Source organism: Camelus dromedarius, chromosome 10 (assembly GCF_036321535.1).
Source record: "Camelus dromedarius isolate mCamDro1 chromosome 10, mCamDro1.pat, whole genome shotgun sequence".
Classification (NCBI taxonomy): Eukaryota; Metazoa; Chordata; class Mammalia; order Artiodactyla; family Camelidae; genus Camelus; species Camelus dromedarius.
Genome location: NC_087445.1, coordinates 18,422,793 through 18,711,150, shown reverse-complemented (window position 1 = coordinate 18,711,150; position 288,358 = coordinate 18,422,793). Strand labels below are relative to the sequence as shown.

At 38.2% G+C, this 288,358-nt stretch overlaps 4 protein-coding genes and 1 long non-coding RNA gene across 10 annotated transcripts; 2 read left to right on the top strand and 3 right to left on the bottom strand.

Moving 5' to 3' along the window:
- Positions 1-103,552: 103,552 nt before the first annotated feature.
- On the bottom strand, positions 103,553-214,823 carry LOC116152598 (uncharacterized). The gene is made up of 3 exons (XR_004136130.2): positions 214,796-214,823; positions 163,316-163,391; positions 103,553-103,699 (listed from the first exon to the last, which is right to left on the bottom strand). It is a non-coding gene; the product is annotated as an uncharacterized LOC116152598 (long non-coding RNA).
- On the top strand, positions 129,037-162,795 carry MTAP (methylthioadenosine phosphorylase). Its single transcript, XM_031449621.2, has 8 exons — positions 129,037-129,174; positions 137,868-137,954; positions 139,122-139,180; positions 142,120-142,287; positions 153,546-153,648; positions 155,578-155,817; positions 159,124-159,246; positions 161,571-162,795. The coding sequence occupies exons 1-8, from the start codon at positions 129,142-129,144 to the stop codon at positions 161,607-161,609; spliced, it is 852 nt and encodes a 283-aa protein (XP_031305481.1). The 5' UTR covers positions 129,037-129,141; the 3' UTR covers positions 161,610-162,795.
- A 5,094-nt stretch (positions 214,824-219,917) lies between the features above and the next one.
- LOC105092872 (cyclin-dependent kinase inhibitor 2A) lies at positions 219,918-248,547 on the bottom strand. Of its 4 annotated transcripts, none has more exons than XM_031449618.2 (3): positions 248,415-248,547; positions 222,376-222,682; positions 219,918-220,042 (listed from the first exon to the last, which is right to left on the bottom strand). In XM_031449618.2, the coding sequence occupies exons 2-3, from the start codon at positions 222,677-222,679 to the stop codon at positions 220,017-220,019; spliced, it is 330 nt and encodes a 109-aa protein (XP_031305478.1). In that variant the 5' UTR covers positions 222,680-222,682; positions 248,415-248,547; the 3' UTR covers positions 219,918-220,016. The 4 variants fall into 4 exon arrangements, with proteins under 4 accessions (XP_031305478.1, XP_031305477.1, XP_064346233.1 ...); XM_031449617.2 differs by having other exon boundaries at positions 248,319-248,454; XM_064490163.1 differs by lacking the exon at positions 248,415-248,547 and adding an exon at positions 244,266-244,563.
- A 298-nt stretch (positions 248,548-248,845) lies between these two features.
- Positions 248,846-259,304, top strand: LOC116152594 (translation initiation factor IF-2). 3 transcript variants are annotated; one of them, XR_010382628.1, is made up of 4 exons: positions 248,846-249,277; positions 250,383-250,498; positions 256,165-256,217; positions 258,446-258,578. XR_010382628.1 is itself a non-coding variant. In XM_064490162.1 (3 exons), the coding sequence occupies exon 1, from the start codon at positions 249,191-249,193 to the stop codon at positions 249,917-249,919; it is 729 nt and encodes a 242-aa protein (XP_064346232.1). In that variant the 5' UTR covers positions 248,846-249,190; the 3' UTR covers positions 249,920-250,498; positions 256,165-256,217; positions 259,190-259,304. The 3 variants fall into 3 exon arrangements, 2 of the variants coding, with proteins under 2 accessions (XP_064346232.1, XP_064346231.1); XM_064490162.1 differs by lacking the exon at positions 258,446-258,578 and adding an exon at positions 259,190-259,304 and having other exon boundaries at positions 248,846-250,498; XM_064490161.1 differs by having other exon boundaries at positions 248,846-250,498.
- Positions 259,305-259,675: 371 nt separating this feature from the next.
- CDKN2B (cyclin dependent kinase inhibitor 2B) lies at positions 259,676-262,399 on the bottom strand. Its single transcript, XM_010984632.3, has 2 exons — positions 262,198-262,399; positions 259,676-259,936 (listed from the first exon to the last, which is right to left on the bottom strand). The coding sequence occupies exons 1-2, from the start codon at positions 262,330-262,332 to the stop codon at positions 259,676-259,678; spliced, it is 396 nt and encodes a 131-aa protein (XP_010982934.1). The 5' UTR covers positions 262,333-262,399.
- Positions 262,400-288,358: the final 25,959 nt, after the last annotated feature.

The following is a 288,358-nucleotide window of genomic DNA, read 5'->3' as shown; positions in this document are numbered from 1 at the left end:
AGATTAGCCAAGGACCTCCAGCCAGGAAGTGTGAATTCAATTCCTACCTCTTCTAGTTGTGTATCCTTGAATAAATCATATAACCTCTCTGTGTTTTGGATCCCTTGTCCGGAAGTAAAGCTGGGTTTCAACCAGATTTCTTAAGCAAAGGGATAATTTACTGACAACCAGAGAGTCTAGGGAATGCTGTCTCTGTAATTTAGGTATTGATAATACATTGTCTGGTTATTAACAGATTTTCTGTCTTTAACTATCCAAACTGGGTGTGAACCCTTCATGCTCCCAACCTGAGATCTCAGTGAGGGAACTGAGCAATTCTGTTCTAAAATGAGAACTCTGAGTCCTAAACACCTCTGTGTGTGTGTGTGTGTGTGTGTGTGTGTGTGTGTGTGTGTGTGTGTGTGTGTGTGTGTGTGTGTGTGTGTGTGTGTGTGTAGGGCTGAGGGAAGGTAGTAGAAGTGAGAGATGTCTTGACTGGTTCTCAACAATAGCTGTCATATATCACAGATTTACTATGTTCCAGGCACAATGCTAAGTGCTTTAAACACATTTTGCCATTTAATCAACGCAATAATTTTGTAAGAAAAGTCCTGGGGAATATTGGGCCACTTGTCCATGCATCTGTTATAAAGATGTTAGTAGAGAGAACAAAGCTTTATGACTATGTAACAAAGGTATTTTCCCCTTACGTAGTGACTGGAAGATTCTGATTATAATCAAATAATTTAAAGAGTCAGCAGACACTGAACCTACATGCAGTTAACTGATGTGGGAAAAGGGGCAGAGTTCAACCCCAAGTTGACAATCTCTTCATTTTAAAATGATGAGAAGGTTTTTTGGATTCTAGCCTGGAGAAAGGAGTAAGATGATTCATTTACTAATTTGCTGAATGGCAGATATTTCAGCTGTGCATTGGTCACTGATTCTGGAGGAAATATATTCTTCCACATTATTATTTTTTAATCTAAGAATTGTATCAAGAATTTAAGAATCCCAAATATTTCTTTATTATACTAATAATAAGCCCTGCTTTTCATCTCACCAGAAGCATCCAGGTCCATGTAAACCCTTCAATCTCTCTGAGCTTCATTTTCTCATCTATAAATAGGAATAATACTTGATCTGCAGAGATACTGTGAGCATTAGAAGTAATGTGTGCAAGGCACCTACTATACTGCCAGTCACTCGGTAAGTACTCAGTTAAATGTGTCCGTCCAGTCACTTCTGCTTTACTTTCTATACAAGCAGATTAATGATGAATTTCCACAAGTAGGCGTATGTTCTTTCACTATAACATTTTTCAAAGTATTTGGTTCCTTTAGAATAGTAAGTGAGGAAATTTATAAAAGTCTGATGGAAAAAGCTCAGGACACTATCTTCGGGCTAAGATGTTGCGATTTATAAGGCTTTTGTGATAAGATCCCTATATAACACTTTTTTCAGCCCTCTCCCCAGTTCCCTATCTGCAACCTTATTGGCAGCTAAATTTAGATACTTGTGTTTCTCCTACACATGATGTTCCCTCACAACACTGAAGACTTTTTTTCTTTTTTTCTCTCTGGCTAATTCGCATGCAGGTACTATATCATCCATAAAGTCTCCCATTCTCCATTCGCGCCCCACTTCCCTGGCTGAATTTGGTACTTCTCCCCTGTGTTTCCACAGCACTCCACGCTTACTTTTAACATGCTGTGTAACACACTGAATTGTTACAGATGGTTTTCTTAACTGTTTCTCCCACTAGGCAAGAAATCCTTAATTCTGGGGTTTATGTTTCTAATCTAACTACTGCCAGAGTCTGATACAGGCCCTGGTGCATGGTTGGTGCTCCACTAATATTGGTTACTTGCTGAATGAGCACGAGGTAGGGTAACAAATGTCACAGGTCTCCTCTTCAGGCACTAATGCTATCAACGCGGTACCCAGAGAGAGTACCTTAAGAATGTGAGGATAAAAAACAACATACCCTTTGCCAGTCAAGGCTTTTGGTTCTAATGCTGACACTATGATACACATTTTGGAACAAATAAAAGTCCCTCATAATGGTAAATCTTTAATTATCTCTAATAACTGATAATGAATGATAGTTATTAAGGAATTTATCTAAAATATTCCCCAAATCATATATTCAACATGTCTCTGCTCTTTAAGCTAGGAAAAAGTCAAAAATTTATTCAGCTACATAATAATATTTAATTTGGAGGGTTCAAATCATCTTCATTCAAGTTTTAAGGAATTACCTCCTAGATTTAATATAAAGATTTTATTACTGAGTTAGTTCATAGCTAACCTACTTCTTTTTTTTCTGATTTGTTAAACTTAAATTATAGCTCCTTTGTTAAAATCATTCTAACCTAAGGAATTGTAACTTTTTATTTTGTTTATTTTTTCCTTTGAAATCTGGAGGGGAATTTTCAATATTTTGATTGTAATTATCTGTAATGGAACAAAAATAAAGTCTTCACGAGGCAATAGGCCAAGAAAGGCATTCTGAGAACTTGAATTTTGATAAAATGCAAGCTGAAAAAATTCAGAGTTGTAAACATGGTGTGGATGTATAGCTAGGAAATTCACTTTTTGATCTCAGGCTTGTAAATAACTCAGAATGATTTTCTCTTGGTTAAAGGCCAGTTTGCTAAATTCTCTGACTATTTTTGAGAAAGTATGTTTTTTAAAGACCATGTAAAAAATCTAATATTTTTCTTTCCTCTTTACTGAGGTCTTTCCTCTCTTATTAAGCCTGTCCTGTTTCACCAACAAGAGATCTTCATAGGAGAGATTTTCTGAAAGAAGGAGACATTTTCTTCATGTACATTATTATGATGATACCATTGGATATCACTGCAAAAGTAAAAAAAAAATCTGATTTTAATCTACTTTCTGCCATCACTGTGATGTGGCTCCTTTTTCATGTATCTATTTACTTTGTTTACTGGTTCCCCCTTTCTGGCTACAGCAAGTTCTAGTTGAGATCATTTAGATGTACATGGTGTTGGAATCACCAAGGATAAGCTGCAATACTTTCTGCATGACTTGTCCTCCTTTCCATGCCAACTCTAGACACAGAAGCGTCTCATGGTGGAAAGCACACTGGACTGAGAGTCAAAACCACATGTTTCTGGCACTTCCTAGTTGTTCTTACCTTGGGTAAGTCTGTAAGGCTTCTAGTGATTGTAGCACCATTATAAGGTAGAGGTCCGTTTTGTCTGAGGGATTTTAAAGGATTTTAGTGGTCATGGTAGTTGACTCCCTAGTAACATTCTACCTCCAGATGATCAATCTGAGACAGTAGTTTTTAAATTTGGCTGTACATTAGAGTCATCTGGAATTTTTTTAAACTCTGGGTGCCCTGGCTACCCTCCAGACCAATTAAATCACACTCTGGGGGTTGGATCCAGATAGTCAATATTTTTTTTTTAACATTTTCCCACTGATTCCAGTGTGCAGTCAAGGCCGACAACCATTGATCTTGGGGATGCCATGAACTTTGCTAGTAACCAGTTTGTGAATGAGCATGTGATCCAGTACTACGCAAAAAAAAAAAAAAAAAAAAAAAAAAAAAGTGAAGCAAAGGTTGCAGGAAAGCTTTAGGAAAAGATTTCTTTCCCTGAAAAGAAACATATGAGATAAAGAGACTTGCTTGAAGTCTGTAGTTCAAAACACCTACCAAAGGCAGGCAGAGCTCCCAATCAGACAAAAGTGGGACCAAAAACATGGAGCATGCCCAGCCTCTAAGCTTCCAGTTACTCAAGATTATAAATTTCCTTATTGTATACATAAAATTCACAATTTTTTGTTATTAACAATTGAAACATTCTAAGTGATTTGCTCCAAATGGGAAAGAGTGATTTTACTCCAGGCTGCATAACTCTAGGTCTGTGGTTCTCAAGCCTAGCTACATGTTAGGATGGGTATCACTTTAAAAAAATGCAAAGTGTTGAACCTCACCCCAAGCCTACTGAATCAGAACCTTTGGAGCGAAGCCTAAGATTCTATATTTTAACAAAGCTCACTCACCCGAAGATTTAAACACGGGAATGTTTGAGAATAACTACTTTTATAAGAAAAAGAGGAAATAAAAGAAAATAGTTACTACATCATGCAAATTAGGATGGAAAGAATTTTAAACATTATCTAGCATGACTTTATCACTGCACAGAAGGAAACACTGAAGTCCAGAGAATTGAAATTATTTGCTCAAAGAAAAATATTAGTTCCTTAATACAAGTACAAAAGTTACGTCTATATTTGCACTTTGGTCTTTCTGCAACTGAATGTTTCTTTTGTTCTGAATCACTGGATTGGGATGTGGGCTTATAGATTGTGGACACTCTTCTTTAAACAAACCAGCTTGGAAACTACTTGAACTACATACTAAAAGGTATATTAATATATTGTTCAGCTAACATGTAACTTATACCAGAGACTTGTTTCATGCATTCTTGTACTCAGAAATATTATGAGTTAATTCCACTGGAATTTCCTTGCCCTTTGCTCCGCTGAGGTTGAATGTGGTTGGAAAACAGAGGTCTAAGAGGAAAACTGCCAATAGTTGAAACAATATCTTCTATCAGGTTTGTTTGATCTTTTTGTGTTTATCACTCTTTGGACTTGTCCTTGGATACTTTCTGCATTAGGATTCTTTGGCTTTCTATTGAGACCATTTTAGATAATTGACGCCATATGAAAATTAGGTTAGTGGTTCTATTTTACATACCAACTTCTGTAGAATGTCTTTTACATTGTATCACCAGTGAGGAAAATTTGCCTCTACCCAGCACAATACTAACATTGATACAATATAATAATTATTATATTGTAATAATGAATAGAGTATCCCACTTTGAAGGAAGCCAGAAATAGAATGTCTTCATCAACTAGGTTCACATTTATAGGTAAATTTTAAATGGCTACTAATAGTGTAAGAGGCAAAGTTCAGCATGTTACTTCTGAGGAGCAGTAATATATACCTTCTCCACAGTCAATATAAAATTTGATGTTATCAGGCTTGAAATTGTGGATCTTTAGACAGCCCTGCTATTTACGGATTCCTTACCAGCTCAGAATCTAAAGGATGAGTATGTAGGGGTTCTATGCTCTTCACACTCAGGTTACCTTGGAGTACGATGCATAGCGGTTTGTGGTTTGGGGCTGTGGACATCTGGGATTCATGTGCCTATACATCTAGTAAGTATAATAAAATAATGTTTGTAAATATATAAATTTTAAAATATTACTACTATCAGTTTCTGTCCTCCTGTTTCTATGATTTTGTCTCCCCCACCCCCCCACCCCAGACCTAATCTCAAGGAGATTTGAGATACTCAAACTAAACACGTTGGCCATAAAATGAGAAAACAGATGAAAGCCAGGAAAGGAAACCCATTCTGATCGAGCCCTTTAGGCATCTTGGAAACTTTATGTAAGAAGAAGTGATAGAAGAAAATCTACGGAAAATACTCATATGAGTAAAAATTCAAGGTAATTGTTAAAACGCTATATTGGTATAGCAATATTTTTGCATTAAAAACAGTATCACCTCTATGATAGCAAGAATTAAGTCTAAATTAGTGTTTCCCAAGTATACTCTACAGAACACCAATGATGCAGGATATAAAATAAAGTTACATGAAAAAATTTAAGTGAGTAAATAGTTTGGGGAAATTGAGTTAAACAGGACCTCTCAAAGCCTTTAATACCCTACTATAGCATGAACATTCAAAAGTGAGGCTCTAATCTGCCACCTTTTCCAAACGTATTTGATCATGTGATTTTTTTTTTTTTTTCCAAATGAAGCATTTTGCAGGAGTAAAGTTGATCTGCATTCATCTGTGGTATCTCAAGGACCACAGTAAAGACAAATCAGCTTACCTATCTGAGGTGAAATGGAGTGGATTTCTGAAAGTAGGAGAGCAGAGCCAGAGGCTAACAGCTGGGACTGCAGAGAAGGAGCATTAGAATGGCCCATCTCACAGCCCTGACACGTGTACACCAGTACCGAGGAGCTGCTGCTCTACCACTGCTCAAGATTTACGGATGCCACTCAGTTATAGAAAACATTATCTACAAATTCTTTTTAGATTTTGACTTATTTTTAATTAAAATGCCTACTTCTATTTAATAACACAACATCCTCCTCCCCACAAACGCATGCTACTTAACACCTTCTCAATGATAGTCATACTTCCAATCAGTATCCAACAACTGAGCTCATTTTGTTACTGTTGTTGATGTCATGAATTTGTGAGCCAACTTTCCTATGAAGAGCTGGCTGTAAACCACATTAACTAGCAGCTGCATAAGAGGATCAAAATGAGGCACCTTTTTCTGACTGGGGCTTTCTTTTCCAGCATTAAAATGATAACCACCATTTATTGAGCTTTGCACTGTAAAGCACCCCTGCATTACCTCTTCTCTTGAAAACAACCTGCGAAAGTAGCCATTATCAACTTTATTTTACAAGTGAAGAAACTGAATCTTGGAGAGTTTAAATAACTTGCCAAGATAGCACAGCTGTCTCCCAACAAGCCTGTACTTCAATAGAAGTTGAAGAAATCATATTGATGGCCTCAAGAGGTCAATAAAAAGGAAAAGTTACTCCTGATAATGTGTTAATTTGTTGGTACCTAAGAAGTCAAAAGTTGCGGCTACTTCTCTTTTTAGGTTTAGTAAAAATCCTTCTTAATCCTCTGTTCTTTTCAATGGCCAATTAAACCAAACTATCAAAATGATAAAAATCCAGTGTGTGTGTGTGTGTGTGTGTGTGTGTGTGTGTGTGTGTGTGTGTTAGGAAGGATAAATGACAAAATATCTAAATGATTTTGTAATCAGAACCTTGCACTTAAAAGCTGGTAAGCCAACCATGGTTAAAAAAAAAAAAACCCAAATATAAAATTAATGCAATAATGGTGTTTATGTTTTTATTACCCCATAATTATGTCATTCCTGTGATTGTTTTTCTTTTTATGCTGCCCTATAAAATGTTGCTGCCTCAACCTGTTTTAAACATATACATCTGTAGGATTAGGACCAGTGATGTTCTGCCAGTTTCCGTGAAAAAGAAGCCAGATGTATTGTACCCACCTTCTTTGATAAGGCCTTCATTAATTTGACTCCTGGCACTCTTGGCTGTATTATTTTCAGTGGAATTGCTGTGGTCTTTAAATAACAGTATACTCTCTGTCATGAGAAATATGTCATAAAATTGATTATTGTACTGAATTATTATACTTTGCTGTTATAACTTACATTAGTTATCCTCTTACTGTAAACAGTCATTTATTACAAAGTTAAGATTTCTTATTTTTTTAAACAATTTTTTATTGAGTTACAGTCATTTTACAATGTTGTGTCAAGATTGCTTATTTTTAGGCTTGCTTGTTTAAGTAAAATCTTCCATATGGCCTTTTTCATTGCTATAAAAATTTTCATTCCAAAGGCACCTTTTAATTGTCTTTGTTCATTTTGCACTATTTCAAATGCTGCCAAAATTCACATTAAAGTATAGAGACATAATTAAGTCTATGTTTGCCAAGATGGATCAATTAGTGGGTGGTTACTTTTTTTCTTCCCTAGAGAAGGACTGATTATAGAATTTCTGTAAATACCAAGTTTTCAACATGATTACATTTCTAGAAATCCATTTTCTAGCAAGTTTTCAGGAATCAATCTCTTACATTAAGTGAGGAATTTATGCCTATATCATTAAAAAGTGTCCTACCTAAAAATTTTGTATCTAGAAATAAGAAATTGCTGCTAAAAACTGTATTAACATGAACCACTAGCTTCTATTATCAATTAAAACATTTTAGAGTCAGACTGGGAGCTCGAAATTTGTAGATACTGACAGGCATATGTAGAATAGATAAGATTATACTGTATAGCACAGGGAAATACATACAAGATCTTGTGGTAGCTCACAGAGAAAAAAATGCGACAATGAATATATGTATGTTCATATATAACTGAAAAATCGTGCTCTACACTGGAATTTGACAGAACATTGTAAAATGACTATAACTCAATAAAAAAATGTTTAAAAAAATTTTAGAGTAAATAAGTATTTAACAGTAAATCTATTTTTTTCTGGCATGATCCCCAAATAATAATGACTCATTATTTTAAATTAAATTATCTGTTAAAACACTTTTAGCCTTTGCCTCAGAATTGTTTTAATTATTTTAAAAATATAAACTATTAAAATTGTTAATAGATATATCCTGTTAAAGTTAGCCTCTGGGTTTATCTGTTCTGCTTGGAAATGTTCCAGACCATTCTGGCTTTGACTTTGTAATCCAGTATTTGCCAGTCCAAGCAGCATTGTGTAAAGCATCCCGTGGCTTTTCCTTGACCTACGGTTCAGCAGCTTTCCTACTCTCCTCTCAGTCGTCCCCCACCTGCAGCAGTGAGGGCAGCTCCATGACATCTCCCTCGATTTTATTACAAAATGTGGAGATGAACACTACTCTAGATCTATACTGCTTATTTATAGTCTCTCTCAATGCATAGTCAATAGACAATTTGCAGCTGAATGCATGTCTGATGCTTGTTTGAAATGTGGATCCCTGGATCCCACCCAAGACCTGCTGAACTCAGGGAAACTCTCTGGAGTCTGCAATTTTAACATGCTCCCCAGGTGTTTCTCATGCATACTGAAGTTTAAGAACTGCCATTCCAGATGATGAGACTTCACTGCACATGCTGCAAAAAAAGAAGTGTGCTGAAGACTCCTCTGAAGATGGCAAACTGAAGAGATCCCTGAATCTCTTCCAGGGAAATTTCCCTAAAATACTTATGAAACTATTAAAAAACAAAAATATCCTGGGCAAGAGCAATAAATGCCAAGAAATAAGCACATATCAGGCTATGACATTTTTATAAGTGTTTAACTTCAAAATAACACTTTTTACCTCTAAAATGGGATTCTGATCCCCACCTCACAAAGGGGTGGTGAGGATTAAACAGTAAGGCACATAAAGAAGCTAGCATAGCACCCAGTATATAAGCAGCACTTAAAAACTGTCCACACTTCCTCACCCTTTCCACTAAGATTTTTGCCAGCTTCTTTCCACTCCAAGCTAGTTGTGCAAACCGAATCTTTGCTGACACTACACCATGAAGGTCTGAGCCCCCTCCTTTCGAGTCAGTAGGGTTTTGTATTATTCTGGGGTTCTAAACAAAAATTTTTAGGGCATTAGAAGTCTAAGTTCTATACTGACTGTTGGTGTTAAAACAGACCTGCTCTGCCTTCCATCTATTTTTTGTATTCATCCAGCCTTCCCAGGAACTATGATTCAGGCATTCTTCAGACACCAATTATTACTGAGGCCTAGAAGCTCCTGCTGAAGCCTCCTGACCCTTACATGTCCAGTGCCCACTAGCCTAAGACTCACATTCACGGCTCCACCAAGGTGCCATCCTGCTGACTCCTGTCTATAAAGGGATTCTCCTGTGGGTCCCAGTTCCCAGTCACTTTCCTGCCGGCCGCAGGTACTCTCCTTCTCATCCCAGAATGTGTCATAGCTTGGAACGTCCACCAACGCTTTCTACAAGCCTCCGTACAAAATGGTAGACAGCAAATATACACCCTCCCCTGCCCTTCAGCTCCTCCCCAAGCTCGCTCCTCTACTTACACGCTGCCTTGCCTCCAGCTTTGAATAAGATTCCTTTCATGTTTATTTACATCACAGGCTAATCAAATGAAAATTAACACACAAAAAACTAATGCCAGCACAGAATGTGACAAAAGTTTAAACTCTGTGAAATCTACATCTAAGCAAGGAAGAAAATACCTATTACCACTTACTGTCAAAAGAGCTAAAATCAGGTTACTTTCAGATTTCTTTTGTATAAACACCAACTCTGAAAGGGTTGTCACAGAGTGACAACTATATCTCTCTGAAGGAGAAAAACAAAAGTAAGACCCAGGAGTTTTATACCAAGCCAAACTTTAAATACACTGTAAAGGGAATAGGATACTATCTAATTCCTAACATTTCAGAAATATATCGTTCGAGTGTTTTTTTTAACTAAAAGGTTATGCTTAAAAGAAATTCTGAGTATTGAATAATATTTTCCCACTGATTTCTAATATATTTTCAGAGATATGTTCCCACAGGGAGCAGGAAGGGAGAAAAAACAGCCACCTGAAAAAAAGTCTCTGCTTTTAGTTAGTCTTGATGTCTTTTACTTCGCACGTGGATGTTACAGAAAAAGGTGATAGGTATGTCATCTAGTGATATTATGACAAAATATTCAACTGATAACAGAGTTAAATGCTGTGTCTTAGAGGATTCTCATTGACGCCATACAAGTTGAATATATAAAGCCAATCAATACACAGAAATGGCAATTTCCTCATTAGAATTCATAATCTGAAAGAGTCAGCAAAGAAATTTTCAGCTAAGAATTCCATTTTGCAAATTAAGAAACTAAACTGAGAGGTTATTAGTCCTAAGCCACAAAAGTAGTGAATGGAAGAGAGGTTCAAACCCTGCCTTTATGATGAGAGAGTTGGTGTCTTTGACTTCTCTGTTGTCACCTCCACACTGAATGGGGAACACAAAGCCCTATGTCATGTGCACAACCTTCCCACGGAACTCTGTTGCCACCCAACACAATCTTAATTGATGTGTGTTCTGATGACCTGGCGGATTCAGGGGTCTATTGTCATTTGAGCTGCTGAAGAATTTAAGAAGGTGGAGACTTACAGTCCTTTACACATCGTGTTGAAAGTATATGCTTATAAATTATAGACCTTCCCTGTTAGACTGCAACCATTTTTAAGGCATCATCTTCCTTACCTCTTTGTTAATGGAGTCTATCACTGTGTATGACAAATAAGGGCTGTTCAGTATTAAATTTTTAATGTACCTTAAGATGAGAGGCAAACCTGCCCGTAGTATTTGTGAAGCTCCAGACAAAAATGCAAATGGAAACTTCCAGTTCATGGTCTGCCTCTTTTTTTTTTTTTTCTCATTCCCTGTTCAGTCATACACCAAGTGTCAAGGGCTCTTGACACTCGTATGTGAACACTACAACTCGTAAGTCCAATGTCTGTCCACACCCCATGCAAACAGACCTCACTTGGCTATTTCTCAGACCTGGGATGTGTCCAGTTACATCATGTGCCCTTCAAGAAGATGAGGGAGCATGCTCATGCAGCCCTAGAATAGGGCCTGGGTCCATTTGGGACAAAGAACTCTGGAGACTTGTGTACCAGACCAGGTCTAGAAAAGGGATGCCTAGGGTCTGGTTGAGCCCAGCTCCCTTGAGCTCTCTAACTCTTAGGACTGTGGAAAGGGAAATATCCAAGGACGGCCAAAAGTACAGGATCTAAAAGTGGTACTGGATCTTGCTATGACCTACTTTATAGAATGAGAGAATGAAAACTCTGATACTTTATGTGCCTTATTCAGGCTCAAAAAACTAGTGAGAAGATCTGAACCAATGCCTTCTAATGTCAATCCAAGACATTTTCCACTATGCCATTTGTACCATTGTGTTTCTATAGGGATCAATAACAAATTATTCGGAGTATTTAAAAGCAACAATTCTCTCTTAGCTTTTCTCTGTGGGTAAAGCTGGGTTCTCCCTCTGGACATCATCAAAAGGTTCACATCAACTTTATAACCTCTGGGCCTCCGACCTCTAAAGCAGAAAATGGGGCTGATTGAGCGATAGTGAATTTGTAAGGGCTACTGTCTCCTGTGGAGCAGGCTGTCAAAAATGATGCTTGTTGTGTTGAAAGAAAATTGAAGTTTTGTAAGAGCTGTAACCAGAGATGACTTCTTATCATAATATGTCACTCATCCAAGTTGGTTTCCAGTCTGGACAGGACTGTGGGAAATGAGCATTTTCTCTCTTAGCAATTGCAAAGACCGAACTGAACATCAAGGAGTTACTACTAGCGTCGCTGGGTTCTAATTAACTTCTCACTTAAAAATTAACTTCATTTAGTTAGGTTCTATTGTAAACATAGAGAATATGTTAGAATGTTAGGAAAAACTAATACTAAAACTAAGACTAGCTTTTCATGTTTCATTTTAATTCTCTTTGTGATGGAAACCCTCTCTTAAACTGAAGAGGAAGATGGAATTCCTTATGGGCACCGCATCTTCAGAGGTCTAGCCAAAAAATAATTGATAAGATTTCACAAAAAAATAGCAGTCTATTACTTTGCCTTTTGATTAATAAAAAATACGAAAATGGTGAAGATGAAGTCCATCTAGTGTCTTTTTAAAAACTGTGGTAAAAAGCATAAAAATGTCCATCTTAACTATTTTAAGTGTACATATAGCTCAGTAGTGATAAATATATTCACACTGCTGTACAACAGATCTCTAGAACTTTTTATCTTGCAAAATAGAAATGCTGCACCAATTGAACAACTCTCCATTTCCCCTTTCCCCAGCCCCTGGTGTTTCTGTAAGTTTAATCACCTTAGATATCTCCGATTAGTGAAATCATACAGTACTTGTCTTCTTGTGGGTGGCTTATTTCACTTAGTATAATATCCTCAAGTTTTATCCATGTTGCAGCAAGTGATAGAATTTCCTTCTTTTCTTTTTTTAAACTGAAATACAGTTGATAGAATTTCTCTTTTAAGGCTAAATAATATTTCATTAGATGTACATACCACATTTCCTTTATCCATTCATCTGTCTATGCACATTTGGGTTGCTTCCACCATTTGCTATTGTAAATAATGTTGCAATCAACGTGTTCCAAATTTCTCTTCATGTGTCTCTCAAATGTCTTTTATAATGTGAAAGAGTACATAAACACAGAGAAATGCATACTGAAAAGTATTCATAAACAAAGGCTTATTTATAATAAATTTATATTTAACTTGAAACTCTTTAAACCAGAAGCTTAATAATTTCCGTTTTATGCTGATTAAGAAGTCAGTTATTTTAGGCAAGTGTGTTTATTTATATCTATCTTGATTTTGTTTATAAACTATTTGACAGTGATTTTTCAATCACAGGTGGTTTGCCCTGGTTACCTGAAACACAATTTATCAGAAATCAAGTAAGTATTTCTTATATCATAAGGAACAAACCCTCCTATATCTTTCTAGGCTTTATTCCTAAAGGATAAGATATAGTTGCAGTATGAGATGTGTATACTTAAGTATTTATCTTCTCCTAAATCCAAACTAGTGTTACTTATTAGTCTTTTATTATTATTAAATATTATTATAATAATTATTATTAATATACCAGAAGTCAGTATTATACCAACTACTTTACATAAATTTTCTCCTTTAATCTGCATAAAACTGGGAGATTAAAAAATCTATTTTTACAAATTAAGAAATGAAGCTCGAAATTTTTAAATAAACTTGTCAAAGGCTACTTAGCTAAAAGCAGTTGAATTCGGACTCAAAGCTAGGCTTTCTTTCTCTTCCTTAGTTGTTTGACTTTTATTTTTAAAATCCATCTAATGGAGATCAAGTTTTGCTTTTACTTTACTCACCAACCTATTTGAGGTCCTAGTTTCAAGGCAAGGATAGTATTTCCATTATTAACCCTATAAGAGAGATGATATTTCTCATGTAGTTTTATATCCCCATATGTGTATTCATGATGCTTTGGGAAGACAACAATTTTCTTTGACATCTGCCTTGACTATCCAAAACAGAATGAAGATGCTTAAAGAATAAAGACAAAGAATTGGACCTATATTTGAGAAATATGGGTCTAGACTTGAGAGCCTAAATATGTTATATGCTGCTCAACACCATGGGGTAAGTAAGCAACAATTCTTCAGGTGTATGTGTGGGCTGGTGGAGAACCTGGGCAGGTTCCTAGGTTTCCTTCTAAACATTCCTGGCTGTGCCATAAATCCCAGGAAGGTGAATTACAATTTCTTGGTCATTTCTCACTGTTTTCAGCTCATCCTGGAGGCTGGTTGAAGTTCTCATAGAGACTGCTGATCACTGGGGCTTCCCTGCCCTACAGTCCCTCTGCCCTTCTGGAAGCACATCTCCCACCAGCTAAAGTAAGTCATTTTTTCCTTAGGGAACCAAACCTAAACACTAGACCTTCTCTTCCAGCCTGTAATTAAATCTGGTGGGCAGGTCAGCAGTGCCACAGGGTCAGGAAAGAGAAGAAAAAGGAAAGGGAAGTAGTGGCATTTGTTTCTTGGCTGGCATGGGTGCTCCTCTGAGAGGGAGGCTCTGGCCACCACACAGTGGTGTCCCTGTGCCCAGAGATTCGTGCTTGCTCGGGATCGCCAGCTGGCTCCAAAACGGTTCTTCCCAGTCAAGGGCTATTGTGCTCATTCAGCAGTGGAGGCTGAAGAACTTTCCTGGTGGTCTGCTGCTGTCCAGTTCACCACCTCAGATTATAACACAGCAGAACTTCTTGTACTTCAATGTGCATCACAGTCACTTAAGGGGCTTGTTAAATCAAGACGCCTGAACCCCAGTCCAAGGATGCAGATGCTGCATATTTACAGCAACAAAAGGCTATAGGCGGTCAAGGGAGGAGAAATGAGTTGAGATCAAGTTGAAAACAAGAAGGTGTCTTAGTGAAGATGCATAGGAACTCTGTGGTGCCTTAGACACATAAAATCTCCTCCATAAATAGCTTTCAAGATGTAGTTGAGAGCATCATTTATTTCAACTGACTCAACTGAGTAACTAAGGGGAAACTGTCTCTTTTTAAATTACCTAGCATGAAATGCATGAATCTTAAGTGTACAGTTTGATGAATGTTGACAAATGCACACAACCATGTGCATTTGTCAAAAACTATACCCTTATAAGATACAGAAGATTCCCACCACCACAGAAAATTTCCCTCATGCCCCTTCCTAGTAAATCTCCTCCTCCTCCTTTTCTCTGGGATACCACTATTCTGATCTAGTTAACACAAATTAGTTTCCTTGCTCCAGAAATTCATATAAATAGGAAAATACAGTATATACTCTTTTGTGTCTTGTGTCTTTTGCTTTGCTCAGCATGTTTTTGAGATTCTTTAGGCTATTCCATGTTCAACAGGTGTTCCTTTTTGTTGTTGAGTAGTGTTGCAGTGTATGAATATCCTACAGTTTGTTTATCAGTTCTCCTATTGATTCAAACTTTTGGTTTATTCTAGTTTTGAGCTTTTTGAGGAAAACTGATATAAACATTCTTTTCCAAGTCTTTCTGTAGATCAGAGGGTAGGTATATTTAATGTTTTCCAAAGTGTTTGTATCATTTTACACACATAGAGAGCTCCTAATCCTCTCCAACATTTCCTGTTGTCAGGTTTTAAAATTTCAGCCATTCTCTTGGGTACATAGTGGTATTCCATTGTGATTTTAATTTACGTTTCCCTGATCACTTATGATGTTGAGCACTTTTTCTTATATTTCATGGCCATTCATATACATTTCTTCTCGCTCAAGATTTTTGCCCACTTTGAGTATTTTGGACTGTTTGGCTTTTTATTCTTGAGTTCTTTATATATTATGATTATAAGTCTTCTGTTAGATATATGTAATGTAAATATTTCTGCAACTGTGTGCTTCTTCATTTCCTTAATGGCGTCTTTTGATAAGAAGTTTATAATTTTTATAAATTCTATTTCATTTTTTTCTAGTTAGTATTTTCTGTGCCCTTTGTAAGAAATCTTTGAGTCACAAATATATTCTCCTGTATTTTCTTTTTCTATAAGCTTTATAATTTTAGCTTATTTGATATCTTATAAATGAATTTTGGTGTTTGGTGCAAGTTTGCAACTTTTAAATGATTTCCTTTTTGTCTTAGCTGCCAGGGGTATCAGAGTCTAATTTTAAAGTTAATTATGGCTATTACGTTAACTTTTATGGTTATCACATTTGCATTCTCCTTTTCCTTACTGCTTATTTCATTTTTGTTTTTTCTTCTTATTGTATATTACTTTTATTTAAGAATGGGAGTATTTATAAATTCAATAACTAAAAATAAGTACGATTTCCTTATTTATCCTAATAGGTAACTAGGCTTAAAGTGAGCTACTTCAAATTTTCTTCTGTTGTAGAATATGAAGAGCAGGTGGGACCTCAGGCATAGGCATCAGAGGTGATGTTTGGATAATATCCACCTAGCTGAATAAGAAATACTGAATTTAATGAGATTCAGATTAATGTCTCCTTCAATCAGCGTGGGGTCCAAATGCAGTTCCTGCTACATGACAAAGAATCTCCCTAATTCTGTCTCACCTTTTTTTGGTTTTGGTCCAAATGCCTAGGATTCTACCTCACTATGCCATCAGTTGGGCTTCTGTCTGTTCTTTTTGGTCAGGAAGATACAGAAAGTTAAAAGAATGTGTTTTGTCTCACCAAGTCTTATCTCAATGTTAATACACCTGTGTTTGTGGTACAGTATGAGGAAGAATGAGGCTATGAGTCAGATGCCCTGACAGTACATTTCCTCTTAGCAAATGAGATGTGTGTGCTGGCTCATTTGTCTTTCCACGAGCCCTGTCTTACTATCAAATATCAAACTCCATCACACAGAGCCTTGAATTTATATTTTCATTTATTTACAACTATGTGTAGTATATCAGTAAGATTTCTCATAGGCTTCTACATAATAAGGCAAGCTTTTTACTGTGCCAAGTGCCAATCCTAATATCTTTATTTCTCAGCTAGCTTATATGTCTTCCAAAGAAAGTTTAGTAGACTGCAATTGAGTAGAAGTGATGTTGTTAGAAAGATAATCTCAAATCTTTTATAATTTACAAGAAATTAAAAATAAGGTCTTTGTAAACATTGGCCCTTCATTAGTAATACATTTCTTGTCATATACCTCACAGTCTACTGTGGCATATCGAATGTTTGGACTCTCCTTCGGGTCACTGACTTTGATTACTTGTTGGAAACCTCCTTTTTATTATGTCTGGACTTCCTGGTATGCAGTTTATCCTCTGCCTTCCTGTTTCTCTGAAAATTATTACTCACATGCATTGAACTTAAAAAAGAATCTTAGAGTAGGTTCACTGATTATGAAGAAATAAGTTTGGCACTAGTACTTGGAGAATAAAGAAGCATCAAGAGAAAGAGTGACCTTGAATAGGATCCAGTGTCTACCATCCAGAACTACTGATCTGCTGTCTTTCTAGAAGCAATTTACTCTAACCTGAGATAGAGAGAAAGCTCATATGGTCAAAAGAGGCAGGAGACAGGGATTTCAATTTCAGAAGCTGGAGCTTTTTGGGGGATTCATCAGCAGTTCTAATAGAAACAGCACAAAATAGAAGTCTGTTGGGCTCAAAGTCTAGAGTTGGTTTCTGTCAATAATTTACTTTCTACCTTGAAAAGGGAAGAGGACTAAGAAGTACTAAGTATGTACTGTTTATCAGGCATAATTTTAATTAAATTCTTCAGGGCATGCCTAGCAGTTAAGTATTATCCCCATTCCACAAAGGAGAATACTAAGGCTCAGAAAGTTTAAGTGACTCATCTAAGTGTACATGGTTACTAGGACAGGGTTCAAGTCTGGTTCTATCTGACTCTCAAACGCATATCCTTGTATAAAACCGTACTGGCTCCTTGAGCTTCGTCTCCTCATCTGTAAAGAGAAGTAGCGCCAGCGTTCTGATGCCTCTTTGGGCTCTAGCACTCTCATTTTACATGCATAGGGACACGATGGCTGCGAGAGATAGGAGTAATAGAAATACACAGTGTGCTTTATCCTGTGACACAATTCTCCTTCTAACTGAATGTTATCTTCCAAAATTATAAGAGGAATGAATGTCCAAATCCAAAGTTATAAGAAGATACCACTTCAGATTTAGAACCAAACAGCAGTGTAAAAGCTGCATATTCATTCACTTCACAGTTTGCCAAAAAGATAAATAAAAATATAAAATCACACAATGTAACAGCAAGCATGTTAGTTATTAAAATTACTAGATAAAACCTCAGTCTTCTTGAGGTTTCAAATCTGACACATTTTTTAAAAATCGGACAAATAATGAAGATTTTTGGAAATGATTTTCTTATTTCAGCTCTGCTGCTTTTACAAAGTGCTTTGTAGTTTGATTGAAAGCATTAAACTTGTCCAAATATTTCCCACATGATCACTGGCTGGGAAAACAGAACAAAAGCCAGAAAGAATGAACCAGATAGAACACTCATTTCCAATGAGAGATAACCATGAACAGCAACATTCCAGGCAATTGGGTAGTTTTCTTTTCACGCTGAAATGTGTTTCTAAACACAATGTTGAACATAAAGTTAACTGAACTTGGGAGGCAACCATCCTTTTGGAAAATCATTATGTGGACATTTACTAAATATCATAATGATACTTATTGTCACTTACACCTCTAATATACAAGAAACAGTTGTGACAATTATACTACGCTCCACAAATGTGATCAAGGAAAAGGGAAATGTAGGCTTTATATTTGTAAATAACAAAGAAAGCTTTTGTCAGCCTCTCAGTTTGGTTTTCAAAGGAGCTGGGTTTTCTCCTTCATTACTAGTTGAGCCTTGGCTTTGTAAGTTGGATCGTTTGTGCCTGAACCAAAATAAGTCTAACAGTGAGTTGCTGTTACTGTTTTATAAAAGGTGGTGTTTTTCTTTTTTTCCCTTTTCCCATTATTTGTGACTCCATATCTATTAGGAGTTTGGAGCAATCAAGAGACCTGACAGAAAACTCTCAGAGCTGGACGCTCTCGGCTGCGAGCTTCACATCTAAATGTTCTCATACATTTCACTGCACCCCCAGGACGTATCTAAGGGTCACTCTTCAGTTCCTCCTACATTGTGGTGCTAAGTGATGTTTGAGAGCATTATTTTATTGTATTTGAAACAGAACAAAACAAATACCACATATTTGGGTCTTTTACTCAAAATGTTGGCAATCCAACATGAAACTTCAAAATGTAAAGAGGAAATACTGTTTTCTTCTTTTCCTTGAACTGCGTAGGCTCAAGATTGTAAACTGTCATTAATGACAGTTGAACAGATTTTTAAGCAGATACTTGGTTTACATCTAAAAAACATCCAAATGATTCAGCTAATTCCTATTCATATTCAAGGACAGTATCCCTTGCACAGGGTAAGAGCTTAATTTGTTAAATTTTCTTTTCCCACAGCCTGCCAAACCCTTGGCTGAAGATTAGACTTGCCTAAACCCGTAGAAAGTGAGAAGATTGCACAGGGCTGTGCAGGGTAGCTGAGTGCTTCTGTTCTGGTTGGATATGGAGAGAGAAGGACAGGTCACGCACACCTTTGCTTCCTTGCTTCCCCATTAACCTGGGACAAGAGCTTTCACCTCAGACTAAAACTTCAGAGCATAACTCTGGGTAGACTTACGTCCTGAGACCTAGTGTGAAGTAGAAAATGCAGCTCTCCCTGACATTTTTGGGGAACACAGTTTTATTCAACATTGTGAAAAATTTAGCAGAGTACTAGGTAACACCTGAGAGGCTATTAAATAAATATTTTCTACGCTTCCAGTTTCTCTATACGCCTCGGAAGTTAATTTATCTTCCATAGAAAAAGTAAGGTAAAATTAGCTGTAGAGGATGCAAATTGGAGTCTCCAAGTCCTTAAATATTGTAAAGATATGCATAAGGGAGTAATAATTATGACTTATTATCTCCATCGTTCGTGGCTGCTTGCTTAGTCAGTTGTGATTAAACCTTAATCAACTTGGAACATGGTTATTGTAAATATAGCTAAATATACTAAACACTGAATGAAGCATGAATCGCTGAGTGGTTTTTATCAAAAAGACAAGGTGTAACTCATCTTTTCCTTTCTCTTAAGCAAATGACCTGAATACCACGCTACACCTACCCTAAGATTAAATTAAAAATATGTCACTTGTCCATCTTCTCTATCAAGTCATCTTATTATAGTCTTTGAATGAATCCTGGGATTTTTTTCAAGCTGGGTCAGAGCATATCATGGGGTATTTTATATTTGCAATGCCAATAAAGATGTTGAATTCAGTTTTTAAAAGAATCATCAGGGTAAGCACTGTAAATGAAACAACTGGGAGTCTGGCAATTTTCTTAATCAACATAATTTGAAGACTTATTTCAATTTGGAAACAGCAATTAAAGCTTAAGAATGATGTCTTCTCCTAATTGCTTGGAAGATTTACAGGTTTCTGACTTTCCAAGCAATATGGTGTTTATAATAAATCTCTCACAAGTCTAGCAGAGTAGCAAATTTTCTTAAATGGAAGTATTTTCCTAATATTTTTCTTCTAATGATAATAGTTTCCATGGCTTCTTTGCAACATTCTGGAGTGGAATCTGAGTGACATAAGGCAAAATTGTAATTACTGAGGGAAGAGGACATTACAAAAGAGTGCATTGGCATTAATATTGAATTTATTTCCAGATTCTCAGTTCTGTAGAAGGACTCTGTGTGTAAATGTGTTCATGGAGTGTTAAACCTCATTATTTTTTGTTTTGTTTCTCCCAAAATGAAGATAAGTGCTATTGGGTTGAGGTCAGTCACTTCTGAATATAATCAAGAGTTAATAGAACAGAATAAAATCTATACTTCATAATGCTCTGAAGTTAAAGCCAAAAGCTGCCTTCACCATTTAATCATGTTGAAATGTTTTTACAAATGCTTGATCGGAAAATTATTAATTTGATCAAGATCATCTTTAGTGATTTTATATTATTATAATTATTTAGAATTCAATTATTTTAAATGTATGGGGAAATTTTACCTTTCTTCTTTTGCAAGAAAAGCATAAAAATTAGAAAAGAAAATTAAAGGAAACTTCATATATATTCTCTAATTACAAGTTTTTGGTGACACAAAGTATGAAGTTGCTGGAATAGAGAACAGATAATTTGTGTTTCCCTGAGATATAAGAACTAGATGTATACATTACTAGAGTAAGGAATTATGATCTGAATTAATCCTCTTTAAAGACAGCTTTAGTGCAAACTTCAGTACTAACTCAAACTTAAAAATTTTAAAAACTGAACAATATCATGGTTGCACAACACTTTAAAAAGTGCACATTTGTTTTACATATACATGTACATTTTAAAGGCATGCTGCTGTTTTTCCTATTCAAATGTTTTCTGATCTTGTTATCTGTCTTGATTTTTTCAACTTTTATAAGAATGCAAAAAAGAACCATTTTATTTTATCTCATAAAGACAAAACTTATGTTCCATGGTGGTATGGAGGTTTGGAGAAGAGCTCTTTCTTTATAACCAGTGCAACTTCCCCTATGATGTTTTGGACTTTGCTGTAGCTGTTAGTCTCACGGGCCATAAAGGCCACAGAGCATCCAGGCTCCCCTGGGTCCTGGATATCTGAAAGTCCGCCCTAGGAATCCTGACATCATCCAGGTGATAGTGCGTTCCTTTGGATGGTAACCGTTTTCATTCCTGGGAAACCAGTCAAGGCAGAAAATTCTCCATAGAGTACTCTGCAGCTGAAAAATTGATTCCAGCCCTGAAAGTAATGATCTCCAAACTTCCTGTCTGTGTACTCCTTCAAGGAATTTGAAAATCAATATAACTCTTTGTAAAACTTTAAGGTGACATCTAAAATTTGTCCACAATGTAAATAATTACAAGTTACATAATTTTCAACTTATTTTAACTATTAACTTCTTAAAATAAAATTGTTACATAATTTAAAACTGCATCCTAGGTAATATAAATACCAAAGTGATTTAGTCCCCATTATCACCCATCTGAAGGAACAGCAGTTCTAAAACAAGCTCTTATTTAACAGTTGGACATTTTAAATTTTCCTTTTATTTTTTAAACATGTTTTTCCATTTCCCTTCCTCATCAAGTTTTATTCTAATTTTTATTTATATAATTTTATCCTTTTTTAAATAAGAAAGGAATACATTTATTTCTTTATTATGCTTAGTGTACTTGTCCCTGAAAGTGACATTGCTAGTGAATCCTTAACAGAGAAGCAAGGCAGAAAGTTTTTCCCCAGCAGTGATGACAGCAAGGAAGGTGGTAAAGACCCAGGTGTAAGGAGGCCAGTGCAGGGGCCAGCTAGCTTCTCCAGCTGGCCAGGCCTTAGGCTGCCCACCATTACCCTTTCTAACAAGTCCATTCTCTGGTGATGGTCATTATCACTCCCACTCATCTTTCTGTCAGTCTTCACGGAAAAACCAATATAATTTTATTCTTCAAAGTCTCTATTAGACACTATCATACTACTTCACAGCAAAAATATAAGCTAAATGTACTTTTAAAATTTCCTAAGTTCTAAATGTTAAAAAAATTTCTCCTGAGTAATACTACAGTTATTATTAGTAAATAGTTGAGCAAAAGATTATATTATTGAATTATGTTTAATACAATTATATTAAAATATTGATTAATATATATTCAATTAAAAGTAATAAAAAGTCATATTTTAAAAATACCTCTTTTTGCATGTGTATCTCTCAATGAGATGGAACAGCCATGATTTTTCTCCATGGACCTATATATGAATATTACTACTAGAATGAGTTAGGGGTTTAGTATTAATTATATTTCATCTATAATTTTAATTGAGGTTAGTGCTAAAACCCTAATTTGTAGATGGGGATGGAAGGGGTTTTATTATAGTTACGACACTTAATCCTTGGACTTTTAAACAGTTTTTATGTCAAAATTTATATATTTTAAAGACCTATCAGCTGAAAACTTGTTTAACCCTCCTTCATTTTTGTGGAAAGCAAAGAATTAGAGACTGCCTGTGATGTGTTACCCAGACATGAAATCCTTTCACCCTTCCACTCCTACACTAGCGCAGTACAGTATTGTCAGGTACCCATGTGTCTGGTAACACTGCTGAAGTGCTTTCACTCCAGGGCAATACAATGGGTGAAAAATGTGACTTTCTTTGTAAGGCTGCAAAAGGGCAATAATAAATACAGATGCCTTAACCACAGACCATTTCTTAGGGAAGAATTTACCGGAAAAGTGTGACTCCGAAAACATCCTCAGCACTATCCGTGTCCTTGGAAGTTCTCTGCACCGCATATGAGTCCTCTTGTTTGAGGACCACTATTTGGAGCATCTGTGGTCCCTTAGTGGTGTAAGAGTTTTTAAAGAACAAATTATTAGGAAGATGAGCTGTCTTCATGGCTCTGCTACTGTGACTTTTCTATAATATTTTAGTTAGTGATTCGTACAGTCCCGCCTTCAAGTAACTAACATAATAAGTCAGTGCAGTATAGTAGGAAAGATCTGGATTTAGGAGTTCAAAGCATGGTTTCATCCACTACCTCTGCTCCTAACGCTGCCTCTAAAGAACACTATACTTTAATTCTCTGGACCTCAGCTTTCTCATTGGAAGGCTGGACTAGAATAGTGTTTCCCAAAGCTAAATGGCATGATTTTTAGGTGGTACGTGTATAAACTTTTTTATTTGTCATACATTTCTTTGATTGTTTATCAGGAAAATGTAATCAGCATACTAAATATATGATTCTTGAATATAGTTTTTAAAAATGCATCTTAAAGGGGGACTATTTAAGTTTTTTTAAAAAAATGTAATCTATTTAAAAAAGGTAAATAAATAGATATATAAAATCCATGAGTGTGGTATGGGAATTAATTAAGTTTGAGTAACACAGAGTAGTTACAATTGCTATGGCTCCACCAAATTCCAACATTGTATTATTTTATGAAAAATAACTGGAAGAAAACAAAAAGGAATAGAGGAAGCATAGGAGAAGAGAGGGAGGGAGAGAGGAAGAACGTTAAGAGGGATATATATTTCTCAATAGGCTTGTAAAGTGCCACAGTCATGGATGGCAAATATCAACCCACATCAGAAACTCCAAAAGGCAAGTTCAGGCAAATTATTCAGGTAAGCATTCACAGATAGATGTTTTAAAGGCAGAATACTAATTATGCAAGTCAGGCTTTCTAAACCTGCTGAGCATGAGCTAAAATCTTCGCCATGCCTACACAGCCAAGTGATGTGGAAATTTGATGTAATTACCTGGGCAAGGTAGGCAAATAAAAAACTTGGGGGACTGAGTGACATACCTACATGGTCTGTCTTTACTGATCAAATTATCTAGGTAATCTATTCACTTCCTTGTCACATTGCCTATGTTGCCACAGTTAATTTCAATGCTGGAATTTTAATTTAGACAGTTTACTTAGAATAAAAGCCCTCCAAATAAGTGTGGGGTTTTCCAGATTAGCAAAGAAATTCAACTTTTAAAAAGTTAATCATTACTCAGAGATAAAGAATAGATTGAATTACTCTGTATTAATGTGTTTCATTTTCTGAGCCTTGCAGATCTTGGGTGTAATGTGTAAATACATCCAGCTAGTGATATTACAATATTTTTACTTTATTTTTATGTTATTATGATCAATTTCCTTAAATTTTTTTAGTAAGATATTAAGAATAACCTTTGTTCTTCTTCCTTCTCATGTCCTAATCTTTTTTTAAGAATCAATAATATGAAAATTATTCAGCCAAATAAAAATTTTTAATGTGTGCACACACACAGATACACATACACTCACAAAGAACATAAAGGTACACGTAAATAAACGTACCAAATGAAGTTTCTGTTAGAAATGCCATCAATACATCTTAGAGATTGACCAATCCAATCAGTTATGTCTTCAGCTGATTCCTTGCTTGCCTTCTTGTCCTATATTCTAACAAGGAAAGAGAGGTCACCCTATCTGGTGTAGCCTTCAGTGTTTCTTGGATCTCAGGTGACTTTTCTCTAAATAACCATAGTAACTTTGTATTTGTGGCTTTACAAAGCACTTTTCATTTTCCCTATTTAATACAGAAACCCTTCATGATAGACACCTAAAGAAAAACTGGCCAGTTTTTCTGAGCATTTCCTTTTGCTAGAAAATTTCAGGATATTGTTAAGACAACAGTAATAATAGTAGCTGTCATTTACTGAAAACATCACTACTAGTGAGTTTTACATGCAAAAATATTTATTTTTTCTCATAACATAGCAAAGATGTATTATTTTATTTGATAGCTCAGTAAGTGATACTCTAAGAGTAACATGCCCATAGGGTTACAGATAGTAGTGATGGAGTTGAGATTGGAACCTAAATCAATTTTTTTCTGAAGCCATAAGGACTTTTTTCTACTCAACACCATCCCCTTATTACTAATAATTACTGCTTAATGCTTGTTGAATGAAACCTAATTCTCAGATATGCTCTTTCCAGATGGGCTTTGATGGCAGATGTCAGTTCAATTCCCTTAGGTAGCTAGGATCAAGTAGAAAAGGTTGGAAGATTTCCAACTGACTATGAGTAATAATGAGGCAACCTGGGTAAATATAAACCCATTCACACCAACTCCTTTCCAAATCCCCCAAAGCGTTTTCATTTAGCAGGGCAGGCCAGCGAAGGCTAACTGGCTGCCTGAAAGGAAGGGTGAGGCAAGAGGAGCTTTGCTCTAACATGGGCAGGTCATTCTACCCCGAGGATAGTCCTGGAAGGATATAGTTTTAAAAAGTGTCAGTCCTGGGACCATCCCAACACTGGCTGAGCCATGCCAAAGTATATCTCTGTTCTCTTAAGTACCCCAGAATGAAGGAAAGCTGGCAATGTGAACATTCAATGGCAGAATATCTGAGGGTAATTCTCCTTACACTTGTGAAGTTTGCATACTCATTCTTAGTGGAAGTAACCATGTGCTGTAGGCATTCTGAGTGCCAGTCGTCTGTTATATTTATGTGCAAATTACCAAAGACTGTGCTAAAATATAACAGCAGCAAGCCCACATCAGACATGGGGAAAAAAGAAATGGGCTTATTTCTTATTTCTTTTTATTGCCAAAACAGAGTCAGATAATGCTTATAAATCACACTGAGAAACACTTCTTACCTATTACTTTGTCTAATCTGTAACATCCCTTTTGTAGCAGAGTATGATATGTTTTATTCTTCCTTTTTTCCAATTTAGGAAACAGGTTTAGGGAATAATTAAAATTTATTGAATACTAATGTGTCCCAGTCTCTGTGTTTAAGGAACAGCTCGCATTATCTTATTTAACCTTGCCACAAGCTTAAGAGGAAAATTTCATTGTTATCCTATTTATTACACGAGGAAATTGAAGGTAGAGAAGTGAATCACCAAGTCACGTGGCTGGTAAGTGGTCCGCTGAGATTCTAGCAGAGGCCCCTCTGACTCCAGAACTCCTTTAACGCCATGCTGCATTGATCTGATAAGAATTTAAGGGATTTGCCCAGAGTTACTAATCTCAATCCCATCTCCATTAATTCCAAAGCCCTTTATATTTCCATAACCACAGTCTCCTCGATACTGAATCTGGTCATGGATTTTATTAAAGGAAGTGAGGGTTCTTCCTCTCTCAGAATCTCTGAAGTGAGGTTGTTTACTCTAAGATGCTTCCATCCAGATAAGAGGCATCTCCACCAGGAATAAATATTTTTTGAGCACCCACCATCTGCCCCACTCTGTGATAAACACCGCCGAGCTCACCAAAATGAACCTGATGGCTTCTGGAAATTCCGGCAGCAACATGTTTCTCTAAAACCAGTGAAAGGAGGTACTCATACCTTTTCAGGTTACATGTTTACTGTAAACAGAAGTATGGAAATAAAATGGTTGCATTTCCTTTTGTACTGTGTGAGGAGCAGAGGCGAAAACCCAGCTTCTTGTCTTTGAATCATATACAGGCAAACTGGTGGTCACCTTCAGGTCCCAACCTGCAGAGCAACCCACCTCAGGAAGCCTCGTCATTCAGGGAGGTGAGGTGCCAGGTTCCACAAACCTGGACTTGCTGAGGGAAGGCCTCTTCAGCCAAGAACTGCACAGCCAGCAAGGGATAGTAGGAGGTGGAAGCAAGCTCAGGGCTGGCAAGTGGGCAGAGTGAGTCATCCTTTTGATGTCGAGTGGTTACTTCAAAGACAGCGAAGGTGAGCAAGCGTTTCCTTCCCCTGACTACTCTGACTACTGTGCAGCAGCCCTTTTATGTAGGCAACTGAGTCACAGGACAGGAAGGCTTCGGAATCAAGGGAGAGGAAATTGCTAGTATATAGTGTAATACAAGTTTTATTGAGATGAATTTGGTTTCGGCCTGATAAAATTTAAGCCTGCCTATTACAAACTAGTTACCTCATTTCTAAAACCTTTCCCTGCTGCCCCCTATTTTTAGTAGGCATGCCGACTGAGAGGTGTTCATATTCAGCAGAGTTAACCATTTAAAGGGATCAATTCATTTTAGTAAAAAGATTTGTGTGCGCATTAGTGTGATTGAAAATGCCATAAAGAAAAGATTATTAAACCCATTGGTGGTTCTGGAAATGCCTGGTTCTTTCCTAAGAACCGAAGATTCAAATCCTAGGTCGTATTAGATCCATCTGGCTCAGTCTGAATGGATCTAGTTTGACCACAGAAAGCACTGCTGTTCTCACTCGTTCCAACTCTGGGCCTGACTGTTGGTATTACAGCATGTTTCCTGCTTCTTTTCTGTGCTCTTCCTGGAAGCAAAGCCTAGAAGCCTGAGGATTACATTTCCTAGACCTCTTGTGAGTAGCATTCTAGTTTAGGATCTTCCAATAAAAGGCATTTGCATGAGATTTGGAAGGTAGAAGAGAAGGCACCATCATCGCTTTGGTGGTAGGTAGAAGACACAATCTTTGGCAGACAGGCCTGGGGTTTTGCCAGTGACCTCTGAGGGCCCTCCTGCAAATAACTTACTCTGCCAACGTAGGCAGCCGAAGGTTCCTTGTAACTCCTGCACTTCTATATTTCCTGAACTTTAATAGTGATTTCTCTGATTTTTTTCTTGCTTCCCAATGTTTTGTAATTACAGTGTTTTGTAATTTCCTAAATTAAATTCCTTCCTTGATTGAAATAGCTAGAGATTTCTGTTTTCTTGACCAAACTCTGCCTGGTACATACTTCAAAAGGTCAAAGGATGCATCCAAACAATTTGCTTTCCACAATTTATTAAAGATCTATTTCCATCTAGCTGTTCATCCTTTTCAAGTTTTCTATATTTTCATTGTGTACTTCCTGTGGCAATGAACTACAAAATGTACTACCCAATCATGAAGTGCATTTCATTTATTTTCTCCCTTAAAAATATTTCAAGCTCTGAGGCATCTCTGGTATAATATTAATTAAATATATATTCATCTGCCTTATGCCCTTTATCTCATTATGGCTATTGATCATATTTAGACTGAAGTGTTCTGGTTGTTTACCCTGTTCTTAGATCAAAAAAATCACTTTTTAATCTGAATTTCATTTTTTAAATTTAGTTGGCCTTCTCTGAATCTTTTCTGAAAAAAAAAGTAGGAGAGAAAGGTAGAAATGAGCTGAGTTGTTAACACTAGCATCCAAAGTTTTAAATTATATAGGCCAAGTGAAGAGGCAAGATAAGACTGAGAGAAAATATCTGTGAATTAACCTCCTTCTTTCACAAAGATCAGTCTTAATCTCTGTTCCCTCCTGTCTCTTTTGTATTTACTTTCTTCTCATTTCTCAACCAGCAAAGGAACTGTGCTTAATTTTAGATACTACTTACTTGAAGCTCAAAACTGTGGGTAAGGGATCTATTCTGAGTAGCTTAAACTCTAAACTTTGTGATTGCTGGATAAGCATCTAATAAAAATGGAGTGAATAAAATATCATGGAATAATGAATCTGACATTGTTGGATATGCTTTACTTTTGCATGTGAAGGATACTTTAAGTGACAGAAATGCTCTTTGAGATTGTGGATGATTTTTGACTATTTGACTTTCTTAGAAAGTAAGTTTAGATGTTCACTGACCAAACTTTATCGTGTCTCCTTCCTTTGGGTCGTACCATGAAATTTTCAGTATAAATCAGTAGCCACAGATTGGAAGACCAGACCACAGACCAAAGATGGCCTACAGATTCAGCCATCCATTCATTAACTCATTCAAAAAACATTTATCAAGTCTCCACTATGTGCCAGATTCTATTCTAGGCACTGGGCATACAGCCATGAGCAAAATAAATCAAAATCCCTGTCATCAAGAAGCTTATATTCCACTGCAGAAAGAGATGGGGAAAAAAGTCAAATAAATAAAATGCATACATGTTCAATGCTGATAAGTGATTTCTAGCAAAATCAATCAGGAAAGAGACATAGGGAGTGTGGGGAGAGGGTGGGATTTCAAATAGGGTGACTGAGAAGGGGATATAGAGACAAGACTTGAAGGAAGCGAAGGGTGAGCTGGGTGGCTGTTTAGGGAAAAGATCTTTCAGGTGACAAAAATGCTGGTGCAAAGGACATGAGACAGAAGAGTGCATTCCACGTTCAAGGAACAGCTAGACAGAGCTAGTGAATGAGGGTGAGAGAGCAGAGAGTTGTAGGAAGGGGACCACAGAGGTAATGAGGGCCCGCTAATAGCCATGGTGAAGACGTGGTAGAGAGATGTTCTCCGTTAGTCAGCCCATTGGTTTTAAAAAATTAATTAGCTTCTAACACTTTGAAAGTATGATATTTTATATAAACATTTTGATTTCTAATATCCCAAGAAAAAATTTAAGATTTGGCAGTACTAGATGTATATTACCACGTTGTGATCAAAACACTGAGCAGTAGCTGCCCCCTTGATATGGTTCCAGGGCTCTCCAGTGATCCTTACTCTCGTATTTTCTGGCACTTGGCCTGCTCCACTGGGACCTGAAGGGGTTTTGTTGGTATTCCTATAAACGAAGGGTTGGTTTGGTAGTTAATTTACTAAAGCACATGGAATGCCCTTCGAGCTGCCTTGGTCTCTTCCTAGCCAAAGTCTGGATGGAATGACTCTGGGCCTTGGAGGCTCCAGTCCTGGCTGAGCACTGATGATGCTCTATAAATGGCCACAAACCACATGTATAAATGTGCAACAAGAATGACTCTCTCAGCACGACAACAACTAACATCCAGGTGTCTGCCAACTGTACACTCAGGAAGACATGTGGCTGTGGGTCAGCGTATAAGAAACCATTGTTCTGGTTTCATTTGGGCATTAAGAACTACCTTTGAATTTTATATTTTATTTTTTTAAGCATACATGACCTACAACACTATGCTAGTTCCAGGCACACAACATAGGGATTTGATATTTCTATATATTACAAAATGATCACCAAGATAAGTCTAGTTACCATCTGTCACCAAAGTTGTTACATCATTATTAACTACATTCCCCATCCTGTGCATTTCATCCCTGTGACTCATTTATTTTGTACTTGAAAGTCTGTATGAAAGTCTGTACTCTTAATTTCCTTCAACTTTTTCACCCATGCTCCCACCTACCTTCCCTCTGGCAACCACCTATTTGTTCCTTGTATCTATGAGTCTGTTTCTGTTTTGTTATGTTTATTTGTTTTGATTTTTAGATTTCATATACAAGTGAAATTATGTGGTATTTTTCTTTCTCTCTGACTTAGTTCAATTAGCATAATACCCTCTAGGTCCATTCATTTTGTCATAATATTTCATTCTGTTTATGGCTGTGTAATATCCCACTGTATAAATCTTTATCCTTTCATCTGTTGTTGGACACTTAGGTTGCTTTCATATCTTGCCTCTTGTAAATAATGCTGCTATAAACACTGGGGTGCATATATCTTTTCCAACTAGTGTTTTCATTTTCTTTGGGTAAATACCTAGAAGTGGAATTGCTGAATCATAAGGTTGTTCTATTTTTAATTTTTTTTAGGCTCCTCCATACTGTTTTCCATGGAGGCCGCACCAGTTTAAAGTCCCATCAGTAGTGTGCAAGGGTTCCCTCTTCTCCACATCCTTGCCAGCACCTGTTATTTGTTGTCTTTTTGATAATTGCCATTCTGGTAGCTGTGAGGTGATACCTCATTGTGGTTTTGATTGGCATTTCTCTGATGATTTGCGGTGTTGAGCATATTTTCCTGTGTCTGCTGGCCATTTGCATGTCTTCTTTGGAAAAATGTCTCTTCAAGTCTTCTGTCCATTTTATTGTTTGTTTTTGTATCCAGAGTTCTACTTTTTGACAGATAACATCGAGAAATAGAATTTAGCTGTGTTTCCACGTGTATCTGTGAGGTGGAGGCGAGCAAGGAGAGAAGGGAGAGCAAAAGAGTATTGCCCATTGTCAAATCAGAATGAAGAATACTGGCTCTTTAAACTGGGGGTATGCTTGCCCTCTGCTAATTACCCATACCCAGGAATTGATGTGGACTGCTTGGGAAATCTACAAGGCTTAAAAATGACCAGCTGGCCTCTATGTGGATGGTTTTCTCGTCATTACAAAATATATTTACTCATGGACTGATGACTCAGAAGCTATTATATTTTTATCTTCCTAATTCTGCTAGCCAAAAGTTAGGGTTGAGTCAGCCAAATGCTTCCAAAATGAGTTACAGACAGTACACTTACTCATGAGAAATACCATTGTACACAGCAGACTTGTTCTGGGGCAGTACCAACTTGTGCCTGGGACAAGTATATAGTGTTTTTTTTTTTTAATTAAAAGAACATGAGTAGGAATGATTTTTATAGCTAACCTGTATCTTAATAAGGCTGCATTAAAGAATCTGTCATTTAAATGACAGTTTAGAAAGTTCAAGCTAAATACCTCACAGTAAATCTAACCCCAAAACATTTTAAGGTGAAAAAGAGTCTTGACTGCTTATTACTTTCTTTAAAATAATTCAGGAAGATCACTGAATCAATCCTAAAGGTTTGGCTCTGATACTTCTCCCCTTGAGTGAGGAAAATGCTTACAAAAGCAAGAACTTCATTTAAAGTAGGTCTTACGGGGGTCTGTGGCTTGCTTTGGAATTGTGGTTTCTCTAGTTTAGCAACGACTCTGATAGCAGGCAAACAGAAATAGCATCCACAGTGTGAAATACTAAAATGACAGAATCTCAGTAGGTCATGGATAGTAATAAGGTAACTGCAGCTGTCACGACAGTGAAAGTAAGGTAGAGAACTAAATATTTAGCAAATTTAGACACTGTAAATTATTCATCTGAAAAGTGCAGGACACATTTGTTATAATTCAGCGTCCACCATGTTGATGTCCTGGGTTGGATTTCAAGGGAAAGAGAGAAACAAAGACTTTTGTACTGTAAGTTTATTGGAGATATCCTTGTGGGTAACACTTGTAAGAAAGTGAAGGAAGCAGGATTGGGCAGAGGAAGAAGTTCATCTTCGATTCAGTAACAACAAACACCACAGCTGGTCCTGTGGGTAGCTCTGTGGTTGGCATGACCCTTCAGAGTTGTCCTAAGATGACAGATGCAGTCCCTTGGGCCAAAGGTATTTCTGAAGAAGGGACTCATCTGTGAGTATTCATAAACCAGCGTGGCAGCTGGAGCAATGAACACCTGGATGATGGAAAGGGAATGTGGGTGTTGCGCTTCAGCACTTGCTGTGGTTAAAGTAGTTTCTTCCTCAAAGACAGGAGAAGCCATGGCACTGGGAAGGGTGAATGACACACGGACTTCACTGACTTAATACTACACAAAGTGTGTCACAGGAAGGGGTATGGTACAGTGTGTCGTTTAGATGCAGAAAACCTAGGATCAAATTGCACTGGGCCATTTATGAGCTGAGGGCAGGGGCAGCTATATAATTTGAAGTACCTGGTACAAAATGTAAGTGTGGAGTCTCTGTTCAAAAGGAAGGAAAAAGTGCTATTAAAAGTACTAAAATATAAAACTCTACCCCCCTCTTTGGCAGTCTCTCTCTCAACTTGTTGTGGCGTCTTTGATTGCTATTCAATGCTGTTCTAAGTAAAGAAAAATTTAAATTTAAATCATGAGCATGAATTTTCCCATTCATTTTTATATTGAGCAATTCCAACTTAAAGTGCAAATAGAATAACGTTTAACTTGTACATCACTATGTATTTGATTATTACCAGAACAGTGAAAATGTTGCATGAAACTAACTTAGCTGTTTTATTTCACTTCTTGATATACTCACATTCTACAAACTCTCTGTACAACTTACTGATAAGTAAGGAAGGACTTAAAAGAAAAACAACTTTGGGTTTCCTGATCTTTTCCTTTCCTCCTATCTCAAAATTTTCAGCATAAGTTGTTGGCTAGTAACATGACTGTGGAAGGATATGATAGGGTCCCTTGGTTGATTGTGTTTCTTAGAACACCATTGTCTTTTTCCTTGCATTCAAAAGAAAATTCTGCTTTGAAAAGAAAGCTGACTCAGTCAGAGATATAACATGCTTACCTTGTACTTGCTTTGGGTCTTACTGAACTTTTACACATCCCTCACCAGAATTCTGGGCTCATGGAGTAGCAAGAAACCACGCACACACACATACTGTGTGTATTGCATCTGCTCACACATATACTCCACTGTTTTATCAGACTTCACTTACACAAAAAAAATTCGAAGATAAAATTTTGTAAAGAATTTCAAGACAGTGGCAGCGGAGTATTAAACCAAGTGTGTGATGGGCATTATGCCACTGCAAACGTTGCCTGTCCACGAAGCTGACCCAGGCTGTGGGACTTTGTAAATCATTTAATCTCTCTGAGCCTCAGTTTCCTCATCTATAAAATAGAGTAATTATGCCTGGTAAGTTAACTTAAATGATTGTCAGAGAACTAAAAGTATGTAAAATTGTTTTGTAGGGAGGGAAGAGAACTAACGTTTTTGAGCTCCTATTATGAGCTCTACTCCAGCCATTCTAAAACACTGGCCTCAAGATAACACCAGGCACTCTCTAGCCTGTAAGCCTTGGTACATTTCTTAGTCTTAGAAAATAGTTCCTGTATCTGAGCCCCCTCACTTATTTATCCTTAAGTTACAGTTTTGATGCCACTTGATGCAACAAATGTTTATTAAGCACTTAATATGTGCCAGGTGTTGAGCCAGAATGAGGTTTAAGTTAGAGATCCTGATTTGCATTGCCAAAGCTAGTTGATTATCCCCTTCCTGTAAACTTATCTCTATTATAGCATGTATCACATGATATTCTATTGCCTATTTGCATGTCTGCCATCTCCCCTAGACTGTCTCCTTGATTTATTCAACATCTTTCCAGTGTATGACACTGGTACATAGTAGTGACTCAATAAATACTGTTGATAGACTAAGCAAACACTAGCCATTATTGGAATGCAAGGTGAAGAAGCTGAATCAGCAGTTGAAACAATGGTCTGAACAAGAATAGAAGAATGGGCTGAAGAAATAAATGTGGTACTCCTTAGTATCAACAGTGAAATAAACAGCAATAATAAAACTTTTAACACAGAAAAGCTAACATTTATTGCACTTTTTTTTAACCCAAGCACTATGCTGTGGTCTTTTTGTATTTTATCTAATTGGATATTCTCAACTCTCCTGTGAGATGGGAGCTATCAGTAACAAACATCACTTTTAAAACAAGAAGGCCAAGAGTCAGAATAAATAAGTAACTTAGCAGAGTTTTCCAGCCCTTTGGACTTGACTTCAGCTCTTTCAGCTCCAAAGTTGTTCCATTAAGGCCTTGGAGACACTGATGACAGCAAAGCAGTAATGAAAATGAAGGCAGAAGCTCACCAGACACACTGGCAGTTAGGATGAGAAGACAGAACATTAGCTTTTAAGGTATTTCAGAGAAAGGCAGTTTATCCAGAGGACAAGGTCCAGAAGAGCTGGTGTGTGAAGGTACATGTAGGGAAAGGTCATTGGCAGTGAGCAACTTGAGTCTCTCTCAGTGAAATGATGTGTTTAAATTATATCCAAGTCAAAATGCTATGCCCAAATTCTCTCTTTTTCCAGAAAGAAATCTTTCCTGATTGTCCCATCTGAAAAATTTTCCTTCTTATTTTGAACTCACATAATTCTATCTGTGCCTAAATTATTAAACAGTATCCTAGATATTTGTATATGTCTTATTTCCCCACATTACACATTCTCTAGACAATCTACTTCATCCCTAAACCTTTCTAAAACACCAAGGATAGAATCTTGCATCTATAAGATACTCAATTTGAAAGACAGTGAATACATTAATTAATATAGTAAATTTAACATTTTTCTAAACATTTTCTAAATCTAAACATCTTTAAACTTTCAGATAAGAAGTGGCTTTAAGGTTTCGATTCTGTCAAAATGCAGTATTTTAAGTGCTGTTTACGTTCCTTGAAAATTTTGGACCCTGTTGAAAAGGATATGAAATCATACAGATTTCTAAATAATATATTGCATTTCTCAACTCAATTTCAACACCAATGACATGTTAGAGAGATCTAGCTGTAAGGTGGTAGCATTGCAAATTTTTCTCATATGAACCAATGATACAAAATCATACTTTTTCCATTGAGATGTACCTATCAGTAATTATGGCTGTATGATTAATTTATATTGATTTACAGTCCTAAGAATTGGAAGAGTCTACTGAAATTGAATAACTATTAAAGTGAAGAAACCAAATATAATGTAAGTTCCAATTTTAATTGGTATTTGATTTATTGAGGGGAAATGAAGATGAGGTTTTGGTAGATTTCAGTTTATTCCACATTAAAAAGAAAAGTGAAACTAAGCTTTCAACTTTCATAAAAATTAATTTTCTTCCAGGGTGATAAACTCTTTGGTTTGTGTTGTTACCAATGAAATTATATTTGACTATTGAATCATTGTTGTCTTGTAATCCTGAACACGTTTCTACTGAATTCAGGAAAGGCCATTTGAGTTCAGTAGAACACCTGCAAATGCAGCTGAATTTTAAATACTGGCTGTAGCTGAGCATATTTTATCGTTTTTTTTAAAACATTTTTTATTGATTTATAATCATTTTACAATGTTGTATCAAATTCTGGTGTAAAGCACAGTTTTTCGGTTATACATGAACATGTATACATTCATTGTCACCTTTTTTTCTCCATGAGCTACCATGAGATCTTGTATATTTTTGTTTGTTTGTTTTTTGTCGTTTTTTTGTTTTGTTTTTTGTTTTTGTAGCTGAGCATATTTTAAATGATGTGCTTTATTACTCAATTAAAAGCCTCTGAGTCATCAACTACTTAGAAATTAGAATACATTGTTGAATCAGAACCTAGGTTACAATGCAAAATCAAATTTTTTTTAGTGAGTAGAAATGTGAGAGTTCCAACATGATACACAGAATGAAATTAGCAATGATTTTGTTGGCTAATTTGGCGATTCAAATCTTCCTTTCCAAGCATGGCAGTTGTATTAGTCTGCTCGGGCTGCGATAATGAATTCCAAAGACTGGGTGGTCTAAACAACAGAAACTTACTGTCTCACAGTTCTGGGAGCTGAGAAGCCCAAGATCAAGGGGCCAGACAACTCAGTTGCTGGTGAGAGCTCTTTTCCTGGCTTACAGAGGCCACGTTCTCTATGTGTCCTCACATGGTAGAGAAAGTTAGTTCTGGTGTCTTTTCCTCTTCTTATTGGGCAATAGACCTCTCAGATTAGGACCCCATTCTTATGATATCATTTAACCTTTATCACCTCATCACAGGCCTTCTCTCCAAATGCAGTGATATAGGGGCTTAGGGCTTCAACATATAAATTTGTGGGGGATACAAACATTCAGTCTATAACAGCAGTTATGTTGATTTATTAAATTATAAGTTTTTTCTACTAATTTCTCTAGCTACTGGTCTATTTAAGTTGCTCTTTTTTTTAAACATTTTTTATTGATTTTAATCATTTTACAATGTTGTGTCAAATTCCAGTGTAGAGCACAATTTTTCAGTTATACACTATTTAAGTTGTTCTGAAACACATATTTTACCAGTGATTCTCAACCATGGCTGCACATTAGAATCATCTTCAGGAGAGCTTTTAAGAAAATACCAAATCCTTGGGTTCTACTTCCACAAATTCTGATTTAATTGATTTGAAGTAAAGCCTGAACATCAATATTTTTGCTTTTGCTGCTATTGTTCTTGATGATGATGATAAGCTGCCCATTTAGAGGGGAAAAAAGTGACTTTATACACTTTATTCAATCATCTATATCTAAAAATGTATCTCAGCTACCCACCAGGTTTTTAAAATTGAAGTAAAACTTACACACAATGAAATATACAGATCAGTATAATTCATTGAGTTCACATGTATATCCATGTAACTACCACTACAAACAAGATATAAAATATTTTAACACCACCAAAAGCTCTGATTTCCCCTTCCAGTGAACCCTCTTTCCCCCTAAACAATCATAGTTCTGATTTCTTTTCACCATAGGTTAGTTTTGCCTATTCTTGAACGTCATATAAATGGCATCACACAGTATACACTCTCTTGTGCCTGCTTCTTTCATTTCAGTAATTTAGATTCATCTGTATCATTGCATTCTTGGTTGTTCTTCTTTACTTAACTTACTTGTACAAACATATCGGAATTTGTGTATTCATTCTCCAATCAATGGGAATTTCTGTTGCTTCCAGTTTAGGGTTATTATGAATAAGTTGCTATGAACTTTCTTGTGCTCTTGCTGCTCTTGGTATATATCAAGGAGTGCAACTGCTAGATCATAGAGTGTGTGAAGGTTTATTCATATAAGGTCCTGCCAAACACTTTTCAAAATGATTGTATCCTTCTGCACTCTCACCAGCAATGCAAAAGGGACCCAGTTGCTCCAAATTATTTTGTTGACTGCCATGGTTGCTCTTTAATTTTCACCACTTCAGTTGGTAAAAAATGGTATCACTGTGGTTTTATTTTGAATTTATCTTTTCATCACTTATTTGCTATTCCTGTACCCTTTCTTGTGCATTATCCAACTTTTTGCCCACTCTTTTAAAATTGAATTTTTAATCTTTTCGTTATTTATTTGTAGCTGGCTTTTAAATATGCTGAATAAAAGTTCTTTGTATTCTTGACATTTTCTTCCAGTCTTGACTTTTCTTTACATTTTCTTAACATACTAGCTTTTAGAAAAACTTTTCAGATGCAGTCAGGATTGAGAACTACTGTCTCCTGCCATATCTGTAGTTTGTGTTCCTCTCCCTCTCTTCAGTGTCTCTAGATAAGAGTTACCATTTTTTGACAAAGTCATTTCCTACTTGTTTGTTCATTCACCGAGTTTATCATCATGTTGAATTGGGGGCATTAATTTTATTCAACTGTTTTGTATCTATTTTGCTTACCAATTAAAATTTAAACTTGAGTAAAATATGGTATATTCTGGATGGTATACAAGATTGTAGTTCAGCGGAATGTTAAATTAATCCAAACGTGGTGACTTCTTATTTTAATAATTGCTTTTGATACAAAATTCTGCAAAACCCAGAGTCAACTTTTCCTTTCAGCTAATCTCACATTTAATCACTACACAATAGATGACAACAACAAATACAAACTGGATTCCACTATAAGTTGTCTTCTAGGTGTATTATTGCAGAGCACAAATAAACTTATTCAAACATACTTCATTTTCCATTTTTCACAATCTTTTCCTAATTTTATGATGATTGGAACTTTCAGAGTACATAACACTTTAATTAGCTTCTTTATGTTTTGCATGTTAGCATGAGAGCATGTTAAATTCAATGAGGTTGTCAATTTCAAATGATGGAGCCATATTAAATTTAACGAAGCTAAGAGTCACATCCATACTCATGAGAGAATGACTGTAGAGACATCATGACTTTCAGTGAAATATTCAGGTCGTCCTCAATCTTTCCTTCTTTCAAACACTTCAGACCACCTGCCATCAAGCTATGTCAGTTCTCCTTTAAGTATCTTGAATTTTGTCCCCAGGGCTATAGTGCCTCTGTCATTTATTTCATTATTCACAATCATTTCTCACCTCATTTTTGCAAAAGCTGTCTTAACTTGTCACCTCACACTAGGCTGATCCTCTTATATTCACTTTCTGAACCACTACCAGAGTGGTTTCTCAAATAAAACCTGATCAAGCCACACTCTTGTAATGGTTCCACAGGATCACTCACATCTCTGAGGCTCAAAACTCCTTAGAATGGCAACCAAAGCCCTGTTATAAATTAGCTCTCTAAATTTATTGGAACTTATCTACTGCACTTGGTGCCAAATATCTTTCACTTCAAGTATACAAAATTCTCATTTTTTCCTTCTGTGTTTTTACACATGCTGGTACTGCTCTCCAACACCCACTTTCTTCATTACACCTAGTGAGCTTACTCTGTTCCAGATGCGGCATAAATATTGCCTTTTTTTTTTTTTTTTAAATCCTCAGTTTCTTGCTTTCCAGTGTAAAAATACTACACTTTCCAGTGTATAAAAAATTTCTCTGTGAGACATTGAAGACACAAATTGATAGGATTAGAAGATAATGGTCAAAAGAGTTGGAGTCAGAGCTGAATTTGAGACTTAATTTCTTGGACATAATAACTGTCATTTGGAGAAAGTTACTTAAGTTCATTGTCTGTTTCCTTATTTATAAAATAAAATTATATACACCATAAAAGGTGGTTGTGAGGATTCAATTAAATCATGTATATAGAAGAGCTTAGTACACAGTGCCTGGAACATAGCAAACCCTCAAAGGACAATGGTGATTGTTGTTTTATTATTTATTGTCATTATTATTATTTATTATTTGTTATTTTATTATCTATTATTATTTATAATGGATTATGTTTTCATGTGGAAAAGGTTAGGTGTTGAAGAGAAAGAAGCATACCTTTTCTAAATAGATAGGAGAGAAATGGGAGAGAATGTGTATCAATACCCTTCAGTGTATATTACATATAAAATCCCTACTGCATTTTCCTTACCAATACCTAGATATGTAGAGTAAGAAATCAATGTGTATAAGAACTCTAAAAAAACTAGAAATATCTATTACTATAAAAATGCATTAAAATGCATCCATCTAAAATTCCATAAATACAGTTGACCTTTGAACAACATAGACTTGAAATGCATGGGTCCACTTATAAGTGAATTTTTTTTCAATAGTAAATACTACAGTACTACATGATTTGTAGTTGGTTGAATCCATGGATGCAGGGCCACAGACAGAGAGGAGCCATGGATACAGAGGAACCATGTATGTGGAGTGCTGACTGGAAGTTTTGTTTAGAAGATGAGCCCCATTGGCTAGTTTTAAAAACTTATGGGGCTTATGACCAGAACCAGAGGGTTGCAGGAAACCGTGACTCCACTCTGGACAGAAAATCAATAAGGAAACAGTTGCCTCAAATGACACAATAGGCCAGATGAACTTAATAGATCTCCATAGAACATTCCATCCAAAAATAGCAGAATACACATTCTTTTCAAGTGCACATGGAACATTCTCCAGGACAGATTGTATGCTAGGCCACAAAGTAAGTCTCAATACATTTAAGAAGACTGAAATAATATCAAGCACCTTTTCTGACCACAACCATATGAAGTTAGAACGCAATCATAGGAAGAAAACTAGGGAAAAAAAAAATGTGGAGAATGAACAAAATGCTACCAAAAATGAAGAAATCAAAGAGGAAATAAAAAATACCTTGAGATGAATAAAAACAGAAACACAACTTTCCAAAACCTACGGGACACAGCAAAAGAGTTCTAAGAGGGACGTTTATGGTGACACAGGCCTACATCAAGAAACAAGAAAAATCTCAAATAAACAGCATAACTTTCCACCTAAAAGAGTTAGAAAAATAAGAACAAACAAACCCAAAGTTAGTGGGAGGAAGAAAATAATAAAGATCAGATCAAAAATAAGTGAAATACAGAACAAAAAAGCAATAGAAAAAAAATCATAAAAACTGGGTTTTTGAAAACATTAAACCACATTGATAAATCATTAGCCATACTTATCAAGTGAAAAAGAGAGAGAGCCCAAACAAATAAAATTAGAAATGAAAGTGAGGTTACAACTGATATCACAAAATACAAACAGCCATTAGAGACTACCATAAATAGTTACATACCAACATACTGAACAACTTGGAAGAAATATATAAATTTCTAGAAACATATGACCTTCTAAGACTGAATCAGGAAGAAACAGAATCCCTAAATAGACCAATTACTAATAATGAAATTGAATCAGTAATCAAAAAGCTTCCAATTAACAAAAGTCCAGGACCAGATGGCTTCACAGGAAAATTCTATGACACATTTAAAGAGGAGTTAACACCAGTCCTTCTCAAACTATATACAAAAACTGAAGAGAAAGGGATAATTCTGTACTCCTTCTATGAGGCCACCACTATCTTGATATCAAAACCAAAGACACTACAAAAGAGGAAAAATGGAGGCTAATATCCCTGATAAACATAGATGCAAAATTCCTTAACAAGATATTAGCAAACCCAAGTCAATAATACATTTAAAACATCATACATCATGGCCAAGTGGGAATTATTCCAGGGACACAAGAATGGTTCAGTATCTTCAAATCAATCAACATAATATATCACATTATCAAAACAAAGGATACAAATCACAGGATTATCTCAATAGATGCAGAAAAAATATCTGATAAAATTGAACATGCATTCATAATAAAAACTCTCAATGAAGTGGGTATAGAAGGAACATAATAAAGTCCATTTATGAGAAACTCACAGCTAACGTCATACTCAATGGTGAAAAGTTGACAGCTTTCCCCTTAAGATCAGGAACAAGACAAGGACGCCCACTTTCATCACTTCTATTTAATATAGTATTAGAAGTTCCTAGTCACAGAAATCATACAAGAAAAAGAAATGAGAGATGTAAATTGAAAGGGAAGAAGCAAAACTGTCATTGTATGTAGATGACATGATACTATATATAGAAAACCCTGAAGACACTACCAGAAAAATTAGAACCAATAATTTTAATTATTTGTAATTCTTACTAATAAATTAATTCAGTAAGGTTGCAGGATACAAAATTAATAGAAATCTATTGTACATCCATACACTAATAATGAACTATCAGAAAGAGAAATCAAGAAAACAACCCCATTTACAATCAAATCAAAAAGAGTAAAATACCTAGGAACAAATTTAAGCAAGGAAGTAAAAGACCTGTACTCTGAAAACTGTAGGACACTGAAGAAGGAAACTGTAGATGATACAAATAAATGGAAGGATATTCTGTATTCATGGACTGGAAGAATCAGTATTGCTAAAATGTCATACTACCCAAAGCAACCTACAGATTCAGTCTAATGTCTATCAAAATACCAATAGCATTTTTCACAGAAAAAACAATCCTAAAATTTGTACTGAAACACAAATAACCCCAAACAGCTAAGGCAATCTTGAGAAAAAAGAGAAAAGCTGGAGATATTGTGCTCCCTGACTTCAAACTATACTACAAAGCTATAATCATCAAAACAGTATGGAACTGGTACAAAACAGACACTTAGATCAATGGAACAGAATAGAGAGGCCAGAAACAAACCCACAGACATATGGACAATTAATCTACAGCAAAGGAGGCAAGACTATACAATGGGGAAAAGACAGTCTCTTCAATAAGTAATGCTGGGAAAACTGGAGAGCTACATGTAAAAGAATGAAATTAGAACATTATTTAATACCATATACAAAAACAAACTCAAAATGGATTAAAGACTTAAATGTAAGACCAAAACCCATAAAACTCCTAGAAGAAAATACAGGCAAAACACTCTTTGTCATAAGTCATAGCAATATACTTTGGATCTGTCTTCTCAGGCAAAGGAAACAAAAGCGAAAAAATAAACAAACAGGACCTAATTAACCTTAAAAGCTTTTGCATCAGAAAGGAAACCATCACTAAAACAAAAAGACAACGTACTTAATGGGAGAAAATATTTGCAAATCAAATGTCTGATGAGGGGTTAATATCCAAAATATATAAACAGCTTATACAATTCAATATAAACAACTCAATTTAAAAAATAGGCAAAAGATCTGGATAGACATTTTTCCAAAGAAGATATATACATGTCCAAAGGCCACATGAAAAGATGCTCAACATCACTAATAATCAGGAAAGTGCAAATCAAAACCACAAGGAGATATTACCTCACCCTTGTCAAACCATATGTTGGGGGAGGATGTGGAGAAGAAACCCTAATACACTGTTGGTGGGGATGTAAATTCATACAGCCCCTATGGAAATAGTATGGAGGTTACTCAAAAAAAACAAAAATAGAACTACAAAATGATTTAGCAATTCCACTATATCCAAAGAAAACGAAAACACTAGTTTGAAGAGATACATGCACCCTAATGCTCATACCAGCATTATTTACAATAGCCAAGATACGGAAGCAACCTAAGTGCCCATGGATGGATAAAAGGATAAAGAAGATGTGATTTTATATATATATATACACACACATACACACACACAATGGAATATCACTCATCCCCTCAAAAAGAATAAAATCTTGCCATTTGCAACAACATGGATGGAGCTGGAGGGTATTATGCTTAGTGAAATAACTCAAGACAGAGAAAAAAATACTGTATGTTTTTATTAACATGTGAAATCTAAAAATTTAAATGAACTAACAAATACAACAAAACAGAAGCAGACTCAAAAGTACAGAGAACAACCTAGTGGTACGAGAGGTGAGAAGGGAAGACGGAGGGGCAAAATAGGTGAAGGGGATTAAGAGGTATAAACTACCAGTTATAACATACATAAGTCACAAGGATGTAATGTACAGCACAGGGAATATAGTCAATACTTCATAATAACTTTGAACGTGTGTAATCTATAAAAATAATGAATCACTATGTACCATCTTGACACCCAAAACTAACATAATGTTGTAAGTCAACTATACTTCAACAAATTTTTAAAAACTTTTACTAAAATTGTTGCTTCTATCTTAAGTTCATACTTATAAAGTATTGTGATCACCTAATATGGTTATCACACACGATGACAATTCAACTGGATTTTTCAAATCAATTAAAATAGCTTTTATGTATTAGTTATACAAAAAAATAGTAACTTAATGGTTAGCCTGTAGTTTTCAATTCCAACCTGGTCTAAGTAATAACAGCAATAATAATAATGAATTTTCCTAATAAACATAGATGCCAAGTTTTAAAAATTTCCCTGTGAAAAATGGTCAAATTTATTGTATTTCTCTGACAAGTTCCATGAATGTGCTGATATATTACATGAAATAGAAATTATTCTAGTGACTTTTTTACAAAGTAATGTACTAATATGCTACATAAACAATATACAAACAATAGCTCTTATATATAGCTATAACAGATAAATTAGTCCTTGCTTTACAAAGGAACTTGCTACAGGATTTCCAGTATGTTCTGCTAGGTACAATTTTTAACTTCTCTGAAGTTATAAAATTCTTTGAAATCTAGTTAAAAGCTCCAGAATTCTCTTTCCAGAGAAAAAAACACATTTACACACAGACCACATTTTGAACGCATGGATTATGAAGTTTTTCATAAATCCTAAGTTATAAAGCCCAAAGCACTCCCCTAGTGTATTTAGAAAGTAGCTTAACTGTAAGAAATTCAGTTCCCAAATCACTTTTCAGGGACATGAACAACATACAACAATCTGGGAAGCTAGGTCTAATACAAAAAAAAAAAAAAAAAAAACCATAATTATTGGAAGAGAAGAGACACCTTGGTGCCTAATAAAGGCCTTTTAATGGGTTTCATAGATGACAGAGACTGGAGGGAAGCCTGTGTATCCCACTGTTTTCATCAGGACGGCCTGCTGTTGGGGTTTGCCTTGGAAAATCATCCTCAACTCTCTCCTCCTTCCACCCTTCTTTTTCCTGGGATAAGCATTTTGACTATACAACAGCCAGGTGAGAAGTATCTTTGGTCCTACCCTTTTCCTATTCACATTGTCAATATTTTAGCAGATGTGATTTGATTTGCTTGGATGTTTCTCTCCAGGATATTTTTGCTTTTTTGATTCTATAATATAGTGATAACCTTGTAACATGTATCAAATATTGATTTTTATGCATTCATTTAACAAGTATTTATTGAGATCCTACTATATGCTTGGCACAGTGCTGTAATGGGGGATCCAATGAGTAAAATCACAGTCCCTACTGTCATAGGCCTGATAACCTAGTCTGAGATATAAACTATAATCAAAGAGAATAGCATAAATCACTACAAGAGTCCTAGTGCTATACAGGAAATGTACAGGAGCTACAAAAGGATACAATTGCAATATTGGACAAGTCAGGAGGTTAGAAAAGGAATTGAATGTGCTGAAATGTAAAGAAAGAATGAGAGTCAACCAGGTGAAATGAGTAAGAGTAGAAAAGCATTCCTCTGCAAAGGCCTGTACGCTCTTCTGTGTCTGGACTTGCTCTTGCCTTATTCAATTTGGTCTGTTGTCGGATGTTTGTAGCTTCCTCAAACAGCCTGTGCAAAGGTCCTGTGGCTAGAGGGCAAACTAATTGGAGGTGCAGGTGCAGTTCATATTGCTCTTGCAACTATATACTTTTCACTCAGAAGACTCAGGGCCTCAAAATGCCCTAAAGACTGAGTTTTCTTCTTCTTTATATAGATATAGAGATGGTTTGGCTAGGAGGATCTTTGGATCTGAGCATGAGATGAGATAGCTACTACCAGCTGTGTACTTCTGGGCAAATCACATAAACATTCCCTTCTCAGGTCTTGATGTTTTCTTTAGGATAATACATATAAGAACATTTTAGCAAATGTTCAGATAGCTATAAAGAAGACAGGAAGTGTGGGGGATACAGGTAGTGGTGATAATTTCAGTGCTGGTGGTAATATTCTTTTCGAAAACCCTAACCTGTTCAATTTTTCTTAAAGTGATTAAATGGCTGCCACAGAGCTTCTGTTATGGGGCAAGGGTGAGGAGTGGGGAGGAACTTTAAGGCAAGGTATATGAGTCTGTACAGAAAGCATTCATATTTTGGCTTCCAAAGAGAAGAAAGCCATTGCCCTTATATGTGTCTAGGGAGGGATTGTGGTCTTTAAGGTAAAGGAGCTAGAGCTAGGAATTTGCAGAGCATTTTGGAGAGAAGAAAACCTATTGGGAAAACCATGTAGGAAACAATCAAGATGTTGTACTTTGAGCAAATTTAATTCTTAGGCCAGGGTTTGAGCAAGACAGATATTTGAGCATAGACCAAATGGAGTAAGGCAAGAACAATTTAGGGCACAGAATAGAATCCTTACTGGACTAGCACAGCAGCTCTCCCCCTACACAGATCTGTAAGGACTATCCTTAGTTTTGGGGAGTGGGGACCCAGTACCCAGCTTATGTTCTTAATGTGCAGAACATACACATAGAGTACACTTTACTTGGGTCTCATCTCAAAAGAGGGGTTCAGACTTTCCCAGCAAGTCCCTATTTTGGCCTTTATAAACTAGTAAGTAAAATAGATTCTTACAAAGAGATAACTCCACTTGGTAAATCCTTTCTATTGTCCAAGACTGGGCTGTCAAGACTGAATGCAATCAGTTAACTCTGTCGATCAACCGAATTCTGTCTTGATTTTTGTTTGGTAACCTATGTGTTACCTTATGTTACATCTTGTTAAATCTTCATGTTCTCAACCAAACTTCCAGAGTTAGTTATGTATTTAAAGTCAAAGTGAATCGGAACTATTTTGACTGAGCCAGCTACTCCCGATATTTATTGTTGCATTGCTTTCTAACCCACCCAGCATTGTCTGTCTCACTCACTAATGGAGTTAATGTGAAACCACCTAATGGTCTATGCTAAGCTGTTTCACCTTCCAGCTGAACAATGCTCCCCTTTAAGAAGCATCAGAGAACCAAAATTGCTAGATGAGACCTGACTCAACTTGTTCCTCTATTGTAGCATAAGATTAAAGCATTTTTTCACCTACTTGCCCTCCCCCCGCTTCTTAATCCTCTATCCGGCTGATTCATTATAGCTGTTAAATAACTAGACATTTAGGTAAAGGCAAACTGAACCTATAAATCAATGTGTGTGATATAATAACCAACTCTTTCCGGCATAGCTTGCTCGTACTGTCTTGGTTTGCTTTTTTTATGCTGACTTCAGCTGCAGTGTCTGTATGAAGGGGTTTAGCACAGTTGTAAATACTAATCTCCAGGCTGCTAATGTTATTATGGAAATGGATATAAGTAAGTGAAACTCACAGTACATTCCTAAACATGGGATGGGAGATTCTAAAGACATATGCTTCCTCCAAGCTGTTACAACCCTCTCGAGTGTAAATATTTGTTAGGATTATCTTGCTTATGAACAATAGAAGCCAACATCAGCTAGTTAGAGCAGGGTAGGTAAATTATTAGGGTACAGGATGTCTCACCAACTCAGATGCAGGCATTCAGTGGAGCCTGAGAAGGGGACTGACACCAGAACCTGGAAAGCCTTAAAGGTTTTCTTTACATTTCATCTTGTTTAGCCCATCTGTTCATTCTTTTTGCTCTGCATTCACTGGCTTCCTCTGTGTGGTAGATCCTGGCTGGTTGTTGGCAAATCCATTTTCTCTTTCTTCTGCAGACACATCTAGACTACATTTTCCATCAGGTATAGCCTCATACTCAATTCTGGCCTCCACTTCAAAGTCTGGCCCATAAGAAGCCTCTATACAATTCTCTGTTCTCTCTCTCTCCCCATCTGCTGGCAGGATGAAGAAGACTGAGACCTTGGGGGAAGCTGGGAGTCACAGGATAAAAGGAGCTCAGGCCCTGAATAACTGCATGCCCCTTTCTCCTGCTGTAAACCCCTTCCCCTCACCAGCCATGGACTCGATGTGACTGAGAAATAAAGCTCCATCCTGTTAAATTCTATTCCATTCTGTTAAGCCATTGAGATTTGGGAATTTATCTTTTATAGAAGCTAGTATCACTCCAAGTGTCCTTTCCTGAGTGGAAAATTCCCAGCCTGAAGCTTCAGAGCATATATTTTACAAATAAGGAAAAAATCTTTCCATTAGTCTTAATTCTACATTTTCAGGAATCAGATTGATAGAACCAATGGGCCAATGTCTACTCTGGATGCAATCAACTTTAATGAAGAAAGTGGGGCTGTCATGTGCAAAATGGCCACTAGAGGGTTCACCATGTGAACAGAATAAAACCAAGACTGCTATCTAAGTTCCTCTTCCAGCTCTACTGCTAATTTGTTGGACAGGCTTAATCAATGCACTTAACCATTTTGGGTATCAGTCCCCACATATCAAAATAAAGAGATTTTAAATTGTCATCTCCAAAGTCTTTTGCAACTTTAACATTATATAACCCATAAAGCTTCCTATTATGCTTAGAAAACAACTCAAACAATGAAATGAGTTTCTTTGAATTTTTTTGTAGCTTAGCATAGAGATGCCCCAAGTATAACGGGACCTTTTGGCTATTTCCAGAGAGAACAGAGAATTGCATAGGATTTTTCCACTAATGGCTTTATCTGCTGAACTTTCTTAAGGTTTTCATAGTTCTTGAGAAGATTTGGTGTATTAATTAAAAGCACAGATGCCAAAGTCAGATTGTCTGGGTTCAGATCCCAGTTCTACCATTTACTAACTGTGGAATGTTTACCTTACAGGGTTATTGTAAGAATGTTTTTAAATTCACATTTATATGGCTCTAGCACCTAATAAGTGCTCAGTAGATATTTGCTGAGAAGATAAACTTACTTCCTTCTTTTGCACTTATTTAAGCATCTGTCTACACCACCAGACTTAAAGCACTCAAAAGACACCCAATATTATTGACCTTCCTGTCATTCAGACCCTAGCCCAGGGTCTAGCATGTAATATCTGTTAAATAAATATTTTAAGTAAGTAAATGAATAAATGATATTACATGGAATATTTAGTTAGCCTTACAAAAATATAAATGGTATGTATTTTTCTCATATTAAGGTCCTTCATTAATTACTACTTATTAAGGATATCTCCTCTTATGCTGGAGGTACATTCCTTTCTGAATAGTATGAAGTATGACCATTCTTCTATCCCAAGGTTTCTAGTATGTAGCTATTAATTATAATTACTTGGGAATCTGGGGAGCTCTTGATTTTATTTTTTTAAACAGGCAAGGAAGACTTTATTTAAGACTATTACAGTAAGGGAAAGAGGTTAAACTCAACTCCACTGAAACAGAAGGCAGGAACACTTCTAGGCACTGGCATAAACTAGTGGAAAAGTACTGGAGGGAATTAGGAAGCAGGTGGCTCAATGTGATTAGGGCATCCGTGTTTGTTAATTGTTTCTTACTGCAAGTTAGGCTTGGGGAGCTCTTTAAATACACTGATGCCTGGGTACCACCCAGACCTACTGAATTGGAATCTTGGGGGTAGATCCGAGGCATCAGGATATTTTTAATGCTTCCCAGGGTAGTAGCCAGAGTTGAGAACCTCTATTCTGGCCTATTTGTTCACGTTGCAGCCATGTATTAAATACATATGTCTTTCATTTTTATAACTCAGATTTTTTTCACTCTTCTACTTGTTCAACATGGTCTATTAGGCACTATATTAGTCAGAATTTTCCAGAGAAACAGAACCAATAGGAGATATATATGAGAGATTGATTTATCTTAAAGAATTAGTGCATATGATTGTGAAGGCTTGGCAAGTCCAAAATCTGCAGGGTAGGCTGAAGGCTGGTGACCCAGGGAAGAATTGTAATTTGAGTCCAAAGACAGTCTGCTGGCAAAATTCCCTCTTCTTCCCGGTGATCATTCTTTTCCTATGAAGCCTTTCAACTAACTAGATGAGGCCCATCCATATTATGGAGGGTAATATGTTTTCTCAAAGTCTACTGGGTTAAATGCTAATCTTATCTTAAAAAAAAAAAAAAAAACCCAAAACCTTCTTGGAGAAATATCTAGACTAATGTTTGACTAAATATCTGAATTCCATGGCCTTGCCAAGCTGACACATAAAATTAACCAGCATGGGCACTAAGAACCTCAGTTCTTGCTATTTCCTCTGCTTACTTAAAAGTGATTTCCAGTGGCTCTGTACATGCTCCAAAAGGGCTTGCTTTAAAATAATCTCTTTCCTTATGGTGGACATTATCACTGATACTCTGAAAGAAGCAGGGGAAGCAAACCTGAAGTGAAAGGGTTAAAATCTGACTCAAAAGCCCAGCTCTCAGGATGGTGTGGAGAGGACTCTGCATCAGCTATCTTTGTCTGCCAGACCTCTCTTGTTTCATACTTGTCTCCCTGTGAATATCTCTTAGAAAACTGAGCTACTATGTCTACCAAATGAATGTACGCATTCATCTGCTCTCATGGAAATTACATCCAGGAAATCTAGATTAATCACAGATCAAAATTGCCAGTGTAACCAACAGATTCTCTGCTGAAAGAAGTCACAATAACTATGTCAACACACAATTGTACTTTTCAAAAATTATGATTCCATAATTTGAACCTAGTCAGAGTTCCTAAGTAAAGGTTTATAGGGTGTTCTCCTTGCTGAGATAAATAAAAATCTACTTTAGAATAAAAATACCTTTACAATTTTACTTATGGTTCCAAAATTGAAATTATTTTTGAAAGGTACAATCGTTAAGCATTGACTTTTTAATCCAGATTGAGTGGTCAGAATGTCAGAGGCACCAGATGTCCAGAATTATTAGTAATGTGCCTGACTTATTTGACCCCAAGAATTTTTAAATAGACTTTGTACAAAGTCTGCAAGACGTGTTCTGTAGCCAACATTGCTTTTACACCAACAATTCAAACTGGTGTACAGTTTTGGAATAAACTGGGATTTTAAAATAGTCAATAATTTCTGATTAATCCTTCATGTTTGTTAGACAATTTTTACACCTTTCATATAAAGGATCTGTATCACTGATTAAACTGGATGATTTATAGACTGGTTAGTCCCATAAAATTTTAAGTGAATCTGAATAAAATAATTTCTGGCTTATGTATTCATATGTTAAACCATGCATCATCTTTATAATTGAGCTAAATTACCAATAATACTATTAATAATTCCACTTATTAAAAAATTAATTACTGGCTTCAAAATTAGTAATATTATGCCAATCTAGGTCCCAACAGCTTCTATTGCTAAAGGCGTGTGTAGTGCCTACTCCAGACTAAAAGTATCACTCTTTCTCCTAATTGACTTAAAATATTGAATCATAACCATTTTTCACAGAATGAAAGTTTTGTATGGCCTGTCTTAGTTCAAAGTGATTTAAAATAGGCATGTTTTGAAAGTCATCATTAGATTTCGGGGAGGGGGAGCAAGTTGATAGATTAGGAAATTATTGATTTCTTGGAAGAGTACTGTAAACTACGTGGTTGGAAACATAAAATTACTTATATCAGGTCCTCTCAAACTACCTTAGTTGTAGAAGATTCACAGAGTGGTGGAAAATGGCATAATATCTCAATCAATGTGTCAAGATCACTTTCAAGGAACATAGCAGATAATTTATTATTATGACAAGGACCAAAAAAAAATAATAAAGCTATAAGATTTGTGAAATTTTACCCTCCCTTCCTCCTCTGCCCCCATTTCTAAACAGAAAGACTTCTTGTTCCCTAAATCAGCTTCTGGGACCCCTGCTCATTTGTTGTACAGAATGCAGGTAAAGGTGGGACTTAATAGAAGCAAGAGAAGCAAAGTTGATCTATATGATAAGAGATGAGATAGAAAGCAGAGGGAGAAGGGATAAAAAGTTAATCAGATTGGGTTTGTGAGAGTTTTTGAGGGCAAAATGAGGAGGAAAGATGGGAATATCTGGGGATATTTGGGGAAAATTTAAAGAAATAGAGATGAGGAAAAAGGATTTAGTTTTAGCATGTTTCCTGTGCTTCATGCATGTCATTTTGGTATTTTCAAGAGAAGTGAAGAATTAAATTGCTCCTCAGTTATTTTGAATGCCAGACTCATGTTTCTCCGAATAATTCCATGCAGACAAAGAGCCACAGGGAGGTTCAGCTTTATTTAGATTATATTACTAACAATAATAATTTACATTTTTAATAAACTGGAGTAATATTACTTTTATTCAGTTGCACTCTGATATGGCTTAATGAGTCAGGAGAAAGAAGTAAGGTTAAAACTCTCCTGCCAGAAACAACACATGACCAGCGGGTGTTGATGTACTGTTACTAGTTGTGGCAATTTCAGTATACTAGAGGGTTTACAAATTGTAATTTTTAAAAATCTTACCCTCATACTATTTTCTGTCACACTGATGGAGGTTTCACACAGCTGATGTGAGAGTCAGAATTAGAACTCAAACTTAAAAAAAAAAAGTACTTTTTTTTTTATTATAGTGCACCATACTACTGCCAGTTTTTTAAAAGATCAACAAAAACTTAGTACCATTAACATTTCCTTCATTATCTTTTTTCACCAGGTATACAGATATGTTAAAAGAAAATTATTTTCATAGTAGACAACTATTTTTATTGACCTATTAAATTACCATCAATCCTTCTTATGGTAAACAATAACAATATTATTTGATTAAACACTAGTATTATTATTCCTTGATATTCAAAAAGTACTCTATGGATCAGCAGCACAAGTATCTCCTGAGAGCTTTTAGAAATGCAGACTCTAAGACTTTGGTCCTGATGTATAGAATCAGAATCTGCATTTATCTTGATCTCCAGGTGATTTGTAATCACGTTAGAGTTTGAGAAATACTTTTCTAATTCATAGAAATTCTTCAAGCAAAACCAGTGACTACCTGTATTACAATCACCTAGGATGTTTGTCAGATATGCATTTCCTAGATCCTACCTGAGACCTGGTGGGGCCTTTGAAAACAAATTCTTAATAATACTCTATCTGATTGTGAAGCACATTAAAGCTAGAGGAAAAAGTACTGTGCATTTTTGTGTATCAATATTTTTACCCATCTTCTGCTCTACGTATATTTAGCTCTAAGCCTGTAGCTAAATGATTATTAGGTTTCCTGTACTTCTTGGGTTTGTTGCACTTCCCTATTAGCACCCCCATCCTTTTGGAGCAACCCAAGACACACATTCATTACTCTTGGGAGACTCTTTCTGGGCTAGTCTTAATGGCTTTTCCTGTATCTCTATTCTACTACTGGGCAAAGGCGCATTTTCTACATTCTGAACATAAAAAATCCTACCCAGAGTTTGGATACCCCAAGATAGCGGAGTAGTAGGACCACAAACTCATCTCTCCTAGCGACTACAACGAAACAACAACTGACTGCTAAACAACCATCAAAAAAAGAGTGGAACCTAGCAAAAAAGATCTTCAACTGGAAACATAAAACGGGAACCACAGCGGAATGGTAGGAGGGGCGTGCTCGCAATATAATCGGGCCTCATACCTCCTGGGTGGGCTTAAGTTGCAGAGGCCCTCCCAGAGGAGTGAGAGTTCTAAGCCCCACATCAGGCTCCCCAGCCCAGAGTTCTGGCATTGGGAGGAGGAGGAGACCCCAGGAAGTCTGGTTTTGAAGGCCAGTGGGGCTTAACTCAAGGACCCCCATGGCATTCAGAGAAATAGAGACTTCACTCTCTTGGGAAGTGCACACAGAATCTTGCCTGTGCCAGGTCCAAGGGCAGAGGCAGTGATTTCATAGGAACCTGGGCCAGACGTGCCTGCTGGTTTTGGAAGGTCTCCTGTGGAAGTAGGGGATGGCTGCAGCTCACTCAGGGGACAAAAAGGCTGGTGGTAGACATTCTGGAAGTGTTTATCTACATGAGATTTCCTGCAGGCTGACATCTTGATCGGATCATTAGCACCAAGACCTAGCCCCACCCAACAGCCTATAGGGAAGTCTCAGGCCAAACAATATACCGGGTGGGAACACAGCCACACCCATCAGCAGACTTCCTAAGCCTCTAGACACAGCCCTACCCCCCAGAGGTCCAGGACCAAGCTTTACCCAGCAGTGGGCAGGCACCAGCTCCTCCTGCCAGGAAACCTGCATGTAGCCCAGGCTCATCCACAAGGAGCAGATAGTAGAAATAAGAAAACAATCCCAAAGTCTGTGGAAGGAATCCACCAACACAGGCCAGACTGCACTGAGACCAGCTGGACCCAGGCCCTTGGGTGACAAGAGAGGAATGCACAGCTGGGACACATAGGATGTCTCCCACAGAGGGCCACTTCCCCAAAGTCAAGAAACGTAACTAACCTACCTAAAAATACAAATAGAAAAATAGACAATATGAGGCAGCAGAGGAATATCTCCTAGGCTAAGGCATAAGATAAGATCCCACAAGAAGAAATAAGTGATGAGGAGATAGGCAATTTATCTGAGAAAGAGTTTAAAGTAATGATGGCCAAGATGTTCAGAGAACTCAAGAGGAGTATAGATGTACAGAAGTTGTTGTTAGCAAAGAGTAGGAAAATATAAAGAATACCCAAACAGAGTTGAAGAATAAAATCACTGAAATGAATAACACACTAGAAGGAAACAAGAATAGACTAAATGAGCTAGAAGACAGATTAGTGGAAATCACTACTGCAGAACAGAAAAAAGAATGAAAAGAAATGAGGATAGTTTAAGAGAACTCTGGGACAACACAAAATGCACTAATATTCACATTATAGGAGTTCCAGATAGAGAAGTGAGAGAGAAGGGACTTGAGAAAATTTTTGGAGAGACAATAACTGAAAACTTACCCACCTTGGGAAAAGAAAACAGTCACTCAAGTCCAGGAAGCACAGAGAATTCCATACCAGATCAACCCAAAGAGGAAACACCGGGGCACATAGTAATCAAATTGACAAAAATTAAGGATAAGGAGAAAATATTAAAATTAGCAAGAGAAAAGCAACAAATAACATACAAGGGAACTCCCACAAGGTTATCAGCTTATTTTTCAGCAGAAACTCTACAGGCCAGAAGGGAGTGGCATGATTAATATTTAAAGTGATGAAAGGGAAAAACTTACAACTAAGAATACTCTATCCAGCAAGTCTCTCATTCAGATTTGATGGAGAAATCAAAGCCTTCACAGATAAACAAAAACAAAAACATTTCAGCACCACCAAACCAGCTTTACAACAAATGTTAAAGGATCTTCTCTAGTCATCAAACCATAAGAAAAGAGAACAAAAAGAAGAAGGGGGGGGGGGGGGAAGACCTACAAAGGATTGCTTTGGCAGTTCAGGGTCTTTTATGATCCATATAAATTTTGGAATTGTTTGTTCTAGTTCTGTGAAAAATGTCAAGAGTATCTTGACAGGGGTTGCACTGGATCTGTAGATTGCTCTGGGTAGTATGGCCATTTTGATAATGTTGATTCTTCCAATCCAAGAGCACAAGATATCTTTCCATTTCTTTGTATCGTCTTCAATTTCCTTCATCAGTGTTTTACAGTTTTCAGAGTATAGGCAACCTCCTTGGTTAAGTTTATTTCTAGGTATTTTGTTGTTTTTGATGCAATGGAAATGTTTATGCCAGTTATAAAATCCTGGTTTTTGAAGTAAAAAGAAAAAAAAGTGAATGAAGGGCCACAAATGGCAAAATATCCTTCTTTCTTATGGGTGAGTTGTATTCCAGTACATATATATGCTGCATCTTCTTTATCCATTAATCTATTGATGTGCACTTAGGATGCTTCCATACCTTGGCAATTATAAAGAATGTTGCTGTTAATAGCAGGGTGTATGTATCTTTTTTAATTAATTCTTATTTTGTGGTTGGCTTTAGTCCTTTGATAACTATGTAAGTTAAAAAAGCTAAAGCTCTAAACGTTCTTAGAAACAATGAACAGTACATATATGTAAATTAAAAATAGTGCAGTATATTGTGTATATGTATTTACTTGCAATACATTGTATATGTACAGTCAAACTGTAATAATTCTACCTAATAAAATTGAAAAAGGAAAAAAATCCTACCCAAAAGAACCACCTGAGAGACTATCCATAGCTGATTCTGAGGGTCTTTTATGGGAGGACAATTTTCTACTTCCAAAATATATTTTAAATTCATAATGTAGTACTAAAGGTTTTCAACCTAGCTAAAGCAAAGGGGCAATGCGAGAGAAACTACAATACCTACTTCTAGTGCCGTCTCTCCCACCTATTAGCTATTGGCCTTAGGCAGATTATGTAGCCTTTCTGAGCCTCCTTGCCTCGTCTGTGAAATGAGGATAATGATACCTGTCTGAAGGTTGGGCACTGCTCCAGACTGTCCCTTAAGATCCCTTCCAACTCTGAGATCCACAATTCCATTATTCTGTCAAGTCAACATATATCACAGTAATCACCATTTTGTGTTCCTACACTCCTGGATTCTTTCATCAATTTTCCTCTCCAATCTGTCATCTCTTTGAAATTACCCTGTACATCTCTCCCTTATTTCTAGTAAAAAAGTATTTCTAATAAAAAATGAGTTTAGAACATTCTTATCGGAGAAATTTACTTTCACCATAAGTTTAAAATATACCTTTATTTAAGGTAATCAACCTGTCACAGTTAAAACGTCATGTCTATTAATTATGTACTTAAGTGGATGCAAGTGAAATAAATGGGTGTGGCTAAAGAGCCATACCTGAGAAATTTAATGGTAGCCTATTTAATTTAACTACTCACTGAGCTCATCTAAAATGCATGAAAACAAAATAGTAAGATGAAGCCTCGAAGGTTTCACCTGTGGTAGGAACAACTCAACAAATAAATTAGTGAAAATGAAATCTGTAAAATTTGATGAGCCACCGGGATATACAAACTGCACAGGTAATTATTTAAATTCCTTCCCATCAAAAATTACCTAATCTCATCTACATTTGCTGAGTTTATTTATTAGGGCTAAAAAACTCCCTCTGTTTTCATAACCTCTAACATTTTCCTAAGTCGTGTAAAAGGACAAGGTGCTAGTGGAGCTACAATGAGGCTTGTCTAAGGGAACACTTCCACTTGAAGAATTCTTGTTAAACATTTCCTGAATGCTGCACTTGAGCAGTTCCACTTATAAAAAATTTTGCTACTGTTTCCTGTTATATTTGGGTCTTGCTTTATAGATATATGGCTATATGATGTATTCATTAAGAACAGAAGCACTGAAATCAAACAGACCTGGATTTGATTCCTGCTTGACTTACCAGTTATGTAGCATTGGGCAAATATTTTATTTTCTCATCTGCAATAATGTTAATAATACCTTCCTTTGGAGAATATTAAGGATTAAAGGAAATAAATTTAAGTAAAAATTAAATTTATGCATATCATGCTTTTGTTCATTGATTTCATCAGCAAATGTTTATTATGTGCCTTCTACGTGTCTTCTACATTACAGGCATGATTAGGCCAAGGGATGCCCAGATAGCTGGTTAAACATTTTTTCTGGGAGTGCCTGTGAGGGTGTTTCTGGAAGAGATTAGCATTTGAATCTTTGGACTCAGGAAAGTAGCTTGCCCTTCCCAATGTGAGTAGGCATCATCCAATGTACTGAGGGCTTGAATAGAACAAAAAGCAGAGGAAAGGATTTGTCCCCTTCCTGCCTGCTTGTTTGAGCTGGGACATCCGTCTTTTTATCCCCTTGGACTGAGATTTATATCATCAACTTCTCCAGTTCTTGGGCCTTTAGATTTGGACTGAATTACACCAATGATTTTCTTGGGTCTCCAGCTTGCAGATAGCGGACAGTGAGACTTCTCAGTCTCCAAAATCATGTGAGCCAATATCTCATAATAAATCTCAGTATATTCAGGATCTATCTATGATCTCTCTCTCTCTCTTTCTCTCTTTCCCCTATTAGTTCTATTTCTCTGGAAAACCCTAACTAACACAATCCCCTTTATGATCGAGTCAAATTTCTTTTATATTCTGAGTTATAACCTATGTCAGTTTTTCTGGCTGACACATTCTTCCAGTTAAAGAAGTCATGTTTTTTAAATTGAGGTATAGTTGACTTACAATATTATACTAGTTTCAGATGTACAACATAGTGATTTGATATTTTTTATACATTATATACCATTCAACGTTACTAAAAATATTGGCTATATCCTTTGTACTGTACACTACAACCTTGTAACTTAATTTATAACTAGTAGTTTGCACTCTAAATCTTAATCTTCACCTATTTTCCCCTCCACCCACCCCTCTCCCTTCTGGTAACCACTAGTTTGTTCTCTGTTTCTGTGACTCTGTTTCTGTTTTGTTATCATTGTTCCTTTGTTTTGTTTTTTAGATTCCACATGTAAGTGAAAACACCATATTTTCTTTCTGTGTCTGACTTTTTTCTCTAAGGATAATACCCTCCAGGTCCATCCATGTTGTTGCAAATGGCAAGGCTTCTTTCTTATGAGTAATATTCCATTATTATGTACATATCTCTTGTCTTCCTTAACCATTCACCTGTTGATGGATGCTTAGGTTGCTCCCATATCTTGGCTATTATAAATAATGCTGCTATGAATATTGGGGTACATGTATATTTTCAAATTAGTCTTTTCATTCTCTTTGGATAAATATCCAGGAGTGGAACTACTGGATCATATGGTAGTTTCTATTTTTAATTTTTCATGGGACATCCACACTGTCTTCAATAGCAACTGTACCAATTTACATTCCCACCAACAGTGTACTAGGGTTCCCTTTTCTCCACATCCTTACCAACACTTGATATTTTTGTCTTTTGGACCATAGCTATTCTAAAGGTGTGAGGTGATAATCTCATTTTGGTTTTGACTTGCATTTCACTGATGATTAGTGATGTTGAGCATCTTTTCATGTGGCTGTTGAACATCTGTATGTTTTTTGGGGGGAAAATGCCTATTCAGTTCTTCAGCTCATTTTTTTAATCAACTTCTTTCATTTTTGATATTGAGTTGTATGAGCTTGTTATGTATTTTGAATATTAACCTCTTATCAGACAAACCATTTGCAAAAATGTTCACCCACTCGGTAGGTTGTCTTTTTGTTTTATTGGTGGTTTCCTTTGTTGTGCAAAGCTTTTAAGGTTAATTAGATCCTATTTGTTTATTTTTTTCTTGTGTTTCCTTTGCCTAGGAGTTTTATGGTTTCAGGATTCACATTTAAGTCTTTAATCCATTTTGAATTTATTTTTGTATATGGTATGAGAAACTGTTCTAGTTTCATTCTTTAACATATATCTGTATAGTTTTCCCAATACCACTTACTGTCTTTTCTCTATTGTATATTCTTGCCTCCTTGTCATAGATTAATTGAACATATAAGCATGGCTTTATTTCTGGCCTCTGTATTCTGTTCCATTGGTCTAAGTGTCTGTTTTTGTGCCAGTACCATACTGTTTTGATTATGATAGCTTTGTAGTACACTTTGAAGTCAGGAAGTGTGATATCTCCAGTTTTCCTCTTTTTCTCAAGAATGCTTTGAATATTCAGGGTCTTTTTAGGATTATTTGTTCTAGTTCTGTGAAAAATGCCACGTGTATTTTGATAGAAATTGCATTGACTCTTTAGATTTCTTTGGGTAGTATAGACATTTTTACAGTATTAAGTCTTCCAATCCAAGAGCATGGGATATCTTTCCATTTATCTGTGTCATCTTCAATTTTCTTCATCACTGTCTTATAGTTTTCAGAGTACAGGCCTTTCTTCTCTTCAGTTTTAATTCCTAGGTATATTATTCTTTTTTATTTCATTGTAAATGTGATTTTTTAAAATTTCTTTTTCTGATAGTTCATTATTAGTGTATAGATACAACAGATTTCTGTATATTATTTTTGTATCCTGCAACTTTACTGAATTCATTTATTAGTTCTAGTATTTTTTGGTAGTGTCTTAAGGGTTTTCTATATATAGTATCATACTCCCTGCAAATAGTGACAGTTTTAGATCTTCCCTTCCAACTTGGACATTGTTTATTCCTTTTTTTGTCTGACTGCTGTGGCTAGGACTTCCAATACCATGTTAACTAGAAGTGATGAGAATGAGCATCCTTGTCTTATTCTGATCTTACAAAAAAAGCTTTCAACTTTTCACCTTTGAGTATGATGTTAGCTGTGGTTTGTCATAAATGACCTTTATTATGTTGAGGTATGTTTCCTCTATACCCACTTTAATGAGTGTGGAATTTTCTCAAATGCTTTTTCTTCATCTATTGATACAGTCCTGGAATTGTTATCCTTTGTTTTGTTAATGTGGTGTACCAAGTTAATTGATTTGCAGAAAGTGAACTGTTCATAGCATTCGCTTATGATTACCTGTATTTCTGTGATAAGAAGTCACATTTTGGATTTAATAATATGGACCTACAAGGGAAGCCTACAGATTAAACAATAAACTTGTAAATCTAACTTAGAATGCTCATTCTGGAGGGAACCTAAGAGACTGTCTGATCCACTGCAGATAGTGACTAGATTCACATTATACTTTCATTAAAGGGCTTTATTTTATCTTCAGGAAGATTAATGGACATCAGCAGTTTATTATACTCTTTTCTTTTGCCTATGGCTAAAATTTGCAAAAGATATTGAAAAATATCTAACAAAATATTTCATAGAGAAGGTACCTTAAATTCTTTTTAGCCATCTATCTGAACTTTGATCTTTGGACAGAGCTATCAGCTCATTTTGGAGGTGAAATTTAATGACAATAAACATTGTGTGAAAGCCTGCATGTTTACATAGCTTACATAGATTTCTTGCACTAGCTGAAAGAATTTACAATGTTCTTTCCATCTCTTACCATCCCCTCCAATCAAAAACTCATTTGTTCACTTCTCCCGCATTCAGATATCTCATGAACTTACATCAGTGCTCAAGTTTCAGACATCACAGGCCAACACACAAAGTGAGAGCCCACAACAATTATTCTAACTCACAGCTTTACTGATGACTAGTTTAACTGTGGGAAAATTTGTCATCTGTCTTCCTCCATCTTGCCACCAACCTACTACCACCGCTTGCACAGTATCCTATTTTAGTGATGTCTCCAGCACTTCCACCAAGAATAATCTTCCTATGAAATGTGTAGCATGCCTCTCCTAACATTTCCCCCAACTTCTATTTTTATGATAATATAACATGAGATAAAATGTTTGCATTCTCCCAACATGTTCCATAGCCTTGTACCCAGATTCTTGTATCTATAGAAAATTAAAATTGATGTCAGAGATAACCTGGTCTGTTGTTTTCAAAAGTATGTTACACAGGTTATTATTACGTATTTGGTAGAAAAACGATTGCTTTACTTCAGGAATTCTGGGAGACTTTAATATGCTACTAGAGTGATTTTTTTTTTAAGAGTTAAGGAACACAGCATTTTCCAAATGCATGTGCTCATGAAAATGTTTTTCCTACAACACTAGAATCTGAGTTCTGTGGACTATGATTTGGTAATTAATTCCATCCTTATACTACAGGAGGGGAAAATAAGATCTAGAGAACAGGAACAACTTGTCCAGAATCTCTCAGATACATATATAGTAGAATAAAGATATATATCGTAGACTAGAACCCTTGAGTTCTTTTTCTCACACTCAAGTTTTCAATATCTTTGTGTGGGTCCAGCCACACCTCTTTCTTGGTTCCTGTAATAATCAATAGACTGTGTATAGCTAGTAAATCAGATATGGGTGAGACTCAAGGGTAAGAGTCATTCTGAGGTAAAATTCCTCTCCAGCTGCAAACCCATGAGACCAGACAAGTTGTGTGCTACCAAAACACAATGGTGGGAATGAGACATTCTCATTTCAAAAGGGGGAAATAGGAAAGAAAGAAGAGGTGACGGGTCCAAAGGAAGTTCAAAACCCAGCCAGGCAAACTTGATGAGATCTTAAGCCTGGAGAGTAATCCTCTTTGGCTCCATGCTCTGTTCTCCAGGCCTGCTGGAGAAGATGTCCCACATTCTGGATCCACTGGGGTGGTGGTCTTGCCCCCAAAGTTTTGCTGGGCAGGGGTTGGCCCCATAGCTCTGGGATGCCCCATTTTGGGCAGAGGTTGTCTCGCCAGTTGAAAGTAAGATGATGACTTCCTATTTTGAAACCAAGGAGGCAACTCTGATGCTCTCTGAGTCAGCTTCAGAGTCATTCTTCCCTTGTCTTCAAGAACGACAGCACACATTTGCAAACAAATAGCTCTTTGGTCCGGTCCTGTAAAATCCAAGGAGTCCAATACCCTCCCCTCATTCCTTTCCTTTTCTTTGCTCTTCAGTTCAAACTGGCAGTTTATCTGCTGGGGTGGCTAACTAAGTTCAGGGATAATATCTACATCCCTTATCAAATGGATGCCTGGCCACATCCTTCGTGTTCCCTTCTGAACATACATTCTCTTTTTTTGCAACATGGATAGGCCGAGAATTTTCCAAGTCTCAAAGTTCTAGTTCCTTTTTGCTTAATAATTCTGTCTTCAAGTCATGTTTCTCTCCCCAAATTTTACGATGAACAGTCAGGAGGAGCCAAGTTGCACCTTCAACACTTTGCTTAGATACCACTTCAGCTAAATATCCAATTCCATTATCTGCAAGTTCTACCTTCCAAAAAACACTAGAACATGAACAGATTAGCCAAGTTCTTTGTCACTTTATAACAAGTATCTTCTTTCCTCCATTTTCCAATGACATGTTCCTCGTTTCCATCTGAGACCTCACCAGAAAGCCCTTTACCATTCAAATTTCTACCAAAATTCTGTTCAAGATTATTTATTCTCTAAGAAGATTAAGACTTTGTCTGCAACTCTCCTTTTTTCTTTCTGAGCTCTCACCAGAATTACCCTTAAACATCCACTCACAGCAATGTAGGCTTTTTTTAGCCTCTACCCATTTACCCTGTTCTAAAATCACTTCCACATTTTAGTTATCTGTTACAGCAGCACCTCAACTTCTTGGTACCAGTTGCTATCTTAGTTCAGGCTGCTATAATGAAATACCATAAAATGGGTAGCTTAATAGTGACAGAAATTTATTTCTCACAATTCTTGAGGCTTAAAGTCCAAGAGCATGGTGTTAGCATGGTCCATTTCTGAAAAGAGTGTTCTTCTGGGTTGCAGACTGCTGATTTTTCATTGTATTCTCATATGATGGCTAACAGAGAGAGACAGGAAGCAAGCTCTCTCACTTGCTTCCTCCACATCTTTTAGACTGTATTTTTCAATTTGGGGGAAAATCAACTCACTACAGATATAAGATATAAGAAATTTAGCAATAAGAAAAGACATTCAACACATTTCATTGAGTATCTACAATATGCCAGGCACTGTGGCTAAAACCATGAACAAACCACACACAATCCTTGGCATCAGGGAATTTACTGTCTAGTGAGGTATACCCACTAGTGAGCAGGAAGCAATGCAGTATAGGTATAGCGTGATGCAAAAGCACAGATAAGGGACAACTGATTCAGATCTGGAAAGAAGGAGGAGGTCAAGGAAGATTTCACAGAGAAAGTGATATTCAAGATGACCCCTAAAAGATGAGTAGTGAAGATGAAGGTGGGTTTCAGCAAAAGGGGTTCTAAACTGAAAGGACATCTTCAAAGCCCTGAGATTAAAGGGAACTTGACATGTTTGAGGAACTGACAGCATCTAAAGTGTAAAGGTTAAGAGATGAGGCTAGAGTGATAATGCTGCTAGATCACAAAAGGCCATGTAAGCCACATTCAGAATTCAGGGTATTACACAGATGGGATTGGGAGCCACTGGCATGTTTTAAGAAGAGGAGTTTTGCATTTGCATTTAAAAGGCTGGCTAGGGTGCAGAGTGGAGAACTGATACGAAGGAATCAAGGCAGGAGTCAAAGACCTGGTGGAAGGTGTTGCAGTCACCGCAGGAAGAGATAGATAATGCTAACTATGCTAAGGGAGTAGCAAGGTGGACAGGGAGAAGCAGGGTGCATTTATGAGGTGAACCAACAGGATTTGGTGGTTGGTATGTTGAGACAGGTGAGACAGAGCAAGTCAAGGATGAGCTGGGTAGATGATGGACCACTCACAGTATAAGGATCTCTCGTAGGAACAGAACAGTTGAAAGAAGGAATTAAGAATATATTTACAGATATATTAAGAGGAGACTGTTACAATATATTTCTTAAGTTAGCATTCTATATAAACCAAATGCAGAATGTATATTGAAAATGTATTTATGATTCTGTCATTCTGTCATTCTATTGTCATACATCAGTAGGGAATATAATAGTAGTGAATTCCTTTTACATAATTTAGTAAAAGTTGAAAATAATCTTTACTCCTTTTCTGAACACTTACAGATTATTCTAATTCTCAGCAAGTACCGTATTGTCCTGGCTATCCTGGTTTTAAATATACTTTTTATATAATAAAAGAGAAACTAAAAGTCCAAAGTTAACAGACAGAAAGAAAATACAAATTGGGAGCTATAGATGGACTAAAATTTATAGGCATTGTATGCTTTTTCCCCATACTTCCATATTGCTTTGTACTCCTTTAAAAATATTTCTCTAACAGTTGGTAAAAATGCTCACATGGAATACCAACAATTATAGCAGCTGGTGTTTACAGCAAATGACAAGGCTGAATTAAACAATTATTATCTCCATTTCAGAATGGCTTATAAAAACAGTAAAACTCTTTTAAGAAAGCACTGACTTTTAAACAAGGTCCAACTAAATTTGTGCTCCTATCTGGAACTATAGTACTAATCTTGGGATCAAAATAGAATGCTACTAACATTGAAAAGTGACCTCAAAAAATTGTGCAAAAGTTTACACAGCTCATAACAAAACATACTCTGATAATAAGCTACAAATTCAGTGTGTTAGCTAAATTGGCAAAAGTCTCAGGAATTTTTATATGAGAACTCTGGAAAATTCCTAGCTTTGAAAATTAGTAAGAATTCTTACCCTTTATGATCAAATACAGACACCATAAACAATAGAAATCCATTTTAAAAGAAAACAATCTCAAATTAAATAATTGCTTCTTTATTTATCATAATTGTGTTTTGCTTACTTGTCCCCATTTTTGTTTTAAATAGCATCTCACAATATTTATTACCTTTTTAAAGTGAAAGTGGTAGAAAGAAATTAAAGAAAGGAATTCTTATTCACTTTCTTCCAGTTGTATGGCAAGTACCTCCAGATATATAAGAGATGCTGTTGAGTAGTGGAGAATGTATTTTCCTGATCAGAACAAGATCCCAAATGCCATGCAGTTTTGTCTCAGCAGACATAGCAGACTTCCTACTTCTCTAGTCCTGTGAAATGTGTATAGCTCATCCACTCATGTTTACAGTTAGTTGGCAATCAAAACTTAGTTACAGGTTTGGAAGTATTAAAGAACAATCAGAGCAGCCAGGAATATAAGATGCAGAAAGAAGAAAAATGCATCGAAATTATCCTGTATTTACTGCTACTTTTTCCTCTTGGGCATTTGCTAATTCACAGCTCAGGGCACCAGAGCTACAAAAAGTAGTGTTCTCAAGTCTGTGGCAGTCTCAGCGGGCTGAGAGAGAAGAAATTAGAGTTCAAAACTTCAAAGACAGACACTGCTTAAAGGACCGATTTTCTGAAGAAAAGTGAGTCCAACATTCTGCATGTATTTTCCTCCTAAAACAATTGCCAATCCCTAAGCTTTGCATTGGTGACAGAGAGACAAAATTGGAGTCTACATCCTGTTGAGGAGGTAGAGCCTGGTAAAAACTCCAGGATTTCATGTAAAATCCTTAAAAATCTTAGACTCTAAGAGTAAATACAAATTATAAACATGCCAGTTTTCGTAAATCCTGAAATTTAACCTCAAATCAATTCAGTCCACAATTGAATCAAGGTATCTTGCTGGTACTGTATCTTCCTACCAAAAGAAAATTAAAATCTCTTTGGAGGATGTTAACATCTCTTACAATTTTTCATAGACTATATCCATATTCAAAATTAACAGGCATATGTGTACAAAGAATCAAATGATTGAAGGCCAAGAGCAAAAATTGACAATGGCGATAAATCAAGAAATGATCAAGATAATTAAGTTATCAAACATAAACTTTAAAATAACCATGATTAAAATTTTTAAGAAAAGAGGTTAAAAAAAGAAACAGAATTTCACCAGGGAACCAGAATCTACTAAAAAATAACATCCAAGAAATTATAGAACTTAAAAACACATAACCATAATTAAAAATTCAAATTCAATAAATGGGTTTAATACTGTAGACAGCAGAACACAAAATTCAGAGTACAGTTCAATAGAAAATAACCAAATTGGTACCCACCAAGACAAAAAGAGAAAAAATACAGAAAAGAACATGAGACATCTGAGACTTAAGAGAAAATATCTAACATATGTGTAACTGAACTTCCTAAAGGAGAAGAGAAGAAATAACTGGCCAAAACTTTTTCAAAATTAGTGAAAGATACAAGAAATTCTTTGTACCCCAGGCAAGAGAACTACAAAGAAAATCATGGTTAATATACAAATAAGAAAACTACTGAAGGCCAAAAACAAAGTGAAAATCTTAAAACCACTCAGAGGAAGAAGACACATTACCTTCAAAAGGGTAATGAAAGACTACAGTTGACTTTTCAATATTTTCAACAGAAACGTTGGAAACCGGAAGAAAATGAAATGACACATTTAAAGTGCTAAAAGAAGGTTAATGGTCAACTCAGAATTCTTTGTCTAGGGAAAACAGCCTTCTAAAATGAAGACAAAATGAAAAGTTTTCAGACAAACATAAACTGAGAGAACCTTGTTGCCACTATAGAAATACTCAGTGGAGTTCTTCAAGCAGGAGAAAAATGATCCCAGGTAAAAGGTCAATCATAAGAAAAAATGAAGAGCACAGGAGAGAATAAATAGGTAGGTAAACCTAAGTGAACAGAAACTGTGAAAACAGTAGATAAAATAATTAAAATTTTTAGTTTTAATTTGAAAAACACTGCTCCTACCAGACTTTTGAGCTATCAGTTCTAGTTGTTTGGCTATGATGGAGATAAGCACAGGAGACAGGGAGAGGACAGAGCAAGGGCACCCAGACATCTTGGAGACACAGGAGAGATTTTTTTTGAGAAAGTAATAGGTGTAAATTATCTCTGATTACTCCCCTTAACAAATTCTTTGCTCCCAACAAAGTAAATAGTCCCTGGTTTGTTGAATCATAGCCTACTGTTTCTTCACTTAGGATTTTGCTCATGCTGTTCACTCTGACTAAAATGCAACAATCCTCTCTATGTCACCTTCCAATCTCCATGTGTTCAAACCTTTTAGGCTTGAAATTCAGTGTCCCTATAACATTCAAGCCTTCCCTGGCCACATATCACCAACCATCTCTGACACCCACCCCAATCCACACTGTAATAATCTTTGAGTGTCTTTTGTAAAAGGTATATATGTTTATGTTATCTTCTCTATTAGGATTTTGGCACTTTAAGAACATTTTTTCTTTTTCATGATCGTTTACCCTCCAATAAATGTCTGTTGAATAGACAGATAATGGATACACAGACAGATGGATGGATGGACAAATGAATGGGGAAGGCTTTCTAATCATTCCCCAGGTAAGTATGGATTTTTCTATGATATGTCACTTATTAAACTATCATTCAAGGTCCAACATGCCATTTTCTCTTGATCCCTGCTTTCTCCTGGTTTTAATCCCACACTTACTTTTTAATCATCAAATGCAACAGCCGGAACATGTTCAAGCTAGTGAAAATTCCCAGTAACTATTTCCCACCTTGAAGTCAGTTAGAAGGATACTATAAAAGGAGAAAGTGATAAGTTGTTGATATTGTGATTTGGTGAGGGGGAAATACAAAAGACAGAGTGGTTTTTAATACATTCAACTGGTTTATAATTTTCAGAGTAATACATCAGCAAGTATATGCCTGTGAAATCAGTGTTTCTCTATGCTGTTTTATGTCTGGATCAGGACAGGGAAAGTAAGCAATATTCATAGTAAAATGAAAACGAAATGCTGAGTTGTTCTTTCATGCAATGTGCTGGCCTGCATACAGATAGCTGAAGTCTATAAAATTAATCTATTTTCAGTTACACACAGATAAAAACTGCCACTAACACCAGCAACTTAGAACAGAAACACTGCCTGAACCCTCACATACACAAAGAAAAAAACCTCCTTAACTGAACCCATGTAGTGTTTTCTTCTCAATATTTTTCTTGTAAATATTCAAGCAGATGATATAGGAAGGTCAGACTTCACCATCAGTGACTCTTGATTTTCTGGTTGAAGGCATTTTAAAAGAGCCTGTGTAAATGATGCAACTGACAAAGGTTTAATTTCCAGAATATATGAACAGCTAATACAACTTAATAATAAAAAAACAAACAACCCAATCCAAAAATGGGCAGAAGACCTAAACTAGCAATTCTCCCGTAAAGACTTACAAATGGTCAATAGGCACATGAAAACATGCTCAATACCACTAATTATCAGAGAAATGCAAATCAAAACTTCAATGAAGTATCACCTCACACCAGTCAGAATGGCCATCATTAAAAAGTCCACAAACAATAAATGCTGGAGAGGGTGTGGAGAAAAGGGAACTCTCCTACCCTTTTTGTGGGAATATAGTTCGCTGCAGCCATTATGGAAAACAGTTTGAAGATTCCTCAAAAAACTAAAAATAGAGTTACCATATGAGCCAGCAATCCCACTCCTGATCATATAGCTGGAACCCGAAAAGATACATGCACCTCAGTGTTCATAGCAGCACTATATACAATAGCCAAGACATGGAAGCAACTTAAATGTCTGTAAATAGATGACTGAATAAAGAAGCTGTGGTATATTTATACAATGGAATACTACTCAGCCATAAATAAGAATAAAATAATGTCATCTGCAGCAACATGGATAGACCTAGAGATCATCATTCTAAGTGAAGTAAGCCAGAAAGAGAAAGAAAAATACCATATGATATCGCTTATATGTGGAATCTTAAAAAAAAAAGAGAAAAAGAGGACTAATGAACTCATCTACAAAACAGAAACAGATCATAGACACAGTAAATAATCTTATGTTTACCAGAGGAAAGGGAGTAGGGAAGGGATAAATGTGGGAGTGTGAAATTTGCAAATGTTAGCCACTAGAAACAAAAGTAGAATAAAAAATTTCTTCTGTATAGCACAGGGAACTATATTCAATATCTTCTAATAACCTTTAATGAAAAAGAATATTAAAGCAAATATATGTATGTATATGCATGACTGGAACATTGTGCTGTACACCAGAAGTTGATACATTGTAATTGACTGTACTTCAATTAAATAAATAAATAAAAGAGCCCATGTTTTGGTATAAGTGTATTGAGTGAGTTTTCCACAGCCCTTAGAAGCAAAACAACAACAACATCTAGACAGAATTGATAAGATATCTCATGGACTTCAAGTGCATTGAGCAGACTTGACTGAAATGCCTACCTGTTTATCCATTCTCCACTTCTCCCTAACATTCATTCTTTTGTTGCACATTTCAATGTGCTCAGCTTAAAATAAGACAAAACAAACAAAAAAATACAGACATCTCATAGTCTTTCTTGCAGCTAAGAATAGGTCATGTGACATAGGTCTGGCCAATGAAATGTAGGCAGAAGTCAAGTACAGATTTCGGACAATTTTATTTTCCTGGAATAAACATTACCGTTTTCTTCTGTCCTCCTGTCTGGGATATGAACAAAATGACTGGTGCTATGGCTGCAACAGCTGTCAGGTAACCTGAGGAAATGGCTGAGAGAATTTCTAAGACCTCTGTTCTGACTGCTTAAAGTATGGAACCAATGCTAGCAACTGTACACCTCCAGACTCATGTGAGACAAATAACATGTGCTTTTTTAAATCAAAAAAATTTAAGGTTTTCAGTTACATTTGGCTGAAATTAAATCCCAGAATGAATCACCTCTCAAGAGGATGAACCATTTCTTATCAATTTCTACCCTCAACAACCTAGTATATACTGTTTTCTTAACACAACAGAAATGAATGAATGAATGAGTGAATTATGAATGAATGAAGTAAGCAATCATTCTACTACTCATGGCAACATGTATTTGAAATGCCTAGGAAAAAAAAGAAGTGTGAAAAAGCAACACCAAATGCTATGGCAGGCACTATTACCCCATTTCAAAACAGGCTGCTGGGCATCCTGAGTCACGGAATACATATTTGGACAATCAAAAGTGGTCTTGTTTGAGCTATGTCAGTGAGAAACTGATCCCTATGGCAGCCAGCTTCTTGCATAAAGAGATATTAAAACTTTGGAATCAGACCTGTTAGAATTAACTGCTCTTCTGTGATCACCTAGATCAGAAATGGAGAGGGAGTTAATTCTGCCAGTGAAGAAGATCAGTAGACTCAATTTTAGGCCAGTGGAGTGTGCAGGAGCAAGTAAGTACAGTGGGGGAGTGGAAGTTCAACCCTTCCTCCTTCAGGAAGGTCTCCAGGCAATATGCCAAGATTGACAGATAAGGAAATGAATTTTCTCCCCTACTCTATCCAAGAACTTTTTGTGTCAAGGACATTTGACTCCACTGTTCAATTTTTGACTTCAGAAATATGAAAGGTAGTTCTGCATTATAGAAAGCTCAAGGACTCCTCTCCATCCTGCTACTTAAAGTGTAGCTCCTACACCAGCAGCATTAGCATTAACTGGGGGCTTATAGAAATGCAGGTGTTTGGGCCCCAACTTTAGACTATTGAATCAAGTGCTTCTTTTGCATATTAAAATTTAAGATATGGTCTGCTAGGAGGCTTACTAAATATTGTCTGTCTTGATGTTTGAGTAGTTATTGAACTATATTTAGGCCAGTCCAGACAGTAAAAAAATTCCTTTCCTCCTTCATTTGTAAATTCTCTCATTAATAATTTATTGAAGGGTTATAACTTCTCTAAGTTCTAGGTATCAAATAATTTTTTAGAATGTCTCTCACAATTTTTCTTTTCCATATTATTTTATAAAAATGGCTATGTTAGAAAAATAATCTTGAGATAAACTGATAAATGAAAGAAAATGATCCTCCCCCCACCTTTCCCCAGGAGGTCGCGAGAGATGTGCCATTCACCTGGCATTGCATTTACTAAGTCTATAAACTAGCCCCTTTAGTAATACCTTTGTTATCTATTGCAAAGTGAGGTTTTTGACTGTGTTGTTTAAAAGCCTACAAAGCCCTTGAGAATTTGAATCATCCTTTTCTCCTTTTTGCCAATATACTTTCACTTGTAGGGAAGCTCTAAATGAATGGCATGAGGAAAGGCCAAATAACTTGGCTGGAAGTCAGATTCGTTTTTACAGACATTCTTAAAGAAATGAATTATAGTGTGGTTAGGAAATAAGAACTCTTTCTGCTGACCATGCCTATTCCAGAAATGATACAACTGTGAGTGAAGTTATTGTCTCTACATTTCTTCAAAGAATGATGTCAGGGTAGGCACAGGTGGTCAACCTACCAAGGGCTCATTCCTTCTGCCCACAGATATGCACACTCCTTGAGCACAATGGTTACAGTTTTAAACATCACAGCCCAGATGTGCAGAGAAAAACAGTTTCTTTATTTTCTCTGTAACCTATTGGATTTTCCTTTATACCTATCAGAGGAGAGGCTTTAAGTCTGATACAATAAATAGTCTATCAAATTAAATGTTCAACCTTTTTCAAATAAAAGGCTCAGAACTACAGGTTCTGCCTCTACCCAGCTCCTCTCCAAGAAGGCCGTGGATGAATGGAATCATACTTTCTGTTGTCCCTTCCTTTCTCTGCTGACCAGTGGCTGCTGTCTGGTGTCTCTCAGGAACCACCAGGTGTGATTGGTTCCATCCCTGAGCATGCAGGTATCTGCTGCTAAAGTTTGCAGCAGACATAACCTAGAGTCCCTCTTTCAGTTTAGTTACATCTTACTGTCCCTGAATGACTTGGTCCTGCCATGGGTTTTACACTGCTATAGTAGACCCCTCTAAGACTCTGGCATTTTCTCCATCTATATTTTGGCCTTGGCTACCCAACCCATAGCCTCTGTCACAGTCACCTGATGCCTTGCCTCAGTGAGCTATGGTAGACCTACTCCCCCCAATTCAGCTTTCTTCAGCAACTGCTAAGGGACATGCAGGCTATCCCTGAGTTCCTTATCTGTCTCCCTTGCTACCATCTGCCAATGAGATATGCCATTGCCCCTGGCCATGATGGAAGCAGGTGCTGGTAGGATAGAATCCTACAAAGCTGATGGAGAGGATAGGATTACGGAAAGAACACAAAAGTCTTGTGTTCTGTCTTCTCACTCTGCTTCTTTCTCCTCTTCTTTCAAATCTCTGGCTTTCCAGTTCCCCTACACCAGTGCTACTCAAATAGGTGCCAAGCTACAGACTGCCACTGGCCCACAACAAGACAAACACCAATACTGAGAGTAAAGTTTTTGATACATTTTTAGCAGTTTTGCAGAGTAATTTTGTTTCTATTGAATCTATTAAAAATGTAGGGCTTTTATTTCATCTGTCTTTGTTTTTCTATTTGATTTTTCTCGTAATTCATTTTTATTATATTTACCAAGTTATAAATGTAAGATGTGTTGGAAACTTTTAAAAAGTGTTCCTTCCTCATGGGAATTTGAGAGGCACTAAACTTCATCATATCTACTTTTTATTCAGCAAGCTTAATGCCTAGAAGGGGCATCCTCTCTTTGCTACAGGAGAAACATGGGGTGAGTCCACCAGACTTGAGCCTGCGTGCACGAAAGAAATTTATGACTTTTTTTTTTTTTCTTGACAAAGCCTAACTTTTGCATTTATTTTAAGTTGTAGATGCAAACTAAAATCTAATTTGACACACAAAGCTGAGTAGATTTCCTGTGTTCTGTTGGGGGCTGTGTCCTGACACCCTTTCCCTGAAGCACCGAAACCCATTGTTTCAAGGAGTGAGAAACCCCAGAGCAATATGATGTACAAGATAAGGAAAAGATGTATCAAAGGAAATATTATCCTGAGATTGCTGATGTAAGGAGAATTGGTTGGAGAATGACTCTACTTTAAGAATATCTGAAAAGAATGTATTTCATAATCATGAAAAAGCCCATATAAGCAATCAATACAATATGTTCTACATGTTCCTGTTCCTTGCAAGAGAGAAGAAAATCTCCAGCAAACCGTAAGCATTCAAGTACACTTTGCAATACCTGCAGCAGATACTGGGTCTCAGTCTTTTCCAGTCCAAAGACCAATGAAAATAATCTGTACACCACATTTAAACAACATAAATTGAATGCTGTTCCCTAGAGAAAGCTCACACAAGCTGGGATGCCTGAAGCAGTTCTGGCATTAAGTGGGTGGGTATTATCACTATTAATATTTAATTAAGCTTCTCGCTGAGCATCCTGTTGAAAGGACCTCTAAAAACTAACCTAACATCATTACTCTAACAAAGACCTAAAATAGGAAACAGGAGAAAGCTATAGTGATTTTTCATCATTCTGAACTACCTTAGAGGTAACACTGAATCTCCTTGGAGTTGGTTTCCAAAATACAAGTTCCTCTGTCACCACCAAACTGAAGAAAGGCTAAGCTGCGCTTGAACATAATTGTCTTGATATTGCCTGGTCCTTACCTTCACCCCTTCTTTAAGGACCCAATTTCATTCAATGTGCCCGCCAGACTTGGTCTCAACTCGAGTCAAAATAGGGAGGATCTGATGTGATTTATCTACCAAGTCATACTGTTAGTCTATATACTATTCAAGGTCTATTTGTATCTCTGCTCTCTGCCTTTGATCTGTAATTGTAGACTTCAGACAACTGCAAATCACACTAGGTTTATCTCATTTGAGAGAAAAGAGACTTTTCTTCAAGGAAAATCTCTGTTCTCCCCTACCCAGGTGGACCTCTGCTTCCTGAGCAGAATCCATGCTGTAAGTTATGCAGGTAAAAGGGCGGTGTCCTTCCTCCCCAGTTTCTGGTATAAGGCATGGCTGTGGCCCTCTTGCCTTTAAAGATGAAATTCCTTATCATACTTAATATATTAAAATATATTCACATTATAGATTAAATATATATAATATGTCAACTAAATTCAGTTGCAACAGACTCACTGATATACTGTCAAATTTTGTAGGAATTTCTTTCATTTGGTGGTTTCATTTCTTTCATTTCATTTTATTTATTTATATGTTCGCATATATATTATACATAAATGTATGTTTTTATTTATTTATTTATTTCAATCTGGTAGTTTTCTTGTTTTGGTGTCAATTTGTTTTTAGCTTTCAAATATTTTTAGTTGCCTTGGTCCAGGTCCCGCAGAAGCAGAACCTGAGATGAGGATTCATGTACAGGTGGTTTATTAGAGAAATGATCCCAGGAGTTGGGAGAAGGGAGTGGGAAAAACCAGGGAGACGAAGAAGCCAAGCAGGGGTGTGATTTCAGCTGAAGTCCCAGCCTTAGCTTGGATCTGTGGGGAGCTCTGGAACATAAATCACACAGCAAGGTTTGTCCTACCTTGTGAGGCAAAGGAGCCAGGCTTTTGTACCCTCATATCAGTCAGTCGTTGGCTGGCAGCCAGTGGATAGGAATATTCCCAGGCACTTTCCTTACTGGTAAGGCAACCATGTGCCAAGGACAGTCCCCTGACAGCAAAGAATGCCAAGGCTCGGGGACAGGAGCACAGTGGTGGTGAGAGGGATTGTGGAGGAGGCATCTGGTCAGGACAAACAGTGTCCAGTACAACAAGCTTTTAAAAGATCAGTAGCACCATCCTGGAGCACCTACAGGATGAAATATGCCTTGAAACCCAGACCGTTTCTGGCATATCATAGGTCTGCCAAGAAGTGTCTCCCTTCTTCTGTCCAGCCTAATCCCATCTTTATCTTCTCCTTTCTTCCTTTAGCCCAGGACAAGCATTATTTGTGGTGTCTGGTACACTTGAGGACTCTGCTAGGTCTCCTGAATTAAACAAGGAGAGAAGCGTTTTAGCATCCTATCTGGTAAAGTAAAAGAAACAGTTTTTTCAATGATTCATCTATTTTCATTGTTATAATTTCATATTTGCCTATCTTATTTTCTGATTGGTTCTTACTCAACAATTGTTTCCCATATTTTAGCCTTGAGTTGTTCTCTCTCTTATTTAATGATCTGACTCCAACTCAAGAGATACCAAGATCCTTTTTATACTACGATGCTTGCACTCTCATTGCCTTTTTTTCAAGTACAGTTCCCAGGTACAGATGTAAAGCTTTCTACTTCAGAATATAAAAGAATGTAAGAGACTATTCCATGAAAAATCTATAGAAAAACTTTTTTTGAAAACCTCAGCCCTAGACAGGAATGGTGGTTTTGGCAAAAGCACTGCAAGCATGAAAGCAAACTTGAATCTGGAATTCGTATCTATTCCATGAGGACATATCTCTGCTTTCTCCAAGTGGTTAGCTATTTTCCCTAGGAATAATGATATGTCAGGACCTTACTGTTGGCCTCTGTGCTACAGCAATGGCCATAGCCAGATCAGCCTCGATGGTGTGAATTCTATGTTGTTGAGCTCATACATAGCCACATTCCAATCGTTATGAAAGCTTTCTGGTTCTTCACTCCCACTTTCAGTGGGGAGTTCAAGGCTCTAAACTTACTGTTTTGTTTTTTTTTTTATAAACCCTCTAACAAAATCAGGTGCAGTAAACATGCCCTGTAATCTTTGTAATCATCATTGTTGCACAGCAATCAAATGTAACCTCTACCTGATCACTCACAACCTTGCTTTCTATCAGCTCACCATCTCACACTGTCACCACTGGTAATCTGCAGAATCATGACACTATTACATGCCACCCATTACCAGGTTCAACTTCTACCTAACAAAGAGATCATTCATGTGTTCATAAAATATGTAGCAACTCTAGTTTCAAAATCCCTTCCAGAAGGTCTGTTTTCTGAGGCTACTCCTGGTACCAAGAACCACATCATCTAGAGATCTAGCAATAGAACAAGGTACAGGGCATTTTAGGTGGATAATGAACCTGTGGGGACAAGAAGGGTTGATGAAATAGGATGCTTCACAAGGACCTATAACCTAAAACTGGGATTATTACTACCTTCATTTCAAAAACTCTACTTTATACAGCTGTCTTACAGGTTGCAAAAGTTAAAGAAGATAAATATTAAAATTCATGGATACCTAATCCTTTGAAAACATATTTATATTAAGGACTTTTCATTGGTTCTGCCACTCTTCCATACAGATGTATATGTGTGTATATCTATATATGAATGATTGCTTCTAACCTCAGCTTCTTTTTCCCCATTGTTCTAGCTTTTGGCCTGTAGGTATTTCATCAATGTCATATCAATTTGATTTAATGCTTGGCTTCACAGCTAGATTAACAGCCCTACAGAGTGACCACTGCAGAAGTCTCAGGTGTTAGCACCCATGACCACAAAAACTGTGCAACCAGGAGCTATTTATTTGAGGCTCTAGGACAAGCTCCACACAAACACCTAATCCCCTAGTTTTCTTAAAACTGTTTTCCACCATGTTGTGGGATGTTGTCTGGCCTAATATGATGGGGCATGACATGATAGATATCAAGAGAGTCAGGAAAATGTAGGGGGAAGTTTGTCCAGGGGGAAAAAAAAACATAAGACTTTCTGCCAGATCCTTCATGTCAGACTTGATGGAAACGCAGACCTACCACCATGGACTCTGGTAGTCAAAGCAAACTTTTGAGTGGTGCTAAGAAACCTTTGGCATGTGTGAATTGGCAGCCTGTATTGCTTCTGATTCAGCATAATTTCTTAAGCTTCTTGGCATGTTTGTTAGGGATTATGAGGCACAAAAGCGCATGTCTTTTTTAAAAGAGAAAAGAGCCTTTTTAGTGATTGTGACAACGTCCCAGATCAAGAAGGCTGGCACTCAGCAGTCATTGGCCAAAGCTGGTAGCTCAGGATCTTGGAAGGTGGGAGTGGGGATTTCACAGCCCAGGTGTCTCCCTGATGCTAACATGCAGGCCTCTACTTAGGGAAATCACAGTTCTACTCTACCTACATGCCATTGCCTTGTTGGATATGGTTCCCTCTGGGCTCCTCTAGATCTGGATTAGATACCCAGTGTTTAACACCACCTAAAAATCAATGGTATAAGTGGTCAGTTGACTTTCTTAGTGAAAAAAAAGTTCTCTGAAGTCAGGGATATGGCTCAGTTAAGCTTGCTACCTTTCATGATCCTAATTAAAGCTAAAACCCAACTATCCAACTCGTAAGTGAACTGCAGAGATGGGGCAAAACTGTGCAGTCGGAGGAGTGTAATTCTTCCAGAAAGAGTTCCCTTCTCTGAAATACTGCATACCATACTGGGCCTTACCATACCATACTGGGCCTTACCATACCATACTGCATCCTGTCAAATTTCCTGGCTAGTCAAGGGATGACAGGAGGAAGGTAGGGTTTTAATCACTGGCTTGGCTTTTCCCCCAAATAGATATTCCTTTGAGGTGTCTTATAATTGTAGTCAGACATAACTTTTGTCTGGAAAGCATTCAATTTCACAAGCAGTTGTTGAGAACTTACTATATGTCTAGCACAATCCTAGGCACTATAGATACAACGATGAACATAAACAAATTCTATACCATCCCGAAGCCTACATTTGAGAGGAAGGAGACAGATATTAAAAAATAAATACATAAAATGTATAAAGTATGTAAGATGATGATAAGCATAATAGAAATAAAATAGGAAGAGGGGAGTCAGAGAAGGCAGCAGGGGTCAATTTTAAATAAGGTAGTCAAGGAAGACTTTACAGAAGAGAAGTCAACATTTGAGCAAGGACCTGAAGAAGATGAGGATGATGCCACACGGCAACCAGTGGAGGCCAGTGTGGCTGAAGCAGAGAGATGAGCTCAGAGAAAGAGGAGCTGCAGTGCAGGATGTTGCAAACCCACATGTCTTTTTCCCTGTGTAGTGATGAGAAACCATCGGCGGATTCTGAGCATGGCTAATGTCTCTTGTAAAAATATGTTGTGTGATCACTCTGTTAGAATCACTACGGCTGCTTTGTTGGAATTGGCTGCCAGGGAGCAAAGGTGGAAGCAGAGAACCCAACCCAGAGGTCACTGCACTGATCCTAATGAGAGGTGATGGTGGCTTGGGCCAGGGTAAAAGCAGTGGGAGTGGTGAGAAATTGTTGTATTTCAAATATATATTTTGCAGCTAACACAGACAGCATTTGCTGATGAGTAGGATGTGGAGTGGGAGAGAATGAGAGGAGTCAAGCTGGACCTCATGAGCAACTGGAAGGCTGGACTCTAATATGTAAGCAGAATCACCTGGCAAAGAAGCCAAGCCAGGTACAAGATGGATTTATATGTTTAATGCTCACCTGTAAAAGGAAGCTAATGTGTGGCTATTTTCTTATGCTTTCATAAATCAGCATGTATTAAATACTGAAGTGTGTTATTTAAAGGATAGGATACAGTCTGCACACATTTAAGTTTCATAACAGTAAATATTATTCCTGCCTCATTAATTGGGAGTTGACATCACCCTCAGTCAGCCTGTGGTTGAGTCTTGCAGGGAGAATGCTATTGAGTTTTCCCAGCCTTAAGAAAATAACGTGGGCTTTCCTCTAACCTAAAATCGGGAGCTGTGAAAGAAAATGCAAAGTTGGATGCATGAACATAAATGAAATCATACAGCAGAATACTATAAAGTTGAAGACTTAATACCAAAGTAAGTTTATCCTGTTATAAAATTTTAGTCCTAATATCTTTTCTTTCAGAGTGTATTTTTTTCTTTTCCCCCCATATTCTCAGCATATTTTTGCCCTCAAAATTTGGGCAAGGTAACAAAAAATTAGTGTAAAAAAATTGAGCAAGAGTCAGACAGTATATAAATTATTTTATCCTTTTTTTCAACCATTAGATCACACATTCCAAAGACAATCCCAATTTTTAATTTGATTTCCAAGGAAATAAAATCTCAAGGAACCTCAAGAATCACCATTGCGCTTTACTTTTCTTGTGTCCTCAATCAGTTTCTTGCTCTGACTATATTGTATAGTACTTTTGAAATCATGTGGAAGAAGCTTTGAAAGTGGAAAACACCCAGACCCTGGATCAAATCAAATTGTTGAAGTATGACTATGGGGGAGTGATTAAAATACCGTAATTCTCAATTTCTATAAAAGGTAATAATGGATAATATTACTGGATAATAATGGATAAGAATATCTGATAGGGTTGTATGTAAGACTCAAATTAATTAACATGTATAAAGCACTTATGTAAAAAGCATGGATTTAACATGAACAATGATTACTGTCAGCATTTTTGTAAATACAGAAATAAAACTTCAGTGAGCATAGCCACATTTATAGAGAAACACAATTTTGAGATTAGTCCAAGTTGATAAAAAGATATTTTACTCTATCATAAAATAAGGTCTGTCTTCCAAGAACAAATGAGTGATCATTATTTCACATTTCATGTTTTTCCCCTCATTTTTATGACCCATGCAGGGCATCATATGTTTCACAAACATGACCTGTCTGTATTTTACTCCTTTTATGGCCAAGTGATGCACCATTACATGGATATACCACATTTTGTTTATCCATTAATCAGCTGATGGACATTTGGATTGTTTCTACCTTTGGGATATTATAAATAATGCAACTATAAACATTCGTATAGAGAATTTTGTGTAAAGGGAAAAATACCTTGTGTTTCAGAGGGTAGCTAAAATCTGTTCTAAATGGACAAAAAGTCTCTATTTCCTTGAGTTGATTTCTGGCAAATTTCCACCTTTCTTATTTTCTCTCAGGCCTGCCCATCATTCTTATTTTAAACAAGCTATCATCATCCACTCTCACAGGCTGATTCATGGTCGATTTGTTCAACAACCGCAAGGCATCGCATTTACTGAAGAATATACGAGGACCCTCGGGGAGAATGAAAGTGTCACTGTAAACAGAGCACCAGGTCCATTAGAAGCTCAGTCTGAGAAAAGACATGAGGGTGAGTGGGTGGATGTGGACGTGAAGAGCTGTATATGTGTTCAGAAGCATTAAAGGTCTCCCCAGGTGTGGAAGGGCTGGCCAAATCATGTTAGATTGAAATGCAGTCGCTGAAGCTCTGCCAGAAAAGGAGAGGCATTTGCGTTAGATGAGATGCACCTGGCCCATTAGCAGCAGGCTGTTCTTCAGAGCTCACATAAAGATAATTTGTCAGAATCCTATTTAACCATTACTTGTAATATGAGCCAATAAACAGTGGGAAAGTCACAGGATCTTGATCATTGTTAAATTATATCCTGGAGAGCCTGAAAGAAGAAATTTATGAGTTTACTGATGGAGCAGGTCACCAAGTCCCTGTTTTGACTAAGGTTCCCCCCTTCTTTTTTGGCATGGGAATGCAATTTTTTAAATAAAGGCATTCTCATAGTAATAATATAAAGGTGGGAGTGTACACTGTGTCTCCATGGCAGGCTTGTAAGAATAATGGTCTCACAGAGTTGGTTCAGCAACTGTGTAATGAGCAGAGCACTTACTGTGTGCCAGACATCATGCTACATGCCAGACACGCTGTTGTGAAATAAGATGAACATGGTCCTTGCCCCCACACTGTCCCAGACAAGGTTATTCTCTGATTCTTGGATTAGTGAATCAGTCCTGACACATCTGCTGGATATTTCATCCCTGTAGAATCTGGTTAGATAAACAATATCTCTCTTATGCCTTTGGATATTCTTGGATTCTTAAATATCAGTCTAACAACTGAGCACTTGTGTGTGCCAAACACTTTGCTAGGCACAGCAAGTTCAAAGAATAATTAAAATATATAGTCCTTCAGCAGCATGTAAAGCAATGAAGCTAGAACACTCCCTTACACCATTCACAAAAATCAACTCAAGATGGATCAAACACTTAAAACATATGACAAGATAAAATAAACCTCCTAGAAGAAAATATAGGCAAAACATTATCTAACATACGTCTCAAAAATGTCCTCCTAGAAGAGTCTACTCAAGCAATAGAAATAAAAGCAAGAATAAACAAATGGGACCTAATGAAACTTATAAGCTTCTGCACTGCAAAGGAAACCGTAAGTAAAACAAGACAACCTACGGAATGGGAGAAAATTTTTGCAAGTGAAACCGACAAAGGCTTGATCTCCAGAATATATAAATATAGCAGCTCATACGACTTAATAAGAAACAACCAAACAACCCAATCCAAAAATGGGCAAAAGACCTAAATAAGCAATTCTTCAAGGAAGATATACAAATGATCAATAGACACATGAAAAAATGCTCAATATCACTAATTATCAGAGAAATGCAAATCAAAACTACAATGAGGTATCACCTCACACCAGTCAGAATGGCCATCATTCAAAAGTCGACAAATGACAAATGCTGGAGAGGCTGTGGAGAAAGGGGAACCCTCCTACACTGCTGGTGGGAATGCAGTTTGGTGCAGCCACTGTGGAAAACAGGATGGAGATTCCTCAAAAGACGAGGAATAGACTTACCATATGACCCAGGAATCCCGCTCTTGGGCATATATCCAGAAGGAATCCTACTTCAGGATGACACCTGCACCCCAATGTTCATAGCAGCACTATTTACAATAGCCAAGACATGGAAACAGCCTAAATGTCCATCAACGGATGACTGGATAAAGAAGACGTGGTATATTTATACAATGGAATACTACTCAGCCATAAAAACTGACAATGTAACGCCATTTGCAGCAACATGGATGCTCCTGGAGAATGTCATTCTAAGTGAAGTAAGCCAGAAAGAGAAAGAAAAATACCATATGAGATCACTCATATGTGGAATCTAAAAACAAACAAACAAACAAACAAAGCATAAATATAAAACAGAAATAGACTCAGACACAGAATACAAGCTTGTGGTTGCCAAGGGGGCGGAGGGTGGGAAGGGATAGACGGGCTTTCAAAATTGTAGCATAGATAAACAAGATTATACTGTATAGCACAGGGAAATATACACAAGATCTTCTGGTAGCTCACAGAGAAAAAATGTCTCAATGAATATATATATGTTCATGTATGACTGAAAAATTGTGCTGTACACTGGAATTTGACACAACATTGTAAAATGATTATAAATCAATAAAAAATTTAAAAAAATATATAGTCCTTGCCTTAAAAGTACTAACAATCTAGGATGTGCTTATACATGTGCAATACCATAAACCATAGCATGTACATATACCAGGTATATGATGGAAAATTCTAAAATAGAGGTATAGAGGTATAAAAAAAATAGGAGCACAGAAATCCTCATCCTTCCAAAGAATATGGCTGGTGGTTGTGCAGCAGAAGAGTTGGGGAGTTTTCACAGAGAAAGTGAGGCTTGAGCCAGCTCTAAGGATTAAAAACATTTGGGCAGATAGTGAATGAAGTTAAGGGAACTCTGCTTGGAGGGAATAGCTTGAGGAATGGCTGAACAGCATGAAAGTAGTGTTTGGAGGAGGGCAAATAGGCAGACATCCTGTCTATTATTTTCTCTGTCACCTCCCAAAGACAAAAGGCTCAGACTCAAAGACAGTTCCGGTTAAACACTTCAATGGTAAGTTAAGACCAGTCTGTCATTTCTCATTTGAACACCTGGAAGGTCTCTAAGCACATCAAAGTATGCTCAACTTTCTGGGGCTTAGCACATACTCAACTTCAATTTCTATAAAAGCAGAGGACAAGTTTAATAGGAAAACAATGTTGATGGATAGGATCTTGCCATGTCAACACTAAGTAGAGACTCAGGTTTAAGTATAGTATGTCCTTTAGCAAAACTGACACTAGGTAGTCCTCCAATTTTCAGTGATGACTTTAACTTGGATATAACTGGCAATGCTCTTCCCACAAATTTATGTTAATTGGGTTACTACAGGTCAAGGGCAAAGTGTGTTCAAACCTGATGGAAGCATCACAGCATAGGATAAGTTCTGAAATCAAATTGCCTTTGTTTAGATCCAAACTCTTCTACCTGCTAGATTTACTCTTTTCGAACCACATAAACTCACTTGGCCTCAATTATTTCACTTGTAAAATGTGAATACAATTGTACCTGCCTTAGGGGCTGTTGTGAGGATTAAATAAAATAGTACATGTAGAGCAGTCAGCCTGGGACCTGTACAACATTGGCATATGTGAGCTGCTACTGCAGAGTTGTGGGGAAGACCCTGGGTGTCCTTTGGTTCTCATCTGAATCTGAATCCTGCCTCTGTGAAATCTTTACTTAGTTTCTAAACTTTGGTTTCTTCATTTATAAACAAGACAATTGTGAAGGTAAATAAGAAAACTACATCTCAATAAAACTGGAAAAAAGATATATTGAGAAAAAATGTATATGTAAAGTGATAACCACAATACCTGGCACACAGTAGGTGCTCAAAAAGAACAGTTATCAATGTTATTATTCATATTATATAAATCATACTAAAGGAAAATTTAAATGTTCTTAACAGTCATATTTTCTAAAATTAATTTTTGGTGTAAAGTAATCATGAATACATTCTGAATATTTAATAAAAGCCTGTGGTTGGCCCTTTTGCATGGATCCTCTGATGACTTTCTCTTTATTTGTATTAGAAATTTGCTGGTGACTTTCTGCTTGTCAGCAGCATTTCCCTATTTCTGTCTTAATATTTAGACTTTTTAGCTTTAATATCTATTGATACTTGGGTTTTTTGGAGGAACTGTTGGGGTTGGTTTACTTGGGAAGCAGACCCTGATATGTAGTGAGGAATATGGAAGGTTTTAGGAGAGTAAAATTGAAGGAAGTAGCCAGGATCGGGCAGGGATAGGCTTGAGATTCACTGCAGACCTACAAGGCCTCTGCCAGGCCAGAGGAGAGCTTCAGAGCAAGATTTGCCCATTAGTGTCATCATGAGCTTGATGGAAAGGGTTGAGTCCTTGTACTCTGCCTTCACCAATTATTGCTCAGAACCATTCTAAGAAGCACATAATCTTAGCTTGGCTTAGTTGTTTTCCAGAGCTCTCCAAGACAGGTATGCCCTCAGCTTGAAAACTGAGATGGATTGTGAAGGAGAGAGCTGGAAGCCTGCAGCTAGTTGAATTCCTCACAGCCAGGCAGCAAGTCCCTTCTGGGAGGAACATCTGAAGAGTGCATGTCTGCGTCTGCCTCCAGAAGATTTCAGGGGATAATAATGGCAACAATGGACCCTGTCTTGATTGTTCAGGTCACTATAACAGCACACTACAGACTAGGTGGCTTATAAACAACAGAAATTTATCTTTCCCAATTCTAGAGGGTGGGAAGTCCAAAATCAAGGCATGGGTAGGGTCAGTGTCTGGTAAGAATCAGCTTCCTGTTTCACAGAAGGCCATCTTGTTGTGCTCTCATGTGGCAGAAGGGGCAAGGGAGTTCTACGGAGTCTCTTTTATAAAGACACTAATTCCAGTTAAGAGGGCTCTGCTTTCATGATCTAATCACCTCCCCAAAGCACTCCCCCTCTGCAAATGCTATCACTGTACTATCGGGGATTGGATTTTAACATATGGACTTTGGGGAAAAACAAATACTCAGTGCATAGCAGACCCAGTTTATGTACTTCCCCACATTTTCTTAGCCCTTAACCTGTCCTGGAGTTCAGCTGCTTCCCCAAGGAAGAGCCCCAGCAACCCCCAATTTCCCCTTATCTCCTACACCAGCAGCTGCTTCAGCTTCCCCTAAGCTGTGGGCCAGGTTCACATTTGGCCTCCACTGCACCTTCCATGGGTAGAGATTGCAGCAGCTCTGACGTTCACCCCAGTCAACTAGATCCTTGAAGGCTCTGGCTCCCTAACTTCTGAACTCAGATGAGGTCCCATGCATAGGACATAAATTTATCCAGGTAACCGGACCTGCTGGAAGTGAAGGGGAATTAATGCCCCATGGGCTGAACTCTGACCAATGAGAAACAGAAGATTAAAAGGATCAAGCAAAGAAATCTCTTGTACTTCCTCTCCTCCAATGGACTGTCCCAGGATGCCGTGGATCCACATACCCCTATCTGCTTGACGTCCCATAAGATTGAGTGCCTGCCTGTGTTTTCTTGTGACTCTATTGTCAGCTCAAAAACACTACCTTGCACTTGTTTCCCTCTATCCCTACCTCATTTCTTTTTTCTTTGTCTCTCTTACTGCCCTGGAATCCCAGTTCCAAATAAAGTTTTAGCACATAACCTTAGCTTCCAGATTATTTTCCTGGACCTGAGCTGAGAAACTAGTTAATTATTCCATGATTATTATGTGTCCAGAATTGTTCTAGGAGCTTTAAATATGCTCTCATTGGATTTTCAAAACAACCCAATGACAGAAGTATCCTTAGTATCATCATTTCTGTTTTACAGGTGAGGAGCCAAGGCAAGGAATATTAAGGATCTTCCACAAAGTTCTATAGCTAAGATTTGAAATACAGATAGTTTGACTCTAGACACAAGGCCCTATGTTGCATCTGCAGCTGAGTTTGGTCCTCAAGTCTGTTTTTATGGTTAAATGTAAATGTGGTGCCAATTCCACTGGCAAAAAGGCTGTCACATATCATCCAAGGGAGTACTGCTGAATCCAACATGATATAAGAAATTGTTACCTGATTAGAAAATTTGAATCAAGTGAAGAAAGATCATCTAGAGGCCTTGGAAGAATAATTGGGAAGTCTGGATTCCTCCTGGCTTCCTCAGTTTAGTTAGCTATTTGGATTTGGATAAATCACATAACTACTCTGTACCTACTCACTAGCTACAGTATGAATGTATAATCCATAAATTGCCTGTTTCACATAATTTTTTAATAAGTGGATAAGTCATATCTATGAAAGCATTTCTAAATACTAAATTATTACTGCCATCTCAATACAAGTAATTCTATTAACAAGGGACTTACTAAATATTATGAAAATTTATATTAGTTTTTTACATCTCCAAAAAAAGGACTGAAGTAGACTTTTGAAGACACTAGAATACAACAAGACAATACAAATTTAAAATAATGAACAAAAATAAGGCAAAAGGAAAAGTTGCAAAGCAAATAGATCTAGGAACAAGAGCTATGCATGGCACAAATGCTATCTACCTTTGCTAGTGGTAGAATACACGTTTTATTCTGTGCTTTCTGGAGCCAACATAAGAAGACAACATTATCAGTTACTGCACTCCAGCATTCACAAACTGAAAATCAGCCAATTGCTCAAATAATCCTGAAACTGAGAGCAGAGAGAAATTTCTCTACTGATCTGCACCCAGAGGACTTTACAAAAGTAATGAATAGTACCCTCAATAATATTCTAGCAATGCACACATTTTTCCCCTCAGGATAGGGTAATGACAACACAGAATACAACTGTATAAAGCAATCCTGGGAAGAGCCCACTCTGAAGCAGTCTGTGCTATTCCAGCTCAATCCTGAGCTATCTTTTATAATTCCTAGATAAAACAGAACATAATATGAATAATAAAAATAACAAAAATATTAATAGCTAATTCATTATTTTATTCAACAGATAGTTCTTTGGGCAACTACTGCACAAGCCAAACACTGCAGAGATGGCAGTGAACAAAACAGATAAAAATCAATGCCACCACTGAGCTTCATTCTAAGTAAAAAAGACAGACAATAGATAGATCAGTTAAATACATTGTATGTCTGGTAGTGATAAATGCTATGGAGAAAGATAAAACTGAGAAGTGGGATAAAACAGCAGTAGAAGAATTTAGCACTATTGAAGTAGGAGTGTGTGAGCTCACACACAAAAAAAATCTCAGATTGTGTCTACAAACTTGTACCCTTTGGAGTCTGTAATATTAGGAGGCAATAATGTTCTTTGCTTTTTTCTGTGAGTGGCCAAAGCAAAACTTGTATCAAAGTTAAACAAGCAAGACTATTACAATAGGAGAAAGAGGCCAGAACTCAGTCTGAACTCAACCCCACTGAAACAAAGGGTGGAAGGGTCTTTAAGGGCTAAGATGACTGGTGGGAAATTCCTGGAGGACGCTGGAGCATGATCAATGGGATGTGTGGAGCACACTGAGTTTACAAATGTTTTTCTCTGTAATCAGGCCATCTGTGTTCACTAACAAGTGCCCGTGGGCTCCAATGTTTCCTCAGAGACTGAGAGATGTAGGGTGTAGGGTGCTACCTTCCATGATAATTACATTGCAAAATGATGGCTCTGAGGTCCCTGAGAAAGACATTCATGGATTGTAAAACTGAAAAGAGGCTTTTAAAAAGAATGACAACTAGAGGGACAGAGAAAGAATGTACAATTACAAGTTTTCTTATGTAAGTCCCCTCGGAAAAGGGAGATCAGGTCCTAGAGTCAGGAAGAAGTCTGTCCAAAATGTAGTCCTGCTGAGGGAAACATAAAGCCATCTTGGCCCATATGTATCCACTCACACATACTTGCACATAATTTAACTTCAACATATAGGCTTTGCTATTAGTGCTCACAATGCTTCCTCTTTATTATGTCATATTTACTTGACAGAATCGGCACAATAAGCATTGTTAAAGTGTGTTATATAATTACATGGAAGTTGCTTTATACCATAAACAATGAGACAACAGACAGCAAAAATAATATGATTTGTACATACTCCATCATTACTAATAGAATATAGGCAAGCCAATAGGGTGGGATATTGGTATTCAACAAATGTATGTTTGCTGATTGGTCACCAAATTTTGTTTGATTTCATGATCCATTTCTTACCAATGTATTAGAAGATGTCTATTAAATGCTTTTTTGTGTTTTAAGAGCACTTGGGAGATATTTCAGGATATTTCTGAGAACCATTTGTATCATCATTGCGGAATGTCACATATACAGCTAAGGATGAATTTAAAGAGTAATACATCAGAACCTCTGCAGTAAAGGAGGAAGGTCAATAATGTTTACATGGGAAATGTCATAGCATCCATCTTTCCACCAAGTGGAGGATCCATTTTCAACTCAAACTCAGTTTGAAAGTTATTCTTCTTTCTGAAGGAAACAAAATTTAACAGTCCCCCAGTTTTTCTATTAGGGAGAACATGGAGGGAGGAGACTGAATGAGAGAGAGCAGTCAGGGCACAAGAATGGTAGAAAGCAGTAGATCAAGGCAAACAGAAAGAAGGGTTTCCAGAGAGTTAATCAGAGGCTGGCAGTGTGGGGAAATGTCACTGTCTTTTAATACTCTTGATAAAGACTATAAATGAAATCATTCAAAGACCAAGAATTTTTTCTTGCAACAACATGGATGGACCTGGCGGATATTATGCTAAGTGAAATAAGTCAGACAGAGAATGACAAATACTGTATGGTATCACTTACATGCAGAATCTAAAATGACAACAAACTAGTGAATACAACAAAAAAAGAAACAGACTCACAGATATAGAGAACAAACTAGTGGCTACCAGTTGAGAGAGGAAAGGGGGAAGGGGCAAATTAGGGGAAGAGGATTAAGAGATTTAAACTATTATGTATGAAATAAACAAACTACAAGGATCTGTTGCACAATGTGGGGAATATAGCCAATATTTTATAATAACTACAAATGGAGTATAACCTTTAAAAATTATGAATCACTACCTTGTACACCTGTAACTCTTATATTATACATCAACTACACTTCAGTAAAGAAGTCTTTTAACTTTTTAAAAAAGAATTTTTTGCTACTACTAATAAACACTGACATAAAAATAAATGACCATCTCAGTGAAAGTCAATTGGCGACAGCAAGGGAGTAAGAGGGACAGATGAGAGTAAGAGGGATCTAGATAATAAAGGAAAATAAATCCAATGAGACCAAACCAGAAACAATTAGCCAGCACACACTTGGCTTAAACCTGGAAAGGAAGGATTTGAAATTTTGGCAGAAACCTACAAATTTTAATTAGAACTTATAAGTAATTATGCTTAAGTTAACGTACTACCGAGTTCCAGTTATTTCAACTAATCCTTCATTTTTCCCATAAAGTCTAGAGATAAAAGACCCCAATAGGTACATTGAAGATGGAAACCCAGGTCAGAGGGGAATCCTAACCTGACCACTGCAGTTAAGATTCTGGTGCCCAGTAGGGCAGAAAACATAAATAGAGCCCCTTAGCAGGCCTGATTTCCTGTCTGGGACTGTTCCCATGTCACAGCTTAGAATCAGGAGGACTACTAGCAACCTATTTCCCCTGTACTTCAAGTAATGAGTTAAAGCATTTTCTCACAAGAGGAACATAAGTACTGTTAAGGGATCCTTGGCAGTACACTTGGCATACAGAACTCACAGAGCTTGCCACTGGAGATCAACCATTTATTTTCTAAACAAAGGTCAAGATGAAGCTTGAGGGATTTAGCTAAATCTCTAATACAAAAGGATACAGTTAAGATTGGAGTTCACCTCTTCCTTCCTAAATCTCACAAGAGAGAAAACCTGCCCAAGGCACTGGGGAGCAAGGTACCTAATGCACAAATGTTAATATTGTCCTCTAGCACTTGGTGAAAATAAATCCATAGAAAGCGTTAAAGCTCCCTCCATTTTTGTTTTTGTTTTCTTTTCTCCTGTTTTCATTCTCTTTACTTCAACCCAGGATCAGCACATGACTGAGATGACTAGGTACAAAAGAGAAGGGAAACTGATGGTGTGGATTTAAGTTTCTGTCTAGATTGATCATTTCAGCAGGGACAGTATGCATATTAGAAAATGCATCAGGCAGGTATAAGTAATCTCTATTCTCTTGGCATTTAAAAAAAGTTATTAAATAGAAGTCATCAGATATTGCTTTTACCTGAAATGGTATTTTTTTAAGTTTACTCATTTTTTTAATTGAAGTACAGTCAGTTACAATGTGTCAGTTTCTGGTGTACATCACAATGTCCCAGTCATGCATATACATACATATATTCATTTTCTGCAGTGGTATTTTCTTTAAAGGAAAATGATCAGTGGAAAATGGTACTAGGATTGTTTAATTCAGAATTATTTTGAAGCTCCTGTAAGTTTCTATGCAGTTCTGCCAATGTATTCCATTTCTGACAGTCTATGAGTCACTGGCATCTTGTCAATTATAGTAGCCAACCTCTCTACCTATGTATCTACAGGAAATTAGCAGGCATGTGAATTTAGGAGATGTATCAGGGAAAATACATCAGCAGCTCCAGAAAGTGGATCAAATAATCTCTCAAAAGGCAGAAGGGATATCAGGTTCCTCTGCCTTGATTTTGAATAACCTCCCTCATTTTTTGCCCTTTTGAAAATCTGGATAATATGCAAACTTTGATATATCCAGGTTTTTTAATCCTGCCAAGAAAACATTATACATGTGAAATTATCAAGAAGACAGCACTGCTGCTAATTTTCAGAAGAAACACAAGGAAAAAAAATCAAACCACAGAGCTTATGAAAAGACCCTAGAGCACTCAGAGCTTGTAAATGAAACACGTTGTTTCCTTTAGTTTGAGTTTTTCCTTTCATGAGGAAAACTCTAAGATATACAAAAAGAGTTCTTTATAGCTGGACGCTCTTATATTGTTAATGGCTTTTGACAGTGTCCTACAGCTTATTTAATCCAATTGAATTTGATTAGTCATGTCAGTAACAAGATAAACTAGTTGACAGAGGGAATTTTCTTCAGCCACTGGTTTATATCAAATCCGCAAATTCAGTTGTCTAGAAAAAAAGAGACAGGGGCAGGAGAGAGCCAGAGAGGCCATTCTAATCCAGGTTATTCCTGAAATTTGAATTTGACTATGGAGAAGGTATTGATTGTGTAGAAAATTGATACTTTCTCTAAAAATTAGAGTGAAAACTTTCCAGTGGAATATATATATCACTCATAAAAATACAGTCCCAAACAACATTATCAGCCATGTCCAGCCCATTTATGCACACACACACACACACACACACACACACACACACACACACATCCCTCACTGCAGTTACAGAACACTTCATGTTTCCTAAATAGAATAAATCCCCTCTTTCCTATTTCTGTGCCTTTGGACATTTTATCCTTTGCAGGGTGTTCTTCTCTGAATTGACAAACTACTTATCCTTCAAAATGCAGCAAAAAAAAAATACTGCTTTCTCAATAAAGTCCTCCAGGAATCCCTCAGTGTCCCATAGCAATATGTATACCCTCTTAGCTCAATGTCCCTCAACCTTCTTTGCACTTAGGCACCCCTGGAATCTGGGACCATCTTGTTAGTAGCAGCAGCTCACTGGGATTCTATATAAAGGGAGTGGCAGGGTGAGGAGTGGGGGGACAATGCCTCTCTCTATTATAGAGTTGAAATTTCCACTCCTTCCCCACTCCTACACCATCAAAAGTTTTGGTTTGTCCACCCCCAATTCCAAATTCTATAGCCAATCACTGCTCCAGTTATTTCTTTTGTCATAACATCTTATAAATACTTGCTTACACCTCTGTCTCTAATACTAGATGCCATTATTTGTCTTTATAGTCATCATGCCACAACCCCTCATACACAGTAGGTGTTCAAAAAGTGTTTGTTCAAGGAAAAGGTAAGTGAGTGAATGAATTAAGTAAAGGAATGATTTCTGGGACACCATAAGCAGTTAGCATCCATAATTAGTGAAGAGAAGAACCAAAAAAGAAAGTTCTTCAAACTGAAAAGAGAGGATGCTAACCAGTATCATGAAATCATATGAAAGCATAAAACTCATTGGTAAAGATAAATATATATTCAAATGCAAAATAAAATAATATTTTAATAATGATGTTTAAATCACATATAACTCTAGCTATAAAGGTTAAAAGTCAAAATTAGTAAAAATAACTATACCTACAACAATTTTAAATGGGTACATAATATAAAAAGTTATAAATTGTGACATCAAAAATATAAAATAGTGGGGGGGGGGGAGTAAAATGTTGAGCTTTGGTATGTGAATAAAGTTAAGTTGTTACCAACCTAAAATAGGCTGTTTATAAGATGTTTTATGTCTCGTGGTAACCACAAAGCAAAAAATTTATGGCAGATACACAAAAGATAAAGGATTCAAAGTGTACAACCACAGAAAATTATAAGATCAGAAAGGAAACAGTAAAGGAGGAAGAAAGGAACAAAGGATCCACAAAACAGCCAGAAAATAATTAATAAAATGGCAATATTGAGTCCCTACTTATCAATAATTATTTTAAATGTAAATGGACAAAATCAACAAAATGAAAAGACAACCTACAGAACAGGAAAAAATATTTGCAAACTGTATATCTGATAAGTGGTTAATAGCCAAAATATATAAGGAAATGGGCTTACCATATGATCCAGCAATCCCACTTCTGGGTATGTATCCAGAGGGAATTCTAATTCAAAAAGACACATGTACCCCAATGTCCTTAGCAGCACTATACACAATAGCCAAGACATGGAAGCAACCTAAATGTCCATCAACAGATGACTGGATAAAGAAGCTGTGGTATATTTATACAATAGAATACTATTCAGCCATTAAAAAGAACAAAATAATGCCATTTGCAGCAACATGAATGGACCTAGAGGTCATCATTCTAAGTGAAGTAAGCCAGAAAGAGAAAGAAAAATATCATATATCACTCATATGTGGAATCTAAAAAAAAAAGAAAAAGGACACTATAAACTCATCTACAAAATAGAAATAGACTTGTAGATACATATATAGATGTAGATATATATATATATATATATAAACAATCTTATGGTTACTGGGGTAAGGGGGTGGGAAGGGATAAATTTGGGAGTTTGAGATTTGCAAATGTAAGCCACTATATATAAAAATAGATTAAAAAAACAAATTTCTTCTGTATAGTACAGGGAACTGTATTCAGTATCTTATAATAACCTTTAATGAAAATGAATATATGTATGTATATGCATGACTGGGACATTGTGTTGTACACCAGAAATTGACACACTGTAACTAACTGTATTTCAATAAAAAACTGTAAACTCTAAAAAAATCAAAACACCCCACAAAATATATAAGGAACTCATTCATCTAATAGCAAAAACAAAAACAAAAACAAAAACAAAACCCTCCCCCAAAGTGTCCAATTAAAAATGGCAAGAGGGGAGGAGGAGGGTATAATTTAAGTGGGAGAGCTTAGCATGCACGAGGTCCTGGGTTCAATCCCCAGTACCTCCATCAAAAAATAAATAAATAAAAGTCTAATTATCTCCCCTCACACACACAAAAAATGGCAAGGGACCTGAATAGACATCTTTTCAAAGAAGACATACAAATGGCCAACAGGTACATGAAAAGATGCTCAACACCACTAATCACCATGAAATGCAAATCAAAACCATGGTGAGATATCAATTCACACCAGTTAGGATGGCTATTATCAAAAAGTCAAAAGATAGCAAGCGTTGGTGAGAATGTGGAAAAAAGAAAATCCTTGCACACTGTTGCTGGAAATGTAAGTTGGTATGGTCATTATATAAAATAGTATGGAGGTTCCTCAAAAAATTAAAAATAGAACTACCTTATAATCCAGCAATCACATCTCTGAATATATATATATCAAGGCAATAAAGTAACCATATCAAAGAGATACTTGTACTCCCATGTTCACTGCACTATTATTCACAGTAATTAATATGTGGAAACAATCTAAATGTCTGTCAACAAATGATAGATAAAGAATATGTGATATATATACACGTGTGTGTGTATCAATGGAATATTATTCAGCTTAAAAAAGAAAGAAATTCTACAATTTGCAAAAACATAGATGAACCTGAAGGATGTTATTCTATGTGAAATAAGCCAGACACAGAAAGCCAAATGCATGATCTCATATATTTATAGAATCTAAAAAAAAAAAAAAAATGCCAACACAGACTGTAACAGACTAAAATGGTGATTACCAGAGGCTAGGCTAGGAGGTAGGGGAAAAGGGGAGATATCAATCAAGGATACAAACTTTGAGTTATAAGATGAATAAGTCTTGGAGGCCTAATGTATAGCATGGTGACTATAGTTAGTAATAATGTATTATAAACTTAAAATTTTCTGAGAGAGTAGACTGCAAGTTTTAACCATACACACACACGCACACACACACACACACACACACACACACACACCAGGTAACTATGGGTGGTGATGGTAATCAACTCACAATGTATATGTATATCAAAACATAATCTTGCACACCTTAAATATCTACAATTTTTATGTTAAAAATAAATAAATAAATAATTTAAAGAAACAATAAACAAATTTAAAAAAGAAAAACTCATCTGAACCTCAAGGTGAGTGGTTTCTTTCCTTCTAATGAATATACTACTTCCAGCCATTCTCTATCAAGATAAATAGACTCCATCATAAAAGGATGTCTGCTGAAAGCAAGAAAGTAGAAGAAACACTACTGAAATATAACAAGCTGACAGAGTACATTCATTCCTAGCCTCAGGACTTCCTTCTGCACTAGTCTCCAACTTTAAAAAAAATACTTGTTTACACTCCAAGAAGGTGAGGCTGGGACGTCACCTCCAGATGGGTTCAGAAGGATAATTGCCTCTGATCAAGTTGTCTGTCAGCCATAACTGTTACTAGTACTGTGAGACAAGCTCCCTAAGTCAAGACCATTTAACAACAACAAAAAAGGAATCACTGCTTTCTAAATGTTTCATTTTCCCAAGCAGATGGCTACCTTCTCCACTGTCTTAAAGGATTTTCAACTATCGTACTATATATACTAGCATACTACTTGCACAGAGCAGTAGTATATCCATGTATTAGAGGAAATAAACATATTTATTTACATAGCTTATGGAGCATTTCCCTAAAATACTTTAGATGTTTTATTTCTTCATAACAACTGAATTTTGTCCATCAATTGGAAAAAATTGTAACACATTACCTGTTAATTATTTAAGAATTTAATTTTCTTGAGTGGTGGGAAGATTGTGAATAAAATAGAAATATCTTCAAATTTTCCAAAAATTTTATCTTTGATTCCATTTTACTACCACTTATCAGACAGATGGTGCAGGAATAAGAGAACAGTGATGAGGAGAGGAAGGAGCACACGGGAACCACGGTTAGTGCTTTAAACTTTTATTTACACATCCAGTTATCAAGATCTGTTCTCATTTTTAGATTTTATAGAAAAATGGATTTAATGTGAAGATGTGGAACCTATCCATTTATTTGAAATATTTGATATACTATCAATTCAAAAACAAACAGCTGAAAGAAAACTGAAACAGTTCATCAGTCAGAAATTTTCAGAAATATCTAGATGCACTGAACACAATAACTTAGTGACTGGAGTTTTTAATTTTCTCCCAGACAACTGGAAATCTTTGGATAGAGTCTTCTAAGTTGTTCTAAGATTCTCTCAAGCATACGAATACATAACAAATCATAAATAACATAAAAATATAATTGCAGCATACTCTGATGTTAACTCCGACACTTCTTTTTTTTTTTAATTTTATCTTATTGAGTTATAGTCAGTTTACAATGTTGTGTCAATTTCCAGTGTAGAGCACAATTTTTCAGTTATACATGAATGTATATATATTCGCTGTCACATTCTTTTTCACCGTGAGTTACCACAAGATCTTGTATACATTTCCCTGTGCTATACAGTATAATCTTGTTTTATCTATTCTATATATACCTGTCAGTATCTACAAATTTCGAGCTCCTAGTCTTTCCCTTCCCACCCTCTCCCCACTGGCAACCACAAGTTTGTAATCTATGTCTATGAGCCTGTTTCTGTTTTATATTTATGTTCATTTGTCTTTTTCTTTTCTTTTCTTTTTTTTTTTTTAGATTCCACATAAGAGCGATCTCATATGGTATTTTTCTTTCTCTTTTTGGCTTACTTCACTTAGAATGACATTCTCCAGGAACATCCATGTTGCTGCAAATGGCGTTATGCTGTCGGTTTTTATGGCTGAATAGTATTCCATTGTATAAATATACCACATCTTCTTTATCCAGTCATCTGTCGATGGACATTTAGGCTGTTTCCATGTCTTGGCTATTGTAAATAGTGCTGCTATGAACATCTGGGTGCAGGTGTCTTTTTGAAGTAGGGTTCCTTCTGGATATATGCCCAGGAGTGGGATTACTGGGTCATATGGTTAAGTCTATTCCTAGTCTTTTGAGGAATCTCCATCCTGTTTTCCACAGTGGCTGCACCAAACTGCATTCCTACCAGCAGTGTAGAAGGGTTCCCTTTTCTCCACAGCCATTCCTACACTTCTTCACCAGAGTACAGGTCTTGTACCTAAACAGTTGTGTCAGTACTGAGTCTTAATTTGCCTCTCCCCTGTCCTGAATTTATATTTCTAACCCTGGTTGATCTTTTATACATCCTCACATTGCACTATGCCAGACCAGTCACTTCCTGGTAACAGGACGATACACTAAAGATGGGAGAGTTTTGTGCACTTTGCAACTGTTCTAAATTCAGAGCTGCAAATGCAGGCTTTCCATTTCGGCCATGGAAACTTCATCAACCACATTTCGATTGCTCCTGTTATTACTGCTTCTGTTCTGAATTGCTGTTCTATAATTCCTTATGCAAGAAGTAGAGATGGCACTTCTATGTGACTAATGTCAAATGCTCTAAGCTTTCTTGCCTGAACTACCCTGAGTGAAAGTGATGGGACACCAATTGTGGCTTTCAGAATGAATAAACCCTGCTCTCATTCAACTGCTCTTCTCAAAGTTGCCCTTAGTGTCGAATTCCAAGTGGAATTATTTTATTATTGCTTGGACACTCTTTTTCCCCCAGCTTTATTGAGATATAATTGAGATATAGCATTGTAAGACGCAGTCTTGATGTAAATTTTATATTACTGTACCATGACTCGGCTTTTTAACCAGCTCTTAGTCCTCAATGGACATTTTTGAAAGATGCTGATTAACTGTTTAATGAGGAAAATACTCTGACTCACTCAACAAACTCTCCCCAAGTTTCTAAGCACCTTTGAATATAATTAAAACAGATAATGCTGGTGGGATGTCAGAAAGCTTCTTTTTTTCCACTAAAGCCAGAGTAATTCAGAAGAGTCTAAGATTGGTACAAATGGGATTCAATTTAAATATAAGGATCTAATTCCTGACTTTAAGGCTTTAAATCTTGTAGAATAGTAAAAGTTTGTCATCTTTTTTAAGAGTTCTTAGAATAGACAACGTTTGCACAAATATTGAGAATCTACTAAATATCAAGCACTAAAACCAGTAAGATGGTCTTAGTTCCCATGAAGCTTGCAGTAGAAAATCAAGGCAGCTAACTAAACAAGAAACTATGATAAAGTTTGATGTGTGCTATGACATAGGAAATTCAGGTACTCTGGCATCAAGGAAAAGTCAAGAAAAGATATTCTGGAAGAAGTGCTACCTAAAAAGATACTGAAGGGTGGGTGAGTTGCAGTTAGGAGAAGAAGGAAAAGAGGTGAAGAATGTTTGAAACATTCTCCAAAGCACTGATTTATTTGTGGTAATGAAAGCGCAGTAGAAACACAGAACCGACAGAAATTCAGAATGAGATGGTGGAGTGGTTTGAGAGGAAGATGAAACCCAAGGGTAAGAGTGGAGAGAAAATTGCAAGCCATTTTAAGGAACTTCCCCCCCCAGGGAATACAGGAAGTTATTGAAGGGATTCTTATTTTACAAAAAAATGTCATTGGCAACAATATGGTCAAAAGATTAGGGACAAGTTAGAACGTAGGAGACCAAGTAAGAAGCTGTGAAAGGTAATGGCGACTTGGATTAGGATAATGGCAAAGGGAACAGAGAGAAATGAATGGAGTCGGGATTTTCTGAAAGTCAGATAGATTGGCTGGAAGGGAAGGGAAAGGAAAAGAAAGATGGGAAACAGGTAAGGAAGAAACAAGGTAATAGCTCAAGTGAGGTTATTACTGAGCTCAAAAATATGATTATAGGAATTTAAGCACAGAGCTCTGTTTTCATCAAATAAAAATGGTTTAGATTATTCAGAGTCTTTCTTGTTCAATGGTTCTATAGATATGTGTCTCCTAGTCACTTGGTGCTAAGACGAAATTTAATTTTTCATATTATCTCTAGCTCTAAGTACTCTCTGTGAAACAACCATCATCATTCAGACTTCTAATTAGCCATCCCCATATGTAGAAAGATAGCCAATGTTCACACTTTTAACACTATAAAATGTCTGTGTGTAAATTTTGATCTACTGAGCATAATTTGAGAAGGTACAGATTGGGAAATTTTTTTTGAAAAGTTACAATGTCATTATTATTTATTTATTTATTAAACTTTTTTTTATTGAGTTATAGTCATTTTACAATGTTGTGTAGATTGAGAAATTTTTGATGCAAAGTATTTTGAATTACACAGCAAAAGCATATTTTCTATATGACATGTATTCTCCTAGAGACGAAGAACTAACATATTTCTTTACATAGAAATAATTAAAAAACCAAAATCTTAATGAATTCCCAGTTAGACCCCATTTTAAAGGATTATTAAAAGAATACAGAAAATTAATCTATTCACGATACAGGGGATCTTCAATATTTATATGTGGTTCTTTTAAAATATATATTACATGTCTACAGAAATTATTGGTAAGAAAAATATACTGGAAAACAGTCTACCGACAACAGTTCCTATTAGAAGTACAATGAATGTTTACAGAAAACTGAGTGAAATAAAAGTACTGAAAATAAATGTAATTCTGTCCTGCTCAGTATCAATATGCTGGGAATATATTTTAGAATCCTAACATTAATACAGAGGAACACAATGAAGTCCTAGTAATCAATGTATCATTGTGAAATACTGAGACTTTTTAGGATTTTTTTCCTAAAAAATATCCATAGCACCTGCAGTAAGTAAAGGGTCTAGATGTGTACATACGTCTAGTATAACAAACTCCTTACTTCCTCAGCCCCTAAATCTGTTTACCTTCCTATGTTCCCTGTATTATTGACAGTTTGCTCTTGCTACTAGGCATCAAAATAAAAATCTGGGAAGCATGCTGGACCTCACCCCTGACATCTACTAAGTCTCTGATTTCAGCCAATTGTATTTCTTCAATTTGTTCAAATTCATCTTTTGTTCTCTAGAATCACCTCTAGCCCTCAAAGTCTCTCGCATGAATTTACTGCAATATTTTCCTAACTAGGTTCCACTCCCTCGAGTTTTTACTTTTCCTTCAAATCTATCATCCATGCTTCCACCAAAGAGATTTATCTAAAACATAGATCAGACCAGGTCACACTCTGTCTAAACTTCTTTATCAGCTTTCCAGTTTTCCTTGCAGTATATAGCTTTTATTTCTTTTTTGAAAGGTTTTTAAATGGAATTTTAAATGTTATGATCTCAGAGACTTCCAGCCTGATAATGACAGAACTTCTTGCATCAGACTAACAGTTCCTCAGAAAATAATTACAAACTCTGCACCAAATACTTTTAAAACAACACTGTAAAAGCACTAGAGAGCAGCCAAAAGCAGGCAGAAAATGGAGGTGATCTGCCCCTTGCGATGAGGGAATTACATTGGATTCATACAGGTTTTTCCCCTGAGGCCTTCTCTGGTCTCTGTGGTGTTTGAGATATAGAGCTCCAAAACAGAATTGCAGACTTACTGGCCTGAGAAGGGAAATGAAGTATTTCCCTCCAAGAAAAGATGAAGTCACAAAAAGGGAGGTCTTAAACGTTGCACATACATATGACGTCATTTATATGAAGAATCTAAAAAATAATACCGATAATAATGACACGAATTAATTATTATTTTGATTTCTTGAATATGTGTAAGCACATTTGACTGTCCTTTATGATTGGATTACCGCATTCTGTTGATTCTTATTTGTAGTTGGCTTTATTCCTTTGATAATTATGTAAGTTTAAAAAGCTAAAGATCTAATCTGTTCTTAGAAACAATTAGTACATATATGAAAACTAAAAAAGTACACAGTATACTGTTTATATGTACTTACATGCAATATAATGTGAATGTACAGTCAAACTGTAATAATTCTACAAAATAAAACTGGAAAAAAGTTGCACATAAATATCCCCTCAAATCCTCGCTGATCTCCCCAGCTGCGCGTGTGTGGGGAAGAGCGTCCAAGGAAGCCAGAGGGAAAATGACTGAAAGGCTGAAAGAACTAATCAAACATTTTAGCTGTCACCTGCTGCAGAGAAGCAGTTTAGGGTTCAAGTCCAACCAAATTAGAGGGGTTTGGTAAACATTTTGGGTTTTCCACTGAATTCCAGAAAGGTCACACATTGAAAATAAAGATAACATTCTAGGACTAAGGGATTTTCTCTTGAACTAAGGAAAAAACTAAAATAGGCCTGATTTAGCAAATTGTCAAACCAAACCCTGTAGGTTCAAAACGATCTATAATTCAACTGTCTCCTAGAATAAAACTTAACTCCAAGTAAGGGTTAGCAAACTACAGTCTATGGCTTGTTATTTAAGAACCTCAAGATAAAAATGGTTTTTACATTCTTGAAGGGTTAAAGAAGAGGAAGCAGAAGCAGAGGCAGGAGTGGCAGCAGCAGAAGAAACAGAAACTGTTAAGAGGCCCACAAAGCCTAAACACTTACTATCTGTCCCTTTATAGAAACAATTTTCCAGCTCATGGCATGTCTCCAAGGAACACAGCATAACTTAGTATTTGTACAGAGATGCTTAAACTTTTCAACTGTACCATAAAGAAAGTAAAAAATAAAAACTCTCCATGTTCCCATTTCCACTTCCCAAAGGTATTATTACTAATAGTTTCTTCTCTATCAATATATTCACACACATGCCTCTTAAAACACTATTACAGGTTGGATTATGGCATGTATTTAAAGTATATACTACTCTCAAACAGCTTCTTAATACTTAATAATATATTCTAACTGTTTTCCGTATTAACACACATAACTCATTATTTTCAACTGTTGCTTAGAAACTCACTGTACCATGACTTATTTAGTCATATCCCTGTAGGTGAATATTTAGTTCACTTGCAACTTTTTGTTATTATTATTGAAATATGCCTTGACGGTCTTCGCATGTGTTGCAGTGGGAAACATATTCATAGAATAAATCTCTAGAATAGGAATTTGGGTCCAAAATTTTACATATTTCAAATTTTGATAGTGATAAAAGATCTTCCATAAAGATTGTACCAATTACTAGAGCAGTATCAAAATATCTGCTTTCCTATTCACACACACACACAAAACAGAACCCAGCATAACCTGGGGTTTTATGATGTATCATCCACCGTGTCCCATATGCCATTAAAAATTACTAGTAATGTAAAGAAATAGGTAAATATGTCTCAAAGTCAAGAGAAAAATCAACTAATGGAAACAGATCCACAATGCTGGCCCATAAGAAATTCTTAAAACAATCATAATAAATATGTCACATATAGCTTCTATAGGTGAAGGGAGGAGAAATTCCAGGAGAGCTCTGTAAGCTGAAAATAACAAAAACACAAGTGGAAATCCTAGAACTGAAAATTCAATATCTGAAATAAAAAATGCATTGTTTGGAATTATTGGTAAAATTGCATACAATAGAAAAAAAATCAATAAGCATGAAGACTATGTAAGAAAACTCCTCCAATTTAAGCATATAGAGATTAAAAAAAGCTTCAAGGATCTATAGGGCAGTATCAAGCAGTCTAACTTGTGGGTAATTAGAATTCCAGCCGAGAAGAGAGACAATGGGTTAAAAAATGTATATATCTATATACCGACAGATAAATTTAAAAAAAAAATCTAAATTTGGTTGAAAACTATGATCCAAAGATTCAGGAAGCTCAGTGAATTCCAAACAGGGTAAATACAAATGGTATGGTTTCAGTTTGCTTCAGAGAAAGGTGGAGGGAACCCGTGAAGTCGGAGGCTGACTTCACAAAGCTCATCTCTAGCTCTGCGAAGAGTGCTCACCTCTCCATGAGGACAAAGCCTCGGTCCCTGGTTAAAGTAGTTGGTAAAGAAAAAATGAACTTCATCCTCAGTTGCCAAATTTGTGTACATCTATTATTTATTCAGTTTCTACTATGTGCTAGCCATTTGGGTGCTTTAACACGTCCTGTCATTTAATCCACACAAATTTATGTATAATTTTACAGACCCTATGACTCACAGAGGTTTGTAGCTTGCTCCAGATCATAAACCTTGTAACTTTTGGAAGTAGAATTTAAGTACAATTTTGTCTATAAATGAAACCTATACTCTTTCTACCAATCTTTTACCTTAGACCCCCTCACACACATATATACATACACAGAGTTCAATAATTATTTGCTAATTTAATGACTAATGTTAAATTATTACATGAATCCAATGACATCTTACTCACTGTCATTCCCCAGATTTGGTCAGATATGTCCTGCAACCAGCAAGTGAAGCTCTGCCCACACCCTGATCCAAACCTGGCCAAAGCAGTTAAATATTTGCAGCTTCAGACTCATCCACTGATTCAATCTAGAATTACTCTTATTTCCCTAAACAGAATAGTTAGTGTCCCAAGATCATCCCATCAGGCTGCTTTCTTTGCTCAACATCTGGCTGATTTGCTCTATGATTTAGTTCTGAGCTCATACTTTAGTTTCTTATTGTGTATTCCCTTTGCTCACTTAGGCCTGGGGCTGCTCTCGGCGGGAACCCAGTCATCAAGATATCTACCCTTCAGTATGAGTGGACCCTACCCTCTTTATCCACTGGCAGGGATTCTGAATCAAATTAAATGGGTGATTTTGAGTCACACTAATGACTTGGAAAACACTCTGTCTCCCTTGGCTATCAGACACCAGCCTAGACTGAGTACCAGTTTACTTTTTGGTCCTACAGGCATTCAGAAATGTTCTATTACGCATGGCTATGATGATCATTCTAACAACGAAGGTCATGTCCTGAAAAATCATAGTATTTCCCAATTACCCGATTCCATCCTTTATGCACCAGGCAGATATAGTGGTCTCAAATGCCCAGCAGCAGAGCCTGCTTAAGATTGTGGAGGTTTCAAAATCCAATCCTCATGAACATTTATCTGAATATGAAGAGTGGTAGTATTTGTGGTTGGTGAGCATTCAATCTGAGGTAACACATGTGAAAACTTTGCCTTTACAAAGTAACAGAGGTAATATTAACGAACATTTATTGAGTATTTGTACGGGCCAGATTTACACATGTAGCGTCTCATTTAGTCCTCACAACAACCATAAAAGAGGGGTGTGGAAGGAAGAATAATGGTCTCCAAAAGATGGCCACACTCTAATCTGCCTAACCTATGAAAATGTTACTTCATAATGCAAAGGAGAAGTAAAGTAGCAGATGAAATTAAGGCTGCTAATCAGCTAACCTTAAAATAGGGAGAATATTGTGAGTTATCTGGATGGGCCCAACGTAACCAGAAGAGTTCTGTAAATGTGGAAGACAGAGGCAGGAGAGTCAGTGTCAGAGTGATACAGTGTGAGAAAGACTTAAATGGCTGTCGCTGGCTTCAAAGATGGAAGGAGATCACGAGCCAAAGAGCGTGAACAGCCTCAAGAAGCTGGAAAAGGCAAGAAAGAGACTCCCCCGTGGGGTCTTCAGAAGGAATGAAGCCCTGCTAACATATTGATTTTAGTCCAGTGAGACCCACATCAGATTTCTGACCTACAAAACTGAAAGATAATTGTGTGTTGTTTCAAACCACTAAGTTTGTGATCATTTATTACCGCAGTAATAGGAAACTAATACAGGGAGCCACTATTATTCCTCTGAATTTAAGATGAGAAATTTTGAGTCCCAGCTGAGGGGAGTTAATTACCTCAATGGACAGTCTCACAGTTTGGATTATGAATATGGTGAAATTTCTGCTTATTTTCTTTAATGACTTTGTAATTTCTGCTACCCCTCTCCCCAAAATGGATGTATCGCACTAGTTGACTGCACTTAGTCATATAACATATGGCTTTAAAAACTAGAAAACTGGCCTGCATATAATAAAGGAATTTTTCTGAAAAATTTTCATCTCGCAATCACGGGATGAATATTTCACATACCTCAAATGACAAAAGCATCCTCCCAGCACCAGTAAAATTTCCATGTAAGAAGTTCAGGAACTAAAAAAAAAAAAAAAAAAAGTCGATAAAAGGGAGTTATCCAAGCAAAGAAATCTATCAGAAAACGGTTTAAATCTATCAGAAAATAGCTTAAAACTGGGAACAGCATATGGATGTTTATAACCAAGCTAAAATGGCATTTTCTATGGTTGACTGTATAAATCAAACTGCTGTATCTCTTGAAGTCAACTAGCTCATATTAGCGTTCTTGGTATGTAGCAGAGCTTTAGTGTTTGTGCCAAATTCCTTAGAAGTGTCAGACACATCACAGGAGCATATTTCATGATAAGCCCATGTGTGTTTTTATTAAATATTACAGTAAATCCTCACCTGCATAACTCTGAATAACGTATTTCTGTGTTAAATCCTTCACCAGGCAATGATTTACACTGAGAACAAAAATGCCTCAAGCACCTTCATTTTTAGCACTTTGTTCCAGTGACTTTAATCTATAGCTTACTTCATGAGCAAAGTATACACTGATATATCTAATGGGGCCTAAGCCCTATTTGGCTTAAGATACCATCCTCCAGGAAAATGAAATGCGGTTACTAGTATGAAGTCAGCTAGTAACGTAAAAACTATGTTTAGCAATTTATGAATTTCATTTGTAAGGCTGCAAAGAGCCAAGACAACAACTGTCTTAATCATTTGTTCCTTATCCTATTTCCACCCACTGACAGGCAGCATCTGGGTGGCTCCTAGGGCTAAGCTTAGGAGTCTGCCCAGGGAAGAGCTCTCACACTGGCAGGGCTCTCTTCCACCCCTCACACTCAAGCTCCCTCCAGGTCCAGCAAATGAACACTCAGGAACAAGTTCTCACATGTGCTTAGGCCATGTATTCAAGTCCCCTTTGTCATGGACTTTCATTTCTGACTTTCTGTCTTGAATGACAGAAAGTCTAAAGATGTGGAAGAGTATTTTTCATCTCATGCATCTCCAATTATTCTATGTATACATCTTGGCTACATTAGTCACCTACAGGCACAATATTGCTGCATGACAAATGAGCCCCCAAAACTCAGCGGCCCATAGCAATAAGCATTTATTCTTAAATTTGTGGATCTGCATGTGATATGGTTTAGCTAATCTAGGCTCTCTTTCAGGCTATGGTTTGGCTGGCCTTGGCTCCTGGCTACAGGTACAGATCAAGTCTGTTTCAATTATCTTTGTCTGGGACTAGGCTGATGGGGAAACAGCTATCCAGGGCATGTTCTTCTCATGGTAGGACACTGGAGCACAAGAGGGCAAGCAGGACCATTCAGGTACATTTGTGGTCTCTGCTGTGTCACCCGAAGCAAGTAATGTGTCCAAGCCCAAAGTCAAAGAATAGGAAAAATACAGTCCACACACATGAGAGTAAGGCAAGGGAGGAAATGATATAAATCTCTCATGGGAGAGTGAAGAATTGAGACCAAAATGCAATCTACCACACTGGCCCATGTCCATAGGATATATTGGGCTTCCTAGCGAACCAATTCCTGAAAGGAGTGGAGTAGAGGAGTGTTTAAAAAAAAAAAAAAAAAAGCAAACTGCAGTTAGAATACCTATGAGTTCCCAGCAATAAATCAAACCGGGCAGTTATACATTAGATGGTTTTGTTTGCTGGAATCCATAATTCTCACATTTTTAGCATAACTGTAATTCATCCACACCTTCTTTTACAGTTATTCTCCCATTTTCCCCATGTGTAGATATTCTACTACTAGCACTGAGTTATTTAAAGATATTGATAGACTTGGAGTTTGAAAAGCCACATTTTTAGTCACAGATCTCTTGTACTTTTTTTGAAGTAACCCTGAGTGAGTTCTTGTGTGTTTCATGGCCTTGTCTTTAAACTATAACAACACCTGTGCTGCAGAGTTCTTGCAAGGATTAGACATAACACATGTAATACTTCTGGCACATGGTAGGGGTCCAAAACATAGGAACAGACTTTCTCATAATTTGTCCTTCTTCTCTCCCCTTCTCTCTGCTCTTTCACCCAGCATCCACCACAGAAATTCGTGTGTTGGTTCAGAATGGTCAGTGGACATCTGACCATTTGTCCATTTTGACCATTTGTGAGAAGACAAATAGTAATTTGGGGCCACGCCATTGGGGGTCATCAGGAGCGCACCATCTGGAGATCTTTCTCACAAGTCGCAAGTCGCAAGTCCCTGACTTTGTTCTCATTCCTGTGGAATATCTTAGAAGAAATGTAACAAATACAGAATGTCAAGCATATCAGTGTCTAACCGTACCATCAGTTTTCAACAAGGCTACAAAGAAAAACAAATTCCACTTCCTGCCAGGGTGCTTCAGGTCAATAGGTTTTAGAAGCTTTAAATATTCCTTTATAAGAAAGTAGAACTTGAGATCCAATACTCCACCTCAACCTTGATGTCTGACCCCACTTCAACTTCCTAATATATGTTATAATTATAACTTATCAATAAATAGTGTAGTCGACTAATCACAGTCTATTTCAAGAAGGTATACCACTGTATTCTTGGCACAGCAGATGCTCTATGAATATTCGTCAAATAAATAAATAAAAGAATTAATGACTAAATCTAAATTTTAAACTCTAGAACTTCCTAATTAAATACAAACCAAGTCCATTAACTTTACTTCTCAACTCAAAATGCATTTTTATTACCTGCTCCAGAGTGACTTTAAGCTGTGATTTCAAATAGCTGTCAGTTCAAGGTGTTCATATTTGAATTATAATAATTTACTCTTTGAGACTTACTGTGTAATAGCTTATTTTCTACTTTATATGCATGCAGCATTTAGGGGTTAAAGAGGAGGTCATTATAATCTAACCAGAGATATATTTAAATTTATAAAATGAAAAATAATGCTAAAATGAAGCTCTCATTGTTCCATAGTTTGATCTTTAAACAATTGGGTTTTAACTTTTTAATTCTCATAAAATGATATAATTACACTTAGACTTATTTATCATATTATCCTTGCTTTAGAATAAAAGACAAATGCTTGTGAATCATTTGAAGGGATTATCATAAAATCACACTTCAGAATTTGAAGTGAAGCAGCAGTTCAAGAGCTGCCAAGGAATTTGCTAAACAATAAAATTACGTTAGTGTCCATGTGTGCACACATATATGTATATACATGTATATGTACCATATATACAATATATTCCAATCCACTAATTGATATAAATATATATGTAATGCATAATAATGTATGATATTTTATTCATATAGTTTTATTCATATAATGTACTTATAATGCAAAAGTTTAAATATAGTTTCAAACAATGCATTAAACCTTAGAGTGTACTTTTCGTGGAAAGGTTTCTAAGTAAAATGATTTTTTTCTAGTCACATTAATTTAATTTGAAAAATTTATAAAACTATAAGAAAAAATAAAATTGAATATAATGAAGATATTCCTACAATTCTCACTGGCATCATCTAGGGAAAAAAGCTCTATTAAATTTTTGGTGTATTTCTTTTTTTTTCTTGTGAAGGTATATGGGGGTTGGGGAGAATTAACAAAATTAAAGTCATACTGCATAAACAACTTTGTTTTCCATTTCTTTCACTCAACAATACATACTATAGAGTAAGCATACCTTTCAAAGGTCTTTATTTGCATCATTTTAATGAGTGTATAACATTCTATACTATGTGTTTACCCAATCCTCTAATTTTGGACATTTAAGGTATTTTAAATTTTCTAATGTCATAAACAAGACAATAATTATGGTCTGCTGCTAGCTACTCTGTTCAACCCAGAAGCAGGTTTTAACCTAAGTACACAGTAATGCCTTCTTTGGCCAGATTTTCAAACAAGGACAACTTTTTAGTCAACCAGGTACCTACCCCTGGTTGAACCAGTCAGAATCACCAGAGAGTATATGTTCACAGGGTAGAGAATAGAGCCAATCAAAGTGCAGTAAATGTAGTGGAATTCAAAGGTAGGCAAGATGGTTTGGGGTGGTACAGGGACACATGAGTAGTTATACATTTGGTTTTTAATGAGTAATAAAGTATTATCAATAAGGCAACCTCTTTGCATGAATTCTTATGTCAGTTTTAGTGATGATTTATGCCTCTCATTCATTCATTGAACAAACATTTATTGAGAATCTCCTAGATCCTAGGCTCTGTTTTTAAGCATTGGGGATTTCACTATAAACAAGACAGATAAGATTTCTACCCTCAGGAGGCTTATATTCTAACAAAATAAATAATAATTAAAAAGTAAACAAATAATAGTTTAAGTTCAGGAGGAAATAAAGGAAAGTAAGATAACAGAACATGACTGGGCAGCCTTGGCTTCATTTTGGATAGAGAGGTCTGGGTACTTCTTTTCACAGAAAGTACCCCTCCTAAGAAATGAAGGAAAGAGATCTGTGAAGATCTAGAGGAGTAGCATTCTCAGCAGAATAGGCAACAAGGACAAAGACCTGAAAGAGAGAGTAAGCTTGGTGCATTCCAGGAAACAAAACCAGCCTGCTTGACTTAGGTAGACTGAGCAAGGGGAGCTGGTAAAGATGAGGTCAGAAGGGTGATTCTGCAGCCAGATCATAGAGGGCCTTGTAAGACTTGATAAGGATTTACTTTGTTCAAAGTGTAATAATAGCAAGCCACAGGATGGTTTTAATTGTGTTTATTAAACAAATTCATATTTTGAAAGTATAATCTGCTGCTGTATGGGGAATGATTGGAAGAATACAGGAACAAAAATAAGATAACAAGTTAGGAATTTAATTAATGCCACAGCCAGATATAATAACTTGGACCAAAATGATAGAGGTGGATGTGGTAAGAATTGCTAGATTCAAGGTATGCTCTGAAGGTACAGCTGCTACGACTTATTGATGAAAGAGAAATGAAGTTTGAGATAATAAAGGATGACACCCAGACATCTGATTATGTAACTCAGGCAATGGTGATGCCATATACTTAAAAAGAGAATCTGTATAAAGAGCAGATTTAAGAAGGAAAAATTATTAATTTTGGTTTTAACATGTTATGCTTTTTAGACATAAAAGTGGAAGTATCCAGTAGACAGATATTCAAACCTGGAGTTAGGGGTGGGGGGTTATTATCAGCCCGAATATGCTATTTAAAGCCTGGATGAGCTTACCTAGGGAGTGATTACAGACAGTGAGAGGGCAGGACCTGGAGCTTCAAGCTGGAGCACTCAAACATTGTGAGGTCTGGAGAGAAGGGGGAGGGTACAGAGGAAACCAGGAAGCAGGAATTGGGAGATGAGAGGACAACCAGTAGAGTATGGTAGGCAGGAGGGCAGAGACGAAAGTGCCTCAGAATGGATGACAATTGTGCCAAATCTGCTGGGAGGCCGCATAAAATGAAGATTGAGAATTGATCGTTGCTTTTAGAAATATGGAGATTGCTGGTGATTTTCACAGAGCAATTTCAGGGGGCTAGTGGACACAAAATCCCAATCAAAGTGAGTTAGAGTTAAACAAGATAAGAAAATGTGATGGTGAGTACAGAAAACTCTCAAGCAGTCTTGCTGTAAAGGAAGCCCAGAAAAGCTGCTGGAGTCAGAGTGTGATAGTAAGTCTAGGAGGTTCTCTTTTGTTTATGGAGATGAGAGGTCTATTTGTATGCTGATGAGAGAATAATCTAGTAAGGGGGTGCAGCAAGAGTGGAGGAACTGTCCTTAGGAAGAGCAAGAGCTGCCCATCCTTTGTGGCTGGAGGGAAGACCGAGCGTGAGGGCAGGAACTGGAGGCTGGTGGATTTGATAAGGGGGAAAGGAAGCAGTTCTTCTCTTCTTGCTTTTATTTTCTTAATGAACTTTTAAAAATCAAGGTTATCAGCAGAGAGTGAGGACTGGGAGGAAATGTTGGAGGTTTGAAAAGAGAGAAGAAGATATAAATCAGTCGTTTGAAAAAGTGAACAGGAAACTGACCAGAGAATTCTAGCAAAATTATCCTACAGTGCTGAGAACTCACTTGAGATTTGTGGCAACAAATGTAAAGCGAATGTGTTTTCCTCCCATCCCATTTAGCTGCTTGAATGTAGATGTCGAGTAGGCAGAGTTGAATATAACGAGGGTTTGGGTTTTGCTAAAGAAGCACAATGGAGATGGAGAAGGACAGAAGAACTGAGGGTGCATGAAAGGGAGTTATGGTGACAATCTACGGAATCTAAACTGAGTAAGAAAAGAAGGACAAAGGAGAGGACTGGACAGAGAAAAGGTCATGGGGTGGATTCATGAATTATTGAGGTGGTGCTGTTCTTAAGTGTTCTTGAGGAAGCAGGAGGAAATGCTGTGTAAATCAGAAAGTGGGATGATGGAAAACAAGAATTTGGAGGGTACTGATAATGATAACATCTAGGCTATGACTGTAGGAGTAACAGGTTTTGGGAAGCCTGAGCCCAGGTAATCTTTAAAAACAACCCCAGCTTATTGAACTGTGTAGCCAAATTTGAGAACCAATGATCTATACAGATGTTGAATTCACCAAAAACAATGCCAAGGGTGTTATCAAATCAAACTTGGGTCCACTCGCCCACAGCGCAGCAGAGCCCATCCACTGACACCAGGTTGTGGTGAAGGAAATTATAAGCAAGCAAGGAGAACGGGCAGTTCATGCTCAAAAGACCCAAAGTCCCCAAAGGCTTTCAGGGAAGGGTTTTTAAAGACAACATTGGGTATGAAGGTTGCAGCTTCCAGTTGGCTGGTGGTGAGGTAACAGGGTGATGTTTTGGGAATTTGAATCATCAACCTCTGGTTCCAACCATTCTGGGGTCTGGTTGTGATCAGCATGCAGTCACCACCTGCTACTTGGGTGGGGGGTCTTGGTTTCTGCAGAACAACTCAAAGATATGAATCAGATTGTTATGTATATTGCTTGAGGAGGAACTAGGATTCTTATTTTATCCCTGAACTATTGTCATTACTTTTCTTGCTTGACTGTTTTTCCTTTGTTTCTGCATTCTCCCACTTCCCTAATCAGTAACTGGTTGAGTCTGCTCTTTAGAACTCCAGGAAGGCTAGGAGACTAAAACCTTATTATACAAAATAGAAACAGGGGACACAGAGAGGCTTCTGTACGCACAGAATCCTGCTTGGTTTCAGTATCTCCCTTTCCTTTGATACTCCTCAATTCTGAAGGGAACAGGGATGGGACAAGAAAGGGAGTAAAGTTTTGGATAGAGGAATTAATCATAAACTTGACAGGGGAACTTGATTTTCAGGGACTTGATTTCAAGAGCAGTGGTAGAGGGAAATGCAGTGAGTCTTTGCTAAAATCTTCAGTGCAACAAGCAGAGTGACGGAGTGGATAGGATATGAAAGTAGCTTAATATAATCTCAAGGGAACTGGGGTTTCTGAAAGAGAAGCAATGATGAGAAACAAGAAGAATACCTATTTTTATATTCTCACCTCCAGGATCTGGAAAGGTAGGGTGTGGAAGCAAAAACAGCCACCATTTGAAAGAGAAGCAGGTCAGCAGGATGTGGGGAGGAAGACTAAGTCTTAGAGCAAGAAGGTGAAGGTATTCAAAGAACAGATTGAGAAGAAAATTCAAGGAAGACAATTTAATAGAGAAGAGTTCAAAGGTAAAAGTTGTTCAAGCTCTGAGTTCCAAAGGCTGCCCTGGAAAGGACTGCAGTTTGAGAAAAATGAGAGAATGGGTCCAATAAAGAGATATGCAGAAATGTATGAATAAGAGTCTCTGTGTTGTTATGAGAGGCTTGGACTTGTGATGACTAAGGCCAACAGAGTGTGAGACGTGATGATTAGTCCCATAGACTCTCAGGGAATGGTGGGAAATTAATTCTAAGTACAGCTTCTGATGCAGGAAAACGGATATGGGGCATGAGGAGGGCAGTGTCCCAGGCCTCAGTTCAGCCCCTGGGATGTGCCCCACCAGGTGTGGGTCCTTGACTTTGCACAGGAAAGAATTCAAGCGAGAGCCACAGCTGAGTACAGGTAGATTTATTTAAAGAGATACATACTGCATAGAGTGTAAGGCAAGAGAAAGGCAAGGAAAGAGGTGTGGGAATTGGGTGCTCAGGTTAAAGTAAAAGTAGGTACACACTCCATAGACAGAGTGCGGGCCGTCTCCAAAGAGGAGGGAGCGGAAAAGGGCCACTAGGCATGGTGTTGTCAGTTTTTATGGGCTCAGTAGCTTCACATGCCTACAGGTGGGAACATTCCAACTGCCCTGGGCAAGGGGCTGAGATTCCCAGGAACTGGGCCACCGCCCATTCCTTGGCCTTTTGCTGTTATCCTTGGGGCTGTCATGGCACCTGCGGGGATGTTATTCATCACACTGTTACAATGAGCATATAATGAAGCTCAAGGTCTACTAGAAGTCAAACCTCTTAATCCTTAAGGCCAACTAGGAGTTGAATCTTCCACCATTTTGGTGTTAAATTGCTGTCATTCCTTGAGTGGCTGTGCCCTGCTCCCTTCCCTCATGTCTCACTTCCTTCTTGGGATAGATTACTTAGGTAGCGTGTGGTGATGGAGCAAGTGGAGGAACTGAGTGGGCGAGGCAGGAGCCTGTGAGTCTCAAGCCCTTTAAAGTTGGAACCAAGAACAGTGTCAAAAGAGGTAGTGATATGGTGTAGGATCCTGCACCCATCCCCCACCCCGCACCCCTGCCTCTTGTTTATAGAAAAGCTGAAGTCTCTCAGGCCTTCCTGCGTCATACAAGAGCAGAGTCAAGTAGCTGATGATTAGGACAAGTCTGCACGCAGAGGGGGATGGTGACAACTCTGACCGCCTATCTGAATGATTAACTGAGATTACTTCCTTGTTTCCCTTAACATTTTCATGGCTTAGCAGAATCTTCAGAGATGGTTTGGGGGCAGGGGGCAGGGAGGACACTGGATCCACCAGATTGCTGGCATTCTGATTAAAGTCAACTTCCCTTTTTGTTACCAAGGCTGTTGCCTCCAAGATAATATGCCTGCCCCTCCCTCAAACAGAAACCAATTACTCTTATCTAAGTCTCAGGAAGCAGTTGAAACAGAATAAACAAGAAATGGTTAGAACCAACCAGTCTCAAGATGGTGGATGATTTGACTTTCAGTGGTCCTTGAGCTTCATTATATGCTCATTGCAATGTATTAGCATGCTAAATGACACACCCACCAGCACCATGACAGTCAATGATTGCCATGGCAGCAACCAGGAAAGCCCATACAACGATGGGTAAGAAAGGTGATTTACTCCAGCACACCCAGAGGGAGGATATGACAGAAGCTCCTAACGAAAATTCACTTGGCCCAACCTGGAGCTGGAGCTGTCTTGACTGGCTATCTTGGATGACAGTTCCCTGCTCAATAGCTTCTCTTTCCTTTTCCTCACTCAAGCACTTTATTTCCCTCTCCTCTGTAGAGCAATAAAGCAGCTTTTCACTTTGTCCCTCTGCCTCTGCTGTGAATTCTTCCACACCCAGCAGCAAGGACCCACACTTCAGTGAGCTTCCTAATTTAGGGGTCTCTCTATCTGCTAACAGTAGAAGAGTCCTATAGGATATAAACTATAAGCCTTCCTTAAAATCTTTGACACAAGCAATGAAATGGTCTGACTTTCTGAACTTAATGAATTATGTTGCAATTATCTATTTATGTGCCTGTCTACAACTAGGCTTTAAATTGCCCCAGCAGAATCTTTTTTTTTATCTTTTTACCCCTAAGCGCCTGGTATAATGCCAGCTATAGGGGAAGTGCTTAATAAATGTTTGCTGTACTGAAATAAAATGCTTAAAAAGCTGAAGAAAAAGTTTTATTGTGTCTAGAGTGAAGTAACCAAGTGAGGCACAATATTTTGTTAGAAATTCTAAATTGCAATCTTACCAGGCTGGACCTATTGCTAAATACGCTTATATTTCTAACCACAAACAGCATTTTTATTTTTTACATGTTAAAATAACTAAATTAAAATGGTTTCTGCCAGGAATTGATGCCATAATATATGTGGTTAAGTGTTACATTAAGAAATCAATATTTCTAGCCTGCACTAAGTACATTAAGGATCCCTTAATTTAGAAGCATGAATAGTGTGTCTGTTTAAGATTCATTTCATGAAAAGAAAAAATAAATGAGAATAGCTAATCAAAGGAGACAATGAGGCCTCAACATTGTAATTCTAAAAACTTTGCTCTATTTGGGGCACAGGTTTTCCCCTTTTTTTGGAATTTGTTGTTTGGAATCAGGGCAATTTAACACAAAGCAAAAGCAAAAAAGAGATTCTCTGTGTAAAGAATTGGCTGTCTGTTCTCAGTCTCTTGTGGTAGAATCCTGTTATATTTCTTCCTTATTTATACTAATATATCTCAAAAAAAAATTCCAAGTGTTTAAACAAATACAATGATTTGCTAGAATATTTTTTAAAGATCTTTTATATGCTGTATATCAGAATAAACCCCAAAGTTAAGAATTTGATTATGAGGGGGAAAAAATGAAGGAAAATAGAAGAACTCATCCTATTTGGATGCAACCCAAATGCAAGGAAAAAATTCAAAGAAAAATACTCAAATATACAAAAATTTATAAAATCACAAATATGTAAATCACAAAACAATTGAAAGAAAAAATATTTTCCTCAAATATGAAAAAGAGTTAATATCAATATTCAAGTGTATAAAAAATTACCTCAATAGTTAAATGGTCAAAGGATACAAATAAATTCACATAAAAAGAGCTAAAAATTGTAAAAAAAATAAACTTAAAATAATAAACAATTAAAATATTAGTTAACACTTATCAAATGAGCCAAACTAGATTAATAATAATCCAAATGCTAGTGAGGGTTTGGTACAAAATATTTACACAATATTGGTAATATTGTAATTTAGGATAACCAATTTTAAAACATATTGAAATGTTACTGTTTTAAAGTTCATACCTTTATATTTAATAATTCTAGCTTCTCAGTGAAAAAAACAATAGCATGAATACAAAATTTTCTAAGATGTTTATCGTGTATTTACAATTGTAAAGTTATAATAGGAACAGTCTGTACAAGTTACAACAAAGGGATAGTCACAGTACCACAAAAGGTATGTGGCACTTGAACTACGTACAGTAGTCCCGCCTTACCTGTGGTTTCACTTTCAGTTACCTATGGTCAATTGCGGTCCAAAAGTACTAAATGGAAAATTCCAGAAATAAACAACTTATAAGTTTTAAATTGTATGTCATTCTGAGTATCATGATATAATCTCACGCCATCTCGCTCCATCCCGTCTGGGACATGAACCATCTCTTTGTCCTGCTATTCCACCCCTTAGTCTCTTAACAGCCATCTCAGTGATCAGATCAACTATTGCACTATCGCAGTGCTTGTGTTCAACTAACTCTTATTTTACTTAAAAATGGCCCCAAAGTACTAGAGTAGTGGTGCTGGCAATTCGGATATGCCAAAGAGAAGCTGTAAAAAGATTCCTTTAAGTGAAAAGATGAAAGTTCTTGACTTAATACGGAAAGAAAAAAAATTTATGCAGAGATTGCTAAAACCTACAGTAAGAACTAATCTTCAATCCATAACATTGTGAAGAAAGAAAAATAAATTCATACTGGTTTGCTGTTGCACCTCAAACTACAAAAGCTATGGCCACACTGTGTGATAAATGCTTAGCTAAGATTGAAAAGGCATTAAATTTGTACAATAAGGTATTTTCAGAGAGACCACGTTCACATAACTTTTATTACAGTATATTGCTATAATTGTTCTATTTTATTATTATTACTGTTAATCTCTTACTGTGCCTACTTTATAAATTATACTTTATGATAGGTATGTATACATAGGAAAAAACAGTGTATATAGGGTTCAGTACTGTCTATGGTTTCAGGCATCCAGTAAGGATGCTGGAATGTAGCCCCCATGGGTAACAGACCACTGTAGTACATGACACTAGAACAACTTCATGGAGCTATTAAAGGTAATACTTATGAAGTCTATGTAGCCACATGAGAAAATATTTATGCAGATCAATAAAAATGAGTAAGTTTAAAACTGTATTGCAGTGAGATTATACCCAATAAAAAAAATGTGGAACTTGGATTTAGACTAAAAGGGACTAATATTTTAAATACAATTGCTTCAAAATTAATAATAGAAGTAGCTAATATTTAGTAAGTACTTAGTAGTGCAAAACACTGCTCTAAGTACTTCATGTATTTTATTTAATGTAATCCTCAAACAACCCACTTAAGTAGGTATTGTCACCATTTTGTAGATGAGGAAATCGAAGTCCAAAGAGGTTTAACAGGTTTCTGCAAGGTCACTCAGTTACAGTTACAAGGCAGAGAGTCAGAATTCAATCCCTGGCAATCTGGCCTCCTGACGACATAACAATGAATTACTCTTCTTTTTCAAGCTGTTCTGTACTATGGTTAAGATATTGCTTAAATGATTAACAAAGAAGGAATTTTCTGCAAATCTTTCTACTAAAACAAAGCTAAAGATGTGGAAAATAGATCTCTTTAATTCTTTGCCAAATTCCATAGGGATTTCTCTAACTCTTCAGAATTATTTATTTTAAAATAGCCTGGAAAACAAGGACTGACACTCCATTCCTACTATCATTCCTAATAAACCAGTCCCCATTACAACTTGGTTCAGGAAGAGTTAATACAGCTCACTCTCCAGAGCAATCAGCTCCGTAAGGCATGCTGGGATAAAGATAATATTCTTTTGTTCTTATCTACCTGGTGAATATTGCTACAGTTCAACTGTAGAAAAAACTACAATCAAAGCATAGAAAATCATGTGTGCTATGTGAATAAACGCAAAGGCATAGGCTTGAAAAAAATGTGCTACAACAATTGGGGTTTTTTTTCCTCTGTCTAATTCTACCTTGAGCATTTTTGCCCAATGTCATAGCATTCTCTTCTTGCTTTCACTCAACAACAAAGGTAAATCTGAGTGCCCTCCAGCACACATATGCAGTTTAGATTCCTTTTAGAGGAACAACCCACTGATTTCTCTTGCATAGTGTGAGACCACAGGGTTGCAGTGACGTTTTCAGCAGACTCAAAATACTGATTCATCACTCCAAACTAGTCCTCTTCTCTAGCTCATTAAGAATCAATATTCTTTTTTTATTTTTAATATATTATGGTTTAAATATTTCAGAGACTTTAACTACAAGTCTCCAACAATAATGAAAGAAATCTGAGACAGAAGAGAAGGAAACAACAAATATATAAAGATTAACTTTCAGCTAAATCAAGCCTTCAATGAACTACCTCTGGAATAATAAATTGCTTTTATTCTCTGAGAGTACTTGTGACTGTTTAGACTTTGCTGATTTTTTCCCTTAGATTCCCATCTGGGTGACCCGGATAATATAAAAGATGTTCAGTAAGTTGCTCAGTAGGTAGGAGGAAGTCACTAATTTATCCTTCTTACTTTACTGGCTACCAGGCAAATCTACTTAGAGGTAAGGCTGCAGAAGCACCTTCTCCATGACTGACCAGCTGTTGGACAATGTGGCTTCTGGGACAGGATGATGTCAGCAGCTAGCCAAGGCTAACCCTGGCTAATGTTTCTCAAGTTTGCGTAAGTCATTTCAACTGTCAGTCTTGCTTTCTCTTAGTGGCCAGAGGAGGAAGAAGACAACAGTTAAATCTACTCCATGCATATTTGTAAAACATTTTGCAGGTTGATTTCCTTCACTAGACTATAAGCTCCTTGGCCTGCAAAATCTGTGTCTTGTTCACTCAAGTGTACTCTTCCTCCAAGTATTTATAGCAACAGACTCTTTAAAAGCAGAGAAGAACTGGAAAGTAGAGAGCTTTGCACACAGCAGGTTCTCTACGTTTGTTCAGCTGAAACATGGTTTCTCAGAGATGGGCATTGCTCAGTAGCAGAATCTCCTTCCTCTCTCAGCCCGTGACACAGGACCAACCTGTGATAATGTCTCTATATGATAATGAGTTTCAGGTATCAACTTGCCCAGGCTCTACAGCCTAGTTGTTTGGTGAGACATCAGTCTATATGGCCGGGGAAGGTTGCATTTTTTTTTAAACATGTGATTAACATTCAAATGAGTAAACTGGGAGAAAAAAAAAAAAAAAAACAGATTACCCTCCACAGTGTGAATGGGACTCATCTAATTATTTGAAGGCCTTAAGAGAGAAAACCGAGGTCCCCTGAGAAAGAAGTAATTCTGCCTCCAGGCTGCCCTCAGACTGATGACCACAATATCAACTCTACCCTGGGTCTCCTGCCTACTGCCTGCTGGCAATGCTCTCCTGCTACAAACCAACTGGCGCTTTATCAGAAATTAAGAACATGAGTATAGGATTAGTTCACACCTCTCATGATTAGCTTCCTTGCTCTCACTACTGGAACCAAAAGGGAAGTGGATATGACATGCTTCATAAACATTTCCATCACTCTGGACTCTGATCCCAGCACAGCAGCTTCTGTTCTGCCTCTGTCAACCTCCCAAAGGTTAGCCGGGGAAGCCCTGGGTTTATCTATATCTACCAACTCAATTTAAGCCATGTGCCTTTTCCCTGGGAAGTCACAGGTTATCTGAAAATGAAGAGTTGTCTTTATAAGAAGAGTGGGTTTTAGGTGGTAAAACCCACTCTGCCAAAAATACCTTGCTGCTTCTCAGCAACTACTGTTTTGCACCGTCTCCCTCCCCTGCTAAACATACACATTCCCTTTAGCCCTTTCCAGGTGTGTTAAGATACGATTTTATCTCATCATCAATTCTTAGGGGACTATCTATTGATCTTTAAAGGAGCTGTCAAATTAGATTGAGCTCTCCTCTTAAAAATCCTAGACCTCTTGCATACCTTTAAAAATAAAAATAACACAAAGGTGACTGGAAGATTGATCACTCCTCCATAACAAGATTAAAGGTCAGCGTTTTCAAAGAATGAATTCTATTTACTAATAAAATCTTACAGTAAAAGCCAATGATATTCAATTGCCCAGGTGTGTATCCAGACACTTCTCATGATAAAACTTTTGTTTTATCCTCCACATGAAAATGCAATTAAATCACTGCAGAATCTGCTACTTAAAACACTTCAATGCGCTGCATGCCCTGTGGAATAGAATCAGAACTCCTTAGCATGAAGATCAGAGACACAAATGCCGATGGGCTGGAAGTTGATGACTGTACTGAAGGAGGAGAGACCTGGGACAAACCAGGCAGTACACACATGATCTTTGGTGCTGTGCTGGAACTTAAACAGTACTGCCAGCCTCTCCAAGTTTTCTAGAAAGCCTGGAATCCAGGTGTTTCCATGTAAAAGATGCTAAATTTTAAATGTTGACGCCATATTTAAGAAAAATACTCAATAAACCACACAAAACCAATCTAATTTCCAAATTCAGGCTACAGGGCCCTCTTTGCAATGCTGAATTCTCTGATGTCTGCCATCCATACAGCTTCACCTCTCACCCTGCCCCTTAAGCACATACCCTGTGCTCTGATCATAGTCTGAGAAGGGCAGCTCAGTAAATGCACTGCCTTCAGTCACATATTCGCAAGCCCCTTCTTGCCCCCTTCTCTTGCCTGCAAACGCATAAGTCATATTTCATGATTCAGATCAAGGGCCTTTCCTCAAGACATCCCTCACCCTTACCCAGGCCATACTCAACACACTGTCCCTTGTACCCCTCTTTCCAAACTCTATATAACTTTCCAATTACAATTGTAACTTATTGTTCTTTTCTGTTCACCCAGATCCCCCCTGAAAGACTCTAAGCTTCTCAAAGACAGAGATAGTATTTTATCGATCTCTACATTCTCAGCACCTAATGCAGTGCTTGGTACATGACCATCATCACTAACACATACAGCTCTTACTACATTCCCAATGCCTTACAAGTATTAACTTGCACTCTCACACCACACTGGTGTTTTCCTCCTCATTTTACAGATGGGGTAACTGAAGCACAGAGTGCGACAAGATTTAACACCAAATAGTCTGGAGTTAGACCGTGCTTCTAGACCATACTTCCTCCCTTATGGAGCAATGTTGTTCTTTGGAAATAAAATTAGATCTAAGGGTCATTTCCTAATAGTTGACCCCTCTTTAGGATTTCTAATCCTTTTCTTATTCATCTTTCAGTTGCTAATCAGATAGAAAAGCTGAGAGACTGTTTTGCCAAGAAGGCAAAACTTCATTAAAATAGTGGTGTTTAAAGAATGTAAACCCACCTAGCCTTCTGAATTCATCTGCCATTGATTCGGGCTTGGTGAAAAACAGAGTGCAGCCTGACCCAGTGATAACCCCATTAGGGAATTTCTTTTGGTGCAAACAGCAATTTAAGCAAATATGCCCTTCTGTTTTTTCTAGTGCTCTTTGTTATTGTAGTAAAATCCAAGTTGGGTTTCATGTGGGAAATCACAGAGCCAAAAACGGGAACTTTTCTTTATACGCAAAAATGCAATGAAATGCTTTTAATTCCCATACAGCCAGTTATTATTTATCCGCACGGCTAAGGAATGGAAGATCTAAAAAGAAACTAAGTGCTAGACTGGCCTCGGCCCCTTTACACAGATGGAAGTTTCACAGGCCTGTTTGAAGTTTCAGGGTAAGTGCTGTCAATCTCAAAAACCAGTGGGTCTGCATTTTCCTTTGCAGTTCAAGTACTCAAACTATAGACATTGTTCCTGTTTTTAATCTGATTATAAATATTCAACTAAAGTAGTTAAATGTTTAGAAAAGGTGAAGACCTGATAATACGTAAGAGACTCTGAGGTACTCTGTTGACACTTAAATAATGTAGCCAAGGACAACGTAGGAAGTCATTTAGTGCTATTAATCAGTAATCTAAAAGCATTGTGTCTGTGTGCAAGTGTCTTTCTCTTGGCTAACATCTGTGAAATGATCATTGAAAAATTTGATAAAGGAACATTTCTAAAAGTACACAGTAAAATCCAAATGACTGCCATCAATTACAGCTCACCTTCTGTAAGGCTCAAACTTGACATTTTAAAACATTTTAGATATCACCCTGCTTCAGAATGAACAATATACTCATGGTTAAAATTCTACCTTCCTTTCACCGAGATATTTCATCAAGATATTTGAGACCTACAAGGTTTAATCCTCTACTTAGTATTGATTTTACTCCTGTAATTTTTAAAATAAAGGTTTCATGCCCTGTAAATGCTTAATTTTTTTCCCCAAAACCTTGTTCTGTATTCCTGATCCGTGAAAAGCTCTGCCATCTGCTGGCCATTGGTATATAATGCTCTATGAGCAGTTTGGGGTCCTTGAGGAAAGAACTTTGAAGAAAACAAAAAAAACAAAAACCCTGTGCATTGTTCTACAAGCAACTGAAGTTGCATACACTTGTCACTTTAGAATTCACCTTTAAGTTACAACACTTCTCTTACGTTCTCACTCTCTCCTTTGAAGCCAACTCAAGCATTAGACAATGCTGACTTGTAGGGTTTAAAAAAAAAGCTTATGTTTGCTGCCCCCTACTGTTCAAATTTCTCAGCATTTCTGAGCTTTCATTCCCTCTTGCTGAAACTAAAAACATAATTAATGCGTTTGTTCCTCTATTTATTCACTCATATAGTCATTCACTCAGTTACTCATTCAGTGAATGCATGTAAGCCATCCTATGCACCAAAAAGCATGCTGTATGCAAGATGACTGGGACACAAAACTCCAATGTGACAAGGAAAGGAAAAAGAAGAATTTCAAGGCAAAATTACATGAAAATCTGTTTTAAAATGCCCATAGAGTCCATCAATTCAGTTGTACCAAATCTTTAATGCCTGGGCTTAATAACAGTCCGAGTAAGAGAGGGCGAGAGAATGGAAGGGGAAGACAGGTGAGGAGCAGGGTGGGGAGAAGGAGAGTGGACAGGTTCAGTGAATATGGTATAATCCAGTCATGACAAACTGCTGCTTCCTCTTTAAGTCCATCATAAGCAGAAAACTTTTTAATGAGGAGCTAGATGAGTTTAACAGGAGTATGTTCCTTTTGGAGCAAGATTTGTGTCTAATGTTTCAATTTTCTTCAGATAATGTGCCCTGCTCTGTCCTTTCATAATACCGAGTGGCAGTCTCTACCTGCACCCTAACCACACTGTTTTAGAATACCTGGCTTCCCTTTCTGACTCCTCTCACCAGACAGGAGTTCCTTAGAGGCTGAGATTGGATAGGTCATGCATCTTTCTCTCTTTCGCATTTAGCTTAAGGCCCAGCACATGGTAGGAAAAATAATATGGTAATTAAGAATTCAGACTTTGCAGTTAAGACAGATTGAGGACTGAAGCCCATTTACCCTAGTTATATAAATCTGAGAAGACTTCTTAAATATGCTGAGCCTCGTGTGATAACTGTGATAATGACACCTACCCTTGCATTTTCTCAAACATCACAATCCACCTAGAATTTTATTACCTTAGTTTGCTTTAATCTTTGTAAAATTCCTAGACCCCAAGGAAAGGTAACATTTTAAGCTACATTGGACATTTAAAACTTAACAGTAATGATAGATTTGATGGACTTTTTGGTGAGGTGTGGAGGTGGTGGACTGAAAGCCCCAAACAGACAAGGAAGCTTCTGAAAAAGGCAAATCAGGGGGAAAAAAAGCAGTGAGGGTAAGTCAACTTCTCTCAGTCTCCCTTATCTGTAAAATGGGGATTATAATAGGATCCAGGTCAAGGGTGGCTGTAAGGATTAAATGAAGAATACACAGTTTTCAAGAAATACTAGCTATTTTCAACATTGCTCTTGAAGATTCTCAGAAGAAAACATGACCTTGCTCTGAATTTATTTTTAAGGCTTCATTTCCAGACAACACATGGATTTAGCAGGGAAAGAAAGAAATGCTATTAGAGTTTTCTTATATTTAAATTTTTCTCCAGTGCCATAGGTGTTCCTCAAGTTTTAAAAGCAGAATGATGAGCAGAAGCCACACAAGGACCCCTCATATGAGCCTGTCATTGTCCAAGTCCAAGATTAAAGTACTGGGAGACTTGGTGTCTAGTGAGGACCTGCTTCCCAGTTCATAGATGGCTATCCTCTCACTTGTCCTCACAGGGCAGGGAGGGTAAAGGAGCTCTCTGGGGTCTCTTTTATAAGAGGACTAATCCCATTCATGAGGACTGCAGTCTTATGATCTAATCACCAATCAAAGGCCTTACCTCCTAATACCATCATCATGGGGGTTAGGATTTCAAAATACAAATTTTGGGGGGACACATTCAGTCAGTAACATCTGCCATAGCTCAGATACTGGCATACTGAACAGAGCAAATTATGCTGCACCTGTATACTAAAGCATATCTAAGGACCTGCAACTTCCTGGTCCTTGTCTATCCTGAGCACAGAAAAGCCCATGTCTGCTTATAACAAGACTGAAGGGAGATGTTTAGTGTTTCATCTTGCTATCTGTTTATCCTGTAACAGAAAATAATAGTATCTACCTCCTACAGGATGTGAGGGTCCTGGGATGCTAGGATTCCAGGAGAGATGGCCATTCAATCAACCAGAACATGTTCTTAATCTGCAGCATTATTCAGGGAGAGTGGAAAACTAGACAAGATTTTTCTTCAATAAATCCAAATAATATGTGACTTTAATCATCTTCAGCAGGGTCTCTAGAAGTGAAAGGACAGATTCATTTTGAAGTGAACATTGAAGAGAAAAGGTGACTTGGAATAGAGGCTATTTCTAGATATTTCTTGGATCAAATGAACTCAGAATAGAAGGAAGAAGCAGAGGAAGCACTAAAGGAGTAAAACTTGATTGGACTGAAATAAGACAATTGACTAGGGGAATCTCCAACTATCTGGAGCGCACCAAATTCAAACCAGACCCTGCTTACTTCATTTCAAAGCATGTGGTTCTTCCTTCAACCAGATATACAAGTTACATGCCACTCCACTTTTATAAAGGTCATAAAGGATTGCCACCTAAACTTTGCTATATTTTTGAGGAAGTTAACTTCTAATTCCCTCTACAAAGTGCCTTGCAATAAATGTATTATAAAAATCTAGATTTTAAATAAATAATGAAATAATGCTTTCTTCTTGTGACACATGACTATGCTTCTTCATCCTGACTTAACAGGAGAACTGAGCATTTTTTTCTTCTTGTTTTCTTAAATGTTTACTCTAAGTAGTAATTACTTGCTGGCCTGTAAGACAAATATAACAAATTTAGAAAGGTCAAATTAATTAGGCTTTCTGTGATAAAACAAATCCAAGTTTCTAGTTACTAAAATGTTAATGTTATATGGTGTTATGGCCTACACTATACATCGTCAGAGAGAAGACACACAGCTTCACCACAACCAGGAGTTTTAAAGAACATGGCTTGTAGATACATCTTCTATTTACTTACCAAGTAATACTAATTTTGTAACAGAATGTTACCTTAAGTACATATTTACATATCTTTCACTTCTTATCATAACAAACACCAGGCACTGTTCCTTTTTAAGAATTTTTTTCCCCTCTCCTGGCAAGGGAAAAAAATTCAAGTATTTGGAGAACTGCCTGTGGGAAAATTTCTCTAAACACAATTTTGTTAAAGTTCATTGTGTCTGTTTGCGATTAATTTTTTTCCAATGACTACACTGTGTATAATGATGACACTGAGGTTTTTGAACCTGAATTTACACCAATTCTGACATCTCTGGGGTCTTTACACCTGCATAGGCTTGCCTGCCTAGGACCTGAAGGGGAAACAATTTCAAACATTTATAGTTATTACTATTGATTTTCTTACCATCCTCTTAAGATATTTTGTTGAAAATGTTCTGCTGCATCCAGAATGGCTGCATGCTAATAGAACTTCAGCTTTTTCCCTAGGCTTCCAATGACAAATTCTAATCCACTGACAAAAGTGGCGGCCAAAATGTCCATCCCTATAGCATCTGTGACACAGGAACATGGTAAAAAGATCTGAGTCACACAGAATTGGGGATCTGTAAGGACACACGCTTAGGTGGTTCATAATTTTTATTTTGGCCCAAATTTCTACAAGGTGGGGGGGAGTCATGTGAATTGCTTCAGCCGTGACAACTTGACAGCTTTAACATGCCCAGATGTGGAGTTATCACCAGCCTGGTTCTACACTATAGCACCATCCAGCACGGACACACCAGTCAGGAGCAGAGATGTGGCTTTCAGTGGGAAAGCTGACAGAGTTGGCTGAGATGATATATTTCGTGCATTTGTGTGAATACTTCCTCTTGAATATTTGATGATCTTGGAATGATTTGGTTAAGTCTTTAAAATTGGCATATAATTTAGTCACGTTTAAGCACATAAATTATTGTAGGTCTTTCCACTACAAGGGGACTGTGGGACACTGAAGGACCACTGCTCAACAGCTGGTATGGACAGCTATTGGCAACACCATCTCAGTACCATGTCGACTAAGAGCTGGAAGCTGGCAAAGTTGTACGAGGGATTATCTGAAAAAAGAGAAAGCTATTGAACTATCCATGTAGTGTCATAATCAGAATTGCTGTAAGGTGGCCTGGGTACTTTTTTAGAATTGTCTTTAGGAAGGCAAGGGTACAGGCAAACAGAGGGAAATTTATAGGACAAGATGCTATTTTCATAGACAAACCCTTGAGATTCCTGTTGTCTTGTTGAGGATTTTTTATACCAATCAAAACGGGAGACCACTTTGTCCTACTTTGATTTTGGGGCTTGGTAAGAGAAAATTATCCAAAAGTTGGAAATAAGCCAAAAAGATTTCTGTCTGCCTTTTCAAATACACATTAAAGTTTTGTCCAACAAGTCTACCCAAGGATCATCTGCTTCTGGGAGGGGAGTGGCAAACAACGGCCCAAGTCCTCAGCCAAACCAGCTCTCTACCTGTTTTTGCATAACTTTGAACTAAGAATCTTTTTTACAACCTTAAGTAATTGGAAAACAAAAATCTAGAGAACAATAATATTTTGTCACACGTGAGAAGTATATGAAATTCAAATTTTAGTGTCCATAGGGTTGTACTGGAATATGGCCAGGCTCATTCAATTAGATTTTGCCTATATTTCTGAGCTTCACACACTCCTCAATATTTGCCTCTTTGTAGGCAAGGTTTGCAGACCCTTTACCTGAGAGCTGTAACTTTGTTTTATCGTTCCTTATTGTAGCGTTCAGACTTTGGTGGTAGATATCTTGCTTGTTATGATTGATACATTCAATCTTTTCTTCAGAATTAAAGATTGGTATCTGCAAATGGTATCTGTTCACAGACAACCCCAAAGGCTAGAGTTTTATTGCCTTGTAAAATATAATATCAGTTTTGTACCTAATTTTTCTATCTTATTCTAACATTCTCTTTTCTGCTGTTGCAGCTTCTTGTATCCTCCCTTGAATTAGTTTTGCCATTCTGCTGATTCCTTTATTAATGAGTTAAATACATCTCTGACACATGCCAACTATATGTTTGTTTGAATTTTATGCTTTTAACTTTTTGAAAATCGATTTTGACACGTTTTTCTAAAATGGATTCTTTTATTAAAAGAACCCTGTAATGCCTGTTGTCAGTTCAAATCACCTATAGTAAGCCAGTCCCTTGGTTCTATTATTTGTATGCTCTTTTCTCATAAAGCATAATGGTGAAAACTGCTAGAGTCCCCTTGGGAGGTGGATCAAACTGTCTTGAACTACATGCCTTACACACAGAGAACAAACTAGTGCCTGACAACCAGCTGATGGGTGGCTGCCTGGTTTCTGAGAAGAAGTTAGAAAATTGCTTAAATTTTGTATGGAAATGCTAATTTCTTTCCAGAAGTGGCTTAAAATTATATCACTCAAAAAACCAGACCAGTAATTTAAAAAGATACATGCACCACTATGTTCACTGCATCATTATTTGCAATAGCCAAGATTTTTATGAAGAAACCAAAGTGCCTATCAATATGTGAATGGATAAAGAAGATTTGGCATATATGCACAATGGAATACTATTCAGCCATAAAAAAGAATGAAATCTTGCCATTTGCAACAACATGGATCGACCTAGACAGAGTTATGCTAAGTGAGATTTACTTGTAAATATTGTGGCATTTCACTCATGTGTGGAATCTAAAATACAAAACAGTGAACAAAATTAACAAAAGACAAACAGATTTATAGATGCAGAGGATAAATAGGTGGCTGACAGAAGGGAGTGAGGTTGGGGAGGAGAGAAATAGGTGAGGGAGATTAAGAGGTACAAATTTCTAGTTGTAAAATAGACGAGTTGAGGGCTGAAATATACAGTGTGGGGAATACATTCAATAACTATGTAATATATTTGTATGGTGACAGATGGTAATTAAACTGATAATCATGAATGTATAGAAATATTAAATCACTATGTTGTATAACAGAAATTAATGTAGTGTTGTAGGTCAATTATACTTCAAACACAAACAAACAAACTCATAGTAAAAGAGATCAGATTTGTGGTTACCAGAGGTGGGAATGGGGGTGGGAGGACTGGATGAAGGCAGTCAAAAGGTACAAACTTCCAGTTATAAGATAAATAAATTATAGGGATGTCATGTACAACATGATAAATATAATTAACACTGCTGTATGTTACACATGAAAATTGTTAACAGTGAATCCTAAGAGTTCTCATCACAAAAAAAAAATCTATTTTTTTCAATTTCTTTTATTTTCTATCTACATGAGATGATGGATGTTCACTAAACTTACTGTGGTCGTCATTTCATGATGTATGTAAATCAAATCATTATGCTGTACACCTTATTTTATACAGTGCTATACATCATTAATATCTCAATAAAACTGGAAGAAACACACACACACACACACACACACACACACACACACACACGCACACACAACAGACCAGACTTGGGACAATGTTCCCTTCACAGACATTACATAGTTAAGAGCCCTGACCTGCAACTTACAGTAGAAAAGTCCAGAAGTCCAGTTTAGCCCTGTTAAAACAGAAGACCAAACGCCCAAAATAGCATCACTTGTGCTAAAAGCCCATGGTACCAAACCTAGATTCAATACCCAAATTAAATGCAGTTTAGACCTTCCCCAGAAATATAATCTTAATCAACCAGTTTGAAATTTTCTGGTCAGGACCAATGAAGTAATCTCTCACACGGGTCCTCTCCACCCACCCCTCAGAGCAGACAGGCTCCTAGGAAACTAATTCCTGAAGGACTCCCAGCCTTCTGCCCTTTTCAAAGGAACGTCCCAATCTTCTTTCATTCTTCGCCTTTGCATTTTATAACTTAAAAGAAACAGAAAAAAACTGCGCGCCGTAAGAAAATTTAGACCAACAGCAAACAATGAGAGAGTAAGTCTTTACCGTTTAAGTTAACAGTAAATGGGCAGCAACAATATAGTGATATTTTTAATGAACTTATACTTGTGTCTTGTTTCAGTGTCTCACTGCTGTAGGGAAGGAGGAAAATCTACCCTTTTACAGCCATCCTCCCAACCCCAGAGTAATTTGCAACATTTCTGTATCTCAGAATGTTACTACCGCTCAGCATTTTATTTAGGAGAGTTTAATCCAGCCAGGGAGTTTAAATAGGATTACTCCTGTAAGAAAGGGATGGGGATTTTGAAAGTAACGGATTATCCCAGTGGAGGGCTGGTGTAACATCGAGGGTAGGGGGCGGGAGTGGAGGGTGACCAGTCAGTGTTGAGTGAGGAAGACATAAATCTGGATTCTGAATCAAGGTGTACTGGACGTTGCCCGGGGTGGGAACGGTTAAAGATGGCCCTGGCCCTTCGGACCCAGGATGGGAGATAGCGAATGTTTCATCCTCTTAAAAAAAGCCTCCCCTCAAATAGCCAGTTGGTAGGTCAGAAAGGTTATCCAGCAGCACGTTACTCTGTTCATTTTCTTTTTGTCATCACTGAGTCTTGGGTCAACCCCACCTACGCTCTGTCTAGGAGGAATTAACTGAAAGCAGCAAAACCCCGGTTGGGTCTCAGTGGCAAGAAGAGCCAAACGCACCCCGCCCCGCGTTAGCAGCTGGAGGGAATCTCCCCGAACAGCATGCTCCCTCCTCGCCACAATTTTCCCTCCCGCGAGAACTTCTGGAACGTAGATGGGCCTAGTTTTACAGAAAAGGCCCAGCCCGCTGCTGATACGAGGCGGAGCCGGGAGTGTTGCACTTCCTCGTAGAGTTCTCGTTAAAGTTAACAGAGCCGATTAAAGTGCAAAGCACATGGTTTGGAACAATGCAAGGGCTCAATAAACAGTCTTTATTATTATCACTATCATCAGCCCGTTATTTATAACGGGGGTGAAAAAAAATCAACGGAGAACCGGAAAGGTCCGCAATAGGGGCGGGAGGCGGGGACCTGGAATTGAGGAGGGGGTGGCGGGGGAGAGCCCACACCAGCAGCCAATCCAGCTGTCCCGGGGAGGAAGAGGAGGAGCCAGAGCCGCCCCCGGGACTGCACTGCTCAGTCCCGCGCCGCGCGCGTGAACCCGCTCCGCGCCTCCACCCCGCGCGTGGTCGCCGCTCCTTCCCAGCGCAGACATGGCCTCAGGTGCCACTCCCGCGGCCGTGAAGGTGAGATCAGCCGTCCCGGCTGTTGTCCGCTCTGCCCTGTAGTCTTTCGCTGCCGTCCGGTGGGAGTGCACTTCTGGGCCGTGAGCCCAGCTTGTGAGCCCCCGCCGCGACGGGGAAGGTCTGTGGCTGGTTAGCCCCGGGGTAAGGGAGAGCGAATGATTGCCAAGCTGTCCCCCAACCTCTGGTCTCAGATGCACCCGCAGGGCGGGGGCAAGCTCTTCCGAGAAGGGCAGCGGGCGTGGCTGCGCTAGCGCCCCACCTTTCCCGAGCGCCACTCCTTTCTGGGCAGATGCGTCTGGTCGGGAGTAACGGGTGTGCCAGGTGAGTGGACCCCCGCAACTGCCGAGACAGTCCCTTCGTGCCCTGCTCTACTCAGTGCTTTCGCTCTGACTTGGCTCTTTGGCCGTGGCCCACGTGGGAGAACTGCTTGCTTGCTCTTTTGCAAGCTTCCGGCTTTTTTTCTCTCCTAAACGTGGGCCTTCTCTGTCCTGAAGTTATCCCCCTGCAGCGCAATGCTTTGGGGATTCTGAGACTTTTACAACACCGAAATGGAGTACAGGAGTACTGGGCCGTTCCCTGTTTGGAGGCCTCAGCCCTTAAACTGCTTTTTGGCAACCTTGAAAGTTAGAGATCAGTTTCCTTGTGCCCTCAGTCCTCAAAAGTCTCCGTACAAGGGATCACTGTATGGTGGCAGTGGAGTTTTACCCGGAGGAGAGCACAAATTCCAAGGATTGCAGCGAGTTTCCCTGGGGCTTTTAAACACTTCTTCCTAGTTGGTGCTTGCGGAGAGAGAGTTAGAATTACAGTCCACAAAATAAATTGTTGATAAAACTCAAGATACCTTCCAGGCAGCTTATGACTGGTGAAGAACTGTTAATTTGTTTGGCTTTAGAAATTCTGGCCAATGGGATAGAAAGGTCCATCACCTTCAAGTCTCTCTCTTGATTCCGCGTTTTGTGTTCAGTTCTGCCTGGAGAAGGCGGATCTCTGGTCTGTGTGTCCTCAGCCAGAGTGATTAGTTCAGTAGGCCCTTGCAGCTCTTAGTGAGACACATGATGTAAGAGAGACTGGGGTGGAAAGAGTTGCAGTCATACTTAGATACCAATTTTCTTCTATTTTGAAAAGAATCTTGCATTAAATATTTGTTGACTGCCTCTTACCAGTCACGGAAGACAAAGCAGAATTTTTATGACGCTCTTTTGTAAGAGTGAGTGAGTTCCTTAGGTGCCCGTCTATAAATCGGGAACTGTACTGCACGGTTTTCTGGGACTTAGAATTGTATTGTTTGTCTAGCACACAGTTGAAACTTATTAAATAGTAGTGCTTATAAGTGGAGGAGCTGAGATTAATTTTGAATCTTTTCTCCAACAATTAAATTATTTGTAGGCCCCAGCTTTCAGTGGGCAAGAGGGAACTATTACCTTTCCAAGAATACACTTAGTGACATTAAAAATAAAGAGGGGTGGTATTTAAAACACTCTCACTTTAATCTGGTTTGGCATTCTCCCCACCACAATTTCCCTGTAAAATTAGTGCAGTGCATTTAAGTGCAGAATGGGCACTGTGATTAGAGCAGTGATGTAAATATTGCATGATATATATTTTTTTTCTTGGCGAGCTGCTGAATATAAAATTAATATCGGGCTGCCTGCTTATTTCTCTCTTTGGGGTTAGGTGACAATTTTGTTCTTGCAAATCCTTGATTCCAACACCATCTCCCACAGACTGCTGAGGCAACATCCTATATAGAAAAATTGAGATGTCAGTGTCCAGAGCAAAATAAGCTAATGAAAACCATATGCTATCCCCAGATCATAGGATGAAGAGCTAGAATGTTCTGTAAGACTGTGTAATCACACAAACCATTTTGGGGACATAAACCTGAGGCAAAGAAAGATCACCTAAGGAGCCCAGAATTACACAGCTGGACCTGGATAATGACAGAACTGGCCTCAAGCCTGGCATTCCATCGACTAGACGTGAGCCATTTCTGAAATATGACATGTGGTCCCTGTGCCCCATTTAATTCTGTTGAGAAAGAGGTGTGCAGCCTTAAGGAAGAGGGAGTGTGGAGTGTGTGCATAAAATACCCACTGGATGCTCTCCTGTAGTGTTAATAACAGCCATTGTCTAGTAGGACCTCAGGGAGACATCCTCCAGTAGCAGCCATGGGCAAGTGGTACGTTTGACCGCAGAGAGCCCAGCCGGTCTTTGGCATTCTGGAGGGCTCCTTTAATGGGCCATGGCTACCCTAGGCAGCAGCCCAGCTTTTAACTCTGAATGATGAAAATAAGTCTTGTTAATCATGGTTGCTATGACAAAGAGGAGATATGGTCCCATCAAAACAGTATTAAGGGGGTTGGGCAAGTCATGGAATCTAGACTGTGGAGAACAGGCCTTTGAACTTCTCTTTTTTGCTGGCTGGGAGTGGTTGGCAAAGGCCTTCACACTGAAAGTTCTTGAATGACCTTCAGAAACCAGGAGACAACCCCAAGGCCCCAACTGGACACCAGATGACCAGTGAGCATTTTTTACCTAGAGACACAATGCCATTCGGGGAGGACAGTTCCCCCCTTAGAACTGCCCTGAGCATTGCAGGACATAGAACATATCCTTGGTTTCCCCTTCGCACGAAACGCTGGTGGCACTCTCCCCCATCAGTGTGGCAGCCTGAAAATACCCCCATGGGTTTCCACACACCTCACCTCATCCCCTAGGAGGGCCAGTTCACACTTGGCTGAGGAGTCTTAAATCCCTGAGAGAGAGACCCCTGGTGAGGGGACAGAGAAGCAGCCAGGTTTTCTCTCCTGAGCAGCAGAGAAAAACTAAGGGATAAGGGGCTTCTTTGTTATTGCTTCAAGGAAGTTTATTATGATTTTATTTTTGCTGGATTTGGGAGGGTGTACAGAAACAGTGACAGATGTTAATGCACTGTTTCACTTGATTCTCATAGTCGTACAGATTGAGGAAAGATCTTACCCTTATAGGGGCAGATGGGAAACAGGTACTAGAAATCTTTGTGGGGAATGGACCTTGAGTCCTCCATTGGTATTCTAGTCTGCGCCGCACAAGCATCTCAAGCAGCGGTTCTCAAAGCCTGTGCTACATCTGCCGCCTCCCGGGAGTTTGTTAGAAGTGCAGATTCTTGGGCCCCACCCCAGTCCTGCTGAATCTGAAATGGGGGTGGGGAGAAGCAAACTGGGTTTTAAAGAGCCTCAGTATATCCAAGTGTCACTGAAGTGTGATAGCTGTTGACCAGGGAGCTTTGAAAAGGCCGGGCACCTGCATTTTTAACAGGCTTCTTGGCTGCTGTAACAATTACAACAAACTGGATGTAGTCACTTAACAATTCTAGAGGTCAGAAGTCCAGAATGAGTCCTGTGGGGCCAAAATCAGTGTCAGTAGGGAAGGTCCTCTTGGAGGACCTAAGGGAGAATGTTTCCTTGCCTTTTCCAGCTACTGGAGATCACCAGCAGTGCTTGGCTCAAGGCCCTGCTCACATTGCCTTTTCTCCCCCTGCTTCCTTCGTCACATCGCCTTCTTCCTCCTTCGACCTTATGAGGACCTTTATGATTACATTAGGGCCCACCCAGATAATCCAGGATAATCTCATCTCAAAATCATTAACTTAGTCTCACAAGGCAACATTCAGAGGTTCTAGTAATTAGGATGAAGACGGGCTCTCCTGCAGGAGCCATTTTTCAGCCTGTGACACTCAACTAACCCAGATTTTAAAAATTAATGATCTAGGCCCTACAGCAAGGATGCCCAATTCTGGCTACGCCCCAGAACCACCTGAGGTGCTGTAAGAAGGGAAAAATGCCTTGCCCAATTAGAATCTCTGGAGTCTGGGCCCTGGGCTTCGGTACTGAAGGCTCCCCTGGGGATTCCAGTATCCAGCAGCTGACCCAGGAGGAGCACCAGGGAGAATCCTGCGTTTCTCCACAAACAGAGGAGAGCGCTGCAGAATAAAATAAGCTCTGAGGAAAATCCTCCTCTGAAATGACCATTTCAGGAGGTGGACTGTATCCTCAAGAGTGTCTACCCATCAGAATAATCCCTTGACTTTGCTAGGGGAGGCTGGTTAAACAAAGGCCACGGATATTCTGAACCTGCCATTATTTCTGGCCAAAATGTACTGTTAACTAACTTGTTAGCTGGGGCTGCCATAACAAAGTACCACAGACTGGGCGGCGTAAGCAACAAGAAATTTGTCTCCTCACAATTCTGGAGGCCAGAAGTTCAAGATCTTCCTTCTGCATACCTGTGTCCTAGTCTCTTCTTGTAAGGTCAACAATCATAATGGATTAGCACTACCAACCCAACAAGACTTCATTTAACTTGAATTACCTCTTCACACACCCTATTTCCAAAAATAGTCAAATTCTGCTCAACACTGCTAATCATCAAATGCAAATCAAAAACCACAATGAAGTACCATCTCACACCTGTCGGAAATGACTATCATCAAGTAACAAATATTGGTGAGGATGTGGAGAAAAGGGAACCCTAGTACACTGTTCCACTGCTGCGTACACATCTGAAGAAAACAAAAACACTAATTCTAAAAGATACATGAACCTCAGTGTTTACGGAATCACTATTTACAATAGCCAAGACATAGAAGCAGCCTAAGTGCCCATCAACAGATGAATGGATAAGAAATGGTGTGATATGTGTGTGTGTGTGTGTGTGTATAAATATAAATATAAAATGTGTATAAATGTATATACACATACACACAATGCAATATTACCCAACTATAAAAAATGAATTTCTGCAATTTGCAATAAAATGGATAGACCTAGAAAGTATGAGGCTTAGTGAAATAGGTCAGAGAAATACGAATTCTCTATTTACCACTTAAATGTGGAATCTAAAAAATAAAACAAATGAATGTCTATAACAAAACAGAAACAGACTCATAGAGAATAAACTAGAGGTTACCGGTGGGGAGAGGGAAGGGGGTGGGGCAAGATGGGTATGAGATTAAGAGATATCAATGACTACGTGTAAAATAAAAAACCAACAAGGATACATTGTACAGCACAGAGAAATATAGCCATTATTTTGTAATAACTTTAAATGGAGTATAATCTATGAAAATATTGAATTGCTCTATTGTACACCTGAAACTAATATAATGTAAAACAGCTGTACTTCAATCAAAAACAGAAGTCAAATTCTGAAGTATTGGGGGTTAGAACTTCAACATATGGATCTGAGGGGCACAACTGAGCCCACAGCCATCACCTACAAGGGTGGCATGCAGAGAAGGGTTTCCTGGCAGAGAGGGAGCCACCAGCTGTCTCTCTGGACCGTACTGCAAGTTCTGATCAGGCCCCCAAGACATTTGGCCATTCTCTCTCCATGCAGCTAGCCTTCCAAGATTTTGCAAGGCTCTGGGAGGCCTAAAAGCTAATTTAGCCCAACAAAAGGAGAGCATCTGTCTGCCGCACTTGCCAAACTTGTCAACGGTGACCAGAGCTGGAGGACTGAAATGCTCAAAGCAGAGACTGCTGGCATCTGGAGCTCTGGCTGTTTCACCTTATGAGTTGAGGAACTCAGAGGCAGCCCATCTCCGTGGCAGGAGCTAGTCTTACTTGCTCGGGGTTACGGTGTTCTGAGAGTGCTGTCATGAAGTGCTAGATTCCTTCATGTAGTGCATCCAGGCCTCAGAGTAATGGGGAGTGGTTCCTGAAGCCATGTGGGGTATGTGAAATCTGTGGCATAGCACCAGGGGAAGTGGACACAGGGTAGGAGTTGGTGTGAACCCTTTCAGCATAGCTAGAAGTAACCATTGTGGCCAGCTAAGCCAACATTTAGATAAAATGCTTTCAAACCATCTCTTCTTTTTGAGGAGACTGACTTGGTGGTCTGCAAGTGCAAAAGTATGGCATGAAGCAACTGTTAAAATCTGGCAATGACCTTGATTGAGTAGGGGGTCCCTATTTCAGAACTTTACCTTGTGTAACGAAGTGCTGCCTGGGGAGAATTGGCCCAGAAGTTCCATCTCAGACCCTGAATACATTTCCTGAGCAGTCTAGGATTGCCTGGACTGAGGGCATTGCCTCTGGCCCAGGAGGCCTGGTTCGTATACATGAGGTCATGGATGGAGAGCCCCTCCCTCCAGGGTGGTTCACTCAGGTTCCCAGAGTTGCTGCTTTCATGTTTGCCCTGGGACCTTGATCCAGAATTTGAATTCTGAGCATCAGTTTATTCATAACATGGAGACAATAAATTTCTAATAGGGTGTGTGATGTTATCAAGGATTACAGGGGATACTGTACATCATAGTGGTTGAGTGTGAAAGACCTGTGTTCCTATCCCAGCGTTGTGCTTTATAATTTGCTGTTTGGACAAATTTCTTAATTTTTGTGTCTCTTTCCTCTTTTGTAAAATGGTTGTTACACTATAGGACCTAACTTACAGAGTAGTTGTGAAGACTGAATGAGGTAAGGGCACTGAAGCACTTGGCATAGTGCCAGTGACATCTAAATGCACAGACATAGTTAATCACCAAGGCAGGTATTGAGCTGACCCCTGAATTTGGAAACTGGAGGGGATGACAGAATTACGCTTTTGGTGCTTGGGATTCCATCCTAGTTATACTTCACTGTGGAGCCAGCAGGTGGCGACATTGCCACATCTTGGTGCTGCTGGCCTCTAGCTGCAGCCAAAAAAAAAAAAAAAAAAGAAAGCCAGTTCCCTGGTGTGGCAGTACTCAGTTGCTACACTACACTTGTCCTGTATCCCTTGCAAGATGAGGGTTTCCATAAACAACTGGAGCCAGTTTGACTGGACAGGCTCTCCTGCAGATAATTCTAGCGCCAGAGACCACATCCTGGTCTTTCTGATGAGCTGTGACAGCTCTTGCTTTCACGCCCAGTATGAAATATTCCTCGCTGAGGGTTGAGTTACCAGCCACCTAATGCAGGGTCATTATGAAGCCAGGGTGGTGTGGACTGAAGCTTAGGGCTGCTGAGGATGGGCTCAAGGGCACTGAACTTCAGCAAGGCCCCAGTTAGCATTTCTTATTCACTGCTGTGATGCTGGGCTAGCTTGCCCACAACAGAGAGTGGTTTCAAAACCAAGTCAGGCTTGTTTCATATATACGAGTCTGACTCCAGTGTTGAATCCAGAATGGGAGAGGCCATGACCCAGGGAATAGTCAGAAACAGCCAAGTCAAAGTGGTAGAACTTAAAGAAAAAGACAAACAAACAAAAGTTTCCATGACTAGCAGAATCCCAATTTCAGAGGGTAATTTCAGAGTCAGCAACTTAGTTCGGCAGTCTGAGGTGATGACACGGGCAAGACAGTTCATTACGTGTGCACACACACACACCTGTTATGATATGTGGTGCTTCAGAGTAAACATGAAATGGATAAAATGGAGCAGCCACTGCAGAAAGGGTTGGGATTCATTAAATAGTGAGATTTTTAAGATTTCTCCTGAAGTGGAAAGATTTAAACACACTGACTTCAGTGAACATTTCTGTTGATCTGAAAACTGCAATATTGGTTAGTCTTTACCTATGATGTTTTAAGTTGTAACAAAGCAGGAGAAAAATGTTGGGTTGGAGTTGATACGTAACCTGCTGTGGTTTCAACAATGTACCACAAGGTGGCAGCAACTCCAAAAACTTGTTTAACCACTTAAGGAAGTTATGGGGATGCTTTCAAAGTTTTAAATTATGTAATCTGCAGTTCTTTGTAAAAGTTTCAATTGCTCTTTTTCTTATTTTGTTGATTTTTTTCCCTAGGAAATAGAGCCAGAGAGGTAACTATTTTCCCACATATTAATATAAATCAACTGTGTAACCTGATCTGGAAATATTTAATTCACATGTTCAGTTAATTCTTAACTTTGGAATTTTTTTTCTCAAGGAGCTACTTTCATTGAGTAGAAAATTTTACTCAAGCGACAACTGATTTAAAGCTTTTCATTGAAAAAAATGCTCAGGTGACTTTTCATTAGGTTTCTAATAAAGAGTCATCTCTGTAGTCTGCTGGTGACAATTTTAAGTAATATTTTTCCTTTAAGAAGTATCAACCCACAAAAACCTTCCTAATGATTTCAGTTATATAATGTTTAGTTAACATATTTAGTTGTCTTTGTAACTGTTCCTGTTCATGTGTCTTAATCATCAAATTAGAGTAACTCTAAAGGGTAATACCAGGGCATTTTAACTCAGATTAATCCCTGAAGACAAGGACAGTTAAGTTACTCTCTGAAAAATGCAATACAACACTTGAAATGTGCAAATTTGTTTTTTTGGAGGGATATTATTTTTAAAATTTTTAAATTTTTGCTCGGGGAGGTAATTAGGTTTATTTACTTAAATGGAGGTACTGGGAATTGAATCCATGACCTCCTGCATGCTAAGCATGCACTCTACCACAGAGCTGTACCCACCCCCCTGAACTGTGCTAATTTGTTATTCAAATAGCAAAAATGTGGTAGAGTCCAAAAAAGGTGACTCATGCTTTGGTTACTTCTGGAACATAGAAGGCCTTCGAATATTTGTGGGATGAATGATTGCTTTTCAGTAATATTCAGATTTTTAAAAATAACCAGGGTTTAGGAATGGAGAAGAACATGTGAGTATGAATAAACAAATTTGCTTAAAATAATGATTTTGTTTCTAATGAAAAATGATCAAGTGTGGTATCTTTTTATTGTCTCCTCTAGATTGGAATAATTGGTGGGACAGGCCTGGATGATCCAGAAATCTTAGAAGGAAGAACTGAAAAATATGTGGATACTCCATTTGGCAAGGTTAATATCCAGTTAGTGGAGACATACTAGCTTTCTCCTTGCTGGCCTAATTTTTAAGTTAAAAAAGTTTTTTTAAATTGCTTTTGTCTTGGCAGTGCAGGGCTGCCTGCCCCAGGCTGAGAGGGGGCCAAGAGTTCTGTCATAGGGTTCCACCACCTGAAACAGTGTCCCCAAGGATGCCCTGGACTTGACTGCACTGAGAATGTGACTTTTATGTATGTGCAAATAACTTGCTAGTTTATATCCCTAGATGCCACACACTCATTTGAGACATAGCAACTGTACTCTTGAGATCTCTGTATTCAAATCAGCTTCTAATTTGGGGCCTGTTGGTCATACCATAATCTTTAACAAATGGGAGGAAATGTCAAAGTGGCCTTTTCTTAGTGAGCCCTGGCCCACAGGGGAATTTCTTGGGAGTTCGAGAACACAATTGCATAACCGAATTGAAAATAAAACACTCCTCCTCTTCTATGAAAAGGAAGCTATTCTCCCAACCCTTGTGTCATCCAGCTGGGAAGGGTGTCTGCCTTCCCTTAATTCCATCTGGCAAATTCCAAACTTTGTGATTCCTCTGATCCTCCTGAAGATCCCTGCATCTGGCAATCCCAACCAAACCCCTCCTCTCAGCCAAGTCCTTAGATCTGACCTCATGTCCTCCAAGCCCAGCTGTCCATGTTTTCTTAACCTCCTAGGTGCTCAGGACATTTCCCTCCATTACTTGTGGTCATCCCATGGCCATCTAAGACCTGGTTAACACAGCACATGGTTCCAGCGCTGAGTTCTTAAATTCCTTGACAGTGGACTGCTATTCTTTTTGCATTTCACTCTCACACCTGTTCTTGAACCTGCCCAACACCGTTGACAAGTCTGGTGTGACCAGTCTGGCATCAGTCTCCAGGGTGCTGCTACAAATAGGTCTCACTGAACGGCACCTACCCACACACCGTCTAGGTCTCACAGACCTCTGTGCTGGCAGAGGCCTCCATAGGTATCGAGGGATGAAGCTGACTGATCAAATCTAGATTCTTTTACTCTAAAATATATCTTCAAACCCCAAGTTTCTATGAATCCTACTGCAGTTGAACAATTGAAATGGAAGCTTTTTGATGGTTTCTATATATGTTTTCAAATCACTGAGTTGTAACCATTTTTCATTATGTGCAGCCTTCTGATGCCTTAATTTTGGGGAAGATAAAGAATGTTGATTGCGTCCTCCTTGCAAGGTAAGGTATTCCAAGCTTTTTCAATGTTAACTACCAAGGAGAATCTAAATTTAACTTAAATTTTGGAAAGAGTAATGATGCTGGTATGAGTTATTAATGTGTTGGAGCCAGACTGTCTGAGTTATCTTTATTTATCACTTATGGTTTTGGGGTAAGTTTATTGACTTTGGAGATTGAAGATCTTGTCCATCCCCCCCTCAGGTTGGGAAAGTGGAAAGTGTTTAGAACAATCCCATGAGCAATACGATCATTTGACTAAAATTTAAGCTCTGCTTTCAGTTTTAGCTACAAGAGGAAATGTTTTCTTCTGTTCTTTTTTGTCTTTCATCTTCTAATTAACAAGATCAAGAAAAACTGCTTCATTCATGACCCCTTGTGTAGTAACACTTCTAGACTTGTGGGGAGTGGGTTTCAGGTCCCTGAAGTGGGTTCCCGGGGGTGTCTGCACCCTTCCTTGACAAGTCTCATCCTGTTCCATGAAGAAAGGAGGCAAGCTGTTTCATCACAGTTAGAAATTAGTCAAGACTGCCTGTATTAGATTTCTATTGCTGCATAACAAATGACCACAAATTTAGCATCTTAAAACAGAATACATTATCTCAGTTTCCTAGTGACTGAAGTGTGGGCTGAGTCCTCTTCAGGGTCACAAAAGGTATATTTAACAGCTTATTTGCATCTGGGGCCCATGTCCTCGTTCCAGCTCACGCGTAGTTGGCAGAACTTGGTTCCTCAGGGTTGAAGGATTGAGACCTTCAGCTCTTAGAGGCTGTCTATGTCCCCTGCTGTGTGGCCATCCTCATGGGCAGTTCACAAGATAGCAGCTTGCTCTCCAAGGTCAGCAGGAGGGTCTCCAGTGCATGCTGGCAGGTGGGGCCTGACCGTGGGAGTGACTCCCAGCACTTTCCCTGTATGACCTCAGGCAGCTTCAGGCATCCATAGGGGGCTTGTAACATATCCCCCACGGAAAAGCAGGGACTGCGGGCATTCATGGGACCTCCCCCCTCTGAGAGGTCATCTATGAACTTGGGGTAAAAATCCTGATATGCTATGCTTATCTCCAGTTATGTACAGATTATTTTGGTATTTTTAATAATTCTGTTGGCGGTCATTTGGTGATATAATTCAAAATATAAGGATGGGGTGATACAAGGGATAGCGAATAACAACCTTAAGGAGCAGGTTTTTATTATCCATTTTACAGGTGAAAAAAAATCGGGCTGAGAGAGCTGAGTGACTTTGATGAGGTCACACAGCTAGTAAGTGGCAGAGCCAGGATTTGAACCCAGGCAGTTTTACTTCAGACCCCAAACTTTTAATCAGCATTGTACAGTATGATTTTTGTCTATTCAGCTACTTCCTTGAAAGCCTGCTTCTGCATCATCACATGTGAAGACCACTGGACTCTTGCCACTTAGCCTTTCTGTGGTAGAACATTACCTGTGATGTTTGTAGTTTCTCAAACAGCTGAGGATAATTTTAACTCTTTGTGAAGTATTGCTTATAAGTAATAAGTATACCCTCTAATGTGTGAATTTTAAAAATTTTAGAATTTGTGTTCCCTTTACTGGCTGTTTACTGGCATTGTGGGTGGTGTGGGGGAGAGAGAGGGTGTTGTGGAGGGGGGTGTTAAATACTCAGTTTTTTGTCCAACAACTTGAACTACTCTCATGGCAAGTCCAGTTTTAGGTACCAGCAAGGAAGACAGACGCTAGTAGGAAAGGTGGACACTGAGAAGGAAATACAAAGTTTGAGTGGCCGATAGGTGCCAGAAATAAAAATAAGGTCAGAGGATAGTGACGTGATACAGATGCAGTGGTCACGGAAAACACCTCCGTGAGGAGGCGACACGGGAGCCAAGCCTGAGCAGGAGTGAGTGCAGCAGGCCAGTGAGCTTGAGCAGGGGTGGGAAGGGACGTTGCCATTTGTAGGCTGGGCCCAGGTGACATGAGGACCATGGTAAGGTGTTCAGGTTGTATGTGAAGTGTGACAGGAAATAAATCACTGGTGGCTGTATCAGTCTGCTAGGGCTGCCATAACAAAGTACCACAGATTTGTTTCCTCACAGTCCTGGAGACAGAGGTCCAGGACCAAGGGGTCACCAGGGTTGGTTCCTTCTGAGTGCGGGAGGGAAGGATCTGTTCCAGGCCCCTCTCTGGCTTGTAGATGGCCGTCCTCCCCCTTTGTACATTCTTCCCTGTGTGTCTGTGTCCAGATCTCCTCTTACAAGGACACCATTCATGCTGGATTAGGACCCACCCTAATAACCTTATTTTAACTTAATTACCTCATCAAATAACCTTATTTACCTTAATTACCTGTCCCCAAAGACAGTCACATTTGGGTGTACTGGGGCTAGGATTTCAACATATGCACGTGGCGAGGACATACGTTTCAGCCCCTCACAGCAGTGATGCATAAGGTGATCTGTTCTTGGACAATACCTGCTGATGTCAACATAAACAACTGGGAAATGTAGTATTTTAAATGTTTCATTAACTTATTTGGGTGGTCAGGCAAAAAAGAATAGGGAGATTAAACTGGAAACTTGAGTTTCTGTTTCCATTTTGTGTGCTCCTTCATTGGCACCTCTTGTTTGCTGTGTTATGGCTTATGTGAGCCCTGATGCCTCAGATCCTGGGGTGTTTAGTGGCCCACAGGATGGACATGGCAGGTCTTCCTGGAGAGTGAATCTGAGTGAGCTACTGCCCACTGCTGACAGGAGAACAGAAGATGGGCTGTAAAGTGAGCCTGCACTTTAAAACCAAATCGTTTACACTTAACGTAGGCTGCTTGTTGCCCGGCCTGTCCTCATTCTCCCTCTGCCAAAGAAAGCACTTTGGTGGAAAGGGCTGGAAGGCACTGCTGTAAGTAAGTTTTCTTTTCCAACAGTATTAAAATGCCCTGCTCACTCCTCTACTGTGTTTACTCTCCTTCTTTAGGCATGGGAGGCAGCATACCATCATGCCTTCAAAAGTCAACTATCAGGCGAACATCTGGGCCCTGAAGGAGGAGGGCTGTACACACGTCATAGTGACCACAGCCTGTGGTTCCCTGAGGGAAGAGATCCAGCCTGGCGATATTGTCATTATCGACCAGTTCATCGACAGGTAGGCTGCCATCTAGGATGCTTCAGGGTCTTGTAAGATCATTCCCAGCTCAAAGGGACAATGTGTGGGGACTTGGCGCAGAGGAGGAACAGGCCCACAGACATGTTTTACTGTAGGAGTTTTTAAATATATACAAAATAAAATCATCATCATGAACTCTGGTTCTTAATTCATGGCACCTACATTTATCAGTTTGTAACTTTAAAAGATATGAACTCTTTAAAAAAAACAAATTACTTAATATTTCCTAGAATTGGATGCCTAAGCAGTGTTCTCTTTTTCCCTACTGTCTCACAGACTTTTTTTTAATAATTGGTTTGTTCAGATGAGGGTCCAGGGGAGGTCCATGCATTAATAAGCTTTTTTGTCCAGAGGTTTTCACCCCTTCCCCCCCCGCTTTTTTCTCCTATGGAGTTTCCCCACATGCTGGATTTTACTGATTGCATCCTTAAGTGTCATTTAGTGTCTTCCTCTATCCCCTGTGTTTACTGTAAACCAGCGCTTAACTCTGGAGGCCTGATCAAAATCAGGTTTGAATTCTTGGCAAGAACCTTTCTGCATCATTCAAGAGGCACGTAATGTCTGGTTGTCTGTCCTGTCGTTTCATGTTGTTACTATCAATAGTTGGTTCAGGAGCTAGGGATTTTTTGTTACTTAAATTGCGCAAGGAATATATAATGTTCCTTTACTAAAATATTTAACAATAATGGACTGCTAAGATCTTGGGCTCTCTCTGCATTTAGAAGTAGCTGAACAATCACAAGAGAGTGAGAGGCCTCCTAAGGTCCCATCTGTATGCTGTGCCTCCTCCATCCCTGGAGGAGGTACCTTCCTCCTGGGGTGCTCTGGATGGAGACAGCGACTACACTCTGCTACCTGAGGCAGAGTGGTGGGGAGAAGGACCACAGGGAGTAAACTACTTGGTGGCTCCCACCAAACTCCCACATCCAGTCACCCAGACCATCGCCTTAGTCCATCGTGTTCTTCCCTCTGTTAGCTCTGAGCTCACTGTTCTCCACGCCTCTCCTACCTCTTCTGTTATGGAAGGAAGGTTTATTCAGTCCTGTTCTGTGTGTCTTCTGCCTTTCAGGGGTTTATTATAATCTAGTCCATCAGAACCACTCTTGATTGTTTCCTGATGAATTGAAGCTGTTAGCTTGAACCAAGCCCACTGTGTAAGTTAGAAATGGTTGTATATCAGTCATTTCTTGTGGTTCAATCTAATAAATAATAAGCATCAACTAAAATCATTACATGCCCCTCATCATTTTTCCATACCTGACTCTAATATATATATATGTTTTCATCTTCCCCTCAAGAATGTAAATCATGTGAGGGCAAGGACGCCATCTGTCCTGCATGCCACTTTATCCCCAACACCCACAACACTACCTGGCCCGTGGCTGCTCAATCAGTATTTTTTGAGTGATTGAATGAACATGATCCTTCAAAGGGTCTTGTAAGATCATTCCCAGCTCAAAGGGACAATGTGTGGGGACTTGGCACAGAGGAGGAACAGGCCCACAGACATGTTTTACTGTAGGAGTTTTTAAATATATACAAAATAAAATCATCATCATGAACTCTCAAGTTCTTAATTCACGGCACCTACATTTATCAGTTTGTAACTTTAAAAGATATGAACTCTTTAAAAAAAACAAATTATTTAATATTTCCTAGAATTGGATGCCTAAGCAGTGTTCTCTTTTTCCCTACTGTCTCACAGACTTTTTTTTAATAATTGGTTTGTTCAGATGAGGGTCCAGGGGAGGTCCATGCATTAATAAGCTTTTTTGTCCAGAGGTTTTCACCCCTTCCCCCCCCGCTTTTTTCTCCTATGGAGTTTCCCCACATGCTGGATTTTACTGATTGCATCCTTAAGTGTCATTTAGTGTCTTTAGTGATGTTAGATAAGATAGTAAAGCTAATTTTACCTATTTCTTTTTTACTTTTTGACATAGCTGCTAGAAAATTTAAAATTGTATGTATGACGTGCATTATAATCGCTGTTGGCGAACATCTTCTAAGTGGTACTGCTGCTGGTTGCGCTACATGCTTTCTGTTAACCAGGCTTGAGCATGTACATGATTCACCGTGAGTATGTTTGAATGTCTTAAAGGAGAGGAGAATCACAACTTTCTCCTTGTCAGAAATGCCCTGTGTGTGGTGTACTGATAGCACTTTTTATTTTGACAGAGTAAATCTTGGTGTGTTGAGACGTGTACCTCTATCCCCAGTTAGTCCTGTGGTCGGGCAGGAATGGTGAGCTGGAGGCTGTGCTGTCTGTAGCCTGAGTACCCAGAGCCTCAGCCCGTTTGATAGAATTGCAACATTCTGCAGGGCTGGCTCTGGCTAGTGGACTAAACCTGTGGGCACGAGAGCGTTGGATTAGAAGGTTTTATCTTGGCTCTGTTTGGCCTCAGGAAGATCACTTTACCTATGTGGCCTTTGGTCCTGTCTTCAAGATTATGGGTTGAACTCCATCACTTAAGCTCTTTTTCTTTGTACTATCCATGGATTCTTCTCCAGGGACTGATCTGGAAACACATATTTGCCTACTGCTGTAACTTTGCCAGTCCATCATCTTAGAAAAAAAAAGTCCTCATCCTAAAGTAGTCTTCCAAGGCCAGAGAGATTGTTTTAATCTCCCTAACATACATTTGTAATAAAAAATCAAAATGGAATAGTATGGCTATTCTTATTTAACAGATGGCAGACCTAAAGCATCTTGCTTTCTCTGCCCTCGATGCCCAGAATAGGGGAAAAACACCCACCTGGCCTATCAACCATGCCATGCAAACCTTAGAGGTCACTGAGATTTAAGAGTGACAGGTAGCTCTGAGTTTTATGGGTGTTTTTAAAATCATAGATTTCTATACTCTAAAGAGGAAAAATGCCCTTAAAGGAGTCTTGACAGTCTGGAAGCTTTTTTAAGAATATAAGATCACTCTCTTCTGAAAATCATTTGGTTTGCTCATACTACAGTCCAGCCTGTGAAAACTTGAAATCCTAGGCATGTGAAAAGGGAATCCTTGGGTGTGACTGACCTGGAGAAATCAGGACAGCAGACAGGTGGGGAAGGGAGTGGTTACGAGTATTTTGGGGTGTGGTCAGTCCTTGCATCTGTTTCTCAGACATGCAAGGAAATAACCTTCACTAATACTCAAAGTGAAAATAATCTCTCATTTGTGATTAGGGCAGCTGTAGAAAGGAAAATGTATGTGGATCTCAAACTTAAATGCCTAAAGAACATGTTGTCTTGTTATTTTCCTGTGTGTGTTGCACAATGACAAGCTTCCTAACTCTTGTCCTGGGCCCCATGGGCAATGTTCTTCACAAAACAAACCTGACTTGCTCATTGGATTCTGCTGTTATGTCCCTTTCTGGTAATGGAAGCACCTCTCTCCTTTGAGCCCAGCAGGATCAGTGATAGGTGTTTGATGAGGCTGGATCCTCCTGCCTGTGGCTCGGTGAGAGCCCCATATAAGACTATCCAAATTCTGACACAAGACTTAGAGAAATTTAGAGGCATGGCTGTGCATTTACTTGGCTTTGTTTTGTTTCTGCTTTTCAGCCTTGAGGCTGAAGGCATAACCATCCCTCGCATCCCACACCTAACCCACTTCTAAAGCCTGACTTTAACGATGCACTATAAAGTGGAGTGTAGAACTGATCTGAAATGAGATTTTTGCCGTTAGACTAAGCAAGACTGTTTCCCACTGGCTGCTTTTTTCAAAACATGAGGCATTCTGTTGTCTCTTCCTGTTTTCCTTCTGTTACACATACCCTCCACTGTCGACCCAGTTGCTGTTAGATGCTCCTACAAATCCATGTGTCTGTGAGGGGGGAGCTGGTTATATGGCCTCTCTTTCACCCCAAACTACTAACTGTCCATGGTCCATGCCATGGAAGATGCACATGGGCAGGGGGTTCCAGCAGTTTCCACACATGACCATTCTCTTCACCATCAATCCTGATTATCATCATTGAAGGGAATTCAGTTCACCGTATTTACTATTCATGTACTAAAGAACAGTTAGATCTGTAAAGTGTTTGGAAAGATGCCCATGTTACATTAAGTTAAAAAAAAAACAAAAGATGCAGACCAGAACTATCTCAAGGTGAGGCTAGATAACATATCCCTAAGGACAAGGATAAGACTGTTTCATTTTAATAGTGGCCTATATCAGGAATGTTTAAGGGTTGTTTTTTTTTAACAATGAGAAAAATACGACCAAAAACTTAAAATTAAAAAAAAGCAGAATGTAATTCCTAATGCCAGTTGTTTTCTGCAAAATGCTGTCAACACGTTGGCCTGAGGCCCCCGGTTAGGTTCTGCTTGAAGAGTGTGGTAGAAGCAGCCCCAGCTTGGAAGTGAGGACATCTAAAATTGTTCCCTGGCTCTGCCACCAAATTCCTGTGTCACTTAGTGTCCTCATCTGCCTAATGAGGGTGTTGGACTGATAGAGTTCTGATGTCCGCCCTATTTTCTCGCTAGAATCGAGAGAGGGTGGGGGTCGGGTGAGCTCTGGCTGGTGATGCATGCTTAATCATCAGGAAAGTCCCACTCTAACCACCGCAGTAAGGGATTATGTCAGTCTGTTTCCCTCTTCCAAAGACACAGCCCTGCCTTGGGCTTCCCCCACCGTGTCACGGCACCAAGTTCTTACCCACCCTTGGAAGGACAGGCCCGGGAGGTTGAGCTGTGTGGATTCGTATCAATAGAAATGGAGGTTTATGATAAAGAATTGTACAGGAAGCTCCTTCTCTCGTTCCTGTCAGGACTGTTCTCTCACAGCTTCCTGCCCATATCCATAGCTCTTGGTTGAGAATGTTGCCTCTTTACAAGAAAACAGATGCTGTTAGGATAAACTTACCATCTTCCTGCCCCTTCCCTTTCCCCAGCTACTTGCATCCGTCCCTGTTCTTTTGTTGTCATCTTGCTGCCTATAGCGTCCTTGAAGTAGGGGCAGCTACTCCCTGTGTGAGGTTAACTCTTCTTGTGTTCACTCTGCAATCTAATCCTATTAATCTCCTCACCTTATATCCTTACTGTAATTAAAAAATGCTTATAAGCTCCCAGTGTTTGAGTTCCTACCAGGTGCCACAAGTCAGTTAACCCTATTTACTGCATATAAGGATAGTTTCCCCAGCTTATAGTCGAAGGAACTTAAGCTCAAGAATACTGGTCATTTGCTAGTAAGTGGGACCTGTAGGGTTTGAATTTGGGTTCATTTCCAAAGCCTATGACCTCAACCACTCCTGATACATGGACATACAGCTTCCACCCTCCCCTCAGAGATGCATTTTGCTCCTAGATCAGGACAAGGTCCCAAAGATAGCTCACACTTTGTAATTCAAGATTAAATTATCCCCCTTGGTTGTCTTCTAGCCCCACACCTTCCCTAGCCTCGAGCTCCCTCTTCTCCACTTGGAAAGTTGCTAAGTTGGTAGTATCACACTGCCATCTACCCAGTGATCTGCGATCGTTGCTGTGGATCTGTCACCCCTACATCTAGTCTCCAAGTCATGCCCATATGTGCCTTGAATCCACCCCATCATCTCTCAACACTGCCCTTATCTGGGTTAGTTCTTAAAATGTTTACTTCTCCCATCTTGACACCCCTCAAAGCTGGTTTCCATACTACTCACTGAAAATATAACAGAAAGGAAGACACAGTTACAAGAGTGCTGGAAACACAAGCCCAAATATCTGCTACCCTCTGAAAATGCCTGCCCCGGAATCTGTAACTGAGCGGTGATGAGCACCAGCTCATATGCAGACTTCTGAGTTAGAGGCACAGTCTGGGGAGAAGGGGTGTCTCTGCAGGAGACCTCAGCTCCTCAGCTCTTCCTGTAATTTGATGTAATATTTTTCCTTTTTCCCTTTTGTCTTTGATGGTGATTTTTGATGTGTATTTAAAACTGTCTTGTCCCCTTTGTGGTGGTTTCTTCCATTGCTTTTGTGCTTTGCATCCATATTCAGTTCCATCTCCCCAGAGAAATGTTAGTGTTTATTATCTGGTCACCTCTGGTCTTTTGAATGTAAAGTCGAGTTATTTCTGGATAATTCTGAAGGGAAAGAAAATACTGAGTTCTTCCCACCTGTGAGATGGTATTAGGCCCTGGATAATTAACATGCACATTCCTATTGCTGGTAAAGATGGTTAGAACCCTAATAAAAGGCAACCTGACCCATAACTGAAGTTTAAAATATTCATTCCTTTCCAACCAGCCTTCCCCTTTTGCAGTTTGCAATCGTAAGAATAAACACACTAAATGGTGCATTTTTCTAGACACACGTGCCAGGGTGTGTGCATTCGTTTCCTGAGTGCACAGCCTAAGGCAGTGGTCAAACAACCGTCCTGTGGGATGGCATGAAGCTGTAAATAAGGATTTGTTAATGTTAATACGTTGATACTCTATGGTGGAAACAAAGCTGCTAGTCTTTACTGTTCTGGTACTGCTAATTATCACTGCACTAGGAGGCCTCCCTTACATACCTTATTATCCCCTTTTACAGATGATAAAACTGAGGCCCACACAGATTGTTAGTCACTACTTGTGTGAGAGCTGGGATTTTACCCTTGTACTACTGCTCCATTTAGCAAGACCTCATGAAAAATGGAAAACAAGAGGGTAAAACTATGTTACCTATTTATTGAGCAGTTTTGCTTCGTTAGCATATAAGCATGAATTTTTTTCTCTTCCTTTCCTTCAGCATCAGTTAGGGGCACTCATTAGATAAACTGTTTGGATAGCTTTGAAGTGATGTGGGTAGAATCATTTCCCCAAAACCATGCTCCTTATGAGTGGCCGTTTGGCTCCGCTTTGCCAGTAAATTAAGTGCCTTCTGTTTCTGCGTGCTGAGGCTTGTGGACATGTGCCGTGCTCTAAAACCACCTTGGAGGTATGAGGCTTCTGCTGTGAGACAGGTGTTTTCCCTCATCTGGTTTGCGATTCAGAGGAAAAATACTAATAGATGGCTGTTGCTGGCCCGATTTAAGAGTCTTGATCCAGAAAGAACCAACCGGTTAGTCTTTGGGCTTTCTTCCTCTGCTGTGTCTGAAAGTGCCCAGTGTTCTCTCCTTGACTGTCTTGAACTCATTTCTCTTGCCAGTGCACAGAATAACTTTGTCAGCTTCACTCTTCATGGATAGTTTGTACCCTAACTTTTCTCAGCACATATCGCTGTTTTGGGAGTACCGCTGATTTGAGCCCCATGCACGTGTCACACTCTGAGGCTGGCAGACAGAAAGTACAGAAGTAGATATTCCATGGATGGTAGTTACTAGGGCCGAGCATTTACTCACACGTTCTCATTTAGTCTTCACGTTCACAGTGTAAGTTAGGTGGTATAAGACTGATACAGTCTGAGGTGCAGGGAGGTCAGAGTGACTTTCCCAGAGGCACAGATAGCAAGTGAGTGGTGAAGCCAGCAGATAAGGCAGTTCCTGAAGTCTGTCTCCAATGGGTGTCCCAGCCTATGGGTGCTGAAATTAGCAGTCCCCTTGCCTTGCTAGGAGGGTTCACTGAGTGAAACACGAGTTGGGTACAGACTTTTGCATCAGATCCCTTGTTAAATCATGTGAGCACGTATATTAGCTTCCTATTGCTGCTGTAACAAATTACCACAAACTAAGTGCCTTAAGCAGCACAAATGTATTATCTAATTCTGCAGGTTAGGAGTCTAACATGGATGTCACTGGGCCATAATCGAGGTGTCAGCAGGGCTGCATTCCCTTCTGGAGACGCTTTCCTTGCTCTTTGCTCCCTGCATTCCTTGGCTTGTGGGCCCCTTCCATCTTCAAAGCCGGCAGTGGCAGGTTGAGTCCTTTGCATCACTCTGACACTGACTCTTCTGCCTCCCTCTTCCACATGTCAGGGATCCCGGGGTGACACTGGGCCCACCTGGGGCCAGATGAATCCAGAATAGTCAAAGTCCATCCAGTTAACAACCTTAATTCCATCTGCCATGTAAAGTCACATATTCATAGGTTCTGGGCATTGTGATGTGGATACTCGGTTGGATACCCGCCACTGTGTGCCATTTTCACAGCTTGGTGGGACAGAGGCCACCACCCCTACACGCTCTCGTCCTTGGGTCTAGGTTGCTTCCGGGAGGTGTGTGATCCTTCTCATTCTTCTTGGTCCCAAGCTGGAACACAGATCCAGCCAGTTGGGCGTTGTCTAAGGCTAATTCTGTCCTACAGTCCAGGAATTCAGTTCTCTTTTGATGGAAGAAAAAACAGATTCCATTAAGGGCCCCTTTTTCCTCAGGGAAAGGTGCTCACCTGGGCACTGCTGCAGATCTCAAGAAAACCTGCAGGTGTTTTCTGCTGATCTGCTCCATATGCTTGTTTCTGCTGCACCTCCATCCATCTGTAATGTGACTTGAATACTGTGCGGGATGCTGGCTCTGTTCCCACGGTGGTCCTCAGGGCAACAGGAGCAGCAGCACATTACAACAGTTATCTATCCCCAGATGCACACATTTGATAAACTAAATGGAGGTGCTATTGCATCAGTCTATTGGGATGAGGATGGTTTTTGCGGCCCTGTTTTCATATTTAAACAAGGTGTAAGTGTGGACGTTGCTAATAACCTTATGAATGAAGAACTCGGGTAAGTTAAGTAATTTGCTTAAGATGACACAAAAAATCGGTAAGATTCAGATCCAGGTACAAAACAGCATTTCCTATATTCTCTCCAAATCCCTTAGAAAACTCCACATGAGGGTGAACTGCTATTCTCTTTATAGAAGAGCTCTTTTGACTGGAAATTGGGAGCGAACAGGCAGGAATCCCCGTCAATGCAGCCTCAATCAGGTAACGGTCCTGTGGAACGTTCCTGGCAAGTTTATTCCTGGCTTCTTGCTGAGTTGTAGAGGCTTTCACTTCTCTGATAAAAACCCTCAGAGGAAGGATAGGAGATCTTAAAATTACACTTATTTTCATTTTGGACTTTCCCTTGGGTGGTATCCCTCATCACTTCACCTGCGATGGTAAATCCCTTTGCTCTTGGTCTGAATTTCATGCAGCATAATCATGCTTCATCATTTTATTGCTGTATAGGAGTATATATAATGATTTAAGATTAGATCATTACTTTTCCTTGAACATGCTGATATTTGAGTTAGTTGTGCAAAGCACCACAGAGGCAGACAGGCTGTAGGAAGAGGTGTTTCTCACCAGCCCCTCCCCAGATCTTAATGGTATAACCCTGAAACCATTAGAAATACTGGTATGACAGTCCCCAATTCTTCCTCGGGGCTATTACCCCTCCTACAAGGTTGGGTGCTCTGAGGCCCCATTCTCAGCTACAGCTTCTCGGTGCTGACTCCCAATTCTGTCTCTAGCCCAGACCTCACTTCTGAGCTGCTGTGGGATATCTGGACATCGTAACTCACTTAATCCTCATAACACTCATAAATGGGTGGGTGAACACTACATTTTGAAGTATACAAAGAAACAAAAAGATACAGCAGTTTGCTATAATCCTTAGAGGGAGTAGTTAGGGAGCTTTGTTTAAAGAGAAAAATGTAAAATATTCCACTTGAGAGGGAATTAAAACTGTAGGCAGTGTTGCATGTATATAGCATAACATAAAACGTAAGTATTGTTATTCCTTAACGTAAATGTTCAGAACACAGGGAGGAGTGATTAGGCAAAGAAGAGGTGGAGACAGAAGAGAGGGACAGAGATAAGCTGGGACTGTTGATGCACAGATGCCTGTTGGGGTCTAACCACTGAAGGGTTTTGTGGCCCTGTTTTTGGTTGTAAATGGGATTGTTGCTAATACTTGACTCACTGAAGGCTGAAACCAAGCCAGAGCTGGGATACGTGGCACCATTTTATTGGTCAATTTTACAAAAAGAGAAAAGCCTGTTTACACAGGCTGGAACAGTCATTTGACCTGTTCTTCAACCCAAACTGGAATTGCCTGGGGATTAACTTAGCCTTTCCTTTAAGACACATATGACAAGGCATTGGGAGGAGCACTGACTGCGTTTTCATTGCTCCTGAGCTCTTGAGGCCTCATCTCTGAGCAAAGTGGCTTTGGTGCCAGCTGGTGTCACTGTTGACTGTGACAGGGAGGAAGTAACAGTTTAACTTTGGTAGGTGGACATGCCAGCTGTGCAAACTGAACCAGTATATTTCTCCATGCTGTTCCCTACCCTCCCACCCCCAGAAGTAGACATGAAGTGATGTACCTTCCACTGTTGGTCTCCTTTGCCTCGCCCCCCCCTTCTCTCCCCTCTCTAGGAAAACGAGGACTCTTTCCTATATTACTCATGAGTTCAAGTTTAGAACACTATAATGGACATAGAAAGTGCTTTATTCTGAAAACTTTGGGTGAGAAATTGCTGAGTGACTTGGCAGTGGGTTAATTTTAGCATCTCTTTTGTGGATTCAAAAATATTTTACCAAAAGTTGCACACTGGAACTTTTATGAGACTTCAGAATTAATTATAGTGGGTAGTGGAACAAGCTAATCAAATCAGCAGAGAGACCGATGATTCTGCAATGTGAAGCAGGATGAAAGGCTACTTTCTTCAATGGGTCCAAAGCTTAAAAAAAAAAAAAGTTGGGGGTAGAGGGCAGGAATTACTCTCAGTTTAGAGACAGGACAGTCAAATGCAAGGACTGGACCTTGTTTGGAACCTGAAGCTAACTAACAAAGCAATAGTTTAAAAAGAAAAAAAAATTTTTTTGAGGACATCAGGGAAATTTGATATATGTGTTAGGTGATTCTGACAAATTAATGTCATCTTTATTAGATGTGATAATGACATTGCCATGGAACATAATCCACATATTTTGGTCCATTTGAAGTAGGAGTGAAGTGACACAAGTCTTGGATTTGCAACCACAGAGAAGCTAACAGAGGAAGCAAGTTTGACAAAAATGTAGGAAATTGTTGAATCCAGGTGATAGACATGTAACATGGTATAACACGGCTCACTATACAATCCTTTACATACAAGATGATGGAGAGTTTTCATATTGAATCCTTAAGTGTTTTTCCCGCTCTCCTGAGCCCACAGTGGAGCTGCATCTGTAGTCCAGTGGTTATCCTGCCATAGCCACCAGACCACAGACACTTTAATTCCTGTTAACAGTTGCCTTCAGCTTATCCAGAGCTATTCATTCTGGAGTGAGGACCAAGATGTCGCCCCAGATACAACTGACTCACCAACCCCCAGAGGGTAGAGAGATGGCTTTTTAAAAAATAACCTTTTTTATTTTATTTTGTAGGACCACCATAAGGCCTCAGTCCTTCTATGACGGAAGTCATTCCTGTGCCAGAGGAGTGTGCCATATTCCAATGGCTGAGCCATTCTGCCCGAAAACAAGAGAGGTTTGTAGTCTTTTAGAAGTTGCACCAAAATAACATGATGAGGGCTTGGGTGGCATCTAGAGTTAGATTAGTTGGCCAAGCATGTGGTCTCTCTTCCCCTCTCCAGTTTGCTCCTTATGCTAGGTTTTACGAAGCATTGTTTCCCTTTGCTAATAATGCCTCCAGTCATTTGTAAGCTGAATCACTCAAAATTTTGATTTTGCTGTCAGGATACCTTTTTAAAAATTTGGAATAGCATGTTAGTCCCGAGTGTACAATCTGGTACCAGGTTACTTGGGATCAGGTCCCTACCCTTCAGCTTAATTGTTGTAGTCTTTGGACCAGAATCTCTGGCTTCTGTTTCCTCATTTGTAAAATGGAGTAATGATAACATGTACCTCGTAGGTCTGTGAGGGATAAAAGAGTTATTTACTTACAAACTGCTATAAGTGATGCCTGTCAGTTATGAGACATCCAGGGACTAGTAACTGCTTTTTTATGAATTAAGTTATTATTAATAACCTATAAATTGTCTGATTGGTATCATTTGCCTTTGAGCCATTAGGTGTCCAGCTTCCTCTTCAGGATTATATTAGGATCTCAGAACAAAGAGGGCAGCCCTACAAAAGTGGTGGCATAAAGCGAGGAATCTCAGCTTTAGTTTTCAGAGAATAAAAATGACCACCACAATTCACAAGTCCATCCCTTGGTCCATGCATGGTCCTTTTCTTATAACCCCAGATCTGAAAGTCCAGTACAACCCAGTAGGTCAGAAGTACTATCAGAGGCAAACTGGCTAGAAAAATCTACTTTATAAAATAACTTAGTACAAATATCTAAACATGTTAATTGTTCAAGTAACTTTAACACCTGCATGTGGAAAATAGATTTTAGCTTTTACGTTCAGCCATGCATAATGGTGTAAAACTAGTTTTCTTACAGTTAACAACTAGGTCACCTTAACCTCACTCTGGTCTCAAAAATCTAGATCCAAAGCCAAGGGCTGAAGGGAGCTATTTCACATATATCACCGCATGTTGATGAGTCTCTGTGCACATTTTTTACTTGTTTAAGGGGGAAAAAAAAAGGCAGGTTAAGTTTTTAAATATGAGTTTAGATATATAGTTGACTATTGAACAACATTGGGAGTTGGGGCACTGACCCACCATGCAGTTGAAAATCTGAGTATAACTTTACAGTTGGCCTTCTGTATCTGCAGTTCTGCATCCAGGGATTCAGCCAACCACAGATCGTGTATACTGTAGTATGTGTTTACTGGAAAAAATCCATATGAGTGGACCACACAGCTCAAATTTGTGTTGTTCAAGGATCAACTGTATATGTTTCTGGGTAGTTACTAGCAGAATGCCAAGATAAGTTTATTTCTGGACAGAAAAAATCAGCATAGCCCCATTCTGTTTTTACTGTATGTCTTTAGAGAAGCAGCAGGCAAAAGACACTATAAAATTACTTCCTACCCAAAAAAAAGCTTTCACAAAAGTCCTCAGGTTTTGTGTAAAAGAGCAATGAGAACGAGTTTCTCAGGAGCATGGAAGCAGTCCTCTGCACATCTCTTTGAGATGTGAGTCAGGAGTGGCACTTCAGTTTAGCCTTAGAGGTTAAGAGCTCAGACTCAAGTCCACATTCACAATCCATGTTAGTCTCTTAAAACTGTTAAGAAGTGAGATTGAAGCATGTAAGCAAATGCCTGGTGTGCTCTTGTAGCTGTGAGCTATATGTGCAAGGGGCTGGGGTGGGATGGGATTATGTAAACAGGTAAGGATCTAGGAAGCACCCTTCTGTGGTCTTCCAGGTTCTCTTTGAGGGCCTGCAGGTACTAGGTATTTATAGTAAAAATCTTTAAGGAAATAATTAACTTGTTGAACATCAGGGAAAAAATAAAGCTGCACTTTTGTTTGTATGTTTTGAGTTTGGTTCTTTCTGTCCTAGGTCCTCATAGAAACTGCTAAGAAGCTAGGACTCCGGTGCCACTCAAAAGGGACAATGATCACAATCGAGGGACCTCGTTTTAGCTCCCGGGCGGAAAGCTTCATGTTCCGAACCTGGGGGGCGGATGTTATCAACATGACCACAGTTCCAGAGGTGGTTCTTGCTAAGGAGGCTGGGATGTGCTATGCAAGTATTGCCATGGCAACAGATTACGACTGCTGGAAGGAGCATGAGGAAGCGGTAGGTGGAATTCTTTTCTGAGCATGTGTGGCCTGGGTTTCCATGTGCCATGAGAGCCATTAAGAGAGTGTCTTAACTCTGTTTCTATTACATTAGTTCCAGAAAGTGCCTTTCTGCCGAGTTTTAAAGCCAGCTTTTTATACACAGTCACTGGGTATTACCAGATATTTTCTGTAGTTCACATTGGAAAATGAGGACAAAAGTCTTCATAGAAAAGAAAAAGACACTTTTATAGAGTACACTGTAAGCATGTAGGTGTGTTGGGAATCACTGGGGCTTGGCCCTTATTTTAAGGATAAACATGTCTTTTGGTTTAAAGTTCTTTATGCTGTGCTACTGTTTATTATGTAGGGAAGAACGTACTATTCCTGACCTCTTCCTGGTAAGAGGAGTCTATATTCCTATCTTTCTATTTAACCTACCATGGCTGGGTACTGTGCTTCATGTAAGAATACGACAGCAGACAGACAAGTCCATAAGAAGCCAGCCAGCATTCTGGGTTTTGGGGGGGCTTGGTAGAGGTGAAGCAAACCAACATGAGAAAGCTCAGGCTTATAAAGAAACAAGTGTGGTGAGATACAGAAGCACATATTCAGTTGGCCCATCCAGATACTTGTCCAGGAAGCCTTCCTGGTTTAAGTGAGATGGGAAGGATGGGCACACTTGAGGAGGGGGAGAGAGGGAGGCAGGGCCATGGAGACCAAGTAAGGATCTCGGATGGGAGGTCAATGAGGTTTCTTAGGTGGGAAAGACAACAAGGTCCAGCTGGTATCTGAGGACACTGGGCCACTGAGAAAAACAGAACATCTACAGAAGTAGGGCGTCTGTAGTGAGCCCCCAGTCACCCATCAGCCAGCTTCCCACAGTTACCAGTCATGGCCGACCTTGTGTCACCTATGTTGCCCCTCCCCCCTTCTTCTCTCCCCTACCCCCATATGTTGAAGTAAGTTCTTCTAAAAGGCCTCTCCTTTAAAATGAAATTTTAAAAACCACACCACCATTGTACGAAAAAATATTGATATTAATTCCGTAATATAATCAAACATCCAGACTTTTCACATTTTCTCTCATCTCATAATTTTTAACTGTTAAAATCAGGATCCCTTATATTCCACATACTGCATTTGAATATTATGCCTCTTAAATCTCTTTAATATTCCCTCCCTTCCTTTTCGTTCTTCACATTTTACTTGAAGAAACCAGATCATTTGTCTTGTCATTTATCTCATCTTAAAAATAAAAAGGGGAAAAAAATACAGTCAAGAAATTTTGAAGGAAGAAGTAAGTGCAAGGATGGCTGTTTTGAGCACAGTTAGGTGAGTTGACACATTCTCCAAGGGGACCTTACCACCATCTCAGAGCTGCTTGTTTCACTATCCAATCTCATGTCAAACAGGATAAGATATTCTAGCTGCTTATCCATCCAAGGGTATGGAGTTCAGGTCATGGATGAACACAGGTTCTTTATTTTTCATGAATGCCATATCCTGACTCCTCAGTGTAACGAACTGTTGTTAAACTACTAGGATGTTTGTTATGTAAGAGATTTGCAAATCCTGACACAGCATAATCTCTGACTTGGCAGCTTTGGTCACCTAAGGGACAGCTTAGCTTCATAGTGTTGAGAGACTGCTTCCAATTTATAGGCGACCCCAGCCTCTGCCACTCCCCGAGAGCAGACTGCTTCCTGCCTGTGGCTTTCTGCTCAGTCGAGTAACATTTGTGTCCTCTGCAGAGCTAACGGTGCTTTCCTTCAGTAGGCCACATGAGGTTTGGAAAGCAGTCAGTTGGAGCTACTTCAATTAAGAGCAGAAAAACTAAGCTCTGTGTAAATGGTAAGGCATGAAGGCAAATAATGTTAAATGCCACAAGGAAAGCACAAAGATGGCATGGTCTCAACCAGCTATGTGTGTCACTGTGCTTTAAACCAGATGTGCAGCCTGGCATGGTGGCAAAAAGGTTTTCGAGTTGCCTAAACTCTTTTAATTCCTACTGTTCTTTGTACTTGTATTACTGGGTGAGTTATTTAACCCATTTGCTCTTCTGCAGAGTGGAGGCAGAGGTGATACGTGGAGGTTGTTTAGTTACATTTTTTTTGACCTTGCAGAATTACTGGGAGAATTAAACCAAATGATAAATGTAGAGCACCTAGAAAAGTGCTGGTTCCTAAGAGGGTGATCATCAGATGGTGGATATGATGGAACTAGAGGTGGGGGGTTGCTGTGAGAAGGTTAGCAGGAAGGACATTTTGGGTGAAGTGCAACAGCAGAAACAAGAAAAAAGAGGTCAGAATCTATACAGAAATATTAGTCACAGGAAAAGTGTGAGGAAAAGAATAAAATATAAGGTAAATCTCTTAGATGCTTCATGGCCCTGCATTTGAAGATTCCTCTTAAAACATGTCTGTACAAGTACCTGGCAGGCACCCAGCTGGTCACTGCTTTGTGCTGTGATCCCCTCCTGCAGTCGTGAGACTCCCCTCTGCTACGGTACGCATCACTTTGTTCTAAACACATCCACTGTTTGTGGGTGGGGTCTCGACTTGATATTCCAGGAAACAGAAAGAAAGGTGTAATCATTGTGTCCCTGAATCTTCATTTCCTCTAAGCTTTATGAAGCATGACAAGTACTCTCCTCTGATCACATGTTTTACACTCAACTTTTTCCAGCTTCCTTATGAAGCAATTTCAGTCACACACAAAAGCAGACGACAGTATGAGCTTCCGTGATTCCAACATCCAGCTTCAACCATAAACATATCAACTTAAGGCCAATCATATTTCATCTATACTCTGATCCATAATTTTCTCCATAAACATTTTAGAAGACATCTAGCATAACCACATTATTGTTATCACATTCCAACAATTATTCCTTAATATATCCAGGCAAAGGTCAATTTTCTAGTTATCCCAAATATCATAGATGATTTTTTTCTTCCAAGTATTCTTAGAAGAAACCAGATATGTACTTATCTTCTAATTGGTTATTCGGTATAGCAACAGTTTTAAAACTGGAATCTGCTCTGTGGACATGGGGAGAAGTGCCACATCTTTCTAGAACATGCCAATACCTGGCACATCTGAGACAGTTTCTCAGACACCATATTGAAAACCAGCAGTGCTTTTCATAGATGTCATTAGGTTTCTCCAAGACCTTTTCCCTGATGAATGCAGAACTTGGGCTCAGGGGATTGAAACTGGAGTAAACTGACTTCAACAGATCAGGTAGGAACTCAAGGAAATGTTCTTAAAAAGCAGTGGAATTTTAAATTGCTGGTAACATCCTGTGCTGTTGTTTCTCTAGGTTTCAGTGGACCGGGTCTTAAAGACCCTGAAAGAAAATGCCAATAAAGCCAAAAGTTTACTTCTAAGTACTATACCTCAGATAGGATCCGTGGAGTGGTCAGAAACCCTCCATAACCTCAAGGTAAGTACCCTCAGCCGTCTGCAAGCAGACACTCCCACAGACCCTCAGCTGCCCTCTTCTCTTATTTGCCTTTTACCTTTGGTCTGTCTCCTCCCGTATTTTATACTAGCTTAGATATTTTCTACAAGTTTTCATGCCATTTACTACCATACTACCCATCTGTGAAACTGAATAGCCATATATTCTGGCTGGTAGTGTAAGGCCGTTGGAAGCTGAAGTGCGGAGAATTTCACCTGGTCTGTCAGGTTCTTGACATCGTCCTGCACTGCAGTGTCTCCCTAGGTCTTACTTCAGAAGATGATAGTGTTTGCTCTGCACATGGATTACATTGTGGACAAAGCTGTTTTCTCTTTGACAGATCTGTGCATAAAGCCAAAGCATGGGTGATGGTGCCAGGGAATGTCTTTTACGGTTAATGCTGCATCAAATTAAGACAGTAATTAAATGATAAACATGAGATGGGTTGCAGATTGGTAGCCTTTCTGCTCTGGTATTAACTCCCAGAATATAATTTAAACTGGCTGCTGAGCTTAGAAATGTGTAGTTTTTATCTAGACATTCTGTGACTCAAACTGATCAGATGTTACATTCACCTGATATCCAAAGAGAGTAGCCATCCTAAGGTCTCCTAGAACCCACCTCTACTCTTAGGTCTTATGACAAGTAGTTGAGAGAAGATTGGAAAAGCTGATAAAGCCCTCCCTACCTGAATTACCACCAAGGAGCCCTGGAATGAGAGCCACAATTTTAGTGTGATGAGGACACTGCGGCAGTAAATGACTGCTGACTGTTGGGCATTGAGGAGCCATGATTTCTAGGGTTTGCTGATTAATATGGTATAAATGGTCCAGCAGAGCCAATTTCAAGTTACCAGTGCTAAACTAGGAAGTGACACGCATAGCTTTTTGCAAGCTGGTATAAGCAGACTCAGAACACTGTAATAATTAGGTGCCTCTGAGTCTTGAGGACTGGCAAAGTCAGGAATATTGGAATTGGTAATCTATCCTCCCTACAAGACTTTTAAGTCCATAAGGAGCAGGAGACAAATACCTGTTGGTTTTAAGCTGTATACTCAGGAGATGAGTGTTCTTTAAGGAGTAAGTGACAGCCCCTTTCCCTCATGAAGTATTTCATCATAACTGAAATTCAAGCGCCCTTATAATGATGAAGAAACAGAAAATAAGTTCTAAGAATTGAAGAATGTCCGTTTAAACTAGAAATGGTTACATCTGGCTGAATATGGTGAGTGTAACGCAGCAGAGCAGCATGACTTTGGCTTGTCTAAATAAACACACTGTTGATTGGCAGGAAATGTGACTCACTCTTCTGCTGCTGAAGAGGCTAATGTTACCTGCAAGGTGCAATAGTGTGTTTCATATTGTTTAAGGTTTCTGACCCCATTTTGACCATAGTCTCTTAAACTTTAGAAGACAATTTCTCATGCAATAAATTCATTATTTCAGCTTCATTTTTAAGGAAAAATGTTTAAATAGTAGAAACTGGTGTTCTTGACTCCTATAAAGCTTCTTAAAGTGTATATAAAATTGTGTTTCTGTATGTATGCATTTTTAAAGAGGGTTCATCTGCATAGCTTTCCTTAGTCTCAAAGGGAAATGTGATCTAAAGAGAGAAAATGAAGAGCTGCTGCTCTAGACAAAATTGAGAATCATGGCCTCCATTCTGCAGCATTAAGGAACAGCACAGTAATAATCCCGTGTTCTGGGGTAGTATTTTCAATTCTCTCAGCACTGAAATGTGTATCATTAATTCACTCACTAATTCAATTCAGAGATACTTAGCACCCACTGTATGTCAAGCTGTGGTTTACACAGATACATAAGACCTGGGATAATGAAGAAGATACTATTCTACTTGGAGATACTAACATTAAAGTTTCAATGACTTTTTAGTGGGATAAGGAGAATGAGGGAGGTTGCATATAAACAATAGTCCAGACTGGGGGTTGGTGTGTATGTAACATGTGTCCTAGAGAATGTCAAGGGGGTGGAGATAAGTGAGGATCAGAACAGTCCTCTGAGACAGATATTCTGAACTCACTTTGCAGGAAAAGAAAATGAGAAGCTAACAGAAGTTAAGGAGTTATGCTCAGTCCCACATCTGCTTAGTGATTTTTAAATTTTGGTGGACATGAAAATTTTCTGGAGCGCTTACTGAATGTATATCCCAGGAGTCCTCACTCTATAAAATCAAACTCTGTGGACAAGCATTCCAGGTGACTATCACGCCCCCACAAAGCATGAACGTCTCTCCCTATACGTAGGTGCTTGGTTAATCATAATCTGTGCCTACTTTCTTCCTTTCAGAATATGGCCCAGTTTTCTGTTTTGTTACCAAGACATTAAAATAGCATGGCTGCCTAGAAGATGAGACCTTCTAATTCCAGTCATTTGGGGAATTCCTGCTTAACTTGAGAAAATATCGAAGAGATATGTAGCTTTCATGCCCTTGCCCATTAAGGACGAACAAGCGATAAGACAAGACACTGTCACATCAGAGATGTCCTCTAAAAGACTTGGACTGCTTCAAGTAACAGAAAGAAGGCAAATGACCAGTAAACATGTGGGAAGATTCTTACACTTTAGAAAAAAAGACAAGAAGACATGATTCACCATTCTCCCAATAAATTTGTAACAAAGGGTGGGCAGTAACATCCAGTTTCCTATGTTGCCAAGGAATACGAAGAAGAAATGGGACTCTTAGGCTATTTATTTTTGTGACTGTAAACTGGTACAATCTTTTTGGAGGGCAGTTGGGTAAAATGTACCAAAAGGCTTAAAAGTACTTCCTTTGTGCTGGGTACTCTACTCCTAGGAATTTATCTCTAAGAAATTATCAGAGATACAAATAATTATGTATAAAGAGGGATGTCTAACAGTATTAGCAAATATTCAAAACAATCTGAATATCCAGCAACTGGAGGTAAATTGTGGTTAGCTCTAATTAGATTTTGAAGATGCCAGCTGAAGATCATGTTTTCACACTTACTGTACTAAAGAAAAAGTTCCTGTACAATAAGAAATGAAAAAAGGATATGTATGCATTTTACATTACTAATTGTTTTAAAATTCTACATAAATATGTACAAAGACTAGAAAAATGTAATCTTTTGTCGTTGTATTTGGAGGGAGGGATGCTGTATACTTTCTTTCTTTAAATTTTCTGTGTCTTCACATTTTTCTACAATGAATATAATCAAATAGTAACGTTGTTATAAAAATATACTTAGATCCAGTTCTTGAAAACAGTTTCTTGGTAATGTAGCAAAAGTTATGACGGTAATATTAAGAAGAGTTTTCTTTGAGTTCCATCTTTATTTTGTTTAAAAGGTCATTAATGACTGTACAGTCAGAACCATACTTGGGTTTGCAACAACTTGGGGAAAGCTGGGTGTTTAATACAGAGTCTTAAATTATTTAAGGGACTACGTAGACACATTACAGTGTGTCAGATATTTTTTAACTTGATATTTGACTTTGTTTCTCCTCCTTTTTATGATTTTTGTTTTGTAATAAAGAAAATGAAAGCTTGCTTCTGTTTTTTATTGTCAATTTTATAGGAATGTGTTTTGTTTTCTATCATAGGAAGAGCATTTTCCCCTCAGAATTACTCCTCCTCACTATGGTCTGTTACTGGGTCCTTCAGTGATATATCTCTTGTCTGTTTAAAGAGTCTGTAGAGTGAATGTGTTTGTGTCTCAGAAATTGTCTTCACAATAATAAGCTGCTAATGGTGAACAACAAAATAAACCCGTTACCCTTCAGAATTAATACTGATCGGTTTGGGTTACATGTGAGTACAGTTCTTGGATTCTCTGATGAAGTGGTTTCAACTGTTTGCACATGAAAGATCCACAGAGGACCTAGTGAATCTGTGTAACATATATTATACCTTACGCTCCTTCATTCTTGGTAGATGTCTGAGGATGTCAAGGCCAAAATGGCATTTTCTTTGCAACCTCATGTTCAGACTTCCAAATGGTGTATACAGTATTCTGGTTACCTATCATTCATTCCTTAAACAAAGCAAATTAATATAATTTTTCTCATACCTCATTCTTGAGGACTGCTGACCATTTCTTCCTGGAACGCTTCACACTTCTATGATATTTCACTTCTTTTTTTCAGCTACAAAAATAAGTGACATTGTGATTAGTTTTGAGCACTTCGAAGTTTTCCCTGTGGATTATGGGCATGATGGCAAAGTTCTAGCTCAGTGACTCAGTCCCTTGGAAGAGTGCAGAGCTGCTGATTAGTACATCTGCAACTACTTAGAAACTATTGGCATTGTGAGCTGCTCATTTCTGTTTTGCATTGTTTTTCCTGATTTTGATGATGAGACAACCAGAATAGTTCATATGCAGAGTGTTAATCAAAAAAGAGTGGAGAAGGCTGGGACAGCAGAGTTACATTTGAGACCAGAAAATACTTAACAAACTAGCCTTGGTGCATCCTGGAGTTGTTTATAATAGGCCAAAGCTTAGGAATGGCTAAAACTCTCAGTGGTGGGAGGGAGTTTAAGGGGCACCAATTCAAATAAATAAGAACTTTATGCGCCAATATGGAATGATTGTGGTAAAACTGGAAATCAGAAACATATGTAAAATAAGGGTGTAGGTGTGTGGATAACATATTGGTGCTTAATGTTCATAGTTTTTCTGGAAAGAAGCTGAGTGATAACCTCGGCAGTACGAATTCAGAGACCTGCTGTCTTCTTCATACCTATCTGTACTGTTTGGACTTTTTACCAAAGCGTCTACTCTTAGTTTATACATTTTGAGGAATGGAAACTAGAGGAGACCATGCTTTCTAACAATTCATATAAAATAAAATCGTTTCTTTCTTAACCTGACATTGAATTCTGTTGGGTCGTGTCTGGAACACTGTGTCCAGTTCTGGGCACAATACTTTCAGGAGCACAATGACGATCTAAAAAAGCACCAATAGAAGGGTCTGGGGACTGGGAAGATCATGCCACATATGTAACAGTTAAAGGAACTATGTCTAACCATTTAAGAGAAAATCTTAAGTGAACATTTCAAGTATTTTAAGAGCTGTCGTTCAGATATGGACTAATTATCTGTCTCATTATTGGGTAAGCCTTCATAAAAGCCTTCATAAGTCTTTTTCACTTATTGTGAGATCCTCTGTTCCTTGTACTTAGCACAAGATCAATGAATATTTGTGTAAGTGAAGATCTGATCCTATCTTTCCTATATAAACCCTTCATCAGCTCTTCATCCATCTTCACTTTGAGCAGGTAACTTCAGTTCCTTCTTCACTGACAAAACTGAAGCATCTGCAGAGAACTTCCAAGGATACCCCCACTACCTTCCTCAGATTCTTTCCCCCTCTGTTGTCATTTATGACAGTGCACGTCAGCATCATCTGGAGGGCTTCGTAAAACAGATCGCATGGCCCCACTCTAGAGTTTCTTTTTTTTATTGGTCAGCCTGGGACACTGTAATCTGGGTTTCATGGCCATCTCAAAATTGTGCACACTTCTGTACTGGTGTCTCAGTCTCCCTTTCTCTGTCTTTGTATCTTCCAGCCTCTGTTGAGCTTGTCGACTGCTTCTCCTCTATTCAAAATAAACCTCAGTCGGTCAACCACAACCATCCTACTTTAACAGAAGGCAATGATCCTCACTCCACACCCCAAGCTCTCCTGTGGACAATTTCCTGGCTCAACTTTTTTTTCCCATAACTCTTTAACATTCCCAACATGCTCTAGTATTTGTTTCTGTTTGCTTGCTTGTTTATTGTATTTGTTTGCTGACCCCCCTGCCCTGCTCTCTCTAAATGTAAACTCTGTGAGAGCAGGAATCTTGTCATTCACTGGTGCATATCCCAAGTGGCCAGAACAGTGTCTGACACTCAGTAGGTTTTCAGTCAATACTATTTTGAATGTACAGCATCCCCCTCCTCATCACAAGCCCTGCATATTCTGGCTTACTCCAGCCTCTTCTCTCACTTCCCACACCTCATGGCAATCTAGATCAGAGCTATTCAACTGATATTTAATGGGAACCAATATGTAATTTTAAATCTTCTTCTAGGAGCCACATTTAACAATAAGAAACAATGAAATTAGTTGATCTAATATTTCCAAAATAGTATGTCAACAATACTGTCAGTATTAAAAAGTTATGAAACTTTACACATTCTTTTTCAAATACTAAACTTTTGGAATCTGGCATGTATTTTATACCAACAGGGCATCTCAATTGAAATGTTAAACTCTTATCAAAAATATTTGACCTATATTTACATTTCATAAAATTTACTTTGAAAAGTTAAATAGCAAAGTTGTTGCAAGTATACTGAAATTATAAATTAAAATTAAATAAAATTAAAATTCAGTTTCTCAGTCACATTGCTACATTTGAAGTGTTCAACAGATGCATGTGACTAAGGGTTACCATAGCGGACAGAGCAGTTCTTAGGCTCCAGCTCCAAGAAGGCTGGAATTGCTCTTGCCTCTGGCCCTTTGTAACTGTTAGCTCTCCACAGATATCCAGGTACAGGAAGCACAGAGGGTCCCAAACAAAATGAACCCAAACATACCTACACCAAGACATATTATAATTAAAATGGCAAAAATTACAGATAAAGAGAAGATTTTAAAGTCAGCAAGAGAAAAACAAAGAGTTACAAAGGACCCCACAATAAGGCAACAGCTGTATTCTCTAAAGAAAGGTTGCAGGCCAGAAGGGAGTGGCAAGATATATTCCAAGTCCTGAAAGAGAAAGACCTGTAACCTAGGATACTCTACCCAGTAAGATTAAAACTTAGAATAGAAGCAGAGATGAAGAATTTCTCAGACAAGCAAAAACTAAAAGAATATAGCAATACTAAAACTATTCTAAAAGAAACATTAAAAGTTCTTCTCTAAATAGAAAAGCAAGAATCTATAGAAAAAAGAAAAAAATCAATTGGAAATGCGATGATAACTGCAATGAACAGTAAGAGAATAAACATGAATATATAAAAGAGGACCTCAAAATCATAAAAGGTGGGGGAGGGGATCAAGAAAAATGCAGGTGTCTTCTTTCTGTTTTTAATGTGTTTAAGCCTATATGATTACCAGTATAAAATAAGTAGATATAGAAAGGGGTTAACATACTTGAAAAACAAAAACATACAATAACATATAACAGAGTCACAAACATGTAACAGTCACAAGAACCAAAAAGTAAAGAACTCAAGCATAATACAGAAGAAAATCATCAAACCACAAAAAGAAAAACAAAAAGAAAAAGGTACATAGAAGAAGTACAAAATCAACTGGAAAACAAGGTTTAAAATGGCAGTAAATACATACCAATAATTACTTTAAATGTCAATAGACTAAATGCTCTAATCAAAAGACATAGAGTGGCAGATTAGATTTTCTTTATACTAACAATGGAATACCAGAAAAACAAAGTAAAAAATCCCTTTTAAAATTGCATCAAAAATAAACAAAATACTTATGAATAAACCTGACCAAGGAGGTGAAAGACTTACATGCTGAGAACTATAAAATGTTGATAAAGAAAATTAAAGATGATTTAAAGAAACGGAAAGATATCCCATGATCTTGGACTGCAAGAATTAATATTGTTAAAATGGCCACACTACCAAATGTGATCTACAGTTTTAATGTGATTCCTAACAAATTACCCAGGACATTTTTCACAGAACTAGAACATATAATCCTAAAATCTATATGGAATCACAAAAAGACCCCAAAATTGCCAAAGCAATACTAAAGAAAAAGAATAAAGCTGCAGGAATAACCCTCCCAGATTTAAGACAATACTAGAGAACTACAGTAATCAAAACAGCATGGTATTTGCACAAAAACAGATATATGGATCAACAGAACAGAACAGAGAACCCAGAAATAAACCCATACACCTACAGTCAATTAATCTTCAACAAAGGAGGCAAGAATATACAATGGAGAAGAGTCTCTTCTGCAAGTGTTATTGGGAAGAGTGAGCAGCCGCATGTAAATTAATAAAGATAGAACACTCCCTCACACCATACACAAAAATAAACTCAAAATGGCTTAAAAACTTAAACATAAGACAGGACACCATAAATCTAGAAGCAAACACAGGCAAAATATTCTCTGACATAAATCATAGCAATGTTCTCCTAGGTCAGTCTACCAAGGCAATAGAAATAAAAGCAAAAATAAACAACTGGGACCTAATTAAACTTAAAAGCTTTTGCACAGCAAAGGAAATTATAAACAAAATGAAAAGACAACCTATGGAATGGGAGAAAATATTTGCAATCAATGTGACTGAAAAGGACTTAATTTCCAGAAAATACAAACAGCTCATACAACTTAATAACAAGACAAAGAACCCAATCAAAAAGTCGGCAGAAGACCTAAACAGACATTTCCCCAAAGAAGACATATAGATGGCCAATAGGCCATAGAGATGGCCAACATAAAAAAAATGTTCAATATTGCTAATTATCAGAGAAATGAAAATTAAAACTTCAATGAGGTATTACCTCACACCAGTCAGAATGGCTATCCTTAAAAAGTCCACAAATGGTAAACGCTGGAGAGGGTGTGAAGAAAAGGGAACCCTCCTACACTGTCGGTGGGAATGTAATTTGGTACAGCCACTATGAAAAATCATATGGAGATTCCTTAAAAATACTAAAAATAGACTTATCCTATGATCCAGCAATCTCACTCTTAGGCGTATATCCAGAGGAAACTCTAATTTGAAAAGATACACATACCTCAATGTTCATAGCAGCACTGTTTACAATAGCCAAGACATGGAAACCACCTAAATGTCCATCAACAGATGACTGGATAAAGAAGCTGTGGTATATTTATACAATGGAATACTACTTGGCCAAAAAAAGGAAAAAATAATGCCATCTGCAGCCACATGGATGGACCTGGAGATTGTCATTCTAAGTGAAATAAGCCAGAAAGAGAAAGAAAAATACTGTATGATAGCACTCATATGTGGAATCTAAAAAATATGACACAAATAAACTTATACAAAACAGAAATAGACTCACAGACATATAAAACAAACCTATGGTTACAGGAGGGAAAGAGGCAGGGAGGGATAAATTAGAAGTTTAGGATTTGCAGACACTAACTACTATATATAAAATAGATTAACAGGGTGCTACTGTATAGCATAGGGAACTATATTCAATATTGTGTAAAGAGAGAAAGAAAAGAGGAGAAAGAGAAAGGGAGGAAGGAAGGAAGGAAATGGTAACATTAAAATGGAAAGAATCCCAACACAAAATGTTATGGTAGCTCACAGAGAAAAAAATGTGACAATGAGTGTGTATATGTTCATATATGACTGAAAAATTGTGCTGAACACTGGAATTTGACACAACGTTGTAAAAAGATTATAAATCAATAAAAAAAAAGTTAAAAAAAAAAAAAAGAAAAGCTCAATAAAAGTACAACCTCATTAAAAAGAAAAAAAGAAAGAATCCCAGAGGCAAAGTGGGACCTGCCTATGGGTGGATGTGAGCCTACAGTCTGGCTCCCTGTAACTGTTCAATTCATGATAAGGATTGTGGTGTCCTGGCAAGACAGAAGCCAAAAATCTATGACTTCCAAGGGAATGAACACATTTACAGATCTTATGTTGGTGCCTTAATTAATGGTACTAGAGTCTTTTTCCCATTCTCTCCTATTTTCGCAATTTGTGCAGCCTTGTTATCTTAGCAAAAGTGAAGATTAATCAGGGTATAATATAGTTGAAAAATACCAAGGATGGAAGGAATTAAGAATTCTGGGTATTGAATTCTGAGTTGGCAAAAAAATCACATAACATTTATTCTGTTGCCTTGACAATTATTTGCTTCTGTTGTTCATACTGTCATGTAATTTGTCTTCCCAAGGACATTCTAGGTTTCTTTTTTTAATAGCTCTAACTACAACTTCAAATATTTACATATTTTTATTGTAAAATACATTTGTTTGTAGTGAAAAACAGCTGAGTGGAAATATGATTAAAAAGCAACTATCATTGATTTCACATGGCTCTGTTGATTGCCTGCCATTCCTTCCATACATTCTTTATCTTTTATTTTTTTGGTAGGTTTCTATAAATTGTGAAGTGATTTAGGTGCCACTCCCAAAAGCCTGGCACATGCCTTATACTTACTGAGCAATCAATGAAAAGTTGTTGGTTTTACCTCAATCAGTAGTTTAAGCTGAACATAGAAACTGAACAACTAGTCATGATACGTCTTCCACTTAATTTGCTCACATCTTAGGATTTTACGTTACTTGATTGCCTTTACGTCTATATTTTCAAAGATTAATTGTTATACAATTTAACTTCATTTCTGCTTAGCTACTCTGCCTTTAAAATTCGAATTGTATTTATTTGGTTTTCATGCTGAATACTCTAGATCTCTTGAACTGTGTGTCCTTAATCTTTTGTATATGTTCCTTCATCTTTTAAAATCTTACATATCTTTTAAAAACAAAAAGGATCCTGAAAAAATGATTTTTGAAAAGCATTTAACTGAAAAAGAGATATGTATTTTATTTCATAGGTATTTTGTTGCAGAGCGCATTTCTGCACAGTAAAAAACAGAAACATTTGATGATTTCATTTAGGGAAGATAACAGGAAATTGTCAGTATTTTCAAACCATGCCCTCAGTTTTATGGATGATTCAGTCTTAAAAAGTCTACACATCGGAATGTGATGATGCATTCATTAACTACTGTTTTTGATCTCACTTTAGTTTACAAATTCCCTCTCTGTAAGAATCAAGTTCACAAGGCTAAAGGAGTAATAGGAAAGCCAATTCCAAATACATACAAAAATACAAAGAACAGTATGATCCTTCTCCATCACTCATCTTCAAGAATTATCATCTTATAGCCAGTTTGTTTCTTCTATACTCCAACCCACTACTCTCCTCCCATGTTATTTTTGAAGCATTTCACATATATTATATAATTTCATCCATGAATACTTCAAGGGCACTTCTAAAGGATAAGTATTTTAAGATAACAACAATATCATTAGTACATATAAAATGAATAAAAATTCATTAATGCCATTAAATATGTACTAAATAGTCAAAAGTTCAAATGTTTCATAAATGCCAATTTTTTACACATTCTTTATTTGAATCAGGAAGCAGTTGCAGCACACACACTGCAGTTGGTTGATATGTATTTTCTGTTCCTTTTAAACTCTGTGTTCATCTTCCTCTCTTGCTGGCCCTTTCACTAACTTCCTTTCTCCCCGTCGCCATCTTTCTTGTGCACCCACCTCTCTCTTTCTCCTTACAGTTTATAAACTATAACTGGTTTCTGGTAAAGAAATCCAATTGTTTGTCCTTGAGAGTTTTATATAATCCAGATTTTTGTACCTGCATCCCCAAAGCATAGTTTAACATTATCCTCTATCCTCTGTACTTCCTCTAAATTGCTAAGTTGTATATGGAGAGGTTTTCCAAGGCTACTTCAGAAAATATGGAGTATTTGTCCATCAGGAGTTACATAATGTCTCATCTCTCTTGGATTTAGCAATCATCAAGTTTTACTGCCTTCATCCATCAATTTAATATGAGTTGCAAAAAAAAAAAAAAGAAATTCTAATTCAAAGTTACCGTCATTTAAACACATGAAAAGGTGATAACCTCTCTGTTTTAATTAAGATTTAAAACATGTTAATATACACAGAAAGAGCATTTCATAAAATTTAAGGCATTCATAGTGAACAATCTTAGAAAGCAATGGATCAAAATTTCTTAGAATTTAAGAATGGATCAGATATATACCATGAAATATGTATTGGATAAATGATCAGGAAGAAACCCATAGAAAAGAAAATATAAGAAAACAATGAGACTCTATCTTAACATATTTTTAAAATATAGGTAGTACTGAAGGAAATTTGAAAGATAGTCAATAAAATTAGAAACTCAGAAGAGATTTACCCAGAACATTAGATGGAGCTGGAGAGAAAAGTAATAAGCTGGATTATGAATGAAAGGAGAAACCCAGGATGTACAGAGAAATAAAGAGATGGAAAATATGACAGAGATCTTGAAACATAAAGTGTAGCAGGAGGTCTAACCTAAATCTTATTAAAGAGAATTAATGGTCCAGAAAGAGGAGCCAAAAAGAATGGGTGGTGTGACTCTGACCTCCAGCTTGACAGTATGAGGAACTCTGGACTCAGTTACCAGTGAAGCTAGTAAAAGTTATTTTTAAACAACCAGTTAAAATCTCTGTATACGGTTGAAGGACATACAGCAACTAAAGAAACACACATTCAAAGAAATTTTTAAATAATTAAAAAAAAAAAAAAACTGAGAGTCTGTGGTATTTAAACAGAGATCTGCTTCCTCCTTCCTCCTTGATAACTCAGCAAGATGGGAACTTCACTCCAGGCTGGTACAGCCAAGAACACAGGAATCCACCTCCTCCAGTTCCCAGCTGGAGGGATTTTGTAAGTAGTAGGGTAAGGAGGGTCCCCTGGAGAAAACCAAGTATAGCTTTCTTGACATAAAAGTAGCCATTTTCAGCCTAAGCCATTTTGTGATCTAAGCCTGGCCACAATGCTTGCCCTTCAACAGGTCTCAGTAATCAATGATCTTAAGGGAAGTAAGGGGATGCAGGAACAAAGGAAAATGAGTCAAAAAACAACAGTTCAGTGATAAAACAGAGTCCTACTTTCTCCTCAAGGAATATACATAACAATTTGATTGACACATGACTTTGACTTCTGCATGAACAAAGGCCCCCACCCAGGTGGAGGATGGAATGGTGATGTTGACCTTCTTGACCTTCAATCAACTAAAGCTTGAACTCTATTGATGTTGGCCCCAATTCTACGCTGAATTCTTCTCTGCTCAAGCCCCTTCATGAGTATGCATGTTCCCTTAGCTTAACATCTCCCCAAGTTTGCTGTTCAGAGCTTAGGAAAGATCCCCCACATTCTCCCTACTTGCTGCAAGTAATAAGTACTTCCTTCTCTCAATCTTTGGCTTGGTTTTGTCTTTTGTCTAGATATCTATCAAGAGACAAACCCAGTTCTGGGGTAACACTATCATTCCAGGATAGGTAGGATGTAAGTATTTCTCATCCTGCCCCTCTATCTGTTACTGAGGCTAAGTTATGGGCAAGTGTACATGAGAGGTGGGGTCTCTCTTCTGCCCAGGCCCCAAGAAGGCTCTACCCTGGGTGTGGTGCTACTGAGAATACAGGGCCCAAATCATCTTTCTCCTGGCTTGTAAGGCAGTGATTCTATGCTGCAAGTGTCAAGGGAAAAAAGAGCTGAAGGTACTGTCTCCCCCTCCACCCCCACCACTGAGCATTCAGCTCCTAAATTGGAAGTGTCACTGAGAAGCTTGCCATGGTCCCCACTTTCAGCTCCATAGCCATAACTGAGAGATTCTGCCTAGAGGGAGAGCAGGCCACAATCCAGAGAACTCCTATCCTCTTCCAAAAGGAACTTACTTCATTTGCAACAGAGTGTGAAGTTCAACCCTAAGGACTCTCAAAAGCAGCAGAGGTTGTGGTAAAGAACAACTGGGATGATATTGGAAGAATCACTGGACATATAAGCTAAACTGTTGGCTGGTTAGTTTGTGTGAGAGAAGCTGAGAAGGAAATAGCTGGGGGGAGACTGTCTGGGGTCAGAACAAATCTCAATAACTGACTTCCAGAACTATCCCATCAAAGGATTCTGAATTTCATCAATTCAGTTGGTGAGCAATTTATGCCCCAGAGCATTGTTGAAAGCAATGAAGCAATCATCCGGCAATTAGTAGAGCTTTACAGCTGTGTATGTTCAGGGACAGAGACAGCCAAAGAGAACCCTGAAAATAACACTGTTAAAAAACAGTTAACCCAAGTTAACTGGTACCACAGGTAATCACAGGTAACTGTGGGCATAACCCAAGGATATGCTTCTGAGGAGCAATATCAGAAATTTACCAGTGCAAGAGAGAGAAATGACTCCACTAAAATAATGCAGCCAGTTACTTGACCAATAAACCAGCAAACAGTAATACCAAGCACCAGAGGGAGGCACCAGTACCCAGAGTTGCTACAATATATTACCTAAAATATCTAGTTTCCAATAAAAATTAGTCATGCAAAGAAACAGGAAAGTATGACCCATACTGTGGAAAAAAATTAGGCAACAGAAACTGCCTGGGAGAGCAACCAGATATCAAATTAAACAAAGTCTTCAAAGCAGCAATTATAACTACATTCAAGGAACTGAAGGGAACCATGACTAAAGAGCAAAACCGGTATGATGAAAATGTTGAGGCAAATAGGGAGTATCTATAAAGAGACGGAAATTATAAAAAAAGAACAGAATGGAATTTCTAGAGTTGAAAAGTACAATAACTGAAGTGAAAAATTCACTAAAGGTCTCAATAGTAGATTTAAATTAGCAAAAGTAATAATAAGCAAATTGGAAGAAAGATCAATGAAGATTACACAACCTGAAGAAAAAAGAGAAAGAAGAATGAACAGAGCTTCAGAGTGGGTGACTATTAAGTGAAGCAATATTTGAAGAAATAAATGCTGATTTCTCAAATCTATTGAAAAATAATAATCTACACACCCAAGAATCTCAACAAACACAGAGATCCACAAACAGAAACATCATAGTAAAAATGCTGAGAATCAATGAAAAGGAGAAAATCTCGACAGAAAGCAATAAAAAAATGACTTATCACTTCCAAGAGAATTCCAATAGGATTAAAATCTGACTTCTCAGCAGAAACAATGGAGGCCAGAAGGCAGAATAACATATTGAAAGTGCTCAAAGAAAGAAACTGTTAACCAAGAATCCTATATTAAGCAAAACTATCTTTAAAAAATTAAAGCAAATTGAAGATACTTTCAGATAAACAAAAACAGAGAATATGTTATTAGCAGCAGACCCTCCTTACAAGAAATTTTAAAGGAAATTAATCAGACTGAAAGTGAGTGACCCCAAAGTCAAGTATAAAAGTATAAAAGACAGCATAAATGCTTATTTCTCTCCTTTCTCCTCCTACTAAATTTAAAAAGCAATTGCAGTGAGGAGGACATAGCTCAAGTGGTAGAGTGCATGCTTAGCATACACAAAGTCCTGGGTTTAATCCCTAATACCTCCTCTAAAAATAAATAGAAAGGTAAGCCTAATTACTTACCCCCCCCAAAAAAAACAACAACAAAAATTTTTTGAAAGCAATTGTATCAAACAATATGTATATAATGTATTCTTGAGTCTATAACAAATAAAACTGTAAAATATTTGCTGGAAGTACCTTATAAAAGCAAAGCTGTATTCTGCTAAGGAAATAACTCCAGATGGTAATTTGAATCTCTGAGAATAAATGAAGAGGATCAGAAGTAATAAATAAGCAGTTCAATATAACAAATGCTATAAATATATACTTGCTACCCTTTCTTCTCTCAGCTAGTCTAAAAGACATAAAATTATACAAAGTAATAATTATAAGCATATATTGTTGGGTATGTAACATTTATGGCAAGACTAACAGAAAACACAGAATAGGGAATAGAACTAAGTAAGAGTAATTTTTCTAAATCTCATTGGAATTAAGTTAATATTAATCTGAATCTGATTCTGATAAGTTAAGATGTATATAGCAAGCCCTAGAGCAATCAGTAAAAAAGTTACTTTAAAAACATATAGTGCAAAAAACATTAAAAAATTAAAATGCTACATTAGATAATATTAATTCAATGCAAAATAAGGCAATAAAGGAGGAATAGAAGAAAAAAAAGACACAAGACATAGAGAAAACACAAAGTAAAATGGCAGATATAAATCTAACTACAGGCATATCTCAACGATATTGCAGGTTTGGTTCCAGACCACCACAATAAAGGGAATATTACAATAAAGCAAGTCACAAGAATTCTTTGTTTTCCCATTGCATATAAAAGTTATGTTTACACTGTAAGTGTGCAACAGCATTATGTCTGAAAAAATATACATACCTTAATTTAAAATATTTTATCGCTAAAAAATGTTAACCATCATCTGAGCCTTCAGCTAGATGTAGTAGTATCAAAGATCACTGATCACAGATCACCATAACTAACATAATAATTATGAAAAAGTTTGAAATATTGCAATAACCAAAATGTGACACAGAGAAATGAAGTAAGCAAATTCTGTAGAAAAATTGCACTAAGAGATTTGATCAACCCAAAGTTGCCACAAATCTTCAATTTGTAAAAAAACAATATCTGTAAAAAACAGTATCTGTGAAGTACAGTAAAGTGAAGCACAGTAAAACAAGGTTTGCCCATATATCAATAATCATGTTAAATGTAACTATACTAAACAATTCAAAGCCAGAGACTGTCAGACTGGATTAAAAACAACAAGATTCAACTATATACTTTCCACAGAAGATGCATTTTAGATTCAAAATACAAACAAATTCAAAGTAAAGGGGTAGAAAAAGATATGATATGCAAACAGTAACCAAAAGAAACCAGGAATGGCTATACTAATGTCAGAAAAAAATAGACGTTAAAAAATGCTGCTAGAGATAAAATAAAGAGGGACATTTTATAATGATAAGAGTCAACTCATGAGGAAGACATAACATTTATAAGCATATATGTACCTAAAAACAGAGCATAAAAATATATAAAACAAAACCGAGAATTAAGGTAGAAACAGACAAGTCAGCAAGAATACTTTAAAATTTCAATACCCCACTTTCAGTAAAAGATAGGACAGAACAACTAGCCAGAAGATCAACAAGGAAATAGAAGACTTGGACAACACAATAAAGCACTCATTTATAGACCAATCATAGTACCCTCTACAAAACAGGAAAAGAATATACATTCTTTCCAAGTGTACATGTGACATTCTCCAGGATAGATGTTAAACCTCAATGAATTTAAAGTATAGAAGATAAAAATAATGAAAAGATTGTTTTAATGAAGTATTTGGGATAAAAATAATTATAAGACTAAAAGGATATATATAATACAAAAATATGTTTTCCAACACTAGAAGTCATTAATAATAACTGAAAAATTTAGAAATACCCGGAAATTAAACAATACAATACTAAATAACCAATGGGTCAAAGAAGGAATCAAAAATGAACTTTAAAAATACTTTCAAATGAGTAAAAAGACACATACCAAAACTTAAGGGATGCAGCAAAAGCAGTGCTCACAAAGACATTTATAGCTGTGAATATCTAATTTAAGAAAAATATAAGATCTCAGATCAATAACCTAACCTTCCATTTTAAGATACTGGAAAAAGAAGAGCAAAATACACCTAAAGCAAGAAGAAAGAAAATAGTAGATTAGAGTGGAGATTAATGAAACAGAAATAGAAAAATAATAAAGAAAATCAATTAAACAAAAGGCTGATTCTTTTTTAAAAAAGGGACAAAATTGACAAAACTTTAGCTTCATTAATCAAGACAAAAGTAATGGGACTCAAATTACTACAATTAGAAATAAAAGAAGGGACACTTCTACTGATCTTACAGAAATCAAAATGATTGTAGATACAAATACTATAAACAACTGTATGCTAACAAGTTAGGTAACCCAGATAAAATGGGCAAAGTCCTAGAAAAACACAAATTTGCAAAATTAACTCAAAAGAAAAAGACAATCTGAATAGACTTACAATAAATGAAGAGATTTAAACTGGCAATCAAAATACTACCCAAAATGATCATTTCAATAGATATAGAAGAAGCATCTGACAAAATTCAACATCCACTTATGATAAAACTCTCAACAATTTAGGAACAGAAAGAAATTACCTTAACATAATAATGACCATATGCAAAAAGCCCACAATTAACATCATACTGAACAGTGAAAACCTGAAAGCATTTCCTGAAACTGAAACATCAGAAACAAGGCAAGGATGCCCATTCTTGCCACTTCTATACATCATCATACTATGTGTCTTAGCCACAGCAATTACACAAAAGAAGGGAGGGAGGGAGGGAGGGGGGAAGGAAGAAAGGAAGGAAGAGAGAGAAAGAGAGGGAGGGACGAAGAAAGGAAAGAAGAAAGCATGAACATCCAAATTGGAAAGAAAGAAGTAAAGTTATTTCTGTTTGCAGATAAGACAATCTGATATGCATAAAACATTAAAGACTACAAAATACACTAAAAACAAAAACAAAAACAGTCTGCTAGAACTCATAAATGAATTCAGTAAAGTTGTAGGATATAAAATAAGTATTAAAAAATCAGCTACACTTCTATACACTAACAATGAACTACCCCCCAAAATCCCATTTACAATAGCATTAAAAAAGAATAAAATGCTTAGAAATAAACCTAACTAATGAGATGAAAGACCTGCACACTGAAAACTTCAAAACATTGATTAATGACATTAAAGAAAACACAAATTAATGGAAAGATGTCCTGCATTCACGGATTGAAAGAATTAATATTGTTAAATGTCTATACTATCTTACCCAAAGTGATCTACCAAGTCCAAGCAATCCTTACCATAACTCAATGGCATTTTTTTCAGACAGAAAAAGAATCCTAAAATTCATGTGGAACCACAAAGACACAGAATAGCCAAAACAATCTTGAGGAAGATGAACAAAGCTGGAGGCATCATATGTCCTGAATGTGAAATATATTACAAAGCTACAGTAATTAAAACACTGTGGTACTGGCATGAAGACAGACAAACAAATAGAACAGCACAGAGTCCAGAAATAAACCCACACATATACAGTCAACTAATACTCAATAAGGGTGTCAAGAATATACAATGGGAAAAGGACAGTCTCTTCAATAAGTGGTGCCAGGAAAACTGGGTATCTACATACAAAAGAATAAAGTTTGACTCTTACCTTACACCATATACAAAAATTAACTCAAAATGGATTAAAGACTTAAACACTAGACTTAAAAACTATAATACTACAAGAAAATATAGGGAGAAAGTTTCAAGACATTGAATTTGGCAGTTTATTCCTTGTATATGACACTAAAAGCACAGGTAACAAAAGTAAAAAGAGACAATGGAACCACATCTAACTTTTTAACTTCTGCAGCTTATGGGATGGGAGAAAAATATTTCCAAACCATATAACTGACAAAGGGTTAATATCCAGTATATATAAAGAATTCCTACAACTCAACAACAAATAAACAAATAACCCAATTAAAATAAACAAAGTAAGAAATGAATGAGAAGAAATAACAACCAAAAGGACAGAGATACAAAACACCATGAGAGAATACTATAAAGTTATATGCCAACAAATTGGACAAGCTAGAAGGAATGGACAAATTTATAGAAACATACAGTCTGCCAAGACTTAGCAAGAAGTAACAGAAAATTTGAACAGACCAATCACTAGAAGTAAAACAGAATCTGATTTTTAAAAAAATCCCTGCAAACAAAAGTCCAGGACTGGATGACTTCCCTGGAGAATAACAAACATACAAAGAATTTCTATCTCTCCTTCTCAAATTATTCCAAAAAACTGAAGAGAGAGGAACACTCCAAATTTACTCTATGAGGCCACCATTATCCTGATACCAAAAGCAGACAAAGACACTATAAAAAAGAAAAAAAAAGAAAAAGAAAGAAAGAAAACTATGGGCCAATATCTTTGATGAATATAGAAGCAAAAATCCTCAAGAAAATATTAGCAAACTGGGGCAGGGGGTGGGAAGGGATAGACTGGGATTTCAAAATGTAGAATAGATAAACAAGATTATACTGTATAGCACAGGGAAATATATACAAGGTCTTATCATAGCTCACAGAGAAAAAAATGTGACAATAAATATATATATGTTCATGTATAATTGAAAAATTGTGCTCTACACTGGAATTTGACACAACATTGTAAAATGATTATAACTCAATTAAAAATGTTAAAAAAAAAAACTAAAAGAAAAAAGAAAATATTAGCAAACCGAATCAAATAATATTTAAAAAGGACCATACACCATAATCAAGTTGGATTTATTCCAGGGTCACAGCATGGTTCCACATACATGAATCAATGTGATATATCACATTAACAAAGGGAAAGACAAAACCACATGATCACCTCAATAGAAACAGAAAAAGCATATGACAACATTCAACATCCATTCATGATAAAAACTCTCATCAAGGTGGGTATATAGGGAACATATCTCTACATAATAAAAGCTGTTTATGACAAACATGCAGCCAACATAATATTCAATGGTGAAAAGCTGAAAGCCTTCCCACTAAATTCAGGAACAAGACAAGGACGTCCACTCTGGCTGCTTCTATTTAACATACTGTTGGAAGTATTAGCCATGCAATTAGACAAGATAAAGAAATAAAGGTATCCAACTTGGAAGAAAAGAGGTAAAAATTGTCACCATTTGCAATGACATGATACTCTAAATAGAGAACCCTATAATCTCCACCCAAAAACTATTAGAGCTAATAAGTGAATTCAGCACGGTTGCAGGAGACAAGATTAAAATACAGAAATATGTTTCTATACACTAATAATGAAAAATTAGAAAGAGAAAGTAAAGAAACAGTCCTATTTAAAATTGCATCAAAAATACCTGGAAATAAACTTAACCAAGGAGGTGAAAGACCTATACTCTGAAAATTATGAAACAACGATGAAGGAAATTGACAATGATACCAAAAAAAGGAAAAATACCTCATATTCTTGGATTGGAGGAATTAATATTATTAAAATAGCCATACTACTCAAAGCAGTCTACAGATTTAATGCAATTCCTATCAAAACATGACATTTTTCACAGAATTAGAATAATCCTAAAATTCACATAAACGTAGGAAAGATCCAGAATTGCCAAAGCAATCCTGAGAACAAAGAACAAAGCTAGAGGCATAACCTTCCCAGAATTCAGACTATATTACAGAGCTATAGTAATCAAAACAGTGTGATACTGACACAAAAATAAACACACAGTTCAATGTTACAGAATAGAGAGCCCAGAAATAAACCCACACACCTACAGTCAATCCATCTTCAACAAAGGAGGCAAGAATACACAGTGGAGAAAAGACAGTCTCTTCAACAAGCAGTGCTGGGAAAACTGGACAGTCAATTGCAAAACAACTGAGATTAGAACATTTCCTCACAGCATATACAAAAATAAACCCAAAATAATTTAAGGACCTAAATGTAGGAGCAGAAACCATAAAACTACTAGAAGAAAACACAGGCAGAACGCTCTTTGACATAAACGACTGCAATGTTTTCTTGAATCAGTATCTTTTGTAGAACAAAGGAAACCATCAATAAAACAAAAAGACAACCTACAGAATGAGTGAAAGTATTTGCAAATTATACAACTGACCAGGGGTTAATATCCAAAATATACCAATTGCTCATATAATTGAATATTTTTTTTAAAAACCCAATCAAAAAATAAAGACCTGAATAAACATTTTTTTCCAAAGAAGACATACAGATGACCGACTAACAGGCACCATGAAAAGATGCTCAGCGTCACTAATTATTAGAAAAATGCAAATCAAAAACTACAATAAAGTATCACCTTACACAAATCAAAATGGCCATCATCAAAAAGTCTACAAATAAATACTGGAGAGAGCATGGAGAAAAGGGAATGCTACTACACTGTTAGTGGGAATGTAAATTGGTACAGCCACCATGGAAAATAGTACAGAGGGTCCATAAAAAAACTAAAAGTAGAACTATTACATGATCCAGCAATTCCACTCCTAGGTATATATCCAGAAAAATTTAAAACACAAATTTAAAAAGATACATGCAACCCAATGTTCATAGCAGCACTATTTACAATAGCCAAGACATGGAAGCAACTCAAGTGACCATTAACAGATGACTGGATTTAGAAGACACAGAGGAATATTAGCCATAAAAAAACAACAAAATACTACCACTTACAGCAATGTGGATGGGTCTGGAGAATACTATGCTTAGTTAAATAAATCAGAAAGGGAAAGATAAATACTGCATGGTATCACTTGTATGTGGAATCTAAAAAATAATACAAATGAATGCTCATGCAAAACAGACACAGACTCACAGATATACAAAACAAACTTTTGGTTACCAAATGGGAAAGGGGGGAGGGACAATTTAGGGTTATGGGATTAACAGATACAAACTACTATATCTAAAATAGATAAGCAACAAGAATATACTGTATAGCACAGGGGATTATATCTGTTATTTTGTAACAGCCTATAGAGGAGTATAATCTGCAAAAATACTGAATCACTATGCTGTACACTTGAAACTAACACAATATTATAAATCAACTTTACTTCAATAAAAAGATTAATATTTAAAAATTGATGGCATGTTTTATACAATCAACAAACATTATAAATACACTTTTAAAGATCATATTTATAACAGCAACAAAAATAAGGTCTCTTGGAAAAAATATAGGATTTATGGAGAAGATACAAAAATTTATTGTAAGACACTGAAGAAAACATAAATAAAGAAGTCTTCATAAATGTAAATATTCACTGTTAGAAAAACATCAATTTTCCTCAAGGTAAATTATACAATGTAATTCCAATTTTTAAAATATTGGATAGATTTGAGCTTAAAAAAAAATTTGTACTACTTCATAGCAAAACAATTTTAAGTTTAAATAGAATAGGAGGGAGTTTAGTAAAGCTTGAAAATTAAAAGGGAGGCAGAGTCCCAATAGCACTTTGAGTAACTTTCAGAAAGAGAACCATACATCATATAAAATTGCCAGATTTTAGAATCCAGGCTGTTCATATTTTGCTAAAGTTTTCTATTGTTATTAACTACGAAATCCTTAAATAAGCTTTTATTAGCAGTCAGGGAGAAGAGAGTAGGGCCGGGGAGCCTAAATCATCCCCCTTTGCCAGCTGTATGAACTGGGCAAGAAGGGTGATTTCAACTACAAGGGCAAGGAAAGAAGACCAAGACACAGGGGCCTGCCACACAGAAGGAATGAAAATTTGGGGAACAGACAAGGGCCTGAAAAGACCTGTGGAGCCTTCTGATAGGCTGCTTACAACCAATGATATCACAATACAAATAAAATTAATTTTAAAAACAAGGGTGGGGGGGGAGCAAAGGTAAATAAGCCAATTGTACTAATTATAAGAGTTACTCTCTGTACTACAGTCAAGTTCCAAACTTGATTCTGAGATATCCGGCTGCCAGGAATAATAAAAAGGAAAGCATGACAGGTGTTATAGTGCTCATTACTAGAAATGAGGCAACATGTTAAGTACACAATAAATCCCTAAGTAAAGTTTGTATGAAACAGCTGTCAGTCTCGACTCTCAAATGCAAGAAAGCTGTTAAGCAAAAATTAAGTCACAAAACAGACAGTAGGATAGCTTACAGAATCTACTATGAGGGACATATATAGGCTTAAGGCTAAGCCACTAGGAAAAAATGCACAGAAGCACGTTTCAGAATTGGTCTGGAGATAGAACTGCTCCCTCCAGTGCTGTAGATATTGCCACTTCCACCTACAGAGCTAGTGTAGCTAGGGAGGCAAGTCCTATCTGGCAGCATCTGATTGGTAAAGCCTAGGTCACGTGTCTGTGCCCTAGCTGCAAAAGAGGAAGGGAAAATAAGTATCTGGCACTTTTGGCTCCTATAGTATATCCTACCATACAAACCAAGTATTTTTCAGGTTAGGAATCCCATAAACATAAAAAGTGGTTCTGCTGCTGGACACTAAAACAAATGATAAATTTCCCAACAAAAACCGTAACTGTCTTCTGAGTTTGCTGTATAATCAATGAAGTCCATCCTGGGAGGGGCTTAACTAAGACAGCAAACTGTTTCTTGTTCCATATTAACTTACTGATCTAACTATTCTCAATCCAATAATGTATTATAATCCTGCATTTATTTACTGTTTCCAGTAAGCTCTTAATATATCCATTTAAGTAGTTTTCTTGGATCAATTTAACTTGACCCAAGAATAGAACTCAGAATGTATGGAAGAGTGGACAGAAAAGCAAATCCTTCTTATTATCTGTAAAGGCTCTTAATAAAACTGAATTCATCAGTTTAAAGAGCAAATGATTAGGTTAAGAACAGCACTATCAACATGTAATAAATACTTGTTTACTTTACAATGAAATTAGCCACTATTTGAATAGGAAGTGAAATTCCTACCAAAACAAAAATCTCAAAAGTGACAGAAGTGCATATGAAGAACAACTGAAAACTGCAATAATAAAAAAGCTACTGGGGAGAAGACTAATTCAACCACATGCACAACCATCTCAAAAGACAAAGACAGCTCTGCTGTCTTCTCCCTGAGTAGGGACTGCAAATGAGGAAGGAGGATCCCATAAATGCCTGCTTCTTTCCGTGGTGCTGAGTGGTGCCTGTTTTGTTAGATGACTTCAACTGCACTTTATTTCAAAAGGTAGATACAGGGACAGTATATTATTGAGAGTATGGCTGCCAGGGACACAGGTGAGGCATGCTTAGGCTTGCTGCAGGATGATGATCCCTGGATTATATGGACAAGTTAGTCTGAAACATGTAACCTGAGACTCCCCCTCCAAAACCTCCAGGTCCAGCTCTTCACCAGAATCTAAAATGTCCTCTACTGATAACATAGTGTTTGGAATTAGAAGGAAATGTTCTTGGAAGGAGAAGAGATTGAAAATAGGAAGCCAAGCTGCTGGGAGAAGAGAGCCCTTTTCACTACTCACAGAGCTGCTGTCTGTCCCAGGGGCACTCTGGGCTCCTCTCCATACCTTCATCAAAACCACTTCTCTATTGCTCTTGCTTAACAAGCCCAAGCCCTGTATGTGACTCATTATTACCAGCAACGCAGACAGGCCTTGCTAAATGCTGAACAGCATGAACAAACAATCCTGATTCACGCAAAAAGAAAAAATATACATTAAACATCACAGTCAGGATGAAGCAGAGAAAAAAGTTCAGGCCAGAAAGAATTATCTGATGATGCATGAAACTATCTTGGTTGATGTTGCTGCTGATTAATAAGGATTTATTTTTAACACCAGATGTTCAACACATAATTGTCTCAAGTTATTTAAAACATCGCTAAGGTTAACATTGTTCAGAGGCTGTCATTTTACTGTGGAAAGTGGAAAGTTGCTTAGAGCTTAAATTGTGAGATTTTGATCTGCTTATTATTTCTTAGTGAATAGAAGCCAATAAAGTCAACATACTTTCAAGAAAAGCTATTGGTTTAGGCTGGTGATGTTTTCTCTCCCAATTTTCTGTTAATATTCCTAATTACAATACACACACAGAGTCACTGCCTTTCTCAGGACTATGGAAGACTAAAAGAGGTGAAAATATTTCACCACATAAAGTCAGAAATGCTGGACAAAATGTTGCAAACACTCTGTTAAGTGCATAGGTGAGATACCAATAAAGTGAAAGAATTTCCAAGGGCCCTCAAACAAGAGGAAATTGAAAAGCAAAACAAGAAGATGGAAAGGGGAGCTTCTGATATCAGGAATCAAGATTTGGGCTATAATAGCCACTCACTGGTGTAGACAAGACCTTGAGACTAAGAAAGGAAGACATCAAAACTGAAATTCCCACACAGACCCAGATTTCTTAAAGAGCTATAAACTGATAGCTAGGAGGTCCTAGAAAATACTGTAAAGGGAGGTGACAATATGTAAGATTGTGCCACTTGCTGCCATAGGTGGCTTCAGGTTGGGAGAAACATCTTGCGAGAAAGTCTGCCTTCAAGTTGGTTTGGTATTTATTTTAGTTGCATAATCTGGGTACCTCCAGGTCAAGAAATTCACTAATCATAGGCTGGTAATATTCTTGGGAGGCCTGATATAAACACACAGAAGCAAATGCTTTGGAGGGATTCACCTAAAACCTAGGCAACACAAGATTCTTATGGATAAAGCCCCACTTAAAATGAACTCATTTTCCAATATATAAAACTCAAAGAGGAAAAATCTTCCAGGAAGAAATGTCAGCAAAGATAAAAAGATAGCCAGATTATTAGATTTCTAAGAACCTAAGACAACAGAGATATTAGCACAAATTGTCAAATAAGTATGTCAAAGAAAGAAATGAAAACATGATAAAAAGTAAAAATATAAGTGTTTTTAAACATACTTTAGAAAATAAGAATTATAGAAATAAAAAATAATAATTAAAAATAAAAATCATTGGAAGGGTTAAACAGCAGGTGAACACAACTGGAGAGTTGGTCAACTGCATTACAGACCTGAAGTTACACAGAATGGGGGAGAGAGAGAGAATGAATATGCAAGAAATGTTAAGAGACATGGAGTATAGAAGGACCAACATAAAATCTAACAGAAGTACCAGATGGAAAGAAGAGAAAGAATGAGAGAATAAAGGACTGATAGGTATTGCTTGAGAAAAATATAAAGACTGAAATGTTTACCAAGTTATAGAGAAACTTGAATACTTAGAATCAGAAAACAAAATTAGCTCCAAACTAGAGAAATCAAATTCACACCTAGACAAACAGTAGTGAAACTGCAGAAAATTCTTAAAAGCAACGAAAGATAAAGGATGACCTACAAAAGAATACTCATCAGTATACTAGCAGATGTGTCATTTTCAGCAACAGAAGTCATAAATCAATGGAAAGAATTACCAGAATACACAGTGAACTATGTATGCCCTATGATTTTTAAAAATCAATTCTTTTTGAGAAGAAAATTAGAAGTTGAGTCATCTCTTTTCCTGTCAAAGAATGCTTGGCAGTAATTCTCTAAATCAGAGGACTAGCCTGGCAACTGAAAACTGAACCCAGCAACTGAAACAAATGTTAAGTAACAGGTATTTTCCACTAATTAAGGCTATGTGATTCTATAAAGGAATGTGGTAGGGATAAGGGTCAAGTGGAAAAGTTTACTGAAGAAACAGCATGTGGTATCTAAGCACAGTGCCAGATGTTGGGATCAACTTATCTAGATTTTGGCTATTTAGACAAGAGAAACACAATGGTGGTCAGCAGTGTTTAATTTACATTAGGTTCTAATGTGCGGACCTGCACAAGGTGTCACATAATATTCTTAATTCTTAATAGTTTGTATATAATAAAACAAAGCTGTAAATGTATTTCAAATTGTTTGATTAGATTTTCAGAGTTATTCATTCTTATAAGTGATACTTTTTTTTACTACAAAAGTTATTCCTGTGCATTCCAAAAAATTTTAAAGATACATATAAGCCACAAAAAAATTTTAATTTCCCTTAATGTCATCATTCAGAGAAAACACTGATCAGCTTTTTAGAGTATTTCAAGTATATCCTATTTAATTTTTTAATTAAGATTTTTATTCTGAGAGACAGATTCACATGCAATTGTAAGAAATAATACAGACAGATCCTGGCAACCTTCTGTCCAGTTTCCTCCAACAGTAATATCTTGTAAAATCATAGTACAATATCATATTACTACAATATCACGGTATTAAGACAGTCAAAACACAGAACATTTCCTTCACCAAAAGAATCCTTCATGTCGCCCTTTTAAGAAGATTAAACCTGAGAATTTCCAAGTTTTATACTTAATAGCAAAACCATCACAAAGTACCCCACTATGACATAAGTTTAATTTAGCTGTGGATTATTTTCATTCTCTTGCACTCTCTCTAAACTTTGGACATTCCCATTATTCCTCAGCATCAACAATATAAATGGCTTTTTCAATATTTGTGAATAACTGGTCAGTCCTACCTTCCCCCTTAAAGGAGGAGAACGATCTCTGTATGATAAGCATAAAAAATAGCTAACGTTCACTCTATACTTTCCATGTGCCAGACAGGATGTATTCATTTAACAGGTATTAGATATCTTGATTCTCACAACACATCCATGAGGCAGATACTGTTAAATTCCTCATTACACAGATGAGGAGGCTAAGGCTCAAGGATGTTAGGTAACCTGCCCCAATCACACACAGTTAACAGTGGCATAACCAGGATCAAAAGCTATGGCCCATCTCTAGATTCAGTGAAAGTGGAGGTATAGGGGGAAAAGAAAAACTAGTGTAGGTAAGGAGGATCACCAGAGGAGTGTGCAGGTTGTAAGCAACTTCAAGTAGAATGGTCAGCATAAGAAAATGACACATGATGACGAGACAATTAGGCTTTGGGGAAAAGGAATCCAGGTAGAAAGAAGAGCTCTAAGACCCTAAGTTGGGAGACAGCCTGGCATGTTTGAAGAATGGCAAGGAGGTCCATGTGGTTGAAGCAAAATGATCCAGTGGAATAGTAGTAGCAGAGGTAAGAGACATGTATAGGCGTGAAAGTCACTGAAAGGTTTTGGGAATTTTTTTGAGGGACAGTGGTGTCTTTGTTTTCCTTTATTTTTAATAACAGCTTTATTGTGTTATAATTCACATACTATAAAGTTCACACTAATAAAATGTCCAATTCAGTGGTTTACAGTATAATCAGAGCTATATTACCACCACCACAATCTAACTTCAAAGTATTTTCACTACCCCAAAAAGAATCCCCATACCTTACTAGCAGTTGTTCCTCACTTCACCCTTCCCCTAGGCCCTAGAAACCGCTGATTTACTCCCTGTCTCTCTGGAATTGCCTATTCTAGACATCTTATATAAAAAGAATCATACAATATGTGGTCATTGGTGTCTGGATTCTTCTGCTTGGGATAACAGTTTCAAGGTTCAGCCACACTGTAGCATGTATCACCCCTTTAATATTACTTTTAGGGCTGAACGATACCACATTTTATATATTAATTTAGCATTGGGCTATAAAAACGACAAATATGTTTGCTGGTATATTATAAGGGATACAACTCAGGAATAGTCAAATGGAAGAGATGCACAGGGCATGGTATGGGGGCAGGGCACAAGTGAGGCGTGTCTGTTGAGGTGTTACAGAAAGCTTCCATTCCCTCTCCAGGCACACTACCTCCTGGGACCTCAATGTATTCACCAACTGGGAAGTTCTCTGAACCCCACTCTTTATAGAGGTTTGTATGGAGAATTCATTGCATAGACATGATTGATTAAATTATTGGCCACTGGTGACTGAACTCAATCTATACCTGCCTCCTTCCCTGAGGTGGGGAGGAAGGAACTGAAAGTTCCAACCCTCTTATTCTGACTTGATCTTTTAAATGACTAGCCCCCAATCTGAAGCTATCTTTTTAATGACTAGTCCCCAGTCTGAAGCTATACAAAGATACTCATCTCAGGAGATTCCAAGGGTTAGCAGCTCTGTGCCAGGAAGGAGGTGGGGCTGGCAAAAACCAAATACATTTCTTATTATATCACAGTACTGTATAGTAAGATTTGATTTTTGAACCCCACAAATAGAATAGGTATTAAAAGTTGAGAATATACCAGTTTTGCAGCTGAATTCTGGTATTTTCCTCCTGGTTTTGTCTCACATTTTAATCCACCATCACATCTAAAACACTTGTACAGCATCTGCCACCCCACCTCCAACTGGGAAGAGACACCTATTTTTAAAAATCTAAGAAGCACCTCAAAAGTTGTCATTCTCTTGCATCCACACTGATCACCAAGGCATTGTCTGCCCCAAGTTGCATAATTATAACTGCATAGTGCATTCTTGGCTAATCTCAAGACAGCATTAGCTATTTGCTACTACCATTTGAAAAAGAGCAAGTTTCATCTATCTGGAACTAAAAACCATGGTAGGCCATCTAGCTCTTAATGTTCTATAATCCTCACTAGAAGATGAACATGGCCAAATGTAGGAAATGGCAAGAGGCCATGTAATGGCTGCAGCAAATTAAAACGTGACTATAACTGCCACGAAATCCTCCAACAGTATCTGAGGCAACTGCTGCTAAAGACTATGAAGAAGATTCTGGAGACCATAGGACAGTCAATAAAAAATTCAACTAAGCCAGGAAAAAGAATCAATAAAATAATCATCAAAGTGGACAAGAGCAAGAAATAGGACTCAAAAAGAAGCTAAGTGTTATTTAGGAAGTAATTATCTGATAACACAAAACTCAGAGCCCTCCCAAACCTAACCTTCATGCACATATTAAATATGGGTTAACTGATAAGTCTTAGTAGATTATGTTTGCCAAAGGTTATTTGTATTTCAAAAAGGAATTAACTTCTAAAACAATGGACTTCTTTCATTCATTCAACAGATATTTGCTGAGCACCTATTCTGGGGATATGATGGTAAGCAAAACAGAAAGTTTTGCTGGGGTCATGGAGTCTAGGAGCTAGAGGTAAAGCCAAATATAAGATGACACTAACATTTGCGCAATTGCAAACTGAGATAAATAAGTGTTTCAAAAAGAAAGAAAATCATCCTGTGAGAGTTTATATACCAAAGAATCTAATCAAGGAAGTATCCTGGAGGAAATAACCATTAAACTGAGATCTGAAGGATGAGTTGGGTTGAATAGTCTGAGCCTTAAAATGCAACAGGGTTTTTACCAGAGAGCTAGGTTATAACTTTGCTAGGACTGCCATAACAAAGTATCACAAACTGGGTGGCTTCACAGTTCTAAAAGCTAGAAGTCAAGGTTTCAGTAAGATTGGTTCCTTCTGAGAGTGGTGAGGGAAAATCTGTTCCATTCCTTTCCCCTAGATTCTGGTGGTTTGCTGGCACTCTTTGGTTATCCTTGGCTTACAGAGTTTCTGCTTCACTTTTTTATAGCATTCTCCCTGTGTGCATATCTGTGCCTAAATATCCCCTTTTTATAAGGACACCGCTCATATTAAATTAGGGGTTCACCCTAATCCTCATCTTAACTAGTTATATCTGCAATAAGCCTATTTTCAGACAAGGTCACATTTTGAGGCATTAGAGGCTAGTAATATGTATTTTGCAGGTACAAAATTCAATCCACAATAGTTGGGGAAGATACAATAGGAAGTAAGATGCATCTCAAATTCACCTCCTGACTTCAGATGGGTTGCTCATGAGAGAGAATTAAAAACTTTCACTTCAGAGACATTCAGGATGTTCAGTGTCCTCAAGGGAGAGTTACATTACATTTATACCAAGAAGGAGTCAGAAACTAAGAAGAAATTGAGGTAATAGGGCATTGGCTGATTACAGGAGTAACAGGGAATACAGTGGAAAGTTTGGGAGGTGGGAAAGTTTTGGGTTAAGAACGAGGGAGTATAGAGCATTATGGGGATAAAGTGCAGGTAAAGGAAATTAGAGTACTTACTTATACTGAGGTCTCTGATCAATGAAAACAGGAATAAGAAGCAAAGTGTCTTTAATCTGAACTGTCTTTTTTGAGAAATGCCAAAAGACTTCCCAGCTGAGAGCTATGTCAGGTTCAATGAGCAAAGTCTGTGTTTTCCTGGACAGAACTGGGATCAAATACCAGCTGTATCATTCACTAGATGTATGCAGTTGGGCCAGTTACACCACCTCTCTCAGCCTCAGCTTCTTCATTTACAATATGTATAGTAATAGCTCTTAGTTGAGGAAGCTTTTTCAGTAAATCTCAGTATCACTACTGAAGGCCTTGAGGATTCTCATGCCCTCAGCAAATTGTATGATCTCTAAGATTCTCTATTTCCTGATTTTAAAGTTGAAATAGTAATGTCTTATAGGGAGGGTTGCAACAATTCATGGAAATCTTTTTTATTAAAGTGATTCGAAAACAGAAAAGTAATGTTAATTTTCCTAGTTATACTGAGCCAAAATTGTGTCCTCTGACTGTGTCTAAATGTATGCACAGAAGGTACATGAAGAAAGAAGCCGCATTCCATTCTATTTTCCTCCTATTCCTCAGTCTGAGTTGATCCTGTGTGCTGATTTATCTTCCTTGATCCACCTAGCCCTATTAATAGATCATTCCTGTTAGTGTCCTCACACCAGTTTATGAGAGAGAAATCTTGTCTAGATTTTTCTTAATGGCACAAAAGTCAAACCCTTATCATCTTTGGGTTTACTCTAAAAATTCATATCCAGTCAGGGCTCTAATTTTACTCTCCAGAGATGCTGGATGTCTTTAACTGATCTTGCAAAAGTTTTCATGTTTGGGGCTAATCTCCAAAAAATCTATTTCTGGTCTCATGTGCCTTTTTTCTCTAGTCTAAAAGAAAAAGCAGTGAATTAAGCAGTATAGTAAGTTGTATAGTGTCTCCCAAAACTACATGTCCAAGTCCTACTCCTTATTTAGAAGTAGGCTCTTTGCAGATGTAATTAAATAAAGGATCTCAGCATGAGACTATGTTGGATTAAGGGGGCCCTAAATCTAATAACTAATGTCCTTATAAGAGAAAGAAGAGGAAGATTTGGTAGCACAGAGAGACCGAGGGGAGAAGGCCATGAGAAGATGGAATCAGAGACTGGAGTGACGCATCTACAAACCAAGGAATACCAAGGATTTCTGACAACCACCAGAAGCCAAGAGACAGGCCATAGAAGACAGCCTCCCTCAGAGATTCTAGGAGGAATCAACTCTACCAACACCTTGATTTTGGACTTCTGGCCTCAAGAACTGTCAGAGAATAAATTTCTATTGTTTTAAGCCACTCAGTTTGTGATTTTTTTTTTTTAATGGAAGATTCAGGAAACTAATACAGGCAGGTTTCAAACTCAAGATATTTTAAGTGAAGTAAGCAAGAAAGAGAAAGAAAGAAAAATACCATGTGATATGAAAGGGCTCATTATGTGGAATCTTAAAAAAAAAAAAAAGAAAAAAGAGGGCACTAATGAACTCATCTACAAAACAGAAACAGACTAGCAGACACAGTAAACAATCTTATGGTTACTGGGGGAATAGGAGTGGGAAGGGACAAATTTGGGAGTCTGAGATTTGCAAATGTTAACCACTATATATAAAAATAGATAAAAAACAAATTTCTTCATAGCACAGGGAACTATATTCAAGATCTTGTAATAACCTTTAATGAAAAAGAAAATGAAAACAAATATATGTATATATATGCATGACTGGGACACTATGCTGTACACCAGAAACTGACACATTGTAACTGATTATACTTCAATAAAAATTTTTTTTCTAAACACTTGTTATGTGCCATATATGGTGCTAGCTCTTGCATGCAATTTATTCTTCATAACATCTGAGTCCTTTCTGCATCTATCTTTCATTTCCTAGGTGTGTGCAACTGTACAACACACTTGTATCAGTCTTTCAACTTTTTTCTCTGTCGGCTAATTGTTTTCTTTTATTGATTTCTCCTCTTCATTTTCTTCCTTCTACTTTCTTTGCAATTAATTTAATGCCTTTTTTATCTAGCTACTTGAGATAATGCTTAGATCACTGATTTTCAGCCTGCTTTTTTTCCTAATATTCACATTCAAGGCTAAAAAATTATACTCTAAGAGTTCTCATCACAAAAATACTTTTTTTCTCTTTTTTTTAATTTAATGAGATGATGATGATGGTGAAACTTACTGTGGTAACCATTTCATGATATTTATAAGTCATATCACTATCTTGTACACCTTAAACTCATACATTGCTGTATGTTGATTATCTCTCAATAAAACTGGGGAAAACAGTATCCTCTAAGTGCTGCCTTAATTCCAAACCACAGGTTTTGATATGTTGTACAGTATCATGAAAATAAAAATATTTTAAAATTTTCTATTGTGATTTCTTGTTTGATCTATAGATTGTTTCAGAGTGCACTGCTTAATTACCAATGATGATTTTTCTAGTTATCTTACTGTAAATGTCCTTAGCTTAATTCCATCTGACCAAAGATTATACTCCATATGATTTAAACTATCTGAAATTTGTTGAGACTTCTATGGTTCAGTATAAGATTCATTCTGTAAATGTTCCATGTTGAAAGAATGTATACTATAGAATACCCTGTGCCTATAAAGTCTGTTATTCACGATACTCAAATCTTTTACATTCTCACTATTTTTGTCTGTTTTTTCTATTAGTTACTAAGAGAGCCATGTTAAAATCTCCAAATATGATTATAAGTTATCTATATACCTTATACATTCTGACAGTTTTTACTTTATATACTTTGAGGCTATATTTTAGTTTTAAGGTTTTTTAATGGCATTTTCATCATTACAGAGTAATCCTTAAGATTTTTTGAAATAATTCTTGCCTAAAATCCTTCTTTACTGCTATTTCAAATCCTATCTTCTCCCTGGAAGAAATAGTGTTGAAAGTTTGATGTATATCCTTTTAGATCCTTCTCTATAAGTTTATAAACACACACAATTAAACATACAATGAAGAGTTTTGTTGTATGTATGTTTAAAGATAAAGGGAATGTTATGTACTATTAAGCAATTTCCTTTCTCCCCTCTTAATAAGTCTTAAGGATCTTTCTGTATTCCTATATTTATATACCCAAAGTCCATCCTCACCAGAATGGATATCAGTGCCTATTTTAAAAATATTAGCTCCAGAGGCAATTCAAAGGAAAAGGGGTAATCTTTTCAACAAACATCACTGGGAGAGCTGGACATCCACATACAAAAAAATAAACCTAGACAGAGACATAACACATTTCACAAAAATTAATGTAAAATTTACCATAGACCCAAATGTAAAATGTAAACTATAAAACTTCAAAGATAACATAAGAGAAAACCTAGTTAAATGTGGGTTAGGTGATGAATTTTTAGATAGAACCACAAAAGCTTGATCCATGAAAGAAAAAAAAAAAGGCAACCTAGATTTCACCAAAATCTTGGATGGACTGGTATCCAAAATATACAAAGGACTCTTAATACTTAGCAATAAGAAAACAACCAAATAAAAAAACATTCAAAAGATCTGAACAGACACCTACCCAAAGGCAAATATACAAATGGCAAATAAACATACGAAAAGGTGCTCAACATAATTTGTCATTAAGAAATTGCAAATTAAAACAACAGTGAGATGTCACTATATATCTATCAGAGTGGCTAATATACAAAATCTGAGAATACCAACTGCTAGCAAGGATGTGGAGAAAAGGACTTGTCATGTATTGTTGGTGGGACTGCAAAATGGTACACTTTGGAAGACAGTTGGGCAATTTCTTACAAAGCTAAATATAGACTTACCATACAATCCAGTAATCATTTTCCTAAGTATTTACTCAGCTGATCTGAAAACATATGAATATTTATAGCAGATTTATTCATATTCAGCAAAACTGGAAGCAACTAAGATGTCCTATAATAGGTGAATAAAGAAACTGTGGTACAACCAGATAATAGAACATCACTCAGTGATTAAAAAAAAAGAATTGAGCTATCAAGCCACAAAAAAGATATGGATGAGTCTTAAATGTATATTGTTAAGTGAAAGTTACTCTTAAATGTTTACTTACTATGTGATTCCAAGAATATGACATCCTGGAAAAGGAAAAATGATAGTGATGACGAAAAGATCAGTGGCTGCCAGGGATTCAGGAAAAGGAGAGAAGGGTTGAATTGGTGAAGCACGGGGATTTTTTTAGAGCAGTGAAATTATTCTGTATGATACTGTAATTGTGTATACATGACATTGAGCTTTTTAAAAATCATAGAATTTTACAATACAAAGGGTGAAACTTAAGGTATACAATTTAAAAAGTCACTTAGGAGATCAGGAAAATGCAGGATAGAGTGCAAAATGTGACAAAATAATCTAACCGTTTAACTATATGAAACAACCTCACCATAGGGAATGGGGAAATTGCTAACCTAAGTAACTTCTGGAAATGTATGGAGTCTATAGAGCAAAAGGCAAAAGCTGTTCATAAGGACCATACTCTTGTTTTTCCACCCAGATACAGGCTAACAATTCTAATACTTCTATACAGATATACTGGAATAGAACAATTAAGTAAATTCTTCTCACCATCAGAGTGGGAGTTTACAGCTACTCAAGGGAAGGAGATTAGAAAGCTCCCTGTGCTAATTAATGGGTTGCATTTGGAGACATTAATATGAAATCATGTTAAGTTTAATGTAGATACAAATGGTTATGTACAAAAAGGTTTATAGACATGTGCATATACATGGATTAGTATACACATATGTTCCCTTGTACTGTCAGCTGAGGTCTAGGAGGACATCTGCTCCAGTTCTTGGTTTATAATACTATTCTCCAATAAAAGGAACTAAGCTCTTTAGAAAAAAATGCTGGGTCTGGGACCTCAATTTAGGGAACTAGAAATGAAAGCCGGCTCAAAGTTAGGCTTCCAAAAGGACGCCTAACATTCTCCAGTTTAGGGTACTCAAGAGGCTACACTTTCAAGGTATAGAGGAACTAGAAATAAACTGGCCTAACCAGAGATTTGCAACATAGGGTCACATTGCCTGAACTGGCCATGGAACTCAAGCTAGAAATTTGGTTTAAATTAGTTCTGGACTGAAGTGTACAGACTGAAGTGTCCAGGGCTACCTGGCAACATATAAATCCTCCTTGGAGGGAAGCATCTTCATACCAGACCTCAAATTATTTTTACAAATGATTTTCAATGATGATAATCAGTTTACAAAGATAAGTACATACAGAGATCTTTAAAAAAGATTCTATGTGAGAGAATCCACAGAAACAGACTCACAAAGACATCACATATTAAAAGCTTGTTTACATATGTTCCAGGATATATTTACAAGAATGTCTTCAAGTAATAATGGGTGTAAAAGCCCCAAACTGGAGACAAACTCAAATTTACACCAATGATGGGATAAACTTTGGTATATTCATACCATGGAATACTATTGAAGAGTGAAAACATTCAAAAGAAACAATGCTGGGCAAAAGAAGAAACAAAAAATCCATACAGCATAATTCTATACAGATATATAGAGATATACATAGAAATAGATATAGATATAAAGATAAAAATAGGAGAAATAAAACAATTTTAGGGATGAATAGGTGGAAAACTATAAAGAAAAACAAGGAAGTAACTATTACAAAGGTTAATACAGAGGTTACATCTAGGGAAAAGGGAGGGCTCATGATCAAGGAAAGATATTCTGTGGAACCCTAGAGCACTGTTGGTAAATTGGTACAGTCACCATGGAATATAGTATGGAGATCCAGTAATTTCACTCCTGGTAATTTATCCAAAGAAACCCTAATCTGAAAAGGTAGAAGTACCCCAATGTTCACAGCGACACTGTTTATAATAGTCAAGACATGGAAGCAACCTCAGCATTAATCAACAGACAAACAGATCAAGAAGGAGTGATATTCCTGCAATGGAATCCCTGGGTACATGACTAAAGGTGGTGTCCCACAGCTCCTCTATTTACACATTCTTAAATTCCAAACACATGTAACAATGACTCTTTAAAGAAAACAATATGTATTCTTTTCTTGCTGATTCTTTGCTGATTACAAAAATAGTAGGTGCTCACAATTTAAAATATTTTTTAAATTATACTTTGATTTTGAGAACAGTTTTAGGTTAATGGAAAAAAAGAGGAGAAATTACAGAGTTTTATTATTCCTCCTCTCCCCTGCCACATGCAGTTTCCCCTATTATTAACAACCTGCATTGCTCTAATGTATTTTCTATAATTGATGAACTGATACATCCTTGCTAGCATGACATTTTTAATATATACTTTTACTGAGGTAACACATTTATAATGTTATATGTTTCACGTGTACATCATGTTTCTACTTCTGTGCACACTGCAGCACGCTCACTACCAAAATGTAGTTTCCATCCATCATCATACAGTTGATCCCCTTTACCTATTAACCCTCCCCACAACTCCTCCTTTGGTCATTATTATCCTCTGTACCTATATGTTTGTTTTTGTTTGCTTTTGTCTATTGATGAACTGATATTGATACATTATTATTAACTAAAGTTCATAGTTCATATTAGGGTTCACATGTTATGTTATACAGTTCTATGGGTTTTGCCAAATCCATACTACCATTTATCTATCATTGTAGTACCATACAGAATGGTTTCACTGCCCTAAAAATTTCCTGTTTCACCCCACTTTCCCTCACTCCCTCCATTCTTCACTCCCAAATCCTGATCATCACTGACCTTTTTACTATCTCTATCATTTTGCGATTTCCAAAATGTCATATAATTGGAGTCGTACAGTATGTAGTTGTTTCGGGCTGCCTTCTTTCACTCAGCAATATGTATTGAAGTTTCTTCATGGCTTTTTTCTGGCTTTATAGATCTTTTTTTTTTTATCACTGAATAATGTTCCACTGTGTAGATGTGCCACAGTTTGCTTATCCATTAACCTATTGAAGGGCATCTTGATTGCTTCTAATATTTGGCAACTATCAATAAAGCTATTATAAACATTTGTGTTCAAGTTTCTATGTGGATATAAGTTTCAATTCATTTCCATTCATGCCTAAAAGTATAGTTGCTGGGTGATATGGTAAGATTATACTTAGGTTTGCAAGTAACTGCCAAAACGTCTTCCAATGTGGCTGTATCATTTAGCGTTTCCATGAATGATAAATGTGAGTTTCTGTTGTTCCACATCCTAACCAGCTACTCCCAGCATTTGCTGTCAAGTGTTTTGGATTTTAGCTATTCTATTAAGTATGTAGTGATATCTCACTGTTATTTTAATTTTCAATTCCCAGATGACATACGATGTGCACATCCTCAAAGGGGAGGAGATGACATAAGAGCAGATCATTGGAGGGCCATTTTTAGAATGATGCCTACCACACATCCCTTCTTCACATCTATATTAGTTTCTTATTGCTACTGTAACAAATTACTTCAACCATTAGTGACTTCAAACAATGCAAAGTTATTGTCTTACAGTTCAAGACATAAGTTTAAGATAGGAGTGATGTCAGCAAAATGAAGGTGCAGGACCCACCTTTCCCCAACAAACACAATGATTCAGCAGACAAACTCTTTTTGTGAGAAATCCAGAAACTACTGAAAGGCTCCTGTGCCACATGTAAACACAAAATTAGATTTATTCAAGTCAGTAGGGAGATTCAGTGCAGTCTCTTGCCAAAATCCCTACCTTGGCACAGAACTGTATGATCAGGAAGAGATTCCCTGGCTCCCAGCTACTCTAAGGGGAGGGAAAGAGTTGGTTCATTTGTCTAGTGCCTCAACTTTTTTGATGCGGCTCCTCAGAGGACTGGTTTCTCTCTTGCTTGTGCTGAAGCTCTGGAAGCTCCAGCACAATCTAGTCCCCCAGAGGAGAGTCAAGATGGTGGTATGGGCTGGTAGTATGAAAATATTTGTTTAAAGGTAAATCTATAGACAAATATTGAACACTGTGTTAGAGCAGGCAGATAGCTAGATATGAGCAGAGAAAAGGGGACACAGACCAAATGGCAGTAATTGGGCAGAAAGGAGGGGCACAAGCCAAATGCAGGAAACCACACATCCTGTAAGCACCAGGGGGCCCTGGGCAGAGAAAGAAAAGCAAGAACCTTTGGGCTGATAAGGGGTCACACCTTTTGGAGTGATGAGTGGCCTCAAGATGAACAAAGAAAGGTGAGAAAAGGCAGGAATTTCCAGTGTCTGAATGTAACCTTTTGCTCATTATGCCCTCATTTCAATAAAATTAGTCTTGCAGATTAGAAGTACCCATCATGTACCAACTCCATGACACTTCTGATCCAGACTAAATATGGACAAAAATCCCTCCTCCCTTTGGGAAGGTGGAGTCAGGATGATAATCAGGGACTATGACCCCAAACCCTTCCCTCCCCAATGAATATTCCACCCATTCATTTTTACACCCTATGTAACTAACCTGCCAAAGAAACACAGGACAGCCTCTCACCTGAGCCTGCCTGCTCTTCCCTTGAGTGTACACTCCATCCTTTAATAAATCCTCACTTCACTTTTCTAACCACTACATCTTGTACTGAATGCTTTCTGTGAAGGGAAAAGAACCTGGAACACTGGTTGCATCTACCAACAGCATCTTTGGCAAGCCAGCCAGGAGATTGGAGATTTGGTAAGCCAAGGCCTCTCATCTCCCTTGCGCTTGAGAGGCACTGACTTTCTCTCTCTGTTATTCTCTTATCATCTGTCACTTCTTTCAGCACTATTACCACAAAAATGTAGACAAAAATCAAGCATGTAAAAGCTTCTAGGGCGCTCACCACTAAAAACAGTCTCTCCTGTGAGGGTGAGGGGATCACGGATCGAACTAAAGAGACAATAGTTCTGTCCACCCACTGCAAAAGAATTTCCAGAATGCATTCTCTAGGTGCACAGTTAAGACCATAGCACTGCCCCCTCCCTGAGGCTAACCTTGTCTCCTCTCCCCACCTCTATCTCACTGCACTTTCCTGTCTTACTCTGCAAAGAGAATGGAGGAAGGAGGAATTTACCGAGCACTTTCCAAACCTTGCTGACAGGTTTTTATATTTCTCCTTGTTACATACGCACAGGGCTTGTTAAGGAAAGTTCCCAGCAACTTTCACAGGCAGCTAAGGACCCAAGCAAGCTATAGCATTTTCGCCCTCTGCATTTCAAAAATAAATACAGCTTTAAATAGACTGTAAGAGAGCTCACACAGTGGCTGAGGCCGCAGTCCTTATGGCAGCTCCCTCCTGCCACAAGTGCTCAATGGGGGACCATGTCCCTGATGTCAGTGGGGGGACAATCCCTTGTCAGGTGGTGGGGTTGGGGCCATCATTTGCTGCCTGCCACAGCACAAGGTCCCGGTGTCTAACAGACCCCTCCAAGGTCCATCAGTCCACCGTGTGTCTGGAGTCTACGCCAGCTCCAACCCCGCCTCTCACTCTTAAGGTGGGACAGGACTGCAGCGACAGGGCCATGCTCTTAGCTGTGCCCTGCTGACACTGTGCTCGGTGTTTGCCACCCAGGCCCTCCATTCCCCCTCAGTACAGGCCTAATGCTTCCACCTCACGCCACCAGACCTCCCCCCACCCCCCCCCCCCCCCGTGCAGCCCCGCGCCCGCTGACGGAGCACATGTGGGAGGGAGAAGGGGGATTAGAGTGCTGAGATCTGGGGCATCAACCACAAAAGAAAGAGCTTATCCCACTGGGCCTTCAGAAAGGTCACCGTCTCTGGTTCTGCAGACCCAGGATGGGCCACAGTGAGCCCCCAGGATGCTGGGACAAGAACAGCAGGTTGCCATGTGGGGGGCTGCTACCCGCACGTTGGCCAGCATCGGCAGGACTAGGTAGACAAGGACACCTGGAACCAGTCCTTTCTCACAGAGTCCCCAGGGGACCTCCTAACATTAATGTTCCTTTTCTGTTACAGGAGCACTCTCTCCCTGAAGGATCCATGGGAAACACTTCCTCCATCCCCAAGGACTCACCTCTTGGGTGCATTCTGAGTCACTGGGACCAATTTCCTCTAGATCCTTTAAACAGAAAAAGCTCACTTTCTTTTGTAACACAGCCTGGCCCCAGTATAAACTCGGGGACAATGAGGTCTGGCCAGAAAATGGAAGCCTCAACTATGATAGTATCCTACAGTTAGATATTTTTTGCAAATTACAGGGAAAATGAACAGAAGTTCCTTATGTTCAGGCCTTTATGGCCTTAAGAGAAAACCCAGAGCTATGAAAGTCCTATGTAAGGGAACCTTGTTGGCGGGAACCCATTCAGGCTACACAAAAGCCCCCTATAACAGCAATTCTGGAGGAGCACAAGCCCCACACAGAAGACCCAAGCCTGGGTACCCTTTCACCGTCTTCAGCCCCTCCTCCACCCTATAAGCCTCTTTACCCTTCCATACCAGAAGTGCAGCCAGAACTCCTTTGCCCCTCCAGAAGGTAGCCAGGTGGGCCTCAGGGAGTTACCAGAGTCCACACCCCGTTTTCTTTGTCTGACCTCAACCAGTGTCTCACTCACTTGGGCCGATTCTCAGAAGACCCTAGTCAGTTCACTGAAAAATTGCAGGCACTGACTCTCTCCTTTGATCTTACATGGAAGGACCTAAATATTGTCCTTTCCCACTGCTGCACCACCAAGGAAAAGACCCATATCTGGGCACAGGTTCAAACATATGCTGATGAATTACACATCACCCAGCCTCATCAGTACCCTGTGGGCTTGACAGCAGTGCCTCTAATTGATCCCAATTGGGATTATCAACCAGGCCAGCCTGGCATCACTAGAAGGGACCACATGGTCCTTTGCCTTACTGAGGGGATGAAATGGTGCATAATTAAACCTGTTAACTATGATAAGGTTAAAGAGATCACCCAGGGCCAAGATGAAGATCCAGCCCTATTTCAGGCTCGGTTGGTAGACACCCTCAGAAAGTATACTAATGTAGGCCCAAACACTTTCGAGGGACATGTTGTATTTGCAACCCATTTTATTAGCCAATCAGCCCCTGAAACCCGTAGAAAGCTTCAAAAGCTTGCCATGGGGCCCCAAACCCCTCTTAACCATCTATTGATATGGCCTTCAGTGTCTTTAATAATAGAGACCTGGCTGAGGAGGAAAAAAAAGAACAGCGTGGTTTAAGAAGGGAGCAACAGCAAGCCAAGCTTTTGGCAGCTGTCATGATAAGACCTAACCCACCTCTTGGTCACCCCACAAGTACTCCGAGAAGACCCCCACCAGAAAGGGGAGCCTGTTTTGGCTGTGGGAGCCCTGGACACTGGAGTAAGGAATGCCCAGGAAGCTGGTCTCAGCCTCCAACAAGATGCCATGCCCAATCTGCAAAAAACAAAAAAATGGGCCACTAGAAGAGGGAATGCCGTCAGCTCCAAAGGGAGCAGGGAAATTCCCTCATGCCAGTCATGGCAGTGGTTGATTGACAGGACTAGGACCTCCCAAGGCTCCTGAGAAGACAGTCATCATCTGGGAGGAACCATGGGTGACCACTGACGTGGCAGGTAAGCTTGTCCAGTTTCTAGTGGACACAGGAGTCACTTACTCTGTCCTGACTTCTCACGCTGGGCCGCTTTCCCCTGAAACCTGCTCCATTGCCGGGGTAGAAGGAAACATTTCATCACCTCAATATACAGACAAGGAAATAAAATGGGCTAAGAATAGGGGATACCAAAAGGGCCCTGATGGCTGGTGGATTAAGGAACAAACAATAATGCTGCCCAGAGCAATACAATGGAAAATTTTAAAGCCACTCCATGACTCCTCTCATCTAGGGAGGGATGCTTTGACTAGCCTGGTAAAAAACGTTTTCTCGGGCATGGGCCTTCCTCAGACTATCTTAAAAATCATGAAGACTTGTTGTTATGTGTATGTTACTATAATGACCCAGGGGGAAAACTTAGGCCCCCACCCCTCCTCCAGCCTGTCCAAAGGAGAAGAACTTATCCAGGAGAGAACTGGCAAATAGATTTACCCACATGCCATCCTCCCAGGGATATAAATACCTTCTGGTTTTTATTGACACTTTCACTGGACGGGTGGAAGCCTTTCCAACAAGGACGGAAAAAGCTCAAGAAGTCATAAAGATATTATTAAAAGAAATAATTCCTTGGTTTGGACTTCCATGGTCCTTGCAAAGTGACAACGGCCCCTCCTGTGGCTAGGTTTACGCAACGAATTTCTACTGCCCTAGGCATTTGCTCCCACCTCCATGCTGCCTGGAGGCCTCAATCATCAGGAAAAGTAGAAAGGGCAAATCAAACCTTAAAAAGTCCTAGCTAAGTTTTGTCAAGAAACATCAAAACAGTGGACAAAGCTCTTACCCATAGCCTTCCTGAGAATCAGGGCGGCACCTAAAGCGGGGCTAAGGCTCAGCCCCTTTGAAGTGGCTTATGGTGGACCCTTTTATCCTCTGATATATTGGTGGACTCTAAAACTACTGAGCTTGTTAAATACCTAGTTAATCTGGGACAAGTCCAAAAGGCAATTACACAATACGGAAATCAGGTTTTTATCAAGCCCCAGCCAGGAAACAGGTTCCATTAAGGTTCAACCAGGAGTCTTCATCCTCCTAAAACCAAGGAGAGAAGGATTCCCCTCTGACCAACTACTGCCCAAGTGGATGGGGCCTGACCAGCTCCTTCTCAGCACTCCCACTGCAGTAAAGTTACAGGGGATCGCTAACTGGGTGCACCTTTCTAGGATTAAACCCCCCGCCCCCGAGTCTTCACAGGACACAAAGGGCCTTGGACAGCCAGAGGAGCCCAGGTGGACGAGTGAGCCTGTTTCACGACCTGAAACTCTTATTCAAGAAGGACAAAGGCACTTCACAGATCCCAGGCTGAGTACCATTATTTTCCCTTGTGCCTGCTGCTACCCTCGTCCACCCGCCCACCCAACATGCTCTGGTGGACGTGGATACTTACCGCCCTCCTGTTCCCCGGCTCGCTCTCACAGTCTTTTACGAGAGCTGCTTTAACACCACACCCATACCTGAGAGGAAGCTTCTCTGCCTGTACTGGCTTTAATACGACCTGCCCCAAATCTGAAAGGCACCCCACAGCTTCTATTCTTTCTTTTTTTTCCTTTTTCCTTTCTCCTCCCAAAGAATACTAGGGACCCTACCTCCACCCTTACCTGCTCTTGTCTCAATCTTCCAATCTCTTTGGTCTCAAGAGTTAGCATGGAAAAATAACGTAATAGTCAGTAACTCTTGGATTACTGCTAAAGGAGAAAATCTCTCTCTGCTGGATTTGCCACCCACAACCCACCACCCTAGGAGACATAAGCACCACCTTCAAGGCCCACCCAGTCAACAACCGCTTGGTATCTCGACTTTTAACCAATCTTCTTTTAATCACTCTAGACAAAGTTTCTCTTTGTTACGTAGGAGAGGCCCCCTCCGCTCTGTTACCACATCACACCTCCCTACTCTGAGGCTACAAATATCACCAAAATCTCCCTTATCTGTACTCAGCCTCTAGGATGCACCACGTGTTACTCAGATACAGAGGACACACAGACCCCTTTTCAGTCCTTAAGGCTCTCTCTAACAGAAACCTAAGTCTGCCCCTGGATATCTTTAAGCCTATAAATTGGAGTGATATAGTGGGCCAGCCTATTTACACATCACCCTGCATTCCTAACAACACACGTGTGCTATGACAATTCACAAACTAATGCCAACAGAACTTCTTGCGCTGGATATTATATCAGACATCCCCTTAATATAGCCCTCCCTGACTACAGACCCCCTCATGGATACTTCAAACCAAAAACAAAATTCAAAACACAGATGGGGCCCCCCTGCAAAAGTCTCCCACCTCCCAAAACTTTTCTCCAGCTGTATAACCAAACCAATCACACAGTTTTACCAGCGCCGCCTGGATTATTATGGCTATGTGGGACCTCAGATAGCTACCTCACAAGGACCAAAGCCATTGCTCTCACATCCAGACAACACACTTCACTATGGGGGCTGCACCTTGGGAACTGTGGCTGCAGCCCAAATAACCATCCTCAATGTGACCCACGTGAGACAGAAAAGGGCCTTTGGTCTGGTACTAGAGGGAATTATAGGGATGTTAGCTACAGTTGCCCGTTGGGGAGGATTTGCCTACAATGAGACAACCTTGAGGGACCTGACCCCTTCCCTGGATAACGCACGCACACACACACAAAACTGTAGACGCTCTAACACTCTTACAGAAGTCCCTTGATTCTCTGGCAGGGGTGGTCTTTGACAATCACCGAGCCCTAGGCTATCCCCTAGCAAGCGAAGGAGGGGTTTGTGCAGTCATAAACAAAAAATGCTGCACATACATTAATGTCTCAGGAGAAGTAGAAGTCAATGTTTAAAAAAATTATGAACAGGCTTTCTGGCTCCAGAGGGACAACCATGGAAAACAGGAATGGACTGAGACTCTTAAGGGATGGTTTCCAGGATATACCTGGCTTCTTCCATTTCTAGGCCTTGTAGTCACCATATTTCTCATCTTACTTTTTGGTCTTTGTATTTTTAACTATCTAGTAAAATTTCTATCCTCTAAAATACAACAAGTTTAACTTCAAATGATGATGCAGCAAGGATTCCAACCAACCCACCTGAAGATGAAGACCATCAACATCACTGGACAAGGCCTCTGCCTCCTACTCCCCACTCTCCATCCCTGCCGACACTAACAACCCCTACCTCTGACAGACAGCAAGGAGATCTGGGCCCACAGAGAGGGGCTACATCCATGTTCAGCTTGAAGTAGTTACGGAAGACTGGCCATCGTCCCATTTCCCCTTAAAAGATTTTAAGGGTCTAGAATCCTTGAGGGGGAAATGTTGCAGCAGGAAGATAGCTAGAAATGAGCAGAGAAAGGGGGACACAGACCAAATGGCAGTAATTGGGCAGAAAGGAGGGACACAAGCCAAATGCAGGAAACCACACATCATGTAAGCACCAGGGGGCCCTGGGCAGAGAAAGAAAAGCAGGAAACTTTGGGCTGATAAGGGGTCACACCTTTTGGAGTGATGAGTGGCCTCGAGATGAACGGCCTCAAGATGAACAAAGAAAGGTGAGAAAAGGCAGGAATTTCCAGTGTCTGAATATAACCTTTTGCTCATTATGCCCTCATTTCAATAAAATTAGCCTTGCAGATTAGAAGTACCCATCATGTACCAACTCCATGACACTTCTGATCCAGACTAAATATGGACAAAAATCCCTCCTCCCTTTGGGAAGGTGGAGTTGGGATGATAATCAGGGACTATGACCCCAAACCCTTCCCTCCCCAGTGAATATTCTGCCCATTCATTTTTATACCCTTGCAGATAACTTGCTAAAGAAACACAGGGCAGCCGCTCACCTGAGCCTGCCCGCTCTCCCCTTGAGAGTGTACTATCCATCCTTTAATAAATCCTCACTTTACTTTTTTAACCACTGCATCTTGTCTCTGAATTCTTTCTGGGATGGGACAAGAACCTGGAACACTGGTTGCATCTACCAACAACAACTGTATTATGTTAATCATGGTGGGTAAGTCACTTTCAATAGTAGTATAAAAGTTAAAGGAAAAATGTATTAAAAATAACTTATTTTAAAATATGTTAAAAGATACATGATACGAACAGATGTAAAATGTAACAACAACAATATAAAGCATGGGGGGAGTTAAAATGTAGAGGTTTTGTATGCGATTAAACTTAAGTTGTTATTAGTCTTAAAACAGACCGTTAAAACTATAGAATACTACATGTAACCCTCAAGGTAACCACATTTAAAACATACCTATAGCTTCACACCATTAGGATGGGTAACATCAAAAAAACAGAAACCAAGTGTCAGTGAAGATGTGGAAAAACAGAAACCTTTATGCACTATTGGCAGGCATGCAAAATGGCACACTAGCTGTGGAAAACTGCATGGCAGTTCCTCAAAAAAATTAAAAATAGAAATACCATGTGATCCAGCAATTTCACTTCTCAGTATACACCCAGAAGATGGACAGCAGGATCTCAAAGAGGTATCTGTATACCCATCTTCAAAGCAGCATTATTCACAATAGCTAAAATGTGAAAGCAACCTAAACGTCCATAGACGGAAGAATGGATAACCAACATGTGGTATATACATACAATGGAACATTATTCAGTCTTAAAAAGGAAGGAAATTCTGCAATATACTATAATATGAATGAACCTTGAGGACATCATGTTAGCGAAATGAGCCAGTCACAAAAAAACAAATACTATATGATTCTATTTTAAAGGGTACTAGTGTTGTCAATATTGTACAGACAGAAAGTAGAAAGCTGGTGGCCAGAAGCTGGAGAGAGGGGAAAATGGAGAGTTATTGTTTAATGGGTATAGAATTTCAGTTTTATAAGAAGAAAAAATGATAGTAACATATTTAATACCACTGAACCACATCTAAAAATGGCTAAGATGATAAATATTATGTTATGTATATTTTACCGCAATGAAAAAAAGAAAAAGAGAAACTCCACAAAAGAAAAAGAGAGGAATCAAAGCAGAGTTATACAAAAAACTCAACAAAACACAAAGGAAGACATCAAGAGAGGAAAAGGCAGATAAAATAATTAAAAGACAAACAGAAAACAATGAACAAAACGGCAACAGTGTTTTTCTATCAATAATTACATTAAATGAAAAAAAGATAAAACTCTTTAATCAAAACTTAAAGAGTGAGGGGGAGGGTATAGCTCAAGTGGTAGAGCACATACTTAGCATGCAAGAGGTCCTGGGTTCAATCCCCAGTCCCTCCTATAAAAATAAATAAACCTAATTACCTCCCCTAATCTGCCAAAATAAAATAACTAAATACTACAATATAAAAAAAAAAACACAAAGAGTGGCTGAATGGATTTAAAAAACAAGACTCAACTATGTGCTGTCTAAAAGGACACATAGACTGAAAGTGAAGAGATGGAAAAAGATATTCCATGCAAATGGTAACCAAAACAGAACAGGGGTGGCTATACTTCATATCACACAATCTTGAGTATGAGTCAAAAATTATCGTAAGAGACAGAAGGACATTATAATGATAAAAGTGTCAATCCACCAGCAAAACTTAAGAATTACATGTATATAAAACATGCACCATTATAGTACCTAAATATATAAAGCAAACATTGACAGACCAAAGGAAGGAATAAATAATATAAGATAATACAATAATAGTAAGAGACTGTACTCTCAATAATGGATAGAACATCCAGACAGGTCAAAAAGAAAACAGAGTACTTGAACAAAACTGTAGATCAAATGGATCTAACAGATATATATATAGATTAGATAGATAGATAGATAGATAGATAGATAGATAGATAGATAGATAGATATAGATAGATATCTATCTATCTATCTATCTATCTATCTATCTATACACACACATACATACATACATACATACATACATACATACATACATACACACACATATACAACATTACACCCAACAGCAGCAGAATACACATTCTTCTCAAACACATGTGGAACATTCTCCAGGATAGCTCACCTTTAGGTCAGAAAACAAGTCTTAACAAATTTAAGAAGACTGAAATTACACCAAGTATCTTTTCTGATCACAACTGAATGAAACTAGCAATCAATAGTAGACAGAAAACCAGAAAATTCACAAATACAGAAATGAACACTCTTAAACAACAACCGGGTTAAAGGGAAATTAGAAAACATCTTGAGATAAACACATAACATGTCAAAACATATGAGATGCAACAAAAGCAGTACTAAGAGGGAAGTTTATTGTGATAAATGCATGTATTTTTTAAAAAGGGGGGAAAAGATCAAAAAAAAACTTAAACTTTACACTTCAAAAAGCTAGAAAAAGAAGAATTAACTAAGCCTAAAGTTAATGAAAAGATGGCAATAAGAAAGATTAGAACAGAAATAAGTGAAATACAAAATAGAAAAACAATGGGAAAAAAACAACAAAATTGGGTTGATTTTTTTAAAAATATTTTTAAAATTAACAGTCTTTATCTAAGAAAAAATAGAAATGACTTAAAATAAAATCAGAAATGAAAGAGAAGATATTAAAAATGATGCCATAGAAATAAAAAGGATCATAAGTGATCCATATGAACAATTATACACGAACAAACTGGATAACCTAGAAATAAATGATAAATTCCTGGAAACACACAACCTATCAAGACTCAATTATAAAGAAATAGAAAGGCTAAACAGACCTACAACTTGTTTGAAGATTGACTCAATAATCAAAAATCTCCCAAAAAAGAAAAGCCCAGGACCAAACATTTTAAAAGAATTCATGCGAATCTTTCTCAAACTCTTTCAGAAACTTGAAGAGCAGTATACACTTCCAAACTCATTTTATGAGGTCACTGTTACCCTGATACCAAAGCCAGGAAAAAGATTTTTCTTCCCAAATACTAAACTAAATTTATTTTGCTAAAGAGAAACTGTTAAGCTGTAAGAAAAATAAGTGCAGTCTAGATTTTGTGCCTATGTGGGGAAAAACCCTGAGATTGCTAATTGTGCATCACAATCCTCTTCTGTAGACACTCAAAACAATGGTATCAGTACAACTTGTACAGTGGATTAATTTACAGTCTAAACTTAATCTAAATATTACCTTTGAATATTTACTTTATACTGAAAGAACAAATTCTAACAAGTTAGGAAACTAATCTAAAGGAGTTAATGTTGACTTAAAACAGTTAAAGCTCCTAACAACTTCATTTAAATAGTTTCTATTATTTTACTGCTTAAGTTCAGCATTTTAACCACCTAAGGTAATGCAGGTATTTAAAATCACAAAGGCCCACTACATTTCTATTAATAAAGACAAGACAAAACAACTTTACTGAAAATAGCCACTTTCCCTTTGCCATCAGTTATATATTTTTTTTAACACAAAGAGTAGACAAGATCAAATAACTAGACAGTAAAACACTACAAGAAAAGAAAACTATAAGCCAATATCCCAGATGAATACAGATGCAAAAATCCTAAACAAAATACTAGAAAACCAAAGCCAACAGCATTTTAAAAGGATCATAAATCATGACCAAGTGGGATTTCTCCCTGGGATGTAAGGGTAGATCAACATGCAAATCAAAAAATGTGATTCACCACAATAACAGACTATAGAATAAAAATTACATAATCATCTCAAAAGATACAAAACAAAGCATTTGGCAAAATTCAATACCCTTTCATGATTTAAAAAAACTCAATAAACTAGGAGTACACGGAAAGTATCTCAACATAATAAAGGCCATATATGACAAGCCCACAGCTAACATCACACTAGATGGTAAAAAATTGAAAGGTTCCTCTAATATCAGCAACAGACAAGGATGCCTGCTCCTGTTACTTTTATTTAACATAGTACTGGAAGTTATAGCTAGAGTACTTAGGCAAGAAAAAGAAGTAAAAGGCATCCAAATTGGAAAGGAAGAGGAAAAATTGTCCATGTTTGCAAATAACATGATCTTATATGTAGAAAACCCTAAAGATTCCACCAAAAAACTGTTAGAACTAAAAAATTCAGCAAAGTTGCAGGATACAAAATTAACATACAAAAATCATGCATTTCTATATACTAACAATGAACTATCTGAAAAAATTAAAGAAACAATTTCACTGACAATAGCATTAAAAACAACAGCATATTTAGGAATAAATATAAACAAGGAAGTGAAAGAACTGCACACTAAAAACTGAAAGACACTGAGAAGATACAAATAAATGGAAAGATATCCTATGTTCATGGACTGAATAATTAATTTTATTAAAATGTTCATATTACCCAAAGTGATCTACAGATTCTCTGTAACCCCTATCAAAATTCCAATGGCATTTTTCATGGAAATAGAAAAAACAATCATAAAACTCATATGGAACTACCAAAGAACCTGAATAGCCAAAGCAATCTTGCAAAGTGGGAGGCATTCTACTTTCTGACTTCAAAATATATGATAGCACTACAGTAGTCAAAACAGTACCATACTGGCATAACGACGACATTTAGACTAATGGAACAGAATAGAGAGCCAAGAAATAAACATATGCATATATGGTCAACTGATCTTTGACAAAGTGTCAAGAATACACAATGGAGAAAGGATAGTCTCTTCAACAAATAGTGTTAGGAAAACTGGAAATCCATATGCAAAAGAATGAAATTGTACCCTTATCTTATACCATACACAGAAATCAATTCAAAATTACCATTTATAGAAGAGATTGAAAAATGTAAAACTCTTAGAAGAAAATGTAGAGGAAAAGCTTCATGATACTGTGTTCCTTTCTGAAGCTCTAGAGTATAATTTGTTTCTTGCTTTTTCCACTCTCTAGAGGTCTTCCACATGCCTTGGCATATTGCCCGCTCTTTTCATCTTCAGAGCCATTACTATCAAACTAAATCTTTTCCACACTGCCAGCTCTCTGGTTCTTTGTTATGCCCACCTCTTCCACTTATAAGAATCATAATTACATTGGGACCATCTGGATATTCCAGGGTAATCTCTCTACACATAGTAAATAATGTCCTCCAAAGATATCCAGGCCTGAATTCCTAGAACCTATGATTGTTACCATAGATGGGAAAAGGGACTTTTGTGTATGCAATTATGTTAGGGATTTTGAAATGGGGAGATTATACTAGATTACCTGGGTGAATTCTATAATTACAAGTGTCCTTATAAGAGGGAGACTGAGAGAGATTTGATGACAGAGAGGTGAAGCAGAGATGAGAGAGAGATGCTTTGAAAATAGAGAAAGGGGTCCCAAAGCAAGGAATACAAGTGGCCACCAGAAGATGGAAAAAGCAAGAAAAGGGACTTTCCACTCAGAGAGTCCACAAAGAACCAGCTCTGCAGACATTTTGATTTTAACCCAGTAAAAGTGATTTTGCCCTTCTGACATCCAGAACTGTAAAAGAATAAATTTGTGTTGTTTTAAGCCACTAAATTTGTAGTGACAATGGGAAACTAATACACCATCTCAAGGTCTGCAAATTACCAACCTTAATTCCATCTGCAACTTTCATTCCATTTTGCCTTGTAATTTAACATATTCACAGTTTCCAGAGATTAGGACATGGACATCTTAGGGGAAAGGGCATTATACTGCCAGCACAACTTCACACATACTGAAAATAAAGTTCAAGTCGACAAAATACGTAAATGTCAAATTTTAACAGAAAATGTAGAAGAATGTGTTTATAATCTTGGGTGTGTAAAAGACCTTAAGACAACATAGTTTTTTAAGATATCCTTTTTAAAAACTGATACATTTGTTTCCATCAAAGTTTTAAAATTCTATAGATTAATACCATATGTAAAGTAACAGTACAAACAACAAGCTGGCAGAAAACATTCATAACATATATAACCAAGAATTATTAGCCTATTTTATACTAGTAAAAATAGAAGACAACTTAAGTGTCCATCAGTAGGAGAATAATTAAATAAATGGTACATTTATCCATACAATAGGCTACCTACAGCAGTTGTAAAAAATGAGGGAGAATCTTTCTGACTTCCAAAAATCTTACTGATTTTTTACACAGTTACACAGACATATTGATATTTTACACAGTTATAAAACAGCACGTACTGTATGATGCTATTTTATGGGGGAAACAGCGTGCATCAAACCAAGCCGTAAGTCTTAAAGGATCTCCCCTCCTTTTACAAGGATATCAGTAGTTACCTCTGGGTAGAGGAGTAGCAGCAAAGGGAAACATTAATTTTGTTCTATATTATCTGAATGCAAATACATTCATGTATAAACTGCATAACATTTTTAAAATGGCAGTTTGCCTTACTCATCATTATATCCAAGCACCCAACACCGTACATGACAGGTAATGTTTGTTTAGTGAATGGAATCCAAGGGAGTGGGACTTATTGCTAATGCCAAATCCTTTGCTGGTGAGATGTCCTAGTTATACCTAAATTTTTCTCGCTTCAAGCCCAGCTTGATCTTCACTGGGGAACTGCTTTGGGCAACTGGAAGGCTGAGCCACGTGTGTGTGTGTGTGTGTGTGTGTGTGTGTGTGTGTGTGTGTGTGTGTACAAGCACGTAAATGATTTATAATCTTTATGTCTAATCCAGACAACAATCCTGCAAAGTAGTCACCCTTGTACCCATTTTACAAATGAGGAAACTAAGGTTTAGATAAGGGACTAACTTAATCACTTACTCTAGTGTTTTCTTTTTTCTCTTCCCGTAAATGCAATTTTGACAGTTGCAGAATTCTTACAAAACAGAATGTGGTCAATTCAAGAGAAACTTCCTTCTAGGTAATACATCAAGAGTGCTTATAACAGTCCTCTGCATCTAGTAAGACCTGTATAAATGTTCGTGATTATTGTTGGTGTTTCTACTGTTCCTATAATTATTATTAGTTTCACTGACTAAATGTCTTATAAGCAACTGATGGCAAATAATAATGAGGAATAAATTAATGAATGTATCCCAAACAAAAAGAAAAAGAAAAAACTTCCTTTTACTAGTACCTGACTTAGTTTACTAGTTACTTATTTTATTTGTATTAGATAGCTCATACACTTGTTTTTAAAATTGGCAGTAGTAGTAAATCTCCCTCCACACAGCCCCTAGTCGACCACTTCCTTCCCTTGAAACAATAGTCAACAACTTTTTGTGTCTTTCCAGAGATATTCTATGTATATACAAGCACAGTCACAAATATTTCTAAAATTTAATTTGAAGTATTTTACAAACATTGATCTGTGCCTCTCTTATTTCACTCAGCAGTGTATCTTGGAAATCATTACATATTTGCTAGAACTGCCACATTCTGGTTAATAGCTGTACATTATTAATTTTAGGGAGACCTCATAATTTAATTAATTCCTCCTCATTTATGTCTCATATTTTTCTTATTACAAAGCTACAGTGACTAATCTTATACATGGGCCATTTTGCACATGTGCAAATGTATGTGCAGAATAATTTCTAGAGGTGCAATTGCTGAGTCAAAGAGATATCCCCTTAAATTTTTCATGGATATTGATAATTGTCCTCTGTAGATGTCATATAACTCTACTCTTCCCCCAGTAATGTGTATTCACACACCCCCCAACACTTTCCTATACAAGAGAGAAAAGACAGAAAAAAGAAAACAATTGATTTCATTTGTACTTGACACCCAAAGGTAGTTTTTTCAACCACACCCAGGGTTGGCTATGTGGTTGCATCAACACCCCATTTCCTGGAACACTATGACTTTTTACCTGAAACTGTGAAACCTATTCCCCTCTCTGGACGTGGAAATTATTAATTATTAATTCTGCTCTTCTTTTTAAAAGTCTGCCTTCGAGCTGATTAACCCCTCACAACCCTGGGTCACTTTCTGATTGCACTTTCCAAAAATATCCACCTTTGATTCTGTGATGGACCTACTTTCCCTTTCCAAGAAATATTTACTTGAGGTACTTTTCTTGGCAAAAAGAAATACCCTGTCCCCATTTCTCTCTTCTCTCCTTTAAACAGTCTCATCTCAATGATTCTGAAAAAGATACTTTATTTCATTATTATTTTGCTTTGTGCAAACTAGTTTCCCCAGTTCCCCACCTACAAAGATAGATTCCTTGATTTCTAAGACCAAATCTATTTTGTCTTTCTATTCCTAGATAAAGCTTGAAAGTATGGCAACTAATAAAAACTTTTTACATGTTAAAACAGCTTTAAAGCTATTATCAGCTATTATTAATTATAAAACAACTAATGGTGACTTGGATGTTGGCAGGTAGGAAGGATCCTGAGATTTACTTCCTGGGTTGCTAGCTTTAAATTCCATCTGTAGCAACACTTTCCACACCTGAATTATTCACAAAAATTACCACAATTTTAAAAAGCATTTCATTATACGATTTATAATGAGAGGAGCACTATTTTTTTCTCTCTCCTTACCTCCAATAAAGAAAAAATACTATCACTACCTTCTTCTGGGTAGAGCTAACATGTTTATTTGTTCTCTTATTCATGAAAAAAAATAATTTTTTTTGGCAATCTTTACCAAATCAAGGATGACTGACTTGGTTGGAAAAGAAATTTGCCTTTATGTAACAGGAAAGAATTTCTCAGAAGGTAGCCAGAACAGAACACTGGAAGATTTATGACCACCACCAGTACTTTCTGTTTCTTTCCTTAGAGATAATGAGCCCTTTACTCCTATTGCCTAGCATAGTGCCTGGCTTATAAGAGGTGCTCAATAATTATTTCTTGAGTGAATTAATGAATGAGAAGATTACTCACAGGGGCAGAAGTCCTCACACTCTTCCCGCCAGATCTTACATCTTTTTCTAGTAAACGGGAGTGCAAACAGGATCTGGGGCAGCTACATTATCCACCTGAATGGAGACAGGGGTTGGGGAATGATTATTCTCAATATGCTTAGAAATACCTTAAAGATATTGATAAGTAAACAGAGAAGATAACTTAAATAATTTTAGATAGCAGTCCACAGGCAGCCTTGTCCCATGGCTGCGATGCCTCAAGAAAAACAATTCTTTAAGACGAGGCTGTCTAGAGAGGAGAGGATAGCTCAAAGTGGTAGAGTGCATGCACGAGGTCCTGGGTTCAATCCTCAATACCTCCTCTTTAAAAAAAAAAAAAAAGGTAAATGAAAGATCTGGCCATCTACAGGCAGAACTGTGGCAACACCCAATGATTAAGTCAGCTATTTAAGGAAAAGACAATTCACTCAAAGAAAAGTTCAAATAGAAAAAAAAAAGGGGGAGTAATATTCATTTTAAAATATACATGTTTGTTTGCTTATTGCTTGAACGTTATTGCTTAAATCAGGTACGTGAGACCTGGGAGGAGGTGCGGCTACTAGGGCACCCAGGACGGCGAATCCGAGGCTGCCCTCCGGGGCCTCGAGCTCCCAGTTTCATTGAGGCGCTCCGCAATGAAGCTAGGAAATGCCTCAGTCCGGCAGTACCTTTTTTCCTTCCCTCCACGGCTGGCTGGCTCCGAGGTTTCGAGGTTTCGTCCGTTATGTCCGTTACTACGGGAAAGCCCCGGCCTCCGAGCTGAGCTGCGGTCCCTCAGCCTCCCCTCCAGCCTCAAGGCCCCGCCGTCTAGCTTAGAACAGGCCTTCTTTCTTTTTCCTCGCTCCCTCCTCTCGCTTCTTCTTTCTTTACTTTCTTCCTTAGTTTTTTTTTTTTAACCAGAGAAAGCCGCCCAAGTCTGCCAGCCACTCCCGTTCTCGTGGGGCCGAGCTCCGGATTTCACTTCCACGTCCGTCGCTCTTAGGCGCCGGGGCGGCGCGCTCTGCGTGCTCGGAGACGCACACGTGCACGCCTGCGAGCGAGCGAGCGCAGGGCCGGGGAAGGGCCCCGGGCTCCAGCTCGGTCAGGTGGGAGGCCCTTGGGACCTTCAATAAGCGCCGGTGCTGCCCCTGAGGCGCGCCCCGCCTGCTGGCGAGGGAGCGGCAGGCAGGGGAATGACTGCACGTGAGGAATCTCTGAAGAGGAGCGTGTGTGTTTGCGCGCGCAAGACAATTCAGGAAAGGAAAAAAGCCAGCTCTTATGGTGCAAAAAAGAGGGAGGAGGGCGGTGGAGAAAATCTGGAGGGGGAGAGCTGAGTTTTAGAACTGGAGTGGAGTTCAGAGAAATGGTGGGTGACGATAACTCAGAGCCGGAGGCCTGGGCGAGAGGTGGGTAATGGGGGGAATGGAGGACAGAGTCACAGTCACAGGGGATGTATGGAGGAAGGAACTTGGTACATCAGAGGCATTTTGCCGTTCTGCTCGAAAGTAAAACAGATCAAACAAAACAATTGAAGGTACATCAGTGGAAAAGGCAGAATAGGAAGCTCCAAGGGCCCATCTCTACACAGAAACACCAAAAGATGTGTCAGATTGACTTTGTGGAAACACTGGAAAATAGTCAAAGATTTACAGCATCCAAGTGAACCCTCAGTCAAGTAAAAGATGACTTAAACACAGCATAATGGGGACGTTATTAAAGAATTTAAAGGAATAAAGAAGTTTACAAGAGAAAATTATGAACAATGTGTACTAACAAATCAGGTAACCTAGATAAAGTGAACAAATTCCTACAAAAACACAAACTACCAAAACTGATCCAGGAAAAAAAAAGAAAATCTGAATAGACTTATAACAAGTAAGGAGATTGAATCAGTAGGGGGAAAAACCCCTCCTGACAAAGAAAAACCCGGGACCAGATGGATTCACTAGTGAAGTATATCAAACTTTTAAAGAATAGTTAACACCAATCTTTTTCAAACTCTTCTAAGAATAAAAAAAAGTAGTAAATACTTCCTAATTCGTTCAATAAGACTAACATTACCAGATACCAAAAACCAGAGACATCACAAGAAAAGAAAATTACAGACCAATATTCCCTATGAATATAGATGCAAAAAATCCTCAACCGAATCCAGCAGAATGTCAAAAGAATTACACACCATGACCAAGTGATATTTATCTCAGGAGGGGTTCAAAATATGAAAATCAATCAATGTAATATACCATATAATAGAAAAACATGATCATCTCAATTAACGCAGCAAAAGAATTTGACAAAACCCAACACTCTTTCAAGATAAAAACATTCAACAAACTAGGAATAAAGAGAAATTCCTCAATCTGATTAAGGGCATTTATGAAAAACAAAACTACAACTAACATCAGATTCAGTAGTGAAAGACTGAAAGATTTCCCCCAAAGATCAGGAACAACAACAACAAAAAGAATAACTGCCTTTGCTTCCTCTATTCAGAATCATACAAGTGACATTGTCCTGAAAGTTCTAACCTGAGCAATAAGGCAAGAAAAAAAGAAATGAGTCATCCAAATTGGGGAAGTAAGGGGGTGGGGGGAAGTAAAACTATCCATCTTTGCAGATAACATGATCTTATATAGAAAATCCTAACTAAATCCACAAAAAAACTAGTAGAGCTAATAAACAAATTCAGTGAAGCTGCAGGATAAAAGATCAACACATGAAAGTTATTTGTATTTCTAAACATTAGTAATGAACAATCCAGACAGGCAATTAAAAAAAAACTCAATTGTCAATAGCATCAAAAAGAATAAAATACTTAGAAATAAATTTAGCCAAGTAGGTGCAATACTTGTACACTGAAAATACTTGTACACACAAAACGTTGCTGGAACTAAAGAAAACCTAAATGAATGGAGAGACATCCCGTGTTTATGGACTAGAAGACTAAATATTCTTGAGATGGCAGTAGTACCTAAAGCAATCTACATATCCAGCACAATCCCTATGAAAATCCCAGTGCCCCCCTCCTTTTTTAAGAAATGAAAAAGCTGACTCTAAAACTTACATGGAATTGCAAGAGGCCTTGGATACAAACTTGAAACAGACCAAAGAATTTTGAAAAAAGAAGAACAGAGATGGAGTACTCACACTTCCCAATTTCAAAACATACTACAAAACTACAGTAATCAAAACAGTGTGGCATGGACATAAAAGTATACATATATCTCAATAAAATATAATTGCGAGTCCAGAAATAAAGCAATACATCTATACTCAATTGAATTTTGACAAGGATCATAGACCATTCAAAAGACAAAGAATAGTCTCATTAACAAATCGTGCTAGGACAATTGGATATCCACTTGCAAGAGAATAAAATTAGGCCCCTACCTCACACTGTATGCAAAAACAAAAACCAGAAATATTAGGCAGCTGCTGTGGAAAGTGTATGGCAGCCTCAAAAAGTTAAACAGTATTATTATATGACCTAGCAACTTCACTCCTAGGCATACATCCAAAAATATTAAAAACAAGTATTCAAACAAATACTTGTATAAGAATGTTCACAGCACTATTCACAAAAGCCAGAAAGGTGGAAACAACTCAAATGTTCATGACCAGATGAAGGAATAAACAATGAAATATTATTCAGCCATAAAAAGGAGTGGAGTACTGATACATGCTACAACATGGATGAAGTTCAAAAACACGCTAAGTGAAAGAAGACAGACACATAAAGCAAAATATTGTATGATTCCACTCACATGAAATGTCTAGAATAGGTAAATCCATAGAGACAATAGGAGACTAGTGGTTGCCAGGGCCTGGGGACAGGGAGGGTCTAATGAATACACTTAATGGGTTATAGGGTCTCCTTCAGAGATGATGAAAATATTTTGCAACTAGATAAATGATAATAACCATCAATACTCAATATTATGAGTGTACTAAATGGCACTGAATTATACATTTTAAAATTGTTCATTTTATGTCATGTGAATTTCATATCAATAAAAAATAAACAAGCAACTGGAGGCCAAGGCGACTGAAATTAGAGCCACATTCCTGCAGCATCCTTGCTCTGGCAGAGAAGTGCAGAGCTGCTTTTGGTTTGGGTGGCGGTCAGAGCAGCAACCTCACAGCGCGCTGCTGGCACGGGGGAGCCAGCTCACTCAGGCCTCTGGGGATTGCAGAACCGGCTAGTGGGTGTAGGCCAGGAAGACGGAGAAGATGGCGGAGTAGAAGGACGCTCGCAGGTCACCCTCTCCCACAAATACACCAAGACCCACATCTACAGATCCACTCAGCCAACCAGAGCACCTGTGGAACTCCGATAGTGGGTGTAGGCCAGGTTCTGCAACCCCCATATCTCCAGGCTCCGCCACCTATTGGCTGTGACGCTTTGTGTAAAATATCAAAACCTTGAGGGGCTTCAGTTGCTGGAGCCGGGTAAGTAACGAAAGTCCAAGGGTGCGAGAATCTCTCAACCTGAAGTCTCTTTGGAGTTTCCATTTATCACTTTTTACCCCTTCTCATCCATCTTAAGATCCAGATTTTGACATTTTATCATCTGAAATCCAGATGTGTCTTAATAATCTATGGTATGTACTCTTACTGCAGCGTTTTTCTTAGGTACATGAAGCAATGGTGAGTCCTGGAAACAATGCTATATCTGCGATTCAATGAAATAGGTTGTTAAAATTTCTAGTTATGTGTTTCTGTGCTTATTAGTTGATGTCTGTCTCCTCTTTTCCCAACTATACCCTGGCACAGTGCCATAAAAGGTGCTCAATAAATGTGGACTGAATGAGTGAATCAAAGAATACTGTTTTAATTTTTTTTGAGCCTTGGCTTTGCCATTTGCTGGCAGTTGTACACAAGAAAGGCCACGTAATCCATTTAAACTTCGTTTTCCTGGTTTACAAAATGGCTGTAGTAACAGCGCCCGGCCCGTGTGAGGCTCGAAAGAGGAAGTCCCCGCATAGACGTGTTCACCGGGTCTGAGTACTAGCTCCTGAAAACTCCAACCCGATGAAAAGACAAGAAAGTGTCGGTTTATAACAATATATAAATGGAAATTTAAGAGAAAAGAAAGGCAAATCCACGTGAAGAAACGATTTCTAAATTTTTATATATTTATTTAGTTTTAATTAAGATGGTAGGAAATTTTCACACTTCGACGATTTTCACCCTTCTGTGATCAAATTATGTTGTCGAAGATTTCAATGATGCTTTAGGCTGGGACTCTCTGTAGACGGCAGAAAGAAAAAAGACATTAGAATCCAGAAATCAAAGACGTGCGATCCCTCCCTCCCTCCTTCCTCTTTCGCAGACCTAGCTGGGTATGCAGACACCTCTTCTCAACATCCACCAACCCTCAGCATGGGGTCTGTCTAGGTAGTCTGGACCCTTCCAGCTGTCGCTGCACTCCGGAGCCTCCCTCATCTCACAGCGCGTCCGCTGCCCTGCTGGGCCGCTCCTGGCTCGCCAGCGGCTCGCGCGCTCCGGGCCCGCCGCACGGGGGCCGGGAGACAGCAGCCCCGAAGGCCGCGGGGTTGCAAAAGGAAAGCGAGTCTACGACTGCCAAGTGTTTATCGCATGGCAAAGCCAGGCTCCTGGATGTGAAGTTGTCGTCTCGCCCTTCTAAGGTCCTCAGGTGTCTGTTGCACCTAACACGGCGAAATCGAGTAACCACAGAGCACCTCAGGCTCCGCGCGCTCCGAGAGCTCCGCGCGCAGTGTGAGAACCTTCGGTTCCAGCCCCATCGTCTTTCCCAGACCCCCCTCTCCCAAACTGGCTAATGGCTTCCTAGAGTTTCTAGAGTAAAAGCCATGTTATGATCTAGCAGCCTTTGACTCAACAGGGCCACTGCGTTATCTGGCTTCTGCCCTACTATTTGATTTCGTTGTGTACTCGCTCCAGCTCGCCTTTCCGTTCTTAACCCGTAACGTTCTTTTCCGCTGAAGCCTTTACGTTTGAGTTTCTCTGCCTCCAGTGGCTAATTTCTTTTCATTAGTCAGGTTCTCTGACCACTCTGATTGACAGCCTCCCCTCCTATTCACACTTTACTCTTATCCATCACACTGATTTTTACAAACTCACTCTTCGAAATACATTGTTATATTGCGGAAAGTCTATGTCCCAGAATGTAAGCTCTATGAGGGAAAGACTCCTGTTATGCCTTGTTCGCTTTTGTATCCCACTTGGAACGGAGCTGATCACGCAGTAGAATCTTAAAGAGAAGGAAGGAAGGAAGGAAAGAAGGAAGGAAGGAAGGAAAGAAGGAAGGAAGGAAGGAAGGAAGGAAGGAAGGAAGGAAGGCAGGCAGGCAGGCAGGCAGGCAGGCCATGTGTACTTGGGTTAAGTATCTTAGATTTGGTTATAAAGTAAAGGGTCGTCCTATCCATTTGCCTGTAGCCCAATTCAATCATTTCAATCCTTGCCTTTGTCTTCCCCGCCAGTTCTTGCTCCGCCCAACAGCCCTGTGATTGGCTTCTAGGCCTGCTCCGCTTCCCAGATGCAGACTTCAACTGGAAGAGTGAGTGGTCAGGCCAAAGGAGATATTCGTCCCCTCACACCCAAGGTACAGCTCAAGGCATCTCCCAGTTGAAGGTCCAGAGCAAGCCTTTCCACTCTGTCATAGGCTCAGGGAGTCTAATGCCTCAGTTCTGAGCCAAAACAGAATAGACTTCGGTCTTTTCGAAGTCATGGTTTACCTTAAATTTCCATGTTAATTTTGTATATTTCTTCATATATAGATGTAGAAAATGATTCCCCCTTTAGAGAAAGTCACAGTAAAGTTGGTAGTTTAGGGAGGCAGGAGTAAAGATGAGGGAAACGGAGCGGAGGGAAAAGAAGTCCTTGTGGTCGTAGAAAAAGGCAAGGAGGGCCACATATCCATCTCTTTCTCTCAGTGGTCTATTTTCTCGAAGAAACAGAAAGCTTAAGAGAGGAAAAGGCTTAAGAGAGGGTCTCTATTTCTCAGAGCGTGCAGCAAATCCCGATGTGCAGACTGCGGGGGTTGGGGAGGGCTCCATCCCAGATTCCTCCGGAACGCCCTGAGGGAGCTCCGGAAAAACGCCAAAGCATAGAGCAGAGGGTCGGATTTAAGTACAATTTTGCAACGGAGACAAGAATGGCAGATCTCTGCCAGACGATGCCACGCACAATTGGCTTTGGAAATCATAGGGTTGGTTCAGCGACCTAGGTAAGCTAATGGGGAAACCGGGGCCTTTGAGTGGATGCAGGTGGCCAGCTAATTTGGAGGAAGAGAAGCCACGAGACCTTTAGCCTCCTGAGTGTTCAATTCTCCACAGTCTGTTCCTGTTCAGCTGTGGGGTGAGTGTTTAGAGGGTGGGAGGCATTGTTTATGGGATGGGCTTTAACGCGAGGAAGTCCATCTATTTGCTGTCCGAAGCCCTAACAAGGCAGTGCGATCGGGAGACTGGGTTGTCCCACTGGTTGGCAGAGTGAGCTACGATCAAACACCCTGCTCTTCTGGGGTCCACTTTCTCTTCTGAAAAAGGAGTGCGTTGGGCTGCGGAAGCTTTCTGAGTTCAAATTCTTGGACTGCCACCTCACCTGCGGGACCTTCCGCGGCGTCTGCGTGAGCGTGGCTACCGCCTCCGGTGTCCCGTGCGGCCGCGCGCAGGTACCGGACGACGTCGCGGTGGCCCCGCTCCTCAGCCAGGTCCACGGGCAGGCGGCCCCAGGCGTCGCGCACGTCCAGCCGCGCCCCGGCTCGGTGCAGCGCCACCAGCGTGTCCAGGAATCCCTCCCGGGCTGCGTCGTGCACGGGTCGGGTGAGGGTGGCGGGGTCCGCGCAGTTGGGGTCCGCGCCGTGGAGCAGCAGCAGCTCGGCCACTCGGACGCTGCCCATCATCATGACCTGCCCGGGAGAGCAGAGTGGTGAGGACTGGGATGGAGGCAGGGGCAGTATTAAAGAAACTATTTGTGAAGACCCCACCCAGTGTAAACGCCTTGCAAGCCACAAGGGTCTAGTTATTCCTTATGTGCTTTCAGCTCCCAGCTCCCTTAGCCAGTTCTCCTACCTATTCCATTTTTCTGTACACATTAAATTCTGTTATATTTGCCAAACTTTTGTGGAGTTCCAGCCACACACACAACGCTGTCAGAGTCATAAACAACAGCAAAAGGGTGAGGGACAAACTGCCTTTTCCTATAGCCTAACCTCCTGTTTCTTCTTCCTCATTTTGATATGAAGTTATGTAAGGCCCAGAGATTTCTGTATTGTTCCCTGCTGTATATACAAACCCAGAACATGATAATTGTTTAAAAACAAAAATTAAAAAAAAAAAACAACACCTTAATTCCTGCAAAACTTTAAAGCTACCCTGCTTTCCATGAATGTTAAACTTCAATTTCTTCAAGTATACAATGAGAAAAATTTGTCCAACCAGCCCTAAAATTCCTTCCTCTGGTAACCTAAATAATGCCCCCAAAGATGTCCACTTCCTAACACTCAGAAGCTGCAAATATATTTACTTTACATGGCAAAAGAGAACTTGCAGATGCAGTTAAATTAAGGATTTTGAGGAGATTAACCTGGATTGTCATGGTGGTGCCAATGTAAGCACAAGTTTCCTTTAAAGAAGGTCATAGTTGGAGAGAAGATATAAAAATGGAAGCAGAGGACAGAGAGAAGATGCAGGGGCCATGAGCCAAGGAATATTGATGGTCACTAGAAATTGGAAAAGACAAGGAAATGGATCCTTTCTTAGAACCCCCACCAAAGGAGTGCAACTCTGTGGATCCATTTTAGAATTCTGACTTCCAGAACCATAAGATAATAGATTCATGCTGATTTAAGATACTAAATTTGTGGTAATTTGTTATAGCAGAAATAGGAAACTAAGGCACTTTCCAAGATTACACTTTGAGAGTTAATTAAACAAGAGGTGCTCACCTCATCTGGCTCTAAATCATCTCTGAAACAACACCATTGCCAAAAAGGAATTTTTACACAGTGTCCACAATCATAGCAACCTTACAATTTGAGTGCTACAAGGTGGATGGTGACGGTAGACCACTCTTTTTTAGGGTAGCCATTATTTGGTTATATTAGCTAGACCACAGTGACTGTATAAAGAGAAATTACTTATTTTTACATTCTGTATTAAACACAATTTGTACAAACCAAGGAATCATAATAAGTTATACTGTGGCTGTTGATTGCTCTCTTGGAGAAAGTGAAACTGATTAAATTTTCAAAAAGAGAGAGAAATATAAGTTAACAAAACAGCTACAAAAAGAAAGAAAAACTGTCACAGTACATTAGAAGAAAAACTGGGAAGGCTTTCACACCATTACTAACTACTTATGTACACTATTAGATTTCTAATAGATTAGGGATCAATTTTCAGGACAAAGGGGCCATCCCCAAGGAAGCCATAATCTTCTGGGAGCTCTACTGAAAGTGCCAAATTTAATATAGATATGTCTACCTCATGTCTGTATGTAACACAGGTGAAAATATAACAGATGGACTGGATAAATGAAGTCCTTCACCTCAGTCATAAAACTGGTTTTAAAAGTTTTTATTATATTTTACAGTATTAAAGGTTGAAAAGTAAATAACATAATATTTAAATATTTAAATCATAATAGCAATCCAAAGAAAAAGAAAATGAATCAATTAAATGAATATTTATAGGGTGCTTAAATCCATTTGATAAGACAATAAATTTAATTTAGTGTTTAAAAATTTTTCTATAAGCTAAGGATTTTTGTATTAAACAAAAATTTGGGGTTCTAAACCAAAATCATGTCCCCTTTTTTTCTATACACTTATCCTCTCTATTTAAAAAAATTAATTATCCAACTTTCTTTTTTCTTTTTGTATTTAAACAAATAAAGTTTCATCAAACATATTACAGAACTTGAAGGCTGAACACTCAGTCTGCAAGCTGCTGGCAAAATTTTAGCGATATCAAATTATGAATCATGCTTGCATTTTTAAAAAAGGATTCATGCTTCTCTTTTATAACCATTTAACCTTTCTATCCCCAAATCTCTCCATATTTCAAATCCCAAATAATCTCAGGTTTGAAGGTATTTTAGTTTTATTTTTATATCTGTATTTTAAAGTGTATGGGGGGGGTGGATAAACCGGGAGTTTGAGATTTGTAGATACTGACAGGTATATATAAAAGAGATAAACAAGTTTGTACTGCATGGCACAGGGAAATATATTCAAGATCTTGTAGTAGCTCACGGTGAAAAAGAATATGAGGATGAATGTATGTGTATGTTCATGTATGACTGAAAAATTGTGCTGTACGCCAGAAATTGACACATTGTAAACTGACTATAACTCAATAAAAAAAATTAAAAATTAAAGTGTGTATAAAATTTATCCCATGTAGCATAGTTTCAGGAAAGGAATATTCACTTGTGAAATTTGTGAAATTCTAAGTAGAGTTACTTTCCTTTGTCTTGCTTTGCTGGAGTTTTTACAATGTGTTTTTGTTTCATATAATTTTTATTTTTCAGAATCAGAAATTATTGTCAAAACTGGGACTAAAACTAGGGTGGTGACTGCCAGGAAGAATTTGCCTTTAGCATCAAATTTAGGAAGTTAGTGAACACAAAAATAACCAACAGAAAAATGAACTCATAACACCCTCACACACACACACAACTGGAGTGGGGAGGGGTGAAATTACATTTTTCAACAATGAGGAATTGAAAACTTCCAAATAAATTAATCCATATCAAGTAAGTTTAAAACACCAAAAATAATAGGCGATACCCCCCAAATTGTAACTAGATTGACAGCATTATTTCAGGCAAAGTCACATTAATGTTTTTGTTCATGTTATGTCTCTGTATTTCCTAAGTTCTTACAAGTATGTATTTTGCTTATTTAGTTTAACAAAAACACGGTATGTAATTACTTCTGATTAATTCCAATCGACCTTTATTCCAACATACACAGCAGTAGATTTCCACAGAAATCCACCCCCTCCTCCACACACACACATCCCCCAACCCCACCCTCGCTCCTAACAAAGAAGATGATCAGCTCCTTTCAGTGAGTGAATTCGACTCAGTGAGTTCGCGGTTAAGTGGTCCAGCAGGTCTTGCATTTCTTTAAACTCTTTCTCCAAACGTTCGTAAATTTTGCATCTGATAAAGCGCATACCTCAGTCTACATTAACACAAATAGACTCTCCCCTCTAGATCTTCACACCATTCTAGAGGTCGAATCCCATGTGCTTTTTCATTCCTCCGGTGGCTTCCCGAGCCCCTGGGCGTCCTCAAGGGGAGCTCTCCGACTCCAAACTCCGCCTGGAAACTCCCCAAGAAGTCTCCCCTTTACCAGGAAACGCTTACCTGGTTTCGATTCCCTGGCAAACGTCGTCCTCCAAAGTCGCCCTCCTTCCCCTACTCCCGCGGCAGACCTGCCAACCCACCTGAATCGGGCTCCGACCATAACGGTTCGGCGCGTTGGCCGGCGCCCCCGCCTCTAGCAGCGCCCGCACCTCTTCGGCGCGGCCCCGGGCGGCGGCGGCGGTCAGCCAGTCTGCGGAGGGCTCCATGCTGCTCCCCAACGCTCGCCCCTCGCTCCCTCGCTCCCTCCCTCCCGCCCGCCTCCGTCGAGCGCTGGAGGCGCGGCCCGCCCCGGCAGCTGGGGAGAAGCCCGCCCCTCCTCTTTCCTCCTCCGCAGCGGGCGGAAGCTGCCCCCAACCCCGGCCCCTCGACTCCTCCGCTGGAGTCTTTCCACCCTGGGGAGCGCCCTCCATGCGTTCTTCCAGGAGGCACCCCTTGCTCCGAACGCGCTATGAATGAGACCCCTGAAGTCGCCCCACACCGGGCCTCTGCAGTCACGAGTCTGCAGCTCGCCCGGGGACACCGGCCGGAAACGGTCCGCGCCTGGAGTCAGACGGAGCGAGTGGGGAGGGCGCCCTGGCCTTCCCACCTGCCCCCTCCCCAGGTCCCCCCCCACCCTCCTCCCTGCGCTGCGCCCCCACGCCTCACAGAGGCTCAGACGAGCTCCGGGCGTGTTCACTCTACCAAAGCGGAATTCCTCCCCTGTACACCCCCTCTGACATTAGAGAGCCGTACAGGAGTCCTAACTGCCAAGTTCGAACCAGTGTATTCGGTGTCATAGGCAAAGTATTGCTTCCTCTTTTAATCTGGAGAAACTGCCAGCCTGTCCTCGCGGTAAGAGTCCTGCGCAGGATCGGTGTCACCCGCATCGATAAGAGGCTTCCCTTCTTTTGGACAACACACTCCCCACTCCAACCCTCAGCGCTTCAGCTTCGCCCGCTGAGTCTACTGTGCCAGAAATCCTAGCTCAGACGTTCCTTTTGGAGAGTCGGCTCGCCTGCCAGCCTGAGCCTCCCTCCCTCCACACACGTGTTAAACGGATGTCGGGGGCGAGCGTTTCCTAGACTTGTACAATGCCTGGTACTAGTGCCTATTCTAAGGCCTGGCTCGGAGAAGATGAGGTCTATTTCCTGGGATGGTGGAGATTTCTATCGATAAGCAGGTAGGAAAGTGGCAAGAAAGTCATTCGGCTGATAGACTCAGTTCTTAATAAGGAATTCCTGTTCGACCAGGAAAAGTGCTCTGATTTCTAGAGGCAGAGGTGCATTCAGAGTTGGTTCAGAGACCAGGCTCACACACTGTCCTGGGGCCACTCCTGTCCCGCCCCCTACACCTCTCCCCACTACTGGAAAAATCTTACAATTTTCTTAGTTATAAAATTGGGGGCTAAGAGTGGTCCCTACTGCATAGGACTGTTCTGAGTTTTAAATGTTCTGAAATACATATAAGCATTTAATATAGTACCATACATCCTAAGCTAATACCTGTTAGCTTTTAAATTATCCATTTTGAGGATTCTCTCGCAATCTTGTTATGAGACACAGAGAAGAAAATTCTTTGGATAGAATTTTCAATATTACATAAAAGGGAACGTCAAGAATGCCTTAATCACTGAAATGATGATGAACATCCTCCAACAACTGATATATATCATATACATACAATTTTTAAAAATTGGATTGCTCAGGTTTTCCTGATGCCTTAAGCACATGCTTAATCTGTCTACTAGATAACCCAGCTCTAATTAAAAATTGTGTTTCAATCCCTGGTTGACTCTTCTTGAAGATCCAGGATACCTGACTGTACTTTCAGTTGCTGTTCGCTCAGGCAAAACATGAAGCTTTAAAATGATGCCAATTAGAACACTTATGGGGTGCCAAATCCATTATAAAAGTCCACAATGCATTACTATGCCATCTATATTTTCCTCCAGGAGTGTCTCAATTATTAGGGTAACAATGGTGTGGAAAATTCAAACTGTGGCAGGGAACATAAAATTCTTTTAATATAGCTTAAGGTATTGTCTGATGGGGGAGGAGGAAATAGTGGTTGTGGTGATGGGGTGGAGGGAAAAGATTTCCCTTGTAATATTTCTGACTTTTTATACTAATAACCAAAGCTCCCTTCAGTAAAATAAGGTTCTTAATCTCGGGGCAGGGAGAGTAGGCCCCTTGGAGAACCCGCTGAAAGATATATACCCTCTCCTCAAAAAATAAAGTATGCAATTTTATCTAGAAAGTGGGTTCACTGGCACACAGAGCTTTCAGAGAATTCAGAAATTCCTCTAAAACTCAACGATAGATTCCTACATCAAGAACTCTTCAAACTCTCAGACAATATATTGGACTGTTGTTGAAGGAAATGGGTGATGAAACCATATAAAAACATCCCTTAGATTCATTATATACAGACCTGGAGGTTGACTTTCTTCAAGAAAAGGTTTTAGACATGTATGCACTAGCTCCAGAACTTACAGTAGAGCTCCCACAAGATTATGGCATCCTTGAGTGTGGCCCTCCTTTTTCTGGAAATTGACCCCATTCTCCATTAGAAGTCTTGTGTAGTTAATGATAGTATGAAAACTTTCCTGGTTTTTCTTCTAAAGAACCTACTAAACTCCCAATTTACTCATCTATATCATCTCAGACCTGAGGGGAAAAACCTCAGAAGTGGTTTAATATAAATATAATGTATCTTCTTTCAGAAGAAAGAAAAAGCCCAGGATCCTAATGCTGGTTATGCTGGTCTCCAATTCCCCAAGTGTAAAATGAAATCATAATATATTTTGTGGTTTGATAAAATAAGGTGGTATATGTCAAAGAGCATTTTAAAGTCTAAAGTTTGTTGGTTATTGCTATGACATCCTCAAACTTCCTTCTCTTCTTCCCTGAGAAAGCCATGGCCTTATTTAGGTTTGTGCTGTGTTGGCAGTTTTGCAAGTCTGTACAATGAAATTAAAATCTGTCTCAATTCTGATCAGTTTTTAAAGATTATTCACTTAAAAAAATGAATGTTCTAGATCAATGGAATAGGATAGAAAGTTCAGAAATAAACCCATGCACTATGGTCAATTAATCTATGACAAAGGAGGCAAGAATATACAATGGAGAAAAGACAGTCTCTTCAATAAGTGGTGCTGGGGAAACTAGACAGCTACATGTAAAAGAATGAAGTTACAACATTCTCTAACACCATAGACAAAAATAAACTCAAAATGGATTAAAGACCTAAATGTAAGACTGGATAATATAAAACTCCTAGAGAAAAAGACAGGCAGAATACTCTTTGACATAAATCACAGGAAAAAAAAATTTTGAACCAGCTCCTAGAGTAATGGAAATAAAAGCAACAATAAACAAACGGGACCTAATTAAACTTAAAAGCTTTTGCACATCTAAGGATACCATAAACAAAATGAAAAGATAACCTACAGAATGGGAGAAAATATTTGAAAATGATGCAACCGACAAGGGACTAATTTCCAAAATATACAAATGACTCATACAGCTTAATATCAAAAAAGCAACCCAATAAAAAAATGGACAGAAGACCTAAACAGACATCTCTCCAAAGAAGAGATCCAGATGGCCAACAGGCACATGAACATGCTCAATGTTGCTAAGTATTAGAGAAATGCAAATCAAAACTACAATGAGTTATCACTTCACACCAGTCAGAATGGCCAACATTAAAAAGTCTACAAATAATAAATGCAGAAGAGGGTGTGGAGAAAAGGGAACCCTCCTACACTGTTGGTGGGAATGTAAATTGGTGCAGCTACTATGGAGGACAGTGTGGAGGTTCCTTAAAAAACTAAAAATAGACTTATATTATCCAGCAATCCCAGTCCTGGGCATATATCTGGAGAAAACTATAATTCTAAAAGACACATGCACCCCAATGTTCACAGCAGCTCTATTTACAGTAGCCAAGATATGGAAGCAACCTAAATGTCCATCAGCAGGTGAATGAATAAAGAAGGTGTGGTGTATATATATAATATATATATATATTACTCAGCCATAAAAAAAGAAATAATGCCATTTGCAGCAACATGCGTAGACTAGAGATTATCAAAATAAGTGAGGTAAGATGGAGAAAGACATGTTGCTTATATGCAGAATTTTTTAAAAAGATACAAATTTTGTTTACAAGCCAGAAGTAGACTCACAGATGCAGAAAACAAACTGTGGTTACCAGGGGGAAAGTGGGGTGGTGCAAGGGATAGATAAGGAGTTTGGGATTGATAGATACACATTACTATATATAAAATAGATAAACAACAAAGACCTAGCGAATGGCACAAGGAACTACATTCAATTTCTTGTAATGAGCTGTAATGGAAAAGAATCTGAGATATATGTATATACATATGTGTATATGTGTGTGTGTGTATATATATATATATATATATATATATATATATATATATCTGAATTGCTTTGCTGAATACCTGAAAATAACATTGTAAATCAACTACACTTCAATACAAAATTAGAATTAAAAATAAATAAATAAAACAAACAAAAAATGAATGTTCATTCAACAAGCTCAGAGGCCAAGGGTAGAGTATTGGGTTCAGGGGTGGGGAAGGAGGTGTTAAATATATGGGCTTGAGTTGGACTGCCTGGATTTTTTACTTAATTGCTCCATAACTTTGAACAATGTTACTTAACGTATCTGGACTTCAGTTTTTTTCATCTGTATAACTGGGATGAGAGTACTTCCCTCAAAACGCTGCTGTAGGGATTAAATGAGGCATTATATGTAATGAGTGTAGGAGAGCAAAGGGAAGAAGAGGATGACACAAGAAAATGAAACAGAACCAAACTCATCCTGGTGGCTTAGGCAAAGTCTCCATGGATGCTGAAATCTGACCCTAGTCTGGAAAAGTGCAAGAGTCTAAAGACGTAAAAGAAGAAGAAAGATGTTTTAGGCAGAGGTGAGGGCATGTGCAAAAACACAGACATCTGGGAAAACTGAAAGTAATTTACTGAGATGCATGGTGCGAAGATGGAAAAATAAACTTCTGGAAGAAAAGCCTGCAAAGGAGCCTGGTAAGTGCTGCTGGGATTGTCAGAGGAAAACTAGGAGTGAATGGGATGTTGAGGAAATGTGTGTAGGCTACTCTTTCACAGATTAGCTGTGATAACTCAAGTGTGTGGTGAAAGGAGACAGAGGGAAGGTGGAAGAGGCCTGAGCACACACATACCCTGAAGGAAAAGTGCCAGGTGAAGAGGACAGTTAGAAGAGAGAAAAAGAGAAACCGAGGACAGAGGCAAGAGAGGGTATTTTTGAGGACCTGAGGTCCCTAAAAAGTCAGGAAGAAATGGAATACAAAGCACAGGGAGTCATAAATTTGGATGCAGGAGATTCAGCTAGATTTGCGAAGGGAGAAAAGGTCGGGGCAGGGAGGAAGTTGAAACACTTCCTTCCGTGAACCAGAGGCTGGCTTGTTTTCAGTGAGAATATGATGGTAGGTTACGGAGTGAGAGTGGCAAAGGTTTAGAATATTTGTTATAAGGAAAGAGGGCTGGGCTAAGCAGAACTTAGAAAAAGAATCCTTTTCATCAGCCTGGAGACTCTAGCTGAGGGTAGGTGACACTAGAGGAGCACCTGACTATTTTATTTAAATTAAAGAAACCCTTGCAATGACGGTGGCCTAGTAACCCTACAAATCAAAGCATAGTAATTCTAGATGTAAATATTAATTCAACACATCACAAGAAAGAAAAAGAAAGATATTTGAGAAAGTAGTGTTCTGAAGTTAGGTTCTGATTCTGACAAGGCACTGAAGGATGGACAAGGTACAATATGCATGATATGCAAACATGTCAGATGATAACCAACATTATTTTATCAGGAAAATAAAGGCTGTTGGAGAAATATCTCTGAACTGGGACCCAGTGATAGTCCTGACGTACGTATCTAATAATATGCTTTTTGATTGTAAAATGCTTTGAGACTATTTAGCTTCAGTGTCCATATTTTTTAAATGGGTTCTGTCTTGCTCTATCTTTTATACCTCATGAGGTTATTATATCAAGTGAGACAATACATACAAACGTTATTTTAAAAGCATATGACTTTTTAAGGCCAAGTGAGGACACAGCCATGAGATCATCTGCAAGCTGAAGAAAGAGGCCTCAGAAGAAACCAAACCTATCAAAACCTTGGACTTCCAGCCTCCAGAACTATGAGAAAATAAAATTCTATTTTTAAGCCCCCTCCAAAAGCATATGTCTTTTTACCATATTAAATATTAGTACTGTTATAAAAGAATTGTTCAAAATATAGCTTGAGGTTAAAAGTTAAATGTACATAGAATATCTCTGGAAAGATACAGAAAAGTCTGTTAACTGTGGGGAGAGGAAATGGGGAACTGGAATGAGATCTTTTCACAGTCTGCAACTTGTATTGCTTGAATTTTGTACTATATGCATATATTAGCCATCTAATTAAATAAATACACTTATTAGACAAGTAAGCACTGCTTTTCTGAAAGCCATCACTTAAAAAAAAGAAAAGAAAAGAAGGGTCCTTAGTCAAGAGGGTAAATTGCGAACAAGCATCAACATGTGTGATACTCTGGAGGAGGAAGGCGGTCTGGCATTGGGATGCACTCTTTAGCGGAGCCTACCTTAACAGTATAGAAGACCCACTCTGATAACTGACACCTCAGACCTGTGTTACCAGGAAAAAGATGCTGTCTTTCAGGGTCTGGAGAGAATCCTATAGTTAAGGAGCCCTCCTTGGGAAATAGCTTATTTAGAGCAAGGTATGCTCTGTTAATGGAGCTTCTGGATATAGCTGGATCAAACCTGAATAGATGGGCTCTGGGGTTGAATGCTGGGTGCAGCAGATTATTTGAAGACTAAAGCAATGGGGGAATAATTTCATGCACCCCTTTTACTTTAGAAAGAATTAATAAAGTAAGGAAAAGAAAACCCCAGGTCTAGCTCCATCACTGATTTTATCATCTTGAGAAAGTGACACTTTATTCTGGCTTCTGTATCTCCAACTACAAAGCGGGCATAACAGCTGTACCTCAAGAGCCAAGAAAAGTGCCCTGGGGAAGAATTCTGAGGGCTCAGTGTCCAATCTGGGTATTTTAAATGGGAACGAAGGACTTCCTTGGGTGAAAAATGGCAAAGAATGTAGGGTTTTCCTTTATTTATTTTTCCACAAGGGAAAAAAGGTAGATTTAGCATGAAAGGGAAAACTCTGAGAAAAGGAGCAGACCTTGGAACAGGTTAGTTAAGAAAAGGGAATGTGTATCCAGGGATAGATCTATGGAAAATTCAAGATGGAGGATGTTTTCTTTGCCTTTTTACTATTATCTGAGTAAGTTCAATCCAGCACAATGACTGAGTATCTGCTAGGAATAAGGCACTCATTTAGGGACTCTATGACATCTCTTTCCATTTTCACTTAGAATTATTGTAATACTTACCTTCCTACTCAAACAGGACTTTGGCAAATAGCACAAAACATAAAATCCCTTAACTTTTAAATCTGATGCATGATTGTAGCTAAGTACCAATTTTTCAATCTTAATTTCCAAAGTATTATTTGGGTATAGAATCTGCAGTACTGTCATCATCTTCCCAAGATCATTCTGAGCATAACTTAAAAATGTATTACATGTTATAGCAGATGTCTTTTCTAAATTGTGTGCAAAATAAATGTAATTTTAAATCTATGTAAGGAGTTTACTATTAAAAGTATCTGTAGAGTGGACCCTTGTGAAATGAAGAATCTTTGCAGTTCATGTGAACAACCACTCCCTAACTCAGCTGTTCTGTAAATGTCTGTCTTTGTTTGTTAAGAAGTTTCTTTTGGTGATCTACTTACCTGTAGCTACTTGGTCAGTTGAAAAATCTAAAAGATTAGCACAATATGTTTGTATGTGTATCTCTGTCTCTGTCTCTTTGTCTTCTGTCTCTCTGCAAATAGTATGTAATAGTAGTATACTATATATGTGTATTAGGTAGTTTAGATAGAAATGAGCGCTGGGCAGGGGGAGAGGAAGGGGAAAGGAACAATCCAGAACACAAGGAACCTGAGCTGTCAATCAATCAGAGCGCAGGGAACTTGAGTTGTCGATCAATCGATCAATCAATCAATCAATCACAAAACCAGGATATAAAAACAGGGAAAAAAGGGTGAAGGCACCATTTTTCCTCTCTTGGATTGGCCTGCTCCCAATTCTTGGGAGTGTACAATCTTTCACTATTTTTTTTTTACTTCACTAATAAAAATCTTGCTTATGTCACACTTTTTGTCTCTCCTCAAAGATCTTTTTTTCGGGTGACTAAGAACCGAGGTAATTCTTACTTCCCTTTTCTCGGTAACATTAATTTTGGTGCCGGGACTAGGATCGCGTGCTTAAACCTAGTCTTTCCTCCTTCATTTCCCTCTCCCCCACCCCAGGCCCGTGGAGCACAAGCTCCTGGGGCCGGCTGTGGAGGCTGGAGCATGGATACAGGGCGTGGAGCTCCAAGCGGTGCTGGGCCGGTCAAGCAGCGAGTGGCCCTTCTGGGACCCCGCGCCGGCGGGTTGCGGCGCGAGGGCACTGAGGCCATGCGCTGCCTCCCCCACGCCCAGCCACCTGCACGCCCGCCCCAGCGCGCTCTGCCCCCACCCGCCCCGGCCGCCAGGGAGCTCCAAGTAGAGATAATCAGGCTTACTCCAGAACCACAGTAAACTATCACTTCTGGCCCTTACACTGGACTGGCCTATAGAGAAGACTACTGATCACCTTAAAACAATGCTCAAAGAGAAGCTACCAAACCAGGAAGAGAAGATGACATTTGAGGTAGATAGCTAACCCAAGACACGACCAGGCCTGCATACCAATTACTTTATCACTCGCACCTTTATATACTGGTCTCTATCCTTTGCTGGGGGTCCTTGCTTCTGCTTTCTGATCTCTGTTATCGAGTTCTCTAAAAAACAAGCTCCTTCAGTCTCTAACTCTCTTTTTCCCACTGGTCACTGCAAGGTCCTATGGCTACGACAAGTGTGCCTCCTTCTTGGGCTATTATTAACTTACTCTCCGACCTAAAAGGAAACTCAGTTTCCCAATGTGGCTGGGCCATGCCCTGGTTGCCACCATTTCAACCTATGGTGCCCTTAGCTACAATCATGCATCAGATTTAAAAGTTAAGGGATTTTATGTTTTGTGCTATTTGCCAAAGTCCTGTTTGAGTAGGAAGGTAAGTATTACAATAATTCTTATAACCATATCCTATTTGCCTTATTCACTGGCCAGCAAGTATTTAGCCACCTCTCTCGTACATCTCTGCCTTAGAAAATTGAGCTGCTGGAGTTCTAGCCCAAGTTCTCCTCTCCTGCTGCCTTCCCCATTCAGGAGCTTCCATGTGGACCCTATAACCCTAACTCACACCTCTATTTTTGCCCCCCCCTTTCTCTGGCTATCCCAGTTGAGCAGCTCCCCTGCTCCTGGATCACCAACCACCTGAGGGGTTAAAACTATTTCCTTGGACTTCGGGAACTCCCAGCTCATGGTAAGACTGTGGCCGCTTTCCCCATCCAGAAAGGAGGCGGAGATGCCAGGTCCTCCTTCTGCAGACCAATGACCCTGGGACGCCAGGCTCTCTTCGGTCCATGGCTTCAGGGTACTCTGGCTACAGGCAGAAGACTGAGACGTCAGACTATAGCCTGTGGGCTTCACCTTGGGACATGGAGCTCTGAAGATCCCCCTTCCCCCCCCAGTATCCTGCCCTTCAGATGGAAAGCCAACAGTTGATCCCTGCTGGGACTTCTCTGGGCTACATCTTAGCCAAAAGCATGGCCCACAAATAAGAGCATAAAATCAACCACCGCGCTCCAGCTTAATCTCTTCTACAATACACAAGGCAAATGGTCTAAAATACCATCTATCCAGATCTTTTATTTGGTGAGGGACAGCAGTGATCTTCTAAAGAAATGCAAAATACCCACCTTGGCCCTGGTTACTATCAGCAACCTGCTGTCGCCAACAACTTGAGAGGGGGACTCCCTTATACGTACGTCCTCCCCTGCTCTCCCTACCATATACCCCTCAGTTAAAGGATAAATTTCCCACCCAGTCTGCCCCTGATATTAGACAAAAACTCCAAAAGGCAGTCCAGGAACCCAGAGTAACCCTTGATAAATGCTAACCATTGCTGCCACAGGTTTTGTTTTTGTTTTTGTTTTTTTTTTCAGTTGAGATCAGGTACAAGAGGCCAAGGCTCAGGAGAAGCACAGAAGGAAAGAGGCCAGGCATGCCCAGATGATTACAGTCCTTCAAGGGCAGCCACCGTCCTTAAGTACCTGGCCGGCCCGAGGTACGTCCAACGACAAGTGCTGCCATTCAGGAGCCTCCCGTGCAAGGGGCACTGGTTCCTACCCTGTCTTTACCAAGCCCCCATTATACTCAAAAAGAAGAGATTTGGGGAAAACAGGAAGGATTTCTACTTGGACCTTCAGGCTGGTTACAACAGGGAGAAGTTTTACTTTTACCACAGGATCTCCAATGGGGTGTCTTGAAGGCCTTACATGAAGCTACACATTTGAGTAAGGATGCTTTTTCCTTGCTAATCTCAAGGACATTTAAAGGAAAGGGACTAACTAAGACCACAGACCGAGTGACCAGGTCTTGCCCTACCTGTGTGGTTAACAATCCACAGGGAGTTTTAAAACCCCAATTAATTCAACCTGTTCAGCACAGAGGGCGTTATCCAGGAGAGGACTGGCAACTTGGCTTTACTCAGATGCCCCCATATCAAGGTTACAAACACCTGCTGATCTTTGTTGACACATTCACAGGATGGATAGAAGCATATCCCACCAGAACTGAAAAGGCATCAGAGGTAACAAAACAACTATTTCATGAAATAATTCCCAGGTTTGGTCTCCCTCTTTCTCTCCAAAGTGATAATGGGCCTTCATTTATCTTCTCGATAGTCTAATCTGTTTCTAAAGCCTTGGGAATTCAGTGTAATCTACATTGCTCCTGGAGGCCTCAATCCTCAGGAAAAGTTGAAAGGGCCAATTAATTCCTTAAGACTGTTCTTAGAAAGCTCATCCAAGAAACCTCTTTAAGTTGGAAAGAGGCTTTACCAATAGCTCTTTTACGAACCAGGGTCGCCCTGGGTCTTAGTCTTTATGAAGCTCTCTACGGAAGACCATTTATTCGGACAGAAATACTGATAGATAATGAAGTCACTTCTTTAGGGGCATATGACCAGGCTCTTAATCAATTCCAAAACACCTTGAGAGAATTTGGTATACGTAGTATGTATTTGTGTGTGTACATGTATAATTTGTTTACATGCACAGATATGGATAATTAGCCTCATTTTGAGGGACAAAATAAGTAAAGCATATCATTAGAAGAGAGAGACAGACAGACAAAGATAGAGACAACAGAAAATTCATTCAAAGTTGCTAAGAAAATAATAATGGCTACCATTTATTGACCCCCCAACTATGTGACAAGCTTTAAGCAGCTTTACATGTATCATTTATAATCCCACAACTGTCTTGTGGGGTAGAGTGGATTAGCTTTCTTTTACAAATAAAAAAAAAGATGCCCAGAGTGCTAAAGTAACTATGCTTAAGGAGATGGAGTTCAAATTCAAGGTTCCCAGTTCTGTCTGAGAGGTGCACACTCTCCCCACTATGTTTCCCTGTTGATTAATTTGTGGACAACTCAGCAGTGCTTCCTTTTCTTTGAGAACGGTGCTTTCAAGCAGGCTGTAAATTCTGAACCAAGATTACAGGATCTCCACTTTCAGAATTACTGTACTTTCTGTGGGATTATTCTTCGGTAATAATACACATAGTGAAAATTTGGATGTTAAAGTTCCCTCAAAGTCACTTAATCCAGTCCCCCCATTTTTGAATGATTTTTTTTCCTGAGTATAGTTCACATTGCAAAAAATGTAAGAAATGAACTTCATAAAGGAAATGAAAAATTACACTATGCAGAAACAATAACAACATTTTAAAACACTTCCAGGCTTTTTCTTTGCTCATTTCTTATGGATATAACACAGTTTTGCAATGAGCTTTTACTTTTACTTATCATTAGACAGTTCCTCAAATTCTTGAAAATCACTTTATAAACACTACTTTTAACAGCTGCAATATATTCCACTGGGAGGGGTAGGTGAGGTTCAGTTTACTTATGATGCCCTTGTTGGCAGATATTTAAAGTGTTTCTAATTGCTACAATACATAGTATTGCCACATATATGGCAAAATCGCTTTTCAAAAAGCTACCCCCTTGATTTATAGATAAGAAAATGTAGGGGTAGTGTATTGCCATGGTTACCTAGTTAATAAATGTTTGCTGTAGATCTTAAACCCAGTCCTTTTTCTATATTCTTTCTATGGCCACAGCTATTTACTCTGACTCAGATAGATGTGATCGGTGAGGGTGTCAACCATATCCTTAAATAATAATCTTGGAGGAAACATAAATGCAGCATGGGTAATAAAGCTACCTCAGTCTTTACGCTCAGGTAGACTTCATCCCTCATTTACCAGTTTTGCAGACTTGAGTAAATTATGTAAACTTTCTGAGCCTCCATTTCCTTACCTCTCAAATAGGAAATAAAAAGTATTTCATAGGGTTATTATTAGGAATAAAGAATATCTAGATACACAGTAGGCTCTCAATAAATGGAATTTACTTTTTTTTTTTTAAGGATATGACATTTACTATCATCTTATTCATTTAGGCCTTGAAAGTCAATTTCCTCTTGGGTTTTTTTTTTTTTTTTGCTTATTACTGTACATTCTGCAGGCATCTGTGGTTTGAACAAGCACACTCCTTTCCAGAAGGTGTGATTAATTCTGTCTTTGAATTCTAACCCTCTGCAAACAGAGCTTCTTTGTAATAAAGTTGGCTGTGTTATAACAAAAGTACCTCCACAAAAACTTCATTAAATCATGGGAGGTGACAATAGAGTGTGTTGCTGTGTTCAATATTTCCTCTGCGTGCATTGCCACCCACCACCATTCCCTGCAGTGCAGTTCATGTAGAAAGGACAATGGGGAAACTACAGGCAAAACTGAGAAATTTTAAAGTTTACCTTTTCTAAACCTCTGTTCCCAACCTCCTTCTTTTTCTTCCTTGATGGGATACATTTTCTTTCAAACATGTGTTGCTCTCTTAATTGCTCACCTTGAACATACATAATATTTAATTGCTGCTTATGCTGCTAATATATGTACATGCTATTATCTCCCTGAGAAAGCAAAACTCACAGAGAAGTAATATTGTGTTCAGATTTCACTCTTGGTGTGAGTTGAGTGTACATGACTGATTGACTGGGTTTCACAATGATTTAGGACACTCTAATTTCAGGGGAATCATCCACACTGAAGCTTTCCTCTTCAAAGGAAGACCTAGTTGCCCACTTCCCCACAACTAACTGCCTTCTTGGGGCTCTACAGTCTGTCATCTTCAATTTTTTTTTTTTTTGCCTTTCCTGGACTTCTGAAAATTCTGAAGCCAAACCATCCTCTGATATTGTAAAAGATCAGAAGAAAAATTTCTTGTATTGGATCATTCTTCCTGAAGTCACATTCTTCACTCAATATGTAATTAAACTCCTCTGGGAGGAATCAACTTCATGATGATATACATCAATCCTGAATAAATCAGAAAATGCTTCCTACTTATGCTTTAGCACCTTTCACTTACAGATTTAACATTTACACTCATGTTTTCCTTTGAGTTTCCGGGTTGAGGGTATAGTTTTATATTTCTCTTTCTTATGGTTAAGATTAGAACTTCCAGACTTCATTTTTTAAAAGGTGATGGTAACAAAATTACTTTCCATTTACTCTGCACTAACTTTGTATACCTAAGTCAATGTTGCCTCAGGAAGTATATTTAATATACTTTGCCTCTTTGATAGCCTACTGAATGTGAATAAGAATATTTGAAGGTCATCTTCCAAGGCAGACATTTTGAAGGTTTTGAGGATGACTTTAATGTTTCTGCCCCTCTCTCCTTCCATCACATACACACACACACACACACACTTTTTATACTAAAGAATTTTTAGAAAATTCTGCACCAAAACTATTGATTCAGATATTCAGACTGCAGCAACCATACTGAAGGAATCAAGAACCCATTACCTCAGTGCTTCCTCCAGAAATTATTTTGAGTTATTGAATTTTTGATAAATTGAAGGCAAATTAATAATTTTTTGCAGTTTTCTAAAACTAATTTAATTTCTTATCTTAGAAAACAGAAGTTCATAATCTTGTTTAATATCTGTTAAATAATTACAAATATTAGAAACTTCAGAGTCACACCATAAAGGCCATCATATAGGGCTTTTGTACAGGTGTGGGTAAAAAATTAGGCAAAATTTACATTGATTTTACCTGACATCTTGGAATGTGCCAACAATTTGAATATATAAATATATATTTTATTATGATATGCATATTCTTTAAAATGGAGTTCAAGAATTTCTAGCTAAACAGTTAAATTACAATTAAGAAGGTATTTACTGTAAAAGTAAATTAATGAGCATTTAAGGGTGTAGTTTAACTAGGCACTTTAACAATAATTGACAAATGTATGGATGAAAGTTTACAATGTATCTTTATGTATACTATTTTATCTAATTAGATGAGTACTATAGGGTACTATCTCAAGTTTACAATGAGAAAATGGAAGCACAGAGAATTTTAAGTACGAGACTTATTACCACATAGCTAATAAGTAAAGGAAATGGAATCTAATCACAGATCATATACCCCAAGAAAATGACATTTCTGCTTCTACTGATTCCTATGCTAGTACATAGATTTCCCATTATTGCTCTTAAATCAAAGTGGAGGTAAGTAATTTATATTTAATTTACAAGAGAGTTTTGAGTTAGTTTTATTCTGGGCAAGAAATAAACCTCTGAAAGAAATTAATCTTTCTTTATTATGAGATTCAATGGCTTTTAGAGCTGACAGGACTTCAGTTATCATATTGCATTATTGTTCAGAATTTTTTCATTCACTCAATCAGTATATGTTTACTGGAACATACATGGTTGGTACTGAATGAAAAAGAGGTCCAAGGGAGTTAAGCAACTTTGAAAACAACAATTAACCAGAAGAGATGGAACTGAAACTATGTATGTGTGTGTGTGTGTGTGTTTTGTGTGTGTGTGTGTGTGTGTGTGTGTGTGTGTGTGTGTGTGTATGTATACCCACATACTCACTCAAGGGCAGCTATAAAATGCTATGTGAGGGCATTTGTGGCAAGATACACACACAGTTCAATTTTGCATGTATTACTAGTCAATGGCTTTTGACAGACCATGCAACCTCAAGCTGAGCCTCAGTCTCCAGTGTAAGAAATGAGAGAATAAAATCCCTGAAGCATGAGGATAATATGACAATTAAATGAGATAATATAACTTAATGTGTCTAATACTGTTAAGCTCCTTATGATTATTCTGAGGGAAAAGAGAAAGCAAGCTTGACCGTGTGCTTTTGGAAGAAAGTTTCAATAAGCTTCTTTTAGAAACTGTGTTACATAAAATATATTCAGCTTCAATTATTCAGCATGTAAATTGAATGGAGTAAAATTCAAAGTATCCCATGTTGTATGTACATTTAACAATTATTTCAGAGTTAAAACACACTGCTTGTTCTACAGGTTGGGAAAGATTAGCGACTGGGGGGATTCATTGTTCTTTGGATAGCTGCTGTTTCTTTAAATTGGGTGAAAGAGTTGTACAGTTGCTGAGTCAGATGATCTGGCAGCCTGAGAGATTCAGGGCAAGAAAATGGTGGCACTCAAAAAAAGAAAGTAAAACAGAAGCTTTCCCCCCCCCCAATATATCACAAAGTAATAGGTGTAACATTAGAAAAATATAGTTTAAAAGCAGAAAAATATGGTTAGAATTTGATAGGCATAATATTTTACTTTTTCTTATAATTGCACATTGTTTTTTAGCTTATAACATTCATATGTATTTCCTTCCTCGTCAGTGTGCTTTTACAGACACAAATACCCATCATTTTGTCTATAAGTGCTTTACTCTATTATGCCTACATTTTACTGCAGTTTTGCCTTGGTCGTAAATAAATATAATTTAAAACTGTGAAATACTGGTGTTTTCTTTTTCTTCTCTAACATATTGTTAGCTTGTTATGTTTACTGCCTCGTTCTGGTTTGGAAAATAAAATAAAATGAATGAAATCCCTTATCTATCTATCTATCTATCTATCTATCTATCTATCTATCTATCTATCTATCTACCTACCTACCTACCTACCTACCTACCTACCTAAGAGTGCCATCCATCCTATGTAAACAAGGATGAGTGTATATAGTGTTTCAAAAACATATCATAAATGACTTTTGTGGAAAATTTCTATCTGGTGCTACAAGTTTTAATGCACAAGTGTATCCTGTTACATCTTTTGCCCCAAAATATGTTCTAATTGTAGAAATGTGGCATCTAAGAGATAATCTTTTCCAATTCAGATGAAGGATCACATAATAATAATAAAGGGCCTCCCTCTTTTGGTAAAAGAGCTCCTCCAATGTTTATTCAGATTCTCAGTGTGCTTCCTGGGACCCAAAGTATAACTGACTGATTCTAAAATTTTAAATCTTACCTAAAAGCTTGGACCTCAATTTAAAAATAAATAAGAAAAAGTAAGGTTAAAAGAAAAGCAATGCAATGTTGATCAAATTTGTCAAATGGTGTCCCAGTGAGCCACCTGTAACAGAATCCTCCTCATGTGCTTTTAAGGTTCAGATTTCTGATTCTTGGGACCCATAGCAAATCTGCTGAGTCAAATTTTCTGAGACTGAACCCCAGAAATGTGTATTTTAAACAGCAGCCCAGGTAATGCTGCTGCTGATAACCTTTGTCTTACTTCTTGATCTCTCATTATTTTCGTGCTTAAATTAAGAAAGTAAGGACATATTTATTTACACCATTCTGATTGCACAATTTTATTATTAGTTTCAATTTGCTTAAAAGAGTATCTTTGTTCATACAATTCTGAACGTCTACAATCTACAAACCTTTTCTTCCTTGGGGGAAAAAAAAAAGCCCTCCTGGCTTCACAACAATTTAAATAAGTTTTGAGGTTTTTTTTTTTTTTTTTTTTTTAAGGTAAATGGGAAAACTGAAAGCTAGTTGAAGAATTAAAAAGTCCTTTATGATAGAAAATAAAAATCAACAATTCTTTTTCAAAGGACCTCTGAGGCATTGTAATTTTAAAGCTTGTAGTTGATGTTTTTAACTGCCCCCCCATTACTTCTTTCTGATTATGTAGCTCTGCCCAACTGCAACAGTCATTCTAGGGTTTATGAAATAAATACCTTCACTGAGAAGCAGAGATTTTCTTCAATCCTCACCTCTTTAAAAAAAATGCTATTGATGCTTAGTAAATTCAATAATTGTCAATATACATGGGATTGCTGAACACATACTGAAATAGCATGAATTAAGATAATCTGCAGAGGTCCCAAATTGTGGGCATTTTCTAAAATGGAGCAGAGTCTTAAAAGAATCTTCCTTCTCCTACTGAACAAAGCCTTACTTTATTCCCAAGGTTTTCTCCATCAGTTGGCTTACTGACATAGAAGTTGATCTTATTTTAATACTTACTGATGTTTTTTTCATTCTAATAAGTGATTTCATTCTTTTTAACTAAGGGGGAATCTATTCAAACATGAGGGAAGTTTCAGCATAAGAAATCTGTCGAGAGACATCATCACTGGAAAAATATCACTGGCCATTCTCCTTGCACCTCAGAAAGAGAAACAAAGAAGAGAAGACCCTTTAATACTCTAGTCGCCACCTGGTCTGGAAGGGAATGGAATGGCCAGGGAACCTCAGAAGTGCCGCGGACCCCTCGACCCCAGAGTGAATCTGTCGCACTCTGCCCCCTCCCTTCCAGAAAAAAGGCCTAGCCAGTTTCAAGCTACAGATGTCGGCTGTCATACCTATACCTCGCACGCCTCCTGAGCCCACTCAGACTGCCTGTCCCCATCCCCTCCCCCCCCCCTCCAGGGCAGCCCCTAACCTGCTCAGCTTTTAGCCCCTACTTTGCAGTTACTGTTACTCTGATAAAAATCTTACCTGCGGAAATAGATGGGGTGAAGGATGAGGCCCCGGGGAGGCTAAAAGTAGAAGGGGTTCGTTCGCGCAGTGGGGTGAGAAGTGGCCAGCGTCTAACTCTTGGTGGAGGGTCCTACCCCAGCGGCCAATAAAATCTCCGGCATCCGAAGCGTCTCTAAGACTTGAGAGGGTGGGGAGATGTGTCCAGGAGGGTGGTTGGAGCTGGGAGGTGGTGGAGGCGAGGGGTGAGCAGTTTCGAGTCTCACTTCCTACTCTAGGGTTCTGGGAACACCCGTTGCGACCCCAGCCCCGTTCTGAGAGGTGGTGAGCCCCACCCTGAAGTCGTCCGCTGAGGGCTTGTGAGAAGGGATCCCGAGAAGGACGCACGTTCTGGAACCAGAGAGGCCTAACACCGGCCAGGCGCCTTGGAAACAGGTATAGCTACCCACTTATCATTAAAAAAAACGAACTACATTGTGAATTGGCGCAGCGTGCGCTAGAGTCTGAAGTCAGAACCCTCTCAGGCTTTCTCCAGACCTTAAAGCCACAGTCTTCTATAGGATACCTGCACAACTCATCTTCCTCACCCTTTCTCACTCCTTCCCCAACTAACACTAAGAAAGCTCTTAGTTCATCGGTACTGTACGGTCGTTTCAGTGGCAAAGGCTTTGAAAATAATTAGTGATGGTCACAGAATTTTGGAAAACTCAAATGAAGAAATAAAAGAACACCAACCATCCTGAGGAAGCCACCATTAATATTCTGGAATGTTTGTGTGTGTGTGCGCGTGCGCATGTATGTGTGCTCGTGTGTTGTGTGTGTGTGTAGGGAGAGAGAGAGGAAAAGAATAAAAGTTTACTGTTTTGAATTTTTAAAAACTGCCTAACTTTATAATGTAATAATTTTACATTCTATTATTCTTCAAAAACATGATGATATATAATTTCCCAGCTCTGAAATACTTCAGACCATAATTCCAGAGTGTAAGTGTACCATAATTTAACAACCTGATTGCTAGAATTTCAGGTAATTTTCAATTTCTTGCTATTATTTGTCTGTATTGGTCTTTGTCAGAATATTTCCTTAAGATAATGCCTTCATATAGAAAAACTGAATAAAAGTGTATGGATATTTTACAATTTCTTGATACATAACTGTAAAAATGTTCTTGCCGGTGGCTGTTTAGAAAAATTTACAAATCTTCAGTCAATAAACAGACACAAGATTATTCATCAGATGTGTGAAAACCAGAATTCAGAGAACTACAGTTTTTTAAAAAGCTATTCAATATAATACTTTTATATTTAGAAAATGAAACTATACCCATTGTTTACATAATGTAAGCTGTGGCATTAAAGCACCACAAAAACTTTTTATCAGGTTGGATTTTGGAGTAGACAGGATTCCCTGGCCTAGGGTATTTTAGGATGGAGTAGGGCAAGTAAGATTGTTATGCTTCTCAAAAAAGACTAAAGGTTTTAAAAGAGCAAAAACACTGGGCCAAACGTTCAGCCTTCCTTTAAGAAAGTATCTTTGAGGTGATGTGGACCATGTTACTATCAGGAGTCATTCACAATATTGAGAAAATGGTTTAGCTTAACTCTACCATAGTCGTTACTAGTGATGAACTAATATGTAATTAGCAGACCTGTAAAATATTATGGACATACATAACAACAGACTGTGTCACTGTTGCCTTAGGATGAGCATGGACTTTTAAAAATTCAAGTCCCCAAAGAACTGAGCGAATATTAAGTGTTGATTTCTGAAAGGATTATTGTTCATTTAGAACACATATAAGCTAGGGATCATGTACACATTAGGAATAATAGTTTATACTACCTGTACGGTGCTTACCTTGATAGGACACATGCTTTTAAAGGAGAGAAAAACCTCTAAGAGTTCCCAGATAGCAGTAAACAAATAAATATTTAAATTCATTAAAAATGACTATTTTGTAAATACACTCAGGTAGAAATAACAAATCAATTAATGAAATTAATCAGGCATGTGTGGATAAGAAACTAGTAATGTGGAATTTTATTATTTACACTTTCCAGTCATATAAAAAAGTCATAATGAACATACTTGCAGAAACTTTAAAAGACGTTAAAATAATAACACCTTACAGATCTGTATTGTTAAATAAGTCATACAAGTTATTTTTTAGCACTGTGACTCCCAAGGAACTGTGTGAACCCCAACATACATACTATCCATACATATTCTGAAATCAATAAAACCAATAGACATAACACATTAATATGAAATATATAATTATGTGTCATTTGTAATTATACTTCCAGATATTTATATACATGTATAATTTCATATATGAAGTTGGAGAATTGCACATATTTTTAAAACATATTCTATTCTATCCAAGTCATATGTTCTGTCTTCAGCTATTTGTTGAAAATTGGGCTTTTCATATAGTCAATGCATTTTTAAATAGCTTTCACTTCATTTCAGAAAATTGATATGTATCTTAAAAATGAGAAATAAATGGCTATTTTCAATGAAACTATCATTTTCATATGTTAACACTTTATACAATAAACAGACTATAAAATGAATATTTCTGTAATTTAAATTAATCACAGTACTTACAGTATGTATTCCTAAAATTGAAAAGATATAATTATAGTATTTACATAGATTAAAACTTCTACTTTGTTACTATAGATTTTTGAATGCAACCTAATTATTTAAATAAAGTAGCTTTATATACAGAGTAACATTAACAGCAATGAGATCCAAAAACATGGTGGCTAAATGTTTGCTGGTATGGATAAAGCACCATTTAAAAAAAAAGGATCCTATTAATGTTATAAAATGAACTAAAATCAAGTCCAGCAGCACGCCATGAAATTCTTTACAAAGCTCCTTCTACTAATTCTTAAAAAGCTGAACTTTCATAATAATGTGAAAAAGAAAATGTGTATTCTCCCTATAAATTGTTTGTAGTTTTTTTGTCAATAGAAATTGAGGCACTTAATTAAACGTCTAATTAAAAACGTTAACAGTTTTACATTTACATGTCAAAAGGTCTATTTACGTTACAATAAAAAATAATTCCCCCTCTGCTAGCCTTTGCTTTTCCAAAACATATATTCCCACGGAAATAGTGCCACAAGAATGGTAAAAAAAAAAGTGAAGTCTCATTAATTTGTTTTTGGATTTATTATCCAAGCTTTAATTAGGATTCCACATATTGTAACTATATGTATATATAATATTTCAATTATTCTAGTCATAGGAAATTACATCGATGATGTAAAGATTGATCTGATGTGGGTACAAAACTACCTAGAATTCTTTTTTCAAAAAGTAGGCCTCACTTTTTAAAAAGTGTTAACTGGGGCCTGAGATGACTAAAATCTGATCAGTGTGATCCTCAGACTCCTCACTGTACGTCTATCGGTTGCCAAACATACGGGCATTGTCCCGAGCATTTTAAATATAACCAGGCCGCTAAAGAAGAAACCTCCATCTCACCAAGAAAGTCCACCTCTATTGACTGCAAAAGCAAGTGTTTGCTCCTCTTAGTAGTTACTGATCCTTCGATCAATGTTACTATTTCGGGAAGTCAAACTCTGTTCGAGCCCCCACCCTCAAACCTCCTCCACTACTGGAAGGAGGGAGGGTTGACCTCGCAGGAAGGTTGGGGAGAAAAAAGGCGGTATCCAGAAAACTGAGACCGTTAGTAATACTCTCCTCCAGGGCGCAATAAAGTGCCTTAGAAATACACCTTGTGTGTGTGTGTGTGTTCACTGACTGCCACCCAGGAAATTCAGGAGTGACTGACTTCTAAAGTGGGTTTAGAATCTCCCGGTATCCCCCAGAGTTTCACGGGATTACTCAGGTGGGTGAAGGGGGCTCCAGGCTCAAAATACTAGAGAACGGCACTTCTAAGTAACAATAACCCGTATGGGGAGAAAGTGGAAGGAGCCTCCCACACAGTAACAACCTCCTCCAACCTCGTCCGGAAGATGTTTTATCTGAGTATTAGACTATATCAAACAAAATCATCCAAGGGCCGATTGTGCCCGGGATTTTCGAGGCCTTTCCTACCTGGTCTAGGATGCGGCTGCTGCGCTCTGCGCTGGCTCCTCACTAGCATCAGCACGAGGGCCGCAGCGGCCCGCACACCCGGCGCTGCCCACTCACCCGCTGGCCGCGCGATGTGCACCACGAAAGCCCTGACTCGCGGCGGGCCGCACGCGCGCCGAATCCGCACTGTGACCAGGAGCCGGCGCACCATGTTCTTGCCGCCGCGGAGCTCGGCGGGCGCAGTGCCGCCTTTTGGCTTCAGAGGTAGGCAGTTCGGCGCCCGCCCCCCGAGTCGCACACTGAAAACCGCGCACCGCCCCCCGCCCATCCCCGCCCCGCAGGCGCGCACCCGCCTTCCATGCGCGCGCCCGCTCGACCCCGACCTCCCCAGAGCTTAGAACCGTTCTGCGCACAACGCGCGCGGGAAAGGCCGGCAGAGGCGCCTGGCGGCGCGCGCGCGCGGGCGGCTAGCGTCCTAGGTTCCTCTCCCTCCCCCCAACCTCCTCTTTCCCGCCCGGTCCGCGCTCCCCCCCCCCACCTTTCCACCCTCCGCGCGGGCGCCCCACGCGGTGACAGCTCAAGGTCCTGACGCCACAACGCATCTCCAGGCAGCCCGCCCCCTCGCAACATCCGTCACCTGACCCTGCCATATCAGGAACCGCCGCGGTCCCGCTCGCGTCCCTGCTTGCCTGTCCCCCTTCCTTTATTATTCGCGCCCTTCGCCGAGGGTCCTCCATTTTTCCAAACCGGATTATTTAAAAGAGAAAAAGAAAGAAAGAAAGGGGGGGGGAAAAAAAAAAAGCAAAGTCATCTCGTAGCTCTATCCTCCATTCAGGAGGCTGGATGTTATTTTTGAAAGAAATGGCGCTATGTTCCACTTCTAGATTTGGGAAATGAGTGAAATTAAAGGAAACTGCTGCGACATATGGACACTGCGTGGCGCTGGCGCCGCTGGAGCGGCGGGCCCGGGGCCGGACCAGGTAGGCGGAGCCGAACCCCAACCCCTGTTGGGTCCGGGAGCCCTTTCCCCTCCCTGTTCCCGGCGTTGCGGAGGGCTCTGGGCTAGGCCGACAGTCCATTCACCAGAATTTTTATTTTCGCTTTTAACCTCCGGCGCAGCGAAGCATCTGAACGCTTCTTCCTCTTTCCTCCGCCCGTGGTGCTCCCCTCCCCCACCAGCTGCTATTCGCTCTCCGCGAGGCCCGGCGTCCACTGGTCGTTCCGCCCGCGGCGGCCCGCAGCCGCCGCCTCCTCCTCCCGCCCGGCTCTCCGACACCCTTCCCTCTTTCCGCCTGACTCCTCAGCGTGGTCCCTCTCCTCTGTCCTCTCCTCCTCGTTTCTTCCACATCACTGTTCCTTTCTTTCTGGACACCCACCCTGCTCCTCGCGCCGCTGTGGTCCTCTCTGCACAGGAAAAGCAGGGGAAGGAAAGGAAAGAGCCGCATAAAGCAGGGGTGAGTCGAGGACACCGCGGCGGCCTGAGGACACGGAGGAGCCGGGTTCCAGAGCGCTGTCTGACGGGTCCCAGCTCTCTGGCTGGATGGAGCTCTGACCCGGGCTCGCCTGCTCCCCGAAGGCGGGTGGTCGAGCCCAGGCCGCCGCTTTCAGGCGGACGGCGCTGACCCGATGCTCCAGCGTCCCAGGCCTGAAGTCAGTCTCGATCGGCTGAGAGCCTCGTGGGCTGGAGGCGCGGCCTGGCCGACCAGGCATGTAAGAGAGGATGTGGGACTAGGCCCAATCTTCGGAACCTGAAAGGTGGCTCACCTCGAAGTGGCTTCTTTTATATGTGCCCGGACCTAGTGGTTGAGCTGCAGAAGTGGATCCGCAGCGTGAGAACCGACAGGTCCAAAGGATCTGAGCCCCTCACTGTCTGGAGAAGGCAAGTGAGGCTTGGATGGTGCAATCACCGTACTGTAACTGAGAGGCCAGTTCCAGCGGCAGGCTGCTTCCACTCCCCACCCCTCACCTTGGCACAGGATGTAACCGCCTAACGGGCCGGTTAAAGTGAGACTTAGGGACCAGGCTTAAATAGCCACTCATTTTTACACACATCTTTTACAAACCTACCTCTCCCCTCTCCTGCAGGACTCCCTCAGAATTTACCAAACGTCGGGCTCCACACTGAGGCTGCTTGCCACTCCTCTGCGACAGAATAAAAGGGCTTTTTCTGCTCTTCACAAGGCTAGCTCTTTCTCCTTCAGGTCTGTTCTCAAGTATCCGGGCTCAGAGACTTTTCCTCTTTCAGGCACCATCATATCTCCGTATTTCTTTGTTGTTTTTGGTTTTGTTTTCCCTAAAGCACTTACCATACAGAAATCATCGTAAGTAATTGTTTCTTTGTTTGTCTCTCAATAGTTAGTATGTAGTTAGTATGTAAACTCTGTGGAAGGCCCAACTTGCTCTGTCTTCCTCCTCCCACCCTCCGCACCACCCGTCCCCCACCCCCCAGCACAAATCTCATAGGAGAGATGGACTAGTAAACACGTACAATTATGAGAAAATTTCGCTTTATGGCAAACAGAGGGGGGGTACTTTAGGGAGTGGGGGGATCAGAGAAAGCATCCTTGAGGGAAAATGTTGCCCAATCTCAGCATAGTATTATTTAAAGTCTCTAGAGAAGGGGAGGAGTTAGGGATTTCCTGGACCCCGGCAGTTTAATTAGCTGTGGCAATAAATCATGGTGAGTGAGGGTGAGAAGATCTGTATTACACATTTCTTGAAATTATTAGTCAGAGTTCTCCAGAGAGACAGTACCAATAGGGTGTGTGTGTGTGTGTGTGTGTGTGTGTGTGTGTATGATTTATTTTAAGGAACTGGCTTACCCAATTGTGGGGGCTGGCAAGTCTGAAATCTGTAAGACAGGTAGACAGGCTGGAGACTCCCAGAAGAGCTGATGTTGCAGTTTTGAGTCAGAAGGCAGCCTGGAGACTGATCTTTCTTCTTTGAGCAACTTCTTTTCACTTAAGGCCTTCCAATGATTGGATGAGGCCCAGGTGCATTATGGAGGATAATCTTTGTTCAAGTCTGTGGATTCAAATGTTAGTTATATCTAAAAAAAAAAAAACTTTACAGCAATAAAAAGACTGTTGTTTGACCAAACAGTTGGGTACCATAGACTAGCCAAGTTGACACATGAAATGTGACATCACGTTATCTCATTATGCCGGAGAGGTCTGCTGAGCCTCAGTTTCCCAGCCAAGTTTAAATTCAGAAGATTTGTCTGTGTTGATTGGGCCTGTATAGCTTAACCTATAACCCTTCTCTCTCCACCCAAACTTATTCTTGATAAAAGGAGAGTTGCCCACTTCAGAGGAATGCCATTTGAGTAAGACCATTGAGTAAGATTGTAACACAGTAAGCACTGTATTCGATGAACATAAATTTTACACCTTAAACTTAAATCCCATCTTCGTTTTCTTCTGCTGCCCAACACCTATGTTTTGTTAGTTGTGGTATGCAGGGGAATTCTATCTAATTTTAGTGTTAGACTAAGCAAAATACAATTATGAAGATGAATCTTTAGCAACACAACTAATTTGTGGTGTTCCAAAGACGTTTGGAATTCCAAATGATTTTTGATTATGTGCTCTTCAAAAACAGTATGATCAAAAACTGAACAGTGTTATTTGTGTGCACTTTCACTTATGTTACTCATTTTATCACCACAGTGGCCCTTTAAATCTGGGATTACTAATCTAGTTTACAGGTGAGAAAACTGAGGCCCAGAAGGACGCAAATCTTTGATTACTTTATGGCCAGCAAGTGCCAGGGCTGGAATCATTAAGAAGTTCTTTGGACTACAAACTCTTTCTTTTGTACTAAAGGCCAAAGTCAATGGGGAGTGAGCTACTGATGGGTCATTTGTGCAGACAGAAGACCACTAAATATTGGAGCATTTTTTTTTCCTCTCTTCCTTTTGCTTAAAAACTGACTTGCAAGATCTGAGTTTTAGATTGGTGGCAAATGATTTCTATTTTGAATCAGCAAATTCATCCAACAGGCAGAGATAGGAGGGGGCATTTACTTAACATATCTTGTCTGTACCACCCACCCCACCCCTAGTCATGATGTTCCAGGACACTAGCTTTTTCCCTCAGGTATCTCTTGATTATCAAATTCCTTGAGAAACGTCCCTACTATTGCACATGCTCAAAATGAAAAGCCCAAAGGTATAAGACAAAAGACACCATAAGCAAGATTTAAAAACCATTATTTGAACATATATGACAAAATATTAACTTCTAGAATACATAAATAAATACTGAAATGAGTAAAAAAAAAAAAAAAGTAACCCAGTATAAAAATTAGCAAAGAATATAACTGGCAGTTTAGAGGATGTACAAATAGTCAAATGGCCAAAAATACATGAAATTGTACTAAATTTTACTGATTAGTAAAGAAACATAACAAAAACACTGACATATACCTATAGGTGTGGCAAAAACTAAAACGAGAGATGACACTGGCAAAGTTGTCAGAAAACAATCACTCTTGTGGGGAGGGTATAGCTCAAAGAGGTAGAGTGCATGCTTAGCATACACAAGGTCCTGGGTTCAATCTCCAGTACCTATTCTTAAAAAAGTAAATAAATAAACCTAATTATCCCCCCCCAAAAAAAACCTAAAACAAAAAAAGAAAACAATCACTCTTACATTCTATTGTAACTAGGTGCATTCACTTTGGAGGGCAACTTCACAGTTTTTATCAAAACTATATGCATATACATCCTCTGTCTCAGCAAGTCCACTCCTGTACCTCATATAAGTGTGCAAAGAAACATGTACATAAATATAGAAAGATTTTACACACACACACATATACAGATATACACTGTATGTTTTACATGTACCCTTAGCCTCAGCAATATCACTCCTATAAATTGCTACAGATAGGTCATGTAAGGATGTGAAAAGGTTCTTTATAGCATGATATGTAGTAGGAGAAAAAGGAAATAATTTACATGGTTGTCAATAGGAGACTGGTTTTAAAAAATTGGGGTTCCTCCATAAAATAAAGAACTATGCAGCTGTACAAGAAATGAAGTGCATCTCTATATACTAATGCAAATTGTCAAAGACCTACTGCGAATCAAAGAAAACAAGTTGCAGAATGGTATGATCCCATTTACATTTTCCAAATGTGTGTGTTCGGGCAGGGGTATTTACCATTATATGTACCTATATATCTGGAAGGCTGATTACTTTTTTAAAATAGTGGCTACTCCTGGATAGTGAGAATGGTGGGTAGGGAGGTTTCAGGAAATTTTATTTTCTATACTGTTTGAAAATTTACCATGAACAAGAATTTTAAAGTAACAATGGAAATTTGGGGCTTCAAACCTAGAGGTTTTTTTTAAGTTTATTTTAGGTTTATCTTGATTTAAAAAAATTTTAATTGAAGTATAGTCTATTTACAATGTGTTAGTTTCTGGTGTACAGCATAGAGATTCAATTATATAAATGTATGTATGTATGTATGTATATATATATATATATATATATATATATATATATATATATATTCCTTTTCATATTCTTTTCCAATATAGGTTATTACAAGATATTGAATATAGTTCCTTGTACTAAAACCTAGAGATTCTAATTCGGTTGTCCTAAAGTTGGTCAGTGAATTCAAAATTTAGACCCCTCCAAGAGTAATTGAGAGCCAAGGTTGAGAACCACTTCCCTATATGTTGGTCTCAGATGTCCGGTGTGGATAGCATCATTGTACAGATATAATAAATATCTGAGGGGCGAATGTAAAATAAAATGCCATGTAATTTTTCCCTAGAAAGGGGATGACATTAAATTCTTCTGTTTAAGGTGGGATTTAAACAGATCAAAAGGCTCCTGAAACCCTGGAATAAATTCATATACGATACCTCTAACAAAGGCAATCCAGAGATTAGAGAATAGCAGAGGATGACAAAATATTTTAGGCAAGGTTATAGCTTGTAACTCTAGGTGGCATATTAGGAGCAGGTACAGGAGTCTGTAAAGGGTACCACTGTGCCCTAGGAAAGGTGGTAGAGGTTAGTAACTCATAACCTACAGATGGAATGAGAAGCCATTGAGTATAAATATTTCTAACATTCACCCTTCAGAAGCAAACTTCATGTGTTGTCAATCTGTTGACCTTTCAGTGGCTTTGTGAACAGAATAAGTTGCTTACTGTTTTATACTTATATGTTATCTCTTATAAACATATTATAAAATACACTGACATTATTTATAACTTAGTCTGATAAAGAAAATGCAATTATTTATACTAAGAGATGAGTGAAATCTGAAGGACAATGGATAATCCTTACCTATCTGGTGTAGGACTGTATCAAAAGCTACCCAAACAGCAGACACTCATTACTAGTCCTGACTGCCACTCTGCCGTCTAGAGCCCAGTAACTGGTAACTAGTCAGAAAAAAGTGGAATTCTCAGGGAAACCAAGTTTTTAGCTAAGGAAAGAGGATGGGGAAATTTGTGCAGGGATAAGAAGGTAGAGGGGGGTTTGTTCAAAAAGAAATAGAGACCCAGACATCACATAAGAGAAGGTTGAAACAAAGTAGTACCACTCATATCATAATATAGACTATTCCAAAAATAAGATAGACAAAAAGATTATGCCTTTTGGGAGGAGGCCAAATTTTAAAGAAAAACGGGCATGGTTTAATCACTGTAATTGGTTTTCAGTTTAACTCTGTTGTAAAATATTTTCCCTGCCAGCACTGACTCTAGATCTACTGGAGGTCTAACGTCACGAGCTTCTGAATGGGAAGGGGATTAATAGGTGTTTGGGGTTCCTTTGTAAACTTCCAGTAGAATGTGAATGTCTGTGAGACAGCAAATCATCTTCATTCATCTCTTAGAGTTTTTTTTTCCCCCAGAAAAATCTTTGGTTTGTATTTATTTCAAACTTCAAATTAGTAAATCAGAATTGGGTGCTCAGTTGTGACATACATGCTGATTTATATTACTGTGTTTAATATGTAATCCATGCCAATTACATATTATTTCATTAGCAGCACTGGCTTCAAAGCACTACTTCCGTTATTACATAATTAACAAAGGGATGATATATAAAAGTTACCATTTCTATAAAGTATTTTTTGCCTTATGCAAGAAACTCTAAGTGAGGGATTCAAGAGGTCAAAAAGGACTCCTACCATTTGTTATAGCTGATATTGAGAAATGCTTTATAGAAAATCAAGACGGTAGGGAATGAGTAGATTCCCATCATTTTAGGCCTCGAATTATTTCACAAATCCTATCAGCTTGTAGACCATAACAGTTTAGTTTGATTTGATTAATTATGTTGAACTATTGACCCATTTTCCACAGAACACCACCATGCCTCTCTTCCTTCTAGTCCTTTTGTTGCTTTTCTTTTTGTCTCATTCTCGGCCCTCCTGAAATGGCTGACTTGTACATATTTAGGTGACACAGAGCTCTTCCCTGACCAGCTAGTTCCTACTAGCACCCAGGCAACATTTACAGACCTGAAGTTTCAAGGAATCCAATGGAAACAAACCAGAAAGTACAGAGGTTTAGAAATAGGTCTGTAAAATCCATAACAGCTGTTTACAGAGTTACTCATCTTCTAATGACTTTTCTACATATTTTAGCTTTCTCATGCCTTTGCACTTTCTATCTCTTCTAATATTCCCAACATTTTCTCCCAACATTTTCTCTTGGTTCTAACTCCTATACCAACCCCTTTTAGGTTAGAATCCCTTGTTATATGTGTACTTAAAAACCATTGTTTTCTTTGGGAACATTTACACTAGTTTGTGAATACCTACTTCAGCATTATTCTAATAAATGTATTCAGTCTACCTGCTTAGCTCACTTGAAGTGATTTTTTTTTTTTTAGTGACTCTGAGTGACATGAGAGAAATGCAAAATGCAAAAGAAAAAAAATCAGAGGTAAGATGAAGTAAGAAAGAGCTTAAAATTAAGCTATTTTGGCAAAGCATCTTTTCTGTGCTGGTACCCATAAGCTTGTCTGTAATTTTCAGCTAACTGGTGGAGGTAGTGTTTATAAAGATTCTGCCCCTCTCTCCACCCAGGGCTCCAGAATTTAAAATGTGTCTTCTCTCCACTCCTCTATATAGCTTTTTGGGGGCTCATATCATGGCAAAAATCATTATTAATAAAATATAAGAACACATTACAGTCATGTGTGCAACAAATGCATAAAAGGATAAAACTTTAGTGATGATAGGGAGCTTAAAAGTAATCTAGTCCAACTCCCAACTTGTATAAATGAGGAAATTGAGGCTAATCAATGTCACATGACTTAACAGGCCATATATTGAATTAGTTGAAGAACCAATTCTGAAACCCAGGTCTTCTACCTTCCAGTGAAGTCCTAATTTCTCTTTACTTCATTCCTTCTTTCTTCCCTGGGATTATGAATAGAACAGGAGAAGATACTGGAAGTATTATGATTCAATTGTTGTTGCTCCTTCAAGTAATTTTTAAAATTAAAATCTTCCTATTTTCTTATGTTCTCTGTCTTTTTTAGCTTGGTAATTGAACACTGACATTTATACCAACCTAAAGTTTATTTTTCAAGTTTTCACAAAATAAAAAAATAGTTTGTTAATAATGAATGTCAGATTTTGGTTATGATTAGCTGCTGACATAAACATGAAAACAGAATTCTTACGCTGTAGATGACACTAGCTTTTGTATTTGTTTCAAAGGCAGTCAACAAGAGTGCTTCTTCAAATGATTTCTATCATTTTTGCAGATCATTAATCCTACTTGCTCTTTTTTAGGTAGAGTGGCCATGTCTTGAGCATTGGAAAAATTATACCCTGTCATAAAAACAAGCAGTCTTAGGAAAAGCATAAGAGGGAAATAAGCATGTCTTTTGTTTTTTGAAATACAGAATTACTTACAGAGGTGATGGAAAAAAATCTCTGTTGACGATTACCTATTAACACACAAGTAGTTTGTTTTTAACATTTCCCATAAAGGAAGGGCAATATAGAATCTCAATGTAAGTGTAAGTTAATTTTATTTATTTGCTGAAGGTCAGTTATGTACCTAGCTTCACTAATTTGGTCCTGGACACTGTATTCTTCTTATTTTTGTCATAATACAGAAACAAAATATCATAAAAGCATTCCTATGAACACACTTTCCCAAACCTGTTTGGAGTTGTAAGGACCTTGAGCACTCTGTTTGAATCTATTTCATTCTTTATATCTCAAATTACTAACATTAGCCATTAGAACACAGGAAATTTTAAATAGATTTTGCTTTCATAGTAAATCATCCCTGTTTTCTCATCCATTCACTCAGCTGAAAAAGGAAATATAAAAATGAGGCCAAATGAATACATTTTTGAGTTCTGAATTTATTTCACTTCCAGATCTTGCAATGAAGGTCAGGTAGTAAGATTGGTACAAACCTTGGTAATATTTTAGATTTAGATACAGAAATTAACATATATATATTTTTTGTAATTGCACAGTGGAGCCAGAGGCAGGGTTCCTGTATATAGAGCTATGTTTGTTTGCATGTATCCTTCAAAGTGAAATCTTTACAAACTTAACAGTATATACTTCTTGTGCTGCTGATAAAACACACCAGCCAAACCTGCCTACCAGGTGGATTTGAAACTGAATTTACTTTTACATGCACTTATAAATTACTATTTCAGTCCAACCAAGTGGTTCTTGATGTCCAATGTATAATGTTTTTGTTTTGCCAAATATATGTCATTCATTTATATATATATAACTGTGGACCTCACAGTACCATATTACATTTTTCATATATATTACACATATGAAAATTTTATACATTATATATTTATGAAAAAATGTAATATGGTGCCCTGTGAGATCCACAACCACATTTTCTTGATTTAGTTTCCCTTAATATTAGAGTGTCATAAGATTTTGCAATATTTAAGTTAAAAATGAAATCACATTTTAAGCCAAAATCTTAGGAGTCCAATCTCTATTTTTAAAAAATTAAAGCAATGAAGTATCAGTTGTTCCAATGCTATAATGTATCAAGTAGCACTGGAAATTAAGTCCCCAAACAGTGCACGTTGAGTTTGTTCAGCAGATATTGACGTTCTACAAGCCATCATTATATATATTTTCAACAATTTTATATTCAATCTACTCTTTCAGCGAAACTTTGGGAAATATCCCGAGATAATTTACTGGGTAAGTGCATCCATCTTCTAAAAGACATTTGTAATATTTCAGTTTGACCCCGTAGACACTCTATTAAAGGAAACAAAATTTAAGTAATAAACAGGTGAAGGGTGAAAGTAATCTAGATGTTGGCACTGTGCCATAGCTTCATTTAAAAGCTATAGTTCTTCCTCTCCCCTTTCCTAAGGGCCAGAGTTACTTAGTTATTTAAAGTCTCCGTATTAAGACTGTTACTGAAGAACCTAGAAGTACAAAATATCACGAAATCTTTTCAAGTTGCACACAGCGGGTTTTCTGTATCCTACCGTATATAAGGCAAATCGTTACAGTTAACCACCTACCTACGGTTGCTCTTGCTACAATCCACGTCAGCCTGTGCGCGGACTTGTCAGCCTGTGCGCGGACTTCTGGAACCCCGCAGGAATCTCGCTGAGATTGAATAACAAACAGCAAAAGCCCTCCCCTTTCGGAGAGCTGTTCAACACCATCTTGATGAAGGGATTTTTGAATAAGCGGGCAAACTCGAGATGGCTCCCAGATTCCCTTTTCCCAGGCACTATCCAGTGGACCGGGCTCGAGTCTCCAAGGTTTCAGTAAGTATCGTCTTGCACGTGACTTGCTCTGCTCCGCCCACCGTGTAAAGGAAGCGTTGGGTGCCTACTGACGCTTATGTCGACCGTTGTCACTGTCTGGTCCTGTTTTCACCTTTTCCCTCAGAGCCCCCAGGGCCTAACGCCCGAAGTGGGGATTCACAAGGGGCTCCTTCAAGGTCAGTGGGGCGGACCTTATCACCTGCCTCCAACGCGAATGCCAATCACTGCCGCCTCCCACTCCGCCCCAGCATCTTCTGTGTGAAGAGTCAGCACCAGGGATCTCTTGTGGACTTCTTCACAGGCCACTTTTCTCCAGAAAACCCCGAAAAGTAAACCTAGGAGTTTCATATTCCGCTCCTAAATCTTGCTGGAAACCCATGTGCTCCACCTCTCTCACCTCTCTGCGTTTGGCTTCGAGGCGAGTGTCGAGGGCTACATCCAGGAAAAAAAGAAAAAAAAATTTTATTCCCAGTCTGCCACTTCTTTCCTGCGGAGAATCGAGTCGCCCAGGAAGACTTAACGCCGCTCCATGTTTGCAGCCCTTATTGAATTGAGTTAGGGTGGGGAATTGGAGAGAAGAGTCGTTGTGGGCGGTTGTATGCACGCACCATCAGTCTCCTGCGGCCGTGTGCAGGTACCGGGCGACGTCGCGGTGGCCCCGCTCCTCAGCCAGGTCCACGGGCAGGCGGCCCCAGGCGTCCCGCACGTCCAGCCGCGCCCCGGCTCGGTGCAGCGCCACCAGCGTGTCCAGGAAGCCCTCCCGGGCTGCGTCATGCACAGGTCGGGTGAGGGTGGCGGGGTCCGCGCAGTTGGGGTCCGCGCCATGGAGCAGCAGGAGCTCGGCCACTCGGACGCTGCCCATCATCATGACCTGCCCGGGAGAGAAGAGTGATCACGAAGGCCGTAGGGGCAGGTAGAGACTTTGCAAAGAAATACCTATTCATGAAGTATCCATCTAACGTAGAGGCGCTTACAAGCCTCAAGAGTCTAGGTAAGCTTTATTTGCTGACCCAGTTACCCGCCACTCCCCACCCCGGCCCTAATTAGTTCCATTTGATTCTTCAAACATGGGAAGACAAGAAAGCGCTGATGATAAAGACCTTGTAGTCGCTGTGGGGGAAAAAAGATTCTTTTTCTTTCGATTTCCATTGAAACATGGAATCTATTTTGTTAAATGATTTAAGTGTGTTGGGGGGTTAAGTTTAAAGACTCAGTAAGTTACTAAGTCTTAAATTATTTCCCTTGCTGTCTCCTCTACCCCAGTCATAATCCCGATCTGAAAATATTTATTAGACAGTTAGCTGATTTAAAAAAAAAGAAGTTTAGAGTAATGCTTTAGGAAAGAAAATAAACAACTAAGTTTAAAACAAGGTTTACTTTGTTTAGCTCTTGTATTAATCCCCTGTGGAAGGCTTTTTCTTTTCACTGTTACATACATCTGTGCTCATAAAGGGAATATAGTCCCACAGTTTGAGCCAAAAATGGAGATAGAGGTGAAACAATAAAGTCACTTACAGTTTTATAAGATGATGAAAACAAATTTTTTTTAAAATAAAAGGTTCACCACTTTTAATATTTAGTGTTAGAGATAAGGGCTAAAGTTTAAAGGGTAATATATTTAATGTAATGTAAAATAAATACAATATTTACATTGCACAGGATTTTATAATGTACTAGGATTTTATAGTGTTAATAGTAAATATTTGCTATATAAAAAAGAGCTGGGATCTTAGCAGTTAAATCAGAGCAATGCATAATTTTAAAAGATGTTTTAGAGCTGTAATCTTACAGTATCCATTTGTGTACATGTACATTATGCAAGCATTTACTTTCTTATTTTAACAATAAAACACTTTTTAATAACTACCCACAATGGAGTTACTTGTTTTTGTGAGTTTGTTTTAAAATGTACCACAGAATCAAAAGATAGTATGCTAATTTTTTGTTTCATGAATAACAAAAACATTCATTTCCTCCCTTAAAAACCATGATACGTTATGATTTCTATTAGTGATGTTAAGGGCATTTCATATAAAAGGAAAAGGGGAAAAGTGGTTCTTAATATCTTAGAAAATGGTGAATTAAAAAGACAAACCTCTTCTTACAATTATTCATATAATTTGACATCTTTAAGAACTACTTTACAATAATTTTGCTCCTTTAAACTATCTCTCATTTCTTCTATCACTTCATATGAATTAAAAAAGAATGAACACATATTTTCTTTAAAATATACGCGATTAACAAGATTCCCTAAAGATAGCTTGGTTCTGGGAGGTGACTGTGAGGTGGGTACTAACTATGACCATAATAGTCAACAGTAAAGCACAAAACATTAACTTAGATTTTAAAGGAATTAGAAAATATATTAGTATCAATTAAAGCTGGATTAATAGTTAAACATATTGAATAAATTAATTTTAACAATGAAGAGGCTAATTATGAACAGACTTTGCCATTTTAAAAAGGTGAAGGAATGCTTATGTAATCCAAGCATTCAGTATAAAAATTAAACAATAAAAATCTATTGAAGCATATTTTTTCTTAGGTAACACTCAAGAGACTGCTAACATAAAAGGAATTAAGTACTGTGATTGAGGAATCCTGTCTTATTTCGTCGTATTCAATTCACCTGTATGAGGAAAGAATACAAAATTTCATATCGCAGCTTAAAAATTCATAGTGATATTTTTCATGTGCTATGATTTAGTATGATTCCTTAAATCCAATCCAAATTGTTGTAACTTGTAATTTAATTATCTTAGTCGTTGAAAGTTGATCGCTGTTTGTCGAAAGGCAAAAAGGGCAAGACAAAACAATTCTCCCCCAAATAACCTCTCCTTTCTCCCTTTCCTCCCCAAATGAATCTATTTCTTGCATCTTTTATCATGAGATGAGAAAGGGATTATTGGTCTCTTTCTCTACCGTTAAAAAGAAACCAAACCGAAGGGGTGAGTTGTCCAACCCCTTTCTTTAGAATTTTTGAAAACCTGCTTTACACTTGAGCTCCACACTCCAGCAAGAGATACAGATCTAAGCCAGTGGACATCTCAAGTTGCAGCTGCGTCCCACAGAGACCACGGACCCGTGTTCCTACGCCCCCTGCCGGCGAGGCCCGGGTGCCCCAGCTACCTGGATCGGGCGCCTGCCGAAGCGGCTGAGTCCGTTGGGATCCGCACCGGCTTCCAGGAGCTGCCGCACGGTCTCCACCTGCCCCCGCGCCGCGGCATTAGCCAGGCGGGCATCGCCGCCGCCACCACTGAGCATACCCTTGTCCTCCTCGCTCAATTCGCAGCCCTCAGACGCAAACTGTCCCGGATAATCCACCGCTGGCTGTGAGCTTCGCAACACCCCTCCCTCCCGTCCCACCTCGCCCTGGCGCACTCTCCCCACTCCGGGAGAGCTCAGCTCAGCTTCAGGCCCCTTTCACCGTCCTTCTGCAGCTTGGGGGGACCCGTACAACGGCCAACCGGCCCGTAGTTAAGCTGGACTTTCCCAGATCGCTGCCAGGAAAAGGCGTCTCACGCAGTCGCAGCCTCGCGTGAATCCGCTCTGGCCACAGAGTGCGGGCGCGCTGCGGCGTGCTCACCGCCGAGCTCCCCCTGGCAGAGTGGAGAGCCGGCAGAGACTGAATCGGTTCCCAGCTGGGCTGCGGGGCTGGGCTCTACCCACCTCCTTAGGCTCCGCCCCTGTCCGTCCAGCCGGCGCGGGCACGTCCCACTGTGCTGGCTGGGAGACCTGGCAGGCAGATGACGTTACAGTCGACGAGGGTAGGGGCGGGGGGAGCAGCCCAGACGGTGCTGGGACGCATGCGCCAGACACCGGCGGCCCCCACTAAGCAACTAGCTGAGCAACTCGCTGCGGGGTGTCCAGCAAAGCCTAGGCTAAGTTTTTTGGAAACGTTAAATCATTGCGCTCAGCTCCCAATCACCTACCTCCAGCAGGCGGAGCAGAGGATTTCTATTCCTTCAGCTCCGGGCCAGCTGGTTTTACTTGGAGATGTCAGTCGCTCCCTGTATAATCAAAAGGCCGAGAGAAATACATTTAAAAAAATTCCATCCCTCTTAAGATGCCTGAAAGTGACAGCTCTACACCTGTTACGCAAGTTAAATTTATCCCCAGGCTGCACTTGAACTTCTAGCTTCATATCTTACATCAGCCTTAGCAATTTGGTGTCTTCCTATCTGAATCAGCAAAAAATCAGTCTCAGCAAAAAATACTGAGAATCCTGTTTTGAATGTGCTTTTTATTCTTTTCATCTTTAAATTATGGGTAAGACCCTAAAACACACACACACACACACACACACACACACACACACACACACACACACACACAACTAGTCTGAGATTGAGAGTTGCATCCTGGTACACGTCAGACACTTAAAAAACACAAATATATATTTTAAGAATCTGAGATCCAGTTTCATGATATTTGAACAATCTATTTTTGTTTGTACTCTAACCTATTTAAACCCAGCTCAGCAAGTATTTTATTTCTATTTATCATGAGTAATAAAGGAAATTATGCAGTAATAATGAAACATAATAAAACAGGGGTGTGGTCCTGGGCCTGTCATTAAACAGGCTGAACCTGTCATTAAATCCACTTCTGAAGATTTAAAGGCCAAGTGCTTTGCTTTTCTTCCTAATCTTCTTAGGTGAGTTTGTTTAACATATGCATTGCTTTAAAGATTTAAAAAATTACAGCTGATACTCTACTGAACTTGTGGAAGAGAACCACAAGTTATGTAACTGTTGCCTGAAAACTTTGATGAGGAGAGTAGGCTCTCCTAAACCTGAACAGATCTTCTCTATAACATCATTTTTGGTTTAGAGTGCCAAGGAACGCAGTCTTAAAGGGTGGGCAATTGCTTGCTCACTCACAAATAAGAAACTCTACAAGTTTCTTCTAGCATGCCTTAGCTTGAACCCCTCTCCTCCCAATCAACTACAGAATGAAGAAGAGCTCTTTACAGATGGGGGTTTGGGGATACATGGAACTGGTGGTTGGGGCTAAAGATCTGCTGACTGAGTCTCAACAGAGATGAAATCCACCTGGTGGGGGAAATGAAGGGGGCAGCATTAATAACAATTTCTCTCTCTCTCTCTGACCACACCTCTATTTCTTAGTTTTCAGTTTCTTAATTCCTCTTCCTTCCACTCTTATTTGAACTTTCATTCTTACCTGGAAAAAAATGTCTTTTTATTTGTTGATGATGATTCCATTCCTGTTTGAAAAGAGGAATCGAAGTCTACTGCTGGGTGTAAAGCATGGACGAACTGTTTTGTTTAGTGTAGGGGGCCAGTCCCCATGCATGGTGTATTGGGTGTTATAGGTATGTAGGCAGAATGGGAGAAGGAAGAGGAAAGATGGACAGTAGGAAGCCAGAGTCTTTGAAATGAATGGCTTTGGTTCTTTGCCAGTTACCTTGAGGGGCTGTCACTGGACTGATATGGGTGGGTGTGGTGGCAAATGGGCTCAGTCAAGAATATCTTCATCAGAACAACCTAATTACTCTGAAATTTAGTGCACAGCCAAATGTAACAAAGGCAGATTACCTTCTAAAGAAGTGTTGTTGGACTGTCCCTCTAATGGATTCAGTCATTAAATCTGGTTCAACAAAACTTAATTCAGTATATCCTGTATTATAGGAGTCCACAGTTAAATAAGATGTGGGTCCTAGATTTTAAGAAACTCTCTCCAGTGGTGTTCAAACCAACAGAAAGTTTCAGATTCAATGCAATCCCTATGAGCATTCCAATGGCATTTTTCAAATAAATAGACAAATACTACTCAAATTTCCATGCAGCCATGAAAAGCCCCAAATAGCCAAAGTAATCTTGAGAAAGAACAACAAAGCAGGAAGCATCACATTTTCTGATTTTAAACAACGTTACAAAGCTACAGTAATTAAAACAGTTTGGTATTGGCATAAAAACAGACACATAGACCAATGGAACAGAACTGAGAGCCCAGAAATAAACCCATGCTTATCTGGTCAATTAATTTATGACAAAGGAGCCAAGAATATACAACAGGGAAAGGACAATCTCTTCAATAAATGGTTTTGAGAAAACTGGACAGCCACATGCAAAATAATGAAACTTGACTGCTATTTTACACCATACACAAATATTAACTGAAAATTAATTAAAGACTTGAATGTAAGACTTTAAACCATTAAAGTCCTGGAAGAAAACATAGGCAGTAAGCTCTTTGACATAGTACTTGACAATAATTTTTTGACTATGACAACAAAAGCAAAAATAACTAAGTAGGACTATATCATACCAAAAAGTTTCTTCACAGAAAAGGAAACCATCAACAAAATGAAAAGGCAGCCTATGAATGGGAGAAAATATTTACAAACCATATATCTAATAAGGGGTTAATATCCAAAATATATAAAGAACTCATATGACTCAATAGCAAAAAACCAAACAATCAAATTAGAAAATGGGCAGAAGATCTGAATAGAAATTTTTCCAAAGAAGACATACAGATGGCCAACAGACACATGAAAAGATGCTCAATGTAACTAATCATCAGGGAAGTGAAAATCAGGATCACAGTGATATATTATAGATATGGCAAAAAGGCAACCCTTGTACACTGTTGGTGGGATATAAATTGATGCAGTCACTATGGAAAACAATATGGAAGTTCCTCAAAAAAATAAAAAGTAGAACTACCATAAGATCCAGCAATTCTACTTCTGAGTATTTATCTGAAAAAAATGAAAACACTAACTCAAAAAGATGTATGAATCCCTTTGTTTATTGCATAGTTTTTTACACTAGCCAAGATATGGAAGTGACCTAAGTGTGTCCATTGATGGATGAATGGATAAAGAAGTTGTAATTCATATATATATATGTATGTATGTATGTATGTGTGTATATGTGTGTGTGTGTGTATTTCAGCCCCCAAAAGAATGAAATCTTAGCATTTGGACAGTATGAAAGGAACTCAAGGGCATTATGCTAAGTGAAATAAGTCAGATGGAGAAAGACAATTACTATATGATCTCTTTCATATTTAGAATCTAAAACAAAAATAACCCCTCCCCTAAACAAAACAGAAATAATCAAGCTCATAAATACAGAAAACAGATTGGTGGTTTCCAGAGTTGGGGGTTGAGGATGTGTGAGAAATGGGTGAACTTTTAATTACTTTTAAAAATTTAAATAAATTGTTTTTAAAAATGTTAAAAAAAATATTTCTCACTTTTATTGTAAAAACGATTGCCTCTTTCTCAGCTCTACATTTTCTCCTTTGGTGTATTTTTATGTTTGAAGTCTTGTTTACTCCAGGAGCAAGTCAGAATACTTGTGAAGGTTAGGGGAACAAACTACAGCCCCTGCTGCTGCAGCTGGTTGTAAAACCACTACTAATAATCACTGTCTGCCTCTTCAACTACCCATTCTAGATTCTCTCATGCTTTGCACATCTGGTGATCTAGGTGTCTAAATTGGTAGGAGAAATAGACCTTCATTCTTGACAGTTGTGAGCTAGTCACCATGCACTTCTCAGACAATGACTGATATTCTTGTCCATTTATTATCAAAATTGGGCAGTGAAATATAAAGAGATATTCCAATGGATTACCTGAATATCAAATGCATTTTCCACTTCTTAGATTCAGAAGCCCTATCTTCTCCTGATAAACACAATCATAGGAAGGTAACTGGTCTCTCAGTGTGAAGTGATTGTGCAGCATTTAGAACTTAAATGGGGATCCTTCCAATATCCCATGGTGAGATTTTTCTCTGTATATGAACCAAGATTTCCAGGCCACAGATATTAGAATTTTAAGGGTGGAAAATATAAATTCCTCATGTGGGTTACAAAATATGATAAATGAAGCCACTGCTGGCAATGGTCAGAGAGGTAGCAGTGTCTGGGTTCCAGGAGGGCCATCCAGGATGAAATAGAATCCTAGTTCATGGTAATAAAAACAGAGGAAACCTAGGCAAAGTTCCAGGGTTCCAAATCAAAATGAGTTCAGGTTAGAATTTACTAATAAGAGTTGTGTCTTACAACAAGAAACTGAGCCAGAAGCATTAGGATTGAGGAATTGAAGGAAAGGCTACTAATGATGGATAACAAGGTACTCAAGAACTCAGATGTAGAACAACATATTATTTGCAGATTTCCTTTTTGAAAAGGTAGACATAGAGATGAATGAAAGCAGTGCTTGAATATACTACTACTATGACTATGACTACTACCATATAAGTGTATAACTTTTAACTCCAGTCTAAAATGGATACTTGTATGACTGCATACAAAATATGGCTGCATGAATTACTGAGAATGAAAGCTAAGACCATAAATTTTCCTTAAACTGAAATGACTTCCCTGGCCTAGTCTTCTGAAACTGCATGCTTCTTCAGCATAGGTAGGTATGGCATGTTGGAGAACAGAGGAAGAGTGAAGTGGGTACAAGCTGGCAGTGCTTAAAAAATAAAAAAGTGTTCTAGATTTTAAGAAACTCTTTCTACTGACACTCAAAACTAACAAAAAAAAAAGAGATTCAATTTAAAATGATAACCTTACTGAGAAGTGTATCTACAGGATACCCTGGAGTAAGGAAGAGGGGAACTTAACTCAAGATAGGAAGTGCAGGGAAAGTTTCTTAGAGGTGTTGCAGCTAAAGAGAGTCTTTAAAGAATGTATTGAATATTAATTGTTTCCTGTGTTCTTGATTCGACCTTGGGTTTCTCTGAAACTTAGCAAAAAGATTAGAAAAATATAGCCTAAGCCAATTTTTGAGCCATCTTCTTAAGTGATAGGCATGGCCAAAGTGTCTGGAAAAAAAAAAAAAAAAACTATTCAAAGTTGATAAGATGAAAGAGAATTTTTGTTGTTGTTGAAGGGGACATAGATAAAGTATGTTAAGATAGGAAAAACCCAAATTGCAGAATGACTGATAATATTCCCAGAGACAGATACATGAGCTGCACAAAACAAACTGCTGGAAAATAACTTCGGGCAGGGAGAATGTTACCTGGGGTACGCGTGGTTGCTAGCACCACGGACAGCGCTTTCCTATTAAGCAAAATCTAGGTGGTCCTAACCCACTCCAGACTGAGAATTCCTAAAGCTTTAAATTTGATCTTCCAAAGCATTTGTCTCCTCTAAATAGAAACCACGTGGAAGCTCAATGTACTTCTTTATCAAACCAACCTGCTCAACCTTGTTTCCAAATATTATTGGATTATCTAATATTCTCTACGTAAAGAATATTAAATATCCTCTATACTTAAAAGAGAGGAGAAATTACACTATTGTATACTCTGTTCCGAATGCTTTACAAGTATTATTTTATTTAATCCTAATAAAACTCCTATGCAATGTGCATTTGTATCTCATTTTTACAGGCTAGACAAAAGATAAATTGAGTAATTTTCATGCTAACTAATCATTGTTGGATATATGATCTAACTGTGTGGCTTCAGAGCCTCTACCATTTACACTGCATAGTGTTTTTAGCAGCTGTCATGGTAGGCTTAACTGGAGAAAAAGCACAAAAACTGATTTATAATTATTTTTCAGTCTATACTGTGTTTTCCAGATGGCTTACTTCACAGCACACACTTAACAGACTTCAAAGATGACATTTCACACGTAATACAATAGCACATTTGTCTTGGACGATAGAGTGAGATAATGAAACATTTTACCTCTCTGAAACCCAGCTGTCTGTAGGATGAAACACAACCTGTTGTTAATACTTTATACACATTTAAGAAATGAAATGGATGGGAATACAGCAGCAGCTGAAATTTGGAATTGTCATTGCCCTTTCTTTTAATAGGGTGGATTATTTATAAATGAGAAGAGAGAGAAAGTAAACGGTAAATTGGCATAGAATTTTGGAAGAAGATAAAAGGGAGGGAGTAGAATCGGTTCCAATATTATAAATAATTCAGATCCTTAATGATAGTATTTATATTCTAGTTGGTGAAACTATATATGAACTCCTATAAAAGTGTAAATACAATCAGTTGAGTGACCAAGAGAAATAGTGACATGACTATGTCTTCATTTATGTGTGTTTTTTGTATTTGGTTGGATCTAAGACAGTGATTCTACATGGGGAGAGAAAGAAATTCAGAATTATTTTTGTGGCTTTTTCAAGCTGTATATGACCAACTGAAACAATAGAATTTTACTTTCTCAATTTTGGTTCTCTCTCCTTGGCTTGTAGATGGTCTCTCTCCTGCTGCTTCTTTACATAGTCATCCTGTGTACAAACCCCTAGTATCTCTTGTGTGTGTCCAAATTTGCTCTTTTTATAAAAACACTAGTCAGGTTGGATTAGGGCCCACCCTAACAGCCTCATTTTAACTTAATCACTTTAATGCCATATCTTCAAATACAGTCATATTCTGAGATACAAGGGTTTAGAGACTTGACATATGAGTTTTGATGGGGGGGGCATAATTCAGTCCATACAGAGTCTCTTCTAATTTTCACACATATCATTTTTCACTGTTTTTTTAAACTGTTGTTAATAATTTATTTACTTGAATAAGGATGAAAATAAGATTAACACATTGAAATTGGTTGAAATTTATACTAGCCTCTTGTCTCTTATAATCTATAAGTTTTCCTTTTTTTCTTCTTTTTTTTTTCATTTTCAATTTATTTCTTGCAAGAATTGGGTTGTTAGTTCTGTAGTTTTCTGAAGTCTGGATGTTGTAGAATGCTTCTTCATGATGATATTTACCATTTTTCTCTGTCACTCGTATTTCTTATAACTTGTTATTTACATCTAGAGTTTGGAAGTGATTCAGATTTGATCTTTTGGAAAAAATACTTCACAAGTAGAATTATAAACTTCCACCAAGAGGCACATTATCTGAGAATCTCTTTTTCTATGCTTTCAGCAGCCATTGATAATCATTTCTTAGATCTGTTATTTACTTAAACGAGTTGCAAAATGGTGATATTCATTTCATTAACCCCTCTTCATCTACTAGCTGGACTACTTCTATAAAGAGAACATTTTCTTTATTAAATATTTGGTTGCCCTCAGGTACACATAAGAAAGACAGAACAAATATCTTATTTTCAAGTTTCCAAATAATGAGTTGACTCTCTAGCCTCTTCCAAAGGAGATTACTAATTTTTAAATGACTGTAAGTGTATGCATTTAAACACAATTGGTATGTTTCAATTCACTGTAATTATCATTCCCACTGATGCTCAAGCCCTATCTTTGGGTCACGGGGAGCTCCTGCAAGTTGGTTCCTGAGCCTTTTTAACATGACTTCAGTAGTCTTTAACAGAATCCTTGATATCTGGTATGACAATATATTCTACTTTTATCTTGTACATTTCCTGTACTATGCCTGGTATCAGCAATTTCTCAAAGAGGTGCTGATTATTTTTTAGTGGAAAACTGTATGTAAAAAGCACAATCTATGTGCTGGGGACCTTACTGCTACCCAGCTGGTCATTATATTCTAAGATTTTATGTTTACATATTAAACATAATTAGTTTCTTAGCTCAGAATATTTATACATATTTTCACCTACTTGAGTGTCTGGGGGTGGCACTAAAAATTCAATGGTATGGGTCTTTTGGCCTATCTCTGAGCTAGGAAGACCCCCAAATCATTGTTACGACCAAACACGCCACTAAAAAATATCCAAAATGCCCCATGGGGTGCCTCCCTTTGAAAAACCACTGAGTTAAATGACAACTAGATAGCGAGAGAGATCAAAAGGATGATTTAATTACAAAATCAGAAATCCTCTGTCTCTACAGGTCTTCTATCTTCATTCCACCACCCTCAACTGAATTCAGACTCTCTGTGTCCCCGGCATGTTTGAACTTTTTAATGTGCACACACAGGAGTATACTGCACTCAGTTCAGGTATACAATAGTTCATTTCCTCATTTTATTAAATTTCATTCTCTCACTGAAGCTTGCACTTGAATAAAGTTATCACATATTGCTCAATTACAGCAGGGACCCTATTTTAAAAAATTAGGCCAACCTTGGCTACACTGTGTCCGTTATAATGGAAGTAACGTACAGTTCTAATTTGCCAGAAACTCTATAATGAATAATATATCTAATTTATTAAGTTAATGGATTCTGCTGAGACACTGGTGTGTATTTGTTAACTTATGGTATTTTTAAAACAAAAGCACCTTCTCAAGTTGAAGAGAATTTAATAAGCCATTGCATGCAAAGAGGGCAGAGAAGTGCTACATCAGCAAACAAACTTCAGCTCCTGCTGAAATGACTTACTGCTCAGGTTAGACATATTGAGTAACTCAGCAATACAGGAGCCAGCAATTATGTGTGAAATTAAGTTGTGTCCAGACTTCTCTCTCTTTCTTTTATTTTTGATGTCTAGTTTTAATGAGTATCCAGTACATTTCACAACTGTTACTATTGCAGATGGAATATCAGGAAGGGGAATGAGAGGTTGAGTTAGCTGAAAATATTTTCTTAAGGTAGAGATAGTTAGTTAATTTCTTGAAACATGCTTTAAAAAAGATCAGTGAATTGAGAATTTTACTTTACCTTAATTTTCTTTTGAAGATCATTATTTAGCATAAACTACATATTTAATTTGTGTTTTTTTTCTCAGAAAGGCATTATTTTAGACTATATTTAGCACTAATCTTTCATTAGGGATAATTCATACATTTCTGATAAAGTATATTTCCCCCCCAGGGCTCTTGGCATAAAATCCACTCTAAAAAAGGTAGTAATTTTTTAAAAAAAATTTAAATTTTATGAGGCGTCTTTGTTAAAAAAAAATGCATGTGCACATATACACATATCTCAGCAGGATCAATTGGATTGAAGATTTGATTAATCTGATATGCTGTGGATCCAGCCCCACATTCAAGCCTCCACCTTCATGAGTTACTGTGAAATGGAAACAAGATTTTTTTCCTCATCTGAAATTGTCGCTCTTGTAGATCTAATCATACAGCACATACACAATCAAATAATTACCTTTTGCACTGCTAGAGAAGCTACATGTTCAGAATTTAAGATCCTTGGAAGAGGAATGTTATCTCTATTTCCATTCAGTCCTCTGTAATCTGGCTTTCATTCAGAATCTGGGTAACCAATTGCCAAGGTAATCAATGACTTTCTTGTTGCTAAATCCAATAATTTCAGTCTTCATCTCAGTGTAGTTTCTTCTCTGAAGATTTGGATCCTGATGAACTCTTTTCTCTTGCTGTTTTTAACTTTCTTGCCTCTCATGAAGCCATCCTTTCATATATTACCAATAACATATGTCATGGTGTGATGCAAATAATACCAACATGTTCATATCCTCCTAAAAACATATTCTTAATCCACATTTAGTTCATCCATATTTTTAGTAACAATGCCAAAATAAAATCTTGAACTGTTATCTATCTGTAAAATATTTACTTGTCCATTAAAATTTTTGATGTTGAGTCCCTCTTAAATATCAGATACCATGAGCTAGGCGTAAGTGATGAGCAAATCATAGAGTATTAACTACAAAAGATGGTAACTGCCGTTAAGTAAAAGTCCTGGATGCCATGTGAATGCATAATGAGGGAGCTGATCTGGTCTGGTGGTCAGGGAAATTAAGGGATATTTAAGTTGAGATCTGAAGGTTTATGTTGGTATTAACCAATCAAAGAAATGAGGCAGTAGTTGTAAGGAGGAACATTCCAGGCTGAAGGAACTGCATGTGGCAAGCTCCGACGTGGGAAAAAGTGTGGACATATTGAAGGAATTATGGTTAAGCATAGGGATGGAGGAGGAGAGTACAGCTAGCTGTGGTTAGAGAAATAAGCACAGCAAAATCTTGTAGGGCTGTATAGGCCATGTGAGGAATTTTTATCTTTAAGGAAAGGAGAAGCCATTGATGTATTTAAGCAGAGAAATGATGTGATCAGATTTTCAGTTAAAGAAAAAAAGAAAAAAAAAACACTTTAGATGCACTTTGGAGAATGGTTTTGAGAAGAAGCAAGAGTGGATACCAGTGGGCTGAGAGTTCAAGGACAGATGATCATAGTTTGGACTAAAGTGTTTGTACCCGAGATAAAGAGAAGCAGAATGCTTTAAGATATACTTAAGAAGTAACTTCAACAGAGCTGAACAATAAACTTGAGATGGCAGATGAGGGAGAGGAAGATGTTAGGCAAGTTTGTACAACCGAAGAGGCTGGTGATCATGGTCACCAAAACAGGGAACATTGGATGAAAATGCAGTTTGAGGTAAAGATAATGAATTTGAGTTCAGAGAGCTTGAACTTCACACATGGTGATATATCCGGGGTGGAGATGTCCAATGCTGGAGAAATGGGCCTGCAGCTCAGAGAGGAGTACATAGTTTTAATTTAGACTAAGTTATACTGACAAATGTAGAAATGAAATTTTCTGTCACAATCTTAGCATAGAAAATAAGTTTAGTTTTTGGAAAAGTATTAGCAGAAGTTATAGTAATTAATTCTGAAAATTTTCCAGCAAAAATGTTTGATAAAATATGTTGATACCACCTCTTCTGTGTCTAAATTTGCTTAATCATTCTGAAGAAAGTCTTTACATTTCTTTACATTGTTGATACTTTTTTACTTTAAAATTTGTAGGCTGAACATTTTCTTTGATTATTTATATATAATAAATATAAATATATAGGCATACTTTAGAGATATTGTAAGTTCAGTTCCAGACCACTGCAATAAAGCAAATATTGCAATAAAGAAAATTACACATTTTTTGTTTCCCAGTGCATATAAAAGTTATGTTTACACTATACTGTATCTATTAAGTGCTAAATAGCATTATGTCTAAAAACACAAAGTGCATACCTTAATAAAAGCACTTTATTGCTAAAAAATGCTAACCATCATCTGAATCTTCAGCGAGTCATAATCTGTTTGCTGGTGGAGGGTCTTGCCTCCATGTTGATGGCTGCTAACTGATCAGGGTGGTGGTTGCTGAAGGTTGGGTGACAGCGGCAATTTCTTAAAATAAGACAACAATGAAATTTGCTGCATCCACTGACTCTTCCTTTCATGAAAGATTTCTCTGAGCTGCATTGCAGTTTGATAGCATTTTACCCACAGTAGAACTTCTTTCAAAATTGGAGTCAATCCTCTCAAATTCTGCTGCTGCTTTATCAACTAAGTTTATGTAATATTCTAAATCCCTTGTTTTCATTTTGACAGTCTTCACAGCAGTAGTTTTCATCTCAAGAAGCCACTTTCTTTGCTCATCCATAAAAATCAACTTCTCATTTAAGTTTTATCATGAGATCGCAGCAATTTGGTCACAGCTTCAGGCTCCACTTCTAATCTAGTTCTATTGCTATTCCCCCCACAACTGCAGTTACTTCCTTCACTGAAGTCTTCAAGCCCTTATAGTCATCCATGAGGGCTGGAATCAACTTCTTCCAAACCCCTATTAATGTTGATACTTTGACCTCTTTCCATGAATCACAAATGTTCTTAATGCCTCCTTTCCAGGAGGTTTTCAATTGACTTCTCCCAGATCCATCAGAGGAATCACTATCTGTGGCAGCTGTAGCCTTATAAAATGTATTTCTTAAATAGTAAGACTTGAAAGTCAAAATTACTCCTTGATCCATGGGCTGCAGAATAAATGTTGTGTTAGCAGGCATGAAAACAACATTAATCTCATGGTACATCTATCTCCATCAGAGCTCGTAGGTCATCAGGTGCATTGTCAATGAGCAGTAATATTTTGAAAAGAACATTTTTTTTCCCCCTGAGAAATAGGTCTCAGTAGTGGGTTTAAACTATTCAGTAAACCATGTTGTAAACAGACATGCTGTTATCCAGGTTTTGTTGTTCCATTTATAGAGCACAGGCAGAGTATAGCATTACTACTAAGGGCTCTAGGATTTTTGGAATGGCAAATGAGCATTGGCTTCAACTCAAAGCCATCAGCTGCATTAGTCCTCAACAAGAGAGTCAGCAGGTCCTTTGAAGCTTGGAATTCAGCCATTGACGTCTCCGCTCTAGCTATGGAAGTCTCAGATGGCATCTTCTTCAAATACAAGGTCATTTCATCTACAGTGAAAATCTGTTGTTTAGTGTAGCCATCTTTGTTAATTATCTTAAGCCAGATCTCTGGATATGTTGCTGCAACTTCTACATCTGCACTTGACGCTTCACCTTGCACCTTTACGTTATGGAGACATAAACCTTGTGAACCTCTGCTCACTTCAAAATTTCTCCTGCAGCTTCCTCACCTCTCTCAGCCTTCACAGAATTTAAGAGAGTGAGGGCTTTGCTCTGGGTTAGGCTTCTTAAGGGAATGCTGTGGCTGGTTTGATCTTGTGTTCAAACCACTAAAACTTTCTCCATATCAGCAATAAGGCTCTTTCACTTTCTTATCATTCATACGTTCACTGGAGTAGCACTTTTAATTTCCTTTAAGAACTTTTCATTTGCATTCACAAGTTGGCTGACTGGGCACGAGGCCTAGCCTTTGACCTGTCTTGGTTTTCAACATGCCTTCCTCACTAAGCTTAATCATTTCTAGCTTTTGATTTAAAGTGAGACCTGCAACTCTTCCTTCACTCAACACTTAGAGACCATTGTAGGGTGACTAACTGATCTAATTTTAATATTGCTGTGAATAGGGAGGCTTGAAGAGAGGGAGGGAGACAGGGAATGGCAGGTCGGGGGAACAGGCCGAACACACATAGCATTTACCCATTAACTTTGTCCTCATATGCGGCTACGGTTCATGATGCACCCAAACAATTAAAGTAGTAACATCAGAGATCACTGATCACAGATCACCGTAACAAATATAATAATGATGAAAAGGTTTGAAATACTGCAAGAATGATGAATATCTGACACAGAGACACGAAGTGAGCAAAGGCCGTTGGAAAAATGGTGCCAATAAGCTTGCTTGATGTAGGGTTGCAACAGACCTTCAATTTATAAAATATGCAGTATCTGTGAAGCACAAGAAAGTGAAGTTTAATAAATGAGGTCTGCCTGTGATTCAGATTCAAACTTAGAATAATCTAGTGAAAAAAAATCAAAGAACTACATAAAAACACTCAGAAACAATGCCAGGAGAAGGCATTTACTACATGACATCTCTGATAAGAATTTCTTCTAAAATTTCTTTATGTATGCATTCTTACTAAGTGAAAAAAATATTGAGAAAACAATATTAGTAGAAAATCATGTAAAAATAATGCCCTTTCTGAATGAGGAACATTTTTCCCATGGTTGCTCATTTCTGTGTACAAGTGTGATGATTATTCAACACATCTGATAGCCACTCAGCAAATATTTACTGAGTGTCTGTTATGTGCCAGGCACTCTTCTAAACTCTTAAGATACATCAGTGACAAAATAGTAAAAGATCCCCATCCTCATGGCTCTTTTATTCTAGCAGGGGTAGCAATTTCTGCTGTAAAGTCAATCGTATTATAGAAATGACCCTTAGAAGAAGTTATTTTTAAATTGAATATACTTCATATTTTATACCACATCCTCAAACATACAAGGCCCGGCTAATGAGAAAATAATACCTGCATCATAGAAGGACTTTTAAAATAATTTTTGTTATGTGAATAAGTCAATAATTAAACCATTTTCTCAAAAATCATAAACTGAATGCAAAGTGACTGTTCATCTCAGAAAAACTTTGACAGAGTTAAAATAAAAGTTTTAAGAAACAGACCTTGGAACAAGAATAAGGCATGTTGGGTTTGGGTTTCTAATTTTGCTATTCCTATAAGTGAGTACTGACAATTTAGTGTTGAAAAACTAGATATGTTTATAAACCAAGGCACAGTTGAAATGAAAGTTTTAAAGAAGAATAAGCCAAAATTCAGCATCATTATGATGGCAGTTTTAGGATTTTAATTTTGACACCCTAGTCTCATGTTGTGTTTGATGTGGTTATAAACCTAGGTGGTGTTGAAACGAAAATTTCAAAACCAATACAAATAAAGAGTTAGCAAAAAAATAATCAATATAAAGACAGTTTTAGGATTTAAAATTTGGCATCCTAATTTCGGATTAGCACTTGAAATTTAACAGTGAATTATCAGAGGTATTTATAAAATAATGTTTCTGATTTTGATGTATAGTTTGTGTAATATTTTATAATCACATGTAGTATCATTTCAGAAACCTGTGCCTTGATAAACCTGAGTTGATTAAAGACATCCAACTCCTTTTCTTGGCATGATACAAATAAATTACTAAATAACAATAATAACAATAATAAATATAAATGATAATATCATCATTATCTATAAACCTCTTTTAGATTATTTGATTATGGCATAATAAAATTTTAACATTGCCATATTCCCAAAATAAACTTTTATTCTCTAACTGGCTTAATTTGAGAAAATGTGGACAACAAAAAGAATGATGATACAACTTAAAACCACACTAAATGTAAAAAATAATCTGTTGGAGGTGGGAGCGACAGTAAGGTTCTCTTTCTAGAGCATGGTTACTAATATACAGTGAATCCTAGACTTAGAAAATCACCATATTGTGACCCCCAAGGGATCACAATAGACCACAGTTGGGGAACAGAATAGTTTCTGGTCTCACCCCAAAGATTCATTTATTAGTCACAAAGGAAAAATGCACTTCTCAAGAGAGTGAGATCTGGCAGTTATTACCTTACCCAAATAAGAGAGCCTGACCATGTACATTTTGAGGTTCATCTAAGTGGGGTTTTTGATGGAATGTTGGATATGAATCTAATTACAGAGGAGGCAGTCTAACAAATCCAGATTGTTGGATGTTCTGCAGGAATACTGGACTCTTTAAAGGATTCAGAGAAGAGAGAATGTTGGTGGCCATGCTAAGACAGCACCTCCCATCTGGTTTCTGACCCAACCTACAAGACTCTCTTTGTGGTCACGGAGGTATGTGCCACTGAGGCACCTGCCTCCCACTGTGTGTGCCGTCATCCAGGGATACGTGGGAAGAGAAGAGCAATGGGAAGACATCTCTTCTAAGTTTAATCTGTACATTATTAGAGAATATTCCAATGGCCTGTTTTCAAATATTTACTCATAATTTCCAATTTCATGTATTTACTTCAGACTTTGTATTTTTACAAGTTCGTTTTACCTTCTTCATAATTACTAAGGTCTGAATATTGTGATATTAATATCCTATGATTCAAATAAGCAAAAACTTGCTTTCTGTTACAAAATGGATAGTGAATAATATGAGTATGGAAAGTACTATCTCCTATCTGGGACCATTCCACTCCCTGCAGTCTCCTGAATTCTCATTTCCACTGGTTTGCGAGCTATAACTTCAGTGATCAGTTTTCTCAAAGTAGATTTTTTAAGTTTATTTTTCTTGGTCTAAAGGCAGAAAGCTCAAAGCACTTCTTGAAAAGAAGATTAAACACATTTTAGTTACCCTTATCACTTGGGAAATTTGGTTTCAGTCAAAACTTATATGCCATACTGAAAAAGCAAAAGTGAGGTCTTTCTTTTCTTGAGGAGAGGCTTCTTAGCAGTTAAACAGCTCACCAGGTGTTTGGAGCCCATGGATAACGTGCTGCTTCTTTACTTGTAGAGTTGCCCTTGGTTGAGAGGTCATACAGGGGAAGTGGTGAGTGCCAGCATCCCTGCCTGTAAGGAGCCCTAGGAAATGCCTGAACTTTATCTTTCTGTTTGCTTCTCTGTTCTTCAGAGTGAGTGGGGTGGAAGAGTTTGAGCCAGGAACCAATTGCTTCTTTTATTCTATTTAACGTATATGTCCTGTCTGGGTATTTGGCAAAAATGACTCATTCTCTGACCTTGTTTGGAATGCCCTGGTGTTGACATATTTTCCCACATTCCAGAGGAAAAAAAAAATACTACAATGCCAAGATGTAAAAGTGTAAGAAGTTGAAAAGGATGAAATGTGGGCATAGTGAGTGGAAGTTCAGCCCTTTAAGACATTACTGGCAGAGTAGAATTAACACAAGCTTTGGAGTTAGGCAGACTTGGGTTTGAACTCTAGCTTTGCTATTTCTAGCTGAGTTATTTTGACCAAGTTATTTAACATCTTTAAGCTTCAGTTTCCTTATTCATAAGATATGATAATACAACCTTCCTCATAGGATAAGTATTAATTAAAATTGTACATTTTAGCATACAGTAAGCTCCTAATTAATGGAAGTTATTATTAATACACTGCTAGGAAAAGAAAATGCATAGGGTACAAATAATATAAACATTTTATTAATAAAATAGAAGGATTATTTGTGGACAAAAAATTCAGGATTACATTTTCAAGCAGTCATCTCTTTCACCAGGTGTAGTCAGGTTTGCTCGGCTAGTGACAAAGAATATACCTAGTTACCTTCTTAAACCAGAGTCACGGGACATAAGTTAATGAATAAGATTTGATGCATTTGTGGAGCATGTTCAATTTTACATAGTCATTTGTAAACCACTCACAGTGTTTACCCCACTCTTAGATGATCTATTATATTATTTTCTCAATATTTTTCTTTAAGTTGACTCACCTTTTTTCCAACTTTTAAGTCCCATTTAAAAAACACTAACTGTAAAAAAAAAATCATGCATTTGCTTTGCAAATTATGTTTTTTTTTAAATCCACTCTAGAAACACTTGAAAGAAGTTCCAGCTGTATTCCATGTACCACCGATAATCATCTCAAGCACCTCCAGAGCTGTTACTGTGCCTGGGAAAACACTGACACACATGATTTTCCTTGGTCCTTGTCATACGGGTCATATGAGGTAAGCAGAGAAGGCATGATTATCCCCATTTCAAAGATGAGAAAATCAGGTTCATGGATAGAACCTTATAGCCAGTAAATTTCCAGAACTGGGCCTGATACTTATGCTTGCTCCATATCAACCAATGCTTCTACTGTATTACTAATGCTTCTAAGGAACACCAATCTAGAACTGAAAATAAAGTTTTATTGATTTAGATATGACTATGTTGGAATTTTGTGGTAATCTGAATAGAGATCAGGTAGAAAAACAATTAACAAACAAAAAAACTGAGAGAGGATTGCCAGGTTGGGTGGGCAGCTTCTCAGATCGCTCCTGATTATCTCAGTCCCCTAGGATTCATGCCTGGGTGATCCCTTCCACTTGAGTAACTTACTTTTAACCAATGAATATGGCAACTTAGAGGACGTATCATTTCCATGATTAGTTTACAAAAGATTGTCACTTCTATTTTGCTAGAAGACTCTCTCTCTTGCTGATTTTGATGAAACAAAGCTGCCATAGGAGAGAGGCCCCGAGGGCAGCCTCCGGCCAAAACTGGCAGGAAACCGAAGCCCCTAGTTCAACATCCCTCAAGGAAATGAGTCCTGCCAACAATCTCAGGCATCAAGTTGGAGGCAGCTCCTTCCCCAAGTGAGCCTTTAGCTGAGCCCCTAGCCCTGACTGGGGCTCTCACTGCAGCCTGGTGAGAGACTGTGAAGCAGAGGACCTGGTTAAACCCGCGGAACCCTGAACCACAGGTGTTTTAAGCCATTCATTTTTGGGGGGAGGGGGTGGATTTAATTTGTTATTCAGCAGTACATAATACAAGTCCACAGGGGTCATTTTCGGAAGTGAGTCAGTGGAGGTGGAATGAAGTGAACACAGCTCTGCACAGGCTCCAGGTGCTTGCAGTTCTCCCAGCCTGTGATATCTAACACTGGACACTATCTCTTATTCTTCCATTGTTTCATCCCTTCCCTCTCCCTTCCCCTCCTTCTCTTCATTTCTTCTACGCTTTCCTATACTTTTAATTAATAGAGCAGTTGGAAACTTAAAGTCAATAGCAACAGAAAACTCCTGCATCTGCAAAACATGATCATTTATACATTTCCCCTGTGCCCTGTCCTGGGCTTCAGATGTAGGCTTAGTGTGCACATGTAGGAGGTACTTAACAGAAGTCTGGCTGTTGGTATTATTTAATTATCATGGAGTTGCTGCATTGCTGTCCATTCCATTTTGTTTTCATTTTTCTATGTATTCTTTGTGGACTTTTTGTACTTCTGTTTTCTCTTTTCCGCTGCAGGCAATTTACAGCACTCATCTATCAGTACCACTTGCTGATCGCAATGTGCAGATGATTTTTCCTGCAGGTACTCGCTCTACAAAATTAACAATTTTGATTCATTTGACTTGATTTTTGAATTGATTAATTTTTCACTGAGCACGAGGAAATAACACCCATGCTTTTACATTGTTACTGATTCCCCCTAGTTTCTCCATTCCCTGCCCTACCTGAGAGATTTTCACTTTTGAGCAGTGTGTGCTTCTATTTCATATGTGCAAGTAGCTAAAGAGAATTAGGCAAGGACCATTCCAAGTGAGTCTATCTGCATAAAACCTTGAAGAAAATCTGAAAATAGTCGTAAGTGGGGGAGGGGCGGGGTGTGCGAAGGGATAGAGAGGGTGGGGGGGGGAGGTGCCTATATGGATGAATTTGAGTCACAGGTTCCTCACTACAGACTAGCTAAAAATTAATAGTAGAACTCCTAAACATACACACACACGTAAATGAGTCAGTCACACCATAAAAACCTTCAACAAGTGCTGGCAAGTCAGATGGCAGACTCACCCCGAAACCTGTCTCTTCAATAAAAACCTTATAATTAAAAACAAGGCTGTCCATAAATTATAACATAATAGCAATTACATGCAACTGGTACAAGACTTGATTAGGAAGTTAAAAGTTAGCTTTCTCAGGTGAATTCTTTACCTCTACATATACAGCCAGCAGGTTATCATCTATTCTTGAAGAGTAAAATGCTACCTGGTGCAACTACTAACACATACTGACCTTGGTCCTAGAGGGGACTGAGGTGATACAGTTTTTCTCATCTTGTAAGAACAATACTACTAGCGTTTGCCATATGCTGAGAAAGTTCCTACTATGTGCCAGATACTTTGTTAGGCACGGAATGTACTATCTCATTTTATCTTCTTTAAACTCAGGAAACAATTAATTTCACTTTTATAAAACTGAGGCTTAACATGGTTTACCGATTTTCCTAAATTGACCTGACTTTCCTAAATTTCCTAAATTAAGGTAAGTCACCAAATCAGGGCTTGGGCACAAGTCTACCTGATTCCCCAAAGGTGCTTTTTCCATCAGAGTTGTGACCTTGATAAAGGCCATGAAGTGGGTGAATATATGGAAGCTGGTGAATAGGATACAGTTGTTGATCTGGCCTTAAACCAGATCCTCTTGACTGTATAGTAGAAGGGGTAAGAGAGGACTTTCTCTGTTGCTACCTTTTTAGCCCTGGACAAGTCACCCAGCTTGGTTGGGTCCTTTTTTTTTCCCCCAAATTGATTTTTTTTTGTTTGGCATAGTGTATTACAATTAGTATGCATAGAAAACCACATAAAATCACAGGGTAAATGGTTTATTCTCCATAATAACCACAGATAGTCTGCTGGGAACTTCTAGTACCCTCAGTATTCTAACATTTGTATGTTTCACAAAAAGTCATAGTCATACAAATAAGATTATAATACTTTTTCCAGGGAAAGGCTTTTTTGGTCCACATTTTCTATTTAAACAAAGAAACAAACAAACATCTCAACTGGTTATTACCTGATGTGCCTTCCAGATTCAGATTCTATTATTCTAGTCTATAAATTCCTCCACCCAGGTGCATCAGTCTGGCAAGCCGAAACTAAATAAACCCTGAGAGTTGGCCTGTCGTTCCTTGGAGCCTCCCTGTGGCAGGTGGTCAGGGTCTGAAAATGGAATGGAAGTTCCATGAAACTATTGCATGACTTTTCCATTGTGTTCCTCCCTCTCTTTCTCTCTTAGGTGCCTAGTTTGGTGAGATGTCCTGTGAGAACTTGAGGTGAGAAGAAGCTGGAAGTAGGACTGGGAAGGAGATGGAAGAATCAGCTGCTAAAATTCAGCTTCTAGTTTCCTGAAACACAACTGAGATTTTGAGGAGTGGAAGAAAGCTCTGTGCATAGGCAGAATGTCTTAGGGTAGCATTTAACAACAAAATTGATTGCAGTGAATTCCCATTTCTTACAATTTCATAATTCTCTGAAAGTATTTATTATTCTCAACCTTTTAAAAATTCTTAATGGCATCCTGCACTGCAGAAGTTGGCAAATGCTTTCTCTAAAGGGCCAGACAGTAAACTGTTTACCCTTGGTGGGCCATGTGGTTTCTGTCACAATTACTCAACTCTGCTGTTGTAACACCAAAGCAACCGTAGATAATACATAAATGAGTGAGAATGTCTGCACTCCAGTACAACTTTACTTACAAAAACAGGCAGCAGGACAGATTTGACGCAAGCCTCACAGTTTGCTGATTGCTGGTATAGTGGAAACAGTTCAGTTGGAGTTTTGATTATGGCTCTTTGACTCCAGCTAGTATTCTTGGGGAATATATTTAATTTAGATTTGATGTACTTCCCTATGTGTAAAATGGGGATAATAAAACCTATTTCACAGACCGTTGTGAAGATTAAGCTATGTAGCTAAATACAGCAAACTGTCTGGCACATACTAGGTGCTTAATAAATGATAACTATAATTATTATTATCATCATAATGGTATTATTATTTTAATTTCTCTTAGTTTTTTTTTCAGTTGTTTCAGCAGTTTGACTAATGTATTTATAGAAAACCAGTAAGTGCTGTCGAGGGCAGCTGTAACTAACTATGTTTTCCTGGCTCATTATTGAAGATTCTTCTACTGGAATTGGAAAGTTGCTTTAGAGAGCATTGGTGCTCATTTCATACTTCTTGAGCTAACACTGTTCTTAGTTCCAGTTTGTCTACCTCAAGTCCTTTGAAAAGAACTGTATAGAAGGGTGGAGGTGTTGCTTTACTTTCTTATTTTCCTTGTTGGGTAATCATGCATATGTTGATTGGCATCAAGCAGAGCTCTTGCCTATCCTCACGCCATAACCTTCCACTGACTTGAATTCAGACCAGCCCCGGTGGCCCTGTGAGTGGGAAAGTCTGGTGTGTCTGGCTTGGGCTGTGGCACCGGGAGAGGGTGGATGCACCTGCTCTACTTGTGTAACACTGGCACCAGTGGAGTGGTTGCTTCTCTGTGTATTTATCTTATTCTTCTTTGTGAAAGGTCACTGGCTGATCTGAACTGCTGGGCTGAGCCCCTGCCTGTGTGGGGCTCCATGTGTGCTGTACTGCCTTTTTCTATGGCATGCTGCCTCATTTCTAGAGGTAAATTTGGCTTATGAAAGTGAGACTCTAGCTTTTTATCTTTAAGAATTTCCCTAGAAGGAGAGATGGCTATGATTACATCTAAGGGTCTTGAGTCATTGTAGACATGAACTTACTCAAAGAGAATTTTTCGTTAAAGGAGAAAACCCATCACAGTAAAGCAGAAGCCGCAGGATGGGGCTTGGGTTGTTAACTTACCGTAAGTGTAAGGGCGACATTTAACAGATACCTTTCAATTCCTGCTATTGAAAAGATGGTCAGTTCTTTTCTCTTTTTTCTGGTACCTTTCCCCCTCCTCTCCTTTTCTTTCTCCTATCTTATAATGAAGAGTAAAGACAAATGACAACACATGTGCTTTAGGCTGATACAGAGGCAAGATATCCATTTAATAACAGAAGTTGGGTCAAAGTTCACTTTTCTCTTTTTCAATTGAAATTATAGTGTGCATAGGCTAATTAGATGGAAGGCTTTAAATATTAATGAAGATAAAGCTTGCAAAAGTGCCTCCAGAGAAAGAGTCTACAACAACGTAGTAATATTTAAGGATAATATTAAAAGTATTCCTACATGCATTTTAAGACAAACATTTAATTTGTCTTAAAAGACAAACTTTTTTTTGGTAGATAAAGTAACTAATACAAATACCAAATATTTTTAAATTAAAATTCACTCTAAATTATTATAATTCTGGGAGTATAACATAATAGAGATAAGTGAAAAATGCATAATATTCCATACTTTATTTGTATATTTGTGCCATTTTCTGCTTTTGCTTAACCTTTAGAAAAAGTGTTCAAGTTACATCAAATAACAAGGCAAGTTTATAGTCTAAATTGTTTTCTTCTGTTTTCCTTCACTTCTATATATAGAGGTATTTCTATGCTAAGCTAGTTCATTCTTTTAAAGTCGCTGTAGATTTTAAAAGAGATAACAGATATTCTAGTAACTCATTTATGCTCTTGTGTTAATGGATATTTAGCTTGTTTCTTATTTTACTTAGGCACGTTTATACTTGCGTGCTCATGACAAAGTTAGGAATAGTATGTTAATTTAATGGGTGGTGTTTTCTTTCATAATACCAGGCTTTTTGTTGTTTTTTTTTTCACATGAAAAAAACTTGATTATATTTTAAATGTTTTTTAACAGTGAAAAAAACTATGATGATATTTCTTGTCTTATACAATGTTTTGTTATCCCTTAAGTTAGTAATTATTTTTATAAAAGTTTACTTGATGTTCTGTGTATCCAGGACTGCCCTCTGCGCTTGGCCATGAGCTTTAGACTCTGGTTTCCCCGTTCTTGCCCATCTATGACAAGGAATCCATGGGGTCCTTGGGGATGGGGCCATGCCCACTGCAACCTGTGCCACTGTGCTCTCCTGGACCTGGCTTCTGAAACCCTGGACTCCAGAATTCCCTGCCCAGATGGTCCCAAGCACCCTTTCAGATCCCTCTTTGCAAAGGCAGATGTGCACTCTCCAAGGTCAAGGACTGATGAAGGAGCAGGTGTTGTAGTGTTCACAGGTTTGTGCAAGACCCCTTGTAGTAAAGGAAGGAGCTGGGGGTGGGCTGTGGACTGGAGGCCTCCATCCTCGGCTGATGTGTGTGCACCTGTCAGTAATGCACCCTCAACAGATGACTGGACTAAATAGCCTCTTAGTTTCTTCAAATGCAATTGCTAGTATCTTTGCATAATGCCTAACTTCTTGCATGCCTTTGAGAATGATCTTATGAAACAAGCTCAAAATGCTTTTGGAAATGTACTATATATATTTATATTGATTCCAGGTCTATTTCCATGATTTAGCTATATCAGAGACCCAGGAGTGTAGGTTTAATTTGAAATCCAGTAAAAATTAATACTATGGTTGGACTCTGGTCAGACAAGTTGCCAGTAACCCACCTGTGGTGTGGGATTAAAGGTGACTCTTCCAAATTCTCACATCAACATACCAATTTGGCCTTACTTTCTCTCCCTTTCTCTTGATTGCTCTCATATGATTATTTGCATACATGTCTTCCTCACACCACTAAGGGATGCCTTATTCATCTTTGCATTATTCTAAGTTTCAACTACAGGGCCTGGCCCAGAGTGTTTACTCAACAAATGTATGTTAGAGAAATAATTATATTCAGCTAGAAATTCTCATTCAGATTTCTATATCTGAACAACTGGCTTTCAGCTTTTTGGGTGGGATAAAGAAGAAATATGGGTTTTAGGTACATGCTATACTTTAATGTAGAATTTAAGAGCTGCCACACAAGTTCAGAATCCTCTGTGGTTTTCCAGTGTTAAACTCACTTCTATCACTAGCCACGTCTCAATGCTAGGTGACTCTTATCCTGGCATGTTTTGGCAAGAAAGAACTCTTTACCTGGTTTGTCTAATCTACTTTGGCTTCTAGTTTCAACAAGACTTGTTTACAAGCATTTAATTTTAGCTCTTGGGCTATAACATGTCATTGTTCTTTTTCCTCGTCCTCTGCCCTTGTATTTGGAAATAGGCAGGCATCTTCAATTCTTGCTATTCCTGTTTGGTGTGCTCTTAGATGGATTTTACCTTTGCCTTTTGGCTTTCCTGGCACTCCAAGATATCTTACAGTTGTATTTCTTATATAAGAAAATATAGACTATGTTATCACAAAGGGAAGTGGAAATTGGGGGATATTATTTAAATGATTCAGGGAACTCATATGTTGGCTTGAAGGAAAATTAAAGCAAGGTATTTGAGTTAATTTATCTCATTTGATTGTTCAGTTCAATTAACAGGATATTCAATTTCCTGGATAATACATTCCTATATTCATATATTCCTACATAGGATAATAATTTCCTATATTCAATTTACAGGATAATACATTCAGGTCTTATTCAATTTTATCTGTTCCTGTCACAATGAATCTAGAAGAAAAAAAAGTATATTTGGGGCTTAGTTTAAAAAATCATTTTTAGTAAAATTATTTTTATTTTATTTTTTTCTTATTTAGAGGAAAATGAATTCCATAGAAAAATAATAATGAACTTTGGACAAAACAATGTTTTCCTAAGAATAAGTACTTCATGAAAATTGAAAGTACCCAAAGCAATCTTACACAAGTGCTTTGAAAAGTCTCTTGCACAATTCAATTTCTTTATAGTACTTACACAATCATATTTCTGAATAATTTTCTATGAACATTTTTTTTTTTTGCCCACAAGTTTGAAGATGTACAAATAAAGAGATAACTTTGGAAGAAAATACATTTGTGGTTGTGTACTTCTACACCAGGACAGACATAAAATTATGTTTTGTTTTTTTTTTTACAGTACAATTTTCATGTCAGTTTTGGAGACAAGGAAATGTGAAACACTGTAGAAGGTATCAGTTCGCCACCTAGAGGGGAGATATGAAATTCAACATTTCTCCAAACTTACTTCAGGAGAATTCATTCATTCATTCATTCATTTAATTACTCATTTAATTATAAAAAAAAAAAAAATGAAGTACCTACTAGGCTTAATTATTGTGCCAGTGCAGATTTGATAATCTACTCAAGAGCTATGAGATCAAAGAAACTACAAAGTGTATCTTATTTTAATTGCACAATTACATTTAAAACCTTTTATTTTTATTTTTAAGATTTTAACTCAAATATCTGGACAATTTCAAGTATCTGAATTTGTGATGTCTATTACTTTTATCCCTTGGGCTGTAACAGATTTTTTTTTGTTTTTTACTCATCCTACTGAAATATCTATAGTGCAGATATTAGTGACTTCCCTGTACAAATTAGGAAATGTAGTCTCAGAGAAATTAAACAAGTTTAAAGTGTTACAGCTATTTAATTATAGAGCCAGTGTCTGAACTGAAGCCAATCTGACTCCAGAGTGAAATCACACTGGTCAATTTTAGTCTAATGTAGATGCTCACAACCAACCAGACTGCAGCTTGGGGTGTGGGCAGTGCTTAGGGGTTGAAAAGGAGATCATGGCCAGCATCAGATGGTCAATGAAGCAGGCTGGGAGAAGCCCTACGAAGCCAACTACATAGACAGGGTATACTAAAGATGGTAGGATTGCTCACACATATGGATTTCTTCTACCCGGAGGAACGAACTCCAAATAT

Excerpts from the sequence above, each read along its gene's own strand:
- MTAP (XM_031449621.2), top strand. The coding sequence starts at position 129,142 with ATGGCCTCAGGTGCCACTCCCGCGGCCGTGAAG. Across the intron at positions 137,955-139,121 it reads TGGATACTCCATTTGGCAAG|CCTTCTGATGCCTTAATTTT; the intron begins GTTAATATCCAG and ends CATTATGTGCAG. Across the intron at positions 159,247-161,570 it reads AAACCCTCCATAACCTCAAG|AATATGGCCCAGTTTTCTGT; the intron begins GTAAGTACCCTC and ends TCTTCCTTTCAG.
- LOC105092872 (XM_031449616.2), bottom strand. The coding sequence starts at position 226,355 with ATGGAGCCCTCCGCAGACTGGCTGACCGCCGCCGCCGCCCGGGGCCGC. Across the intron at positions 222,683-226,229 it reads ATGGTCGGAGCCCGATTCAG|GTCATGATGATGGGCAGCGT; the intron begins GTGGGTTGGCAG and ends TCTCCCGGGCAG. Across the intron at positions 220,043-222,375 it reads CGCCGCGGAAGGTCCCGCAG|AGAGTCCCAGCCTAAAGCAT; the intron begins GTGAGGTGGCAG and ends TGCCGTCTACAG.
- LOC116152594 (XM_064490162.1), top strand. The coding sequence starts at position 249,191 with ATGAGTGAAATTAAAGGAAACTGCTGCGACATATGGACACTGCGTGGC.
- CDKN2B (XM_010984632.3), bottom strand. The coding sequence starts at position 262,332 with ATGCTCAGTGGTGGCGGCGGCGATGCCCGCCTGGCTAATGCCGCGGCG. Across the intron at positions 259,937-262,197 it reads TCGGCAGGCGCCCGATCCAG|GTCATGATGATGGGCAGCGT; the intron begins GTAGCTGGGGCA and ends TCTCCCGGGCAG.